Source organism: Bubalus kerabau, chromosome 3 (assembly GCF_029407905.1).
Source record: "Bubalus kerabau isolate K-KA32 ecotype Philippines breed swamp buffalo chromosome 3, PCC_UOA_SB_1v2, whole genome shotgun sequence".
Taxonomy (NCBI): Eukaryota; Metazoa; Chordata; class Mammalia; order Artiodactyla; family Bovidae; genus Bubalus; species Bubalus kerabau.
In genome coordinates, this window is record NC_073626.1 from 125,638,362 (window position 1) to 125,926,719 (window position 288,358).

The following is a 288,358-nucleotide window of genomic DNA, read 5'->3' on the forward strand; positions in this document are numbered from 1 at the left end:
TGACCCCATGGACTGTAGCCCACCAGGCTCCTCTGTCCATGGTATTCTCCATGCAAGAATACTGGAGTGGGGCTAGTCATTCCTTTCACCAGGGAACCTTCCTGATCCAGGGTTTTCCACATTGCAGGCAGATTCTTTACTATCTGAGCCACCGGGGCAAAAGTAAATGCCATGCCTCTGTTCTTACGTGCATGATACTAAAGCTTCAAATAGTATAATGAGGACCCATGAGGAGTTATGAAAGCCTCTGTCCCATACCTTTGCCAGGGGATCTTCCCAATGAAGGAATCTAACCCGAGTCTCCTGCATTGCAGGTGGATTCTTTACCACTGAGCCACTGGGGAAGCCTGCCCCTAAGAATAGTCCCCCTCAAATCAATGGCAACCTCTGTTAATTTCTTGTCTTCTAGCGGAAAATATTGCACAAGTATTTGTGTGTACATACATTTTGTTAAGGCTGAAGGAATTCTACAATATATTCTGCAGCTTGCTTTTTCATCTTTAAAACATTTCCATATCAACACACTCAGGTCTACTTCATTCTTTTTAATCACTGCCTTGACCTCCATCATACAGATGGATATGCTATAGTTTAATTTCTTGATTTGTTTCCAGTTTATACTGTATGAACAATGCTGCAGTGAACATCTTCAGGCAAGTATTTTCATTAAAGATTTGCAAGTCTATGCATAAGGGAAGTTTCTAGCAGTAGGATTGTTAAGCCATTGGGCACCTGCATTTTTAAATGTTAATAATTGCTCTCAGAGAAGATTTTTTTAGCTTATGCTTCCACCAAACTTAGGAAAATGTCCGTTTCCCCACATTCTAGTTAAGACTGATATCAAGCAATTTATTTGCTCATCTCATACATGAATTATTATCTTATTTTGACCTACAGTTCACTCATAAAGAGGTTGAATAGATTTTTGTATCTTTATTGATCTCTTTATTTCTTGTTCTCCAAATTCTATATTGATATCCTTTGCTCACTTTTATATCAGGTTGTTTAATGTTCATTTATATGAGATGTTGGAAATTAGTCATTTGACAGTCATATATGTTGCAAAATGTTTTTTCTTATGGTGTTCTTTGACTTTATTTGGGTCTGGGGAGGACATGATATTTTTAATACTTTTATAAACAAATGTATTAATCTGTTCCTTTATGACTTCTGAATTGCATATACTTGCACAAAGCTTGCTCTAATTCCTACTAATATTCTGTCTGTGATGGAAGCTTTCTTAACTAGCATTCAAATACCCTACTCAGTGTACTAGCACTCTGCTTTCTGCTCATGTTCTCCCCTTGCCACCACTAACTGCTCTCAACTATGCCAGAGCTCTGCTAATTCTACCAATTCTGTTGGAAGCTTACTAAAATCAGTTCTGTCTATTTGCTAACCTACATATGAAAATATATTTATCTATATTATATCATTTAGAATTACCTGTTACCTAAGCCAATGAAATGTGCGTGTGAAAAGGGGTAGCGTTTTTCCAAAAGCTTCTTAAAGATGTCACTGAAACTTTGTGAAAGCCTGAAAATTACTAAAAATTGGTATGAGCAAGACAGTTAGACTCAGGAAGCAACAGTTAGAACTAGACATGGAACAACAGACTGGTTCGAAATAGGAAAAGGAGTATGTCAAGGCTGTATGTTGTCACCCTGCTTATTTAACTTATATGCAGAGTATATCATGAGAAACACTGGACTGGAAGAAGCACAAGCTGGAATCAAAATTGCCGGGAGAAATACCAATAACCTCAGATATGCAGATGACACCACCCTTATGGCAGAAAGTGAAGAAGAACTAAAGAGCCTCTTGATGAAAGTAAAAGAAGAGAGTGAAGAAGTTGGCTTAAAGCTCAACATTCAGAAAACGAAGATCATGGCATCTGGTCCTATCACTTCATGGCAAATAGATGGGGAAACGGTGGAAACTGTCAGACTTTATTTTTTTGGGCTCCAAAATCACTGTAGATGGTGATTGCAGCCATGAAATTAAAAGATGCTTACTCCTTGGAAGGAAAGTTATGACCAACCTAGATAGCATATTCAAAAGCAGAGACATTACTTTGTCAACAAAGGTCCATCTAGTCAAAGCTATGGTTTTTCCAGTAGTCATGTATGGATGTAAGAGTTGGACTGTGAAGAAAGCTGAGCGCCGAAGAATTGATGCTTTTGAACTGTGGTGTTGGAGAAGACTCGAGAGTCCCTTGGACTGCAAGGAGATCCAACCAGTCCATCCTAAAGGAGATCAGTCCTGGGTGTTCATTGGAAGGACTGATGTTGAAGCTGAAACTCCAGTACTTTGGCCACCTGATGCGAAGAGCTGACTCATTGGAAAAGACCCTGATGCTGGAAAAGATTGAGGGCAGGAGGAGAAGGGGATGACAGAGGATGAGATGGTTCGATGACATCACCGACTGAATGGACATGGGTTTGGGTAGACTCCGGCAGTTGGTGATGCACAGGGAGGCCTGGCGTGCTGCAGTCCATGGGGTTGCAAAGAGTCAGACACAACTGAGCAACTGAACTGGAATTGGAACAGAAAAAAGATGATATACTTGGGGTCTGTTTTTTGCAACCAAAACTAAGGGATTATAATTAGGTTCAAACATTAACATGTTCTCAGAGCTGGGCCTGCACATAAGTAGACTTCAAGATTCACAGAAATGTATCAGAACTTTTCAAAGCCCCCTTTGGACACCTTATGTAAATGGCAGCCGACTCCAGTATTCTTGCCTGGGAAGTCCCATGGATAGAGGAGCCTGGCAGGCTAGAGTCCATGTGGTCGCAAAGAGTCAGACAAAATTGAGCAACTAACATTTATTTAACTGGACATCTTATTCCCAGCTTTTCATTTTGAGCCATGAGTTAGGTCAGATAAAGTAAGAGTTCTCTGAGGACAGGGTTTGAAGGAACTCTGACTCTGTTCTGCTCCCTCCAGTGGCCTTTTTGCTGCTGGTTTTAAGGCTGCAAAGGAACTGGGGAGAGAAGATGAGACTCGGGCCAGTCAAAATGCCATAAAACTCACTGTTCTTACCAAAATTCAGCTCTTTTTCTTGAATAAACACCTCTGGATTGTTGCAAAGCTTTGGTTAACATCCAGAATTTTAAAAAAGTTAATTCTGACCATGTTTTATTGTTTGGTGTTTGCTGTTCTGAAGGAGAGGATTTTCCAAGGTTATTACACTGCCAGTTTCATGGACTCTGCTACTAAGTAGCTTCAGTCGTGTCCGACCCTGTGTGACCCCATAGACGCCAGCCCACCAGGCTCCCCCGTCCCTTGGATTCTCCAGGCAAGAACACTGGAGTGGGTTGCCATTTCCTTCTCCAATGCATGAAAGTGAAAAGTGAAAGTGAAGTTGCTCAGTCGTGTCTGACTTTTAGCGACTCCATGGACTGCGGCCTACCAGGCTCCTCCATCCATGGGATTTTCCAGGCAAGAGTACTGGAGTGGGGTGCCATTGCCTTCTCCTTCATGGACTCTATTTAGCCCATTACTTTCAGACTCCTTGTTTTTCAACACATTCACCGACCATGTTCTTGTTGACTCGTCTGTTGCCAGGAATGAAATCCATCCTTTGAGAATAAAGATTTGCTATCACTGAGAAAACCTAGAAGCCTATGAAGTGGTTACTGCCTAAACAGTCAGCTTCACTTCCCAATACCCTCCCACTGCTTTCTCTGGGATTAACTGTGCTAAGAATGAGGTTAAGTGCCCCTAAAAGGCACATCTCCCACCTTTGTATTTGATCCTCAGAGCTATATTTGAGGATCTCCATTTTACAGGTGAGGAAATTAAAACACAGTTTATTCTTTGGAAGTTAAGTAGCTAGTGAATGGAGGTGTCTGATTCTACAGCCAAAGTTAATATTCTCTGAGAAATTATTTTTTAAAAAATAGTACCAATTTATATGTTTGAAGTTGTTTGAACAATCACTGTCATAACTTTAACCTGACCTCACATTCTAAATCAGTGTTTGGAAAATAAGCATTTAAAATGGATGATTCTCTTTTTTTCCCTCCAAAATTAAACTTTTTTTTTTTTTTTTTACAAATTGGCGTTTAGTTGCTTTACAATGTTTTGTTAGTTTCTGTGCGTGCATGCTCAGTCACTTCAGTTGTGTCTGATGCTCTGAGACCTTATGGACTGTAGCCTTCCAGGCTCCTCTTGTCCATGGGATTCTCCAGGCAAGAATACTGGAGTGGGTTGCCCTACCTTCCTCCAGGGGATCTTTCTGACCCAGGGATTGAACCCGTGTCTCCTGTATAGCAAGCAGTTTACTGCTGAGCTACCAGGGAAGTCCCTCTACTAGTTTCTGCTGAACTGCAAACTAAATCAGCCATATGTGTATATATAGCCCCCTCTTTGTCACCACAGCATTGCATGGAGTTCCCTGTGGTCTATAGTAGGTTCTCATTAGTTATCCATTTTAAACACAGTATCAACAGTGTAAATATGTCAGTCCCAGTCCTAATCTCCCAATTCATCCCACCCCTTCTTTCCTTCCTTCTTCTCTACATCTGTGTCTCTATTTCTGCTTTGCATATAGGTTCATCTGTACTACTTTCTAGATTCTAAATTTATGTGTTAATGTACAATAATTTGTGTTTCTCAATTCTCCTTTCAAAGGAATTTTGAGGTTTGGTTTACGTAAAATTAAATGAAATCCTCTTATATATTGAAATAGGTATAGCATCACTGATTTTAAGATCTGAAAGAGACCTCAGGAAGTATGTGTCTTACTCACCTCATCTTATAGATAACCGACACCAGGAAAGACAGGTGCTTGTCCTTGTGAATTAAGGGCAGCATGGTCCATGCTGCTCTTCCTACTGTGTGGTCTCCTAATACCTTCGTGGGTCCTGTCACACAGCAGTCACAGGTATGGGGTGGTTATCTGAGGGCTTCTTTATTCAATGTGTAGCCTGTGAATGGCCAGTGTCACCAACTGCCAGCTTGTGGGTAATGCAGACTCTCAGGTCCCACCCCAGACATAAACCTTGTGACAAAATCTCCAGGTGACTCAGGTGCACAGTAACTTCTAGAAGCTCTGCGCCTTGGCTCCACCCCTCTTCTCTCAGTCTCATCCTGGTTTCACCACTAGGCAAATCTGATGGGAAAATGCTTTCACTTCTGCCTCTCTGTTACTCAATATTATGAACTTGCCTGGAGCCATCCAGGGTTTTCTGAATTTTTTTCCCTAGCAGAATAAACAAGGCGTGTCTACCACCAGATCAGCAGTGTTCTGTTCCAGATAATTCTGAACAAAATGATGCATGAAATACGGATTCATGGAATATGAATGCTCAGGTTTATTCCCCTGAATCTCCAAAAGTATGGAAAAGCCTGACTTTGTGCTTTGGAGGAAGAAGTGATTTGACTTCAGTTTATTTTGCATGTCCCATCTCTGCACAGCTCTACCCCAACTCTCCCCATTCTTTTAAGGTGTCCTTCTTTTAGCCTGTGTGGCTAATACTTTAGTATGAATTAGTTTAAGATCTTACTCCTGCCAGGAATACTTGGCAAGAGAGGAAGGGTGAACTTGCAGACATGAGATTCTGGCTCAGGAAAAACTTAGCTGAGTAAAGGAAGCCACGCAAGTGCATGAACCCAGGTCCAGGCTACAGACCCTGCTACACTTCTGACCCCGCCTCTGCCACTGGCAGTGCATAAGTACCTTTGTTCCTTGGACAGTAACATTTACATTATATGTAGCATTGTGTGCTTCTGAAAACATTTTCGGATAAGTTGTTTTATGCCAGTCTCATAACTGCCCTGTTAGGAAGGTGGTATCATCCTCATTTTACAGACTTAAAAGTTATTTTGGATCTTTTAGCTTCTGAATTGAGGTCTAGACTCTGCTGTATGCTAATGAAACTCTTAGTGGTATTTCCTGATGAGTTTTTGTGTTCTTTTTTTTTTTACTTATGTGCATATTTGACTAGTTAGTGTTCCTCTGATCCAGTGTCTGGAAAACAAACTCTTCCTGATTTCCACTGTCCAGTCAATCCTAAAGAAATCAACCCTGAATATTCACTGGAAGGACTGATGTTGAAGCTGAAGTTCAATAATTTGGCCACCTGATGTGAAGAGTTGACTCACTGGAAAAGACCTTGATGCTCGGAAAAATTGAAGGCAGGAGGAGAAGGGGACAACAGAGGATGAGATGGTTGTATGGTATCAACAACTCAATGGACATGAATTTGAGCAAGCTCTGGGAGATAGTGAAGGACAGGGAAGCCTGGCGTGCTGCAGTCCATGGGGTCCCAAAGAGTTGGACACGACTGAGTGACTGAACAATGAACAACAGAAGGGTCTTTTCTTTCTTTCTTCCTTTCTTTCTCTTTCCTTCCTTTTTTTCATGGCTTAAAATAGCAACAGATATTTATTACTGCTCATAGTTTCTGTGGGACAGGAGGTAGGTTGTTCTGACTCAGTCACAGATAAATATTGGTGGGGCCTTGTCACAGGAATGCTTGAGGGGCTGGAGCATGGCCCCCCTACATGACTGGCAAGTGGGTGCTGGCTGTTGGAGGGGGGTCCTCAGTTTCTCTCCATCCAGGTGGCTACCTATGGCTTCTTGAGTATCTTCACATGGTGGCTGCTGGCCTCCAGAGTGAACAATTCAAGAGTCAAAGCAGACAGGACAGTGCCATTTATTGGAAGTCACACTGACTTCTGAATTGTTCTACTAATCACCAAGGGTCTTTTCACAATGGAGGCTTTTGGAAGGCAGGGCCCCTTTAGCCTCCAGTAAGACTGACTCTCATTCTGGAATTCTCTCTGCTCAGGATGCCTCAGCATGAATGGCCCCACACTGGCCCCACCAGTGTGAACCAGTTCAGCCAAATTGAGAAAGTAAGGAGCTTGGAAATCAGGACAAAAGGAGAGGATTTTGTAGACTTGGGACATTTACTCATTATTTAAAGGGCTGTGATGTGAAAGAGCAACTATCTTCTTGTGGGCGGATTTACCATGAAGATCATCAGGTTTAAGCTTTAGGGCTCCTGACTTGTATGGGCCCCTTCCAAGACCCTAATTCTCATTTTAAATCTTTAAATTTGTCTTATTTCACTTAAGCCACCCCCCCCCACCCCACCCCAACTGTATGGTTCTCAGAACTAACAAAACCTGGATCCACTCCTTTCTGTGGCTCCAGAGAGAAAACCAGGACCTAAAATACTGGTGGAAATCTAGAGTAAGGATGTTCATTAACTAGAGGAAAAATCTTTCCGTGGCCAGGACCATTCCACCAAGAGTGGGTTATTCTAGTTGGCACTTTCAACACCTTGCCCACAGTCATTCTTCCTAATAACACCCTGTCTTTCTTGCTAATAGATCTTTGACTTTTTAAAGAAGCTGATAATGAGCCCTTAATCTCAGAGACAGCAGGTTCTCACCTAAACCCCAAGTGTGAATTTTAATTGGTGTAAACCAGTGATGGTATCCCTTTCTCCTGCTATTTCAGGCAGTTAATCCCATTCAATGAGACAGGGTGTGTTGGGACGTCCTTCCCTGAATTAAAGACACAGCTTTACTAGGAATTCCCTGGTGGTCCAATTTAGGACAATGAAGCAGGTTTATAAATATAAGACTCAACACTTTTACTCCTGTGGACCTGAGAGTTCAGGAAACTAAGATTCTGCAAACCATATGGTGCAACACCACTCTGCCCCCACAACCCCTGCCAAAAAAAAAAAGACAAGGCTACAGGAAGAGGAGATATTTTCCCCATTCCCTTTCATTTCTGAAACTCAGAAAGAAGAGCTGGAAACACTGCAGCCCTCCTGTGGTCAGTAGGCTAGAAGCATAAAAACCAGAATCAACATACTAAGGATGGCAGAACAGAAAAAGTAAGAGTTTAGGATTCTATAGGACTGTTGACCTGAACCACTATAGGCAGCCAACTACCTTTAGATTACTTGGGTTGAAAAAAAAAAAAAAACCTCATTTTTTTAAGCTACAGTTAATTGTGTTCTCTATTACTTGCAGCCAAGTGTATTTTTACTTAATTCAGTTGTGTTTAAGGAGACCACATTCTCTGTCTCAGGTAGGAGGCAGTTAGCGGGCTGCTGCTGTTGCTGATGCTATGTCGCTTCAGTCGTGTCCGACTGTGCGACCCCATAGATGGCAGCCCACCAGGCTCCCCCGTCCCTGGGATTCTCCAGGCAAGAACACTGGAGTGGGTTGCCATTTCCTTCTCCAATGCATGAAAGTGAAAAGTGAAAAGTGAAAGTGAAGTTGCTCAATAGGGTCCGACTCTTAGCGACCCCATGGACTGCAGCCTACCAGGCTCCTCTGCCCATGGGATTTTCCAGGCAAGAGTAGTGGGTGGGTTGGCATTACCTTCGAGTTAGCGGGCTAATTCACCACAAAACAGGAATGTCGCAGAGGGTATCTATGATTGAAGAGAGGATTTGGTGAGGGGATGAATTGTTACAGGGAATAATCTTTCATGATCAGAGCACACCCTCCTATGACTTAGGTCCTTAGTTTTCATCCACCAAGATTTCATATTTCTTTCAACCTATAACAATCTTTCTCAGCCTATTTCTCTCACCCCAACGCCACCCTTGATGTGCATGCTGTATGCTAAATTGCTTCAGTCATGTCTGATTCTTTGCAGCCCCATGGACTGTAGCCCACCAGGCTCCTCTGTCCATGGGATTCTCCAGGCAAGAATACTGGAGTGTGTTGCCATGCCCTCCTCCAGGGGATCTTCCCGACCCAGCGATCGAACCTGAGTCTCTTATGTCTCCTGCATTGGCAGGCAGGTTCTTTACCACTAGCGCCACCTGGGAAGCCCACCACCTTTGACAGGGGACAGCAAAAATGATAAAGCGGAATGGGAGAAGAGGACCCTTTCTCTAAACTAGTGTGCTAGGCAACAATTTAGGACAATGAAGCAGGTTTATAAATATTGACAGAAATGTTTCCATTGTTTATCAGTAACAGAAAAAGTACAATACAGCTTTCACATATATAAACACTGATAATGCTTGGGTAGAGACAGCCCTGATAGACTGAGTGGATGGCACTCAAGACCAACAGTTTTCAAACAGTGTAATCTAATTCCTGGGTCTCAGGAAAGCTTTCCATGGGGTACATGGCCCAGATAGTTTTTTATAAAAACTTTTTACTATGGAAAAAAATGTAAACCTGTACATAAAAGGACAGAATATTTTAATAATTATATCACCCAGCTTCATGCCCTGGCCCTTTTTGGTTTCATCTATACATGAACCACTTCCCTCCCCCCATTGATTTCTGATGTACAGGGTACTGACTCAGTTATACATATATATATTAACTTCTTTCATTTTCTTTTCCATTATGGTTTATCACAGGATGTTGAATATAGTTCCCTGTACTAGTAGTAGGACCTTGCTGTTTATCCATTCTGTATATTACAGTTGGCCCCTGCTAATACCAAACTTCCAATCCATCCCTCTCCTACCCTCTCCTCCTAGGCACTCACAAGTTTGTTCTCTGTGTCTGTGAGTTTCTGTTTTGTAGATAAGTTCATTTGTATCATATTTTAGATTTCAAATATAAGTGACATCATATGGTATTTGTCTTTTTGACTTGCTTCACTTAATAATCTCTAGGTCCATCCATGGCATTATTTCATTCTTTTTAATGGCTACATCATTGCTTTTTTATTGAGCTAAAATTCAAAGATGACTTATTGATGAAGCTATTTTTAAAAAGTAGAGAAAGAAAGCTTCTCTACTTTAATACTGTAAATGGAAACAGTGACAGACTTTATTTTCTTGGGCTCCAAAAATCTCTGTGGACAGTGACTGCAGCCATGAAATTCAAAGATGCTTGCTCCTTGAAGAAAAGATATGACAAACCTAGACAGCATACTAAAAAGCAGAGACATCACATTGCCAACAAAGGTTCATATAGTCAAAGCTATGGTTTTTCCAGTAGTCACGTACAGATGTGAGAGTTGGACCATCAAGAAGGCTGAGCACCAAAGAATTGATGCTTTCAAATTGTGGTGTTGGAGAAGACTCTTGAGAGTCCCTTGGACAGCAAGGAGATCAAACCAGTTAATCCTAAAGGAAATCAACCTTGAATATTCATTGGAAGGACTGATGCTGAAGCTGAAGCTCCAATACTTTGGCTATCTGATGTGAAGAGCCGACTCATTGGAAAAGACCCTGGTGCTGGGAAAGACCGAGGGCAAGAGGAGAAGGGGTTAAGAGAGGATGAGATGGTTGGATGGCATCTCCAACTGGATGGACATGAGTTCCAGCAAACCCTGGGAGATAGTGAAGGAAAGGGAAGCCTGGTGTGCTGCAGTTCATGAGGTTGCAAAGAGTTGGACATGACAGAGCAACTGAACAACAGCAATAACAACTTTAATACTATTAGGAAAAAAAAAATAGAGGTGAAATCTTGTTCCTATCCCTGAAACTGACCTTGCCTTCTGACATGCTTTACCCAATAACAGAGAACAGAAGTGACTTTGTGTGATTCTGGGCGTTGCCCTTAGTAGGTCTTGGAGCTTCGGTTTTCACTCTGAGGGGCTTGAGTCATTTCAAATACCCTGCTGGAGATCCCAAGACAACCCAGTTGCTCCTAAGAGGCACCCCAGCTGAGATGCCACGCAGATGAGTGAAGCCCTTTGGGCAACTCCAGTTCCTGTTGAATTGCTCCAGCCCACAGCGCAGAGGGCAGAAGCCAGCTGTGCTTACCAAGCCCAGCTGTTCAGACTTGGGGTGGTGCAGGGTCAAACTAGCAGTGCCAGATCCTAGGAAAAGCCCTTCTTCCAGCCAGCAGGTCCTCCCCTGAACTCCTCGGAGCTCTGCCCAAGGTCTGGGGGCCCCTTCAGCTCAGTTCTGTCCTGTCTGACTTGCCTCTGTCCCAGGGCTCTTCCCTCTGCCCCTAACCCCTAGCCACCCTGCTTACCGAGCAAGCCATGCAGGGGCGCGCCTTCACCTCCTTCAGGCCCTCTCTCCAAGACTTTCCTCTTTCCCTACCAGTCTGTGTAAGATCACCAGCTCTGCCTCTGTCCCGGCTTCTAGTTTTCTCTGTGTCATTTAGCAATGCCTAACTCTAGTACCTGGGGCTTCCGCGGTGGCGCAGTGCTAAAGAATTCGCCGGCCCATGCAGGAGACACAGGAGACGCAGATTCAATCCCTGGGTCTGGAAGACCACAGGGAATTGGAAACGGCAATCTCTGGTGGCTCAGAGGTTAAAGCGTCTGCCTGCAATACTGGAGACCGGGGTTCGATCCTAGGGTCGGGAAGATCCCTTGGGGAAGGAAATGGTAACCCACTCCAGTATTCTTGCCTGGAGAATCCCATGGAGGGAGGAACCTGGTGGACTGTATTCTTGCCTGGACAATCCCATGCATGGAGGAGCCTGGTGGGCTACAGTTACAGTCCACGGAGTCGCAAAGAGTCGGACACGACTGAGCGACTTCACTTTTCACTTCCAACTATTCTTGCCTGGAAAATTCCATGGACTGAGGAGCCTGGCGGGATACAGTCCATGGGGTCGCAAAGAGTCCGACGCGACCGAAGCGACTTAGCACGCACGCACGCATCCCTAGTGCCTAAGGAGAACCACGAATAGTGCTGAATTTTACTATCCGGTGACATTCACTTTCTCTTTTTCCTGCCAGCTCTGAAGGCCTACGAGGGCTCTTTATGCCCCGTTTATCCGTGGTATCGCCACTGTCCAGAATATACCCTGGCCCATCTCAGGCACTTCCCTGAATTCTCCGTACACAGAAAGGATGCAACATTCCCTGTTAAGCAGAAATATCCTATTTCCTGCCGCTCCCTTACTGTTCTTCTCGTCTCCAGAATACAGCCCGGCAAGTAAATATTTGCTGACTGAATTAATTTGTTGAAGGGCTGACAGCATGTCCTAGCGGTACCTGACGCCGGACTCCGTCTGCAGGGTTAGCCGCCTCTGTGACAGGACTAACGTGGGGGTGCCGCGGGCCGCACCCTCAGGGGACCCGGCTTTGGCAGCGCCCCTTTAAACCTGCGGTCAGCTCTCGAACCAGGTCGGCATCGCCGCTTTAACCCGAGCATCGCCCCGCCCCGCCATTTCCGGGGCGGTGTCATTGCCCATTTAAGAATGGCGTGCCCCGCCTCTAGGGCGGAGCTTAGGGGCTTTAAGGGAGGGGTGGTTGCGGCTGGGGTCCACCGGGATTAGTGCGGTGGGCTCGCCTCTGGCCGCCATTTCTCAGCGTTTCCCCGGAGCAGCCCCCTCGCCGCCTCGCGCGGCCCTCTCCCCTAGAGTGGCTTCGAGTGGTCGCTGCCAGGTAAGCGCGCCACCCGCCTGGCTCCTCACGCCCTCCTCGCCTGTACCGGGGCTCCGGCCTCGCCGGGGACCCTCAGGCCGCCCGGCGCTTCGAGGTCGGCAGCCGAACGTGTCCCGCGAGGGGCGGGCGGGCGGCGGCCGAGCGGCGGCCGAGGGGCCGGCGCGGAGGAAGGGAGGGAGGCCGGACGGGCGTCCACCTGCGGGCGGACGTGGCCGCTCCGGGACGTACCGAGGACTGGTAGCGAGCGCGCTGGGCTGACGCGCCCTGGAGGCAGACCGGCAGGTGTCCGGGGTGGGGGGTAGGGGTGTGGGGGCTCCGGGACCCGCTTTCCCCTGCGCCCCGCGGCCGGGCCCAATGCATGGCTCCTGGGGTCGGCTTCAGTAGTACCAGCCTTTATGGTTCTGCTGTCTGACCAGTAATAGCCGAGTCTTTTACGCCTTTTGGCTACGTTTTAATATCGTGTGTTTTTCAGAGTTAGGGAAAAGTTTCCTTTCATTCCATTTCTGTCCTGTAACAGGTTGCTGAATCTGACACAGTGGATTGTTTGTACATAAGCTAGTTCGCAGGTTTTCTTCTTTAGGTAAAGTTCACTAGGAAACCATATGTGTGATTAATTGTTGAATTAGTCCCTTGCAGATACTTTCTGTTTGGGGATGACTAGGATGAAGGGTGTTAATATCCTGATGGTGTTCGCTGTAGGTTGGCTTATAGCTTTGTCAGAAAGCAAGTACTGGAGACAGGGTTTTAGAACGACCCAGGGTGTTCTTATGGAGAAGGAAATGGCAACCCACTCCAGTATTCTTGCCTGGAGAATCCCAGGGACAGAGGAGCCTGGTGGGCTGCCGTCTCTGGGGTTGCACAGAGTCGGACACGACTGAAGCGACTTAGCAGCAGCAGGGTGTTCTTAACTTGCTGCAAGTAATATTTCCTTGGGGTGGGGGTAGCAATTGTTTATCAAAGGTTGCGTCCACCAGTCACAAGAGAGTGTATACGTGTCACGACAAACTTTTGAATTTTAGGTATGTATGAAAAAGTTAATTTAGGTGGTAAATGGATGACTTCGGTTTGCAGTTTCCCACTTAAACTCTTCCTAGTTCATAGCTGAAAAGTCAGGCGTAAGAGATTCAATACTATTTTAAAAAATGTGTGTGTGTGTGTGTGTATGTATACACCTACCATCCAAAAATTCCAGTGTGTCATTTCAGGCAAGTTCCTTATTGAGCGCCTGATACGCATATTGCAGTGCCTGCTGGGTCACCGTGGGGAACGAGTCAGACTAGGTCTCTCCTTGCGTCTTGGTGCGGCAAATACCCAGTAAAATACAAGTTGGTATGTTAAAGGTTACAAAGAGCACGCTAGGGGTACTAAAAGGAGACCCTGATTTAGAAAGCAGGGAATGATTTTCTGAGGAAAAGACATTTCAGCCAGAAATCTGAAGATGGCCATGTGAAGTGGGAGGCGGGGGTTAGGGTGCGGTGGGGGGGGGGGGCGGTGTAGCGGGCGGAGTTGAAGGGGAAGGGGCATTCCAGAAAGCTGGAGCAGCTAAGGCGGAAAAAAGGGCCCCAGTCGAAAGACGCCTGGGCTGAGTGGAAGAGTTACTAGAGCGGAGCGAGCTGAGGGGAGTGGGCGCCGGAAGGGTCGGGGCGGAGGAGGAGCTGGAGCCGGGAGCAAGGCAGTTAAAGATTGTTAAGAGGAATCTGATTGGTGGTTGCTTAAATCCACTGCTGTGGCTTGGTGAAGGGTGCTGGGAGTGGGGGCGGGGTGGGGAAAAGTGAATGTGGCAAAGCTTTTAAAAACAATAAATTAAAAAAATAAACTTCCTAACATATTAATATATTCTTATTATAGAAAAGTTAAATACCTCTACACGACGCTTTCTAGAGATAGCCTCTTTTGTGTGTGTGTATATATAAAGTGTCTGTGTCAGCTGTATTTTATAAAAACAGCTGTGTTGTATGCCTTTGGATGAACCATTATTTAACTACTTGCGTGTTGGTAGAGGCATTTAACATTTCCTTAATTATGCCCTGAAAATTCTTGTTTCTGTGGCTTGAAGCGCATATGGGACATTTCTTTTTAGGATATCCTACCAGAAATATAATTGCTGTGTGAAAGGGTGTGTGTGAACGTCATTGTTTTTCACATATCCTTTTCAATACTGGATATCTAGAGTCTTTTAAATGACAAGACAGTGTCTTACATTTTTAATTTGGATTTCCTTGGTTACTGCTGAGGTTGCACATCTTTCAAAGAGTATTTCTTTATTGCATGTCTTCTTTTAGAGCTTGTTTCTTCATATCGTGTCCATTTTCTCTCTTCTGGGTTGTTTGTCTTAACTATGTGCGATAGTTCTTTATTAACTGCATGTTAATCCTTCAAAATTTTTTTTTGCAGAAAACAATTTAACAGCCCATCACCCTAATATAATGTTTGTTTTTTCCTAGTACTTCTTTTACTTCTCTAGCACATCTGAAATTTGTTTTCATATAAGTGTTTTCATATTTTTTTAATTAAAAAACTTGTTTGTGGCATTGAGTTTCAAAATACATAGATATTAAATAAGAAAGAAGTTGTATTTTTCCTTAGCAAGTTAACTCTACTTGTATAATCAATCTTATTTTTATTTTATTTTATTTTTTTTTTTGAATCTTATTTTTAAGATGTAGGATGAGGTGAAAGAAAACTTGTCTTATAATTCACTTCCTAGGAACCACAAAGTTGTGCATTTTGAGCATTTGTTCCCTTAAAAAAGCTTTTTTATTATGGAAGAATTCAACATATACAGAAGTAGTCAGAAGAATATTAGTTTCTGTGTACCCATCAGCTTCAACAGTTGATGGCGTAACCTGGTCAGTTTGTCTCATCTCTTCCCACTTAACTCCCTTGTATTATTTTGATGTGAGTCCTAGAAATCATATGATTTCTTCTATAAATGTTTCAGTATGTATTTTTAAAAAATTAAGATTATTCTTAAAAAACGTATTTTTAATGCCACTATTTTATCCAAAAGAAAATTGGCAGTACTTTCTTGAGTATCATAAACAATCCACTTGGTGTTCAGATGTGTATGTATATAATTTGTGTCCTTAGAAAGTTCAGATGACAACTGTCATGGTTTTGCAAGATTATCTAATTACATAGGAGTATTCATACTTGTAAACTGAGGTTGTAATTCTCAATTTATAGCTACTGAATTGTTTTTAAAATGTTTTTAATTTAATATTTCAGCTTTTATTTTTATCATGTTTACAAATGCATTTGGTTTAAAACATCAGCTGGTTACGCAAGACTTCTTATAAGTTTTATATATATAATAGTAAATGTATGATTGAAAAAATATTTTAGTTTGAGATAATTTTAGACTTATGTCAAAGTTAGAGTAGTACAGAGTTCCCATGTATCTTTCACCTAGCTTCTCTCATTGACAACATCTTATAACTTAAGAAGAATCTAAAATAAGTCCACACTTTGTGATTATCTCTGAATCTGTAGTTTCCTTTGTATCTCTCTTTTTTTTAATTCGCTTGCTGTTTATTTCTTGAATATGCTGAATTAAGTTATAAAAAACAAATTCATCATGTATGTTTTATGATTGTATTTTTACTCAGCATCTTTTTAGCTGTGGTCTTTGATAATTTCTTTCTTATTTCTACAATGTGAGTTTTGCATAAAAGACCAAAATTTGGAGTCAGAAAATCAGAGTTTGAGCCCCTGTCTTCACTACTAAATAATGGACCTGGTCAATGGTTTAATTTCTGTGACTTTTAGTGTGCTTATCAAAATAAGACAATATTTTTAGGGAGTTTTTCTGAGTACCAATGGAGGTTGTTTACTCCAATCTCCAAAGTAAACATTTGATGCATTTGATGATGAAATGTACTAAGTGGCTAACTATTCAAAGTAGGAATTGTATCCTTCAGGAGCTTATGGTAAAGGAGACAGGCATGTAAATGAATAATTAAAATGGGATTAGTTAGACAAAAATATTTTCGTGGTTCAGTGAAGGTGTTATGGGAATGACTAACTCTTTAGATGTCAGAGAATATTGCTCAGGGGAGATACAGGTAGAGTTAAGTTAAAAGGAGCAAGTAGGGATCCTCTGACATAAGGGGGTTAGAAGCCTTAGGGTGACAAGTCTAGCCTTTTGTAGGCAGCTGAAATGAGACTGGCTAGCAAGGTCCAAAGGGAGCATTGTCCACGGGAAAAGAAGCCTGTGGAGGAGACTGGGCCCAGATGTTATGTATGAGTGCTTTGTAAACTGAAACACTATCCGAAATTTTAGCTATTTCTTTAAGGTATAAACAGATGAATGTACAAATGACAAGTATGGTGGCTTTGCCAGTTCACCTAATTATGCTGGAAGGTGGTTCAGCTGGTAAAGAATCCACCAGCAATGCAGGAGACCTGGGTTCGATCCCTGGGTTGGAAAGATCCTCTGAAGAAGGGGACGGCTACCCACTCCAGCATTCTGGCCTGTAGAATGTCATGGGGTCCATGGGGAGGCAGAGTCGGACATGACTGAATGCCTTTCACTTACATCCTTACTTGTAATGTGTGTACAGTAATCTTTATAGATACTTATGTTTTCATGTAATAGCATTTGTTTATTTTTAAATTAGCTTTTATTTTTATCAAGTTTATCTAGTGGTAAGAGTCATCTGATATGAAGTCTTCTTCCAAAAAAGAGCATTCTCCTGAATTTTTCTTCCTCCTTAAGGCAACCACTTTCATATTTTAAATAATAAGCTCATTGCTGCTTCTTGATTTTTAGTTTCACGTAGTTTCATGAACTACCTATTGAATTCCTACCAGGCAAGATGAGGATTAACTCTGTTTACCCTTACCTGTATTAGCCACCTCCTCTGAGTTATTGTTACTTTATACTTACGGTTACATCAGTATTAATGTTAATATATTATGACTTAATTATTAGCTGAGTCATAAAGTGCACTGTGATTATTTCCCTTTCTGCACAACTTGTTTTCTCTGTTATTTATTTCTTGGCTTAGTTACATGTACTTATTTTTCTCAAACTCTTCTTAGTTTTGGAAGCTAAACTTTAGATTAGCAAGGTAGTTTTTATGATGTTTTCATTTTATATGTGCTGTATTTAACCTCTTAATTATTTTGATTAACTTTAATGTTCTTAATGGAGATAAAGAAAGCATTAATTTGACATTGTAAAGAATTGTTTATATTATGTAGCAGCTTAAAGTCTGTAAATAATAGAATATGTGATAAAAACTTTCATTTGAATTATATTTGTATTTTAGCTAAAATAGGTTATCATTTTTGTGTTAGTACTATAAATGGTGAGAGAAGGAATGAAACTTCTTAGGATTGTTGTTACTATCAAAGGGCACCTTAGTGTATGGCATCGTATCCTAGTGTTTGTAAAGGTATATGACTGTTGTACACATAATTTATTGACCCGAAAGACCTGATGAACTTAATAAATGTTTACCCCTCTCTTGGCAGATTAGCTCCTTAAAACATAGTCCAGAAAGCTTAAAATTGCTGTGAGCTCAGTGCCGTGAGCTCTATTTTATGTTAAGGTCTTTAAAGTCGCCAGTTTTAATTTTTTTCAAATTTACTTGACCAGGTGTTTTTTTAATAACATATCTCTAATGTCCACAGAACGTTACTAAACTACGCCATTTGTCTGAGAGCAGACTGCGGGAGAATACTGACCCCTTTTTTCTCTTGATTTCGCAGTGACAAGATGTTGAGCTTCTTCCGCAGGACGCTCGGGCGCCGTTCGATGCGCAAACAGGCCGAGAAGGACCGGCTCCGTGAGGCCCAGCGCGCGGCCACGCACATCCCTGCGGCCGGGGACGCGCGGGCCGTGATCACCTGCCGGGTGTCCCTTCTGGATGGGACCGACGTCAGTGTGGACTTGCCGGTACGGAGGGCGGGCTGCCTTGTGTGTTCGTCCTGAGGTCACTTGCTTCTTCTGAGCTGGTACCTTCCCGGGGGCCGAGTTCATACCAGCTGGTGCGGTCAGGCGCCGAGGTGCACAGGTGCCTGGATCAGGTGGCCTGAGATACCTGGAGGGATAGTAAATGCTTCGCTGGAATTAGTGGCAGCTAACCTGAACTTTCAGATGTCAGGGCAGTGGCTGACTGAGTCCTCTGTGTGTGTTTGTGTGTTCTTTGGGATGGCGTTGCGCAGTGTGCTTTCTGGGGAGTTCTCACAGTCCTGGTTGAGCAGTTTTATTAAAGCAGTGAGACTGGGAAGAATAATGATACTTACAGGGGTCCCGTAAGACTCATAGTTCTCTGAACTTTTTTGTAATTTTCAAAACACTTTCCATTCCTTTCCTTTCCCAAGTACTTTCTCCACCCTTGGGTGTGCTTGTAGAAATTTTAATGGAATGAAGTGAGGAAAAGGACTTTGTTGATATCCCTCAGCTCTGACGGCCCATCTCTTTCTTCCTAAAGTAGTTTGCAGGATGGTTTTTCCATACACAGTAATCTTTATTTCAAGATTGGATGTTGTAATTATATTCAGATTTGGGTGGTTTTTTTTTTTTTGCAGTTATGAGTAATCATAACTCAATGTGAAACAATCCAGTGTATTTGAAAGGACTTCACTTATTCCTAGCAGGTCTTTTTCTGAGGGAGGAGAGGTAGCTGTATGCTTTGGGGAGAAGTAGAGTTTCTTTCTGAACTGTTTGCTAATACCAAATCTTTTTCTCATGCCTTTGTCCTGTATAAAAAGATTTACATAACTAAGCTGTAAAATGTGTGATTTGAGGTGTCATTGAATGTTCTAGTATCTTCCCTCCCCATAGATTCTTTTTAGTACACACTCCTTCACCCAGAATGCAATTTTTAAAAAACCCTTTGTGCGAGGTGATGGCTTAAGTGCTGCTATAATATATAGTCCAATAAGTTCTGGAAGATCTTCAGCTCACAGAGTGAGAGGTTAAGGAATTGGATGACTTGTTTTAATGAATATTCTGATTAATTGAATAATTTAGAATGTACTAGTATATATCTTTTACGTTTTAAAAATAATGGCATATGATAAAATTACTCTTAAGACACAGGATATCTTGAAATGTTTTGAAGTCATGTTTATGAGTATTTATTATATTTATACATGGCTCAGTCACTCAGTCATCTCCTGACTTTTCAGCCCTGTGAACTGTAGCCCACCAGGCTTCTCTTGTCTGGAGTTTTCCAGGCAAGAATACTGGAGTGGGTTGCCATTTCCTACTCCAGGGGATTTTCCCGACCCAGAGATTGAACCCACATCTTTTATGTCCCCTGCATTGGCAATATTGTCCAGTATTTCAATATGTGATACTTTGTGAGGATAGTTTGCATATTCATTTATTTGACAAGTATCCTAAGAATTTTATATCCTAGTCTGTTAAAATATTCTTAGGTATGTGGCATAAAACTTGAGATTACTATATAAGAGAGTGGAAAGAAGACTATTACCCAGTGTTTGAAGTATGAAGTCTCAAGTTTGCTGATGGAGGAAAAGATACTAGGAAAGTAGAATTTGGAAAGGAGTTTTTTAAAAAGGCAGTGTATTGTGGAGGAGAAAACAGCACTAAGTTTTAAGGTGGTGGAATAAGTGGCTAGTGACTGGTATGGAATGGTTTCCTTTGCTTGGCGTGCTCAGTAAGGGCCTGTGATGCTTGATTAAGGCCCAAAATGTTAGCCAGCCTCTCTCATGCAGACAATTGTAGTGAAAGAGCCAAGAGTTTTAGATTTGACTCTCTGTGGAAGTAGAATAGTTGCCTTTTCAGCTCTGCAGTGCAGGTGAAACCCTAGGGTTAGTAAATTCTGGATGCTTGTGTGGATATAAAGTGGGCATATTCTCCCTCCCCCTTGCCACAGCTAAACCGCTTTGCTGAAGAAAAAGGCTAGAGGAATAGTGATTTCTGGGAAGAAGAGTCTTTATCTTTTTCTAATTTAGCTTTTCAACCATTAATTTTGGAAATTGAATGAAGCACATGCTTATTTCCCATTGGGGTTAGCATCAGTATTGATTGTGATCTATCAACACGGAACTCAGATGATTGCCCAGGCAATCTATAAGGGATTACCTGTAATTAAGTACAGAAATCTAGGTCTGTTCAATTTTCAATTCAATTCAGTCGCTTAGTCATGTCCGACTCTTTGCGACCCCATGAACCGCAGCACGCCAGGCCTCCCTGTCCATCACCAACTCCCAGAGTCCACCCAAACCCATGTCCATTGAGTCAGTGATCTGTACACTTCAAATTAATATATACTGGTAGTAACGGTCATTTTCTTTCTTAGTTCTCCTTTCCTCTCAGAATTTGAGGAGGGATTTAAATAGCTTCTACTTTTCTTTTTGAAGGAACTAATGCCTTTTAGTAAATGATGAAGGCATCAGGTAGAAATTCCTAATTATCCCTGACTTTTAAACTTTCTCTTTGAAAATGCCACAGTATGTCCTTTGATTTATGAGGTTAGAATTGGTTAGTAAACAGCTTGTCTTGTAAAACTCTGCTTTTCCTGAGTTTTAAATTAATAGGAAATAGTTGATTAACCATTACATAATAATTTTTATATATCTACTGGTACAGATGCTGAAGTCTTTAAATTACATAGACCATTATATCTTAAAATAAATGAAAAATACCCCGTGTTCACTAATTGTTCACTAATGTTAACTAAGACTTAACATTATTATTATTTTTTTTAATTGTTAATTCTAACTTTTAAAGACTTAACATTATTAAGATGGCAGTACCCCCAAAACTTTACAGATTCAATATAATCTCCAACAGAATATCAGCTGATTTATTTGTGGAGATAGACAAGCTGATTTTAAAATTCATGTGCAATTGCACAGGACCGGAATAGCCTAAACAATATTGAAGAAGAACAAAGTAGTAAGACTTATATGTCCCAATTTCAAGATGTACTATAAAGCAGTAGTAATCTAGATGGTATGCTTTGCTGGTGCAAGGACCAATGGATCACAATAGACAATCCAGATATAAACCCACACATCTATGGTCAGTTGAATTTTGATAGGCTACCAGAGCCATTCAGTGCAGGGAAAAAGGAAAGTCTTTTCAACAGCCTTTTGTATGTGAGTAACACACACAAAAGAATGAAGATGGACCCTTAACTCCTATATATACAAAAATTAACTCAGAATGGGTCAAAGTCCTAAACACAAGACTATAAAAGTCTTAGGGGGAAATATAGGAATAAATCTTCATGACCTTGGATTTCATACTAGTTTCTTGGATAATTACACCAAAAACATGAACAATAAGAGTAAATAAATTGAACTTTATCAGAATTATAACCTTTGTGCCTTAAAGGACACCATCAAGAGAGTGAAAAGACTGTTACATAATGAGAGGAAGTATTTGAAAATTATATATCTAATAAGTAGCTGGAATATGTGGAGAGTTGTTAGAACCCAATAATAAAAAGACAACCCAATTTAAAAATGGCCAAAGGATCTGAGTAAACCTTCCTCCAAATAGGATATATGCAAATGAACAAGCACATGAAATGCCCGACAACATTAGTTGTCAGAGAAATGCAAATAAAAACCATACTATTTCATACCAACTAGGAACGCTAGAATAAAAATGTCAGATAACATCAAGTGTTGGTGAGGAAGTAGAGAAATCTGAACCCTCTTATATGTTAACATTCAACAGGAATGTTAACGTGGTCCAGCTGCTCTGAAAAATAATCTGGCAGTTTCTCAAATGACTAAACGTAGTTACCATGTGATTCAGCAATTTCATTTCTAGGCATATGCCCAAGAGACTTGAAAACATGTTTACACAAAAACTTGTACACAGATATCCATAGCAGCAGCATTCTGGATAACCAAAAGGTAGAAACAACCAGCTACCTGTCAGCAGACCAGTGTATTAACAAAATATGTTACATCTGTAAGTAGAATACTGCTGGACCACAAAGGAAATAGGACTGATAGCTTCTACATGGTACGTGCTACATAGGTGAACTTTGAAAACACTATGCTGGGTGAAAGAAGCCAGTGACAAAAGATCACACACTATGTGATTCCATTCATGTAAAAGTCCAGAATAGAGAAATCTAAAAGGGGGAAAAATTACATTAGAGGTTTCCTGGGGTAGAAGGGTGAGAGAATGGTGAAAAGGGTAGTTAGGCCCATAGCTGAAGGTTATGAGGTTTCTTTTTGAGGTGATGAAGATTTTCTAAAATTAGTTTGACTGTGTCTTTGAATTGTATACTTAAAAAAATATTTGTTAGGCTATGCCAGGTCTTAATACAGCATATGGGATCTAGTTCCCTGACCAGGTATTGAACCTAGGCCTCCTGCATTGGGAGCACAGCGTCTTAGCCACTGGACCACCAGGGAAGTCCTGAATTGTATAGTTTTAATGGGTAAATGATGTTGTTGTTCAGTTGCTAAGTCGTGTCTGACTTTTTGTGACCCCATGGATTGCAGCATTCCAGGCTTTCCTGTCCTTCACTATCTCCCAGAGTTTGCTCAAACTCATTCCATTGAGTCAGTGATGCCATCCACACATCTCAGCTTCTGTTGCCCCCTTCTCCGCCTTCCCTCAGTCTTTACTAGCATCAGGATCTTTTCTAGTGAGTCAGCTCTTCACATTAGGTGGCCAAAGTATTGGAACTTCAGTTTCAGCATCAGTCCTTCCAATGAATATATTCAGGGTTGATTTCCTTTAGGATTGACTGGTTTGATCACCTTGCTGTCCAAGGGACTCTGAAGAATCTTCTCCAGCACCATAGTTTGAAAGCATCAATTCTGCAGCACGCAGCCTTTTTCATGGTCCAGCTCTTACATCCGTACATGCCTACTTAGAAAAATCCATAGCTTTGACTATACGAACCTTTGTCAGCAAAGTAATGTCTCTGCTTTTTAATACACTGTCTAGGTTTATCATAGCTTGTCTTCTAAGGAGCAAGAGTTTTTGAATTTCATGGCTGTGGTCACCATCCTCAGTGATTTTGGAGCCCAAGAAAATAAGTCTCACTGCTTCCACTTTTTCCTCTCCTGTTTGCCATGAAGTGATGGAACCAGATGCCATGATCTTAGTTTTTTGGATGTTGAGTTTTAAGCCAGCTTTTTCACTCTTCCTCTTTCACATTCATCAAGAGGCTCTTTAGTTAGTATTCACTTTATGCCATTAGAATGGTATCATCTGCATATCTGAGGTTGTTGATATTTCTCCTGGCAATCTTGCTTCCAGCTTGTGATTCATCCACCACAGCATTTTGCATGATGCACTCTGCATGTAAGTTAAATAAGCGAGTTGACAATATAAAGCTTTGTCATAAATGATCTGGTATGTGATTTATATCTCAAAGCTGTTTAAGAAAAAAAACACATAGATTTTTTTTTTTGTATACTTATGTTTTATTCCACTTAAGGTTTTTCAGTAGTTAAAGAACATGATAAAGATGATACATAGCTTTGATTTAGAAGTGATATGGTTGATTTATTACAGGGAAGAGAAGCAAGAGACTAAAGTGTTAGTCACTCAGTCGTGTCTGACTCTTTGCAACCCCATAGCCTATAGCCTGCCTGACTCCTCTGTCCATGGAATTCTCCAGGCAAGAATACTGGAGTGGATAGCCATTCCCTTCTCCAGGGGATCTTCCAGACCCAGGGATTGAATCCGGGTCTCCTGCATTGCAGGCAGATTCTTTACTGTCTGAGCCACCAGGGAAGCCCCTGTACAGTAATAGAGACATAAGATAATGGGGCTGCAGACTAATTGTGGCTGTGAGTTTGCAGTGGAAGAAATGTGTTGTATGTGTATATGGGAGGAGGAGAATGAAGATTAGAAACGAGCAAAATATAATTCGAACTCTGGTGTAGAGGGTAATGTTGATGGTGTAGAAGATCGTAAAAGGGTAGTCGGGCTGTCCTGGAAATAAGGGGTGAAGTGGGGAAAAGAGCTTCAGTGGGATGTGTTTAGAAGCCATATTTTAGAAGGCTTAAAGGAATTATTGGGGACTGTCTTTTATTTTTTGGATGTTTTATAGTCCTTTGTACCTCTTGGGTGCTTAATAAATAAACATTATTTGTGTGTGAGGAAATGCATGAAGGGAAAATGAGGGGTTGGAGAATGGGGAAAAACCAGATTTGGCAGTAAAAGGAAGACAGGAAAACAACACGGTAAAAGGAAGACAGAACACAGCAGGTAGAGAATGGCTGCATGGGGAGATCTGGGTTTGTTTATGTGGATTTATATACACAGGTGGAAATGATAGGAGGAGTGTTCTAGGAGACTGATGGGTAGATGCTATCTTGATGCTCTTAGTCTTCATCAAAAAGAGGATGTGAAGTGAGCACTGGGTCTGAGTGAGGTGATGACCTAGATTAATTTGTTAGGGGAGAAAAGGATATAAGCAATGAGTACTGGTCTAGATTTAACTGAAAAATTGTAGTTTGCCAGAGCTGTGTGGATCTTTGTTTTCACTCTTTGTTTTCTGCTTGGTTCATATTCGGTAGCTGCAAGGTGAGAGAGTATATAAAAATGAACAGGATGTTGACCCTGGGATCAAGTATTTCACATCCATATTCTACACTCTACGGACACTACTGGACCTTCTTACTATTTGCCCAGGCATAGTAGACCACTTTGCAACCATGTGCCTTTGCACAAGTTTATACTAACTAGCACAGGAAGGAGGATTTAGTGTCTGGCTTTTTGAACAGTAACACAGATGTACTGATTCTTTTTTTTTTTTTAATTTAATTTAATTTTATTTTTAAACCTGAAACACTGTATTAGTTTTGCCAAACATCAAAAGGAATCCGCCACAGGTATACATACGCTCCCCATCCTGAACCCTCCTCCCTTCTCCCTCCCCACACCATCCCTCTGGGTCGTCCCAGTGCACCAGCCCCAAGCATCGATGTACTGATTCTTGAAATCAGAGTTCATTGGAGACCTAAAGTACATTCTAAGCAGAACTGCATTTTGCTAAGGCTCAGGTAAGACTTACTGGGGAAATTATAAACCGGTAAAATGCTCAAGTGATAGGAGCGAAGGCTGTAAGACTAAGCAAGAAACAGTTGTTGTTGTTGTCTAGTTGCTAAATCTTGTCCAACTCTTTTGGACCCCATGGACTGTAGCCTGCTAGGCTCCTCTGTCCATGGGATTTCCGTCTCCAGAGGGATCTTCATGATCCAGGGATCAAACGTGTGTCTCTTGCATTAACAGGCAGATTGTTTACCACTGAGCCACCTGGGTAGCTCAGGGAACAGTTAGGAAAAACTATTTTATGCCCTAGAATTTGCACCTTAATCTGTAGAGAAAGAGGAATAATTAAAGGGTTTTAAAGATGAGAGTGATGTTCTATTTTGCAGTTTTAGGAAGAATTACGTTGGCAGTTTCTGCCTCTTGATCTTCTGACTCTTGCCTGTCTTTGAGTGTCTCTGTTCTCAGCCTCACCATAGACTGTCAAGATTCCATATCTTTCTTCATTTTGTTTCTGCCTAAGGTGACAGAGTTGTGTTAACCCTTTACTACTTTTAGGCAGATTTAACTCACCTGCATTTCCTTGGCATTTTGTTTATACTGCAAGGATAACACTCATATTTATTGTGTTTAAACTAGTTGTGAATGATTTTATTCTTACTAAGAACCTTGTGATTGCTTGAGGATGAGAAATACAAGCATATTCAGCTATATATCTCTAGCGGCCAGTACGTAATAGATGTCTGTTCAGTAATTGTTAAATAGAATTGAATGATATACTATGTCAAAAATGTTATTTTCTGTAAACTAGTAAGTGCATAATGAAGTGAAAAATCTTTAAGAAAGTAAGGAATGAGAAAGAAACAAAAACACTAATTCAAAAAGATACATGCACCGCAGTGTTCATAGCAGCAATACTTACAGTAATAGGCAGGACATGCATGCAACCTAAATGTCCATTGACAGAGGACTGTATAAAGAAGATGTGGTACATATATACAATGGAGTATTACTCAGCCATAAGAAGGATGAAATTTTGCCATTTGCAACGACGCAAGTAGACTTGGAGTATATTATGCTAAGTAAGTCAGACAGAGAAAATCAAATACTGTATGATATCACTTATATGTGGAATCTAAAAAATAAAACAAACTGGTGAATACAACAAAAAAGAAGCAGACTCACAGATGTATAGAACAAACTGGTGGTTACCAGTGGGGAGAGGAAAGATGGGTAGGGCAGGCTTGGGGAGGGAACTATGAGGTACACATTACTCTGTATAAAATGAATCAGGATGTATTGTATAGCACAGGGCATACAGTCAATAGTTTACGATAAGTGTTAAATATAACCTTTAAAGATTGTGAATCACTATTTTGTACTTCTGTAACTTATATAATATTGTACATCAACTATACTGCAATAAAAAAATTTTTTTAAAGACAGTATGTTAAAAAGAGACACAATGGGATAGATCCAATTGTTTTAGGAACTGTTTCCATGGTTGATAGTAACAGATTGATAGTTTTAAAAATTATGATTGAGTCAGGTGTTCACCTACCCAGGATATTATCAAGATCACATTTTCTGTCCAACTGCTGCTAAGCCTGGGCAGGAGAAGGTGCAGGGCTGCCCCTGCCTAGAAAAATCCTGTTGGAGGCTATGCTTCTGTGAACCAAAGGAGAAGGGACAGCGGTGAGCTTGTTGGCCCTGAACTGGAAGCCCTTTGTGTACAGAGGCCTGACCACTCTAGCTGAGTTCAGTAAGTTTCCAGTTGATTTAACCAAGACACGGCTCCAGATTCAAGACCAGAAGAATGATGCAAACCTCAAAGAAATCAAGTATTGAGCAGTGTTGAATGTGTTAGTGAGGATAGGCAGAGAGGAAGGCCTGAAAGCACTGTATTTGAGGAGTACCCTTCAGTGGTACACCAGGCTTCCTGTGGCGCCACCAAGATAGGCACCTACCAGAGCTTGAAGCGGCTATTTGTCAAGTGCCCAGAAGATGAAACCCGTCTTATAAATGTGGCCTGTGGAATTCTCTCTGGAGTCATATCCTCAACCGTTTCCATTCCAGCTAAAGTATTGAAAATTCAGATGGCAGCACAAAACAACACCCTTCAAGGAGGAAAAATAGGCAACTTCATTAACATTTACCAGCAAGAGGGAACAAGAGGACTGTGGAAGGGCATGTCCCTTATTGCTCAGAGGGCCACTGATGTTGGCTGCATGGAGCTGTGGGTTTACAACCTCACTGAGAAGCATCTGATTTTCTTGCGCCTGATGGGAGACATTGTGTAACCCATTTCCTCTCAAGCTTCAGCTCTGGATTGGCAGGGGCCCTGGCCTCAAACCCTATGTGGTGAGAACATGTACGATGAATTGGAGTCCTTCATGATGGCAGACGCCCTGGTTTCACAGGTACCCTGCATTGCTTATTATAGACATGGAAGAATGAAGGGGTTTTTTGCTCTGTGTAAAGGGTTTTGGTCAAGTTGGTTGAGACTTGGCCCTTGGAATATTATTTTCTTTGTGACGTACAAGCAGTTGAAGGTATTGAATTTGTGACAAGACTGCATGAGACATCCTTCTGAAAATGCTCACTTCTGAAATAGCAAAGCTTCCAGTCTTTCCTACTGCTTTACCCGCCACAGATGCTTAGGTGTGAGCAACAAGTGAGGACTGTGTTTGTGTGAATTGCTGTGTCTTGCTTGGCCTTGGGTGCTCTGCACCAGACATTTAATGGTATAAACTGTAACATCCAGACACTAGTTCTTACCATCCAAGTACCCTTCCACATCAAATATAACATGAAATGCACGTTTCTTGCTAAAGAAAACTTGCATGAAGGTCAAGAACTGTAGATCATTTCCTTTGGAGGGAGTAACTCCTGATGCATCTCAGATTGTAGCCGAGACTCCCAGATGTTCTAAAAAAGCTCATCCGAACCATGGAGTAGAGCCTCTGAGAAAGTGTCATTGTTCTGAACTTCTGGGGGGCTTTGGCTTTGTGTCTGCTGAAGAAGTTCACACATAGAGACCTGGTATACCTCAGGCATAAACAATGCAGGATATAGATCCCTGAAACATTGCAGTGCTTTGCAGTTTCTTATTTTGGCAGGGTCTTTCACTTATGGTAAGTGATTTTTAAACCTTTACCCCTTGAGGTTTGTGAGGAATTGTTGCAAAGTATTGATTTCTAAACTCAGGATGGTATAATATGTTAGCTTGGAAGGTGGCAAAGTCTGTTGGTGGGAGATGTTTTTAAGCAAGTTGGGTCCTTAGGTAATGTTCCTAATTTTATTTTTTTTCCTTATTTTAGATTTTAGCAAGTTTCTGTTTCCCAGTCTGTAAGATGAGGATGATAACCTCTACTGATATTGAGAATCAAGTGAAGAAAATAGTAGTTGCTACTACTTGACTTGTAGGATAAGTGTGTTTACATCATGCTTTCATAAAGCCATAATCCAAAAATAAATGGTCTGGTGTATTGAAGAGAATTATTTTATTATGAGTTTCTTCTGAATGAGTTCTTTGATAAAAGCCATGTGAAAGAAAGTGGTTAAGGTTTTATTATGTTTTCCTTAGCAAAAGGTTGCAAGTGAATCAAAGAGTTGGTTTTTCCAGATTTCCCAGGTTTCACTTTAGTTCTCGTCCTGTTTATTAAAGTATTCCTTGTCTTGGACTTCCTAATCAGTTTGGATGGAAAATGATTGCTTGAAATTTGAAAAGCGATTTTTCGTGTACCTAGAGTTTGAGAAGAGGTATGTAGTATCTTCCTTCTTTTTCTGAAAATAGGATATCATTCTTTGCCGTGTTCATCTTACTCTTTTCAAAATAGTGACTTTGAGCGCCCCACGACCTTTACACTTCAAGAATACATCCCCAGGAAAGGAAATATTTAATATTTGCTTGGGTACCTTCGGTTCTACTCTTTGAGAGTAACTTAAATACATACTCACTGGGGCTCTAGGACAGACACTTCTGCAGTAAAGGCAGGTTCCCAGTCGGTCCAGTCCCTGGGCTGCTTCCTCCCTTGAAGTGACATGGAAGCCACACAGGTTTTTCTTGGAGATTGGACAATTTTCCTCACAATCACCTTGACCTTGTCTTCTTTGTTAATGCTGACTCTGAAAACAAGATTTTTGTGAAGAAGAATTTTAGTTCCAGTGGTAAGATTTAAGGCACGAAAGGAGGTCGGAGGAGAAAGTAGGTGTTGATTGCTTCAAGACTCAGGTGGAAGAACAGTTCTCCCTGCTGCTGCTGCTGCTAAGTTGCTTCAGTCGTGTCCGACTCTGTGTGACCCCATAGACGGCAGCCCACCAGGCTCACCCGTCCCTGGGATTCTCTAGGCAAGAACACTGGAGTGGGTTGCCATTTCCTTCTCCAGTACATGAAAGTAAAAAGTGAAAGTGAAGCCGCTCAGTCATGTCCGACTCTTCGTGACCCCATGGACTGCAGCCTACCAGGCTCCTCCTGCAGCCTACCAGGCTCCTCCGTCTATGGGATTTTCCACGCAAGAGTACTGGAGTGGGGTGCCATTGCCTTCTCAGCCAGTTCTCCCTGACCAGCGCCAAATGTGATGAGGCCCTTTCAGGCCTCATCATCCCTTGTAATGAATCATATCTTTACAGAGGAATTTTTTTTTTCTTCTTACCAGAACAGTTCCACTGAGGTGAAAGGGTTTCTATAGAAAGGCTTTCACTTTTGCATTCCTTGAGTTTAAAGGATGACTATTTTATGAGATTTTTTAATGAGCCACTTATTTTTCTTTTAATGTAGAAGACATTTTAAGTGTACGTATAATCCCTAGGACAGTAGAAGCAAGTCAATTTTGAAGACCATGTAAAGATTGGATACCATGCAATATTCAGTTTGTTCAAATATGTACATGTTCGTGTATGTGTGTGTGTGTATGGTCAGTTGGTTCTGACTCTTTGCGACCCCAGGGGTTGTAGCCCGCCAGGTTCCTCTGTCCATGTTTACACCAGAATGAAAAGAAAGCTAAGCCTCACTGTAAAAGCAGATTTTTAAGATAAAAATATAGTATTTCTTTAGCGCAGATTTATTAAATACCTTATGGAACAGTCTTGTTTTGATTTTTTTTCTTTTGCTGCTTCCTGAAAAAGTAATGCAGTTGTTGAAGTTTCTAAGCCAAGAAAGAACATGAAGAACTGGGAAGCTCAGTCCCCTTGTTTCCAGGGCTGTGACTACAGGTCCCCACCTCCCCCCATTCCCTTGGGTAAATGTGGCCAAGGGATTTTTACCTTTTATAATCAAAATGAAGAAAGTGGATTTTTTTGTTTGCTTGTGGATTTGTTTAATCATTGATGCTAAGTATTGCCTGATTGAGATATAAGAAAGTTTCTGTTCTCTGTATTTGTTCATGTGTTGGAAATAGTGTATGTTATATAAAGACTATAAAACTTTTCATAAACTTTTATATTTCGAGATATTCATTTAAACATAATTGGAATATGTGGGATAAACCTTGTATCATTATTTAATAAACTGGAATAATATTTAAAAGAAGACCACATTTCTAACTCATCAGTGATACATTTTTTTCCTGGGTTAGAATCAGAACTAGAACTTCTAGAACTGTCACCCAAAAAAGATGTCCTTTTCATTATAGGGGACTGGAATGCAAAAGTAGAAAGTCAAGAGATACCTAGAGTAACAGGCAAATTTGACCTTGGAATACAAAATGATGCAGAGCAAAGGCTAACAGAGTTTTGCCAAGAGAACACTTCTTGATGAAAAAGTTGTCTTAAAACTCAGCATTCAGAAAACTAAGATCATAGCATCCGGTCCCATCACTTCATGGCAAATAGTTGCTCAAACAGTGGAAACAGTGACAGACTTTATTTTTTTGGGCTCCAAAATCACTACAGATGGTGACTGCAGCCATGAAATTAAAAGACACATGCTCCTTGGAAGAAAAACTATGACCAACCTAGACAGCATATTAAAAAGCAGAGCCTTTACTTTTCCAGCAAAGGTCCATTTAGTCAAAGCTATGGTTTTTCCAGTAGTTGTGTATGGATGTGAGAGTTGGACTGTAAAGAAAGCTGAGCACCGAAGAATTGATGTTTTTGAACTATGGTGTTGGAGAAGACTCTTGAGAGTCCCTTGGACTGCAAGGAGATCCAACCAGTCAATCCTAAAGGAAATCAGTCCTAAATTTTCATTGGAAGGGCTGATGCTGAAGCTGTAACTCCAATCCATTGGCCACCTGAAACAAAGAGCTGACTCATTTGAAAAGACCCTGATCCTGGGAAAGATTGAAAGCGGGAGGAGAAGGGGATGACATAGGATGAGATGATTGGATGGCATCACTGACTCGATGGACATGAGTTTGAGTATGCTTCGGGCATTGGTGAGGGACAGGGAAGTCTGGTGTGCTGCAGTCATGGGGTCGCAAAGAGTTGGGACACGACTGAGTGACTGAACTGAACTGAGAATCAGAAATCTGAGATCAGCATACTGCAGTTAGCTTATTTACTTCTTGTCTGAGACTTAACTTTCATGAAACATTATGGTTCTTTTTTTAAAAAGTTACTTATTTGGCTGCCTTGGGTCTTAGTTGTGGCGTGTGGAATCTTTCGTTGTGGTGCACAGACTGTCTCGTTGTGGCCAGCGGGCTCGGTAGTTGTGGCGCATGGACTTATGATCTGCGGCATGTGGTATCTTAGTTCCAGAAGCAGCAATTGAGTCCTTGTCCCCTGATTTGCACAGTGTATTCTTAACCAGTGGACCACCAGGGAAGTCGCAACAGTATAGTTCTTTTTCATGCTGACTAGACTGCAGATGAAAGTTTTAAAAATATTCATGCTATCCCTGAATTTCAGATTAAGATGTTTGGGAGGTTTTCATTTTGAGATGATGGATTTCTGTTAGATTAAGTGTTTTTAATGTCAGAAAGCTACAGATGCTTTGTGTTGACTATTGGTTGGCCCATAATTAGCCTTTGTTAAGGAGTTAATACATACCCTTCAAAAGATTTTTATTCTGAGAAGGCAGCCACCCAGCTGGCAGAAGCTCATTCTCTCTTTTCTCAAAACACAACCCCTGTTTCATGAGGCTGGCAGGTGATGCTTTGGCAGAATAAAAAGAGAGCCAAATAAGGGAGCCTGGCTCCCCTTTGGTCTTTGAAGCAAATAAAGAACGTCGATGGAATATGAAATTGGTTCTAGAAATGCACCTTAAAATGAAGATAATGAAAGTATGTAAGTTTGGTACCAGATAAGTAAATGCAGTGGGATGTTTCTGTGACTTCCTGATTTAACTTAGAAATACTTTGTATTCCTTTTAGGATCATTGCCATTTGCAAATTTTTTTTGCATAATTGGTATTTTCTATTTAAGTTTGTTAGCACTGCTCCGGGACTTAGTGATTGTAAGTATGATTTAAAATCAAAAGCTTTCTTTGTCATTTCCAGTAACAGTTATCGCTTCCCTTCCTTTGTCCATATTTCTCCTTTCCACCATGTTAGTACAACAAATATGTTCAAATATTTGAATTCATGTCTTAATCTTCACTTCCATTGTTATTCTTAATATTACATCTGCCTGCTGACTGTGTCCTCAAGAATAAATCATGATCAGATCAGATCAGATCAGATCATTTGCTCAGTCGTGTCTGACTCTTTGCGACCCCATGAATCACAGCACACCAGGCCTCCCTGTTCATCACCAACTCCCAGAGTTCACTGAGACTCACATCCATCGAGTCAGTGATGCCATCCAGCCACCTTATCCTCTGTCGTCCCCTTCTCCTCCTGCCCCCAATCCCTCCCAGCAGCAGAGTCTTTTCCAATGAGTCAACTCTGCACATGAGGTGGCCAAAGTACTGGAGTTTCAGCTTTAGCATCATTCCTTCCAAAGAAATCCCAGGGCTGATCTCCTTCAGAATGGACTGGTTGGATCTCCTTGCAGTCCAAGGGACTCTCAAGAGTCTTCTCCAACACCACAGTTCAGAAGCATCAATTCTTCGGCGCTCAGCCTTCTTCACAGTCCAACTCTCACATCCATACATGACCACAGGAAAAACCATAGCCTTGACTAGACGAACCTTTGTTGGCAAAGTAATGTCTCTGCTTTTGAATATGCTATCTAGGTTGGTCATAACTTTCCTTCCAAGATAGCACTCCCCAAAGTTCTCTAACTCTGTTAAGTCTTCACCTCTAAAATTTCTTAACCTAAATTCCCTATCCCTCTTCCATCAAACTCTTAGGGAGTGATATATTGTAATGAAAAGATATCCTTTTCAGTGTTATATTACCTTTTCCTTTGGAATGGGTGTGAATCACTGATGTGAAAAGTTGTTTGTTGAATGGGAAGTGATTGACTCTGGTTTTCTGATTCTTGGAACTTTCCTCTAGAACTCATCTACACCTCTACTAATTTCTCATAGCTAAATGGAGCTGACAGACTAGGGTTGAGCCCATTCTCTTGTTATACATAATCCAGAGAAGTTTATTAATCCTGATGACTATGGCCAAAATAAGGAGACAAATCTAAGATAAAGGACAAATTAGTGAGTTGGAAGATCATATTTAGAAACTCTTCTCATAAGAGGAAGGAATATAAGCAAAATAAGAAGCTTAAGAGAGAAGTTAAGAAATGGAAGATAAAAGAAGTTTCTTTTTCCCTAAGACTAGAACAAGGTTACCTGCTTTTAGCACTTTAATTCAGCATAATATTGGAAGTTCTAGCCAAAGCAGCTAGGCTAGGCAGAAAAAAGAAATGATAGGCATCTGAATTCTAAGGGAAGAAGTAGAATTACCTCTGTTCAAGATGACATGATCTTACAAGTGGAAAACCTTAAAGATTCCACAGTAAAACCATTAGAGTAATAAAAGAATTCAACAATGTTGCAGGATACAAAATCAAGCAACAAAAGTCAAGTGCCCTTCTATACACTAGTAATGAGCAATCCAAAAATAAAATTAAGACAATAATACCTTTACTGTAGCACCAAGGAGAAGAAAATACTTAGGAATAAATTTGACCAAGGAGGCAAAAAACATGTACACTGACAAGTTCAAAACATTACTAAGAGAAATGAAAAGAATATCTAAATACATGGAAAGATAGCCCATGTCTGTGGATTGAAAGATTTAATGTTATTAAGAGGACAGTGCTGTCCAAAATGATCTGTAGATTCAGTGCAATCCCTATTAAAATTCCAAGAATATTTTTTTAAGACATAGGACAGACTATTCTAAATTTATATGGAATCTCATGGGATTCCAAATATCCAGAAGAGTCTTGAAAAAGAAGGGAAAGATTGCCCTCGCATATCTTGATTTGAAAACTTAATATCAAGCTATAGTAATCAAAACAGTGTGGTTCTGGGATATGAACAGACATACAGATCAGTGGAGCAAATTGCAGGGTCTAGAAATAAACCTTCAAATATATGGCCAAATGATTTTCCACAAAGATGCTAACACCATTCAGTGGGCAAGAGTCTTTTTAGCAAGTGATGCTGGGAAAATTGAATAACCACATGCAAAAGAGTTAAATTGGATGCTTCTGTTATTGTTGTTGTTTAGTCCCTAAGTTGTGTCCAACTCTTTTGCAACCCTGTGGACTGTTGCCCGCCAGGCTCCTCTGTCCGTGGGATTTCCCAGGCAAGTATACTAGAGTGGGTTGCCATTTCCTTCTCTGGGGGCTCTTCCTGTCCCAGGGACCGAACCTACGTCCCCTGCATTGGCAGTTGGGTTCTTTACCACTGAGCCACTAGGGAAGCCCAAAATATTAACTCAGAATGGATCAAAGACAACTGTAGTATTGTGATTTACAATAAACATATATTTAATCTTCGTCCTGTTTCTGGCACAGAACTCCTAAAACTCTTGGAATTTTCTAAGTGATACGAGTCCGCAAAGTGTTTTTGATACGTTAATGCTGTGACTTGGAAAGCCCTTCAGTAACCAGCTGATGGTGGCTGGTTGCTAGGGGAACTAACCAGGTGATTAGAAGGTTGGAACTTTGGCACCCACTGCTACCCTAAGACCAGTTGGAAGGGAATAGGGGCCAGAAATTGTATTCAGTCACCAGTGACCAGTCATTTAATCCATCATGCCTAATTAATGAGGCCTTCATAAAAACCCCAAAGGACAAGTTTGGAGAACTTCTGGGTTGGTGAACCAGAACACTTCCACGTGCTTGGTCTCAAACTCCACTGGGACAGGAGCTCTTGTATTTGGTACCTTGACCTGTGTATCCTCTCATCTGGCTGTTAATTTGTCTCTGCTGATATCCTTTGTTAAATCTAGTGAGCAAACTGATTCCTAAACTCTGTGAACTATTCTAGCAAATTAATTGAAGCCAAGGAGGGGGTCTTGAGAACCCATTTAATAGCCAGTTGATCAGAAGCACCAGTAATAGACTGGACTGTGACTGGCATCTGAAGTAGGGGCAGTCTTGTGGGACTGAGCTTAACCCATGGAGTCTGATGCTGTCTCCAGTAAGTGTCAGAGTTGAGTGTGTCTGACATCCATTCTTCTTAATCTGCTTCTGTTAGGTCCATACCACTTCTGTCCTTTATCGAGCCCATCTTTGCATGAAATGTTCCCTTGGTATCTCTAATTTTCTTGAAGAGATTTCTAGTCTTTCCCATTCTGTTGTTTCCCTCTATTTCTTTGCATTGATCGCTGAGGAAGGCTTTATCTCGTCTTGCTGTTCTTTGGAACTCTGCATTCAGATGCTTGTGTCTTTCCTTTTCTCCTTTGCTTTTCACTTCTCTTCTTTTCACAGCTATTTGTAAGGCCTCCCCAGACAGCCATTTTGCTTTTTTGCATTTCTTTTCCATGGGGATGGTCTTGATCCCTGTCTCCTGTACAGTGTCATGAACCTCATTCCATAGTTCATCAGGCACTCTGTCTATCAGATCTAGGCCCTTAAATCTATTTCTCACTTCCACTGTATAATCATAAGGGATTTGATTTAGGTCATACCTGAATGGTCTAGTGGTCTTCCCTACTTTGTTCAATTTAAGTCTGAATATGGCAATAAGGAGCTCATGATCTGAGCCACAGTCAGCTCCCAGTCTTGTTTTTGCTGACTCTATAGAGCTTCTCCATCTTTGGCTGCAAAGAATATAATCAATCTGATTTCATTGTTGACCATCTGGTGATGTCCATGTGTAGAGTCTTCTCTTGTGTTGTTGGAAGAGGGTGTTTGCTATGACCAGTGCGTTCTGTTGGCAAAATTCTATTAGCCTTTGCCCTGCTTCATTCTGTACTCCAAGGCCAAAGTTGCCTGTTACTACAGGTGTTTCTTGACTTCCTACTTTTACATTCCAGTCCCCTATAATGAAAAGGACATCTTTTGGGGGTGTTAGTTCTAAAAGATCTTGTAGGTTTTCATAGAACGGTTCAACTTCAGCTTCTTCAGCGTTACTGGTTGGGGCATAGACTTGGATTACTGTTGTATTGAATGATTTGCCTTGGAAATGAACAGAGATCATCTGTCGTTTTTGAGATTGCATCCAAGTACTGCATTTCGGACTCTTTTGTTGACCATGATGGCTACTCCATTTCTTCTAAGGGATTCCTGCCCACAGTAGTAGATATAATGGTCATCTGATTTAAATTCACCCATTCCAGTCCATTTTAGTTCGCTGATTCCTAGAATGTCGATGTTCACTCTTGCCATCTCCTGATTGACCACTTCCAATTTGCCTTGATTCATGGACCTAACATTCCAGGTTCCTATACAATATTGCTCTTTACAGCATTGAACCTTGCTTCTATCACCAGTCATATCCACAACTGGGTATTGTTTTTGCTTGGCTCCATCCCTTCATTCTTTCTGGAGTGATTTCTCCACTGATCTCCAGTAGCATATTGGGCACCTACTGACCTGGGGAGTTCCTCTTTCAGTATCCTATCATTTTGCCTTTTCATACTGTTCATGGGGTTCTCAAGGCAAGAATACTGAAGTGGTTTGCCACTCCGTTCTCCAGTGGACCACATTCTGTCAGACCTCTCCACCATGACCCACCCATCTTGGGTGGCCCCACAGGGCATGGCTTAGTTTCATTGAGTTGGACAAGGCTGTGGTCCTAGTGTGACTAGATTGACTAGTTTTCTGTGATTATGGTTTCAGTGTGTCTGCCCTCTGGTGCCCTCTTGCAACACCTACAGTCTTAACTTACTGGCGTTTCTCTTACCTTGGACATGGGATGTCTCTTCACGGCTGCTCCAGCAAAGGGCAGCCACTTTTCCTTACCTTGGACGAGGGGTATCTTCTCACCGCCACCCCTCCTGACCTTGAACATGGAGTAGCTCCTCTACTCATACTACTCTGAGGTGGGTCCCTCAACGCTGCTGCCACCATTGAACTCCTGGGTGCAGGGGGGTTGGACTGCTGGAGAGGCGGTTGAGGGGGGGGATGCCCAAGTCGCGGTCTGCTCCCGGGCCTGATGCTGGGCACCCCGGGAGGCGCCGAACCCCAGGCCCGCCTCTGTGCAGTGGAGACAACACCTCCTCTCGGACCTCCTCAATCGCGTCACCTCCGTCCCAACCTAGCGTTCTGGACCTGGCACAAGCTTGGGGAAGAATACACAGAAGAACTGTACAAAAAAAGATCTTCACGACCCAGATAATCACGATGGTGTGATCACTCACCTAGCGCCAGACATCCTGGAATGTAAAGTCAAGTGGGCCTTAGAAAGCATCACTATGAACAAAGCTAGTGGAGGTGATGGAATTCCAGTTGAGCTATTCCAAATCCTGAAAGATGATGCTGTGAAAGTGCTGCACTCAATATGTCAGCAAATTTGGAAAACTCAGCAGTGGCCACAGGACTGGAAAAGGTCAGTTTTCATTCCAATCCCAAAGAAAGATGATGCCAAAGAATGTTCTAACTACTGCACAGTTGCACTCATCTCCCACACTAGTAAAGTAATGCTCAAAATTCTCCAAGCCAGGCTTCAGCAGTATGTGAACCGTGAACTTCCAGATGTTCAAGCTGGTTTTAGAAAAGGCAGAGGAACCAGAGATCAAATTGCCAACATCCGCTGGATCATGGAAAAGCAAGAGAGTTCCAGAAAAACATGTATTTCTGCTTTATTGACTATGCCAAAGCCTTTGACTGTGTGGACCACAATAAACTGTGGAAAATTCTGAAAGAGATGGGAATACCAGACCACCTGACCTGCCTCTTGAGAAACGTATATGCAGGTCAGGAAGCAACAGTTAGAACTGGACATGGAACAATAGACTGGTTCCACATAGGAAAAGGAGTACGTGAAGGCTGTATATTGTCACCCTGCTTATTTAACTTACATGCAGAGTCCATCATGAGAAACGCTGGACTGGAAGAAGCACAAGCTGGAATCAAGATTGCCGGGAGAAATATCAATAACCTCAGATATGCAGATGACACCACCTTTATGGCAGAAAGTGAAGAGGAACTCAAAAGCCTCTTGATGAAAGTGAAAGTGGAGAGTGAAAAAGTTGGCTTAAAGCTGAACATTCAGAAAACGAAGATCATGGCGTCTGGTCCCATTACTTCATGGGAAATAGATGGGAAAACAGTGGAAACAGTGTCAGACTTTATCTTTTTGGGTTCCAGAATCACTGCAGATGGTGACTGCAGCCATGAAATTAAAAGATGCTTACTCCTTGGAAGAAAAGTTATGACCAACCTAGACAGCATATTGAAAAGCAGAGACATTACTCTGACAACAAAGGTCCATTTAGTCAAGGCTATGGTTTTTCCAGTGGTCATGTATGGATGTGAGAGTTGGACTGTGAAGAAGGCTGAGCGCCGAAGAATTGATGCTTTTGCACTGTGGTGTTGGAGAAGACTCTTGAGAGTCCCTTGGACTGCAAGGAGATCCAACCAGTCCATTCTGAAGGAGATCAGCCCTGGGATTTCTTTGGAAGGAATGATGCTAAAGCTGAAACTCCAGTACTTTGGCCACCTCACGCCAAGAGTTGACTCATTGGAAAAGACTCTGATGCTGGGAGGGATTGGAGGCAGGAGGAAAAGGGGACGACAGAGGATGAGATGGCTGGATGGCATCACCGACTGGATGGACGTGAATTTGAGTGAACTCCGGGAGATTGTGATGGAAAGGGAGGCCTGGAGTGCTGCAATTCATGGGGTCGCAAAGAGTTGGACATGACTGAGCGACTGAACTGAACTGAATTGAACTGACATCCATTCAGTCTTCTTAGAGAACGGAGTTAATTGCTTGGTTGTCATGAAGAAATCCACAGTAATCAGAATAGGTGTAGACCCAGAATGACTTTCAGGTGTGAGGGTTAAAACTGTAAAACTCTCAGAAGGAAACGTAGGGGAAAATCTCCATGACATTAGATCTGACAATGATTTTTTGAAATGACGATAAAATACAGGCAGCAGAAGAGAATATAAATAAGTTAGATTTCATCCTGAGAAACCTGTATCCAGGACAAGAAGCAGCAGTTAGAATTGGGTATAGAATATCAGACTGGTTCAGAAGTGGGAAAGGAGTACGTCAAGGCTGTATATTTTGACCTTGCTTATTTAACATATATACAAAGTACATCATGAGAAATGCCAGGCTGGTTGACTCACTAGCTGGAATCAAGATTGCTGGGAGAAATATCAACAACCTAAGATATGCAGATGACACCACACTTACGGAAGAAAGCAAAGAGGAACTAAAGAGCTCCTTGATGAAAGTGAAAGAACAGATTGAAGAAGTTGGCTTAAAATTCAACATTCAGAAAACTAAGATCATGGCATCCAGTCCCATCACTTCATGGCAAATAGATGGGGAAACAATGGAAACAGTGACCGACTTTATTTTGGGGGGCTCGAAGATCACTGCAGATGGTGACTGCAGCCGTGAAATTAAAAGACACATGCTCCTTGGAAGAAAAGCTCTGACCAACCTAGACAACATATTAAAAAGCAGAGCCTTTACTTTGCCAGCAAAGGTCCGTCTAGTCAAAGCTATGGTTTTTCCAATAGTCATGTATGGATGTGAGAGTTGGACTATAAAGAAAGCTGAGCACTGAAGACTTGATGCTTTTGAACTGTGGTGTTGGAGAAGACTCTTGAGAGTCCCTTGGACTGCAAGGAGATCCAGTAAGTCCATCCTAAAGGAAATCAATCCTGAATATTTATTGGAAGGACTGATGCTGAAGCTGAAACTCCAATACTTGGGCCACCTGATGCAAAGAGCTGACTCAGTAGAAAAAACACCCTGATGCTGGGAAAGATTGAAGGTGGGAGAAGGGGATGACAGAGGATGAAATGGTTGGATGGCATCACCAACTCAGTGGACATGAGTTTGAGTAAACTCTGGGAGTTGGTGATGGACAGGGCGGCCTGGCGTGCTGCAGTCCATGGGGTCACAAAGTGTTGGACACGACTGAGCAACTGAACTGAAGATACGCAGAAAATACCACTTTAATGGCAGAAAGTGAAGAGGAACTAAAGAGCCTCTTGATGAAGGTGAAAGAAGAGAGTGAAAAGGTAGGCTTAAAACTCAGCATTTAAAAAATGAAGGTCATGGCATCTGGTCTTATCACTTCATGGCAAATAGAAGGGGAAAAAGTGAAAACAGTGCGAGACTTTATTTTATTGGGCTCAAGAATTACTACCTTCAGTGACTGCAGCCACAAAATTTAAAGATGGTTGCTTCTTGGAAGGAAAGCTGTCACAAACCTAGACAGTTTATTAAAAAGCAGAAACATCATTTTGCCCGTGAAGTTATAGTCAGAGCTGTAGTTTTTCAAGTAGTTATGCACAGATGTGACAGTTGGACCATTAAGAAGGTGGAGTACTGAAAAATTGATGGTTTTGAACTGTGCTGCTGGATAAGACTGTTGAGAGTCCCTTGGTCAGCAAGGAGATCAAACCAGTCAATCCTAAAGGAAATCAGTCCTGAATATTCATTGGAAGGACTGATGCTGAAACTCCAGTAGTTTGGCCACCTGATTCAAAGAGCTGACTCATTGGAAAAGACTCTGGTGCTGGGAAAGATTGATTGCAGAAGGAGAAGGTGGCAACAGAGGATGTGATGGTTAGATGGTCTCACTGATTCAGTGGACATGATTTTGAGCAAACTCTGGAAGATGGTGAAGGACAGGGAAGCCTTGTGTGCTGCAGTCAATGAGGTTGCAAAGAGTGGGACATGACTTAGCTAAAGAACAGCAACATAAAAAATAAAAGTAGCTTACTTTAAAGGACATTCACTATCAAGTGAGTAAGAAGACAACTCAGAATGGTAGAAAAGATTTGCAAATTGTGTATCTCATACACAAAGATTAATATATAGAATAGATAAATACAACTCAGCAACAAAAAGCAAGTCACATCAAAAATGGGAAAAAGACTGGAATAGATATTTCTCCAAAGAAGATATGCAGATGTCCAGTAAGCACATGAAGCATGCTTAACATGACTAGGCATTTGGGAAATGTAAATCAAAATCACAACAGAGAGACTTTCCTGGTGGTCTAATGGTTAAGAATCCGGCTGGCAATGCAGGGGACACAGGTTCAATCCCTGATCCAGAAAGATCCCACATGCCATGGGACAGCTAAGCCTCTGCATCACAAATACTGAGCCAATGCCCTGAGCCCATGTTTGCACCCTAGAGCTTGTGCTCCACAACAAGAGAAGCCACTGCAGTGACAAGCCCACATAGTGCAACTAGAGAAAGTCTGAGCACAGGAACAAGACCCAGCACAGTCCCCTTCCCCCCCCCCCCAAAAAATTAATCATGTGAGATACCCTTTTACATTCATTGTGTTGGGTATTACCCAACAGAAAAAGAAAGTACATAAAATAACAAGTATTATTTAACAAATTGAAAGATAAAAACTATATGATTATCTGAATAGATGCAGAGAAAGCCTTTGACAAAATTCAACATCCATTTATGATTAAAAACTACAGAAAGCAGGCATAGAAGGAACATACCTCAACATAATAAAAGCCATATATGATAAACCCACAGCAAACATTATCCTCAATGGTGAAAAATTGAAAGCATTTCCCCTAAAGTCAGGAACAAGACAAGGGTGCCCACTCTCACCACCACTCTTCAACATAGTTTTGGAAGTTTTAGCCACAGCAGTCAGAGAAGAAAAAGAAAGAAAAGGAATCCAGATTGGAAAAGAAGTAGTAAAACTCTTACTGTTTGCATATGACATGATCCTCTACATAGAAAACCCTAAAGACTCCACCAGAAAATTACTAGAGCTAGTCAATGAATATAGCAAAGTTGCAGGATATAAAATTAACACACAGAAATCCCTTGCATTCCTATACACTAACAGTGAGAAAACAGAGAAATTAAGGAAGCAATTCCATTCACCATTGCAATGAAAAGAATAAAATACTTAGGAATATATCTACCTAAAGAAACAAAAAACCTATATATAGAAAACTATAAAACACTGATGAAAGAAATCAAAGAGGACACAAATAGATGGAGAAATACACCATGTCCATGGATTGGAAGAATCAATATAGTGAAAATGAGTATACTACCCAAAGTAATTTGTAGATTCAATCCAATCCCTATCAAGCTACCAATAGTGTTTTTCAGAGAACTAGAACAAATTTCACAATTTGTATGGAAATACAAAAAACCTCGAATAGCCAAAGCAAATCTTGAGAAAGAAGAATGGAACTGGAGGAATCAACCAGCCTGACTTCAACCTCTACTACAAAGCTACAGTCATCAAGACAGTATGGTACTGGCACAAAGACAGAAACATAGATCAATGGATCAAAATAGAAAGCCCAGAGATGAATCCACGCACTTATGGACACCTTATCTTTGACAAAGGAGGCAAGAATATACAGTGGAGAAAAGATAATCTCTTTAACAAGTGGTGCTGGGAAAACTGGTCAACCACTTGTAGAAGAATGATACTAGAGCACTTTCTAACACCCTGCACAAAAATAAACTCAAAATGGATTAAAGATCTAAATGTAAGACCAGAAACTATAAAACTCCTGGAGGAAAACACAGGCAAAACACTCTCTGACATAAATCATAGCAGGATCCTCTATGACCCACCTCCCAGAGTAATGGAAATAAAAGCAAAAATAAACAAATGGGACCCAACTAAAAAGCTTTAAATAAAGGGAACTATAAGCAAGGTGAAAAGGCAGCCTTCAGAATGGGAGAAAATAATAGAAAATGAAGCAACTGGCAAAGAATCTCAAAAAAATACAAGCAAGTCCTACAGCTCAATTCCAGAAAATTGAGCATGGTGTTCTGTCTTGGTGAAGGGATGGCACTTTATCAAATAGAAAGGAGATGTTGCAATAGAAAGTGTGGGAAAAGCAGTGGACAAATTGTTTAAGTCATCAAGTCATCAATTAAAAAGCAGAAACTGATGATTCAATAAAAAAGCCAGCTACATTTTTTTTAATAGGAAATAGTCTTAAATAATTTAAAGCTATATAAGAGAGGGACATGGATAGGACATATATAAAGATTGAGGATATGTAGGTTATATTTGTGGATAGTTAGAAGTTATTAAGAAGAGATGGCAAGAATACACAGAAGAACTGTACAAAAAAGATCTTCACGACCCAGATAATCACAATGGTGTGATCACTGACCTAGAGCCAGACATCCTGGAATGTGAAGTCAAGTGGGCCTTAGAAAGCATCACTACAAACAAAGCTAGTGGAGGTGATGGAATTCCAGTTGAGCTATTTCAAATCCTGAAAGATGATGCTGTGAAAGTGCTGCACTCAATATGTCAGCAAATTTGGAAAACTCAGCAGTGGCCACAGGACTGGAAAAGGTCAGTTTTCATTCCAATCCCAAAGAAAGACGATGCCAAAGAATGCTCCAACTGCCGCACAGTTGCACTCATCTCACACGCTAGTAAAGTAATGCTCAAAATTCTCCAAGCCAGGCTTCAGCAATATGTGAACCGTGAACTTCCTGATGTTCAAGCTGGTTTTAGAAAAGGCAGAGGAGCCAGAGATCAAATTGCCAACATCCGCTGGATCATAGAAAAAGCAAGAGAGTTCCAGAAAAACATGTATTTCTGCTTTATTGACTATGCCAAAGCCTTTGACTGTGTGGATCACAATAAACTGTGGAAAATTCTGAAAGAGATGGGAATACCAGACCACCTGACCTGCCTCTTGAGAAATCTGTATGCAGGTCAGGAAGCAACAGTTAGAACTGGACATGGAACAACAGACTGGTTCCAAATAGGAAAAGGAGTTCGTCGAGGCTGTATATTGTCACCCTGTTTATTTAACTTATATGCAGAGCACGTCATGAGAAACGCTGGACTGGAAGAAACACAAGCTGGAATCAAGATTGCCGGGAGAAATATCAATAACCTCAGATATGCAGATGACACCAACCTTATGGCAGAAAGTGAAGAGGAACTCAAAAGCCTCTTGATAAAAGTGAAAGTGGAGAGTGAAAAAGTTGGCTTAAAGCTCAACATTCAGAAAACGAAGATCATGGCATCTGGTCCCACCACTTCATGGGAAATAGATGGTGAAACAGTGGAAACAGTGTCAGACTTTATTTTTCTGGGCTCCAAAATCACCACAGATGGTGACTGCAGCCATGAAATTAAAAGACGCTTACTCCTTGGAAGGAAAGTTATGACCTACCTAGATAGCATATTGAAAAGCAGAGACATTACTTTGGCAACAAAGGTCCATTTAGTCAAGGCTATGGTTTTTCCAGTGGTCATGTATGGATGTGAGAGTTGGACTGTGACGAAGGCTGAGTGCTGAAGAATTGAGGCTTTTGCACTGTGGTGTTGGAGAAGACTCTTGAGAGTCCTTTGGACTGCAAGGAGATCCAACCAGTCCATTCTGAAGGAGATCAGCCCTGGGATTTCTTTGGAAGGAATGATGCTAAAGCTGAAACTCCAGTACTTTGGCCACCTCATGCGAAGAGTTGACTCATTGGAAAAGACTCTGATGCTGGGAGGGATTGGGCTCAGTAGGAGAAGGGGACGAAAGAGGATGAGATGACTGGATGGCATCACTGACTCTATGGACGTGAGTCTCAGTGAACTTCTGGAGTTGGTAATGGACAGGGAGGCCTGGCGTGCTGTGATTCATGGGGTCGCAAAGAGTCTGACACAAATGAGCGACTGATCTGATCTGATCTGATCTGACCGATTAGAAATTACAGCTGAAAAACTGTGGACTGATCTGGTGGTCCAGTGGTTAAGTCTCCATGCTTCCAATGTAGGGGGCACAGGTTCCATCCCTGGTTGGGGAACTATGATCCCGCATGCCACATGGTACAGCCGAAAATAAAAACTTTAGTGATTAATTTAAAAATAGCAATATATACCTTTTGTAGGTTAACAAGTAACATTTTTATGAAGAGTCTTACTGAACAACATAGAAATTTAGTGAGAAGAGTGTTTGCAAATTTCTTTAATGCCTGATTTAATAGACTGTACTTAGAGTCTCTTACCTGCTGTTATAATACACTCTTTTGCAATATGTTCTGATTGAGGGTACATGAGGAGAATCCTGGGACCATGTGGATCTTTTGTGTGGGGATCCCTCAGAGTTCCTGAGATCATACTTTACAACCTGCTTTTTCCATGCAAGTTTCTTTATCACCTTGACTCCCTCCAGTTTGGTGACGTCTTGTTGATCTCAGTAGTTTACTGCTGTCTGCGTTCCCTCCCATCTTCCATTTCTGCTTTTGTTATTTCTCACTACATTCAAGTCCAGTTTAAGGCTGATCTTCATGTCTTCACTGACGATTCTAGTTTCAGTGACTCTTCTCTTTGGCAAATACAGTTAGTTTCACATGATTGGTGCTTAAGTGTTCTAAGTTTTTTTGTTTTCTCTTTCCAGCTACATTATAAAGCTCCTTTAAAATAGGGACCCTAAAAATTGAAAAGATAAAACAAGAGTTTCTCCTTACGTTAAGTGATCGGTGTAGAAAGTAATACTTGTTCGTTGATAGGCAGTAGCACTGTCCAGGAAAGCAAATAATAGATCACAAACTCTTTTCTGGTCTTAAACGGCTTATTGGAAAACCATAGTGTCTTCCCCATTACCTGCTACATGGTTATGCTTTTGGTGTTGCAGTTAATATTTCTTTTAAGAGCTCTTTTGTAATGAAAACTATTTTGAATGCAGGCTTGTTGATCTTATAAGCCACTCACTGATTTATTTTCTTGCCATTTCAGAAAAAAGCCAAAGGACAAGAGCTGTTTGATCAGATTATGTACCACTTGGACCTTATTGAAAGTGACTATTTTGGACTGAGATTTATGGATTCGGCACAAGTAGCGGTGAGTATCTGGTTTTTGGAGGTTCTAAAATGGGGACAGAAATGGAAAATGTCAGATGATGTTCTCAGTGCTAGAAGGTTACATATACTGAAATGTCGTCTTTTTTTCCTGTAATTTTCTCGGAATAACCCGAAGTGCTTATTTATTTATTTTTTTAAAAAAAGGTCTAACCCTAAGCCATATTCCCAGAGCATGATCTCTGCAAATGAGGCTTGGAAATCTCAACCACTGGATTGGTCTTGAGCAGACTAGAGTGAACGCTGTGTGAGGGGAGGGGGGTTTTTTGGGCTCTTGGGTGAATGATAGAAGTTCCTAGTTTGCAATTAAGGTGAATATTGAACTAAAATATTCCTAATATCCCTTCCAGCTCTGTGATTCTCTGTCTGTAAATAGATGCTCTTTGACCTGCATTTCAGGTGAGAGAACAGTGTATATAATAGGATAGGAAGTTGGGGGCTTTTCAAAGAATTTGTCCAGTATTTGAAAAAAAGTAGTGATTAAGATTGGAAGATGAATCAGTGGCCGCATCATCCACACTGAGCTGCAGAAGTGTTAATAATAAATTGGCAGTATTCTCTAATAACTGGGATTAGGCTTTTTCAGTCAGGGAGGTTATATTTTGCTTTACGAAGTTTTAATAGGAATATTATGTAGGATTGTTTGGAGTGGACAGAGATGAAAGTCAGAGTCAGTGCAAACATTTTGGGGATAAAAGTGATACTAGGGTCTAGAGTAGGGCATTTGCAGGGGTGGGGGGCAGAAGAGGGATATCAGGACATTGAGCCTTGTTTTCTGGACATCTGTGATGGTGTTTCTGTGTTTAGTGACACAATAACTGCAGAGTTTAGAACCACAGGAGCAAGATATATTCTATAAGAATCTCAAGTTCCTTGCGAGTGGGTCTGTGTGTGTGTGTGTGCGTGTGCGTGTGTGTGTGAGGGGGTGATATGGTGTGATTGATAAATTAACTGGAATACTTCTATTAGATACTTCACAAAACCCAAATTTCTTGGAGATGAACTCCTAGACTGGCTTTATAGAGCATCTTCAGTAAATGTACAGCTGTTAATAATGTCAGCTTCACTTGTTTTCTCTGATTTCCCCTGCAATTTAAAAAAAGCATGAGCATTTATTTACAGGGAATTGGTTAGGTAAATTTTGATACATCTTTACAATGGAATATCTGCAGCTCATTAAAAATGGTGATTTTTAAGTGTGCTAATTGACATGAATGATGTAAAAATTGAAAGGATTTATAAAATAACTTATAATAAAGCCCACTAGGCTTCTCTCTCTATAGAATTCTCCAGGTAAGAATACCAGAGTGGGCAGCCATTCCCTTCTCCAAGAGATCTTCCCAACCTAAGGATTGAACCTGGGTCTCCTAAATTGCAGGTGGATTCTACCACTTGAGCCACCAGGGAAGCATATAAAATAACTGAATTTTTCTATTTTTAAGGAATCCTGGGTTTATGTTCACACATAAACATGAAAAAATTTGAAAAACTATTTTCTCCAGTTTGAGTTCTGATCTCTGGATGGATGTTGTATAAGAGGCATTTCTCTTATTTCTTGTTAATCTTATTTCTTTTCTATTAGACGAAATCCACTAAGGGTAGGAAATGAATCTTAGTTACCTCTGCTATCCAGTATGTATTAAGTAATAAACTAGACTGTTTATTGAATTTAATTCTAATCTGCTACTTAGTTTGATACAGGCTTGGTTGACTATTGAGTTTAATATCATTAAACTCTCATCTCCAGAGAGTTTAAGTCTTACATTCAGATGAAACAACAAATGATTTTGGAGATAGATAGTTTGTACAGCTTCCTGTTTTTTTGAGGAGTCAATATTAGGTTTTAGGTACTTTCTTCCCGTTTCTTAACATATTTAAGTAATTATGAGAAGAAACAGATATGCAGCTGTTCCTGAATTGCATTATTTGTTCTTTGCTAATATCAGTCCTTACTGAATTACTAGATCCTGTAGTTTTTGCTCTCATTAGATTCACATGGTTATAACAAATGTCTGGTAAAGCCAGCATTAGAACTTGTAATCCCTACTCTTTTTAGTTTTTGTTTATGCCTCCCAGTGCACAGAAATCTAGGCATTAAGATTAAATTTAAATAGCATTACATTTTCCAGTCTCTACTCTGGCCAAATACTCGGTAAATTAAACTGTAAGAACAATAATTGGGAAATGAAAGCTATTAAAACTCAACTCTAGACAACACTTTAAATATTCTCAAAGTGTTGACTTACTTGATTCCGTAATGGTCTTAGGACATAAGTAAACATAGAGATAGATGATTGTCAGTTGTTTATAGTGTGGCCAGATTTAACCCCAAAAGTAAACAAAATTGATACTTGACAAACAATTCAGTTCATCAGTGAAGATAGTGAACTTGGTAGATCATGTGGCTTTTTTGGTGAGGATCATCTGTGTAAACTAAGTTAACCCGTGGTTTCCATAACTATTTATCATACTTACTTTGTTGACATAACTATGAAATCTAAAGGGAGTGAGAGTGAAAAAGAGCCAAGGAATTACATGCTACATTTTAACCTTGGATATGTGGCATGTCCATATTTGTAAAATTAATGTGTTAAAATTTAGTTTATTGATCATTTTAGATCAGCCCAAGATAGGTATGATTAAAATTATGCATTCATTAAGGAGATAGTCAAAGTGAATTGATGAGGTCATAGTTCACTTTTCTTCCTATGTAATCAGATGAGTTTGCTGTTTTTTAAGTTACTTACTTTTGGTTGCACTAACTCGTTTTAGTTGAAACAGTAGTGCATTTACAGAAAAGTTGCAAGAACAATATGAGTAATTATTTTTCTGCAATCATTTGAGAGTTGCAAGTATGATGTCCCATTTCCTTTGAATTTCCTACAGACAAGCATGTTCTCCTGCACAACTCAATATAGTCATCAAAATCAGGAAGTTATTGTGACATTACCACTATCTAATCTTCAGACCCCATTCAAATTATGCCTGAGAGTGTCATTTATAGGCATAGGTTCACTGTTACCAGTTGCTCCCCATTCCTCCTCCCCACAGCTCCTGGCAAATGCTAATCTTTCTGTTTGTGTGAATTTGCCAATGTTGAGACTTTCATAGAAATGGAATCATGTAATTTGTGGCCTTTTGAGTCTGAAAATGCACTTGGCATAATGTTTTCAAGGTTTATTCATATTGTAGCATATATCAGTACTTGATTCTTAACAGCTGAATAATATTCCACTGTATGGATATACCACATTTTTATTTGTTCACTGATACACATTTAGGTTTATTCATTTTGGGCTGTTATAAATAACACTGCTGTGAACATTTGCACACAAGTTTTTGCACTCAACATAACTCTTAAATTCTTTTGGATATGCATCTAGGAGTGGAACTACTGGATTATAAGGTAACTTTATGTAGAAGTTTTTGAAGAACTGCGAAATTGTTTTCAATAGTGACTGTACCATTCTGCCTTCCTATCAGCAGTGTATAAGGGTTCCAGTTTCTACATGTCCTCACCAACATGACATTCTCCCTTCTTTTTTTTAAAGATCCCCCCCCTTCCCCCCCCCCCCAAAATGTATTTATTTGGCTGTTTTGGGTCTTATTTGCATCCTGTGATATTTGGACTCTTTACTTATGGCATGTGGGCTCCAGAGCTGCTCCATAACTTGTGAGATCCTAGTTCCTTCACCAGAGACTGGACCTGCATCCCCTGCATTGCAAGGCAGACTCTTAACCAGTGAAACACCAGTCAAGTCCCTCCCCTTCTTTTTGATTCTGATCATACCAGTTGGTATAGAGTAGTCTCACTGTAGTACTGATTTGCACTTCTCTGATAGAAAAGTTCTTCTCTGATAGCATCTGGTCATGTGCTTGTTGATCATGTGTATATCTTCTTTGGATAAATGTCTGTTCAGATTTTTTATCCACTTGAAATTTAGTTATTTCCTTCTTATTGAGTTGTAAGAGTTAAACTATTACCTAGTCCATAGTCACCAACACTTATACATATTTTCTTCTTTATCCATTTGGAGTTAATTTTGGTATAAGCTCTAAAGTAGGGGGGGGTCAAACTTCATTCTTTTACATGTGAATGCATGTGTATATCCAGTGATCCTAGAACCACTTGTTGAAAAGATGGTTTTTTCCCCATTGAATGGTCTTGGCACACTTATTGAAAGTCAGTTGAGCATAGATATTTGGGTTTTTTTCCTGGGTTCTGAGTTCTGTTACATTCATCTATATGTTGCTTCTTATACCAGCACCACATTGCCTTCATGTGGTGAAGTAAGTTTCAAACTTACTTACTTTGTAGTAAGTTTGAAAATTGGGAAATGTGAGTCCTTCAATTTCATTCGTCTGTTTTGAGATTGTTTTGGCTGTTCTGGGTCACTCATACTTCCCATATATATTTTGGATCAGCTTGTCTATTTCTGCAAAGAGGGCAGTTGGGAGTTTTGATGAGAATTGCACTGAATCTGTATATCTGTTTGGGAAGTATTGTCATCTTAACAACGTTAAGTCTTACACATGAATTATGTTTTTATATTTCTTAAACAATGCTTTATAGTTTGTTTACACATCTTTCATCTCCTTGGCTAAACTAACTCATAAACATTTTATTCCTTTGATGTTATTGTAATATGTAATTTTTTTAGTATCATTTTGGATTTAGTTTGGATTCTAGTATATAGAATTCATTTTTGTATATGTTTCTTATATCTTACAACCTTACTGAACTTGTTTATTAGTTTTTTTGTGTTTTATGTATAAGATCATGTTATCTACCAAAAAAGGATAGTTTTAACTTCTTCCTTTTTAGTCTGAATGCCTTTTATTCCTTTTTCTTTTCACTTAATCTCTTTTTCTTACCTAAGTGCCCTGGCTTGAACATTGAGTAAAACGTTGAATAGAAGTGTTAAGGGTGGTCATTGTTGTCTTATTCTTGATCTTATGGGAAGTGTTCAGTATTTCACCATCAAGTATGATGTTACCTGTGGGATTTTTCTAGATGCCCTTTATCATTTTATCATGAAATGGTGTTGGGTTTTGTTAAATGCTTTTTCTGCTGAGAGGATCATATGGTATATTTCCTGTATTCTGTTAATATGATATATTACATTGACTGTGTTTGATGGTATGTTGAATCATTGTTGCATTTCTGGGATAAATCGCACTCGTGGTGTAAAATTCTTTATATATGTTGCTTGCTTTGATTTTGTGGAGGACTTTGATGTCCATATTCATAAGGGATATTGGTCTATAGTTTTTTTGTGTTTTTTTCCCCTTGTGATAACTTTGGTTTCAATAAGAGAAGTACTGGCATCAGAATGAGTTGGAAAGTCTTCTTTCTTCTATTTTTTTGAGGCTCTCCTGAAGGATTGGTATTAATTCTTCCTTCAACACTCGGTAGAATTCACCAGTGAAGCCCTGGGCTTTTCTAGAGCTTTTTGACTCTAGAAAACTCTAGCGACTCAGTCTCTTTACTTTTTACAGGTATATTCAGATTTTCTGTTTCTTCAGTTTTTAAACCAGGCAACTTTAGAGAGCCAAAGGTGGACTTAATGGATGAGAGGTTGGGATACTAGGAGTAAACCAGGATTATTCTGGCATACTAGGATTTCTTGTTAAATCACTAAGTCTTGTCCCACTCTTTGTGATCCCATGGACTGTAGCATGCTGGGTTTCCCTGTCCTTCACTATCTCCCAGAGTTTGCTCAAACTCATGTCCATTGAGTCAGTGATGCCATTCAACCATCTCATCTACTGTTGTCCCCTTCTCCTCCTGCCCTCAGTCTTTCCCAGCATCAGGGTCTTTCCCAATGAGTCGGCTCTTCACATCAGGTGACCAAGGTATTGGAGCTTCAACTTCAGCATTAATCCTTGCAGTGATTATTCTGGGTTGATTTCCTTTACGATTGGCTGGTTTGATCTCCTTGCTGTCCAAGGGACGCTCAAGAATCTTCTCCAGCACCACAATTTGAAAGCATCAATTCTTCAGCACTAAGCCTTCTTTAGGGTCCAACCTTAACATCCATACATGACTACTGGAAAAACCATAGCTTTGACTATATGGACCCTTGTCAGCAAAGTAATGTCTCTGCTTTTTAATACACTGTCTAGGTTTGTCATAGCTTTCCTTTCAGGGAGCAAGCATCTTTGAATTTTGTGGCTGCAGTCACTATCCGCAGTGATTTTTGAGCCCAAGAAAAAATCTGTCACTGTTTACACTTTTCCCCCATCTATTTGCCATGAAGTGATGGGACCAGATGTCATGATCTTTGTTTTTTGAATGTTGAGTTTTAAGCCAGCCTTTTCACTGTCCTCTTTACCTTCAAGAGGCTCGTTAGTTCCTCTTCACTTTTTGCCATTAGGGTGGTGTCATCTGTGTGTCTGAAATTGTTGATATTTCTTCTGGCAATCTTGATTCCAGCTTGTGATTCATCCAGCCCAGCATTTCATGTGATGTATTCTGCATATAAACAAGGGAACGATATATATAGCCTTGACCTACTCCTTTCCCAATTTTGAGCCAGTCAGTTGTTCCATATAAGGTTCTGTTGCGTCTTGACCCCATACCAGTTTCTTGGGAGACAGGTAAGGCAGTCTGGTTGGTATTCCCATCTTTAAGAACTTTCCACAGTTTGTTGTGATGGAAGCACAAGCCAGAATCAAGATTGCCAGGAGAAATATCAATAACCTCAGATATGCAGATGACACCACCCTTATGGCAGAAAGTGAGGAGGAACTAAAGAGCCTCTTGATGAAAGTGAAAGAGAGTGAAAAAGTTGGCTTAAAGCTCAACATTCAGAAAACTAAGATCATGGCATCCGGTCCCATCACTTCATGGCAAATAGATGGGGAAAGAGTGGAAACAGTGTCAGACTTTATCTTTTTGGGCTCCAAAATCACTGCAGATAGTGATTGCAGCCATGAAATTAAAAGATGCTTACTCCTTGGAAGGAAAGTTATGACCAACCTAGATAGCATATTGAAAAGCAGAGACATTATTTTGCCAACAAAGGTCTGTCTAGTCAAGGCTATGGTTTTTCCAGTAGTCATGTATGGATGTAAGAATTGGAGTATAAAGAAAGCTGAGCGCTGAAGAATTGATGCTTTTGAACTGTGGTGTTGGAGAAGACTCTTGAGAGTCCCTTGGACTGCAAGGAGATCCAACCAGTCCATCCTAAAGATCAGTCCTGGGTGTTCATTGGAAGGACTGATGTTGAAGCTGAAACTCCAATACTTTGGCCACCTGATGTGAAGAGCTGACTCATTTGAAAAGACCCTGTGCTGGGAAAGATTGAGGGCAGGAGGAGAAGGAGACGACAGAGGATGAGATGGTTTTAAAAAATGATAATTTGGTAATTTTATTGTACAATAGAACTTTCCAATGTGTAAGTAATATATCTTAAGCCAGGCAAGAAAGTATTATTCTTTTGATACTAAGTGGTTTTAGGTCAGTACAGTCAGAATTTGCCAAATTTGAGAAAAATAACTGTAACAATTAATTGTTAATTAATTCAATTAGTGGTAACAATTTGCCAGAGAACATGTATGATTTATTTTGAAGGAATGATATTCAGTCTTGAAATGTCTACAGGAATCAGAAGAACAAAAGAGAAAGATGTCATGCATGTTAAAGAATGGGAGTTTTATTTACTTCTAAGAAGTATAGGTTTTCTTTTTTAGAATTGTGCTATATGCTTGATATGTTTTCTTTTTTTTTCATTTAAAAAATTTTTAAAAACTTAACATTTTTAAATTGAGGGATAATTGCTTTACAGAATTTTTGTTGTTTTCTGTCAAACATCAACATAAATCAGCCACAGGTGTACGTATGTCCCCTCTCTCTTGAACCTCCCTCCCATCTCCCTCTGCATCCCACTCCTCTAGTTCGGGAGCGAGCTCCGCCCGTGGCAAAGGTCATGAGGAAGGAGGCTCGGCATACGCAAAGGCGGGATCGAGCCGCAGGAGTCCCCCTGGAAATTCTCGAGCATCTACCCCCAAAACCAGAGTCTGCCTACTTTCTGCTTTGTGCTCTCACCTACACCTCTGACTTTACGGGGGGGGCTGCTCCCCCACTACCTCTCTCTGAAAAAAGAGTTAGCTTACAGCTCCAGTTAATAATTCCTGGGTGTGACAGTGTTTTAACCTACAAACTCCTTTGGAAATCCTCTAGCCTGCCTGAATAGGTTTTTCCGGCCACATGTGATTGTTCAGAGCCTCCCAACTGTGAGAGGCAGGAGATGTTCTAAACTGTCTAAACACAGAGTCCTTTGAGTAGTTAAAAGATTGATTAGAAATTGTATTGGTGAAGGGTTTTTCACTTGTTGGGCCAGTGTTTGCTGCTAAGTCTCCATACTCCTTACCTGCTGTGTCCTTGGCAGTGTATTGATTGATATAATGGGTATATAGAAATGTAAGTAGTAGCCTCAGTGTTTGTAACATTGGACCCTTGAGTTAATTCTTTTCTTGATTGAGCCCACCTCACCTTTGCCCTATAGGAATGCAGCTTTGTCTAATGCTTTTTTGGAGGCTGGTGCCTGACTTTGGAATAATCACCTTTAGAGAAAAATAAGTTTCTTAAAATGTTAACAGGCCTCCTGGCCAGAAGATGATGTAAATCACCTGAACTTTTGCATATGATAAGTTTGAAAGCCTGGCTTCGATTAGGACCAGGAACTGCTGTCCTTGCATGACTCCATCCCTTCCCCCATTATCCTCTATGCATAACTTTTAAGGTATAAAAACTACTTTGGAAAATAAAGTGCCGGCCTTGTTCACCGAAACTTGGTCTCCCCATGTCATTCTTTCTCTCACCTTCTGGCTGAATTATTCAGCCTCTTTTCTCCACTGAATTTCCTCACTGAGCTATCCTTATTTCAGCCTCTTTTCTCCACTGAATTTTCCTACTGAGGTATCCTCATTCTATTACTCTTTATATCCTTAATTAACGTTTAATTAAGCAATTGTTTTCTGATCCTCGCCGACGCCGTCCCCGCTTTGAATTCCCTTGATCCTCCAGGGCTGGACCCCGGCACTCTAGGTTGATACAGAGACCCTGTTTGAGTTTCCCAAGACATGTAGCAAATTCCCATTGGCTATTTTACATATGATAATGGAAGTTTCCATGATATTCTCTCCATATATCTTACCCTCTCCTCCCTTCTCCGCGTGTCCATAAGTCAGTTCTCTATGTCTGTTTCTCCTTTGCTGCCTTGGAAATTAATTGATCAGTATTATCTTTCTAGATCCCATATATATGCATTAGTATATGATATTTATCTTTCTCTTCTGATTTACTTCACTCTGTATAATAGGCTCTAGGTTCATTCACCTCATTCAGTTCAGTTTAGTTCAGTTGCTCAAGTCGTGTCTGACTCTTTGTGACCCAGTGGACTGCAGCATGCCAGGCCTCCCTGTCCATCACTAACTCCCGGAGCTTGCTCAAACTCATGTCCATCGAGTCAGTGATCCCATCCAACCATCTCATCTTCTGTTGTTCCCTTCTCATCCCACCTTCAATCTTTCCCAGCACCAGGGTTTTTTCCAATGAGTCACTTCTTCCCATCAGGTGGCCAGAGGATTGGAGTTTCAGCTTCAGCGTCAGTCCTTCCAGTGAATATTCAGGACTGATTTCCTTTTGAATGGACTGGTTGGATCTCCCTGCAGTCCAAGGGACTCTCAAGAGTCTTCTCCAACACCACAATTCAAAAGCATCGATACTTCGGTGCTCAACTGTCTTTATGGTCCAACCTTCAGATCCATATACAACTACTGGAAAAACCATAGCTTTGACTAGACAGACCTTTGCTGGCAAAGTAATGTCTCTGCTTTTTAATATGCTGTCTAGGTTGGTCATAGCTTTTCTTCCAAGTGTCTTTTAATTTCATGGCTGCAGTTACCATCTGCAGTGATTTTGGAGCCCTCCAAAATAAAGTCTGTCACTGTTTCCATTGTTTACCCATCTATTTGCCATGAAGTGATGGGACTGGGTGCCATGATCTTAGTTTTTTGAATGTTGAGTTTTAAGCCAACTTTTTCACTCTCCTTTCTCTTTCATTGAGAGGCTCTTTGGTTCTTCTTTGCTTTCTTCCATAAGGGCAGTGTCATCTGTATATCTGCGGTTATTGATATATTTCTCCCAGCAATCTTGATTCCAGCTTGTGCTTCATCCAGCCCAACATTTCGCATGATATACTCTACATATAAGTTAAATAAGCAGGGTGACACTGTATAGCCTTGACATACTCCTTTTCCTATTTGGAACCAGTTTGCTGTTCCATGTCCAGTTCTAACTGATCATGATGGTCTCATCAGCAACGCAGAGCCAGACATCCTGGAATGTGAAGTCAAGTGGGCCTTAGGAAGCCTCACTATGAACAAAGCTAGTGGAGGTGATGGCATTCCAGTTGAGCTATTTCCGATGCTAAAATATAATGCTGTGAAAGTGCTGCACTCAGTATGCCAGCAATTTGGAAAACTCAGCAGTGGCCACAGGACTGGAAAAGGTCCGTTTTCACTCCAATCCCAAAGAAAGGCAATGCCAAAGAATGCTCAAACTACCGCGCAGTTGCACTCATCTCACATGCTAGTAAAGTAATGCTCAAAATTCTCCAAGCCAGGGTTCGGTAGTACGTGAATTGTGAACTTCCAGATGCTCAAGCTGGATTAAGAAAAGGCAGAGGAACCAGAGATCAAATTGCCAACATCTGCTGGATCATCGAAAAAGCAAGAGAGTTCTAGAAAAACGTCTACTTCTGCTTTACTGACTATGCTAAAGCCTTTGACTGTGTAGACCACAACAGACTCTGAAAAATTCTTAAAAGAGCTGAGAATACCAGACCACCTGACCTGCATTGTGAGAAATCTGTATGGAGGTCAAGAAGCAATAGTTAGAACTCGACATGGAACAACCAACTGATTCCATATAGGAAAAGGAATACATCAAGGTTGTATATTGTCCCCCTGCTTATTTAACTTATATGCAGAGTACATCATGTGAAATGCTGGGCTGGATGAAGCACAAGCTGGGATCAAGATTGTAGGGAGAAATATCAATAGCCTCAGATATGCAGGTGACACCACCTTTATGGCAGAGAGCGAAGAAGAATTAAAGCGCCTCTTGATGAAAATGAAGAGGGGAGTAAAAAAGTTGGCTTAAAACTCAACATTCAGAAAACGAAGATCATGGCGTCTGGTCCCATCACTTCATGGCAAATAGACGTGGAAACAATGATAGACTTAATTTTTGGGGGCTCCAGAATCACTGCAGATGGTGACTGAAGCCAGGAAATTAAAAGATGCTTGCTCCTTGGATGAAAAGTTATGGCCAACCTAGACAGCATATTAAAAAGCAGAGACATTAACTTTGCCAGCAAAGGTCTGCCTAGTCAAAGCTGTGATTTTTCTAGTAGTCATGTATAGATGTGATAGTTGGACTATAAAGAAAGCTGAGAACCGAAAAATTGATGGTTTTGAATTGTGTTGAAGACTCTTGAGAGTCCTTTGGAGTGCAGGGAGATCAAAGCAGTCTATCCTAAAGAAAATCAGTCTTGAATATTCATTGGAAAACTCGTGCAGAAGCTGAAACTCCAATCCTTTGGCCACCTGATGGTTAGAACTGACTCCTTAGAAAAGACCCTGATGCTGGGAAAGATTGAAGGCGGGAAGAGAAGGGGATGACAGAGGATGGGATGGTTGGATGGCATCACCAACTCAATGGACATGAGTTTGAGTAAATTCTGGGAGCTGGTGATAGACAGGGAGGCCTGGCATGCTGCAGTCCACTGGGTCACAAAGAGTCGGACATGACTGAGGGACTGAACTGAACTGTTGTTCCATGTCCAGTTGTTTCTTGACTTACATACAGATTTCTCAGGAGGCAGTTAAGGTGGGTCTGGTATTCCCATCTCTTGAAGAATTTTCCACAGTTTGTTGTGATCCACATAGTCAAAGGCTTTGGCGTCGTCAGTAAAGCAGACGTAGATGTTTTTCTATAGATGTTTTTCTGAAACTCGCTTGCTTTTTCGATGATCCAATGGATGTTGCAATTCTAATTCACCTCATAAGAACTGACTCAAATATGTTTTCCTTTTTATTGATATGTTTTCTTTTCCCATTTTTTGATAGATTCAGAGACAGAAAAACACCAACATGTTGATAAATTGTAGCTGACAAGTAGCCATCTGTTGATTTGTAGAGCAGTTGTGGTGAAGTAGGGAACATATCACTTTTCCCTCAAAAAAGGAATTGAAGGGGCAGTTACCACCTATCTCTAGCCATTTGTTGCCAAATAACTTTGCTGGATCTTCAAGTATTAATATTTTAAGAGAAGTTAGAGATTCATATTTTTAGAGTAAATCTTTCATTTTTAAAAAGCACTGGTTAAATTTTAAAAAACAATGTGACTGATGAAAGAAATCAAAAGAGGGCTAAATGAATGGAGAGGTATACTATGTGCATGGTTTAGAAGACTCGGCAAAGTAATCACTTCTCCCCTAGTTGATATTCAAGTTTAATGCCATTTGTGTCAAAATTTCAGAAAATCCTTTGTAGATACTGACAAAATTATTTGAAAACTTACATGAAAAGGCACAGAATCTATAATACCTAAAAAACAATTTTGAAAAAGAAAAACAGTGGGAAGAATTCCTCTATTTAGCTTCAAGACGAATAACTGCTGTAAATAGGATTGTGTGGTATTGGTAGAACCATAGGCACATAGATCAATGAAACAAAATAGGGAGCTCTGCATGAGTATGGCCAGGCAACTGATTTTTAAGATACCCAGTGTAATTCAGTCAAAGGAGGGTAGTCTTAATAATTGTGCTGGAGCAATTGGATATCAAGCAAAAATATGAACCCTGACCTAAACCATATACCTGTATAGAAATTAACTCAAAAATAGTGTACATTAGTATAAGAAGTAAAACTATAAGCTTAGAAATATAAGAGAAGATCTTTGAGACCTGGGGCTTGGAGAAGAGTTACTAGGCATGATACCAAAAACATGATCATTTTTAATCAATAAAATGGATTTTATCAAAAGATTTTGCTTTTCCCCAAAGAGGATATATACAGATAGCAAATAAACACACGAAAGGATGTTCCTCATCCCTTGACATCAGGGAAATGTAAAGAAGACTTTGGTGAGATGTCATTACTATACATATGTGAGTACAGCTAAAATAAAAAATTATGATAACTCTAAATGCTTATGAAGATATGGAGAAACTGGATCTCTCAAACATTGGTTTTGGGAGTGGTACAGCCAGTATGAAAAATAGTCTGGCAACTTCTTAAAAAGATAAACTTACATATGACTCAGCAATTGTATGTGTGGTCACTTATTTCAGAGAAATGAAGACTTATTTCTTCACAAAAACCTGTGCATGATTGTTCATGACAGCTTTATTAGTAATAGCAAAAAACTTGAAAAAGCCAGTGTCCTACAGTAAATTAATGATTAAAGAAACTGTGACACATTCATATCTTGGAATACTACTTAGCAATAGAAAACAAGAAATCTGTTGACACACACAATTTGGATGTATTTCAAGGGCATTATGTGGAGTAAAAACAGTCAATCTCCAGAGGTCACATATCGTATACTTCGTGTATGTAACAGTCTCAACAAAATTAGAGATCAGGTTAATGCTCGCTGAGGTTTAGGGATGTTGGAGGTAGGAGGGATGTGTCTATAGAGTAGAAGTATGAGGGAGCTATTGGTGATAATGGAATATGTCTTTATCTTGATTGTGGTATCAGGTCAGGAATGGAGATGTGTGATAAAGTGATGTAGAACTGTATAGGCACATTGTGCAGTGCCTGATTTTAGTAACTGATTTACTGTGGTTGTGTAAGGTGGAAGCATTGGGGGAGAAAGGGGAGATAGGAGGACCTCTCGTTATTACAATTGCAGCTTTCTGTGAACATTTCAGTAAAAGAATGTAAAAAATATAGTGTGAACCAAACAAAACATGTCTCAGCAAAGATTTAAGCCTCTGATCTGTATATATGTTTGTGACCTCTGGTTGATGAAGTTTTTCAAACTTCATATTTGGAGCTTAGAATTTTAACTGGCCCAATCAAGTTTTTAAAGAAGAATGAATTAGGTAGATTTTAGACATTTATGTTCAGGAAAGGGAAACATAGGTAGTATTTCTCCTAATACTTGGAAAAAAAGGAAGAACACCACATCAGTAGTTATTTTTTGCCTTTTTCTTAAATCAGTTTGAGTATTGGTTTATTTATATATATATAACTTCACTTGGTCTCTGTGTAAAAATCCTAAGTAAAATAGCAGCGTACTATGTTTATTATTATATTTAACATTTTCCAATGTATTTATATTTAATATACATTATATATATTACTAATATGTATCATGTATTATTTATATTATTAAAAGTTTATACTATTGAATAAAATAAAATATACTATTAAAAGTATGAACAATACATAATGATCAGGTGGAGTGTATTTTCAGAAATGCAAAGATGATTCAGTATTAGTTGATATAATTCATCATGTATATCATGTATCATGTACATCATGTACATCATGTATATCATTGTATATCGTGGGATTGGTTCCTGTGTTTGCTATAAGACGTTGCTACTTTGTTGCTCAGTTGATGCTAGGTTCTGGCCATTGTACTTGCTCTCGGTGATAGACTGTAGTTTGTGTGATGTGTACCACTTCTGAACAGGAACCTGACACTTCATGTATGCTCATCTGCCTCTACCATATAGTTAAGTGAAACTGCATTTAACAAAGATGGACACTCAAATATCAACCACAAAAGAAAGATAAGTAACTCAGTGAGTTGAAGTTTAAGGCATTTTAGTTTACACAACACTCAGTGCAAATGGAAATGGAGGTGTTTGATCCAAAGTTGAGAGCTGGAGAACACTTGACTGGGGAGACATCAGGGAGGGGAGGTGTTCCACAAGTGCACCCTTGTTGGAGGCTGTGGCAGTGGATCCCTCCATGGTGGATCTCAGATCACTGAGCTAAGGGAAGACACAGTTCTTGTTCAGGGTTAGAATGCAACTCTTTCGAGCACTGCAGATGTCATGTGGTAAGCTCTGTCTGGCCTGCAGACGCTTGCTCATCTGAGATCAGGCAGATAATACTCTTCTCTCAAATTCTTATCAGATGGTTTTGGTGGCCTGTGAAGCCCCTTCTTCTTGGCATGTCATGGACTTTGACCTATGTGGAATTGACCTTCCTTCTCTTTGTGTTGTGGGGCTAGCCTAGCTTTGGAAGGTGTGCCCATCTCTAGGGATGGTGGTAGATGTTGGGCAGATAGGTGTCCCACCTGTGAGAACAGACCCGGTGGTTGCTCGAGGGCTCTACTATCTTTACAGTTTTGATGATTTAAATACAACAACTTTAGATTAATAGAGAAACAATAGACGCATTCCTACTCAAGACAATGTACCTACATGCTTAGTCCTGTCCAGCTCTGGCAACTCCATGGACTGTAGCCCAGCAGGCTCCTCTGTCCATGAGATTTCCAGGCAAGAATACTGGAGCAAATTGCCATTTCCTTCTCCAGGGGATCTTCCCAACCCAGGAATCAAACCTGTGTCTCCTGTGTTGCAAGTGGATTCTTTCCCCACTGAGCCATCAGGAAAGCCCCTATTAAAGACAGACAGGTGACAAAATGAAAGTGAAAGTGAAGTTGCTCAGTCGTGTCCGACTCTGCGACCTCATGGTCTGTAGCCTACCAGGCTCCTCTGTCCATGGGGTTTTCCAGGCAAGAGTTCTGGAGTGGTTTGCCATTTCCTTCTGCAGGGGATCTTCCCATCCCAGGGATTGAACCCAGGTCTCCCGCATTGTAGGCAGACGCTTTACTGTGTTAGTCACCAAGGAAGATCTTATTACCACTGCTATTAAATTATTTTAATAGAAGTAACAGCAAATGCAGTTGTAAACATTATAAACTTTGGAAAGGAGGTGGTGAAATGATCACTGTTGGCAGCGATTATTTGGATTGTTAGAACTTAAACAATAAAATTTAAAATAAATTTAAAAAATAAAAACTTAAAATCCAGCGATTGGATTGGATTGTTAGAACTTAATAAAATTCAATAAAGTAGTGGGGAGTAAAAAATACATAGAAATAACCTATATGTTATAAGTATACATATATATTCTATATTGTAAGAAACACACACACAGGCACATATATTTGCTAAACAAGGAGGAACTGTTTTTGTTAAAATAAGTGTATTTCCAAAATAGATTATGTGCTCTTCTTTCCATAGAGTGAATGTATAATCTGCTTAAGTCATCTACATTTCCATTATAAATTTGACTTTTAAGAATCCTAAGAAGGCATACTAATAATACACAGAGAGGTATTGTGGAAAATATATTTTAATGGCTCCTCTGAGCCTTCATTTGGAATTTCTTATAATACAGAATTTTTAAAAATAATTTTATTTTTGGCTGTGCTGGGTCTCCCTTGCTGTGTTGGCTTTTCTTAGTTGCTGTGAGCCAGACTACTCTATTTTGCAGGCTTCTCATTGCAGTGGTGCCTCTTGTTGAGCACAGGTTGTAGGGCATGCGGGCTTTGGTGGTTGCAGCACGAGGCCTCAACAGTTGCGGTAACCAGGCTCTAGACTACATGTTCAACAGTTGTGGCATACAGGCTTAGTTGCTGTGTGGCATGTGGGATCTTCCCAGATCAGGGATTTTATGACTGAGCTACCAGGAAGCCCAGCACAGACTTTTAAGACCGAAAGAGTAATCACCCAGGTAGAATTTATGATGGAATCTAAAGCAAATTGAAGTGTTTTCAGTTAGTTGATCTTCTGTTTTCGTGGCATTGATTTTTAACATTTGTTGATTGGTTAAAGTGTTAAAATTTGCTTTAAAACAATAATTTAATGTAGAGCGTGAGCCAGGAGAAATATTTTTTGCAGAGGCAGTTGTTTGGAAAGACGGTTTACATTTCTCTGCCGCCAGCTCTTTGCCCTTGAGCAGCAGCAGTGGTGCATCTACCGCCAGCTATGTAGGCGTCAGAAGCCAAGAGTCATTCATTTGAAGAGCTGTAGGGCCTGGGGTGAGGGTGTATGTATGGTAGTGTTTTGGAAGCTTCCTAGGTGACTCTGTTTGATTTAGCTATGGCTGTTATGTTTGTAATTACATATTATTTATTTTTTAAGATACACAAGTAAATAATTGTTCTTTTGTTCCTAGCTCAATAGGATGGAAATAAATGTAGCTTCCCATATTCTTTGAATTCTAAGTTTACCTACCACACTTTAGGAAATTAGGAGATTTATTTTGTTTTTAATGTACATGAGGAAGAAGAGCCATATTAGCTTCACTCTGTGCATCCAAAAGTCTATATCTGCATGTTCTCACCTTTATCTTCTGCTGTAGTTTAAACTCAACCCCTAAAGACCCTAATTCAAGGAAAATATTATCAGTGCCTGTCTCTGAGCTCTCAATTTTCCAGTCTCAGGGCTTGGAATGTGGAGGAGATGAAAGAAAACAGACTTGAAAATATGCAAACATGAACTCAGACCTTCCCCAGAGCATCACCAGGAACTCCCCCAGTTCCTGAATTTCACTTTAGAATGTGCTTGATGCTTTATCTGAGTTTTGGGTTGTGTTAAGGGAGTGCAGAGTGTAGAAGCTGTTAGATGCACATAGAAAGACTAAAATGCTTCCTTGGAAGAAAACTCTGATCCTTCGTCTCACCAGGAGAATTGTGTGTTTAATGTGCTTCTTAGACTTAGGGCACAAAGTAGAGACTACAGGTTTGCTTTTGAAACTAGCCATAAATGTTCTTAAACTGAAAAAATTTTGTTACAACCATTCAAGAAAGACTAGGTTGTTCTTGAAATAGTATTGGTCTAGCTTATGTTAATGTTTCCTTCTCAGTATCCCTTAAAATTTATTCTGTCAAAATTTGTGTTTAGCCTGTTGATTTTCAATCCATTGTTAATGTCTTTACTCTTTACTAACACACAGGTTTTTTTTTTTCCCTTTGAAGAAACTCTAGGAAATCAGAAACCAGTAATCTTGGGAGGTGGGGAGTGCATATGGTGATAGAAATTGGTATTGCAGGGGTTGGAGGGACTGTTGACTGTACACCTTTCAATATTACCAAAAAATTAACCTTATAAATATATTATTTATATACAATATTAAAATAAGGGGGGCCTAATTGTTGAGTAAAAATATGCTTGTTGTAGAATAAGTTGAAAATGTAAGAAAATACAAAGAAAAATTATAATCAACAATCTCAATGATCTAGATGTAACATCTCATAGATTACTTCGGTCTGAAAGAAAAGTTGTGTTTATATATACAGTGTTGGCTCTGGTGCTCAGTCACTCAATCATGTCCAACTCTTTGTGACCCCATGGACTGTAGCCCGCCAGGCTCCTCTGTCCATGAGATTTTACAGGCAAGAATACTGATGTGGGTTGCCATTTCCCCCTCCAGGGGATCTTCCCAAGCCAAGGGATCAAACGGGTTCTTTGCCACTAAGCCACCTGGGAAGCCCATATACAGTGGACCCATGACCAATGTTAGGGTTTGGGAAACAGTTGAAAATCAGCGTATAACTTTGATAGTCTTCTCTGTGTCCAGGGTTCTAGATCTGTGAGTTCAACCCACCAAGGATTGTATGTATTGTGATTGATTGTACTGTGGTGCGTATCTAATGAAAAAAGTCCACATATGAGTGGACCCATGAAAGTCAGCTCCTTGTTTAAGGATCACCTGTACAAATTTGTGCATTTTGACAAAACAGTTTATAATGTGTTGTTATTTGAATGAAAACAAAGTAATTAATAAAAACTAAAATTATTCAATTTTCCAGATTATTAACTATTTTGCTTTCATTCTTTTTCATTGCTGCATAGTTCTACATGTTGAAGTACTTGATTTCACCAGTTCACTATTGTTGGATATACAGATTGTCCTACTTTTCTTTGATTATAATTCCTTGTGAGTTAAACCATCAATAATGATTATTAGATGCATAATTGCTGAGTCAAAGTCACAGTTATTTTTTTTTAACCTTTTAATTTGCACTGGGGTATAGTCAATAACAATGTTGTAATGTTTTCAGGTGAACCATTCATATACATGTATCCATTCTCACCCTAACTCCTCTCCCATCCAGGCTGCCACATAACATTGAGCAGAGTTCCATGTGCTATACAGTAGGTCCCTGTTGGTTATCCATTTTGAATATAGCTGTATTTACATGTCTATCCCAGACTCCCTAACTATCCCTTCTCCCCATCCTTGCCCTCTTCTTCACATCACCAGTTAGGTCTCTAAGTCTGTGTTTTGTAAGTTCATTTGTATCTTTTCTGTTTAGGTTCCACATATGAGGGATGTCATATGACATTTCTCTTTCTCTGTCTCTGACTTAACGTCACTCCGTATAACAGTCTCTAGGTCCATCCAGCCACATAGTTATTTTTAAGGCGTAATCAGATTGCCTCCCAGAAGGTGTGTGCTCGTTTGTGCTCATTATGTGTATGAGCATCTCCGTCACTGTGGCTGCATGACATGCCCAGTTGACCAGCCACTCACTTACAAATTCATTGCAGTATAATAGACGGAACCTGAAGATAGACAACTCCCAGATTCCTGGTTGTGGGGAGAAAACAATATAGGGCATGTAAGTAAAATTGATCTCATACCCAGTATGTGATTGCCCTTAGGCTGTAGTAGGTATTTTGCACAATTTAAGTCTAGAGTATTTGAATATTAGGTTCTTGCACTTAGGCATGACGGGTGAGCTTTTCACTGTCCTAGTTGAACTCTTCTCAGCTGATAGATCGAATTGTATTCTGCCTACTGCTGGCCAAGCATTATAATGGAAGGATGTATAAAATTGAACATTTGCTAGATTAAAATATTCCTAAAAGTGGATGTCCACCTGAATTTATCAAAAGATGAGAGATGGTTGACTAAGTAGCTTGCACACTTGAATCCAGAGAAGATATTGCACCATATTTAACTGTCTCTCGAAATGTTTACTGACCATCTTGTGTTGACGTGTAGAGGTACTTTGCTGTCACACTAGCGGTTCTGTGAATTTCACTTTTGGATCTTGGCAGAGAAGGGGGAGAAGAGGCCAGGCAAATAATTGGCAAGAGAAGCAAATAGTTACAAGTCTGTTAACAATGAAGTCTTGTTTGCCCATGCTTGGCCTGTCTGGAGTTCTGAGACTGGATTCCTTAGCTCTGTGAACTGTAGCACAAGAGCACTCCTTTGGTTTAGGGTACTTGCGACTGTAAGCATGCTGAAGAGAACACAGTCATGTGTATCTTAGTGGGATGAGTATATCCTGTCCCTGTTGCTGCTGCTAAGTCACTTCAGTCGTGTCCGACTCTGTGTGACCCCATAGACGGCAGCCCACCAGGCTCTCCTGCCCCTGGGATTCTCCAGGCAAGAACACTGGAGTGGGTTGTCATTTCCTTCTCCAATGCATGAAAGTGAAATAGTGAAAGTGAAGTCTCTCAGTCGTGTCCGACTCTTAGCGACCCCATGAACTGCAGCCCACCAGGCTCCTCTATCCATGGGATTTTCCAGGCAAGAGTACTGGAGTGGGGTGCCATTGTCTTCTCCCCTGTCCTTGTTAGGACTTAGTATAAAGGCATTAATTGTAGGAAGTGGGCTAGGAATGGTTTATCAATGCAAGTCTCTGGAATTGCTTCTTAGATCTGTGGACTTAGTATAAAGGCATTAATTGTAGGAAGTGGGCTAGGAATGGTTTATCAGTGCAAGTCTCTGGAATTGCTTCTTAGATCTGTTTGTGTTTGTGAAAAGGTTACAGAAATCAAGACTGTTACTTTTTTTTTTGGTAAAGCAAAGGAGCAAGGACTGCTTATTTAATAGAGTCTTGGTTGTGAGAAAGATCTAATTTTATAGTGTAAGCTCTTTCAAAGGCTACTACTTAGTGAAATTGTTATTTCACCTAACTTGGGGTTATGATCTGTTAATAAATCTCATAGTTTTATTACAGAATTGAACTAAGAATTAGAATATGATGATACATACTTCTAATTTTACCAGTTTTGAAAGGGTCCTCTTTTTTGGCAACAGTGAGAAAAACTAAGGGCAAAATTTAAAATAGCATGTTTATTACTAAGAGCAGATGAAATGTTTTTAAGAAGTCATGCATCTGGTTGTAGGTCTTTCTTTTGTTCATATGTGTCCTATGTTTCCGTGTTCTGGGTAGATTAGCATTCACCCGCACTCCAGTTTTTAGTCTCACTTGTGTTTTTCTCTTGTGAAATATTTCCTTCAGCAAAAGCATGATGAAAATTAACTTTTAGTAATTAAAATGTTAAATTTTCTCTCTGCTTAACAGCTAACTTTTTGTTTTTGTTTTCAGCATTGGTTGGATGGTACAAAAAGCATCAAAAAGCAAGTAAAAAGTAAGTGTTGAAAAAATTTTGAAAAAAGATGGAAACTGAATTATATATAATTGCATATTAGAAACTGGTTTCTCATAGTCGGGACATAAATCATGTTTCTGATGAGTTTCTTAGCATCTCCATTTTTCTAAAAATAATTTCAATCCGATATATCAACCCGCCCCTTAAATTATATAGGGTTGATGGTAATTAGATGCATGTAGTTTGTAGTTTGTTTCTAGAACAAAGGCTTGTAGTTTGGAAATGAGATTGAGTTCCCATGAGATGCTTAACTTCTGTTTAGTAGTTACTTACACTGGAATTTTTCTGTTTGCTATCTGCCCTGCTTTAGAAAGTATTTTGAGACTTTAAGGCTGTAACTTTATTTTTTTTGTTAAGACTAATGAAAAGAAGTTATTCCCATAAAATGTCAGTATTATTCCTAGTGATAGGGGAGAATACCAGTGTCCAGTCCATAGTCCCATCATGTTTTTTGTAGTACCAGATTTTAGGGCACCTCAACTTTTTTACAAAATATTGGGATCTCTGATAATATAGAGGTTAGTGAAGTGGTGAAGTGAATTGGAAAGGATGTGAGTGAATTTGCCAGGTGCAGTAAACAACAGGTGTTCTTTTTGCTCTCAAGAAATACAGCTCAGCAGCTTTGTAGGGCTGTTAGCATACACAGTCAAGACTTTTTTATTTGACATATTTGGCCAACTTTTGGAATTCTTCTGGAGCTGTCTGTTCTTGGGAGGACAGATGATGTGATAGTGCTACATGGTGGTTGGGACATTTAAAAAGTCTACTGATTGTGTTAGGCTTAAGCCTACAGTGTAACCTGAATTATTGCTGCAATAATCTGTTCTCTTTTGTCCACTTCAGTAGATGTTTGACAAGTTTACTGACTGAAAATCCTTACTATTTAAATACCTGTATTGAAAAAATTAACGCCCTCCCTTTTCTTTTAATGGCAGTTGGTTCACCCTATTGTCTGCATCTTCGAGTTAAGTTTTATTCCTCAGAACCAAATAACCTTCGTGAAGAGCTGACCCGGTAAGACCACTATCTAGAGTTACATACAAGAGTCAAGTTTCAGTTAGACTAGCCAAAGATGTTGGAAGATTACCTCAATAATTCCTTCAGTTTTACAGTTTATGAAATGGATACTTTGTCCTGGTAACAGGATACCTGACAAGGGAATTTCATTTTGAGACAGTGTTTTTTTAAGTGTAGGATGTTTTCCTTTATTTACCAATTTTGAAAATAAACAGTTGGTTCTCTAACATCCTGCAAAACTAACTAGCGAGTTCTGAAGTATCACTATCAACTCATGAATTTTAAACAGGGCAGTTGTGTTTTAATATATTATGTTTTTATGTTTATTGATATTCAAAATTATCTATTTTTGGCCACCACTGAGAGTTATTTCAGGTTGGCTCCTGACTTTCTTTTTTGACATACCATTGAGTAATGAAAATATTTAATCTTGATTTCTCTTGAATGGTCTTAAATAACTTTAAATAAGTTACAGAAACTGATTTTTGTCTTGCCTCCTTAGTATTTATCCATTGAGTCTGTATTGCATTTCTATAACTCATGTACATGTACTACTTTTATTAAGTAAAAACTTGAATTGCTGAATCCCTTTAGAAGGGTTTCCTCTTGAACATTCTCCTGATGGATAAGAGTGTAGCTGTCATTTGTGTGTATGTAGCTGTATCCCTTTACATATGAGGTGGCTGTGTTGTCAGATCACAGAGCTCATTCTCAGAATTTGCTTTAAACCTTGGTCTTTTGAGAGTGTCCTGAACTCCACTGCATCCTTCTGACGCTGAATGCCCCTTGTTTCATATTCTTTTTCCTTTATAGACTTTATTGTGGGTAAAGTTTTGTAATTAAGAATGTTTCTTCTCAAATTAGAAGGGCAGGATTATTTTTGACGGTAGATTATTCTGTTTAGTTAAATTTGTGCCTTTTATTTTTCTTAGGTATTTATTTGTTCTTCAGTTAAAACAAGATATTCTCAGTGGAAAGTGAGTATTAGTTTAAGGTAAACCATGTTTTCTTGAGTAGTTGAAAAAATAAGTTTATAGTTAAATATGAAAAAGAAGCAGTTAACATAAAGTATGTCTTATTTCCATTTATCATAAAACAGAGGTTGTGACATTGGCTTATTTAACACATTGATGTTTTGCTCTCAGATTAGAGTGTCCCTTTGATACAGCGGTTCAATTGGCAGCTTATAACCTGCAAGGTAAGCAGTTTTTATGTTCGCTGTTAAGAGTGAAGGGTAATTCCTCTTTGTGTGTGTTTGAAGCCTCTCAGAAGATTCATACTGACATGCCAGAAGAGAAACACCTGTGTTTGTGTAATCTTGCATCAGTATCCAGCTCTGATTCCCTTGTTTCAGAGCATTGCCTTCTTTTCCTTCCCTTTAACTTTATTTGCTACCTTTCTGTCTAATAGTATTTTCAAGCAGAATTTGCAGTCTACTTGATAATTCAATACATGTTATGGTTGGACCCTCAGCACATTTTTTCTTTTTATAAAGAATGCAGAGATGTATGAGTAAATTGTTGCTGTAGCCACCTGGCTTGCTTTCTTTTGTCTTATTCTTAAGAATAAGTTCATGAAAAGAAATATTTAGCATGTATTTAAAAGTTCCTGATGGTTATTTTAAGAATTTTTTAAAAAGTGTTTTCCAGTCAATGAGATTAATGAAAAACTTACCCTTTTGTACCTTGTTACACTGATCAAATATTTGTTAAACTTAGGCATTTTCTTCTGAAAAAATGGACATTTTAGGAAAATAATAATTTGTCTTTGTTCATAAAATGGAAAGAAACATTTTGGCTGGACTATCTATATATATTAAAATAAAAATAATATTTAATAATTAAGACAATAATTTTATGCTTTTTTGGGGTGATTCTGTATTATCCCCAATCTCTCTAAACCAGTAGTACTTATTTTCCATTGTATGGGTAATAGACTATACTTTCATGTTTTATGATAAACCTAATCTGCTGATACTGTACTTCCATTTTGGAAATCATATTTTTCTGTTGATAGAGTAATTGGTGACTGAAGGAAATTTCTGGACTTCAGAAATTTGCTGCTAATGTAAAATGTAGTCTGTCTACAGACTAAAACTTGTTTTTTCATCTTCTGGAATGTTGAATGGATACTAGTTTGGAAGTGCTATACCTTTAGAACTGTAATGATCACAGTGCATAATTGCACGCATCTTTTCTTGAAAGCACATTTTTAATGTTCTACTAATTGCTGTGTGAGAATTCTGAAACTCTCAGATCTATAGAAAAGCTGTCATTTTCAAATCTGTGTTCCACCACTTATTGCTCTTTCATTCTGTGTCTCATTTTGTAAGTTTCATGACAGCCAAAATTTATACTTCTTGAAAATGGTCTTTGTGCATTTCTGTATGTTTAACAAAGCACTTATTTAAAGTAATGCTTACTAAATATTTACTGTCTGATTCATGCATATAGCTCTGTTATATTATCTCTTAACCCTACTTATATTTTTTCCTTAAATAAAATCTTTCTTACTTTCTCTTTTATCCATGGTTACCATTTTTTTTTTTGGTGGGGGGACAGGAAAGTAGGATTTACTGGTGGGCACAGGTAAGGAGGGGACAGCGCCAGGGCTCTCATGAGTTCAGGGCCCACCATTCGTCCAGGGAGCCACAATTAGGGATGTATTTGACCCACAGCCATCTGGGATGAGCTGTGTTTTCGAATTCGTCCATATTAAACTTAGTAAATCCCCCCTTCTTGGAGATGTGGATCTTTTAGAAGCCAGGAAACTTGAGCTTGCCTCTCAATAGGGCCTCAATCACAAGCCCCTTGTTCTGCAGCTTGACATTATGACTTGGCCAATGTGGACCCTAGCCTCTGTGCCCTGGGCTTTCCAAAGGTGCCCTGCATCCCTGTCTGGAGCTTATCAGCTCCAGTGTAGGACAGCATGGTGCAAGGGATGGAGCCCCACTCAGATGTGAAAACCATCTTTGCCACAGCTTTTCATCATGTACTTACTGGCACAAATACGGGCAGCCCTCAGGGCCTCAGAGTAGAGCTGCTCATACTCATCTGACACTATGGCTGCAGAGTGGGCGTGGTGCAGTTGTTTTTGTGATTCCTCGAAACTTCATCCTGTGTCTTATGCGTCTCATTGTCCTGTGTCTAAAAGTTTACCAAATCCTACTGATTATTAAGGTCCTTAAGAGTAAATTAACTGAAGTATTACTCCCTCTTCATAAAATGAGCTCCTTGCTTCTTGTTTATGACTTTTTTTTTTGCCCACACCTTGTGGCATGTGGAACTTTCCCAACCAAGGATCGAACCTGTGCCCCCTGCAGTGCAAGCGTGGAGTCTTTAAGGCCCACCATAGAAGCCCTCATTTATGATTTTCTGTTTTATCAGAATAATCTTTATCAGTTTTATCACACACTCAAGTTCAGTTTTTCATCACGATTTTAGTATATATCCTGAACAACATTATGTAGCAGATTTAGTTTGGGGCTTTTAAAGAACTTGTGTTCTACTTATGGTTGTTAGTGGGGAAAGAACGGGAGGAAGGGATAGTTAGGGAGTTTGGGATCCATATGTACACACTGCTATATTTAAAATGAAAAACCAACAAGGGTCTACTGAACAGCACAGGGACCTCTGCTCAGTGTCATGTGACAGCCTGGAGAGGAGGGGAGTTTAGGGGAGAATGGATACATGTATATGTATGGCTGAGTCACTCTGCTGTCTACCAGAAACTAGCACAACATTGTTAATTGGCTATACTCCAATATAAAACAAAAAGTTAAAAAAAGAAAAAACAAACTTATGTTCCAGACAGAAGAGCAATTTCTTCAAGTGAAGTGCAAGTGAGAATATTTTCCAAGGTTGTTGTGAAGTTACATGACCGTATGTCTGCAATATGACTATTGTGTAAAGTAGATGCTTAGTAAAACGTAAGTTATTACCATTTTTAGGATTATCTCAAAGTAGGACTCGTACTTTTTCTCTCCATGGCCGAATTCTTTATCAAAATGGAAGTGTTTTAAGTAAAATATTTTTAAAGGAAAACGTTCTAAAGAACAGAAAATGAGAATCATCATTTTCCCTCCATTCCCAAACCCAGTTCAGAGGTAACCGCAGATGGACACATAAATGTGTGTGCACTATCCAGTAACTTTTCTTTTTTATTTCTTTGGGATTAATAATTTAAAATTCCAGGGGGACAGCAATTATATCTTACAGTGATGTTTAATGTCATGTTCTGTGCATAATAGCTTCTTAGTAGATGCTAGCTAATTGTTTTTTTAAAAGGATTGCTGAATATTTTTGTTTATACAAAATATACAGTCAAAATACAGTCAATATACAGTCAAAAGCTATTTCTCTGTGTAAGGCTAAAAGATTGTCAGAAGCTAAACATTGTACAGTATGACTCAATTAGGAGTAAGACATTTAATTGAAAATATACTACTAACCACAATTATATGATTTGTGCATACAGACAGATAAGTCACAAGTCTAAGCTGGATTTATTTTTGGTAATGGTCTGGGTGTTATGAATGCCTTGTAGTTTAAGAAAGTCTAATCTTCTATTAATAAGTGGGTATTGAAGAAGGATTCATCAGGAAGTAAACTTATTAACAAAACATGACCTTGTGAAACTTAACATTTGTAGCTGAACTTGGTGACTACGACCTTGCTGAGCACAGCCCTGAACTTGTGTCTGAGTTCCGGTTTGTGCCTATTCAGACAGAAGAGATGGAGCTCGCTATATTTGAAAAATGGAAAGAATACAGGTACTTTAACATCACCACAACAGTGATTTCACATTTGTTTTCTTCTAGTTCTCTTACTTAGCATAGAATTCATTGTATATTTATAATCATCTTAAAATTTATTATTTTTTAAATTTCAGAGGTCAGACCCCAGCACAAGCTGAAACCAATTATCTGAATAAAGCCAAGTGGTTAGAAATGTATGGGGTTGATATGCATGTGGTTAAGGTAAGCACTGTGTTGTGATGCTTTTTAAGAAAGTTATTCCTTCAAGACTCAAGGTAACTATGGAATCTCTTAGTATGAAGGAGAGTGTGTAATTTGCAGGGGCTCTACTGGGTACTTTGGATGTGTGGTTATGAAGATTGAGAGTAAATACTGAATGATGAGTCTCACACAAAAACTTGTTATAAGAAAGAAGACAGCCAAAATTTCCAAAAAGGTGTGTTTGTGGTTTTAAGTTGTCACTGTTGTTTTCTTTTAAAGTTTTTGAATCACTTTTTATTCTTTCACTTCATATTCATATCATCTTTTATCATGTAAGCTTGAGTAGGCTCTGTAAAAATGAAAATAATTTAGAATGTAAAGTTGAAGATTTGTAGCTTGAGGGGACTTTGATGCAAGCTGATGATTTTGATGAGGCAAGCTGTGCCTGCATACATACTAAGTCGATTCAGTCATGTCTGACTCTTTGTGACCCTATTGACTTTTAGCTTGAGGGATCCTCTGTCCATAGGATTCTCCAAGCAAGAATACTGGAGTGGGTTGCCATGCTCTTCTGCATTGCTAAGCTCTAGTCTAGTATAACTTACAGAGTGATTAGTTATTTTTAGTTTTAAAAGCTCAATTTTCCCAGAAATGCAGTTTTTTTCAAAATTTGTGACTAGATTTGGGAAGACTCTGGAAAGCTTTCTTCTGTGTGGCAGTATCACTACCTGTATGTCTTCCAGTGAACACATACATTAAAACTGTAGTGTCTCAGTGAACTAAATTTGCATGAGTTTTCCTAAGAATGTTATTTTGGATGTTTTAATTGTTGAAAGCACCTTCCACATTAATATTAGCCTGTATGTAATTAATATAATTCAGTTTGAAAAGAAAAACAGTCCTTTGAAAATGTGAACCCTGCTTTATACAGATAAAGCTAACACATATTGCTCCCCTGAAATTAGGCCAGAGATGGGAATGACTACAGCTTGGGACTGACCCCAACAGGAGTCCTTGTTTTTGAAGGAGAGACCAAAATTGGCTTATTTTTTTGGTAAGCAGAGTTAATGTCAAAGATAATTACTGTTGTTTTGTTTTTTTAAATGAATAAAAACACTTATATGAAGTTAGAACATAAAATAGAATTTGAACATAGTTCTGACAAGCTTGTAAGTGAATTGCAACTCTCTCCTGTTATCCTCCTATTTATCTGTAATCCTGCTTCTCCAAGCCAGTGTTTAAAACTCTTAATTGCATTTTCCGTTAGTTTCAACATATGCCAAAATACGTACTTAACATAAATATTGTCTAGTTCTGTGTGTTAACTGTTCACATGGACACTCCCCCTGTCATGTGGTTATGAGGCTGTTTGTGTTTCTCGTTCCACGGTCCTTTTACTCCCTGCTCCTCACTGTATGCTGTGCTGTGCTTAGTCACTTAGTCATGTCTGACTCTTTGCGACCCCATGGACTGTAGCTTGCCACGCTTCTCTGTCCATGGGGATGTAGCCCCATGGACTGTAGCCCACTGGGCTCCTCTGTCCAGGCAAGAATACTGGAGTGGGTTGCCATGCCCTCCTCCAGGGGATCTTCCCAATCCAGGGATTGAACCCGGCTCTGCCACCGATTCTTCACCGCCTGAGCCACCAGGGAAGCCCAAGAATACTGGAGTGGGTAGCCTATCCTTTCTCCAGGAGAGCTTCCTGACCCAGGAATCGAACCTGGGTCTCCTGCATTGCAGGCAGATTCTTCACCAGCTGAACTACCAGGAAATCCCACCCCTCACTGTATAGGAAGGAGATGCTAGTGCTTTTATCCTTCTTTGGAGCTATGCTTCTCTTTCTGAGTCCCAACTTCTGTCATCCGTATGTTGCAGTTATATTTGCATGTTACTTTTACATCAAGGGTAGATATTACTTGGATTTCATACCATGATTAAGTTCTTCAGGTTTTGTTTGGTTGTTTCTAAAAGCTGAAAATCAGGAAATAGTGTTTATATTATAATGTCTTTGTGGAACTGGTGTGAAGCTTAGTAGTACACTGGGGTTATATGTAGGGGCTGAAGAGGGCTCTTGTATATTATAATGTACTGGTTCGTCTGTTCCTCGGTTGTTTCCTCCTTCATAGCACGTCAGGACCCTTCACTTGAAGTCTGCCAGTGCCAAACTCAAATTCTTAAATACCCAGTTGCTTTAAATATAGGCCAGCAAGTAATAGTTTTAGCCTTTCAGAGCCTGCATGGTTTGCATGTCTCATTGCAAACTGCACTTCACATCTGTTAGCTGGCTATAGATAAGCAAATCCTGTATCTATAAGAGCCCCCACACCTCTACTACCCTTTGGAGCTCTGTGGCTCAGAGGCCTCTCCTGGTAGACACAGAAGCCCCCTCCATGGCCTGCCTCCTTCCTCAAGGTTTCCTTACCCTCTTCTATCCTGCATGGGGGCCTGGGCTGCCTTCTTGGGAAGGTCTGCGGTGTGAAAGGATACTTCTCAGTAGAGCTCATCATGTGATACTGTTGTCTTTGCTCCTGTCTTTTTCTTGATCAGCTCTGAAATCCTTGAACTCAACTGGGAGTATGTTTCCTTTGTTATCCTAGAGCCTTAGCCTTTAGTCATCCCACACATCCCTTTAAGTGACCTGCCTTTGTCTTCTCCAGTTCAGTCCAGTCGCTCAGTCGTGTCCGACTATTTGCAACCCCATGGACTGCAGCACTCCAGGCCTCCCAGACCATCACCAGCTCCCAGAGTTCACTCAGACTCATGTCCATTGAGTCGGTGATGCCATCCAACCATCTTATCTTCTGTTATCCCCTTCTCCTCCCGTCTTCAATCTTTCCTAGCATCTTAAATTATTTCAAATTCTCCAGGGTTTCCTGAGATGGCTCTTTTCCAGTTGTAACTGTTGACTCTTCCAGGCTGCTCTATGTCTTGGGACTTGTTTTTCCTGTTTTCTCAGTTATGAATCTATGTTGTCTTTTTTTAAACTTTGAGGACATTTATTTGAAATCTGGCTGTTATTCTCATATTGTTATAGGCCCAAGATAACCAGATTGGATTTTAAGAAGAATAAACTAACGTTGGTGGTTGTAGAAGATGATGATCAGGTAGGAATTATATTGTATTACATATTTAACAGTGACTGTGTTATATGGTAACTTAATTCTCTAAAAGGGGAAACACACTGTTCTATAGTCATAGAACAGAAACTTAGTAAAATTAATAATGTAATTCCTCGCTTTATGTCACACCATCTTCAAACTGTAGTTTTCTGTCTTTAAGATTAAAGATTAAATAAAAGACTATTCTTGTTCCTTTGTTGATGAGTGTGTATCTCAAGTGTATAAAAAATTATATCTAAATGGCCTTGTGCCTTTAGTTCCTGATCAAAAAAGATTAATCAAAAAGATGTACCTAATATTTTTTAATAAAGCCTTCTATACTAAGGATTATCTGTTTTTCAGTTAAATCTAGTTCCTAATTGATAAACTCATAACAACATGAATGAATCTCAAATGAATTATGCTAAGGGTAAGTAGCCTGATTAAAAGATTATGACTATGATTCCATTCTGTGACAGTCTAGGAAAGGCAGCCCTTACAGGAATAGGGAATCACTCACTGATCCTTTGGGACTGGGTGTGTGAGGAGGCTTGACTGCAAAGAAACAGCACAAGGAATTTGGGGGTTCAGAGAACTATTCTGTGTCCTGATTTTGGTGGTGGTTGCATGACTCTGTACATTTTTAGAAACCACAGAATTGTGAGTAATTTTATTGCATGCCAAGTAATACATTGGAAATACATAGACAGATATAAATAAAAGCAAACAGGTCAAATGTTAAAAAGATGTGTATGCACAGTGAAGTGTGAGTAGGGCTACTTAGCAGAACCTGAAAAAAGGAGATCCTGAAAATTAGATAAAACAATTTCAAGTTTTTGGAAAGTTTTCAGTTGTATTACTGAGATACATGCAAAGGATTACCCTGTCACACAGCTTGGAGGAATATCAGAGACAGTAATCGAACATTTAAAAAAGAAATGTCTTGATGGCACAGATGATCATTATATTATTGACAAATGAGTTGAAAATGCTTCAGAAGAGTCAGGTTTCACATCTAAAGACAATCTAATTTACAAAATATTTTCCTTTTTATTTAAGCACAAATGTGATTAAATGATATTTGTATCTAAATCTAAAGGAATCACTCAGGAAGAATAAGATACAGTTCTGTATGATAAAAAATATGGTCATAGTTTAATTGGTGATACTTATTGGGCCATAAAATAATTGTACATCTTAGAATTGATGGAATTTCAGATTTAATCTAACACAGTATTAACTTCTTAGATATCTTTTTGAAGGTGTTTTATACATACAGACAAGCAAATGTGTATATCATTTCTGTGCAGAGGTTGCCATGCTTACGCACTGTTCTTCTGCTTATCCTTTTTAAACTTTATGTTCTAACTTGGAATGTTTTCTATATCAGTATGTAAAGTTGTTCTCCATTCTTATAAAAGCAAACTAAACTGCATAGTGTTCTAGTGTAGGCTGTACTCTAGTCAGTTACCATTAATTGACATTTATTCACTATTAACTACATATAATTTATACATCGGCAAGTATCTATAGAATAATGTCCTTGAGGGGGATTTGTGGGATTGAATGGTTATGTGCATTTGTCCTGGATGTAGAGTGATCCTACCAACTTGCATAGTTTTCAGTGTTCAGGCTTACCTCTAGGAGGGAATTAATCGCATTTGTATCTGAAAGGTTAAAAAAAAAATGGAATTTCATTGTAGGTTTAAATTTTATTTCTGGTTTTGTGAGTGATACTGAACATCTTGTCATACATTTGAATTACTTGATTTCCTTTTCTTCAAACTGTCTATTCCTTTGCCCATTTTTCTTTGGGTTATTGGCCTTTTTCTTACAGGTTTTGCCCTTTGTCACTGACATAAATAGTTTATCTAATAGTTGTTTGTCCTTTAACGGTTCTTATTGTGGGGTTTGTCATGTACTTTAAGACTTTTTAAATAGGCAAATATATTCATCTTTTATGGATCCTGGGTTTTATGTCACAGAAGTCTTTTCCCTGTCTTGAGAAAGACATTTTCTCATGTTTTGTTTTTTGTTTTATTTTTTCTTTGTGTAGTTTTTGTTGATACATTTCATTGAAATATAACATACATTCAGAAAAGTGTAAGAATAAATGTACAGCTTATTGAGTTTTTATGTACACTTTTATGACCAGTACCAGGGTGAGAAAATAGAATTCCAGCAGAATAAGGGAATTTCCCTTGTGTGCCCCTCCAGGTCCAGTTGACCAAGGATAACTACTCACCTGACTTTTGACCTTGGTATAAATGTCCCTGACTGAGACTGTTCTCCTTGAGTCTTCCTTCTGTATTTCAGGGCTGTGATTGTGAGCTTTCAGCCCTGCTGTAGGAGGTGGCTGTAGTTGGCTCATTCCTACTGTTGTATAGTGTACAGTTATATGAATAGACCAGTATTTATCTATCCTGCTGCTAATGGACATTTGAGTTTTTTTTTAATTTTTGGCTGGTGTTAAGAGTGCTACCCTGAGCCCTGGGTGTGCGTGTGTTTGGCTTTTATGGAAACAGCTGGACTGTTGGCCAGTGTCTACACAAGTGAACTGCTCTCCCACCTGGAGTGTGTGAGAGTTTAATCTGCTCTTGTTTTGCTCGTGTTCAGTGTTCTCTTTCTCATTTCATCCATTCTGGTTGAGGAATCATTTTAGGGTTTTACTTGATGACAGTTTCAGTATAGCACTTACTTACATTTGTTGGATGTTTGGATATTCTTTTTTATGAAATGCCTGTTATCTGGGTGTCACTTCTTTGTGAGATACATATGTTGTAACTAGCTTCACCTTGGTTTGCCTTTTGACTCCTTTATTAGTATCTTTTAGATAAAAAAGATTGTAATGGAATGGAATGTAGTTTATACATTTTTTCCTTTGTGACTAGTGTATGTTTTGTGTCTTAAAGTATAAGGATCTCTGCCTGTATCAAGGTTATTAAGAAACTATGGATGAAGTTGATGAAGTATTTTAAATGACAAAATATTATTAAAAAATATACTGAGAAGTATAATTGAAACTGTTAACCATTTTACTCACTTTGATTTAACATTTTTGGCATTGCTGCTTCAGATCCCTTTTAGAACTAGATAAATTAATAAAAGTATATTTTATACAGCTAACGTCTAAGCCAAAGCTTGTCCCTTTCTTCTTCATTCTTTCAGGGTATCAATCTCATATTTTCTAACCTTTTGTAAATATAACCACATCATGACACATGGTAGAATGTTTTAGAAATCTGCATATATATGTATGTTACATATATTATATACATTAAGGTGGGTTTTTTTTGTTTGGTAACTTGCTCATTTTACCTAAGCATCTGTAGCCATGTAGTTCTAGTTCATTCACTTTAACCTATTTATCACATTCTGCAACTTGAATCACCAGTAGTGCAGTAGTTCATTTATCTTTTATTCATTTATCTATCTGTGTACTGTTTAAATAATGTTATTGTTTACTTGATTACATTTCTCATGTTTTGAACATTTAGGGTTTTATGCCAGTTTTTACTTTTATAAATGAGATTGAAGAAAATCTTGGGGTGTAAATTTTGGTTGTGAAAGTCTTCCCCTTGAGACACATTATAGCTTAGTTGTTACAAATGTAGGTGCTGGTGTCTCAATGGTTAGGTTCAAACTCTAGTTTCTTTTCTTACTAACTTTGTGATGTTGGGCTTAATTTCTTGATCCTCAGTTTTCTTATCTGTAAAATGGAGCTACTGATAGTATCTACTCATTGAGACAATTCATGTGAAATTCTTAGAAAAGTGGCTATGGATATTAACTAGTATAATTTGATTCCTGTGAGTATGGTTACTAGGACTAGGAATGTGGCCATTTTTAAGGCTGTTATGTATATTGCCATATCTTCTGTGAACCTTTTAATTATAATTATACATTCATTTATCCTGAAGTATGGCAGAGAAAGGTTCATTTAATATCTCTGAGAAATGAGATCGTGTAACTAGAGGAAACTCTTAGGAATAATTTTATATTGGCTGAGAAAATGGACAGCTTGATTTTAACTCTGCCTTTCTTTGTAGGTAGCTCTAGAGAGTGTCAGAGTTTCTGGGAGAAAACCAGATGCTTTATTAGTATTTGTTCCTTGATATTGCTGTGGTTGTATTTGTAGCTGAATAACAGGTGACAGGAGTATCTGAGTTAATAATTACCTCTGTTAACATCCGTTTCTTTTTCAGGGCAAGGAGCAGGAGCATACGTTTGTCTTTAGACTGGATCATCCCAAAGCATGCAAACATTTATGGAAATGTGCTGTGGAGCATCATGCCTTCTTCCGCCTGCGAGGCCCTGTACAAAAGAATTCTCATCGATCAGGATTTATTCGATTAGGATCACGGTTTAGATACAGGTGAATGTTTGTGGCTGTTTGCTGTATCTTTCATAGTTTCATAGAGGCCAGAAAATGTAGCCCGGTTCCTCATTTGCAGATGTGAAAACTAGAGCATAGAAAGATGAATCAGTTTGCCAGAGTTTTTCTTTGGCCAAAGTAGAAGAAAAAATGGTATATGTTGTTATTGGTTGTAATGTCCTGAAAAGATAAGAGAATATTGTAATAGTGTAATGGATTCCATATCCCTCTTGATGTTTTCTTTTTTTTTTTTTAAAGGAGTAATTTAACAGAATTTTTCCTATTAAAAACAGTTTAGTTATATAAAATACTGACCACAGTCCCTGTGTTGTATGCTATATCCTTGTAGCTTGTTTATTTTATGCAAAGTAGTTTGTACCTCTTAATCTTCTTCCTGTCTTTTGCCCACCTCCCTTCCCTCTCCCCACTAGTAACCACTAGTTTGTTCTCTGTGTCTGTGAGTCTGTTCTGTTCACTCGTTTACTTTTTAGATTCCATGTATAAGTGCTGTCATAGAGTATCGTTCTGACTTATTTCACGTAGCATAATACCCTTCAGGTCCACCCATGTTGCTACAAATGGCATTATTTCATTCTTCTTTACGGCTGAGTAATAGTCTATTGTGTACATCTACCACATCTTCCTTATCCTTTTATCTGTTGATGAACATTAATGTTTGCTTTGTGTATTAATTAACCCCTAGTTTAAATCCACTTAGTAGGAGTTTTAAGTAGTCTTTATCCAGCAGCTGGATACCATGTAGAAAATGGGTATGGTGTACTAGTGGGATATTAATCTGGATAATATTTCTGGTCCCTATAAACCTGACATTCCGTTGTTCTTGCATACTCCATGATTGTTAGTCATAAGCTAGAAATGTTTTGGTTTACTCAGAGTAGCTTATTGTTGCTGAGTTTTCAGCATGTTTCAGTATGATTTAAAGAAGGAATGGATAACATCAGTAATGTGGCAAGTTGACTGTGTGTGGAATTCATGTAAGAGAGCTTCTATTTTACTTACATTAAAACGGGGGCATTTTGGAAAAATTTAAATGGCAATGAAGATAAGTATTAAATATTAAAATAGTTTTAATATTTCTGAAAAAGTCTTCTGAAAAGCATATCACAGTTAGAGAAAGTAATGGAAAATCTTGAGTTAATTGTACATCTTGCATTGAGAAGTGTGGGTGGGAAAGAGAGGCGTTCTATAAAAGCACAGATATTTCAAACTTACTTAATATATTATTAGGTGATGTGCATAATTAGGAAAAAACAACATAACTTGTGTTGCATCTTTCATACAAGCATGAAGAGTGAAAAGAATGGTGTGATAAAGAGAGTCATCAAGACTATTTTGATAAAGTTCAGGAGGGTTCTTTTAAGGAAAACCTCATTTTGTGTATCTGGTTACTGTAAGCCTGAAATTCTCTTGTTCCTGTTAAATGTCTCTTTTATTTTAGTGGGAAGACTGAGTATCAGACCACTAAGACCAATAAAGCAAGAAGATCAACATCCTTTGAAAGAAGGCCAAGCAAGCGGTATTCTCGACGAACTCTGCAAGTGAAAGGTGAAATGCAGCCCTGTTTCCAAGGACTGTTTCTTCCTGACAGTTTATCTTGTGCTGTATTATTGACTGGAGGGAAAGATGTCTCAGTCTTCTTACCTCTGTTACATCAGGAGTACTAAAGTACTCTTATTTAAATAATTGCATTTGCTTCTGGCATAATCAGTTTTTAAAAATACAAGGGGAAAAACTGCCCATACTGTTGCTGAGGTTAAGCTTGAAGCTAGTCACAGTTCCGGAGAAGGCAGTGGCACCCCACTCCAGTACTCCTGCCTGGAAAATCCCATGGATGGAGGAGCCAGGAAGGCCGGAGTCCATGGGGTCGCTGAGGGTCGGACACGACTGAGCGACTTCCCTTTCACTTTTCACTTTCCTGCATTGGAGAAGGAAATGGCACCCCACTCCAGTGTTCTTGCCTGGAGAATCCCAGGGACGGGGGAGCCTGGTGGGCTGCCGTCTATGGGGTCGCACAGAGTCAGACACGACTGAAGTGACTTAGCAACAGCAGTCACAGTTCAGACACTGTGCTAAGTTTGTGTTCAGTTTTTGTTCTTACTCTTTTAGTTCTTCTGTAGAACAACATCTTCCCTCCCTTTTTGACTTTCAGATCTCCCTTAAGTATTTTTTAAAACATTGGTATATAATGAATAAATTTTAAGTAAAGATTATTTTGTATTGTGTTATAATACTAAAGATTCTGTTAAGTGTAATTTTTATATTTAATCATCAGTGTACATTGTACATAGTCATTTCCAAATTCATAAATGTTCCTTATTGTTTGTTACTTTAATTATATAATACAAAGAGTGGTTTACTTTGACCAGTAAGCTACAACTTGTGATGGTTTCAAATCAGAGTTGAATTTTTAAAAATTATTTATTTGGCAGTGCTGGGTCTTAGTTGTGGCACTTGGGTCCTCGGTCCCTGTTGTGGCATGTGTGATTTTCAGTTGTGGCATGTGAGTTCTTAGTTGCAGCATGTGGGATCTAGTTCCCTAACTAGGGCTCAAACCCAGGCCCCTACATTGGGAACAGAGTCCCAGCCACTGGACCACCAGGGAAGTCCCCAGATTGCATTTTAAGTATGTCCAGTGTCAGAGTTATAAATAATTGCCATGATCTGATATTGGCAGTATCAGTTTTTTCAGAAAACTGACTTACAGTCATATGTTTTGATGTACCTATAAATTAAGTAATATGTAGCTATAAATGAAACCATTTCAGTTTGTTTAATATCCTTAATTACCTCATAGACTCCACTGATGATTTTTCGCTATCAGCTTATTCTGGAGGCTTGCAGATGATTCTTTTCTTTTTTTAATGTATACTTATTTTATTGCCTTATTTAAAAATTGGAAATAATTGTCATTACTCACTTTAATGGCATGAACCCTAGAACACTTTTGTGAAATGAAGATTTTTAAATATAGTGGAAAGTAGCTTACAAAGCAGTTAGTCAGGGTTTACTTTTGTAGTCACTTCCCTTGGTGGTCCAGCAGTTAAGACTCCGTGCTTCCAGTGCAGGGGGCATGGGTTCAGTCACTGGTTGAAGAACTAAGATCCTGCATGCTGTGCTGTGGGACAAAAAGTTTAAAAAAAAAAAAAAAATGGTAAAGCAGTTTATCATGTTGGAGGGAAACTAATGGGATGTTTTCTTTTTTCTGTCAGCAAGTACAGGAAAACCTGAAGAACTCAGGTGGGTAATGTCTTGCTCTTTAGGGGTTGATACTAGAACGTTTTAACATTTCTGTAGTTGCTGTCATTAATCCAACAAATATTTGTTGAAGGCCTGTCAGAGTGTTTCCTTGTCCCTGAGCATGGTAGACATGGCAGGGAACAAATGAATACATAGTGCCAGATAAAGTTGGCGCAACAAAAATAAAGCTATTTAAAGAAAAAGAGTGGGTTGGTTAGCTGTGCTATTCATATTGAGAATGACATACATTTGTTATTGGTGTGTGACTGAGGATATGCAGATGAATAAACTGTCACCCTTGCTCTCAGGGAGCTCAAAGAATGAAGGTTGATTTGTAGATAAGCAGTTCATTTTACTCCTGGGGTAAATCCCACTTGGTCATGGTGTATAATCTTTCTTTATGTTATATGTTGCTGGATTTGGTTCACTAGTTTTGTTGTGGATTTGTGTGTCTGTATCATCAAAGACACTGGTCTGTAGTTTTCTTGTACTGTCTTTATCTGGGTGGTTCTGGCTTCATAGAATGAGTTGGGGAATATTTCCTTCTAATTTTAGGGCAGAATTTGTAAAGAATTCTTTAAATATATGGTAGAATTCACCATTAAAACCATCTGGCCTGGGCTTTATTTATGTCACATTTTAAAATTTCCAGTTCAGTTTCTTGTTGTAGATGTATTCATATTTAATTTTTATCTTGAATCAGTTTAGGAGTTTGTGTTTTTCTGGAATTTTTCCATTTTACCTAAATAATCTAATTTATGGCATACAATTGTTCATATTTTTCTCTTTTCCATTTTATTTTTGTAAGCTTTGTGGTGATGTCCCCTCATTCAGGACTTCCCAGGTGGCACAGTGGTAAAGAACCTACCTGCTAATGCAGGAGACGCAAGAGACACGGGTTTAATTCCTGGGTGGGGAAGATCTCCTGGAGGAGGAAATGGCAACCTACTCCAGGATTCTTGCCTGAAAAATCCCATGGACAGAAGAGCCTGGCGAGCTACAGTCCTTGGGGTCAAAAAGAGCTGGACACGACTGAATGACTGAGCACACACACCCCTCATTAATTTCTGATTTCAGTTCTTTGAGTTTCGTTTTCCCTTGGTCACTCTAGATAAAGGTTTCTCAGTTTTGTTGGCCTGTTTGAAGAACCAGCTTTTGGTTTCATTTAGTTTCAGCCAGCTTTTGGTTTTGCTCTACATCCTATTTCGTTAACTTTCTCTCTGGTATATTATTTCATTCCTTCTGCTTGCTTTTTATTTAGTTTTCTTTTTCTGGTGTTTTTAGGTGGAATATCAGTTTATTGGGATTTGAGATCTTTATTGTTTTAATATAACATTTATAGCTGTGAATTTCTCTCCAAGCACTGCTTTAATCATATTTCATAAGTTTTGTTTTGTTGTATTTTCATTTTTATTCCTTCAAATTATTTTCTGATTTCTCTTGTGATAGCTTCTTTGGCCTATTGACTGCTCGGGAGGTATCTTGCTTAACATACACATTTGTATGTTAAATTTTCCTCTCTCTCTCTTTATTTTGTTCCGTTGTGGTTATAGAATGTACTTCACATGATTTTGATCCCTTTACAGTTGCCAAAGCCTATTTTATGGCCCAGCATGTAGTTTATCTTGGAAAATGGTTCATGTATGTGTACTTAAGAATACTGTTTATTCTGCTGTTGAGTGTCATGTCCTATAGATATGTTAGGTCTGCTTGATTGTTACTGTTGTTCACTTCCATTTCATCATTGATCTTGGGCTAGTCCTGTCCTTTATTAAATGTGGACTATTAAAGTCTCCAGTTAGTTGTCTGGTTCTTTCTTTGTGCTTCATGTATTTGGAACTTCCTAGGAGGTGCATATGTTGTTTATGATTATTTTATTCTTCCTCTCTTTTTCTAGTAACTGTTTTGCATTAAAGTCTACTTAGTCAGATATAAGTGTGGTCAGTCCAGTTCCCTTGTGGTTGCTTTTCCATGGCTTAGCTGTTTTTATCAAATTTGGAAAATTTTTACTTATTATTTCTCACATTTTTTCCCCTGCTCTTTCTCCTCTCCTTCCAGGACTCCCATTTCATGCACGTTGCTCTCCTGATGGGACCTGCAGACCTCCAAGTGTGTTTATGTTCCCTCATTCTTTTTCTTTCTGTCCCTCAGACTAGATCATCTCATTTGACCTACCTTCAAGCTACTGGTTCTCTTGTCTGCTAAAATCTGCTGTGTGTTCCTCTAGTGAACTTTTTGTTCCAGTTACGGTACATTTCAACTCCAGAATTTCTTTTTTTTTAAGATAATTTCTCTGTTTAAAATACTCTTTATTTGTGAACGCAGTGTTGTCATACTTTTATTTTTTCACATGTGGTTTCTTTACTTCTCAGGTATATTTAAAATAGCTGATTTACATTCTGGATGCAGGGAGCAAATTGTCTTCTTGGCCTCACCCACCTGGAGTAAGGCTCCCACAACACTGAACACAGGAGAACCAGGAGGAGAGAAAACTGAGTTTCAGATTCCAGTCTCAGCTTTCAGACTGAGTAGATTGTCTTGAATAAATGTCTCCATTTGATGTATTCTTTTAATGATTTTTTTTTAAAACAATTTTCACCAGCCAAATATTTGTTTTGCTGGGAAGAGGATTTGCCCCATCTTCAGACCATGATTCTTGAAGTCTTGCTTCTGATGACTCAGTTAGTAGTAGTAGTGTAGTTTCATGTAATGCTTCTCAACCATTGGTGTGAAGCAGAGCCTCCTGGAATGCCTGGTAAACTATCAGATTCAAGACATACAAATCTGGTATCGTTCTCATTAAAAAAAAAAAAAACAAACAACAAATTTGTATAATCTCCTATGCGGCAGATGTATAACTAGAGCTCCTTCAGAAGGAGTTGTTTTGGGTGCTGAGTAGGATTGGTCTCACCTTGCCATGTCGTATTCAGTTTTGTTTTCATTTAGAAAACCAGTAAAGCCAGGCTATGATTAGTGACTCATCACAGAAGCACTCTGCTTTTTGAGTAAGGATTCCTCTAAAGTTCCTTTAGCTGTCAGTAAGCTGTTAACAATAAATAAATCAGTAGAGTAAGGAGAAAGGTGAGAAATTTTGTCTACTGTAAGTTTTTGAGAGTGAAAGTGTTAAGTTGCTTAGTCATGTCTGGCTCTTTGCAGTCCCATGGACTGTATCTCACCAGGCTTCTCTGTCCATGGGATTTTCCAGTCAAGAGTACTGGAGTGGGTTGCCATTTCCTTCTCCAGGGATCTTCCCAACCCAAGGATTGAACTCAAGTCTCCTTCATTGCAGGCAGATGCTTTACCATCTGAGCCACCAGAGAAGCCCTGTGAATTTTTAGTTAGGTAAAAACATTTTCTATGTTTTCTGAGCATGCACTTTAGTTTTTCTTGGGTTTATTTTTAAGCTATGCTTTTAAGAATGGTGGAGAAATGTTAAGAGGTGTTCTGTGTAAAGTATTTTATTTGTCTTTTGTTTGTTTAATTAATCATGTTTTGCTTCCCTGAAAAACAGGCTAGGACAGAATATTAGAACTTAAAGTGAAGAGGCTCTTGCATAAATGTAAAAGAAAGCATTCAAGCAGTGATATGTAGTTGAAAAATTAACTTATTTTATTTGCAGGAGTTTGTCCTCCTGTTAATTTTTCTGAAATACATATTTCTGACCAAAAAGTTAATATGACTATATAGTCTCTTTTCTAGAATTGAGATTGGTTTAACCTTAGTTAAATTTTACTGTGTCTTCCTGAGCAATGCTTTTGGCTCTGTAAAACAGAGCAAAAATGGGGTATTTAAACAGATACTTTATTACTTTTTAATTAGAATAAATTTTTAGGAATGAAATGTAGAGGAGGGCCACTCTCCTGAAAGTTACTGAGCCCTGCTCCTGACAGTGCTTGAGAGAGCCTGAGCTGGGACTGGCAGGAATGCCCTTTCATTCCTGCCCTTGGGTTTCTGTTTGCATGAGCAGCTTCTCCAGTGAACCATGGAAAACAGTACTGTTTGAAAAAGCACAACTATTTGACCTGAAAAACTGTGCTTGTTTGAATAACAGGTTTTTAAATTGGCTGAGGTTAGTTTCTAACTACTCCCTCATGGGTCTTGACAATGTAAACTATCTTAGGAACAGGTGACATTTTAAAGGACAGTTCACATTTCATTTATTAGTACTTCTTGCACAGACTTAGTGAACAGACTTGAAGACAGAAAAGAGGAAAAGAAGAAATGGTGGAAGAAATGATGCATAGAGAAGGCATTAGAGCAAAACATTTCTTTAAAAAGGAAGCTGCATTGGGTCAGTAACGAAAAGTAATCTGTTACTTTCATACTAGCGGAGGTGAAAGAATAGGTGCAGTGATGAGAAAACAGTGCTTCCTGTCTTCCATGTTGTTCTAAAACAGGGAGCGAGAGTCCTGTATCACTTACTATAAGTGCTTTTTTTCCTCTCATGATATTTCTTCATCTTTTACCTATCACCTCCTGGAGTTATTCCCAGTTCAAAGAAAAGCTTCAGAGTGTAACCAAAGGGCCACAGAGTAATGTGTCATTTCTGAACCATACAGATTGAGTGGGTTTTCATTAACGTGGAGATTAAGAGTTCTTAATATAATACAGTGTGTTTTGGGAATTACAGCAAGATTAGTAAAAGAAATTCTGCCTGACAGGTGTTTTGTTTCCCAGTGGCTCTGGCAACAGATTCTACACTAAACATATATATTTTTAAAGATTTTGTTTGTTTGTTTGTTTAGTTGTATTTGTCACTGTTCTTTGTGCTTTGCTAAGAGCTCCATGCAAATAAGGAAACTGCAGTTCAGAGAGCGAAGCTAGTGGTGCTGTTTGGATTTGAACCCAGGCAGTAGAGGTGCTTGTTCTGCTGACTTGACTTGTAATAGAGCTGTGGTTAGTAAAATATGAGATATAAAATGGTTACTCCTCCTCCCCCAGCCTTTTAGCAAGGCCTTTTCATCTTGAGTTCTTTCTTAATTGGTTTTCTTTCATCATCATTTACTTCTGTTTTGTTCTCCCTCTCTGAGAAGGCTCCTGGATCCTGTATTCAGAGTTTATTTTGTGTTTGTGAAGCTTTGCCCATTTCCTGTTGCTGGCATGACATCCTGGCTGGGTATGGTATTCTTTGAGGATTGCCATGGAGAACTCTGTGCTAGCCTGATACTGGCAGTGATGTGCTTTTACATCTCCTTAAATTCTTTGCTGAAGTGTTTCCTTGTCCTTGAAGGTCAGCAGTATAACAATAAGGAACTGAATGTATTTAATTCTGCATTTCATCTCCTTGGAATACAATGTTCTCGTTAAATCTATAGATTATTTTTCTCACTTTCAGAGAAGATTTTTTTTTTTTTTTAAATGACACTGAATATATTTTCAGTTACCTTAGCTGAATTCCTTTTCTCGGGATACTAGTTATGCTCATTTTAGAAGGTCTGAAGTCAGTAAACTCTTTTATTTACTTTACTCTGTTGTGTCAGTATCTCATCTTTGGGTTCTTGTTGAATATTTGTTCTTTTTTTTGCCAGCTTTGAGGTTTGTTTCTGTTTATTATGTTGTATTATATGCTGAGTTTTTTTAAGTGCTTTTTTGGGGGTAGTGGGAAGGGAATGAGCACAGCCTAAACTAAAGATTTAAATGCATACTTACAAATCATTTGGAGGAGAAGGGTGTATAGAGAAACTTCTAAGTTTATAGTAAGGCCTATTGAGTTATAAAATGCTGAATGACCTTGGAAAATCTTTAGAGGGTAGGAATATACAGAAGAAGTGACAGGTAAGTTTGTGTGGGTGTTTGTACTTAATGCCTTAAGGAATCATTTGTGCAGCTGTCTTTATTTTGTTGTCTTTGACAGATGTTGTCCAGTGAATAAACAAGATTAATAGTGACTAATTAGATTAATAGTATATATCTAAAGCACAAGTAGAATACAGGTATATGGGAATATCATATGAGCAGAAAAGTGTTTGCCAGTAAAAGCAGATGTATTCTGGACATCATCCATTCTTAGTTTTGGGTGCTCATGGTAATTTTTTTCTTTTTTTTTTCCCCATTACAGTGTTCACAACAATGTTTCAGCTCAGAGTAATGGTTCCCAACAGGTAAGAGAGTATTAAGCTTCTAAAACACTAGAACACTATCAATATGATAAACAGTAGTATTATTAACTCAGTTTTCATACTGGTGTAAACTCAGAAAAGTTTTGTGCATTTTCTTTTTATCTGTAAAATGGCTCAACAATATGAGACCTGTTACTTTATTCTCTTAAGATGTTAGAAAAGGTTTTAATGTTATAATAAAACATTTTCTGACCTTGTAAATCCTGTAAAATGAAAAAATACCAATATTCAGTTAGATTATTATCTGTCCCAAAGGTGGTATATAACTTTCAAGCATTTGTTTATTGCTATGTTTATTACTGTCGTATCTGTTCACTGTGTAGTTAGTATTCCATGTTAATATTCTACTTACTGGTGAAAAGATCTTTTCTAATTTTTGTCCAAAGGCTTGGGGTGTGAGGTCCACTGTGCCTGTGATTCCTTCTGGTCCTGTGGTAGTGGAGGTCGAGAATCTCCCAAGGAGTCCTGGAGCAGACCATCATGACAAGAAATGGTTCGTTTATTCATTAAACCAAAATAAAGTGTTGCTTGCCTAAGGGTGTTCTGAATCCCCAGCCATAATCTTAGACTACTTGAAATATGATTGAAAGCAAATTATTCATATTTGTAAGGTGACAAAAAAAGCATGTTGTTTTTGGGATGAGTAAGGGATGCAGATGAAGCAGGGTGACAGTGTCAGTGAAGCCTGTGAGATGGCTCTCCTGACTGGTTAGTGTGAGCTGGGAGTGGTGGTGCTTTTCTGTTGAAAAAGACTTTAGTGCTACTTGATAGGACCTTTTCCCAGATCCGTAAGGATCATGTCTTCATTCCATCTTATTCTACACAACATGATGCTATTGCTTTGGATGTGGTTTCTTTATTAAAGACTTGAGGAGATAAAGCCAAAACAGAAACATAATTATAGTCCAATAGAACAAAGCATGAAATATTCCATGGGGAAGGGGTGGAGAAATAATCTAATGATGGGAAGATACTTCCTTTATTTAGAGTCCCAGGGTCTTTTTTTTTTTTTTTTTTTTAGACTAATAGTGCACAAATACGGATACTTTGTGGCTTATGGGATTAATCCATGGGTTTCATCCCTTCCCAAATAAATGTATGTGGCCTGGGAGGCTCCTTGGGGATTATTTGATTGAGTGGTCATGTTGGGCATCATCTGTTCGAGTTTTGTCTGTTTATGATATGAACTTTGATAATTGATAGGATTTTTCTCTTTTTCTCTTGCTCTCAGTTTGTTTACCTGAAATCTAATGAGTTTCTGTTGGTGATCTCAAGGTTTGGGTCAGCTTTCTGTGCAACCAGCTCTTCCTTCATGGTGGTGGGTCAACAGTGGTTGGTGATTATTTTCAGTCTTTGCTATGTAATTGTTTTTCACTGTTATTTTGGCTTAACTAACAGCAAGGTGCTTTGCTTTTGATGATTGGGCATATTTTTGCTTCAGTTCCAAATAACTTGATAAGTTTCTAAGATCAAGGGGTTTTTGCCCTCGTGTTTTCCCATGACCCTCCCCCTCCCTTTCTACTTGAGAATATGCTAGGGGTACTTTGTGTGTGTGTGTGTGCATGTGGGCACACACTTAAAGGATAAACAGCGAGGCTTCTACATGTCAAATTTTAGTCTTTATTTTTTTAAGCCGTTAAAAACAGTTTCTTTAGTTTCTTACTGAAAACACAGCTCCAGTAAGAGGCTACGTTTTGTCTCCTTGTTACTGCCAAGTCTTTGGCAAAGAAACATAGTACTGAGATTTCAACTAAAAAAGAGCTCATTTAATACATGCTTACATTTTATGTTAATATGGAATGAGAGTCTGGTTTGTTTGTATCTGTATAGTGTTTAAATCTTTAGCTTCTCAATTTTAATTGGTACATATTTAAATCTATTTAATTTGATTTGTTAGGCATTACTCAGTTCCTTTGATGCAGCATTAAAAAAGAGAATGCTGAGTCTCTGAGTACTGAATTTCAAGAAAAATAAATTTGGAGCTGTATGTCCTTCTTTATATAACTGTATTGTGACCGCTTTTGTGGAAATGGAGCACAGTGGTGGCCCTCAGGCCCAGCATGCCTCAGTGTGTGTCAGCAAGACCTGGGACTAAGCATAGAGCTGGCCTGTCTTGGAGCTGATGGGTTCCCCAGCCTTAAGATGAATCTACATTTTAATTTCTATTTCTGCATGCTCTGATTCTAATACTTTCACATGAATCTAAAACAGTCCTCCTTTAGAAAGTGATGTTAATAAAATTTGGAAATGCTCCCTGGGTTTGGACGGTTGGATGGAATAATGGACTATTCTATTTCTGGTAGATAACTTTTAACCGGTTTAAATGTACTCCTTGTTCACTTCTGTAGCTTTTTATGGCTGATATCTTCTAAATGACACCATTATTTGAGTGAATGATTTGGTATGTCAGTATAGAAGTACCCAATGTTTAAACTATCTTTTGAGAATTTATGTATTTAAAACCCATTATCTACTTATAAACAAAACTGAATACTATGTGGAAAATCTTACATATGTAGGGGAGAATATAAACCAAATTTTCTAAATTTTTAGAGACCCTAGATTGAGGGCTGTGAGTTTTCTGGGTTAGATCTGATGAACAGCTTGTATTGCAGTTGAAAGAAAGATGATAATTTTATTGTTTAAAAAAAAACAAAAAAGGCTTCCAAATTTGTTCTGAAAATCCTTTTAGCTAATTTATTTTCAGTTTCCTTAAGGAAGAAAGGTGAAGATGCATGCCTTAGTTGAATAGAATGTCTGTCCTTAGACATTTTTATAATTGGGGTGATTTTTTTCCCTTTGTAGTTACCTTAAATGTGTGCTGCCCTTTTGGTCATGCACAAAACTCTGGAAAATGTGTTCTTTCTACTGGAGGACTCTGATCATTTCTAATCAGAAACTGCTTCTTTGCATGTTTCACTCTCTTACTTTCATATATTGTTTATAGCAATTGTGATAAAAGGCATTAACACTTTCTTGGAGGGGCTTTTTCTCATCACATTATCTGTACCTGTTGAATTTCATTCACTGTAGAAGGAACAGTGTTTCTCCATTGTTAATTGGAAACATTGATGTCCAATTACACAGCCTCTGTGAGGGCAGATTTTTTTTTAATGTTCTTTCTGAATTTTGTTTCCTAGACTTCAGTTTTATGCCACTTGATTTGTGAAATAAGTTTTCACAATTGCCCTTTGCTGTATGTGGCTTTGTCCTTATGTAAAATTGTCCTTTCTGATACTTGAATGAAGTAGATTATAAGCATTTTTTCTTCTCATTAGGACCTCAGGCAACTTTTCTGCCTTTGATTTTGATAACAGTATCGGGGACAGATACAAAGTGTCTTGGTCTCTGTGAAATTCCTTCTTTATTTAATTCACCTGATTCTGATTACTTGTGCATATTTCCATATTGCCATTTTCCACTACGTGTAACTTTGTGGATTTCCCCATTTGTTGTTCTTGGATGTTCTCATTGCATGGAGTAGATGCTGGTAACTGCTCGTAGCAGTGGTGCATGCTGGTCACATGGCCTTCTTTATTACCTCTGACACCTTCATCTTCTCCTGTTGACTAACTGTGCTCCCCTCCCACCCCAACCATCCAGGCTCTCGGCTGCCGGTGATCGCTCTCAACGTGGTGGAAACCAGTGGGACACAAGGGCCTTGTCCCCACCCCATCCTGCACCTAGAAACTATCCTGCCTTTGTCCATGAGCACAATGTGAAGAATGCAGGAGCCCAGCAGAACGCTCATTTTCCTGGCCCTGCAGCCATGACTGACATATGAGTGTTGAGCCTCTTGGGCACTAGGACTTTGTTGTGCAAGTTGACGGCATATATTTCTAGAGTTTATAGAGGATCAATCACATTAAGAAAATATAGGAGAAGATATTTTACACTGAATCACTCGTTGGGTAGTGTTGTTTGTAATTGAAATCTTCTGTGAAAGGGAAAAGGATCTGAAGAAGCTATATGCCATCAGTGATAGTGACAAATATTTTTGTGTTGCAAAGGATATTTTGGAAAGATTTTTTGTGATTTTAACATGTTAACACATCACTTAGAAGATTTTTCAGGAGAAGATTTGTGTTTATGAATAAGCTGCCCATTACGACCCCAGCCTCCATGCAGTACCAGTAGATGGAAGTGAGAAGAATCAGTCCCACTGAAAATACACACAGAAGGGAGCATGTCCAGGACAGGTGGATCAGCCTGTGGTGATACTTTTATAGGCCACTCTTACACACTATTTTTAATACTTCTGAAGTGACCTAAGTCTTAATTTCAGTTGAGTGCCTGAGGTTCTATAATTTAATTACTGTAATATTAAATTTAAAACTTACTTTTTAATAAACACAAGTATTTTAAATTAACAGAAGGTCTAGAAATCACTATAATGTGCCTCATGTAAAGAGAGGAGTCTGAATGGTTACTTTTGCATGATTAATTGATTAATCAATGGTGAGCTGAATGGTTATATTACTACTGAATGGTTGTACAAATGGAACATGTATTTACTTTTGCCTTTTCACTTTTCTCTTTTATCTCATGCATCTGATAGATTTCTCAGGTTTGCAAACAGGTTCATAATCTGGCCTTGCACAACCTCTAAAATAAAATTCTGAAGCCAAAACTATATCACCTTTAATACTTAATGCATATCACTTTTAATCACTTTTTGTATATGTTATTATTTTTGGTCCTTTATGAACTTCAGAATGTAATTGTTTGTGCTCTTTGATTTAACTCATAGAGGCAAATTAACTGGAAGAAATATATTTCTGATGTAATGGGAAATGATATAAAGGGAAGAATTTCTTTTGTCTTTTTAGAGTTTAAAAAATTTTAACAAAATTTTTAAACGTTTAACCTGTGTATATATAGAGAGAGAGTCATTTTATAGTCTGAGAATTCATAATACATCAAGATAATGAAGATTTAATTAAAAATAGCATAACTTGTGTACTATTCTGCTCACCTCAGTGGTCAGTCTTACTGTCTCTACTAGATGAAGGTAAAGTTGCAGAGGGCCTTATATTAGTGGGTTCTTGGTTGCAAATATAATACAGCTTGTCAGTATAAGACATAAATAATCAGAAGTAAGTAATATTTCGGGAATTTAATTTATAGGCAGGTTTCAATCTGTATTTATTAAGTCATATATAAGTATTCTTTAATGTATCTACATATGAGCAGATACATTTCTTAAATAGGCCAGCTGAAAACTCTGGAAGGCTGTCATCATAGCATGCTTAAACATGGCCACTAATGTGTACCCCTCATGGTTCTGCTAGATTTTACATAGCTCAGATTCTTATTGTCAGTGGTGATTCTTTTTTTTTTAAGGGAATTTGAATCATAACATTTTAAACACAGAAACTCTGATTTGTTCCATTTAAGAAAAGATTTCATGGGTATGAATATGATTAAAACCTTACTATTTTTATAATAGAAACCAGAAAGAGGCATAATATCAACACAGCTTTCTGGTCTCTTAGGAAGTCCTGAGGTTTGACTTCTCTCACTTTAAAATTAATCTTAAAGTCTGAACTCCTTATATAATGCCTCATATTCATCTTACCCAGAATCCTAACTTTGGGAAGTACAGAAGGATTGTGATTGAAGAATAAGCTCTTCTGTTTATAGTAAAAGTGGTCACTTCTGTACTTAGAATTTAAGTTAACACTGTTACATTTAAAAAATGGAAGAATCACATGGTTTTCCTTTGTTTGAAAACATTGTTATAAAATAGCTCTTTGCAGCAGTGGGAGGATCATAATTGTAAATTCCTGCTGATAGAGACTGGGTTGGAGGGGTGACAGGGCAAGAAGGTAGCAAAGGGTAGGAGAGTGAAGGGCTAAGGCTGAACGGTCATAGAGTCAAACCTTTCTACTTCATACAAGTTCCTGTGCTCCAGGATCTCAGAGTGCAAATGTTGGGAATATTTCTTGCTGGTATTTTCAAGATGGATATATAAATTGTTTCCAAGGTATGAACAGTTCATTAGCAGCTTAACCTAAATTAAATAAATTGTCACCAACCTTTTTATACTCTGCATTTTATTCTGTCTAAAAGGTCAGTGATCCTACGTCGTTGATTGGGGACCTAATGCACTCCAGACGCACCTTACTTGGCTGTTTACTCTCATTTTGATCAGAGGGATCCATCAGCCCAGAACACCAAGATCATGTGATTCAACTTCAGGGCTTTGGCTAATTTTGTTTAACTGATTTTAACATCTTGAATTAAGTTGGTTTTGTGTCAGCTGCATTTTTATAGAAACAGCAAAGATAGCAAAGTGACCTTTACACTTTGATGCATGAAAATACATGTGCTTCTTAAGATCATTATTTCTTTCGATGGTAAAAGCACTTCTGAGGCATTGACCTATCTCTGAGTATAATCTGACATTTCTGATCTTGATAGGGTAATCACACATACACTTTTAGATGAATTTACAGAGAAAAACAAACTTTATCCTATTATATATGTCTGTATATTACAGAGAAAAACAAACTTTATCATATTATATATGTGTCTGTAATTTTACAGAGAAAAACTTTATCCTATTATATATATGTCTCTATTTTAAAAAGCCGCCTGTGTACAAATATTGTAATATCAGTATAATTTAGATCATTTTTAAGTGGGGGCTCTTTTATTTAAAGTGTTGACTTGGAAGCTATTGGTATTCATGACATTTGTATCATTCTTTATTGTTAAAATTGCTCAGGATGTAGAAGGTGCCTTGTAAACATGTCAGGGTTATACAGCTTATGTTTCTCCTGAATGGAGGACAGGGGGGCAGCTTATTTTTCATGGGATAAAACCATTAGCTGAGCCTTAATTATGGGAGTTTCTCTTACGTACTAGATTTTTGCATATTTGTTGATTTGCTAAAAAATAATTTTGTTTAGTAACCTGGGTTTATACTTTTCATGTGTCTTGATATCCCGTGTTTCATCTTTCTGTCTTGCCAAACAGGAAAATAGACGAAAGGGTAAGGAGCAGAAGGCTCTAGTATTTGGGGTTTGAGGAGGAAGAAGAGTATTATGAAATGACTGGCTTTATAGGCATAAGAAGACACTTTGATCCCCTCTGCTTTGATCCCCTTTCTGTACATATTCACAGACGTAAACTGAGAAGTGGGAAGACGGTTGTCCTGTGTTAAGGCCATGTGCTCTGATGGTGGAGTGGTCAGCACTTGAACCACAGTGCTCTGTCTTGGTTGGAGCAGACTCTTCACTAGTAAATCATCATTAACTGCTTTGAAAGACCATTATGTCTTGTGTGCTGAGCTTTGAATATTGAGTTTGCAAATATCACATTGCATTAATTTATTTTATATCCATAGTGTATAGGACTTATATGAATTTGGAGAAATAAAATCATCTTGTGCCAATGACATTTAATCTCTTTACCCCCACATACTTCTTAATTTTGATATACATCATACCACATTATCAGTTATACCTTGCTTCCAGAATTGCTGTGAATGCTTGCATGTGAGATGGTCTTATGTAAGGGACCGAATGTGAAGATACGTCTGTGGTGGGGAAGTCCCTCTCTCCATGCGCCTCTGTCTCATGCATAAAATGTGATTTGTCAGGTCTTTTCTAGATGTTATGAATCATGTGAATTTAGGTATGGCGTTCTTCCTCAGCTTCTCCTTTTCAAGAACATAAATCTTTCTCCTGCTCTCTTCATATAATTTAACTTTTACTTTAGTCACATGAAATCATTGTGAGAATTCTGTCTTGCTCAGCTGACATTTACCTCGATGGTAAAGATACTAGGGCACAGGCATGTGGAAAATGTGTTATATGACTTCAATTCTTTCTTCAATTCTTGACCCCTGCTAATTTGTAACACACTAGCTCCTTTGAGCTCTTTGCGCTGGTGGGAGGATCATATGAGCCTCAGATAATGAGTGAAATTAGAGAAGAGAAAATTTCAAAAGAGATTGCAGAAAGGAAAAAAAGTTTAATGATATATTTTATTACTTATGCCCAAGTGGAAAAATAAGTGTTCCTTTTTTTCGTGAAGAAATTGTTGTCACAGACTTTTTGTTTTTAGAAGATTACATAAGCCTCTGTTCTCCTAACAGCAAGCCATGGCCTTAATTCTGGGTGATGGTGCTTGAGTGAACTTTTTCTGTTTTGTTCCTGACAGCTGGCCGGCATTTTGTTTACATTGGCATGGGAAGAGATACTTGACTCAGTGAACAACATTCTCTAAGGAGTGTGACTGGAGCCTCCCTTGGTGGTGTAACAAACCTATACCTCCTCCTCTTGAAAACAGGTTCAGCAGCTACAGACCTCATTTCTTGTTGTCAAAGGAATTCCTGTTTGTTTGTCTTTAACTAGTTTTAATATGTTAAAAACAAATAAGGTATATACCAGAGTATGATTAGGATTTGTAAGAAGTTGCAGATTTCTTAATAAAGGCTTGATCTACAGACACAACTGATTATTATTAATATATAATGGAAACTATTTAAATTATTAGGGATGGAACAAAAGAAAAGAACGAAAGGTGAGATGATTTAGGAAGACAGCTGCTACCTTGGTTTTTCTTGTGGAGCTAGTTAGAGGGGCATCCAGAGAACTGTGGACATACCCAGCATGTAAATACCATCAGAATCTATATTATTACACAGAAGAATTTCCTACAGCAAAGTTACAGTTGAAGCCCAGCCACTAGCTTCAGTGATTATTTAATTGCAGGCTTGCTAGTTTGGACTTCCCTTGTGGCTCAGCTAGTAAAGAATCTGCCTGCAATATGGGAAACCTGGGTTTGATCCCTGGGTTGGGAAGATTCCCCTGGAGAAGGGAAAGGCTACCCACTACAGTATTCTGGCCTGGAGAATTCCATGGACTATACAGTTAGAACTGGACATGGAACAACAGACTGGTTCCAAATAGAAAAAGGAGTACGTCAAGGCTGTATATTGTCACCCTGCTTATTTAACTTATATGCACAGTACATCATGAGAAACGCTGGGCTGGAGGAAGCACAAGCTGGAATCAAGATTGTCGGGAGAAATATCAAGAACCTCAGATATGCAGGTGACACCACCCTTATTATGGCAGAAGGTGAAGAGGAACTAAAGAGCCTCTTGATGAAAGTGAAAGAAGAGAGTGATAAACTTGGCTTAAAGCTCAACACTCAGAAAACGAAGATCATGGCATCCGGTCCCATCACTTCATGGGAAATAGATGGGGAAAGAGTGGAAACAGTGGCTGACTTAATTTTTTTGGGCTCCAAAATCACTGCAGATGGTGACTGCAGCCATGAAATTAAAAGACGCTTACTCCTTGGAAGGAAAGTTATGACCAACCTAGACAGAATATTCAAAAGCAGAGACATTACTTTGCCAACAAAGGTCCGTCTACTCAAGGCTATGGTTTTTCCTGTGGTCATGTATGGGTGTGAGAGTTGGACTATAAAGAAAGCTGAGCACCAAAGAATTAATGCTTTTGAACTGTGGTGTTGGAGAAGACTCTTGAGAGTCCCTTGGACTGCAGGGAGATCCAACCAGTCCATCCTAGAGATCAGCCCTGGGTGTACATTGGTAGGACTGATGTTGAAGCTGAAACTCCAATACTTTGGGCACCTGATGCGAAGAGCTGACTCATTTGAAAAGACCCTGATGCTGGGAAAGATTGAGAGCAGGAGGAGAAGGGGACGACAGAGGATGAGATGGTTGGATGGCATCACAGACTCAATGGACATGGCTTTGGATGGACTCTGGGAGTTGGTGATGGACAGGGAGGCCTGGCATGCTGTGGTTCATGGGGTCACAAAGAGTCGGACATGACTGAGTGACTGAACTGATACAGTTCATGTATACAGTTCCATGGGGTCGCAAAGTCGGACACCACTGAGCGACTCACTTCACTTCCGCTAGTTTAGAGATAAGACCCATTTTTAACAACTTTGTTAATTCTTTCTGGTTGGGGACCAACTTCTTCTAGCAGAGTCCTGGGAAGCCTTGGTACCAGAGGGTTTGCAGATTGATTCTGTGGCTGAAACGCCCGTTAGGTTGGAGCAGTAGCACCAACCAGTGCTTGAATGGGTTGGAAAGACATGGACTGGCAGTTGAAGGAGTTTGGATTTGGTGAAGAAACCTGGGGCTAGGACTGCAAGGTTTTAAGTGAAAGATTTTGGGAATCTCGTATCATTGTCTTTTCTGATTCACCTCAGCATTTGCTGAATATCTACCAGAACACCACCTCCTTTCTCTTCCTCACACACACAGTCACTTTCCATGATCCTTCCCCTAATGTACTTGTGCTGTTTAGTTGCTTAGTTGTGCCCAACTCTTGTTTGACCCCATGGACTGTGTAGCCTGCCAGACTCCTTTGTCTGGGATTTCCCAGGCAAGAATACTGGAGTGGGTTGCCATGCCCTTCTCCAGGGTATCTTCCCAACGCAGGGATCAAACCCACGACTCCTGCATTGGCAGGTGGATTCTTTACCACTGAGCCACCAGGGAAGCCTCTTCCTCCCCCCCACCAATTGTACATGTCTAGCTAAATTCTGGGGCTGCTGCTGCTGCTGCTGCATCACTTGAGTCGTGTCCGACTCTGTGCGACCCCATAGACGGCAGCCCACCAGGCTCCCCTGTCCCTGGGATTCTCCAGGCAAGAACACTGGAGTGGGTTGCCATTTCCTTCTCCAAATAATCCTGGGTAAATCCATTTCTGTCCTCCGTGCATTTGGATGGGAAATGTGAAATGCCATATCATTAAATGGTCTCACTTTAAATGTTGGCTATTGAGCTCAAGTTTCAGACCTTGAATGCTGCTGAAATCCTGAATCTGTCGATTTTCCCACTTGGCGGCAGTAATGTCTCCTCTTGCAAACCTCCACCGTCTCCTTGTTTCTCACTCAGTCTCAGATCATGACCTTGCTTCCTGTTCACTGAGAAGACGAGCCATCAGAAGTGATCTCCTGTACATCTTGCAATCTGATGGTGGATTAATGTCTCTCTGTCAGAGCATCTGTTCTCGGTCTGCCCTCCTGTGTCCAGATGGACTGGCCCCAGTGAGGCCCAGTGCTGTTTCACATGCTCTCCTGGAGATGCTCCTCACACTGAGGCACAAGAAGCGCTGGCTTAGATCTCAGCACCTTGTCATCATCTTGGCTCCTCCTGTTTCTCATCAGTCAATAAATTCTGCCAGTTCTGACTTTATATCCGGAGTTTGCTTGTCACTGTTTACTGCTCCTGCCCTGTTTCCATATAATTTGTCTTAACCTCGTCTCCCGTTGCCCTTGGCGCCTGTGTCATGCTCCCCATTAATTATAGTTTAGACTATATCACGTTCTGCTTCTGCTCAGACCTTCCACGGTCCTCATCTCAAACTAAAACCCAAAATCTACACGTTGACAAAAAAGTAATTTTTCCCGCTCCTTGACTTTGCTCACCTTCCTCAAAAGACTTGGTCAGAGACGTACTCTGCGTGTTCCATCTCTGGATTTCTGCACTTTATCTCTGCCTGGATATTCCTTCCTTGAATCTCCTGTGGTTCATTCTGACACCTTCAGGCTTCTTACCAGAGAACATTGCTGAACTCTAAAATAATAATGGGCCCCCAACCTTCTTGGCATTTTGTGTCCCTGTTATCTTGCTCATTTTTTTCTCTTTGTTTCATCTTACATATATGTTTTCTTTCTTTCTTTTTTGGGTATGTTTTCTTTTTTGTCATCTTTACATCCTTTAATAGAATGTCAGCTTTGTCAAGGGAATGTGTTTTGTGTACTCCCCCATGCCTGGAGCAGTCCTGGGCTCAGCACTCCGTAAACGGTAGTTGATGGTTTGTCACACTTGATGATGAAGGGATAGTCAAAATGATGTCCCTGGCTTCAAGATGTTTACACTCTAGTTATGGAGAAGAGCAGATTTACAAATAACATACAAGTACAAAGTCATTAAGTAAGTGAGGTCATAGAAGGTAGATAAGTTGGAAGCTAAAGAAGGCTTCCTAACATTTACATCAGATTTTGAGGGACACACAGAAGCAGGAACACTTGGGGACCAGAGGACTGTAGCAAAAGAAAATTTCAAGGTAGCATAGGCAAGTTATGGGCTTCCCTGGTGGCTGAGATAGTAAAGAATCGGCCTGCAATGTGGGAGACCTGGTTTCTATCCCTGAGTTGGAGAAGATCCCCTGGAGAGGAGAATGGCTACCCACTCCAGTATTCTTGCCTGGAGAAGTCCATGGACAGAGAAGCCTGGCAGGCTACAATCCATGGGTTGCAAAGTGTTGGACATGACTAAGCAACTTTCACTTTCTTTCAGGGCAAGTTACAGTCGAGGAGTGATGAATGGGATTTGAGTAGTTAGTACAGATTTCATGAGGATGTTTAGCAATAATGACAAACTGACATTTGAGTGCTTCTGTGCCTGGCCTCGTTCTGGAGTTAACGGCAGTTATCATTTAACCCAGCCAGTCACTGAATTCTAATACAAATCTGTAAGACGTTTAGGCTAGTGAAGAAATCAGGCACAACGAGGGTGTGTAACTTCTCCAAAGCCATGTTGCTAGTAGAGGGTATGGCTGAGCTTCAGACTCAGCTTAGTCTCAGGGCCCAGACTGCTGTTTGCTATGCTGACTTGCTCCATCGCAGTGAAAAACTGTGAGGCCTGTATTTCTTTAGAAAGTGCGCTCTGGAGGCATTGTGAAGAGTGAATGTCAGTTGGTGGGAGATTGGGATAATTAAGTCATGCTGTATCCATACTGTAATTGTTAAGAAATGAGGAAAATCGACAGGAGCTGCTTATTGGAGTGTGTCAGTGCTACATTGTTGAGTTAACAAACTCGAGTGAAGTGACTCCTTGAGGTATGTCCCCACTTCTGTAAAAGCCACCAACCCATGTGTCTATTTGTAAGGTGCACAGAAAATGCACCTGGATAAAGAGTGAATTTTCAGAGAGTGGTGTGAAGGAGACATTGGTTTTCTTAGCTAGCGTGTACTACTTTGAATAAGTAAGTACGGATTAAAATGACATGGGGAACAAGACAGATTGCTTCAGTGTATTCAGGTAAGTGTCCATGAAAAGGAAGGAGGTGGACAGATGTGATAATGCCCTTGTATATTCCTTTGTGTATGTTGAAGAATGGATGTGTGCAGCAATGTTGCCAGAAGCCGCAGAGTGAAAGTGTAACATCTCACTTGTCTTTACAGACTTAAGTGTATTCACAGAAGTGTTACAGCCATCACCACTTCTCAGATTCCAGAACGTTTTCATCATCTTCCAAGGAAACCCTCACCTGTTAGCAGTTACTGCCCACTCTCCTCTCCCCGAGGCCTGCAAGCACTAATCTACTCCTGTTTCTGGATTTGCTCATTCCGGGCATTTCCTATAAATAGACTCATACAATATGTGACCTCTTGTGTCTGGCTTCTTTCACTTAGCACGGTGTTTCTAAGACTCATCCATGTGGTAGCCTGTATCGGTATTTGATTCCTTTCAATGGCTCAGTAAATTCCCTTGTATAATATACAGCATTTTGTCCATCAGTTGGTGGACATTGGGTTTCTACTTTTTGGCAGCCGGGAACTTTAATGTACAGGTTTTTATTCTTTTTTTTAATAAACATGTATGTGCATTCCTTTCAGGCATGCACATACATAGGAGTGAAATTGCCCAGTCATATGGTAACTGTGTTTAATGTTTTGAACTGCCAAATTGTTTTCCAAAGCAAGTGTACCAGTTTACATGACATTTTCATTACAGCCATCCCAGTTGTTGTGAGGGTGTTGTATCTCCTTGTGACTTTGATTTGCATTTTCAGGAGGCTAATGATGTTGGAATTTTTATAAACATACTGGCCATTTGCATATTTCTTTGAAGATGTGTCTATTCACATCCTTGCCCATTTAAAAAATTGGCTATAATAATCTTACTTACCTATAGCTTCTGAAATTTTGTCTCCTTTTTTGTTTGTGGGTTTTTTTTTTTAATTTCCCTGGAGGCAAATCTGAGTATTAAGTTTTTTCAAAGAACTAACATTTGCTTGAATGTTCTGGTGCATTGTCTATGTTTGTCCCTATCTACGTGAGACAGAATGTATAGAGTGAAGATAATGCACAGTGACATTTACATTAAATAAGTCTTCAATGTATGAACAACTCTTTACCAGGACAATTAGTTGTTTCTCTGTTTTAGAATAAAAAGTAAGTTTTGTACTTGACATCTACAGAGGATGGGATGCTCAGGGATGAATTACTCACTTTTATATAATTGCATTTAAAAAAAAAATCTCTGTTGAAACTTGCCTATTTGTAGATGGTAATCCTATTTGTAAGTTGCAGTGGGACAGTTAAATTCATCTTTCTGGGTGAAGGGCAGTAAGAATATTCTGTTTGAATGACATGTGTATTTCCCTTGAGAAGAGAGACTGCAGTGAGCCTGTTTGGGTGGTTAGGGCTAAGCCCTGTAACAAGTTTTCCAAAAATGAGATAAATCCTCACATGGTTTTTGCAGACAGGCTTCAGTCAGGAGAGGTGTTTTATCTGAAGTTACCCATTAAAATCTCAGTAACCCACACAAGCAGCCTTGAGATAAATCACAGCCTGTACTCAAAGGCAGGGGTGTGGTGGTGAGTGAGGAAAGATTGTTTGCTCAGAATCTCTGTGACTCAGGTGTATCAACCACAGTTTTAGTGGAAGATAGGGGGCGGGGAATGAATTCTATTACCTTTTTGGCTTTGTTTTGAGACAAAGTTTGGAAAAGATTGAAAACGTTGCTGATGTCACTCACAATGGGTGTGCTGCTTTTAATCCATCTCCCCTTCTTTACACATTCTGTCCCCCTTAACCCCTCTTTTACCTTGAAATGAAATAGATTGGAAGTCAGAGGGGATGTGTGGAGTGTTGTTTTTGTATGTCTCCTGACCTGGTGATGGTGTGTTTATAGAACGTTGACAGACCTTGTTTTTTCTTTCCTTTTTCCTCCTTAGTGCTAACCATTTAAAGTTACACTATTTTATTTTGGACTGTTCTGTTCTGAATGGCTCCTAAATGAACATTTGAGATTTCATGAGGATTTTCATTATCATTAAACTATAGTTTGTGTCTTGGTACACATAGAAGTTAATAACTCAGTTATTCAGTGACTGGTTGTTGAGTACCTGCTGTATACAGTCACTGGCCTGTATTTTAGAAAACAGTAGTGAGCAAGAAAGACATCAATTCCTACTCACGACACTTAGATTCTAGTGAAGGAGACTGATAGTAGTTATACAAACAGATGAAGGTGCTGGGGTTTCAGTAGTAGTAAATGTTGTGAGGAAAATAAGATAATGTCAGTGTGAATGACTGTAGGGGGAGGGGCAGGCAGGCGTTCGAGGAGATCCTTCAGTTGACATGTGTAAGGGTCAGCCATCCAGAAGAGGAGGAATAACTTGGGCAGGATTATTCCTGGCACAGGGGCCTTTGAGTTGCCTTTTGAGGGTAGAAAGGAAAGTGGATGGAGCATAAGTGAGGAAGACGCTGGTGTGATAAAGGTTCTGAGGGTGCTAGGCAGGGGACCAGGCAGGTGGGGCCTTATTTATCAGGGATAATAATCGATCAATGGACATGAGTTTGAGTAAACTCAGGGAGTTGGTGATGGAGTCTTTTCCAGTGAGTCAACTCTTTGCATGAGGTGGCCAAAGTACTGGAGTTTCAGCTTTAGCATCATTCCTTCCAAAGAAATCCCAGGGCTGATCTCCCTCAGAATGGACTGGTTGGATCTCCTTGCAGTCCAAGGGACTCTCAAGTGTCTTTTCCAACACCACAGTTCAAAAGCATCAGTTCTTCAGCGCTCAGCTTTCTTCACAGTCTAACTCTCGCATCCATACTTTGGCCACCTCATGGGAAGAGTTGACTCATTGGAAAAGACTCTGGGGGCAGGAGGAGAAGGGGACGACAGAGAATGAGATGACTGGATGGCATCACTGACTTAATGGATGTGAGTCTGAGTGAACTCCAGGAGTTGGTGATGGACAGGGAGGCCTGGCGTGCTGCGATTCATGGGGTCGCAGAGAGTCGGACATGACTGAGTGACTGAACTGAACTGAGGGAAGCCTGGCGTGCTGCAGTCCAACAAAGAGTTGAACACGACTGAGCAACTGGACTGAATTTGGATTTTATTCCATGTGCACTGGGGAGCCTGTGGTGGATTTTGAGTACGGGAGGGATGTGTTCTTATATGCTCTTTTTATTTTTCTTTTTTCTTATTTTTATGATACACTCTTAGAAGATGACTTTGTTGTAGGGAAATCTAAGGCAAGGCTAGATTTTTTTCCTGACCAGCCAAGAGTTAATTTCTGTAGATTTTTAGCCTTCCCACCCAAATTCTTCAGCAGGTATATTTTTTTTAGAGAGATAACATTATTTTCTGTGGTCTGTGTACAAAGCGCTTACCACGTGCATCCAGGGAATCGAGTGTAACACCCTGTTGTTAGCTAATACACACGGTCCCCATTCAGGGTTCCTCGGTGTCCTCACACTGTCTTTCAGAGCAACTTCTGTGGTCCAACTCAGGATTCTACATCAGTGTTGTTTTGATTCTTGCGCATTTTAATCTGCAGCAGTTCCTTGGCCTCTGTTTATCTTTTGTAACATTAGCATTCCTAAGTAGTACAAAGTTATTGTCTCATATAATGTCCCTAATTTGGACTTAACTGATTGTTTACTCACTATTCAAGTTAGGCATTTTTGGCAAGAAAATTTTGATGTGTCTGTATATGTCTTTCTCTCAGACACCATGCCTGTAGTGCATCATGTCACAGGGTACTTGACATCACTCTGTCCGTTACTAATAGCGTTACTTTACTTAGTTAAAGTATGTCTTTGCACTAAGGAAGGTCTTTTTTTTTTTTGATAATTTAAAAGTTATTAAATACCTTGTGTAAGGTTATTTTCCTTTGTAATTGAAAAAATGTCAGATACTTTGTGTAAATATTCTCTTTCCCAACAAACTTGCACCTAATGGTGAAAATGAGTTATTACAGTTGTTAGAAATGGCGACCTGCTAACCATCATTCTAAACCAGTTAGTTGGTACTCTACAGGAAGAACTTTTATCTCTCTACTTACACATGGATTCAAGGATACTATTATTTGGTTTTAATTCAGTTATCCACGAACATTGTTATTTCTTTTTTAAATTAATTTTTATTGGAGTAGAAGGCAATGGCACCCCACTCCAGTACTCTTGCCTGGAAAATCCCACGGACGGAGGAGCCTGGTAGGCTGCAGTCCATGGGGTCACTAAGAGTTGGACACGACTCTGCGACTTCACTTTCACTTTTCACTTTCATGCATTGGAGAAGGAAATGGCAGCCCACTTGAGTGTTCTTGCCTGGAGAATCCCAGAGATGGGGGAGCCTGGTGGGCTGCCGCCTATGGGGTCGCACAGAGTCGGACACAACTGAAGTGACTAAGCAGAGTTGCTTTACAATGTTGTGTTTCTGCTGTACAGCAGAGTAAATCGGCTATGTGTATATGTATATTCCCTCTTTTTTGGATTTCCATATAGGTCACCAGAGACCATTCAGTAGAGTTCCTTGAGCTATATAGTAGGTTCTCATTAGTTATCCATTTTATAAATGCATGCTAAGTGGCTTCAGTCATGTCTGACTCTTTGTGACCCTGTGACCGTAGCCCGCCAGGCTCCTCTGTGCATGGATTTTCCAGGCAAAAATACTGGAGTGGCTTGCCATGCCCTCTTCCAGGGGCTCTTCCCCACCCAGGGACTGACATGTCTCTTATGTCTCCTGCCTTGGCAGGTGAGTTGTTTACCACTAGCGCCACCTAGTGTCTATATTCCACTTACTGTTACTCCTTTTGAGAGTCAGAACTGTCCCAGGGATCTTCCCAACCCAGGGATTGAACCCAGGTCTCCAGCATTGCAGGCAGATTCTTTACCAGCCGAGTCACCAGGGAAGCCTGTGAATACTGGGGTGAGTAGCTTATCATTTCTTTAGGGGATCTTCCCGACTCAGAAATTGAACCAGGGTCTCCTGCATTGCAGGCAGATTCTTTACCAACTGAGCTACCAGGGAAGTCCAAAGAACCGTCCCACATTTGGCCATTGAGACCCTATACACTGCATCCTGTACCTCTTAACATGTCCTCTCACTTTTTAACCACTTTCTTATTTTTCAGCATAAGAATTTCCATATTCATCTTACACTCTCCTTGCCTTAGCCCTGAAATCAGCCATTTATTTAGGAGCCCCGATTGCTTTAAGTTAAAATGGTGTTTAGGAGCCAAGATCTGGGTACTGCTTATGTTTGTTGCTGCTATAAATGTCACTAACCAGTGGACAGTTAAAAAACTAATATGTAGGGCTTCCTAGGTGGCTCAGTGGTAAAGAATCTGCTTGCCAATGCAAGAGATGTGGGTTCAACACCTGGGTCGGGAAGATCCTCTGGAGAAGGAAAGGGCAACCAACTCCAGTATTTTTGCCTGGGAAGCTACAGTCTGTGGAGTTGCAAAGAGTCAGATACAACTTAGCAACTAAACAACAAACAACAAAATGTTGAAATCACAAATACATTCAGATACTCTTAACCCCAGTCTAGTACCTTGGGTTCTTCTCTGCCACCCAAGTTTCTCATTTCCATCTCCCTTCTCTTCTGGTGAAAAACCTGACTTACCATGGATACCTCTGTGTTCCCCCAGTCATGTTGTAGATGCTACATAGTTTCAGAGTTGCTATATTCATATCACCATTAACAGCAAGCCTACTAAGTACAGTTCAGTATTTCTTCACAGTTCTTCCTCCCCAGGCTAAGAGTAAATAGTTCCAAGTATGATGCTTAAAATTCACTTGCATTAATTCCTTTTTTTCCTTTCTCCAATTATGGCATTCTTTCTTGGTAAACACATTTTCATTTTTCTAGATGATGCCATATTCCCCTTCATTGCAGATGAAGTATATATATTTTTTCTTACAGCTTTACTGATGTACTCTGACATATAGTAAAATACATTTATGTAAAGGATGAGATCACTGACTCAATGGACATGAGTTTGGGTAAACTCCAGGAGTTGGTGATGGACAGGGAGGCCTGGCATGCTGCAGTCTATGGGGTCGCAAAGAGTCAGACACGACTGGGCAACTGAACTGAACTGAAAGTGTTTGATAAGTTTTGTTACTTAAACACCTGTGACACCAACACTATAATCAGGATTAATGATGGATATGGTCAGTGTAGTTTTAATTTAGATTTCTCTTTTTATGAGCATATTTTTATATGTTTACTAGTCTTGCATATTTTTTTGTGAATTGACTTTTTACCTGTAGTGTCCCTTTTTCTTTTCTATTTTTAACAAGTTTTTGATGAATATTAAGGATATTAACTTTATGTGGACAATGGTAACCTGGAAAATTTCGTGGCCAGAGGAGCATGGCAGGCTGCAGTCCATGGGGTTGCAAAGAGTTGGATATGCGCGCTCGCACACACACATACATGATATCTGTAACTAACTCATGTAATACTAATTGCAAGTACATTTTCAATTTGTCATTTGTCTTTTTATTTTGTTTTAATAAGTTTTAAATTTTTATGTAAGCAAATCTGTCTCTCTTTCTTCAGTAGTTTCTGGATTTTAATAGGAAAGTTTTTCCCCCTGCCACATTTTGGAAGAATTCAGCCATTTTTGTTTCTAGCACCTCTATGCTTTCATTTTCTTAAAATATATATTTGAATCTCAGATCCACTTAGAACTGCCTTGTTACTAGGTGTGAATAATGAGTTTGTTTTATCCATTTCCAGATGACTTTGCAGTTATATCAGCACTAGTTTTTTAAAAATTCATTATGGTGCTAGGATAACTGGATATCCACATACAAAGGAATGAAATTGGACCCCTACCTTACATCATATAGACAGTGAACTCCAAATGGATCATAAGCCTAAAGTTAATAGCTAGAACTATGAAAATCCTAGAGGAAAACATAGGACCAAATCTTTGTGACCATGGACTCAGCAATGGTGTTTTAGGTGTGATACCAAAAGCACATGTGACAAAACAAAAAATAGATAAATTGAAATTCATCAAACATGAAAACTTTTGTGTCTCAAAGGATGTCATCAGGAAAGTGAAAAACATCCTGAGGTATGATAGAAAATATTTGTAACTTTTATTGAGTTCTGTGGAGTGATTTGGCTTTTTTCTAGGCTTTCCCTACTCTTAGAGAGGGTTTGCCTTTCTTCAGTCTTTCTAATCAATGAACACTTGTCCATCTGCTCCACTACCTTCAAACTGTTTTCTCTCCCCTCCTGCGCCTTTTTTTGTTTGTTTGTTATGAGTGAATGTGATTTTATGACCTTATACTGTCATTTTCGAGTGGTTTTATGAGAAAGCAGGAGTAAATTTTGCATGTTCAGCGTGCAGCGCGTAATCTCCATGAATGTCTTTTGCAAAGTTCACAGTCATATCTCCTCTACTACTGCCCCTCTTTTGTTATCTCTTTTCCCTTCTGAAATGTGCATTAAATGTATATTTCAACTTTCAGTCTATGTTCGTTTATTTCCTGCCTCGTGTTTACCATGTCTTTTTATCTAGTGCCTTCTTGGTGGTTTTCTTAATTTTTATCTTTTAATTCAATAAGTTAACTCTGTTTAGTCTACTGTGTCCTGTCTATTGAATGTCGAATGACTCATTTAATTTCTCATTTCTCAGAATCTACTGTTAAAGTTTTATAAGCTCCTTCCTTGTTTTATTGATTCTTTCCTTGCTTTCTGGCTTTCAGCACATTTAATATGCTTACTTTAAATGCTCTTTTAGATCGTGTTATCCTTTCAGCTTCCTCAGCTCTAACTGCTCTTACTTCTCCGTTCCCTCTGTCTGTCTCAGTATCGTATTTCTTAACTTGCTTTGGAGGCGTTTGTCTGTGAGCTCATAGACTTGCCTTGTATTCTTTCAGTGTTGTGTTTTTTTCCCCCTTCTTTCCCTTCTTCCCATGCTTATCCTCTCCTCTAAGGCACTTCTGAAATTGTCCAGCCTGACATTTTATATCCTCAGCTCCGAAGAAGTCTTACAGTAGGATCTTTCCGGGAAATTGCCTTCAGTCCCGAGTGAGCATACAGAGGTTTGATTGTCATTTGCACAGATACTTCTAATTCTTCCCTTTGTCGCAGGTAGGTACTTTCTGTTCATTTGAAACTGAACTAGAGCTTGTTCACCTCTCTTCCTGTCCAGAAGATCCAGTCCGCTGACTCTTCGGGTGAGTCTGATTCTTGTTCTCTGCCTCACAGGAGCTGTCGCAGGTTTTGTTTCCTCCAAGGAGTTGGGGTTTGACCCCAGTGCTTGTTTCCCCTCTCAGCTCCCTGAGTTCCTCCTGGCTCCAGCACCAGTTCATTACTAGGAGTTTATCACTGTTGTGTCTGGAAAGGACTGAATCCTCTGCTTTATTTGTGTGATTTTAATTACTGTGTTTACCTATTTTTCCAAAGTCAACTCCTCTCTTCCCTTTCTAGCCCATCATTTGTACATACAAAGACTATCTTATTTTCAATAACTGATGTATACTTTAAGCTATAGAAAGTTCAGTTCTAATCTTAAACCTAATTTAAAGATTTCTCCTTTGCCCATACATAGGGTAGTGGTGGTTTGTTCTTTTAGTCTTCACATTCTCCCACTTATTCTTAGTGGCACGTGCTTTCAGAGTTGAGGAAGAAGAAAGAGAAAAGGAGCAGGGTCTAATGTGGGTGATGCTGTTGTAATCCAGCCAGGTGTTGTGGCATGAACATAACCATGCTTTTGTGTGCTGCACTTCAGTGTTCTCTCAGAGGCCCTTATAGAACCCACCATCACTTCCCCAAAGAGGCAGTTTTCTTCATACTTCACTTTTTGCCACACTCTCTCTCCCATGTTGCTGGCTTTGGCTCTTAACTGTGAATATACTTCTTCTGCTTGGATCATCTTACTCTGAGACACCTGTCCCATAGGTAGAGTTCCAGTGAATGTGCTTCAAACTGGACTCACACGTGGCACAAGGGAAGCATACATTTTTTCTTTTCTCCTAAGTTTTTATTTTGGAAGACTTCAAGCCCACAGAAAAGTTGAAAGACTAGTGAATGGAATAGTTATATGCCCTTCCCCCTAAATTTTCTACTTGTTAATATTTTGCCTATTTGCTGACGCTGAGTTTTTCTAAACTGAAATAATTGAGGAGCACAACACAGACATTACAGTACTGTATCCATTAATATTTTTTTTTGCATGGTGGTGGTTTAGTCACTCTTGCGACCCCGTGGACTATAGCCTGCAGACTCCTCCATCCATGGGATTTTCCAGGCAAGAATCCTGGAGTGGGTTGCGATTTCCTTCTTCAAGGGATCTTCCCTGACCCAGGGATCAAACCCACATCTTCTGCATTGGCAGGCAGATCCTTTACCTCTGAGCCACAAGGGAAGCCCTTTATTTCCAACAATCAAGGATAATCTTATATGTAATGTATTTATCACACAGAATTATTTTTTCCCCGCTGTGCTGGGTCTTCGTTGCAGCACATGGCCTTTTTCTGGTTACAGTGTGCAGGCTCAAAAGTTGTGGCGATTTTAAGTTCCCTGACGAGAAATCAAACCCATGTTCCCTACACTGGAAGGTGAATTCTTAACCATTGGACCACCAAGGAAGTACCTACACCCACAGATTTTAACATTATTGTGACTATTAAAGTCCATACTAAGGTTTTTCCAGAAATTTTGATGAATGCCCTTCATAGTTGTTTTTCTGCCTGACTCAGGATCCAGTGAGAATTTCAGTTAGTTTCTCATGTTTCATTGCTCATGAAAACTTCCTCAGCCTGCTTTGCATTTCATGACATTGACATTTTTTCAAACTTTTTGTTTTGTATTGGATTATTGCCAACAAAGGTCCATCTAGTCAAGGCTATGGTTTTTCCAGTGGTCATATATGGATGTGAGAGTTAGACTGTGAAGAAAGCTGAGTGCTGAAGAATTGATGCTTTTGAACTGTGGTGTTGGAGAAGACTCTTGAGAGTCCCTTGGACTGCAAGGAGATCCAACCAGTCCATTCTAAAGGAGATCAGTCCTGTGTGTTCATTGGAAGGACTGATGCTAAAGCTGAAACTCCAATGCTTTGGCCACCTCATGCGAAGAGTTGACTCGTTGGAAAAGACCCTAATGCTGGGAGGGATTGGGGGCAGGAGGAGAAGGGGACGACAGAGGATGAGATGGCTAGATGGCATCACCGACTCAATGGACATGAGTTTGAATGAACTCCAGGAGTTGGTGATGGACAGGGAGGCCTGGCGAGCTGTGATTCATGGGGTCGCAAAGAGTCGGACAGGACTGAGCGACTGAACTGATAACCAATTAACAAATAACATTGATAACTTTTTTAAAGAGCCTATGCAGGTTTCTTTGTGGAATACCTTGCAACTTAGATTTGTGAGATTATCTTAGATTCAGGTTAAACATTTTTACTGATATTTCGATTAAGGCGATGTCCACCAGATTTCTCTATAAAAGTACCTTTTCCCCCTTTAATCGTGGAGTGTCATTTTAAAACTTAGAGTAGATATCCTATTCCCTGAAGTCTTTTATCTGGTGGTTTTGCATCCATTGATAATTTTTACCTGAATCAATTATTGTTTTGGTATTTATAATATGTTGATTTTCAAGTTCTGTCCTTCTTTCTACAAGTACAAGGTGGCATTCCTCTGTAAAAGAGGGCTTCCTCTTTCCTCTCACCTTTAAAGGAAATAATTTGTTACTCATAGATTCTTGGATTTTTAAGAATGTATTATCATCTACTCCTGTTACTCATTTTGATGTGTGACTTACTGTAAATTTGGCCTCTGGGAATCTATACATTCTTGCCCTGTCCAGCACTGTAAATGTAGCTTGTCCAGCCACTGGCCTTTCCCCCAGGTTATTAAGGTAAACTTCAGTCAGCTCATGGAGCTAGATTTCTCCATGCTAAGAGATGCACTTCCCTACATAGGAGATACGTTTTTGTATACTCCCAAACTTAGAGATTCATGCATCATGTTTCCTAAGAGCTCTTTCAGCATCACACGTGATGTGGGGCTGCTGCTGCTAAGTCGCTTCAGTCGTGTCCAACTTTGTGCGACCCCATAGATGGCAGCCGGAGAAGGCAATGGCACCCCACTCCAGTACTCTTGCTTGGAAAGTCCCATGGACGGAGGAGCCTGGTAGGCTGCAGTCCATGGGGTCGCTAAGAGTCGGACACAACTGAGCAACTTCACTTTCACCTTTCACTTTCATGCATTGGAGAAGGAAATGGCAACCCACTCCAGTGTTCTTGCCTGGAGAATCCCAGGGACGGGGGAGCCTGGTGGGCTGCCGTCTGTGGGGTCGCACAGAGTCAGACACGACTGAAGCGACTTAGCAGCAGCATAGATGGCAGCTCACCAGGCTCCCCCGTCCCTGGGATTCTCCGGGCAAGAACACTGGAGTGGGTTGCCATTTCCTTCTCCAATGCATGAAAGTGAAAAGTGAAAGTGAAGTCGCTCAGTCGTGTCCGACTCTTAGCGACCCCGTGGACTGCAGCCTACCAGGCTCCTCCGCCCATGGGATTTTCCAGGCAAGAGGGAGTGGGTTGCCATTGCCTTCTCTGTGATGTGGGGTTAGTAGTTGCTAATGCTTAGCTATTCCCTTTCCCCCTTGAAGTAAAATGGAATCGTCTGCTTTCACAGGTTCTTTCAGAGCCTCCATTTACTTCATGTGACTTTTCTCTGCTCTGATGTCCTGCCCTTGCAGAATGTCCCTTTGGATGTCTTGTCTTGTCTTTTATGGTGTGGATAGTACAATGTGCTCAGACTCTTTTTATAAGGTCTGCTCAAATCTTTGGAATGTGACATGTATTAAGTTTCCTAGGACTGCTGTTATAGCTGGATGACCACAGAATTTTGTCTCGTGATTCTAGAGGCCAGAAGTTCAAGAGATGAAGATGCAGGCCAGATGCTTCCTTCTGAGAATGGTGAGAAGATCTGCTCCAGCCTCTTTCCTGGCTGTTGGTGGTTTGCTGGCAGGGTGGATTGCAGAAGTACCACCTAGTCTCTGCCTTCATCATCACATGGCCTTCTTGGGTGTATATCTGTGTCCATACTTGCCCCTTCATAAGGACGTCTTTTCAAATGGGCTGAACTGAAGGATATTAGTCATGGTGCATGAAGTGCCTTCCCTCCCCTCCAGTATGATCTCAGTTCAGTTCAGTCACTCAGTCATGTTCAACTCTTTGCGACCCCATGGACTGCAGCACGCCAGGCTTCCCTGTCCATCACCAACTCCTGGAGCTTGCTCAAACTCATGTCCATTGAGTCAGTGATGCCATTCAACCATCTCGTCCTTTATTGTCCCCTTCTCCTCCTGCCTTCAATCTTTCCCAGCATCAGGGTCTTTTCAGATGAGTGTTCTTCGTAACAGTCAGCCAGAGGATTGGAATTTCAGCTTCAGCATCAGTCCTTCCAATGAATATTCAGGACTGATTTCCTTTAGGATTGACTGGTTGGATCTCCTTGCAGTCCATGGGATTCTGAAGAGTCTTCTCCAACACCACAGTACAAAAGCATCAATTCTTCGGCACTCAGCTTTCTTTATAGTCCAACTCTCACATCCATACATGAATACTGGCTTTGACTAGACGGACAAAATAATGTTGGCAAAATAATGTCTCTGCTTTTTAATATGCTGTCTAGGTTGATCATAGCTTTTCTTCCAAGGAGCAAGCATCTTTTAATTTCATGGCTGAAGACACCATCTGCAGTGATTTTGGAGTCCCCCAAAAGAGTCTGGCACTGTTTCCATTGTTTTTCCATCTTTTTGCCATGAAGTGACATGACGATGCCATGATCTTAGTTTTGTGAATGTTGAGTTTTAAGCCAACTTTTTCACTCTCTTCTTTGACTTTCATCAAGAGATTCTTTAGTTCTTCTTCGCTTTTTGCCATAAGGATGGTGTCATCTGTGTATCTGAGGTGATTGATTTTTTTCCCAGAAGTCTTGATTCCAGCTTGTGCTTCATCCAGCCTGGCATTTCACATGATGTACTCTGTATATATGAAGCTGAAACTCCAATATTTTGTCCACCTGATGCAAAGAGCTGACTCATTTGAAAAGACCCTGATGCTGAGAAAGATTGAAGGCAGGAGGAGAAGGGGACGACAGGATGAGATGGTTAGATGGCTTCACCGACTCAATGGACATGAGTTTGAGTAAACTCTGGAAGTTGGTGATGGACAGGGAGGCCTGGTGTGCTGCAGTCTGTGGGGTCGCAAAGAGTTGGACACAGCTGAACGATTGAACTGAACTGAACTGTATATAAGTTAAATAAGCAGGATTACAACACAGAGCCTTGAGGTACTGCTTTCCCGATTTGGAACCAGTCTGTTGTTCCATGTCTATTTCTAACTGTTGCTTCTTGACCTATATATGGATTTCTCAGGAGGCAGATAAGGTGGTCTGGTATTCCCATCTCTCAAAGATTTTTCCACAGTTTGTTGTGATCCACACAGTCAGAGGCTTTGGCATAGTCAATAAAGCAGAAGTAGATGTTTTTCTGAAAGTCCCTTGCTTTTTCAATGATTCAGCAGATGTTGGCAATTTGATCTCTGCTTCCTTTGCCTTTTCTAAATCCACCTTGAATATCTGGAAGTTCACGGTTCACGTACTGTTGAAGCCTGTCTTGGAGAATTTTGAGCATTACTTTGCTAGCATGTGAAATGAGTGCAATTGTGTGGTAGTTTGAACATTCTTTGTCATTGCTTTTCTTTGGAATTAGATTGAAACCTGACCTTTTCCAGTCCTGTGACCACTGCTGAGTTTTCCAAATTTGCTGACATATTGAGTGCAGCACTTTTACAGCATCACCTTTTAGGATTTGAAATAGCTCAGCTGGAATTCTATCACTTCCACTAGCTTTGTTCATAATGATGCTTCCTAAGGCCCACTTGACTTGAGTATGATCTCATCTTGACCTAAGCAGTGTATACCTGGAAATGTATTTCCAAGTAAAATCCCAATCCAAGGTCATGAGCATGAGGACTTGTGCATATGAATTTGGGGTGGGGCACAGTTTAACCCATAACATGCGTACTTTTAAACCACTGTTCTTCAGAAATTCCAAAATAATTCAACATTCTTTTAGATATGAACTTCTATTTCATTTCTGATTGATGAAGCTTTTAATCTTATTTTTGAGTACTGTGGACTATTTGTGTCCCTCCAAAATTCATATGTTGAGATCTAGTCCCCAGTCTGATGGTATTTGGAAGTAAGACCTTTGGGAAGTGATTTCATGAAGGTGGACTTAAGCCCTGGTGAATGGGATTAGTGCCCTTGTAAAAGAGACCCCAGAGTGCTCCCTCATTTCTTTCTGCCACATGAGGATGCAGCAAACAGATAGTCTCTGAACTAAAAAGAGGGCCCTCACCAAATACTGTATCTGCTGGTAAGACTTGGCAACAAGTCTAGAACTAGACTAGAACTGGGAGAAATAAAATTCTGTTGTTAATAAGCTACCCTGTCTATGGTATTTCTGTTAAAGTAGCCTGAACAGGCTAAGACATACAGGTGTAGTTAAAATAAAAAATTTCTATCATATGTCCATCTTAGAACCACAGGAAATGAACTACCAATTCTTACATTCTTTTGTCCAAAAATATTTGTATCCATATTTTCTAAAATTTATGGTAAAAATTTCAAAATTATATATAGGTCCAACATATGGTGAACCATGGCATTCTTATCAGTCATTCTCATCAGTCAGCTTCAACAAACTCCTGTATTCTGTCATTTTTGTTTCATCTCTTCCTCGTCACCACCATCATCTCTTCTCTTGATGTTGTTAACCTTATTTAAAAAGAAAAAAGCCTCTCAAGTTGCACTGATTCACATTTAGAAAGGATAACCATTGGAGCAGTACAAAAAAACTTGAAAATGAGCTGAATAGATGGTTTTACACTAATAGATTTTTACACCTGTTGAAAAGTGCCTGAAGTACCTTTACTCCCATGGTTTCCAAGTGAGTTCTAAGTGAGAAACCCTTCTAATTAAATTTATCTGGGAATTCCAAATAAAATCTCATAAAAAAGTTACCAGGGGGAAAGCAAAACTCTACCATCTGCTCCACTTTCTGTGTAGCTCATTTGAGTCTGAAATCCTTTGGGCTCTGTAGAACACACGTTGATGACCACAGTGAAGGAAGCTGTTTGAAACTGTACAGCCACGTGGTTGCAGAGATAGGACTGGGACACAGCGGTCTTGACTTGCAAAGAAGCTCTCTTTGTTCTTACTATCTCTCTCATCAATTTTTGAAAGTTTTTTTTTTTCTTATTTGTGTCCCAGGCCCAGGGTGATTAAAGCACAGCCTTCATTCCTCTAGGAAAGCAGGCAGCAGTGGCAGTTTGTTTCCTTCCGCCTCACTCAGTATTAGGTCAACAAAATAAAAATGTCTGTATCGACCTTTGAACTTTGCCACAGCAGAAAAATTGAGAATCTTGTTCTTTAAAAAACTGTTAGAGGGCTTCCCTGATGGCTCAGTGGTAAAGAATCCACCTTCCAATGCAGGAGACATGGATTTGATCCCTGGTCTGAGGATCCCCACATTCCATGGAGCAACTAAGCCCGTGTTCCCCATCTGTGGAGGCTGTGCTCTAGAGCCTAGGAACCACAGCTACTGAAGCCCACTCGCCCTAGAGCCCACGCTCCACAATAAGAGAAGCCACCACAAGGAGAAGCCTCTGCACTGCAACTACAGGGTAGCCCCCACTCGCCATTAATAAATAAAATTATAAAAAACATAACTGTTAGAATACTTGCTTTTCTAGATTTTTTTTTTTTACTGTTTGGCTGTACTTCACAGCATGCAGGATCTTAGTTCCCTGACCAGGGATCGAACCTACACCCCTTGAAGTGGAGTCTTAACTGCTGGACTGCCAGGGAAGTCCATGAATTATTTTCGTATTTCATTTTCCTGTTGTTCATTTCATGGATAAAGATACATAGTTGATTTTTGTATATTGATCTTGTATCCTGCAACTTTGTTATTTCAAGTTGAACTAGATTATTTTTAGTTTTGAAATCCTAAATTTGACTAAGGTTTTTACATATTTAAAAATGTTTGTACACATTATAAAATTCATTTATTGGGACTTCCCTGGTGGTCCAGTGATTAAGGATCTGCCTGCCAAGGCAGGGAACACAAGTTTTGATTTCTGGTCCTCGAAGGTTCCACATGCCATGAGGCTACTAAGCCCATGCACCACAACTATTGAATCTGTGCCCTAGGGCTTGTGAACCGCAGCTATTCAAGCCTGAGCGCAGCAGAGCCTGTACTCCACAATGTAAGCTGCCTCAATGAGGAGCCCAGGTACCTTAGCTGGAGAGTGACCCTCACTTTCTGTGATTAGAGAAAGGTCGAGAGCAACCACAAAGACCCAGCATGGCCAAAAAGTAAATAAAATTTAAAAGTTCATTTATGGTAAATGTACAAGCCCATGATTTTTAGAAATGTATAAAATTGTACAATCACTACAGTCTAGTTTTCGAACAAGTTCAGTCTTTATAAATTTTACTTTCCAAGACATTTTGTATGAATGAAATTATACAGTATACAAGGTTTTATGTCTGGTTTTCTCCTAGAATAATTTTCAGATTTATCCATGTATTCTAGTGTGCTCCTTTCAGTTGCTGATTAATAATGCATTTTATGGATATATGGTGTTTTGTTTATACATTCACCAGTTATTGGAAATTTGCATTTTTTCCATGTTCTGGCTGTCAATAATGTTATAAGCATTCCTGTACATATCTTAGTGTGGACATAAAATGTCATTTCTCTTGAATAGACTCTGAGGAGGAAAATTGGTGATGGACAGGGAGGCCTGGCGTGCTATGATTCATGGGGTCGCAAAGAGTCGGACACGACTGAGCGACTGATCTGATCTGATCTGATCTGATGGTGAATTTATATTTTAACTTTTAAAGAAATTGACAAACGTTTTTCCGGAGAGGAAATGCTTGAATGTTCCAGGTCTTCACATCCTAGCCAACATTTGTTATTTTCTGTCTTTTTGATTACAGCTGTTTAAGAGAGTGAATAGTGGTGTTTCCTTGTTTTGATTTGCGTTTTCCGGAGGGCTACTGATGTTGAGCATCTTTTCATGTGCTTGTCAGCCATTAATCGATTGATTGTCTTTGCAGGAATGTCTATTTGAAACGTTTGCTCATTTTTATATGAGTTATTTATCTTTTTGATACTAAGAGTTCTTTGTATATGTTGGATACCAGTTCCTTATGAGAGACATGATTTGCAAAATTTTTCATTTCATCTGTGACTTCTCTCTTCATTTCAATCAAGAGTGTTTTTTTGAAGCTCAAGCATTACATTGTGATGAAGTCCAACTTCCCTTTTTTTTTTTTTTTATGGGTGGTACCTTTGGTATCATATCTGAGAACATTTTGCCAAACCCAAATCACAAAGATCTTTTCCTCCTGTGTTTTTTCCAGATATTTATTGTTTCAGCTCTTAACATTTCAGTATGTTATCCATGTTGATTTAACTTTTGTGTCGTGTGAGGTAAGGGTCTAAATTCACATTTTTGCATGTATTTTTAGTTGTCTTGACGCCAGTTGTTGAATGCCTATTCTTTTATGTGTTGATTTGTCTTGGCAAAAATCAACCATAAGCATTATGAATTCCGAACTCTCAATTTCATTCTGTTGATTTACATATCTATTAAAAATTTTTTTTATTTATTTATTTTTGGCTGTGCTGGGTCTTCATTGCTGCACAGGCTTTCACTAGTTGTGGCGAGCTAGTTGTCTTCTTTATTATGGTGCTTGGATTTCTCATTATGGTGGCTTCTCTTGTTGTGGAGCATGGGTTCTAGGGCACGTGGGCTTCAGTAGTTGAGTACATGGGCCCAGTAGTTTTGGTTCCCGGGCTCTAGAACACAGGCTCAATAGTTGTGGTGCAGGGGCTGAGTTGCTCTGTGGCGTGTGGGATCTTCTCAGACCAAGGATCAAACCCATGTCTCCTGTGTTGGCAGGTGGATTCTTCACCACTGAGCCACTAGGGAACCCCCTACATACCTATTTTTATGCCAATACCACACTGTCTTAATAACTGTGGTTTTATAGCAAGTTGCAGTATATATCCTCCAACTTTCTTCTTTTCCAGAATGCACTTGACTGTTCTAGCTTCTGAATTTTCATTTTTTTCATCTAATTCATGAACATAAAGTGTCTTTCTGTTTATTTAGATATCCTTTATTTATTATAGTTTTAAGTGTATAAGCTCTGCATGTGTGCTCAATCACTTCAGTCATGTCCAGCTTTTTTGACCTTATGGACTATAACCTGCCAGGTTCCTCTGTCTATGGAGTTCTCTAGGCAAGAATACTGGAGTGGGTTGCCATGCTTTTCTCCAGGGGATCTTTCCTACCCAGGGATTGAACCCAAGTCTCTTGTGTTTCCTGCATTGGCACAAGGGTTCTTTACCACAAGCCCCATGTGGGAAGCCCAACAAGCTCTGCATATCCTTTATTAAATTTATTCCTGTTTTTAATCTTTTGATGATAATTATTTTAATAACAGTAACAGAATTATTTTAATCTCAGTTTTCTATTGTTCATTGCTAGTGTATAGGCATAATTGAATTTTGCGTGTTGATCTTGTGTCCTGCCTCCTTGCTGAACTTGTTTATTACTTTCCAGGAGCATTTTTGTGGATTCCATTGACTTTTCTACATATAGGATTCTGTCATCTGCACATAAAAACCTCTTCCTTTGTATCTCTTTCTTTCTAGTTTGGGCCCTTAATTTACTCTGCCTTTTTTTCTTACTGCACCTTTTAAAACCTTCTGTGTATTGTTGAATAGAAGTGATAAGAGTGGAATCTTTGTCTTGTCTGACTTATAGGAGAAATAATTTGGTCATTCATCATTCAGTGTAATGTTGTGCTGTGCTGTGCTTAGTTGTGACCCCATAAACTGTAGCCCACCAGGCTTCTCTGTCCATGGAACTCTCCAGGCAAGAACACTGGGGTGGGTTGTCATGCCCTCATCCAGGGGATCTTCCCAACCCAGGAATCGAACCCAGGCCTCCCACATTGTAGGTGGATTCTTTACCGTCTGAGCCACCAGGGAAGCCCCAGTGTAATGTTAGCTGTTGATTTTTGTGTGTGTGTATTTCCTTTATCAGTTTGAAGACATTCTTATCTATTCTTAGTTTGTTGAGAGTTTTACCATTAGTGTTGTTGGATTTTGTCACATGCTTTTTCTGTATCTATTGAGATGATCATGTGGTTTGTTTCTATTAATATGTAATATTACATTAATTGATTTTGGAATGTTAAACTAACTTTGCATTCCTGTGAAAAGTCCCAGTTGATCATGGTGGACAGTCCTTTTTCTTCCTTGCTTGATTTCTTGTTGTATGTTTGGTATTGCTCCACTGTCAGGATAATAATGGGCTCATAGAATGACTTGGAGAATGTTGCCTTTCCTCTGTTTGTAAAATAGTTTGTTGATGGTTGGAATTATTTCTTCTTTTAAATATTTGATAGAATTTTTCAGGAGGTTTTCTGGGTCTGAGCTTCTCTTTGTGAGAAGGTTTTTAATTACCAGTTAATGTCTATACTTTTCTGCACCTATTCAGACTTTCCGTTTCCTGGAGTGAGCTGTGGTGGTATGTGACTTTTGAGGAATTTTTGCATATCATCGAAGTTGTTGAGTTTATTGGCGTACAATTCATAATATTCCCTTGTATCTTGTTAATGTTTGTAGGATCTGTAGTGATGTCACTCTTCCCATTCCTGATATTGTATATACATATTCTTATTTTTCTTTTTATCAGTCTAGCTACAAATTATTAATACATAAATAAATCAATTATTACATTGAGCTCAAAGAACTAGTTCTCAGTTTAATTCATTTTCTCTATTATTTTTCCTTTTATCTTTATTATTTCCTGCCTTCCTCTTCCTTTGCATTTAATATGCTCTTTTTCTAATTTATCAAGGTGTAAACTGAGGTCATTGATTTGAAAATTTTGTTCTAATGTAGATGTTTAATATTATAAGTATTCCTCTAATTATTATTTTAGTGGAATCCTACAAATATAGATGTGTTATGCTTTTGCTTTCATTAATTTAAAATTCTTTTCTAATTTTCCTTTTCATATCTTTTTTGATCCAGTGGTTATTTAGAAGTACATTATATAGTTTCCAAATATTTGGCGATTTTCCAAGAACTTTTTGTTTTGATTTATAATTTATGTTCCAGTCAAAGAGCATACATACTTTGTATGATTTGAGTCCTTTTGAATTTAACTCTTGTTTTATGGCCCAGAGTATGACCTGTCTTAGTGATTATTCTGTATGCCCTTGAGAAGATCATGTGTTTTGATGTTTTGGGTAGAGTATTTTCTAAATGTCAGTCAAGTAAAGTTGGTGGTAAGTGATGTTCACGTCCACTGTATCCTTGCTGATTTTCTGTTCTATCACTTACTGAAAGAAGGGTGTTGAAATCTCCAACCATAATTGATTTGTTTGTTACTCTTTGCAGTTCTTTCAGTTTTGGCTCCATGCATTTTAAAATGCCACCATTAAGTTAATAAATATTTAGGATTTTTATGTTCTCTTGATTAAATGACCCCTTTATCCTTATGAAGTGATCATATTCATTTTAAGTACTATTCTTTGCTCTTAACTCTACTTTGATATCAATATGTTCACTGTAGCTTTCTTTTGACTAGTGTTAGCATAGTATATCTTTTTCTTTCCTTTTATTTTTTATCTTTGTTAATTTGCTTCTTCATAGTTAAATTGTTTCATGTAGGCACCACATAACTGGGTTTTACTTTTTAAATTTTAACTGATAGTCTCTGCATTTGAAAATTGGTATGTTTCATCTTTGCACAGTGGCAGTATAGTCAGTGAGGTTTATCCATGGCACAGTTATTGTTAATTGAAAACTTTTCCCAATCCTCTGCTGTGATGACTTGAAATAGAGTTGACATTGGCAATTTTTTTAAAGTATTGAATTATTGACTATACTGGGTCTTAGCTGAGGCATGTTGGCTCTTTAATGGGCATGTGGGATCTTAGTTGTGGCATGTGGCATCTTAGGTCCCTGATCAGGGGTTGAGCCCAGCTACCCTGCCTTGGAAACTCAGAGTCTTAGCCACTGGACCACTTAGGGAAGTCCTGACATTGGCAATTTTTGACAGTCTCTGCAGAGATTGATTTTTTTTTAATGGTATGTTTATACTCTTTCCTTTTAATATGATTATTGGTATGATTGAGTCTGTCATCCTGCTGTTTGTTTTCTGTTTGTCCCATATGTTTCTTGTTTCCATCTTCTTCTTTTTTCATTAATTTTTTAAAAATTTCATTTATGTCCTTTTCTTATTCTTTAGCTATAACTCTTTGGTAGTTTTTTTTTTAACTTTAATGGTTACTTTAGCATTTATCAGTCAACGTTCCAGGAATATTATACTGTTTCATGTGTAGTATAACAACTTTACAGTAGCGTGCTTCTATTTCTCCTCTCCCAGCCTTTTTACTGTCATTTGTCAAACATTTTTCTTCTATGTGTGTTTTAGACCCTATAATACATTGTTCATTTTACTTCTGCCTGTATGTCTCCCTTCAATATTTTTTTAGTGCTGGTCTTTTGGTCATGAATTCCTGTTGTCTTTCTTCTTTTTTAAGATATAATTCACATTGTTTACCCATTCACAGCCAACAATTCAGTGCTTTTAGCACTGTCATAGAATTGCGCAACCTTTATTACAATTTTACTTTAGAATATTTTGCCCCTCACTAAAAAAACCCAAAAAAAACCCCACTTAGTATTCTTGCCTGGGAAATCCTATGGATAGAGGAACCTGGCAGCCTATAGTCCACAGGGTTGCAAAAGAGTCGAACACAACTTGTTGACTAAAAAACAAAAAAGAAACCCCATATCCACTATCAGTTGTTCTTCTCCACACTCACTCACCCTTTTGGTAAGGGAGGGATCCTCTACCCTAAATACTGTTAAATGGCCCAACATACAATGCCCAGCCCTGACAGCAGTTTACTAAACACATATACTCATGGCTCTAAGGAGGACTAAACCTCACAACGATGGGGATGTATCATGTCTCTCTTGGGAGCAAAGTGAACAAATGTGGGCTTTTTTGGGAGGCAGGCTTTATAGGAATGTGAGAATGAGTTGACCCTTGTTTACCACCAGGGGATATGATTGGCTTATCTGAATAATTTCACAGGCTGGCAAAGAAATGAAACTTACTTGATTAAGAATCTGGTAGGATGCAGCTGTTACAGTTTTTTGGAACCTTTTTCACTGGGAGGGCATATCGGATGAGAGTTGGGAAGCTCATGGTTAGGCCTTGGGGGCCATGAGGCTCAGGGACATCAAGACAGCCTTCTTATGGAATCCTAATTTCAGACCTTAAACCACAGCAGTTAATCTCCATTCCTCTCTAGCTTCTGACAACCACTGATTTACTTTCTATGTTTGTGAACTTGTTTTTTCTAGACATTTCATATAAATGGCCTCATCTGATACGTGGTATTTTGTGTCTGACTTTTTTCCCTTAACATTGTATTTTCAAGGATCATAGCATGTTTCAGTACTTCACTCCTTTTCTTGCTGATTATTATGCCATTCCATGTTCTTGCCTGGAGAATCCCAGGGACGGGAAAGCCTGGTGGGCTGCTGTCTATGGGGTCACACAGAGTCGGACACGACTGAAGTGACTTAGCAGCAGCAGCAGCAGAGGAGGCTAGGAGAAGGCAATGGCAACCCACTCCAGTGCTCTTGCCTGGAGAATCCCATGGAAGGAGGAGCCTGGTGGGCTGCAGTCCATGGGGTCGCTAGGAGTCGAATACGACCGAGCGTCTTCACTTTCACTTTTCACTTTCGTGCATTGGAGAAGGAAATGGCAACCCAGTCCAGTGTTCTTTCCTGGAGAATCCCAGGGATGGCAGAGCCTGATGGACTGCCATCTATGGGGTCGCACAGAGTTGGACACGACTGAAGTGACTTAGCAGCAGCAACAGCATGGACAGATCACGTTTTATTTATCCGTTCCTTAGTTAATGGGCATTTCCACTTTTGCCTATTATGAATAGTGACTCCATGAACATTTGGGTACACATCTCTGAGTGTATGTTTGTTTTCACTTTTCTTTGGTGTATATATAGGTTTTCCTTTGTTTTTGAAAGCTTTTTGGCTGGATATAAAATTTGGATTGGTAGGCTTTTATTCTTTACATGTCTTTGAGATACTCCTCCACTGTCCTAGTTTTCATTATTTCTGATAAGAAATCTGCTGTCCTCCTTATCTTATTCTTTTTGAATGTACAATGTTTTGGCTGCTTTTAAATTTTTCTTTTCATCATTGGTTTTAAGCAGTGTGGTTACAATGTGCTTTGGTGTAGTTTTCTTCATGTTTTTTGTGTTTAGAGTTTCCTGAAATTCTTGAATCTGTGGGTTTATAGTTTTCATCAGATTTATAAACATCAGTCATTTTTTTCTTCAAATACTTTTTCTCCCTTCCCCTTTTTGCCCCTCTCCCCACCACTCCAGGACTGTATCTAGTCGGTTATTCATGTAGTTGGTTGCTTGAAGTTGGCCCACAAAGAAGAACTGACATTTTCATTTGGGAGGGAATCCTTTTTCCCTGTGTGTTTTATTTTGGATAGTTTTTGTTGCTGTGCCTTTAAATTCAGTATCCTTTAAAAAATCTAATCTGCTGTCCACCTCACCCAATATATTTTCCATCTTAGATATTGTGGTTTTCATCTCTAGAAGCTTGGTTTGAGTCTTTTTTGTATGTTCTAATTTCTGCTTAGCTTTTTGAGCACATGCAATACAGCTATAATAACTGTTTTTAGTGTCTTTCTCTGCTAATCCTAACATGCTGATTTCTGTTGATTGATTTTTCTCTTTAGTATGGATGTCTTTTTCTGCCTCTTAGCATTTCTAATAATCTCTGACTAGATACCTGACATTTTGAAATTTACATTGTTGGATGCCAGATCATTTTGTATTCCTCTCAGTCTTGAGATTTGTTTTAGAATGCAGTCAAATTACTTGGAAACACTTTGATTCTTTCAGCTCTTTCTTTTATGATGTGTTAAGTGGATTTGTCACAAGGCTGTCTGGATAAATTATTCTCTACTCCTGAGGCAGGATCTTTTTCATACTCAGTACCCTTGTTATGTGTTTTTATAGTCTGTAAAGAAGGACACTGTGGCCCAGCATGAGTGCCACTAATTCTTTCCAAAGCCACACAGAAGGAGGAAATCCTTTTGGATGGCTCTTTTCCCAGTCTCAGGAGTTTCCTTCCACATGTTCCCTGATCAGTACCCTACTGCATCTCGAGGGGAGCCTTCTGCAGACCTCCAGGATTCTCTCCTGCCTGGTACCCTGTCCAGTGAACTCCAGCTGTCCTGGTCTCCCTGGACTGTCAGCCACAGGACATCTCTGTGCCCCACCTCACTGCAATCTCTGTATTATGACATGGAGATTCTCTTAAAACAAGGACTCCTCGTTGTTTTCTGAATCTCAGAATTTCTGCCTTTTTGTTGTCTGATGTCTAATATCTTGAGAATTGTTTATTTTCCCCTTAGGTTATTTCAGTTGGGAAGCTAAATTCAGCCCCTTCTTCTCCAATTTGGATGGAAGAGAATCTGCCCAAAGGTTTTGACAGATGAATAAACCACTTGGCATATGAACTCTTACATGATTTTTTTTTTCTTAAATGACTTTTTTTCCAACAGATTTTTATTAGTGTTTTAAATTCTTTTCATGATAAATGTCTTGATCTAAGTATGTTTTCTGTTACCTTTACAGCTTGCCTCTGAAGATTGATTTGCTAGATAGTCCAGACTTACTGGAAACAACCATTAATGAGGTAGCTGGGGCACCTGACACCATGGACACCTCCCAAGCCCCAGGTGAAGTGAGCACAGCCACCAGGCAGGCTGAGTTAGAGGGACCTGAAGGTGAGCACAGGAGTAAGTAAATGTTCTGTGTGATATCAGTGACATTAGTTTATGTCTTTTGAAATGAGCTGTTTGTCAGTCACTTCAAGAGTATTTTATGCAGCAGCAGTTGAATTTGAAATTTTAATGTAGAATAGACATTAAACATAATTTAAACATAAAACATAATTTTAATTTAAACATTAAACATAATTTAGTGTTATGCCTTCTTGCCTTTTTGGCTTAAGGGTCCATTGAAATGTTTAAGATCACATAATTGATACCATTAAACATTTGTGTCATTTATAAGTCATTAAACATTTTTGAATTTTCAAATTTGCTTTTTGTTTCTTGAGTGAAAATCAAGAGAAAAATGTTTCCTTAGAGATTATCTAGGGCACAGGATTGAACAAATGTTTGGACATTCCATTAGTGCATAGGAAATATTTTGTTATTAATGAGAGCTGTTGTTGCCCAGACCCACAAAAATAAATAATCAAGAAAGAATGCTGATCTCCTTAACTTTTTAAAAGGTTAAAAGGAAATAAGAAATTGCACATATTTCTGTCTATTTGTGAGTTTGGTTTGATATTAAAACATAACTGTCTTTAAACAAAAGCTTTCTGTTGAATTTCAGTGTAAGTGTGATCATTTAAAAGCAGCTTATGTTTACATGGCTCTTGGCAATTTTGATTTCTTTTTCTAAAATTAAGCACCATCTTTTAAACAACTTATAGGAAATTGCCAGTGAGTATGCTATTCTCTCTGAAGAGTGTAAAATACAGCAATAGGATTTAGTAATTTAGAAAGATGTGATAAAAAATTTCACAGTGCTTCTGGTTCATAGAACATGCTGAATTACTGCTGGTAGTGGGCTTCCCTGGTGGCTCAGAGGTTAAAGCATCTGCCTGCAATGCAGGAGACCTGGGTTCTATCCCTGGGTCAGGAAGATCCCCTGGAGAAGGAAATGGCAACCCACTCCAGTATTCTTGCCTGGAGAATCCCATGGATGGAGGAGCCTGGTGGGCTACAGTCCACGGGGTCATGAAGAGTTGGACACGATTGAGCAACTTGACTTTCACTTTCAGTTGGTTTAAAAAATCTGTTCTTTTGTTCCTGAAGTAACCACTACAAATGCAGTGTTAAACAAATGTTCTGGCATGTTATATATTATGTTTTTATTGACAGCTACCATATTTAAATTGTTTTTCTGAGTCTGAGGTCTGGGAAACATAAATTCAGTTCAGTTCAGTTCAGTTGCTCAGTCATGTCCAGCTCTTTGCGACCCCATGAATCGTAGCACGCCAGGCCTCCCTGTCCATCACCAACTCCCAGAGTTCACTCAAACTCACGTCCATCGAGTTGGTGATGCCATCCAGCCATCTCATCCTCTGTCGTCCCCTTCTCCTCCTGCCCCCAATCCCTCCCAGCATCAGAGTCTTTTCCAATGAGTCAACTCTTCGCATGAGGTGGCCAAAGTACTGGAGTTTCCAGCTTTAGTATCAGTCCTTCCAAAGAATACCCAGGACTGATCTCCTTTAGAATGGACTGGTTGGATCTCCTTGCAGTCCAAGGGACTCTGAAGAGTCTTCTCCAATACCACAGTTCAAAAACATCAGTTCTTTGGCGCTCAGCTTTCTTTACAGTCCGACTCTCACATCCATACATGACCACTGGAAAAAAACCACAGCCTTGACTAGACGGACTTTTGTTGGCAAAGTAATGTCTCTGCTTTTGAATATGCTATCTAGGTTGGTCATAATTTTCCTTCCAAGGAGTAAGCGTCTTTTAATTTCATGGCTGCAGTCACCATCTGCAGTGATTTTGGAGCCCAAAAAAATAAAGTCTGACACTGTTTCCACTGTCTCCCCATCTATTTCCCATGAAGTGATGGGACCAGATGCCACGATCTTCGTTTTCTGAATGTTGAGCTTTAAGCCAACTTTTTCACTCTCCTCTTTTACTTTAATCAAGAGGCTTTTGAGTTCCTCTTCACTTTCTGCCATAAGGGTGGTGTCAAACATAAATTAGCTTTGATTTATTCATAATTTCAGAATGATGTTCTAATTTGATTTTTTAAAAGTAAGAGTTATCAGGTTAAGAAAACATTTCTGTTACTCAGAGCACCTTGTTTTATTATACTTTGCAAATATTGTGCTTTTTTGCAAAATGACAGTTTGTGGCAACCTTACATTGTCAGATAATGGGTAGCATTTTTTAGCAATAAAGTATTTTTTAAATAAAGTATGCACATTATTTTTTTAAACATAATGCTATTGCATGTTTAATAAGTAGACTACAATATAGTACAAACATAACTTACATGCACTGGGAAACCAGGCAATTCACATGACTCACTTCCCTGTGGTGATCCAGAGCTGAACCCACAGTATCTCCAACGAATGCCAATATTTCTCATGTACTTTTTTTGCAGCAATTGTTTTTGGTTATTTTCCAGTTTTCACAGCCTTGCTCTGGACTCTGTCTCTTGTTAGAAATAGTCACTCTTTGTCACTAGAAAGATGTGATATGTAACAGATAGAGGCCATCAGTGTTTAGATTCAGCCAGAAGCAAGATTAGCTTAATATGAAATATTTTCAGGATTAACATAAAAAGTCTCTTTTATAGAATGGCAACATTGATTCTGTTTTCATTTTATGTCTGTCCATTGTATATATTAAAAGATGCTTAAATTAAAATTTTAATTTAATTAATTTGGAAGAAAAGCTGTGACAAACTGAGATAGCATATTAAAAAACTGAGACATTACTTTGCCGACAAAGGTCTGTCTGGTCAAAGCTATGAATTTTCCAGTAGTCATGTATAGATGCAAGAGTTGGACTGTAAAGAAGACTGAACACCAGAAAATTATGCTTTTGAGCTGTGGTGCTGGAGAAGACTCTTGAGAGTCCCTAGGACTGCAGGTAGATCAAATTAGTCAATCCTAAAGGAAATCAATCCTGACTATTCATTCATTGGAAGGACTGATGCTGAAGTTGAAGCTCCAACACTTTGGCCACCTGATGCAGAGTCAACTCATTAGAAAAGACTCTGATGCTGGGAAGGATTGAAGGCAGGAGGAGAAGGGGACAATAGAGGATGAGATGGTTCGATGGCAACACTGAGTCAATGAACATGAGTTTGAACAAGCTCCGGAAGATGGTAAAGGACAGGGAAGCCTAGTGTGCTGCAGTTCATGGGGTTGCAAAGAGTTGGACACCACAAAGCAACTGAACAACAACAACAGTTGTCTGGATTTGAAAAGTGTTTAAAATTCTTTCAGCACTGCAGTAGTGTCCTATGAACAATCAACGTTTATTTAATACACACTTTCTAGGAGATTATATTGATTTTGAGGAATTTGGTAGAACAAACTAAGGATGCTTAGAAAAGACAAGACCAAATTAGACTTAATAGCTTCAAATATTCAGAAGCCTTTTATATCAGGGAATTTATGTCACTTTCTTAGTGAATCTTGAATCAGCAGTTTGAAAATATAGCAAAGCCAAATTGAAATGAGTTTAAGAAAGAATCTTTTAAACTGTTCTTGCCATATATCAGAAATAGATATCTTACAGTGAGTGGGCCCCATTACAGAAACTATTCAAGCAGTGCTTAAATACTGTTGGAAGTTATGACAGAAGAAATTCTTGAATCATGTAGGGATTTCATTAGTAAGACTTATCCAGTTGAGACTCAGAACATTTGCTCAGTGTCAATCAATGAAGCTAGAGCATTTTGATATTAAGAATTAAGGTCTTATACCAAGATACGAATCTTGGTGTCCAATTTATTGTATATTTTCTTTTGGTGATGATGTCAAAACCCTGATTGACTTAGGTAAATAGATAATAAATAGTAACATAAGAAAGAAAAGCATTTAGCCTACAGTCTCAGGATATTTCTCAGCCAAACAGAAATAGCAGAATAAGCTTTATTTTAACCAGTTCTCCCTCACCAGCACAAGCCAGCAGTATTAATTTAACAGCATAAGCTAAAGTGTTGTGGTCCCAGCATCATCATGTTAAAATTTAGTGTCAAATCATTTGAAGCATAAGAAAAACAAGAGGTGGCAATTAAGTAAGAAAATGAATATGGAAGACTTTGTGATTAATGTTGAATTCGTGATTCTCAGTTTTGATTGTACATTAAAATCACCTAGAGGGTTTTAAAAACTACAAGTGCCACTCAAAGCTGGTGCACTGGGACAACCCTGAGGGATGGGATGGGGAGGGAAATGGAAGGGGAGGTTCAGGGTGGGGGACACATGTACACACCCATGGCTGATTCATGTCAATGTATGGCAAAAAACACTACAGTATTGTGAAATAATTAGCCTTCAATTAAAATAAATTAATTAAAAAAAATAAAAACTACTAGTGCCATAAAACTGCCTTCAGAAATCTGATATTGTTATTCTATGGTCTGCTCTGGGAATCAGTATATCTTAAAAGTTCCCAATCTGATTCTAATGTGTAGCCAAGGGACAGATTTACAGAGTTAATTGATGAACACTTTAGAAGATCTCTCTGACTGAGCGGAAATGACTTCATAGTTTTCCCTCCTTTCTTTTCCTTGATTGCTTAGAAATTATTAAGCATTCAGTAGCTTTTTCGGTTATGTGGACAATGTATAAATTCAAATTCCTACCAAATTGATTCCTGCACAATAAGAACACCTAACAGTTGTTAGTTGAAATAGAATTCATTGTATTTAATGTATCATCTTTTCAGTGGTTGGAGGATTTTACTTGTATTGTACAGTCTGGTTGCAGGTAGTGAAGATAAGATGCTTATCCTGCATCACACCTGACTGGTGTCACCAGTATTGATAGGTTGAGTAAGTGAGTTAATAAAAGTGTGTTCTTCATCAGTTTAGTTTTAGGCCCCATACAGTCAGGAAACAAGGAGAAGAAACGGCTAGGTGCTAAGGTTTTGCAGGAGGAGCTTGGGTTGTGCTTAGGAAGGAAGGGTGGTGTCACAGGTGCTCTGTGCCTTTTCGCTGAATCTCTTAGCTGGTGAGCTTTCTTAACCCTTCGTGCCATGGAGAGTCTACATCGAGTGGCATTTTAGGAGCAGAGCAGATACAGGAAATGTTCCTGTTTAGGTTAACTCTTACTCAAATCAATGGTGAGTTTCCTGGTTATAGAAGGAATGTCTGGTCCAAGGTGATATGGATTATTACCTTTTATTGATGGTAACTGGTATTGAGGGGAGGCAGTGAAGAAAGCCTGAGTCTGTACACTTAGAAGCTGTGACAGCATGGCAGACTAAGTGGCTATTTACCTTTTTTGTTTTCCTCCAGCATTCATAGATGCCTCAGAGAAGCTCAAACACCTTGAAATGGAAAACAGTCCTGTGCCAGCTCCTCACCCCAACGTGGATGTTAATATTAACAACCAGGTATTCAGAGATCTCCTTTGCATGCCTGTCATACAGCCCCAGACTTCCCAGAAATGTTTTCCATCCAAAGCTAATACTTTTTCATTTCTTTCACTGGGAAATCTATCTGTGCTGAAGTCTTAAAACTTGTTATATAATTTTAAAAGGTGAAATTTGTGGATATTTAGGAGGAAACTTGGACAGCAAAGTTAAGAATTATAAGGTCATCTCATGTTTTTTCTTTAGATTCAGCCCATCTCTTCTCTAATTATGTTCAGTGAGTCTTGATTTAGTTGAAAAAATTAATTGAAAGCCTTTTAAATTGTAAACAGATTTGTTTGGAAGGGAACTGCTCTGTAATAACCGAGGATGAGACGCTAAAGCATCATCCCTCATACCCTTCACCATCCTGTACTCTTGGAGTCTTTAGGCATGTGGTGGGGTGACATACCAGTTAAACCAAATAAACCTCAGTTAACTATTTGACTGTAATTAAATTTTTTTTATTATTTCTACATTAAATAACTTATAGCAGTAACTATAGTGGGAGTAGGATAAAAATAATTGTCCCCAATAATGGAAGAGTCAATTTTAGGTAATAATCTGGAGACAGCATTTTATTTTTTTCCTATATCTAGGCAATAGATAACAAAGACCTGCTGAATGAATTTTGTTTTGGCTTAATTTTAAAGAGGAAAAAGGAACATCTGACTTGCAGTTCTCTTTCATCCTTGGATAACTAGCTGGACTTCTTCAGAGACCAGTATGGAGCACAGAGTGACTTTCTTCTTTCCTTCATAGTCATTGTTATAACTGTCCTTTAGAATATGTCTTTTTTTTTTCCATCCTATTACATTTTTCATTGAAATGTCTTTTAGAAGCTGATTCAATTTCAGAAAGCCTTTCCGTTTTTGACCCCTCAGTAATTCTCAATTATATGGTCTCTTTCCTTCACATTGTCAGTTTTTCTACTGTCTTTGCAAGGTAGGGGAATGCAGGGTCAAAGTCAGAGGGTTAACTGAAAGCTTTCAATGAAAGCTTAGGTGGTTAACAGTTTGATAAAAATTTAGTGGAGGCCTGGAGTGATTCTGAAGAAGATTGAGGCCCAGTAAATCCTGACAGGGTGTTGAAGGGTAATTGTTGCACAGGAAATTCATTGAGCGGCTGCTTGTTTTTTGGCAACATTCACTGCATATTTACCAGAGGATCTATTAGATTAGTTATGAAACCTTGGAAGAGTAAGAATAAGTGTGGGTTCAAGACAGGAAAGGGAATATGAGAGAGGGTTAGGTGAAGGATGGTGTGCCATGAAGAAGTTTTGGGGGCTCACATAGCTAGGAAGATAATAGCTAATATTTGGTGAGGGCTTACTCTATGCCAGGCAGAAATAATAAGAAAGAATTCAGTGCTGTACTGACAAATAAGAGATGTCAGACTACCCTACCTCAGCTCTTCAACTAGTGCTGTGTACAAGTTTGTCAACTGAAAAAAAAAAAAGCACAACCTAAAAGTTGAGAGTTATATGTTATTTGACAGACTTTCTTAGGACTTCAAGCTTGGGAGACAATATCTCAAATAACCCTGAGAGACTGCTTCAAAGAGGGGAGGAGGAGCCCGGATTCATAGGAGTTTTTGCAACAAAGACCTGGTCATAATCATCAAAAGATTAGTATTAATAAAAGAAAACCAGCTATCTCAGATTAAGGAATTTAGTACTTTTCTATGTATTGATGTTCAGTGTCTTAAGTCATGTCTAACTCTTTGCCACCCCATGAATTGCAGCACACCAGTCTTCCTTGTTCTTCATTGCCTCCTGGAGTTTACTCAAACTAATGTCCATTGAGTTGGTGATGCCATCCAACCATCTCATCCTCTGTCGCCCCCTTCTCCTCTTGCCCTCAGGATCTTCTTTAGTGACTCAGCTCTTCACATCACGTGGCCAAAGTATTGGAGCTTCATCTTCATCAGTCCTTCTAATAGTATTCAGGGTTGATTTCCTTTAGGATTAACTGGTTTAATCTCCTTGCAGTCCAAGGGACTGTCAAGAGTCTTCTTCATCACTCAATTTGAAAGCATCAGTTCTTCAGCACTCAGCCTTCTTTAGGGTCCAACTCTTAGATCCATACATGACTAATGTAAAAACCACAGCTTTGTCTGTACACACCTTTGTTGGCAAAGTGATGTCTCTGCTTTTTAAAATGCTGTCTAGGCTTGTCATAGCTTTTCTTCTAGGGAGCAAGTGTCGTTTAATTTTGTGGCTGCAGTTAACATCCATAGTGATTTTGGAGCCCAAGAAAATAAAATCTGTCACTGTTTACTCTTTTCCCCATCTATTGGCATGAAGTGATAGGACTGGATGCCATGATCTTCGTTTTTTCAATGTTGAGTTTTAAGCCAGGTTTTTCACTCTCCTCTTTCACTTTCATCAAGAGGCTCTTTAGTTTCTCTTTGCTTTCTGCCATTAGAGTGGTATCATCTGCATATCTGAGGTTGTTGATATGATCCAGGCAATCTTGATTCCAGCTTGTGAGTCATACAGCCCAGCATTTCGCATGATGTACTCTGCATATAAGTTAAATAAACAGGGTGACTATACACAGCCTTGACGTACTCCTTTCCCAATTTTGAACCAATTTGTTGACCCTATAGACTGTAGCCTGCCAGGCTCCTCTGTCTATGGAATTCTCAAGGCAAGAATATTGGAGTGGGTTACATTCCCTTCTCCAGGGGAATCTTCCCAACCCAAGGATCAAACCTGGATCTCCTGCATTGCAGGCCAGGGAAGCCCTTGGTTTACTGTGTATAGGAAGATGTGAGAGTCTGGGCTCACTGCAGTCATTCCTGTGATACACACTTCAGCTCTCTGGGGCTAGCATTGTGAGTTTCCTCAGAAGCACCATCAGGGTGGCTGCAGAGGCTGACTACTATGTGGGCTTCACAGTGGGCTGGTTGGTTGTCTCCATCCTGAGTTCCTTCAGGGCTCACTGTCCAGTGGCTGAAATGTCCTGGCTTGATGGCTGCAGCATCCTTTGTTTACCGATACAGCAGCAGTTTCAAGTTGATTCATGTGTTTTCTTATATCTGATGGTGCTGGATCTTAGTTGCAGCACATGGAATCTTTTAGTTACAGCTTGTGGGATCTTTTTCCCTGACCAGGGATTGAACCAGGGCCCTCTGTATTGGGAGTAAGGAGTCTTAGCCCCTGGACCAGCATGGAAGTTCCTTGATTCATGTTTTATTTATATGACACACTTTTAATCCACTCTGATTTCTCTACCTCTGCCACTAACTGTTAATGTTTGCTTAAGGAATGCAAATTAATCTTAATATCAGCTTTACTAAGTATAGTAATTTTAGGATGAAAAGCCTATTGTAAATAAAATATACTCTAAAGCAAAGTGTCAGATGTTGGATGTTTAGCTCTAAAAATTGGGTAACTGAGAAGCTCTTTAGGCTAATGGAATTTTCAGATGGCAATGAGTGGAAAGTACAGTGTGAAAGGCAAAATCAGGATCTATGAATACTTTGAAAGGCTGGAATCATGGATTGGATTTAAGACTGTATATCATGACAAGTCTGACACAAATGTAGGGGTTAGGATCAAGAGGTAGAATGTAATAAGTATGTGTAAAAAAAGTTTGTAAACAGTATGAAGTGTAACTGCTGAAACATATCCGTTGTATTAACTGAAAGGGCTTAAAAGGGGAGCTCCAACCATAGTATTAAAAAGGAAGAGAGATAAACATGATTTTGGAAAACTAAAGTGGTTTGAGAAGAGAAGGAGTACAGTGAAGAATCTTGAAGCACAGTTGTAATGAGGCTCAGCAGTCTCAGGAAAGAATACTTCAGTTATCTGAGGAGCTATGATATAACAGGAAGTAAAGTATTGATAACTGGTTTTTTAACAGTCTTGGAGAAGAGCTAAGGTCAGTGAGTGATGAAATTAGGCAGATTTCACCTCAGTGTAAGAAAACACATCCTAACACACCTGGGAATTGAACAGATAGCTAAGAAAGCAGCAGATTCCCTAATGTGGGAAGTTCCTCAGGCTAAGACTAAAGTCAGCCTTTGGATATTTTGGAGGTTGGATGTACTTGGAGGTTGGAGCATTCTTGCCACCTTGGGACACCCTGAATCTCGGGTTCATTGTTGGGATTCTTCCGCTTTCTGGGTGCCTCCTGGTATGGGGAATGTGTTCACAGTGTCTGCCTGATCTGTGTCTTTGGAGTCCTTTAGGGCTTATGCTGTGTCAAGACTTGAAGACTTTTCAGTTACCTTCCTCCTCTTAATTACTTGAGACAATTCCAGAATTCTCTTTATCTTCAGATTTGAAGAATAATTTTTTTTCTTGGTCCTTGATCAGAAAATTTTTAAAATGCTTAAAGTAACAAAATATAAGCTGCATTTGTTAGTGAGGATGGGGACGTGGTTAAGGCATGACCTTTAGCAGATAGTCTTTTTGGTGTAAAGGTTTAAAAGAAAGGCGTGATGACTATGTTCTCTTGACCACAAGTTGGCAGCCTCTTTCATTAAAGGTCAGTAAATATTTCAGTCATAGTAGCCATACAGTCTCTGTCATTGTACTCAACTGTGCCACCATGCCATGACCATGGCCATAGCCATGTGGGCCTGGGCATGGCCATGTTCCAGTAGAGTTTACTTACTAAAACAGATCGTGGGCCAGGTGTGACCTGTAGGTTGTCTTTCTCTTTTTGTTGGGAATGTAATACTACAGCAGATTGCTGCCACATGTGACTTGGAATAATCTTTGTCACTTTTAATCTTTTTTTTTTGTACCCAAACCTTAAGAAGGTATAACCAAAAAGTATATCAAAAATAAAAATCTGCACTCTGAAGAAAACAAAGGAGAAAGATGCATTTATTACCTGGATTTTGACCCACGAACCTTAGAACTCAAGACTGTGAACGTAGTAAGTTCTGAGTTGCTGACAAATTTAAGTGGTTTTTATGGGATAAATACAGAAGTTATTTGTTGTTGTCGGCTGATTAGTTGCCTGGTGGTCTTCTTTCTTATTTAGATCAGAGCAGCTGAATCAGGGGAACAAGGAAGCATAGAGCTGCCATGAACAGACTTGCATGGGGGCTTGGCTGGTGTCCTGTGCCAACCTTTGGGAAGAGTTGTACGTCCCCATGAGGTTAGGTTAAGTGTCCTCTGTGTGCCTACATTGGCTGTCTTCATTCTGTCCCTGAAATAAGTGACTCCAAATGTTTCAGTTTGGTTCTATAAGTAGTTAACTTTCTTTTCCTCTACCCTCAATTTGGACACAAAAGTGTGGCAGTTGGTCTGATCTCCCTTTGGGAAATTGAGTCAGTCTTCAGATGTTAGCCATACAAAGGCCACACTTCTCCAGGGATCAGTGAGCTATTGCATATTATGTAAGGTAAGTAGAAATGATACTTCTACAAACACAAAGGCTAATACTCTCTAACAGTAATTGCTGTAGGGGGAAAAAATAATTTTTCCCTCTTCTCCTCTGAGTTGTTGGCTGAGACTTCTGTAACAAAAGACAGATTAACAAGAGAAAAACAGAAGTTTACTGTTATGTGTACTTCATGTACAGATGGGAGATACCAGGGGAGAATGAGTAACTCTCAGGCTTAGAATTCCAGCTAAATACCATCTTCAGCTAAAGTCAAACGAAAGAAAAGTGTAGGGGAGGGTTCAAGGAAAAGCAGGGTAAACAGAAGTAAGGCTTCTTATGCAGCTTTGAGTCCTTGCTATTCAATGATAAGAGTTTGAGTTGTTTGCAGGGATGAATGTTGGTCTTTCCTAGTATAAAGGAAGGAGGGACTCCTTTGTAAATTTCTGTGCTGCTTTTAGATAGATAGGAGAAGGACAAAGCTTTTCTTATATCTTCTGCTTCTCAGTTGCCTTCAGCTCAAAATAACATGCCACAAGGTGACATATTTGGGGATGACACATTCTGATACCCTCACTGCCATGACTTTTTCAGCTGGAACAATAGTTGCTTGCTAAGTGGAACCAGAGATCAAATTGCCAACATCTGCTGGATCATGGAAAAAGCAAGAGAGTTCCAGAAAGACATCTATTTCTGCTTTATTGACTATGCCAAAGCCTTTGACTGTGTGGATCACAATAAACTGTGGGAAATTCTGAAAGAGATGGGAATACCAGACCACCTGACATGCCTCTTGAGAAATCTGTATGCAGGTCAGGAAGCAACAGTTAGAACTGGACACGGAACAACAGACTGGTTCCAAATAGGAAAAGGAGTACGTCAAGGCTGTATATTGTCACCCTGCTTATTTAACTTATATGCAGAGTACATCATGAGAAACACTGGGCTGGAAGAAACACAAGCTGGAATCAAGATTGCCAGGAGAAATATCAATAAGCTCAGATATGCAGATGACACCACCCTTATGGCAGAAAGTAAAGAGGAACTCAAAAGCCTCTTGATGAAAGTGAAAGTGGAGAGTGAAAAAGTTGGCTTAAAGCTGAACATTCAGAAAACTAAGATTATGGCATTCGGTCCCATCACTTCATGGGAAATAGATGAGGAAACAGTGGAAACAGTGTCAGACTTTATTTTTGGGGGGCTCCAAAATCACTGCAGATGGTGACTGCAGCCATGAAATTAAAAGATGCTTACTCCTTGGAAGGAAAGTTATGTCCAACCTAGATAGCATATTGAAAAGCAGAGACATTACTTTGCCAACAAAGGTCTGTCTTGTCAAGGCTATGGTTTTTCCAGTGGTCATGTATGGATGTGAGAGTTGGACTGTGAAGAAGGCTGAGCACTGAAGAATTGATGCTTTTGAAGTGTGGTGTTGGAGAAGACTGTTGAGAGTCCCTTGGACTGCAAGGAGATCCAACCAGTCCATTCTGAAGGAGATCAGCCCTGGGATTTCTTTGGAAGGAATGATGCTAAAGCTGAAACTCCAGTACTTTGGCTACCTCATGGGAAGAGTTGACTCATTGGAAAAGACCCTGATGCTGGGAGGGATTGGAGGCAGGAGGAGAAGGGGACGACAGAGGATGAGATGGCTGGATGGCATCACTGACTCTATGGACATGAGTCTGAGTGAACTCCGGGGGTTGATGATGGACAGGGAGGCCTGGCGTGCTGTGATTCATGGGGTTGCAAAGAGTCGGACACGACTGAGCAACTGAACTGAACTGAACTGAAGTCTCTTTGGTTGTGTCCGACTCTTTGCGACCCTAAGGACTGTAGCCCGCCAGGCTTCTCTGTCCATGGCATTCTCCAGATGAGAATACTGGAGTGGGTTGCCATGCTCTCCTCAAGGGATCTTATTGACCCAGGGATTGAACCCACGTCTCTTGTGTCCCCTGCATTGGCAGGCAGGTTCTTTACCACTAGTGCCAACTGGAAAGCCTGAAACAATAGTTTCTAATATTATACTAATATTGGTGCAGGTGTTTTAAAAAATAATTTTTAAGTCTGGAAATCAGGCTATTTAACTGCTGGTATCTTAGAGTTTATTAGTTTATATAGTAGGCCAGCCCTAAAAATTCACATCCCCTTTGTCATGATGTCAGGGACTCTTCTGGATTCATGTAAATACATTCAGCAGTTTAAGGGGAAGAAACAGCTTATAAAGTTGTTAAAACCTTTGTGTATATTTAGTAAAAATTCAAGGTAAATTGTATTTATTCTTCTAAAGCAGGATTCTTGCAGATCTCAGATCTACCCAAGAATAATTATAAGAGGTGTCTTAAACCCTATGCCATTGAACACATATTCTTTTTTCTTTTATTTATTTTGGCTGCACTGGGTCTTAGTTGCAGAGAGTGAGGGGCTTCTTTCTGATTTCAGAGCACAAGCTCTAAAGTGCTCGTGTTCAGTAGTTGTGGTGCATGGGCTTAGCTGCTCTGTGGCATGAGGAATCTAGTTCCCTGATCAGGGATCGAACCCACATCTTCTGTATTGGACAAGGTGGATTCTTAATCCCTGGACCACCAAGGAAGCTCCTATTCTTGCTTTAATTCAGTTACATATTTTTTAGGAAAGTGGGTCCAAATTTTATTAAATTGTCAAAAAGAGTAAACCATACCAACGTTAAAATAACTGTTTGCATCTTCCCAAAGTTAGAACTAAAAAGAACTTCACTTTACTTAAAAGGCTTATATAATTTTTTAAAATTTAATAATTTCAATTTTTCTGAGGCATTTAAAGAAGGAGCTCTCAGAAATAAGATCTCTCTGTGTTTAAAAAAAAGTACCGTTGTTCTTTTGAATTTTACTGTTTACACCAATTCTTTGCCTTATGTGTTTGACTGTATAAATGGCCTACCTATGTTTTCTAGCCAAGATTGTTTCAAGAGTGGTTTTGAGTCTGGATCTAATGGCATTCTGGTTCAGAACTTGAAACCAAGTCCCCCTAAAACTGACTTCCCCTGCTGAGTTTGTGATTAATCTATCTAAAAAATGATTCCCTTCCTAATATTACCCCTTTTCCCCTCAGAATTGGGAAGCATCAAATAAAAGGGAGAATTGGACCCCAAACAGGACCTGTGGAGCCATCCCATGTACAAAAAGCCTCTCCACATCCCTGTTTCCTGTTTGTAGGAAAAAGGCGGTAGTCTCCTGGGCCTTCTCCATGTTCCAAAGAGCAGAGTCTAGCAGTTAATGTTTAGGACAAGAGTATCACAGGACTCCTGGTTTGTTCTGAAGGGATGTGGCTAACTGTCTGTGCCTGTCTTTGAGTTGTTCTGCAAAAACTAAGACCGCCCCACCCAGGTGGGGGATGATGACTACATGATGACCACAGGCAGGTAGTCCCCAGACTGGTTGGAGCCAGGAGGTTAAGGTTCTCAAGACATCACCCTATTAGCTCATCACCAACCAATCAGAGGGCTTCCCCAGTGGCTCAGACGGTAAAGAATCCGCCTGCAATGTGGGACACCTGGGTTCGATCCCTGGGTTGGGAAAATCCCCTGGAGGAGAGCATGGCAACCCACGCCAGTATTCTTGCCTGGAGAATCCCACAGACAGAGGAGACTGGTGGGCTACCATCCGTAGGGTTGCAAACAGTTGGACATGACTAAGCAACTAAGCACAACCAATCAGAAGAACGCCCACAGGCTGATCACACTTCCTGGACCCTGTCCCCTCACACCATCTTTAAAGACCTTTGCCAGAAAGCCATCAGGGAGTTCTGGTCTCTTGGTGCCCTGCAAACAAACCCCTAGTTTTCTGCAAACTCCTGCTGTCAGTTTGGCTTTCTGCACTGCAAGCACATGAGTCTTGGCTCGTTAACAAACTGAAGTAGACTTTGGATCCACTTTAACCTGACATTAGCTCCTAATTAAGCTGATTCTGACAGTGAGGACTGCTCTGCAGGAGAGTTTGAGCATCTGGTCTTGTTAGAACAGGTCTAACTTGGGATGTTTAGGAATCAGGGTGTCTTTTAAATTATTTTGGTCTTCTGTTTGCACATTTTGGCCATCCAAGGCAGATATATTAACAGCATAGTAACTGGATATTGTTGGATTTGCATCCTATAATAAAACTATATGAAAATATTTTATAGCTATTACACTGAACTTGTATTTCAGTAATCTTTCTTTTATATACATGGAAGGTAATTGTACAAAATACAGATTTTATTTATGTTTATTTCTGGGATTTTTTTGGTCATGCCATGCAACTTGCAGGATCTTAGTTCCCCAGTCAAAGATTGAATCTGAGCCCTGGCTGAGAGTGCTGAGTGCTAACCACTGGACTGCCAGGGAATTCCCCACAAAATGTAGATTTTAAAAAGCAAGAAATTATAAAACTTCCATTATCCCAATCCTAAGAGATAAATACAGTTAACATTTTAAAGATACGTACTTCCAGCCATTGATATGTGATAAATATTTTTAAATTAAAAATGCAATAATATTGTTTTGTAGCTAATCAATTGTAATCTCTTTATTTCAATAACACATTATTGTTAATAGTTAAATGGCATGCATAGGTCAATGTTGTGTTTGCTCAGTCTCCTATTAGACATTTCACTAATTTTCACTGTCATAATCAGTGTTGTGATAAACAGTCTTATAAATAAATATCCTGCATTATCTTTGATTATTTTCCTAGAAAGTAGAAGTGTTAGTTAGGTTCAGGAATTCCCTGGTGGTCCAGTGGTTAGTATTCAGTTCTTTCATGCTGAGGGCCCACGTTCAATCCCTGATCCAGGAGCTAAGATCCTTCAAAAACCACTCAGCATGACAGAAGTGTTAAGTTTCAGAAATAATTTTAAAGCCTTTGGTACTTTTGCAAAATTGCCTTCAGAAAGATGGTAACAGTCACAGGTACTTTTGTGATGTGTGCATTGAATCCTTGATTTTTAATATAGGCAAGAAGAGAAATATCTGCCTAGGTCTGTGGCAGGTTGCTTTGAGATGCTGTGACATGCAAATATAGATGTTGAGCAAATAATACAAAATCTGCAATGTAATGCTCTCTGAAAAGAAAATGTCAGTGCATTTGAACTAGCCATTCTTGTTGTTCAGTCGCTCAGTCATATCCAACTCTGCAACTCCATGGACTACAGCATGCCAGGCTTTCCTGTCCTTCACCATCTCCCGGAGCTTGCTCAGACTCATGTCCATTGAGTTGGTGATGCCATCCAACCATCTCGTCTTTTGTCCTCTGTGGGCTTCCCTGGTGGCTCAGACAGTAAAGAATCTGCCTAGAATGTAGGAGACCTGGGTTTGATATCTGGGATGGGAAGATCCCTTGGAGGAGGAAGGGAGGAATCCTCTTGGACAGAGGATCCTGGCAGTATACAGTCCATAGGGTCACAAAGAGTCAGACACAACTGAGTGATTGAACTAGCTATGCTATGCTATTTTTCCTGCCTTCATCAGTCAGTTCAGTTGCTCAGTCATGTCCAATTGTTTGCGACCCCATGGACTGCAGCACACCGGTCTTCCCTGTCCACCACCAACTCCCAGAGCTTGCTCAAACTCCTGTCCATTGCGTAGGTGATGCCATCCAACCGTCTCATCCTGTCATCCCCTTCTCCTCCTGCCATCAGTCTTTCTCAGCATCAGGGTCTTTTCTAATGAGTCAGTTCTTCTCATCAGGTGACCAACGTATTGGAGCTTCAGCTTCAGCATCAGTCCTTCCAATGAATATTCAGGACTGATTTCCTTTAGGATTGACTGGTTGTATCTCCTTGCAATCCAAGGGACTCTCAAGAGTCTTCTCCAATACCAAAGTTCAAAGCATCAATTCTTCGGCGCTCAGCTTTCTTTATGGTCCAACTCTCACATCCATACATGACTACTAGAAAAACCATAGTTTGAGTATACGGAACTTTGTTGGTAAAGTAATGTCTCTGTTTTTAATATGCTATCTATGTTGGTCATAGCTTTTCTTCCAAGGAACATGCGTCTTTTAGTTTCATGACTGCAGTCACCGTCTGCAAGGATTTTGGAGCGTAAGAAAATAAAGTCTTTCACTGTTTCCATTGTTTCACCATCTATTTGCCAAGAAGTGATGGGATCTGATGCCATGATCTTAGTTTTCTATATGTTGAGTTTTAAGCCAGCTTTTTCACTCTCCTCTTTGACTTGCATCAAGAGGCCCTTTAGTTCCTCTTCGCTGTCTGCCATAAAGGTGGTGTCATCTGCATATCTAAGGTTATTAATATTTCTCCCAGCAGTCTTGATTCCAGCTTGTGAGTCATACAGCCCAGCATTTCACAGGATATACTCTGCGTGTTAAGTTAAATAAGCAGGGTGACAATATACAGCCTTCTTGTACTTGTTGCCCAATTTGGAAACAGTCTGTTGTTTCATGTCTGGTTCTAACTGTTGCTTCTTGACCTGCATACAAATTTCTCAGGAGGCAGGTTAAGTGGTCTTGTATTCCCATCTCTTTAACAGTTTTCCACTGTTTGTTGTGATCTACACAGTCAAAGGCTTTAGCATAGTCAGTGAAGCAGAATGTTTCATGTTCCAGATTTTTTTCTGGAATTCTCTTGCTGTTTCTGTGATCCAGCAGATGTTGGCAATTTAATCTCTGGTTCCTCTTCCTTTCCTAAATCCAGCTTGAAATCTGAAAGTTCTTGGTTCACATACTATTGAAACTTAACTTGGAAAATTTTCAGCATTACTTTGCTAACATGTGAAATGAGTGCAGTTGTGCAATAGGGTGAACATTCTTTGGCATTGCCTTTCTTTGGGATTGGAATGAAACCTGACCTTTTCCAGTCCTGTGACCACTGCTGAGTTTTTCAAATTGGCTGGCATGTTGAGTGCAACACTTTCATAACATCATCTTTTAGGATTTGAAATGGATCAGCTGGAATTCCATCACCTCCACTAGCTTTGTTTTTAGTGATGCTTCCTAAGGTCCACTTGACTTTGCACTCCAGGATGTCTGACTCTAGGTGAGTGATCACACCATCATGGTTATCTGGATCATTAAGATCTTTTTTGTATAGTTCTGTGTATTCTTGTCACCTCTTCTTAATATCTTCTGCTTCTGTTATGTCCATGGTGTTTCTGTCTTTCTGTGCCCATCTTTGCATGAAGTGTTCCCTTGCGATCTCTAATTTTCTTGAAGATATCTCTAGTCTTTCCCATTGTATTGTTTTCCTGTATTTCTTTCCATTGATCATTGAGGAAGGCTTTCTTAGCTCTCCTTGCTATTCTTTGGAATTCTATATTCAGATAGATATATATTTCCTTTTCTCCTTTGCCTTTTGCTTCTCTTCTTTTCTCAGCTATTTTTAGGTCTCCTCAGACAATTATTTTGTCTTTTGCATTTCTTTTTCTTGGGGATGGTTTTGATCACCACCTCCTGTACCATGTTACAAACCTCCATCCATAGTTCTTCAAGCACTCTGTCAGATACAGTCCCTTGCATCTATTTGTCACTTCCACTGTATCATCATAAGAGATTTGATTTAGGTTTAGTGGTTTTCCCTACTTTCTTCAATAAGTCTGAATTTTGCAATAAGGAGTTCATGATCTGAGCCACAGTTGGCTCCTGGTCTTATTTTTTGCTGACTGTATAGAGCTTCTCCATCTATGGCTGCAAAGAATATAATCAATCTGATTTTGGTATTGACTATCTGGTGATATCCATTTGTAGAATCGTCTTTTGTGTTGTTGGAAGAGGGCATTTGCTATGACCAGTGCATCCTCTTGGCAAAACTCTGTTAGCCTTTGCCCTGCTTCATTTTGTACTCCACGGCCAAACTTGCCTGTTAGTCCAGGAATCTCTTGACTTCCTACTTTTGCATTTCATTCCCCTGTGATAAAAAGGACATCTTTTTTTGGTGTTAGTTCTAGAAGGTCTTCTAGGTCTACATAGAACCTATCAACTTCAGCTTTTTTGGCATTAGTGGTTGGGGCATAGACTTGGATTACTGTGATACTGAATGGTTTGCCTTGGAAATGAATACAGATCATTCTGTCATTTTTGAAATTGCACCCAAGTACTGCATTCCGGACTCTTGTTGACTATAAAGGCTACTCCATTTCTTCTAAGGGATTCTTGCCCACAGTAGTAGATATAATGGTCATCTGAATTAAATTTACCCATTCAGGTCCATTTTAGTTCACTGATTCCTAAAATGTCAATGTTCACTCTTGCCATCTCCTATTTGACCACTTCTAATAAACTTTAATGTGTGGACCTAACATTCCTGGCTCCTTATTGAGGTATAATTGACAAAATTTAAATACATTTAAAATGTACCATTTGATAAATTGATAGAAGTATACATTGTGAAATGATTCCTACAGTCAGATTGATAGTTAACACATCCTCACCTCACTTTCGGACACGACTGAGCGACTTCACTTTCACTTTTCACTTTCCTGCATTGGAGAAGGAAATGGCAACCCACTCCAGTGTTCTTGCCTGGAGAATCCCAGGGATGGGGGAGCCTGGTGGGCTGCCATCTGTGGGGTCGCACAGAGTCGGACATGACTGAAGCGACTTAGCAGCAGCAGCAGCACCTCACTTAAGTTAGTTTTCTTTTTTTTGTTTTTTTGTGAGAACGCTTGAGATCTACTCTCAGCACATTTCAAGTATAAAAAACAGTGTAATTAATTTTAGTCACCATCCTATACATTGGGTCCTCAGGATCGGATAACTTTTACCAACCTCCCCCTATTTCTCCACCCCTAGTCTCTGGCAACTATTCTACTCTCTGAGTTGGATTTTTTTTAAGAGTCCACATTTAAGTAATACCATGAAGTATTTGTTATTCTCTATCTGACTTAGTTCATTTAGCATAATTCCTTCTAGCTTTGTCTGTGTTGTTGAAAATGGCAGGATTTCCTTCTTTTTAAAGGTGGAGCAGTATTTCATTGTGTATGTATATTTATGTGTGTGTGTCTGTGCATTTTACATCTTCTGTATCCTTTCATCTGTTGATGGACATTTAGGTTATTTCCATGTCTTGGCTGCTGTGCATAATGCTGCAGTGAACATGGGGGTGCAGATACCTATTTGGGATCGTGAATTTATTTCCTTTGGATGTGTACCCAGAAGTGGCATTGCTGGGTCATATGGTGTGAACTAGTCATGACTGAAAAAGGATATAGGGTCTTCTTTCAATTACTGGGAACCATTCTGTAGACTTGGAAGATACAGTCTAGTACAAACTGGTGATTCTCAAACTTTTATATATATCAGAGTCACATGGGAAAGCTTGTTAAACATTCAGATTTGGGGATCCCACCCAGAGGCAGGTATGTGGAGACCACACTAAGAAAAACCAGATTAGAATAAGCACATAGTTAAATTTTTTCAAATCTGAACAAGTGATGCAATATATAATCCTGTATGTTGGCAGATGGCCAGTTTTACAGAACAAAAGCTATATCTGAGGCTAAGAAAATGTTTAGAATGAGTTTGTTATTTAGACCAGTGTTAAATGGTAACCATAGTAAGGACAGGGCTTCTCAGGTGTCACTAGTGGTAAAGAACCTGCCTGCCAGTGCAGGAGATGCAGGAGACACAGGTTCAGTCCCTGGGTTGGGAAGACCCACTCTGGTATTCCTACCTGGGAAATCCCACGGAGAGAGGAGCCTGGCAGGCTCTGGAGGATCCCCCTCACAGGATCGCAAGGAATTGGATGTGACTGAAGCGACTTAGCACAGCACATAGTAAGGATGATGGTGATGGTGATTGTTATTATTGATTGTCATTTATTTTAAATTAGGTAAAATATTGGCTGTAGTGTAGATAATTAAAATTATTATTTTCTCCCATTTCTTTTCATAATAATTTATGTTTTAATTATGATCTTCATTCAGTGGACTTGTGCTTTATTTTATCATTTTAGTAAGTTTTTACCTGAGAGTGGCCTCTTTGTGGCTAAATAACTTAAGTCTCAAGCACAGTCATCTACTCAGTAACAGCTCTAGGGATCAGCCTGTGTAGGGCCCGACCTAAAATCCAGTTGAAATTAATTACAGCAGATGGCACACATTCTTCATGTGTGGTTTAATTCAGGCATTTTTCCAGGGTGGTATTGTTAGTTATTCAGTTGGCTTAAAGACAACTTAAAGACAAAAGTTGGCTGGATGATTTTCAGGGGTCCCTACCTTATTTGTGATTACTGATCTTAGTTCGAAACCTCAAGTAAGAGCTGACTCCTGGAATAAGATGGCTGCCTGAAACACATGACTCCCTGGTTGTCTGACTAGGAACTTTCATCAGTCCTTTTCTGTTTCCATTTAGTTGAATCCTCTCAGAGTTGCTTACAGTGTGTTTTTAATATCCAGGAGGAAGTGGTGAAGTTAACCGAGAAATGTCTGAATAATGCCATCGACAGCCCAGTGCTGAATACCAGGAGAGTTCCTCCTGACTTGAAGAGTAATATTTTGAAGGCTCAAGTAGAAGCAGTGCAGAAGGTAAGCTGCCTTCACTAGGGTCCCACTGAGGTGGAAGGAGACCCTATGGAACAAAGAACACACACAGATGGTGGACATGAGTGAGCAGGCCAGAGAGGGTAAAACCAGGAAACATGCTCAAGGTGGCAAATGCCTTTCCATCTCTAAATTCTAGTCAGAGTAGATTAAGATGGGGCAGTCATGAAGTAAGAAGAATAAAGTTTTTTAAAAGTCAGATTCCTATTGAAGTGAGTCCCTAATCTTTTGTCACTTTTATAGCTGGAAACCCTAGAGTGATTTTAGGTCTTTATCAGTTCACTTTTCCTCCCACCCGTCTATCCCAATTCAGCAAAATTATTAGCTAAATAGCTCATTCAGCAAAGTTATTAGTCGTGTTATTAGCAACTGAGTGATGGTTGCAAGACGAAGAGTGGGTTGTGACATCTTGTGAAGGACGCAGTGTGTAGAGACCAGCCCCCAAGAAGTTAATGGCATCCATGCTCTCAAAATCGGCTTTTCCTTGGCCCTCCCACCTGTCAGATTTACCCTCTGTGCTGAAATAGCGCAGAAGCCTGTCTTACTGCATCCTGTTGTCAACGAGGATTTCCCAGTACCTTGTTGAGAAGAGGCTCTTCACCCATCCTGTCCCAGGCACACAGGCCTTGAAGAGAACTGGAAGAACTTGAGGAATGTTGCTTGTGTGCTTTCTGTACCTTTCACCCAAATACAAACATAAAACATAATGTTTACATATAAAAATAATTATGAAATAGGTCAGTACAGGCTCTGGAATTAGACAGCTGGAGTTTGAATCCTGTTTCTTATCTACCACCTACTAGCTTTGTGACTTGGCAAATTAGTTTATTTCTCTGAGCCTCAGTTAAATTATGTTTAAAAGGGGGTAATGGTAATACATACCCTAAGATGGGTTGTAAGGATGAAATAAAATAAGAAACACAAAGGCCATGGAGTGACTCCTGGCAGGCACATAGTGAGTGTTTAGCAGCTGTTGATCCCGATGCTGACACTGCCTCTTGTGGCAGCAGAGGTGGTGGCAGCTGTCGTCCCCTGATGTTTCAGTTGTATTTCTGAGTCTAGACTCAAACGAGAGAGAAATAACTTCAATAGCTCTAAATGAAAGCGATTTTGTTTTATAGTTTAAAATCATCCTACCAGGGCCTTCACTGTCAAGATTACTGAACATTTAAGGAAGAAATAATAACAATTCTTCATAAGCTCTTGCAGGAAATAGAAGAGCAGGGAGCATGTCCCAGCTCACTTACAAGGCTGCTTTTACCCCGATACCAAAGCCAGAGAGAGATTGTACAGAAAAAAGCTGCTACAGACCTAAAGTCTTAAACAAAATAGAAGCAGATCTTACTCAACAATTAATAAGCAGGGTAGTAACCATGGCCAAGAGTTTATCTTGGGGGAAAAGGTGGTTTATCATTCAAAAACCACTATAGTTCAACATATTAAAAATTAAGGAAAATTGTCTCCATTTATATGGAAAAGACATTCCACAGAATTTAAGACCTGATCATGATAAATGTTCACAACAAAATAGGAATAGAATGGAACTTCAGCTTGATAAAGGGTGTCTATGCAAATAATGTACAGCTAGCCTCATACTTCATAGCTAAAGTTAACAACTGACCATCCCTGTGTGGGCAATAATGGACTGCCTGCAATGCACATGGCTGCTAAGAACATAAAATATTACAGGTACTTTAGAAAAGAATTTGGTAATATATTAAACATACACTTTTCATATGACCCAGCAGTCCCACTCCTAGGTATTTATCCAAGAGAACTGAAAACATAGGTTCATACAGATATTGGTACATGAATGCTTCTGGCATCTTTGTTTGTAATAGGTAAAAACTAGAAGCGATCCAAATGTCCATCAGCAAGGAAACAGATAAACGGGCTATATCTGTAAAGTGGAAAGCTACTCAGTACATAAAAAGGAATGTGTTGATGCATGCAACACCATGGGTGAACCTCAGAAACATCATGCCTCTCTAAAGAGGGCAGCACAGAAGACAGGTGTTACAAACTCATCTATATGAAGCTATACTGCTGCAGCTATTGAAGCCCACATACCTAGAGCCTGTGCTCCACAAGAGAAGCCACCACAATGAGAAGTCCATGCAGTGCAGCGAAGAGTAGCCCATGGTCAGCAGCTAGAGAAAACCTACATGCAGCAACAAAAGCCTGCAGGCCAAAAGAAACCAGTACAGATCACGGCTGGCTACGTGTATGCGTTTTTGATGGGATTGCATTGGAAACCTCAAGGGAACATTTAGGGGCAGGGGACATGTTATGTATGTTGATTGCAGTGTTGATTAGGTACTCCTGTATATTTTTCAGAATTCATCATCATACATTTAAAATGTGTGGCATTTTGCTATATGTAAATGATACCTCAATAAAATTAAGGGAAAAACTGACTTCTTCAGGAAGATTTTTTTAGAATTCTCTTCTGAAATATTCAGGGAAAAATAAAAGGCCAAATACATAGCTTAACATCTATTTCTTCTTTTGATAAATTTGAAAAACTCTGGCATTGAATCTTTTTGGATTCTGTGTATATTGACCAACATACAGGTGGTGTCTTAAATCACGGAGAGCTGTCTAGTAAAGTGTATGGATTTGCATAGCTATGTATTGAAATGGGCACTTGGTGTATGAGTTCAGGTGTGAATAGGACTGCACTGGGTGCAGTTAACTGATATTTCCATGGATGAGGTGTGATTACCCCTTTCTAGAACAGAAGCAAACTGGTATTTCTATTTTTACTACAAAGGAATATAAATTTCTTCTTACTTTAGTATCATCGATAGAGATTTAATTTTTGTGATTTCCTTTTCTTAGGTTACAAGAGAAGATCGCTTATTAAGTCATAAAAATGCCAGTGTTCAGGATGCTTCCACAGACAGGTAGAGTGTTGGGGAGATGGATACTGAATACTCTTCCTCTTAACCTATCTTTGGGGGGTACTTTTTTTTCCCCTCTTTTCAAGTCTGTGACTACATGGTTTCAGAATATCTATTTGAAAGATAGTTTGACTCACTCTTCTATCCATTAATACATAGCTTCTTAAGCCCTACTTGTAGATCATTTGAAGATACTCCTAATTAGTCTTTTTTCATTCTCATTCTTCTTCATCTGATTGAAACCTTTGAAGATATTTTTAATGTTGTAAGGTACCTGGTGAGGAGTATTTGCAATATCTCTCAGGTGTGGCGGCTGTCTTGGTACCATCCTGTCAACACAGTGGGTTGTTTCTATAAACTTTGTTTCTGCAGGCTCTCACGTGACGCACGCAGGTGTCTTTACAGCCCCCTCTGAGTTCTTTCTGCCTGTCTTTTCTTGTTGACTGTTACACCATTTATTTATCTTACTAGATTTCTGCCCCCTGCTCTATGCCAGTTTGTTTCGTTCATCTCTGTGTATCCAGTGTTCTGTGCTTAGTTGGTGTTAAACATTGTTAAGTGAATATTCTGATTAATGCTGTTCAGTTCCAGGTGCTGTCATCAACATAACACTTAAGTGCATGTTTTGTATAGAGGACTTTACAGTTAGTACTCAGCAAACTTACTCACTGGTGATCAGGGTACAACTGGGATTCCAGCTTAACCTTTTAATTAATCCTAATGAATCAGTTTTCCCACATCATTTAAAAGTTATTTATTTATTTAGTTTGCTGCATAGGGTCTTAGTTGCAGCATGAGGGGTCTTTGGTTAGGCGGGGTCTTTCAGTGCAGCACATGGACTCACTAGTTGCGGTCTGTGGGCTTCAGTAGTTGCAGCACATGGGTTCAGTTGCCCTGTGGCATGTGGGGTCTTAGTTCCCTAACCAGTGATCAAACCTGAGTCCCCTTCCTTGCAAGGTGGACTCTTTACCACTGGACCACCAGGGAAGTCCCTTGCCCACAACATTTTTAATACTACTGTTATTACTGAAGCCTTTAAGAGGAACCTCATCATAAACTCATCATGAACTTTTTGCAAAGAGGGGAATAATGAAGATGTAACTACCCAGTTGTTTATCAGAAATTTCACCGAAGCTAGAAAGATGTTAGAATATCCAACTTCCAGATTTATTTTTCTTCATGGCTGTTGGTGTTTTGATCATCTATTTTCCTTCCAGCATTTGAGATGGATCCTTTAAAGCAGAAATCCCTAATCTTTTTGGTTCCAGGGACTGGTTCCATGGAAGACAATTTTTCCATGAACCAGGGGTAGGGGGGATGGTTTCGGGATGATTCAAGCACATTACATTTATTGTTCACTTTATTTCTATTATTATTACATCAGTTCTGCCTCAGATCATCAGGCATTAGATCCCAGAGGTTGGGGACCCCTGCTTTAAAGAATACTCACGTTCTTATATACTTTTATATATACTTGGGTCTGTTTCTGGGTCTTTTCCTTTTCAGTTACTCTGATTTTTCTTCTCCTTGCCATACTAGACTTTTTAAAAATTGCTGTACCCCTTTTCTAAAAGGTAATATTTCAGGCATACAGAAAGCTTTAGAGATTGCATAATACATATCTGTGCACCAGCTGTCAAGCTTTGTCACATTTTCCTATTTTGCTATAGTAGATTTAGATCATTTTTCTTTTATCTTTTTTATAAAGTTATTGTTCCTGTGCATTTATACTTTATAGGTGTGCAATTTAGTGCTTTTTAGTACTTTGACAGAGTTGTGCAACCCTTACCACTATTAATTCCATAATACTGTCATCATACCTAAAAGAAGCATTCTCCCTGTATGAGTCACTCTACTTCCTCGTCCAGCACCTGGCTACCACCCATCTGCTTTCTGCCTGTACTGGATTTTCCTGCTTTGGATGGTTCATGTAACGGGAATTGTACAAATATATACAAATATGTCTGACTTTTTTCATTTAGCATAATGTTTTCAAGGTGTACCCATGTAGCATGTTTTGGTACTTCATAGCTGAATAATAGTCGATTGTGTAGATATGCCATATTTTGTTTATCCATGTGTCGATGGATATTTCCGTTGTTTGTTGTTTAATCACTAAGTCATGTCCAAGTCTTTTTGCAACCCCATGGACTGTACCTTGCTGGGCTCCTCTGTGCATGGGATTTCCCAGGGTAGAATACTGGAGTGGGTTGCCGTTTCCTTCTCCAGGGGATCTTCCCAACCCAGGGATGGAAGCTGCCTCTCCTGCACTGGCAGGTGAATTCTTTACCACTGAGCCACCTGGGAAGCCCTTGTTATTTCTACTTTGTGGCTATTTTGAATAAGGTGGTTCTTGAACATTTACATACAAAAAATTTGTAGACTTGCTTTCAGTTTTCTTTAATATGTGCCCAGGAGGGTTGTTGCTCAGTCATGTGGTAACTATTTTTAGCTTACTGAAGACCTGCCAAACTATCTTCCAAGGCAGCTGTGGCATTTTCCAGTCCCATCCGCAATGTATGATCATTTCTGTTTCTCAGTATCTGAGATACTGTTTCTCAGTATCCTCGCCAGTGTTTATTATTCTCCATTTTAAAAATTATACCCATCCCAGTGAGTATGAACCACAAAACCCTTTGTGGTTTTAATTTTCATTTACCTAAAGAGTAATGATGTTATTGTATGGCAGAAACCAATACAACATCGTAAAGCAATTATCCTCCAATTTAAAAAAAATAATGATATTGAACATTTTTTCTGCTTTGGAGAAATTTCTGTTCAGATCATTTGTTTTTGTAGTAACAGCTTTATTAAGATACAATTCAAATACTATGCAATGCAGTTCACCCATTTACAGTGTACAATTCAGTGGTTTTTGTTTTGATATATCTGAATTTTAAAAAATTATCCATGGTTTCTTCATATTCTTTTTTAAAAATTGTATTTATTTTTTATTGAAGGATAATTGCTTTATAATATTGCTTTGGTTTCTGCCATACATCAACATAAATTAGCCATAGATGTACATATGTATCCTCCCTCTTGACCCTCCCTCCCACCTCCCCTACCCCTGTAGGTTGTTACAGTGCCCTGGTTTGAGTTCCCTGAGTCATACAGCAAATTTCCATTGGCTGTCTATTTTATATGATAGTGTATATGGTTCCATGCTATTGTCTCCATTTGTCTCACACTCTTCTTCCTCCCTGCCACTCATGTCCATAAGTCTGTTATCCATGTCTACATCTCTATTGCTGCCCTGCCAATAGGTTCATTGGTACCATCTTTCTAGATTCCATATATATGCATTAATATACAATATTTGTTTTTCTCTTTCTGACTTACTTCACTCTGTGTAATAGGCTCTAGGTTCATCCACCTGATTAGAATGGACTCAGATGTGTTCCTTTTACGGCTGAGTACTATTCCATTGTATTTATGTACCACAACTTCTTTATCCATTCATCTATTGCTGGACATCTGGGTTGCTTCCGTGTCCTGCTATTGTAAATAGTGCTGCAGTGAACATTGGGGGTACACATGTCTTTTTGAATTTTGGTTTCCTCAGGTATATGCCTAGAAGTGGTATTGCTGGGTCATATGGTAGTTTTATTCCTAGTTTTTTAAACAATCTCCATCACTTCATGGGAAATAGATGGGAAACAGTGGAAACAGTGTCAGACTTTATTTTTTGGGGCTCCAAAATCACTGCAGATGGTGACTGCAGCCATGAAATTAAAAGACGCTTACTCCTTGGAAGGAAAGTTATGACCAACCTTGATAGCATATTCAAAAGCAGAGACATTACTTTGCCAACAAAGGTCTGTCTAGTCAAGGCTCTGGTTTTTCCAGTGGTCACGTATGGATGTGAGAGTTGGACTGTGAAGAAAGCTGAGTGCTGAAGAATTGATGCTTTTTGAAGTGTGGTGTTGGAGAAGACTCTCGAGAGTCCCTTGGACTGCAAGGAGATCCAACCAGTCCATTCTGAAGGAGATCAGCCCTGGGATTTCTTTGGAAGGAATGATGCTAAAGCTGAAACTCCAGTACTTTGGCCACCTCATGGGAAGAGTTGACTCATTGGAAAAGACCCTGATGCTGGGAGGGATTGGGGGCAGGAGGAGAAGGGGATGACAGAGGATGAGATGGCTGGATGGCATCATTGACTCAATGGACGTGAGTCTGGGTGAACTCCAGGAGTTGGTGATGGACAGGGAGGCCTGGCGTGCTGCGATTCATGGGGTTGCAAAGAGTCGGACACAACTGAGCTACTGAACTGAACTGAACTGATACTGTCTTCTGTAGTGGCTGTATCAGTTTACGTTCCCACTGACATTGGAAGATTTATTTATTTATTTTTGGTCTTGTTGGGGGTCTTCATTGCTGCACCTGGGCTCTCTCTAATTGCAGTGAGTGGGGGCTGCTCTCTAGTTGTGGTGCACAGACTTCTCACTACAGTGGCTTTTTTTGTTGTAGAGCATGGGCTCAGTAGTTGTGACTCTCAGACTCTAGAACATAGGCTCAATGGTTGTGGCACATGGGCTTTGTTGCTCTGTGGCATGTGGGATCTTCCTGGATCAGGTATCAAACTGGTGTTCCCTACATTTCAAGGCAGATTCCTAACCACTGGACCACCAGAGAAGCCCACGGTTTCTTCATTTTAACTGCCACAGTATATTCATTCTTTTACTAAAGGACAAATGCTTGTTACAAATTAACATTGTACATGTTCTTCCGTATACACATATGTCATAAGAATTTTTTCATCTGCTTTCTGTGTTTTGTAGCAGTGTAAACTACATAGGACTAATCTCTCTCTTTTTTTATTTTTTCGGTTTGGCCTCCGGATTCTTATTCATTGATTTACAATATTATATTTGTTTTAGGTGTACAATGTAATGATTAAATATTTTTATGGATTATATTCTATTTTTACATTTATTATAAATTATTGGTTATATTTATATTCTTGTAACTTATGTATTTTATACATAGTTCAGTTGCTCAGTCATGTCCAACTCTGCAACCCCATGGACCACAGCACACCAGGCCTCCTGTCCATCACCAACTCCCAGAGTTTACCCAAACCATGTCCATTGAGTCGGTGGTGCCATCCAACGATCTCATCCTCTGTTGTCCCTTTCTCCTCCTGCCTTCAACCTTTCCCAGCATCAGGGTCTTTTCAAATGAGTCAGCTCTTCCCATCAGGTGGCCAAAGTATTGGAGTTTCAGCTTCAACATCAGTCCTTCCAGTGAACACCCGGGACTGATCTCCTTTAGGATGGACTGGTTGGATCTCCTTGCAGTCCAAGGGACTCTCAAGAGTCTTCTCCAACACCGCAGTTCAAAAGCATCAATTCTTTGGCACTCAGCTTTCTTTATAGCCCAACTCTCACATCCATACATGACTACTGGAAAAACCATAGCCTTGACTAGACGGACCTTTGTTGGCAAAGTAATGTCTCTGCTTTTTAATATGCTGTCTAGGTTGGTCATAACTTTCCTTCCAAAGAGTAAGCGTCTTTTATACATAGTAGTTTCTGTTTATTGATTTCCTAGCACTATCTACCCCCTCCTCACTTAGCTCATTTCACTGGTAACCTCTAGTTCTCTATATCTGCAAATTTGTTTCTGACTTACTTCACTTATATATTCATTTGTTTGTTTATTTTTTTAGATTTCGCATGTAAGTGATAAAATACAGTATTAGTCTTTCTCTGTCTGACCTATTTCACTAAACATAATACCCTCTAGGTGCATCCATGTTGTTGCAAATTTTCATTCTTTTTATAGCTGAGTAATATTCCATTACATATATACACACTACATTTTCTTTATCCATTCATCTTGATGAACACTTAGGTCACTTCTATATCTTAGTTATTGTAAATAACCCTGCTATAAACACTGGGGGAGGGCACATATCTTGTTAAATTAGTGGTTTTTTTTCTTCAGATATACACTCAGAATTGCTGGATCATGTAGTAGTTCAATTTTGGTTTTTTTGAGGAGCTGCTATACTGTTTTCCATAGTGGCTGCAACAGCTTCCATTCCCACCAACAGGGAATTTCCACCAACAGGGAATTCCCACATTCTTGTCAGTGTTTGTTCTTTATGTTCTTTTTGGTGATAGCCATGCTAACAGGTGTGCGGTGATGTCTCATTGTGGTTTTGGTTTGCATTTCCCTAATGAGCAGTGATGTTGAGCATCTTTTCATGTACCTGTTGTCTATTTGTATATATCTTCTTTGGAAAAATGTCTGTCACATCCTTTGCCCACTCCCCCCCACTGCTCACTTTTAATTGGTTTATTTATTTTTATTAAATATTGAGATGTTTGAACCATTTATGTGTTTTGAGTATTAACCCCATATTGGTCATATCATTTGTAGATATTTTTTTCATTCTGTTATCTTCATTTTGTCAGTGGTTTCCTTTGCACTACAAAAGCTTTTAAGTTTTATTATATCTCATTGTTTATATTGTTGCTTTTGTTTCCTTTGCTTTGAGACAGATCCAAAAAAAATATTGGTACATTTTATGTCAAAGAGCGTTCTGCCTGTATTTTCTACTAGTTTTATAGTTTCTGGTCTTACCTTTATTTTTTTAATCTGTTTTGGGTTTATTTTTGTATATGGTATGAGATGTTCTAATTTCATTTTTACATACAGCTGTCCAGGTTTCCAGCTGCTGTTATTGAAAAGACTGTCTCTTCCCTACTGTATGTTCTTACTTCCTTTATTTTGGTTTAATTGACCAAAAGTGCATGGCTTTATTTCTGGGCTCTCTATTCTGTTCCATTGATCTATGTGTCTGTTTTTATGCCAATACTATACTATTTTGATTACTGTAGCTTTATGGTATAGCTTGAAGTCAGGGAGTGTGATTCCTCTAGCTGTATTCTTTTTTTCTTGATTACTTTGGCGATTTGGAGTCCTTCATCTAAATTTCCATATAAATTTTATGCCCCAACCACTAATGCCAAAGAAGCTGAAGTTGAACAGTTCTGTGAAGACGTACAAGAGCTTCTAGAACTAAAACCAAAAAAAGATGTCCTTTTGATCACAGGGGAATGGAATGCAAAAGTAGGAAGTCAAGAGATTCCTGGAATAACAGGCAAATTTGGCCATGGAGTACAAAATGAAGCAGGGCAAAGACAAACAGTTTTGCAAAGTGAACACACTGGTCATAGCAAACACCCTCTTCCAACATCAGAAGAGATGCCTGTACACATGGACATCACCAGATGGTCAATACTGAAATCAGATTGATCATATTCTTTGCAGCTGAAGATGGAGAAGCACTATACAGTCAGCAAAAACAAGACTGGGAGCTGACTGTGGCTCAGATTATGAACTCCTTATTGCAAAATTCAGACTTAATTGAAGAAAGTAGGGAAAACCACTAGACCATGCAGGTATGACCTAAATCAAATCCCTTATGATTATACCATGGAAGAGACAGATAGATTAAAGGGATTAGATCTGACAGAGTGCCTGATGAACTATGGACGGAGGTTCGTAACATTGTACAGGAGGCAGTGATCAAAACTATCCCCAAGAAGAAGAAATGCAAAAAGGCAAAATGGTTGTCTGAGGAGGCCTTACAAATAGCTAAGAAAAGAAGAGAAGCAAAAGGCAAAGGAGAAAATGAAAGATAAACCCATCTGAATGCAGAGTTCCAAAGAACAGCAAGGAGAGATAAGAAAGCCTTCATCAGTGATCAATGCAAAAAAATAGAGGAAAACAATAGAATGGAAAAGAGTAGAGATCTCTTCAAGAAAATTATAGATACCAAGGGAACATTTTATGCAAAGATGGGCACAATAAAGGACAGAAACAGTATGGGCATAACAGAAGCAGAAGATATTAAGAAGAGGTGATGAGAATATACAGAAGAACTATACAAAAAAGATCTTAATGACCCAGATAAACCCAATGGTATGATCACTCACCTAGAGCCAGACATCCTGGAGTGCAAAGTCAAGTGGACGTTAGGAAACATGACTGTGAACAAAGCTGGTGGAGGTGATGGAATTCCAGCTGATCTATTTCAGATCCTAGAAGATAATGCTGTAAAAGTGCTGCACTCAATATGCCAGCAGATTTGGAAAACTCAGCAGTGGCCACAGGACTGGAAAAGGTCAGGTTTCATTCCAATCCCAAAGGCAATGCCAAAGAATGTTCAAACTACCACGCAATTGCACTAATTTCACATTCTTGCAAAGTAATGCTGAAAATTCTCCAAGCTAGGCTTCAACAGTCCTGAACCAAGAATTTCCAGATATTCAAGCTGAATTTAGAAAAGGCAGAGGAACCAGATCCAATGCCAGTACCCATTGGATCATATAAAAAGCAAAAGAATTCCAGAAAAACATCTACTTCTGCTTCATTGACTATGCTAAAGCCTTTGACTGTGTGGATCACAACAAACTGTGGAAAATTCTTAAAGAGATGGGAATACCAGACCACCTTACCTACCTCCTAAGAAACCTGTATACAGATCAAGAAGCAGCAGAACCAGACATGAAACAATGGACTGATTTCAAATTGGGAAAGGAGTACGTCAAGGCTGTTTATTGTCACCCTGCTTATTTAACTTATATGCAGAGTGCATCATGCCTAATGCCAGACTGAATGAAGCAGAAACTGGAATCAAGATTCCTGGGAGAAATACCAATAACCTCAGATATGCAGATGATACCACCTTTTTTAATGGCAGAAAATGAAAAGGAACTAAAAAAGCGTCTTGATGAAAGTGAAAGAGGAGAGTGAAAAAGCTGGCTTTAAACTCAACATTCAAAAAGCTAAGATCACATGAAATTCCATCACTTCATGGCAAGTATATGGGGAAACAGTGGAAACAGTGAGAGGCTTTATTTTCTTGGGCTCCAAAATCACTGCAGATGGTGACTGCAGCCATGAAATTAAAAGACGCTTGCTCCTTGGAAGAAAAGCTATGACCAACATAGACAGCATATTAAAAAGCAGAGACATTACTTTACTGACAAGTTCCGTATACTCAAAGCTATGGTTTTTCCAGTAGTCATGTGTGGATGTGAGAGTTGGACCATAAAGAAAGCTGAGTGCCGAAGAATTGATGCTTTTGAACTGTGGTGTTGGAGAAGACTCTTGAGAGTCCCTAGGACTGCAAGGAGATCTAACCAGTCCATCCTAAAGGAGATCAGTCCTGAATATTCATTGGAAAGACTGATGCTGAAGCTGAAGCTCCAATACTTTGGTCACCTGATGAGAAGAACTGACTCATTAGAAAAGACCCTGATGCTGAGAAAGATTGAAGGCAGGAGGAGAAGGGGATGAAAGAGGACGAGATGGTTGGATGGCATCATGACTTGATGGACCTTAGTTTGAGCAAACTCAGGGAGATGGTGAAGGACAGGGAAGACTGGCGTAGTGCTACAGTCCATGGGGTCGCAAAGAGTCAGACTGAGCAACTGAACAACAACGACAGTGTTTCCATCTATTTTTTAGGATTACTTGTCCTAGTTCTGCGAAAAGGCCTGATAGGCATTTTGATAGGAATTGCATTAAATCTGTAGATAGCTTTGGATAGTGTGGACATTTGCTAATATTAATTCTTCTAAGACATGAACATGGGATATCTTTCCATTTCTTTGCATCATCTTCAGATTCTTTCATCAGTTTTCAGAATATAGTTTTCAAAATAAAGGTCTTTTACCTCCTTGATTAGGTTTATTCCTAGATATTTTATTATTATTAGTGCAATTTTAAATGGGATTATTTTCTTGATATCACTTTTTGATAGTTTGTGTGTTGAAAAGCAGGACTAATTTCTAATTGAAGAGTTCGTTTTTCTTCTTCCTGAGGAGGCTGCTTGTGACCCCAGTGTCACGTCTGTCAGTCCTCCATGATGTGAACATACCTTTCTCTTCCTAGTGCTGAATTAAATGAGAACACTGTGCCCGTCCGTGGAGACTCTCTGGCTCTGATGCGAACCACACCTGCAGAAAGTGGGTCTGCTCTAAAGGTAACAATCACTGCCACTTTTTAAGGTTTCTCCTCACATTCTGCTGAGTTGAATCTTGGTTATACAGGACATCTGGTGAGTTCTGATGGACACCAGAACGTAAGCTGTGAAAAAAGCACTGAACCTCACTTCTCTAGGGAGAATCCTATTATCAAATCCAAGAGTAGCTCAGGGTTTCTTCTCCATTTTTGAGTTATTTGTTGTTGTTTTGTTTTTTTAGATGATCTCTTATTTTTGGTTTTTGTATGCTGACTCTACTTCTCTAATGTCTGAAACAGAACACTGCACATAGTAGGCAGCAAATAAGTATTGATTGATCAGAAGTAACACTCTGAGATTGTGTTGTGTTATAACCAGCTTATCTCAAATCCTACCTTTCTTGTATCCACTTGTCACACACAAACAAATGTTGTTTAGTTGCTAACTTGTGTCTGAGTCTTTTTGCAACCCCATGAACTCTCGCCCACCAGGCTCCTCTGTCGGTGGGATTTTTTAGGCAAGAAAACTGGAGTGCTTTCCCATTTCCTTCTCCAGGGGATCTTTCTGACCCAAGGATCAAAGCTGCGTCTCCTGCGTTGCAGGCGGATTCTTTACCACTGAGTTACCTGGGAAGCCCCACACACCCTTACGAGTTCAGAAATCATAGAAACCCAGTTCATTGCTCTGGGAATGTTTTAATTTGCAATTTAAACAACAAGTTATTTTTTTAAATGAACAGTTACCATTTGTTCTTGTATTGCATAAGCACATTTATCATAGAAATCTACCTAATATTTTATAAAAAGAAAAAAATTAGCAATTACCTGTATTCCCACTAGTCAAAAAAACTTTGATGTTTTAAAAAAGGAACCTAAAATATTTTCAATCTGGAGATTCCTTTCTGCTAATTAAAATCCTAAAATGATATATTAACATATTTGATCATTGAAAATCATTAGGTGGAACCTCAGATGTGTTTTGGAACAGAGAAGGACATTTGTCCCCCAGATTTATTGCATATTGTGTACCAGGATAGCATGCTAGGCTTTGAAAATTAAAAAACGACTGAAACATGACCTCTTCTTTCAAACTGCTTTATAGTACACTTGGAGAGAGGATTTTAATATGTTGTGGTGGAGATATGCACAGGCTCTTTCAGGGCTCACCAGGTCACACAGGGTAAGAAGCAGTGGGATAGGAGGAGGGAGCTATGAGAAGGGAGAGGACAGTTACTTCATATGTGGGATTAAAATTCAGTTAACACTGAACTGGCGATGTACCATGGCCTGAGGACAGACAGACAGAAATGTATAAATAAAGGGTACACCCTGGGTACTTAATGCTCTTATTTCCAGACTGGAGTTTCATCTTTTATCCTTTTAACATTCTTCCTATGCATCCCCCCAACACATACACACACACTGCTGTACAGAACTCTGTTTGTATAAGGTGCTTCAAATATTGATTAGACAAAAGTATCAAATAATGTTTATGGGGGAAATTTGCATTATACTCCTTTGTGAACATTAGAGCACCCACACGTGTGAATAAAGAAGCACTGGGACTTCAGGCCTCTCTTAACTTGCTGGCTCCTTGCTGGCTGAACCTTTTACCTCTATTCTCTAGTTCAAGAGCTGAGAGCCAGGACAGTCCTAAACCCTACCCAAGTCTTGCCTTACCAGAAGGAATAAATGTATGAAAATTCACAAAACTCTTTAGTGTTTTAAAGTTCTGACTGTAGGCTAGGTTCCCTCCAACACAAGTGAAATCACTGATAACTATGGCTCCTGAATGTCCCCATTTGTTTCAAGATTAACACCAACCAGGCATGGGTCCAAATTATACACTGCAAGGATATGGAAAAAGCCGTTTGGTGATTAATGGGTCATTTGACATCTGTGTATCTTGTCTTCCACAGGATGCTACAGATGAACTGGATGCCTTGCTGTTGTCTCTAACTGAGAATCTCCTTGACTACACAACCACACCTCAGGTAAAGATGCTTTAAAACAGGAAGATGGAAACATATTTCTGTTTGAAATTGTCCCTGCTAGATTCCAATTTTTACCTTGTCTATAATTTAGTAAGACTTTTCATTTCATAAATTTATATTTCAGTAACCACGTAGCATTGCTTTTCTATACTAAGTTCTGCCAACTTGAATCTGTGTGTCATTACATAACCACATGTTAACTGTGAACCTATTTGTAACTAAACTGAAAGTCCCTCAGTTGTGTCTGACTCTTTGCAACCGCATGGACTGTAACCTGCCAGGCTCCTCTATCCATGGAATTCTCCAGGCAAGAATACTGGAATGGGTAGCCATTCCCTTCTCCAGGGGATCTTCCCAACCCAGGGATTGAACCCAGGTCTCCCACATTGCAGGTGGATTCTTTACCATCTGAGCCACTACTGAAGCCCAAGAATACTGAAGTGGGTAGCCTATCCCTCCTCCAGGGGATCCTGCCAACCCAGGAGTTAAACTGGGGTTTCCTACATTACTGGAGGGTTCTTTACCAGCCGAGCTACCAGGGAAGCTCTTTTTGTAACATCATCCTATTAAACAGCATGAGAGGAACATGTGGGGGTAAACCAGCTTCTAAAGAGTTCAGACAATAAAGAATTTTAATTTAAAAATAAAACATTTACAGAAAGATGGAATCATAAGAATGGTTGACATTAAACACATTGATCTTTTTTTTTTTTTTTTTTTTTTTTTTTTTAATTTTATTTTATTTTTAAACTTTACATAACTGTATTAGATTTGCCAAATATCAAAATGAATCCGCCACAGGTATACATGTGTTCCCCATCCTGAACCCTCCTCCCGATCTTTATTTGAGTTTGGGAGGTACTGTGTTAAGTACTGTGTGTGCATGCTAAGTCATGTCCAACTGTGAGCATGATACAAATAAAAAACAGTCCCTTCCCTCCAGAGACATGGAGACTAGTTGGGATGGAAGGTACACAGAAGCCTCATTTAGTGCTTAATGACTCATGTACTAGGACTGCTGTGACATCACCTGAAGGCTTAGGAGTTCAGGTGGTACTCAGGTGTGTGTGTGCATCACTGGAGAGCGTAAGAAAGCACAGACCACTGGTCTCCACCCTCGGAGTTTCTGACATGGTATGTGTGGGGTGGAGCCTGAGAAGCTGCATTTCTGACCATTCCCGGGGGTTCAGATGTGGGCCAGTAACCACCAGCTGATATCAGTAAACACAGAGACTTTACCAGATGCACAAACAGAAAATACAAGCGATGTTGGCGGTATTGGGCCACAATAATCCTTTAACCAGATAAAAGAGGTAACTTCTAAGACTAATGAAAAAATAGCCTGAAGCTGAAGAAGGAATCCTTGGGGCCCAGCTCAGAACACTTATTGTGTGTCTATGCTTTCTCACAGGTGGGTGGGTGATACAGTGATGAAAATGAATTTCATTAAAAGCATTTTCTATCACTAGTATATTTTTACTTACCTGCAAATTTAAGTGTTCTCTTTGTTTTAAATAAAAATGTTGAATATGATGCATTTTAGATTGTGCATATAAGCTTTCCTACTATACTTACTAATTTATAGTTATTAGAACTGTAATACTCTTCTAATAAATTGAGCTTTTTAAGTGATTTTGATATGTGATGAGGCCAGTCCAGCACCATTATGCTGATATTTTGCTGTTTTTGATTGTTAGTTCTTTCAGATGGTTTTTAGAATAACTTTGTCAAGTTTTGCTCCCTTGAAAGCCTTTGAAGTTTTAATTATGATTGTATTGAATCCATAAATTAACTTGAGGAAAGAACTGATAATATTTGTGATTATCTTCTTGGCCAAGAGTATAATGTTTTTCTCATCCAAGATTTCCTGTTTCTCCTAAAAGTTATGTAGTTGTAGTCTCCCCAATATAAATTTTTTGTTTTCCTATTTTTGTTATTTCCAGACCCTTTATGGTTCTTTTGCTAGTAACATTTTTTACCCATTAAAGAATTTAGGACTTAACAGAGAATAGTCTGAAATGTCCTCTGCAAGTCTTCTCTGTTCTATGTTAGGTTAAATCCTAAATGCTTAATAGTTTTGTTGATGTTGTGAATGGTATTTAATTTTTTACTATTGAATTCGTAAGTTGATTTTGTGTTTAGGAAACTTGCTGAGTTATTTGCAGTAGTCATTCTGCTGATTCTCTCAAATATTCTGTCAGTTTCTGGGGTGTGTTTAGTATCTCTGTCTGCAATTATTGGTTAATCCATTTCTTAACCTATTGTTGGATCTTTCAATTTTGTGTATATTTTGAAGATAGATGCATGTTTGTTGATTGTAATTATACTTTCTTGAGCTCCTTTTGACACTTTAAAGTGTCCTTCTTTGCCCCTTTTTTACTCTCTTTATTTCTCTTTTGATTGATAAAAATTTGATAATGTAGCTTTAAGTTTGAATTGCCTTAAATAGATTTTTCTATTAATTTATTTTCAGTTATTTTGGATCTGTTTGTTTTAAGTGGACCTGTTGTGAACAGCATTTTGTTGGATCTTGTTTTTTATTTCGATCTTATTTGAAAATCTCGATGTTTTGATTGAGTTTAAATCCACTTATATTTACTGTAATTATTGTTATTATAGGACGTCTTTGTGCCAAACCATTTTTTGTTTACTTTTACTGTACTTCTTTTCTCTCTGTTTGATTTTCTGTGGTTAAAAGTTCATTTCTTAATATTGGTGGGGAAGTCATATTTTATATATTTTTAAAGTATTTATTTTTTATTAATTTGGCTGTGCCTTGTCTTAGTTGTGGCATATGGGATCTAGTTTCCTGACCAGGGATAGAACCTGGGCCCCTTGCATTGGAAGCATGGAGTCTTAGCCACTGGACCACCAAGGGAAGTCCCTTTATTTTGTATTTTTATTCTTTTGGTAGTTACCTAGGTTACTAAGACCTGGACTTATATTAATTTTTTCTTATCAGAATGTCACCAGTGCAAGGGCTAGTCTGAGTTTCCATAAACAGGGAGAGTTGGGAGTTCATTAGATGACTGTTATACACATAAAAGTGAGATCTAAAAAATCGAACATTAAAAAGACTAACAAAGGCCCTATGAGTCAGTAGTAGTGTGGGTGTTTTTATTCTGTTTGCTGCATGCATAATTAGAAAATGGACTGTATAGAGACAGATTTTTTTTCTGTGTACTTTCTTTTTTCCTGTTCCATTTGAATTAGTCACAGTCCCCTGTTCAAGAAGGCTGTGATTATTTGTAATGAACTGAAATGAAATTTCAGAAAATAAATGTTAAATTGAACGCTGGGGATTGGGGAAATCCCTAGTGAATGACCTGAAAGTAGTAGTAGCATTCAGATTCCACCCCCCCACCCATGCATTTGATCGCAGAAGAAAGCAGTATAATTATAAAAATTCAATCTTCCCTAAAAATAAATACATGTCTATATACATTTTTTTCAGGTATCTTCAACATCAGTGATCACGCCCCGTTGGATTGTGCCAGTAAGTTAATGATATTTAGAATTTTTCTTTCTGTTCCCCTTACAGAATGAGGCCTGAAGGAGTACCAGGTTCTTTCTTTTCCTTGAAAACCTGGGGTCATCATCAAAGTTCTTTTAATTAAAGTTACCGGCTTCAAACTAGTGATTTAACTTTTCTGTTTGTAAATGTGTAAGGGTGCTAACAAAAATAAAAATAAAAATCTGATGTGAAGGATGGTAAAAGGAAACCAAAAAAAGAAAAACAAAAAACAAAGCAGCTGTGATCATAAACATCCTCCCCATTGCCATAATTATTGGAGAAGATGGCTTGGAGCTGAAGTGCTGGTTGTCAGGGAGGTGTGATCACCTCCTCTCAGACGTGTTGTGTGTCTTTCTCAGCAGAGCACTGTCCTTCCTAATGGGCTTGCAGGAAATGGGTTTTCCCTGACTGGAAAGGAAGGGCTGGGCAGCAGAGAGCTCATCTCTCCCCCAGCGCCATTCTTGGTGGACGCCGTGACCAGGTGAGGAATTCTTTCTCAGTTGCACTTCTTAGGCATCTGTTAGGAGGAAAGAAATAATAAAATTAATTGTATTTAAAGCAATAATGTCCATTTTTTACCTGAACTTAATTGAAACTGAATAAATCTCTTCCTCTGTTAATTGGAGTAGTGTTTTTTCTTTTTTCTTGTCAGTAGCAATTTTATACAAAATTATGAAGTAGATCTTATTTTTTTTTAATTGGAAGTCTTTGTTAGATAAAGAAGTTAAAAGGGCTATCTTTAAAATTTTATATTTCTTTGAAAATTGATTTGTCTTTTCCTATCATGCTTTACTGTTATGTTGTCCATCAATACAGAGGAAGAGGTGCAGATAAGGGTAGGGCAGGGGATTCCCAAGGTGAGGGCTCTGGTGTAGCTTTCACTGAAGCCTGCTTGTTGCAAGCTTATTCTAGCATATTGCTTGCCACAAACAGAAACTGAACTCAGAGAGCTTTTATTCAGCATGTAATTCTTCAGCTTTTGTTAGGACCAAGAGTGTGCCTGTTTTGCAAAAGATTTTGCCTTCATTTCTTACCTCTGACTTTTTCATGGGTGTGTTTGCTGTTTCTCACATCTTCCTGGTGTTGAGAATGCAGATCAGTTGTAGTAGATGCTTTAGAAAAAAAAAATTTTCTCAGTATAAAGGAAAAGTTACTAGAGTTGGTTAACTTGAGAGAAATTCATAGTTCATTTTAAAATTGTTGTCTTACCTCTGTAGTCTTTAATATAATTGTTTACTCAACAAATACTGATTGAATATTAGGCACCAGGCATTACTTCTAACTGGCATTGAAGAGAGCTGTGAACAGGATGGATGTGGGACCTGTTTCCCTAAACATTTGTATGACTAGTAGTACCCACTGTTAAAGTTAGAGATTACCTGCAGAGAGCCAGGTAATAATTCTCTGTAATTGAGTTTACACAGTAAAATGTGAGTGCTTATAGAATTCCAAATGTTAAGTCACAGATGACATCAGGGCCTTGTCTCCATTCCTTCCCAAAGCAAATAATCATAAAGGAATTAGATTAAAAGTAACAGATAGTACACCTGAAGCTAGTATAATATGTTAGGATCTTAATGAGGAAAACATGACAGTAAGTCAGTGAAACACTCGAGTCCAGAAGCAAACCCACACAAATACAGTTCCCTGATTTATGAAAAATGATGGTGCAGTGCTGAAGGGAAAGAGTGGTCTCTCAGTCAGTCAGCCTGACAAGTTAAATATCCTTGTGGGAAAAAAATTAATCTTGACCCAGCCTCATACTGCTCACCAAAATCTATTGTAAGTGCACTGAAAATCTGAAATGTCCATAAATAAAGGTTTTAGCAAAAAATATAAGTACACATCCTTGTGGCCTTGAAATAAGCAAAGATTTTTTAAACAAGTCATAAAATGCTATACTCATTCAGGAAAAAATTGACAACTTGGATTGTATCAAAAAAGCTTCTATTTATCAACAGATACAATTTCAAGCACTCAAAAAAGAAGCCACACAGTAGAGAAGACAGCTGCCCCTTCCCCCTCTCTCTGACTCTGTCTCTCTCACAAAGGACTGATCCAGAATATATAAAGAACTCTTGTGAATCAAGAAAAATGCAGCTCAATAGAAAAATTGGCAAAAGAGTTGAAAAGCAGTTCACAAGAAGGATATCCAGATGGCCGATAAACCATTAGATGATGTACCTCTTGACAAGTCATTGAGAAATACAAATTCAAGCCACTGTGATACCACTCCATACACGTAAAATGGCTCAAGTGAAAGAGACACGTAATACCAAGTAGAGATGAAGTCATAGGGCAACAGAAACTCTAAATTTAAATAACTGTGTTGCACATAGATTTGGCAGTATCTACGAAAGCTGAAAATACTCTTAGGTGCATACTCAATAGAAATACAGATATACACCCATTAAAGGTATGTACAAAAATGTTTATAGCAACTGTATTCATCATAGTCAAAATTGAAAACTTAAAAAACCCATTAGCAGTCAACTATATAAATACTAGACTAGAGCAATGAAAACTAACGAACCAACTGTGGCAGAGAATCACTGGTGAGTTGCTTATACTGAGTTATATTAAGTGTTTATTGCTGTGTAACATATTACCACACATTTAGCAGCTTAAAACAGCACAGGTTTCTGTAACCTCATCCCTGTGGGTCAGGAGTCTGGATACAACTTAGCTGTGTCCTCTGCTGTAGACTCTCCCAGGTGCCAGTCGGGGAGTTGACCAGAACTGGGCTCTCAGCTGAAGGATCAGGTGGAGGAGGCTCTGCTGACAGGATTCAGTTCCTGAGGGACTGCAGGCCAAGGGCCTCCATTTTTAGCTGACTTGAAGCCACAGGCTGCCCTCAGGACTTGCCGTGGAGCCTTTATTTCTGCAGACCCAGCAAACCAGGAAGGCACTGGGACACTTGCCCGCCACCCACAAGTCCCCGTCTGTACTGTAATCCCAGGGGTGAGAACCGGTTACTTTTGTTCCAGTCTGTTGGTTAAAGCAAATCACAGGGCCTGCAACGCTCAGGGGAGGAAGTCACGTACGAGTGCTGGGAAGTTTGGTCTTATAGTGTCTGTACCACAATAATGGTGAGCAAAGTAAAGTTCAGAAAGAGGCCCAGCTCTCGAGGAACCAAGCAATGATTCCTCTCGAGGTAGCTAGTTTCAGAGCCCTAGTGATGTTCTGTTTCCTGATCTGTGTGCTGATGATACAGGTGTGGCTAGTGTGTGACGGTTCTTCATTCTACAAACTCCTGCTGCTTTGTGCACTTCAGCATGTGAATGTAATAATCAGTAACGTGTTTAAAAGAATGATGCTGGTGTTGCATCTTGCACTATGTAAATCTTACTTTAAAGGCTTAAAACAGGAGAGGAGACAACAGCAGTGGAGAGAACGAAAAAGTTTGGGGAGCAGTGAAAAGACAGAGGAGTGGTAAATAGATGGACAGGAGAAAACTGAGGTCTAAGCCTGAAATGGGGAGGGAGCGGAAATTGGAAAAGTAAGAAGCATGTTCTCACTGTAGCTCTGAGGAAAGTCTCAGGAGGTAAAGGGACCAAATATCATGAAGATGGTCCAGGCGGAGCTGAGAACCTGAGACTTGGTTGAAAGCATCTAGACCCATTTAGAATTTCCCCTCCCCACGCTGTTGACACTGCCCTGATTCTGGAGGCTCACCTCTGGAGGAGCTGAGCAGGCGAGGCCCTGGATTTGGGGACCCTGTTGGGAAGAAGGCCCCGAAGAGCTGAAGACAGAGGTTAACTCAGTGCCTGCATGCCAAGGTGTGAAACCCCAGCTGTCGTTCAGTTTCCAGCTTCCAGAATGCTGTGGGTCACATGTAAAAGTCTCAGATGAGAACTTACTTCAGAGGCTTATTACTCTAGAAAACCTGACTGACTCAGAGAGACTGATACTTTTAGATCCCAGGAAATCTGCCTAAAAACTCATCTTGGAAGCCTGTAGTTAATGGATTTTGCCCACACATACAGTTTCCAGACAGCATTCCAGTGCTTCATGCTCAAGTGTGAACAGACTGCTTCCCTCTTAAATATGAAGAGAGCCAAAGATTATCAGGTATGTGAGGAAAGACCAAAGCAGTTCAGCTTGAAAAGGCAACAAGGAGGAAATAAAGGAATATGAGTAACAAAAATTTTGTAAAATGATAGTGTGAGAAAGAAGATACTGTATTCACTCAACAATAGCAGGAGATTAAAAAAGAAGAGGAACAGAAAAGAAGAAAGTATTCCCAGAAATTACTAACCAAGTTAAAAATAAGATCCAAAGAATGCATGGTAGATAAGATTCAGGAAATCTCCAAAAAGGTAGAATAAAAAGCTGGAAATTGGGACAGAAGAGAAAATTCGAGGACTGGTCTAGGAAGTCCAATATGTGAATCACTGGAGAGCCAGAAGAAAGAACAGAGTAAATAAAAGTGACAAAAATATTTTAAAAAGGAATCAAGGTTTTTCCAGAACATAAGTACTTGAGTTTTAGATTAAAGGAGCTCAGTGGGTATCCAGTAACACAATGAAAATAGATGACACCATGGAACATTATGAGATTTCAGAATATCAAATTTAAGAGAGGATGTAGGTCTTCAGAGAGGGCAGGAGAAGAGTACTTAAAAAAGACTGATAATCAGATGATAGCAGACTTTACTGAAGCTAGGAGATAATAAATAGAGCAGTGCTTGCAGAATCTGGAGAAGAATCGTTTGCACCTCGTATTTTATACCCAAACTATCCATGCAGCGTGAGATTGAAATGACATTTTCAGGAGTTCCCTGGTGGTTCAGTGGTTAGGCCTCGGTGGTTTCACTGCCGGGGCCTGAGTTCAGTCCCTAGTCAGGGAACTAAGCTCTCCCACATGCCACATGACATAGCCAAAAAAAAAAAAAAAAGAAATTTTAAAACATAGAATTCTTCTAAAATATATGCTTCTAAGGTGGTTTTTGTCAGGAAGCTAATTAACTGGAGGATGTGTTCCATCAAAGTAGAGTGATTATAATTCCTATACCCCAATATAAAATAAAAAGTTTAAAATTTGAAAATAAATAGAAGGTTTAAAAAAAACCAGGATGACTATCCCAGAAAGAAACCATGGGACCTTCAAGAAACAGTTGCAGGAATTTACCAGGAGGAAAGTGAAGCAAGCCTAGAAGGGATCCTGTGCGAATTTGAAGAGGACGTAGCATTCCAGGAAGGATATTGCCAAGAGAAAATGACAAAACACAGAATTACCCACCCCTAAATTGCCCACCCCTAAATTAAAGAAAACTTACATGAGAGCAGAACCATGGTGTGTTTGCAAGGTTAAGGATAAATTGTTAGAAACTAAGTATTGGACACTGAGCAAGCAGTTACGGTGAAAAACACGGCAGTTACTCAGTCCAGGGAAAACAGATTACGTAAGGGAGGAAATACAATACACTTAGACTGAGTTGTGAAAATATCTATGTAATTACAGCAAGCGTTGAATGTCAACATGATCATAATTGTTCTAAAACTGTGTTGAAAAGATAGGAAGGGAGGACCGTGGGGCAGGGTGTCATTGTGGAACCGCATGCCTTAGGTGCGGCAGGTAGCAGCACCAGAGGGCAGCTTAGAGCACAGGCCCTGGGCTGCCCCGAGTCTCTGGTTCAGGGAGCCTGAAGCAGGGCCTGAGAACTTGCATTTCTGACAAGTTCCAGGGACCACACTTTATGAAGCCGAGATCCAAAACATGAAGGGAAACACCAGGAGAAACCAGTTGGCAGTGTTGTCTCTGTCAGGTAGAAATGGAGAAGGGGAATCCGCACAGGATCCCTTCTAGGCCTGCTTCACTCTGCTGATTGCTTTTTCATGTATATGTCTTGCTAGTGCTTCTGACATTAATCTCTGCCCTTGGTACTTTGATACTGTTTTCAGTTTTTATGAAACCGAAGTAGGTGCTGTTACGTCTCTGCACCTCCATCCATGATCTTCACCTCAGGCAGAGCCCACGCACTTTTAAGAAAATATTTACTGGCTGTACCGCATAGCAGGAGGGATCTTAGTTCCCCAGCCAGGAGTCAAACCTTCACCCCTTGCACTGGAAATGCAGAGTTTTAATTACTAGACCCCCAGGGAAGTCCCAAAGACCAAGTATTTTTACTCTTCCTTTAGCTCCAACAAGCAGAGGAGGTGGTCCCTGAGCTCAGACTGGGCTGCGGGCACCAGGCCATGAGCACAGGACCCCCTAACCCTGCTGCTTCTTGAGCGTGTGGCCATCCTGCTCACCACATTGTCCGTGTCGTCCATGTTCTAGTAACAGCCGTGACTCAGCAAGAAACTAGGTGTCTGTTCAGTGTATTTTATTCAAGGAAGTAGAGGAAATCAGTGTCTTTTAGAGTCCATTTCAAGATGAAAAAAGCATTGGTTATCTAGAAAATGACCTTGTGTGAAATTGCTGAATTAGGTTTACAAGGCAGTCCCCCTTGCTCTATGGGGCACTGGTGGGGAGATGCATGTTGCTCTCTTGTGGGAGGGTTGTCTTTTCATTTTTCAGAAACTGAATAACACATTCTTTCTTCCTGTCAGCTCTGCTCCAGCTTCAGCTGGAGAAGCCACCTTGAAGCAGAAGTGTTTGCTGACGACTGAGCTCTGAGGGATGGTCGCTCTGTGCCTGTGACCCAAGGCCGGGCCGCCAGCCGTCCATCCCAGAGTCCACTTCTGCTGGAGCCAGTTCTGCACTAGTGGGTAAAAAGCTCACCTGGTTTAGAGTTCAGTTCCGTGAAAAAGCAGCTACATTTCCGTCCACCTGGAAGGGCTAATTACACTACACTTTTGCCCAAGTGACGCAATACAGTCTTTTACTTTCCCTGATTCTGTTGAAGTTGTGAATTCCTAACAGTGGGACTGCCTTTCCCTGTGGATTCCTCCAAGCTTGTGGCTCCACCTAGTGGTTGTGACTATTCACAACGCCCCCTTGGGTGGGCTGTCCCTGGTGGTCATCATCAGCCTGGCAAAGGTTACTTCTCTCACTGGTATCAGGGTGAATGTCCTTGAATGCCTGCTTGAGAAATTGTACCTTTCTGTGCATTGCCTGGAAATCGGGGATTTAGATAGATTAATGACTATTAAAGAGAAGTTTTTAGAATACAGAGGATTTTCAGATGCTTCCCATACTTTTGACTTTTTGCTGGACTGGCTGTCTTAACACTTCAAGTTTACATAGACCTTGAGAAAAACTACAGAAAAGTCAGTTGCCTGGCATGTGTTTTCAGCCCAGCCTCCCTTCAGGAAGCATGTCTACATGGCCCTCACACACCTGTCACTTTCGGGTCTGGAAGGGGTGGGGAGGGTTGCAGAGACCCTGAGGCATTTCCTCCAGGCACCCAGACTTCTTCCTGGGCCGTGTGGGGCTGAAGACCATGTTGACTCGGGGACTGAAGGAGAGCACAGTAGTTTCTGGGCACCTCTTTGGATGAAGGCTCCATTTCTTTTTAATGTAAGCTGAATAAACTTAGATTTTGTAAACTGAAGGAAAAAATACCAGGATAGATAGGGAATCGGGTTAGGGGGATTCACATCTGAACCTAAATGCAGGTATTGAGAGAATGTTAGGGTTTTGTGTTAGTTTAAAGGGGTTCTTTCTAATTTCCTCATTACTTTGCATCTGTACAGAAAGTTCTGGATGTTAAGGTGGTATATGCTCATTATAGAAAATAGAGAAAAGAATTTCAACACCCAGAAAAATACTCTTTTAGCTTTTAAACTTTGGAATGTGTAAAGTAAACCTCAGTTGCTGTGGGGAATGAGGGTGATCTGGAAACCGTGTTGGGAAGTTGTCGTTAATCCCTGTTATCAAGGGCTGATGTTAAAGTATACCTCTTGGAATCTGGTTTTGGTTTCCTGCCCCGCAGAAACCAGAACTTAATTGAGTGTTAATGTCTGTTCTCCATAAAAAAAAAAAAATGAAGTTTTAAGATCTTTAAAACTCCTTGGTCTAGACTGTCGTGGGTTCCCTGTAACATAGTCAGCTCAGGCAGTCACACACTTGTGTCTGCCTGGAGAGGGTTTTCTTCCTGTGCTGTTCCTGGGACCTGTAGAGGCTGGAAACTACTTCGCACCAAACAGTTTTGCTGAAGGAAAGGGAGTTGCCCTTCTGGTTGGCTACCTCCTGTAGCCCTTAGGCTGAGATTGTGGACTTGACTCAGGATGTGCCAGACTGGATATTATGTTTTCAGCACACTGACGACCCTGCAGGTAGAACGTTAAGATTGTGTTTCTGGTCACTGAGATGTTTTCTAGATTTTGGAACTAGTTTGTTGAAAATATTCCATTACCTTTGTGTCTTCTGGTACTGAGGAGACTTTCTTAAAATGCATTTGAATCTCAAGCTAAAAGGAAATTTTGTTTCAGGTCCTGACAAAGAGTGGTAAATATGGAAATTGATATGAATTAGCCCTGACAGAAAAGATGCCTGTCGAGTATACATCTCCTTTCCTGTCTGCCATCCCCAGGCAACTGTAAGGCTCACCCTGCTCTGCTCACCTGAGCCTGGGGTGTGGGGCAGGGGGGTAAGGGGAGGAGCAGCAGGTGTGAGTCAGTGAGGATGCTGGCAGAGAGCCGAGTGTGTGGAGAGTCTGGATGGACCAGTGGGCAGGTGGTTGCTTTGAAGTGGGCAGGGGGCAGTGGGGGTCCTGCTGAGGTGGCCCTGCTGACTGCTGGCCCTCAGGAACAGTTCCTGATGATGGAAGATCTTAGCATCCTTCTGTGCATTGGAACCAGCCCATCAACCGAGTGCAGCTCTGAAGTGATGGGCTACTGACTGGTCAAGTGGGAAGCTTTGCTATATCTAGAGTCTCCTCTGCATTAGTACTGTGTAGCTGCAAAGAGTACTGGCTGTGTCTACTCCCGTCAGGAGTTAAGGAGCACATGTCTGGAAAGAGCAGGAATGACAGTGTGTGGGAGCACTGTTGGCACCCCTGCGTTGGAGGGTGCTTGGAGAGGGTTCATAGTTGAGCTGATAGACCTGTTTGGTGGAAGTAACAGAAGCCTGCTTGAACCAGAGGCTCAGTTCTATGTCACTTTTTTCCCGTTTTCACTCTGGTGACTCCCTAGGAGCTAGGATGATGGTGCTTGTGGCTGTGAGCAGGTTTAGGGGGCTCAGGGTGGGTGGGTGGGAGCTACTTTTGTCCTCTTGCCATTGCCTGGTTGGTCTGTGAGGATCTTCAGTTTCTGGTGATTTGCAGAGTTCAGTTGGTGCTGAGCCTCTCGTCTCCTACCACCCGAGGATGGCAGTTGTCAGTGTTAAGAGCTAAGATGCAGATCGGCTCACACCCTGGCCCTCAGAGAAGGTAGGGGAATGGAGAGCTAGCCTGGGCGTGCGGGTGGGAATTAAAGTCAGGTAGGTAGGTTTCAGTTTTCTCCCGTAGACTCTTCTTGAGAACTTATGAAGTAGCACATGAAATCCTGTTTCTCAGGACCTTAAAAGGTCATAGCATCTGTGTGCACAGGAAGGGCTCATTGTTCTTGCATTCCTGCCTTTGTGGAAACCCTGCTGAACAAAGGAATGATTAGATTCCTTTGATCTTGATAAATTTAGAAATACCCTTAGGTGCTTTCCTAAAATGTTGATGTTGTTTTGAGAAATTTTTTATTAAACATATCTTATAGTCTCCTAAGGACTTCCTTGGTGGCTCAGATGGTAAAGCGTCTGTCTACAATGTGGGAGACCTGTGTTCAATCCCTGGGTTGGGAAGATCCCCTGGAGAAGGTCTTTACCTGTATCTACTTGTGCAGTCACAGATGTTCTGTGGACACTGGAGGGTGAAGCCCCAGGGTGCCCCCTGCTCCCTGACTGCTTGTTCCTCGTGCGTCTCATTTCTGGCCAACCCTGCCTCTGTCTCCTCTTGGACAAGCCCCTGCAGACTTAGACAAGTCACAGCAGAAACCCCCTCAGAGCAGATTATTTGGCAGTCATTTGCACAGAGGGAAGTTCTCTTATTTTTCTGTAAGTCGGGCTCTTGAGAAGCCAAATTCTCAGCTTCTCATTGAGGGAAGGGACAGCAGGCAGAAGTGAGGCATGGACGTGGTGAAGACTCGGCTGCCTCCTGCCGCCCGAGTGGGTGCGGTGTAGATGGAGGTGAGTGCCCCAGCTTGGCTGCAGGCAGGGACCTCTTCCTGGCAGTTTCCGACAGATGGCTCCCAGGAGCCAGCGGGTGTTCAGGCGGGCTCCTCAGGTGCTCTGTCCCTGGAGGCCCTGGCGTTTCTCCATTGGCATCCTCACTCCCACGTGGACAAGACAGTCCTGGGCTCCCATCCCTGAGAGGCTGGGATAGCTCCCAGTTCTGATCCATCGTGCCCTCAGCATTTTGGTTGCTTAGAAACCTGTAATCTTCTAATGCATAATACACATTCCATATTATTTGTTCTTATTCCTCTCACAAATGTAAACCTGTGGTTCCTGAATGTTCAGAAAAACATTGGGAGCTTTTCCTGTCTGTTAGCCTGCAGGATAAGGAGGTTTGTTTGGTTCACTGAAATTTGCCCTGAACTCTGCTGAATTCACATGCTGGCAGAGCTGTGATTGTCTCCAGCTCTGAGAGGTGGGATCTGCGAGTCACTTTATCACATTGATGGAGACAGTGACTCAGTCCCTTTCCAGGGTTTTTATTCATCAGAGAAGCGTTTGGGCACAGACCTCTGCTCTTTAATCTTCCCGTGTGGATATGATAGACGGTTACGAGGACCTCACTAACTATTTTGTGTTTACTTTTTATATGTATAAAGCTTTGAAGTAGCTTTGAAAGTGTAATTTATTTTTTTATCAAGTGCACTATTCCTGCAGTGTGTCCCACAGTTTTATATGACTTGTACTAGAAGCACTGCACTCACCTGTGAGTTGTTTGTACAGTGAGATGACTGCTGTAGACCTGACCAATAAAGCTTTCGTGAAACACTTAGTTTTGTGAGCTATTCCGGTTTCTTGGACATGTGATGCACGCCTACTGAGCTCTGCTCTTGTCAGCAGAGCTGTTGGCAAGAGTCGAGCAGGAGCAGCACCACAGTGTGCGGTGTTCATGGTGTCAGTGGTGTAAATCTGGATGTTGAGGCATTTTGAAAGTTAAGAAACCCCATTGTCTATCCCCAGCACATCCTGGGAAGAGCAGCATGGTGCAGGAAGAACCCGCTCACTACCCGTCGGACCCGGTGGCAGCCATCCCGGTGCCACTGCCCCTGCACCCCCTCCCCTGCCCTGCAGGCCACACCAGGCCCAGGGAGGACACCTTTGAACTAAGAACTGGCTCAAACCCAGCCAGCTGGGTTGTCCCACGTGCCCCAAGCTGCAGGCCTTCCCACAAACCAAAGGCAGAAAGAAGTGGGCAGCTGGGGGAGACTGGACCTCCCAGGACTCTATCCAGGAGGGCACATCCACCCCCAGGTTCCAAGGTTGGGGGAGGGGGAACAGGTGAAGCCACGTCCCCAGAGACCTGGATGGTCTGCTGTCTCAGCAGCCCTGGTTTACCTGCCAGAGTCTCAGATTCCCCTCTCCCCCTAGCCCAAGAGTGAAGCCCATTCTGCCTAACCCAAGAGGCAGACAGGCAGGGCTTTGCTTTTTCAAGCCCAACATGCTTGGGTGGACGGACAGCACCCAGTGACTGACCATCTCTGAGGTGTTAGGCTATGTGTGCAAGGGTGTCACGTCCCCACCAGTAACAGTAAATCTCCTGCCACCCACTGACACAGGGAAGCCCTTTCAAATCTGCCAGTGGTGACCAGCACACACCATTGCTGCAGAACACACAGCAAGTAGCGGGGTCCAGGCATCAGACCCCGAGCCCTAAGTCTGGGACATCCGGTGTCCTGGGAGCAGGAAGCCTTTAAGAGCTGAGTGGGAAAGCTGGGTTTGGGGACCACTGTGCAGAAACCACAGGGCTGCTGGGTTGTTCTGGCATGTGTCCTGCTCATCACAAAGTTACGACAGCAGGGGTCTCGGAGGGCTTTTGCCCTGTCCACCTTGGACCCAGGGGTGCCAAGTGGCATGCCAAGCTGTCCCTCTATCCTGCCCCGCTGAGGGTGGGGACCAGGGAAGGTTCATGAGATACATTTTCTCTCCTCCCATTTGGCCACAGACCCAGAGGAGACTTGCAGGCCGGCTGCTGCCCCAGGCTTGGGCTGCAGTTGAGGGCGCAGAGCAGGGCCTAGGAGGCCCTGGAGGCAGGCAGCATCTAAGCCGAGATGGCCAAGGGCCCCGGGCAGGGAGAGGCCTGTCTGTGGTGACGCAGAGAGAAACTGCTCTGTGGTCACCCTTCTGAGAGGCAACCCAGCCTGTGGGTCAGCAGCATCCACAGGCAGCCAGGCCAGAGGCCCAGGTGGACCAGCATTGGAAAGAAGCTACAGGAGGCCCCCAGCCCATCTCCCACCATGGATGATGGAGCCATTGACGCCATATGCCCCAGGAGACACAGATGGGGTGTGGGTTTGGACAGATTGAGCTCTCTGCAAGGACTGGACGTGCCCACAGATGTTCTTGCAACAGGAAGAGTTTCACAACAGCTCAGGCTCAGTGTGGCCAGCAAAGGCTCACTGGCTGTGAACAGGAGGGCTGTATGGACTTTCAGAACCGCAGGGGACCCAGAACTCATCCCATCCATCCTGAAGGAGCCATCGTTACACCACTTCCAAAGGTACACCAGAGCATTCGTGCCCTCACCTGCCACTGAGGATGCCTGGCCTGTGCAGCATCCCCACCAGCCACCCTCCTGCATCTGTTTTTAGTTGAAGTCCTGCCTCCCTGATGGTAGAAGTTTCTAGAGATTTGGTCATCCCCCTGTTCCTGGTACAGGGAGAAAGATGCCTTACAAGTGGAGATTTCCCTTAGAAATGTCCATATTCCTTACCAGAAGGTGACTCCTACTTGGTTTTCAGAGTTTCCCAAGTGTCTGCTGTGTCTTATAAAATAACCAAATAATTAATATGCCCAAAAGATGTATGTTGGGGTGGAAAATCCTGCTCTCCTACACCTTTTGCTATTGTGAATAACACTGCTGTGAACACTCATGTATGAGTGTCTGTTCAAGTCCATGCTTTCAAATCTCTGGACAATAAACCCAGAAGCAGAATTGCAGAACCATAATGTCATTCTTTTTGAGGAACCACTAAACTCATTTCCACGCTGCGTCATTTTACGTTCCATCAGCAATGCACAAGTGTTCTAGTTTCTCCACATCCTTACTGATACTGTTCTCTGTTTTAGTTTGTTAGTTTTTTATAATAGCTGTCCTAATGGGTATAATGGAGAAGGAGATGGCAACCACTCCAGTGTTCTTATCTGGAGAATCCCGTGGACACAGGAGCCTGGTGGGCTACAGTCCATGGGGTTGCAAAGAGTCAGACACAAAAGTGATATCTGATTGTAATTCTAATTTTTATTTCCCTGTTTATTAGTGAGGCTGAGTATCTTTTCATATATTTGTTGAGCATTTGTGTGTATTCTTTGGAGAAATCTCTATTCAGATTCTTTGTTCATTATTGAATTGTTTTTGTTGAATTTTAGGAGTTCCTTATATATCCTGGATTTTAATCTCTTACCAGATACATGACTACAAATATTTTCTGTCATTCTGTGAAATGCATTTTTGCTATGTTGAGAATGTCCTACTATGTACAGATTTTTTAATTTTGGTGGTCTGATTTATCTTATTTTTTTCTTGTGTTGCCTGTGCTTTTTGAGTGTCATATCCAAGAAATCATTGTCAAATCCAGTGTCATGAAGATTTGCCCCTGTATTTTCTCCTAAGAGTTTCATAGTTTTTAGCTCTTTTATGTCTTGATTCATTTATGTTACACATTGTGTACAGTAACGATCCAACTTCATTCTTTTGCTGCGAATATCCAGAGATAATTTTACTTCTTCCCTTTGATTTTGGATGCCATTTTTTTTTTCTTGGCTAATTTCTTTGGCTAGAACTTCCAGTATTCAGTGGAAGTGGCCCCCAAAAAAGGGCATCTTTGTTTTTTCATGATCTGATTAGGTTTAGATGAAGTCATGAGAGTGGAGTCCCCGTGATGCGACAGATGCGGTTATAGAGAGAGGTAGAAACACAGACACCTATCTCTGCACATGTGCGCTGAGGAAGGAGGCCCTGGAGGCCCTTGCCTAGCATTCCGCTAGGCTGGAACACTGCTCCCAGCCTCCAGAACTGCAGGAAAGAAATGCTTGCTGTTTAAGCTGCCCAGGTTATGATCGTTTGTTACAGCAGCCTTAGGTGACAAGACAAAAAGCCTTCAGTTTTTCATTGAGCATCATGTCAGCTGTGGGCTTTATGAATATGGCCTTTATCACGTTGAAGCAGTTTCTTTCCATTCCTATTTTGCTGAATGTTTTTATCATGAAAAGGTATATTTTTTGTCAGATGCTTTTTCTGCATCGATTGAGATGAACACGTTTTTATTTTCTTTCATTTTGTTAATGTGGTGTCTTACATTCACTGATTTTCATATGTTGAATGTACACCTAAATCCCACTTGGTCATGATGTGTAATCCTTTCAGCATGCTGCTGAATTCAGTTTGCTGGTATTTTTAGTGGGATTTTTATATCAATATCCATAAAAGATATTTGTCTGTAATTTTCTTTACTTGTAGTGTCTTTGTCTGGCCTTAGGGTCCTGAGTTCTTAACTTCAACTTCCAAATCCCAGCTCCTTCATTCATGTGCTAATCCCTGAAACTCACATCATGGAGATGACAGCCTCTGAGCCAGCCCTCACTCACTGCAATTTGGGGCCCCCAGCCTATGGGGGCTCACGAAATAGGAAGATACTGAGAAAATAATTCAGTCTAGAGGTTTTCAAAGTTGAGTTCAGGAAACCTGGGGTTTGGGAAGTCAAAGCTACTTGTGTAATAATGTTGAAATACATTTTCCCTTTACCGTGTTGATATTTGCACTGATGGGGTAAAACCAGGCACTTTGGGAAGATCAAGGTTAATGACACCAAAGAGTATGAGAATTCCACTGCTGCTTGGTGGGGATTTGGGGGAGCCTGAAGTGAGGATGTGGGAACTGACATGGCTCTGAAAGACCATGGAATTTAAGTCCAAAGGAGTCAAGATAGCTGCTAGAAGAAATGTGTATAGTTTTCATCCTGTTCTCATGTTGCTTAAATGGCAAACAAAAGAGATTCCCTTGGCTTAACAAGCATCCTCATTCATCAGTTATTTCTTAGGGGATGTGGGCTTGGTGTGACAAGCACCATCCACTCCCCTGGGGGGAATGAGTCTTTCCTTGGCTTGTGCAGGTGTGTGCATGCCTGCCTGTGCGTGAGTACGGGTGTGGGGAGGGTAGGTGGGGTCTGACCCCTTGGAAGCCTGGTGCCTTGTGAAGAGAGCAGATGTGATCATGGTGGCGGAGGACAGTCTGTAAAGCAGCTGAGGATCCTGGGGGGCCAGAGGAAAAAACAATCTGGGCTGGGGAGGCACCACTTGGCTTTATTATAGCGGCAAGGTTACTGCCAAATGGTGGAAGCCACTCAGTTGTCCATCGGTGGATGAATGGATATACAAAATGTCTGTCTCTACAGCAGAAGAGCATTTACCCATAGAAAGAAATTAATTGTGTGCTGCAACATGGATAAACCTTGAAAACATCATGCTGTGTGAAAGAAACCAGGCACAACAAGTCACATGCTATACGATTCCACCAATATGAAAGGTACAGTTCAGGCAAATCCATACAGATAGAAAGCAGATCAGTGGTTGCCAGGAGTGGGATGTTGAGGGGAACGTGCTTAATAGGTGTAGTGTCTCCTTTTGATACCAAAAGCTTGGCCTCTGCCAAACTGAGTCTCGAAGACAGAGTTTGGAGTGAAGTACAAAAAAATATACCTTTATTGTTTTGCTAGGCAAAGGGAGTCACGGCAGATTCATGCCCTCAAAACTGTGTGTCCCAACCTGAGGGGATTTGGTGAGGAGTTTTATAGCAGTAGTTCAAGGGCAGGGTTGCTGATAAGGATCAGGGTGTGCCAGGGCCTGCACTCCTTTAATCTGGCCTCATGTGGTCTCCTGATGAGCTTCTGTGATTCTTGAGGTTATTGAACTGTGACTTCTCTCTGGAATGAAGAATGCTTCATTAGGTAGTTAGCATCTTCCATCTGTTGGGGTTTTAGTTCTGCAGAAGAGCTGAGATATTACATGTATCTCTTGAGATGAAAGCAGGATCCTGTCCCAGGTCTGCCCTGTTGTCTCTTGGCCACTCCTCCCTTATCTCGGTATTTCCTCCCTTCCCTGATTGGCAACTGTTTGGACCTGCCCTTTGGAACTCAGGGAGTTCTTCAATTGAGGCTGGAACCTGTTCCCTAAAAGCAACAAACAGGGACACAGAAAGGCTTCCATCCCCGGGAGCCCCACAGGGTCCTACTCGGTTTCACTTTGGACTCTGAAAATGCTGGCACTAGACAGAGGTGACAACCGCACTGCATCGTGCATGTACTAAATTCTGATGAATTGTGCACTTTAAAATGCTTTATTCTATACTATGTGAGTTTCGTAAAACAAGGAACACCACCAGGAATAAAGACAGATAATACATAACGATAAAAGAGTAAAACTTCACCAAGGAAACTTAAGAATCTTAAATGACTATGCACTAAACAACAGAGCCTCAGAATACGTGAAGCAAAACTAATAGACGTGCAAAAACAAATATATAAATCCTCAATTATATCCAGAGATTTTAATACTTCTCTAATGTAAGTGCCTTACAATTCACTTTTTAAAATTTTAAGTGTCTGACATGAAGTTTTTCACTGCCATGGCATCCATTTCAAAGACACATTGCCAGCGACACAGATAAAGAACCAGGCCACCCCACCCATGGAGCTACCCTTCAGAAAGCCCTGGGTGATTCAGATAACTGGCCTTTGGGTGACACTCCTTTTCCCTTTTCATACTTTTATTCTTGCTCTTATGTTTTAAGTTCATCAGTAGGAATAAACGCATAAAACCCTAGCCCCTGCGCCCAACCTCAAATCTAAATGAATTTTAAAAGATTCAAGTCATACAAAGTATATTGTCTGACTATAATGGGATTAAGAGGGTTCCAGGGTGGCTCAATGGTAAAGAGTCCACCTGCCAGTGTAGGAGATGTTGGTTTGATCCCTGGGTCAGGAAGATCCCCTGGAGAAGGAATGGCAACCCACTTCAGTATCCTTGCCTGGAAAAACCATGGACAGAGGAGCCTGGCGGGCTACAGTCCATAGGGTTGCAAAGCACACACACACAATGTAAGCAGCTGAGCACACGCACATAATGGGATCAAACTAGAAACCAATGGCAGAAAGGTATCTAGAACATCCTCAGATATTTAGGAACTAAACAGCCCACTTCTAAGTGACTTAGTGGTGAAAAGAAATCAAAAGGGAAATTAAGTGTTTTTAACTGAATGAAAATAAAAACCTCAAAGCCTACTGGCTACAGCTAAATTAGTAAAAGAAAATTTATACCACTTAATGCTTACACCAGAAAAGTTCTCAAATCAATGACCGCAGATTACACCTTAAAAAGAGTAAGAGAAAGTAATTGAGTCCAAACTAAGCAGAAGAATGAGCATAATAAAAAGCAGTAATCAATGAAAATGAGAACCAAAAAATATAACAAGAGGAAATAAAAGTAACCAAAAAGTGGTTCCTTGAGAAGACCAATAAAATTAACAAATCTCTAATGAGTAAAACTAAGGGGAAAAGGGAGAAATAAAAAATTACAAGTAGAGAGGTTGAAACAGAGCAGGACCCTGTGGGGCTCCCAGTACAAACCCTTTCTGTGTCCCCTGTTTCTTATTTATGCTTAGTCGTTCATTTGTGTCTGACTCTTTGCAACCCTGTGGACTATAGCCCCCCAGGCTTCTCTGTCCATGGGGATTCTCCAGGCAAAAATACTGGAGTGGGTTGCCATGCCATCCTCCAGGGGAATCTTCCCAACCCAGGGATCGAACCCAGGTCTCCCGTACTGCAGGCAGATTCTTTTTTTTTTTTTTTTTTTTTTTTTTTGCGTTTTAGCTTTTATTTATTTATTTATTTTTACCAACAACTTTCGGAGAAGGCAATGGCACCCCACTCCAGTACTCTTGCCTGGAAAATCCCATGGATGAAAGAGCCTGGTAGGCTGCAGTCCATGGGGTCGCTAGGAGTCAGACACGACTGAGCGACTTCTCTTTCACTTTTCACTTTCATGCATTGGAGAAGGAAATGGCAACCCACTCCAGTATTCTTGCCTGGAGAATCCCAGGGACGGGGGAGCCTGGTGGGCTGCCGTCTCTGGGGTCGCACAGAGTCGGACACGACTGAAGTGACTTAGCAGCATGAACAACTTTATCCCAGTCAAGTTGACAATTTAGAAGAAATGGACAAATTCTCTCAAAGACAAACTACCAAACTCATTCAAGATGTGAGTAGTCACATAGTTATAAAAGAAATTTCAGGGAAAAAAAAAAAAACCTGAGAAAATAAATCTACAGTAATGTAATAATCTTAGGCTTGAGGTGAAATAAGCCTTACAGAAGTTGACTGCTGGTATTTCTCATTAACAGATAAGAAAACTAAGACCCATTAGTGCTGTGTCACATTCTCTGAGATTTCAGTTAGTAAAATATCTAAAATTCACATGTAGCTTTGTCAGTCAGCTCTTAAGCTCAGGCTTCATTGTCTTAAGCACAGGAATCAGCAGCCTTTTTTCTGAAAAGCGCCAGATATATATATTTTAAGCTTTGCCACCCATATTGCCTCTTGCAACTACGGTCAGTATAGGACAAAAGAGCTGTAGACAACATGTAAATGAACAAACAAAAGAAATTGCAGCTGTAGTTAAATATCTTCCCACAAAGAAAATCAGACCCAGATGGTCTCACTGGACAATGTTAACTAACATTTAAGGAAGACGTAACTCTCATTCTATACAGCTTTGCAACAAATGGGAAAGGGAATACCCCCAAATTATTCTTTAAGACCAGCATTTCCCTGTTATTAAAACTAGATAAAGACTTAACAAAAAGGAAACTACAAATCAACATCTTTTATAAGCATTGGTACAAAAATTCCTAACAAAACTTGCACAAATTGAATCCAATAATACATTTAAAAGAAGATGACATAATGACTAAGTAGGATTTATCCAGGAATGAAAATCCATCAGTGTAGTTCACCATTCACCCAGTTCAGGCCAGTGAGATGGGCGAAGTCTGCTGGAGGGCTCCTCAGAAGGGTTCCCTTGTTCCCAGCTGAGAGCTGGCGAGGAGATGCTGTTTCTCCGACCCAGTGTCTGAAACAGTGGCGGCCTCTGGGGATGAGGCTGAGGATGAAGCTACCACAGAGGCAGCAGCAGACACACAGCCTCGATGAAGTCATCAAGCTGCTGAATCAATGGGCCGAGAAGTCAGTCCTACCCCAGGACTTAGTCACTTTAGATAAGACACTTCGTATTGTTCTTGTTTGAAGGCAACACAAACACTGGAGACATATAACAAAAAGCTTGAAAATCCCAGTCTTTACTTGAGCTCAACAGAGACTTCACAAAAAGACCTGGAAGATGAGAAATCTATGTACTCAGATACGTCAGGCTGAGGCTCGCCAGAAAGATTGAGAAAATGGATGGAATCACATCCTATTTCAAGTAACTGTGACCAAAGCATCCTTCAGAAATCCATCAAAGAAAGAACAATTGTAGACAACACTGGAAGATGCTTTGAAGGACAGTCCCATCTTGAGGGAAGAATGGAGAGGAGGGGGCAGCTTGGGGTGGGATGTTAGGACAGAGACCTCCTAGAAGAGGAGCCCTTGTTCAAGTTCAACCTTTGTTTGAAAACTGTTGTGAAAAAGAAACAGGAAGACTTCCCTGGTGGTCCTGGTGGTCCACTGGTAAAGAATCTGCCTGCCAGTGCACGGTACACTGGTTTGATCCCTGGTCTGGGAAGATTCCACACAGCATGGGACAACTGAGCCCATGCGCCACAACTAGAGAGTAGCCCCCACTCGCCACAACTAGAGAAAGCCCACACATAGCGATGAAGACCCCATGTGGCCAAAAATAATTTAAAAAAAACCCGAATAACTCATTTTTTTAAAATGAGAAAAGAAACAGGAAGTGGAAGGCACACTAAATTACCTGAAAAAGATAGAATAACTTATCATATCAAGATCATAGTAGAGATGTCCAAACTGAGAAACCCCTGCTGCAGTCAGAAAAGTCACAGTTAGAAAGAGGAGGCAGAAACCACGCCAGCAGAAACTTCAAGTCCTTCCTAGGCAAAGAGAAAAAGAGAGGCATTTTCACCAAGTAGCCAATCTTTCAAAAGCAGCTCTGTTTCTGCCCTCCCAGGGCACCTTCAGGGGAGCCAGGAATTGCACAAGTCATGATGGTAAATGTGGGGGGGTCTTTCAGAAGGGAGCTGTCCCAAGGAGGCTGGGGGAGCCCTGCAGGCTCAGAACTGAGGGGTGAGTTGGGGCTTTGTGCCGTCTTGCACTTCCCGCCAGCTCATCAGTTCATTACGGAGACCCAGACACAGTTCGAGAGGCCCTGCGGATGGTCTTGTTTCTCAGGTCTGTAGGAAAACCTCCCAGAAGGGGCTAACCTGTTCCCCAGCTGGAGAGGAGGGCAGGGCAGCCGGTGCCTGAGTGATAGGAGACCCATCCAGCCCTGAGTCCCAGCAGCAGCCAGAGTGGCTCGCTGCTTCTTCAGGGCTTCCTGCCTGGGCTTGTCTGCCCAGTGGTGTGGTCCCTTCATCCGCCTTGAGGTCCCCAACTTTCCCACACTGTGCTGGCCTTTGACCTGAGGCTGTCTGGCACATCAAAACAGCAGGATGGTGCCTGAGCCAGAGAGGTGCAGTGGGTCCCCATGAGGGTCGGGAGGACGCCAGGGTTGGTCTGGATCCATGCCCCACCCCTGCACTGAGGCTCTGTGGTCCTGGCCTCGCTGCTGGTGCTCTCTCAACCTGTGAGAGTGCCGCTGGGGTTGCTCCTAGGGGGTGGGGGGCACCAGGGCTTGGCCATGGCCAACAAGTGAATGGGCCCCCTGGGGGAGTGGCTGCTGTGTCTGGTCCAGTTCACTGGCCTCCAGCAGGCTGACACTACGGTCAGACCACAGCCCCCCACACACTCCCCCTACCCTGCCCCTCCAACATCTCCCTTTGGCTGAGGGGCCCTGTGTCCCTCCAGCAGAGGCTGCTCTGTCTAGGGAGATGGAAGGTCCAGGTCATGCCAAGAGGGCCCTGGGCTTAGCTCCACCACTGGAGCCTCGAAAAGACTTTCAGACTCTGATTGGTCTCTTGGGAGTTGAGATGATGAGGCCCAAAGATCTAGAAGCACATCTGCATGAGGTCAGTGCTGCCCTGTGACTCCATGGTTAAACACATGGTGAGGCTCCCAGGCTAGGCCTCGCGTGGATGTGTCATGGCTCCAGCTGGCCTTGATCCATCTCTTCCTAAGGTTTTGGGACCTTTGCTCTGCCCGCTCCAGCTGCCGAGCAACTTCTTTGCAAAGGGCGTTGGTGCTTCTCACTACCCTTGATCATCTCCTCCCCACCTCTCTTATCTGATTCTGCTTCTCACTTCTCATCCCCTCTGGACAGTCCAGGAGGTGACGGCTCAGGAGCTGGCGCCAGTGCCCTGGTTCACTCATCTGCTTATCCTTCAACTGGCAGTGTGCCAGGCCCATCAGCGATCTGGGACAACTGGCCAGCCCTCAAGGAGGCCCCGCCCCCACCCTTGAAGGGATCAGGTGTAGAAACAGATCCTGTTAATACAGCAAGATGAGCACTATGAAACGGGGAAGCCAGAGATACTCATCCATCCCAAGTGGGCAGGGGGCATCAAGGAGAGCTTCCTGGAGGAGGTGGTGCTGACTGGTACTGACTTTTACCATTAGCTGCAAACCAGTTTGTTGTTCAGTTGCTAAGTTGTGTATGACTCTTTGCGACCCTGTGGACTGTGGCACACCAGGCTCCTCTGTCCTCCACTATCTCCCGGAGTTTGCTCAAATTCAAGTCCATTGAGTCAGTGATGTTATCTAACCATAGTATCCTCTGCCGCCCCCTTCTCCTTTTGCCCTCAATCTTTCCCAGCATCAGGATCTTCCAAGCAAGTATACTGGAGTGGGCTGCCACTTCTCCAGGGGATCTTACTACCCCAGGGATTGAACCTATGTCTCCTGCTTGGCAGGCAGATTCTTTACCAGGGGAATTCTTGCGGACCAACAGCAAGACCCAAAACAAGAGAGTGTCCTGCTGTGAGGCCTCTGGTTTCAGGGCCTCAGGGCATGGCCAGATTCTAGAAGCTTCCAGCTTTAGCAAAAGATGAGGTGCTTTGGTCTACCCTCCTGGCCCTCTGAGAGGAGCAGTGGTGTGGGGGCTGCACTGCTCCCTCTGGGACCTCCCCGAGCTTCTGCAGACAAGCCAACCTGTCACCTGCCCACCTTCCCTGGTCCCACCATGAGCCCTGCCTTTCCACTGCTCCAGCCTGGTAACCAGGCTGAACTTACCTGGGTGGGATTTGAAGCAGGATCTGCTGACCCAAAATAGATCCTCTGGAGGGCAGGGCTGGGGCCTGAAGTTCCCATCATGGCCATGTTCCGCAAGTCTCACCTGCAGGGTCCTCAGGTAAAGCATGGCCTCTCTGTGAAGGGGACCCTTGTTGTTTGGAGCCACCTGGGAATTCCTCCCCCTCCTCCAGGGATATGAGCAGATACTGCTTGGATTTACAGGGAGAGCAGCTCTGCCCCTAACCTGGCTCCCACCCCCAGGCCAGAGAGAGAGGGAGGCTCCCCGACAGGTGAGGGAGAAGGTGAATCTTGTAGTTGAGGAAAGTCTCCCCAAACTGACAGAAATCTTGCCTCTTACAACTTAGACTCATGAGTTCCTGGAGGCGGGACTGCTCACTGTGACCTTCCTGTTGGTGGAGTCGTGCCCTCCTGAAAGATCTGGTCAAGTCCTAACCCCTGGTACCTGCATTGTGACTTTACTTGGGAGCAGGGTCCAGGTCTGTGAGGGTCCCTGGTGAAGGCACTTCTGTTCCTGAGGAATTTGGGAGCATCACCCACCTGGTTCCTCTATCTGGGAGCTCTCCAACCACATACCATTGGGGTTTGATGGAGGCTCCCTCATGTGGGTATGATCCTCATTGACTCCATCCCTAGCCCCTCTTCTCTCTCCAGTGGACGGGGATGGGCCTGAAAATTCCAAGCATGTAATCGTTTTGTCTTTCTGGTGACCAGCTCCACCCAGGAGCTAACCAGAGTAGCAAAAGATGCTACAGCAAACAACAATGCTCTTAGTATTGCTTTACTTAGTAATGCTCTTTACTGCTTAGGAATGTACAAGAGTCAGGAGCCCTGTATCAGGGACTTGGGACAGAGACCAGAGTGTATGTTTTCTGTGATCTCATATCACTGCACTTGGTAGACAGAAGGTACTCAGTAAGGTGCTCAGATCACTGCCTTTGGGCCTGTCGTGTTTAGTGGGTGCCTGGGACTGAACTGTCCCCCAAGCCTCACGCCCTGCTGGCCCAAATTCATAAATTGAAGCCCTACTTTCCAGTGTGATTACATTCAGAAATGGGGCCTCTGGGAGATGATTCAGTTTAGATGAGGTCATGAGGGTGGGGCCACATGATGGTATTAGTGCCTTTGTAAGAAGAAACACCAGAGATCTTGTTTCCTCTGCCTTGTCCACATGAAGTCACAGTGAGGTCACTGTGGGAAGAGGGCCATCTGCCAGCCAAGAGGAGCCTTCATCAGAATCTGACAGAGCAGGACCTGATCTTAGATGTCCAGCCTCCAGAATTGTGAGAAAATAGATTCAGTTCAGTCACTCAGTCGTGTCTGACTCTTTGCGACCCCATGAATTGCAGCATGCCAGGCCTCCCTGTCCATCACCAACTCCCAGAGTTCACCCAAACTCATGTCCATCAAGTTGGTGATGCCATCCAGCCATCTCATCCTCTGTCGTCCCCTTCTCCTCCTGCCCCCAATCCCTCCCAGCATCAGAGTCTTTTCCAATGACTCAACTCTTCGCATGAGGTGGCCAAAGTACTGGAGTTCCAGCTTTATCATCATTCCTTCCAAAGAAATCCCAGGGCTGATCTCCTTCAGAATGGACTGGTTGGATCTCCTTGCAGTCCAAGGGACTCTCAAGAGTCTTCCTCCAACACCACAGTTCAAAATCGTCAATTCTTCGGCACTCAGCTTTCTTCACAGTCCAACTCTCGCATCCATACATGACTACTGGAAAAACCATAGCCTTGACTAGATGGACCTTTGTTGGCCAAGTAATGTCTCTGCTTTTGAATGTGCTGCCTAGGTTGGTCATAAATTTCCTTCCAAGGAGTAAGCATCTTTTAATTTCATGGCTGCAGTCACCATCTGCAATGATTTTGGAGCCCCCAAAAAATAAAGTCTGACACTGTTTTAGTGTTGTGTAAGTCACCCAGTTTATAGTCTTCTTTCATGGTAGCCTGAGCTTAGACTGTATATTAGGCACATGGCTGTTGCTTGACCTTGTGTGCAGGGGCTGCTGTCCTTGTGATGGAGGGGCCTGTGCCTTTTTCCCTTCTGGGTCTTCCCCTCCCACAGACCCCCAGGGCTGGTCCAGGTACTAGTGGAGTGCTGGGAGGCCTCCTGGGCCTGTTCTTATCTGCCAGGGGTCCTTAAGCAGGTCTATGGGTGGCAGGGTCTTGAGGATGTCCCAGGTAGGGCCCCCTGCAACCTGTGACTTCTGCCCAAAGCCTCTGGGAAGGAAGGTGGCCATTTAGAGACTGCCCTGCCTGGGTGTTCTGGCCCTCTTAACCTCCCTCGGCTAGGACTTGGGTCAAGGTGGCTGTGGCCCTGGTCTCCCAGCTTTTAGGGGTGTTTTTGATGCTTCACAGTCCTGTGATTATAGCATGCAACCCTGGCCTGGGGCTGAGACTGGCCTGGTCCTCAGGGTCAGCGGGAAGACCAGGCCCAGGTTTTCTGTCCAAGGGGACAAGAGCCAGGCAGGGACCAAGGAGAGGGGCAAGTCAGACCTTGAGTAGACAAGGGGCCGTAAGTGATGCTCAGAATATTTAACCACCAGGACAGCAGCTCCCCATGCCCCCCAACATAAACCCAGACAGAGTCCTGTCATTAAACAAGCTGGGTAGTGGGAAGTGGGGTGGGTGGGCCACATCGGGTCACAAGTCAGCCACATCTGACTGGTCATATTTCCACTCGAGAGTTGCTCAGGTCAAGAAGATGTGAGAGGATTGTGCTGTGGAGCAGAGGAAGGAGGGCAGGAGGCACTTGTGGGGGTGGGAGGCCCTTGCCCGGGAGGGACAGCCCCTGTGGCCAGGCTACTGGGAGCAGCAGGGGTTGGCAGGGGACGAGATGGGATGGACCAAGTGGACCCACACTCTGCATACAGGGTGGTGGCAGGTGACGCACACAGGGGAAGGGCACCAGTGGGTGGAGTAGGGGACCTGGGGAGCCCGCAGCCCCCGCGGTAGAGGGAGGTGTTGAAACTCACTTCCCTTCTCAGGCCCTTCAGTGAACGATTTAGCCAACAGGACATCCTGAGAACACAGAGGTGGCCCATGAGCTCCAGGTGGATAATTGTCCATCACTGCTTCCTCCTGGTGGTCAAGGTCACCCTCCTCCAGCCAACACAGCCACCCTTGCAGTGGGGTGGAGGTGGGGAACTCTGGGCATAAGTGTGGCTGCCACAAAAAGGGAAGAGGATTATGGCCCGTTTCCAGGTATTCCCTCAGGACTCTCATAGTTTTAGGTGAAATTATTAATAAAGGAAAACCCAGCAAGACCAGCAAAGGGCTCAGGCCCCCTAGAACCAAGGTATGTGTCACCCCGCTGGGTTACATAACCCAGCCACCTGAGGTGCTGGCGGAGGCCAATGGGGCCGTGGAGGGTAGCAGAGGAGGGAGCATCCTGTAAGCTGGGGGGCAGACCAGTGCCTTTTACTGTCCCTTCCCCGCCATGGAATGGATTTTAATGTATCTCACCCAGTTTTCATTTTCCTTCCTCTCTCTTCTGCCCATAGGAATACAGGGCAGCAGTTCTCAAAAGTTTTTGGTCATGGGACCCCTTTAACACCCTTACACATTGTTAAGGACCCCAAGGTGCTTTTATGTGAGTAGTAGTAACGTTTACCATGATAGACAGGAAAAACGATGACTTTAGAAAATATTATTTTTTAAAAAGAAAAAGCCCGTTACATGTTAACTGTTTTTTAAAATGAAAAACAACAAGAAATCTGGTGAGTAGAGAAGTGGCATTGTTTTTGCAGTTTTGCGAACCTTTAGCATCTGGCTTAGTGGAAGGCGCTGCTGCGTCTCAGGTCTGTGTCCGCCTCTCACCTGCTGTGGTGTGTCGTCTCAGCTGAAGCATGAAGAGAATCTGCATCCTCCAGAAGTGTTGTGAGGAGGGGAGATGCTTGCAGGCCCCTGGGATCCTCGGACTGCATTTGGAGGCCTGCTCTGGTAGGCACTTTAATCCACACATTCTAAAATATACAGAGAACATGACAGGAAAGGAAGAGACGTCTCTAAACACCGTGGATTAAGAGGTGGATGAAGGAATTAACGCAGCATCTCTTTGTCGTCTCCCTTCTCCTTCGGGGAGGGGTGATCCCTGCTTGGTCTTGAGGCCACTTGTGTCCTGCTAGACGGGAGCCATATTTTGAAGCATAAGCTCATAAGAAGGACAAATGACTGATTTGGTTATTAGCTTTGGTCACCCAGTGTCTGAACACCCTTCTCTTCTGGCCAGATCCTCTACTGAGCATGTTTTGGCTGAGTATGGCCAGCCTCCTCCTCCCAGCTCCACAGGAACCAGGTCACCTCCCCTCTCAGTTCTACAGCCTGAAGGGCAAATGCACACCTGAGGATTGCCCATCACACCCACCCTCCGGTACTGGAGTCTTGAGTCTTGAGCTTTTGGCAGACGGTTGAGGAGGTACTCATAGCAGCAGGGGCCACACAGGTGGCATTTGTCATTCTGGTGGCAGCGTCTTGTGACAGATGGTGGGGTCACCAGCTGCAGCATCCTCACCAGATGGTCCCTGAGGTACAGACTTGCTGGGTTTCTGGCAGCACAACTTCCCTTGATCCACACATGCCTGCTGAGTTTGGTCCCAGACTTCCTGCCAGCATGTGAGCTTCCTGGATACTCCTATGGCTTCCTCCACCAGTCAGAGGCCTGGACAGGAGGGTCCACTCTGACCCTCACCTGCTGCCGAGGCCCACCTAGACTCCACTTCTTCCTTGTTTCCCAGCACCTCCTACCTGGCTGGTCCCCTGTGCTCAGGCTGGACCTTTCCAGAACACCCTGCAGGGTCCCCAGGGAAACCCTCTTGAGTCCAGCACTGTTATAAACCCATTGTGTGTGGAGCCCCTAGAACCCTCCACACTAGAGGAGTCTTCATGCAGGGTCTTTCTCATCTCACCTCAAATCCCCTCCTCCCTCCCAAGATTCCCTTCTATTATTACAATAGTAAACAGTGAACTTTAAAACATGACCAAATGTTTGTAAAACATTAGGGGGGAAATAACTCTACCACAAATTATGTGATTACAGCCTTCAAAACTATCTCACAACATTGGTGCAGACTGTGTCATCGTTCCTTCGGCTTGAACTGGCCACCCTGAGGTTGGGCTTTGGCCTTGTGTTTGGACCAACAGAACAGCATGTCATACACCATGTGTGAGTAGGGATTAGGGGTCTGCTTGTGGGATTGGCTTGGCCTTTTGTGCTTCTGCCATGAGAAAGGACATCTCCCAGGGACTGCTAATCCTGCTGCAGGACCTGGAATAGAATCAGGGATGCAGGATGCTTCATGGGACAGACCTGGACCATGCTCGCAGCCTGGAGTGTAAGGCCCCAGGGTGAAAACACGTAATTGGTAGGGTGCTGAGATTTTTGAGGATGTTTCACAGTAAAAACTGACTAAGCATCTTACAGAACAAACTAGTTACAGAATTTAACACATGCTACATACTGCAGATAGTCAGAGTCGCACTGGCAATTAGGTAAATCCCCAGGCAGAGCTGAGACTGTATTCACTTTTACAGATGAAACAACTTTTCTACAACTGTCATTACCACTGTTTTTACTTAATATGGTCTTGAGGCAGGAAAGTGGCTTGACAGGGGAAGACCCAATGGGTGCGCAAGCGTGTCATCACATCTAGGCACTGGCTTTCCAACTCCAGGCCACCCTGGGATAGTGAGGAGATGGGTAGGGTGTGGGGGGTGACCCCCAGGTTAGGAGGGATTGTTTCAGGTGTCAACACATCCCTGGCCTCAAACTGTAACCAGGAGGGACGGGTTATCCCAATGCTGCCACTGAACCTGCCCTTTGATTCCTCAGGTAACCTTCTCCTTTCCTCCCAGGTCTTCCCAAAGTGTAAGCTAAGCCGTTTGAGGTATTATTTGGGAGTGGAAGGGGCTTCAGGGCAGGGCTCCAGAAAGAAATATGGGCTTGAGGTTCCAAGTGAAGTTCACCCTGAGCCAGCGGCATCCTCCCATGTGTGCTGGCCTAGCTTTTCCCGTAGGCAAGCTACAGTGGTGAGTAGGCTGGGGCCACCTTTGAACTGCTCTCCAATGGATCTGCACATACATGTCTGGCTCAGAGTAGGTCCTCAATACATATTTGTTGAGAAAGCGAATGAATCCTTGCTTAGGAAACATTACACCCACTGTTGCTCAGGCCACCTCCCACATCCTGATAACTGGCAGGAGCCAACTGTGTATGGCTCTGACCTCAGTTCAGCCCTAGGTGACTAAACTGAGCTATGGCGCCCTTAGGCTACCAGGGACCCAAGTTCCAAAGGGCTGGCTTTTGCTGCAAGCTTGTCCTCTCACCAGGTAGACTGTTTACTTAAGTTCATATGGAGCCTGGTAATAATATCAGTACTCCTTTTACTTTTAACCTCTTTTTTTTTTAAAGGGTAACCTCCTTTTGAAAGTATTTATTTGTTCTTAGTCAGACGAACATTACTCTCCTAGGATATGCTTTTTGCCGTTCTGATTCCCTGGTACCACCAGTACCTAGAAAAACTACTTATTTAAAAAATAACCTGAGCTATTATTTCCCTGTCACTGCCCGATCAAGAAGGTTGGGCCTTAAAATAATATTTGAATCTGTTGGCCATTTCAGGTTACGGTTAACTTCTCTGGCTTTCCAATGACAAGTGCAAACACCATTGTATCACGGCCAACTAAGATTCTATGATTCTTAGAAATAGACAAACCATCTACTTCTTTTGATTGTTCCTGAAGAGATGTTCTTGCCTGTGTGGAAGAATTCAAGGTGCTAAATAACGGTGTCACTTTAGGGTCTGATACCACACTGGGGCATGTCACCTGTTCCCAAAGGACAGTGGTCCCTTCCAAGAGAAACCTCCCAACTGTTAGAATCATCTAACACCTGACTAGTAAGATCCTCAGGATCTTCAATCCCTGTATTCATGCCTAGAACTGATAAGACCCCACACCATGTACATATTCATGTTTTAAGCAATTTTTAACAACATCTGCAGTAGATATATATATCTTCACAAACTTAAAAAAAAATACTTTAACATAATACACTGCACAGAACTAGAATTCAACATAATATATATTACATTGCTAAAATAGTCATATAAATATGGGTGGACTCACTGCATTAGAAAAATTCACCTATTAGGCTATTAAAGACCAGTATCAGTAAAGCCGAAAGAAAAACCATTTTAACAGCGGAAACACTGAAAATAACAACTATGAGGTTTATATGCAAGTGGTGGGAAAGAGAATTCTTTACATTTGCTATTATGTCACAGCAGGCACAATCTGAAATACAATTTTATGTTAGCAGTGTATAAAAATATTTTTCTAAATACTTTCGATAGGTATAGTACCACTTTAAAAAACCCCAGGTAGTTATTCCATTTGAGGACCTACCAGAACAACTCAATCTACTGCTCTCAGCTAGCTCTGCAAGCAGGAGCCTAGAAAACAAGTTCCTCACACATGGAGGCACACTGCACGTGTGCACACACACACACCTACACAGTAAAAGAACCTCCTGCATCTCTGGTGAATACTGATGAGTCACTGATAGGCAGCAATTTCAAAGCATGAAATGATGTTTTGAAGCCTGTTTTCAGTTCCAGATTTGGCATGGATGGGCAAAGAGGCCAAAGTAATGTGGATTTTGTGTATATATGACTTCTCTTCCACTTGTGAGCACTCCCCAGAAGAGAGGTTTAATCAGGCATGTCAATATTTAACTTGGGGGGTGGGGGGACATATTTCCCAGGGCTCTGTGTTATCACCACCCTGGCCTTCTTTCCAAACATTGGAGCGATTTTAGGAGCTTCTGGAGCCGATGTTTCTTCAGCATCTTCACTATCTTCATGGTGTAGATCATAGGAAATGTTCCCATATTCTCTTAAAAATGGGAAAATTTCAAGCAGAAACTGACAGAAATCTCTGCGAATACCAAACCACCAATGGTTGCCCCCTTTTCGCCTAAACGTTGTGGCCATTAATGTGATTAATGAGAGCCAAAGGGGGACGAATATGGAGATGTAAGAGAACATGTTGTGTCCATCCAGCCTGTGCACCAGCAGAACCTCGAAAATGAGCAGCGGCACCACGATCGTTATCCAGCAGATGGCCATGGTCACGTGGGTTCTTCGCTGCTCAGCAACCACATCCAGCGAGCGCAGGAACAGGAGGGACCAGACGATGTAATAGAGGACAACCAGGCAAAGGAATGACATGAGGATCCACAGTGGCACGAACACCACCAGCCACGGCCAGTGGATGATCCGGTCCAGCCTCAGGGCGATGAAGATGAACTGCAGGATGTTGACGGAGCACAGGATCTCCAGCTCCAGGGACCGGTCGTGTCGGAAGCCCCAAACGCAGGCGGCCACGGACACGGGGGACACAAAGAAGAGCGGCATGAAGACCAGCAGCCAGAAGTGGGTCCCCCGCTCCACCCGATCGCAGACCAGGACCTCGAACATGAGCAGCAGCAGGTGGATGCCCACGGCGATCAGCATGGCCTTGAACTCCACACAGGCCTCTCCCTCCGTGCGGTAGCGCGGGTTTCGCGCCCAAACGCCCGCGCCAACAGAGGCGCCCGCGAGGACCAGAAGCTTCCACAACCAGATGGGGGCGAACACGGCCCAGTAGCTCCATTGGATGACGCCGTCCAGTCGGAGGGGCAGCAGCACTGAGAAGAGCAGCAGGCAAGCGTAGATGAGGAACTTACTCGGGTTGAAGTCCTGGAATAGGCCCCTGGGGTTCATGGCCAGACCGCTACCTGCCTTCCGGCGGGTGCCGCCTCTGCGCCGTTCCCGGACCCGCCGCCTCGCCGGCTAGCCCCGGCCGGCTCTTGGTGGGCAGCAGCCGGGCGCCGGCCGGGAGCGGCTTCCGGCCCGCGGCACCTAGAGGTCGAAACACGTGCGCGCGCGGTCACGTGGCCTGGCCGGAAGGGCGGTGGGCGGGGCGTCCGCGCTGGCGCTCTCCCCGCGACCCGAGAGGCCCGGCGGCGCGGGGCGTCTGCGAGCGGAAGCAGCGCCAGCCCTGCCGCCCGCCTTCACTCTGTACCCATTTGGAAAGCAGCTACTGTGTGTGGCGCGGGAAGGGTAGGGGCAGAGGATTCTGGCCGGGTTCCTGGCGCGCTGGTGGCTCCCTGGCCGGTCCGTTGCTAGCGAGCTGGCGGCGACCTCAGGCGGCCGCTTCCTGGCGGCGTCGGGAGTAGGGAGGCGGGTGTGAGCTCACATCCTCCGGCCGGGCCGGGGGCGGGGCCGAGGAGCGGTAGGGGGTGGGGCTCAGCCTTGGGGGCGGGACCGGAGAGTGGTAGGCGCGGCCTGCCGCGGGTGCCCCACCTTCGCCTGCAGACTACCAGGGGGCTCAGACGACCAGGGGGATCAGACGACCACGGGGCTCAGGCGCCGGCGGTGAGGCTTGGGCGCCCCCTGCGCTGATGGCGGACGGCGTGGGAGCGAGCTGGGCGGGGTCCGGGGGAGTGTGGGAGTTTGTGAGCGAGGGCTTGGGTGCTGCTGACTGAATGCATAGGGCGGGTGTGTGCGCGCGCGGGAGGCGGTGGGCTTGTGCCTGTGCGGAGAGACGCTCGTGTGTGCGGTCAGCGCCCGGGTTGTGCCTGGAACGGGCGGCTTCCGGGGCTGGACCCCACCAGGCCGGCCGCCGGCCGTTCTCCGGCCGTCTGTGAAGTGGCCGAGGCAGAGTGCCGGGGTGTCTCAACCCCGAGGTGGAGGGTGGGCACTGGAAGGGCATTAGATCCCGCAGGATCCGTTGGCGAAGTTGCGACAACCAGGTGCTTCCTGCCGCTGGTCATCCGGCAACTTAGAGCAAAATGGAGATTCCGATTGAGTCCCTAGTTCTCGTTTGACTTGTCTGGTCCTGCCTTAGTCTGATTCTCACAGATACTGTTGGGGCCAGGGGCTGGAGCCAGAGGTCAAGAAATCTGGCTTCCAGTTCAAGTCCTGCCGCCCAGCCGCTCAGAAACCTGGGCAGGACGTGTGCTCTCTTGGCCTCAGGGTTCCTGGGCTGTAAGTTGGGGGCCGGCCGTGGTGGTATCCAGGAGCCCCTCTTGCCAGCTGCGCTGACGCTGGAGGCCCCTCCCTGCCTTCTCCAGGCTTTCTCTTAAGAGCCCGGGCCGCTCTCCCTTCCTGCCCTCCATCTCCCATAGAATCTGCCACACTCAAGTGCTGGGCTCTGAGCTCGTCAACGAGGCTCTGCTGGTGTGGGGTCTCCCAAGGAAGGGGTTCTGGAAATAAAAGTGGGGGCCATGGTCCAGACTCAGGAGCCAGCCTTCCCCAGTCCACCTCGAAGTTGGTGAAGTCTGGTGAAGGGTGGACAGTCCCATGTCTCAAAGCTCTCCCACAGTTTCACTGCCCTCCCCTCAGCCAGGCCAGTTGGGTGGTCCTCAGGAAAGGGACTCCAGCTGAGTGAGCCTTGATCTCAGACTCCAGTCTTCAGGGCCGCTTGTTTGTTAGGACCCCTTGGGAGTCACTGTGGGGAGACTGTTGACTATATGGGACACCACGTTCACCCTCCACCCCTTCCTCCCAGACTCCAATCCATCTGTTTTGCATCCTGGTTTTTCTTTTACTGTTTCCTTTCAAGGAGGAAAACAAATTTGTCAGCTAAAACGAAATTTAAAATTCAAAACCCCTCTACCAGTCCAACTACAAAGTGGGCTAATAATAGCACTTAGGACCATTTTGAGGTTGAGATGAATCCATACATGGAAAAAACTTTGCGTTTAGAGAAATGCGAGCCACTAATATTTACCACACTGGGGCAAGTAAACCCTTTAGGGGTGGGACTGACTGGCAGCCCCCCAGGGAGGCGGTGGCCAGGCCAGGTCTTCTGGGCCCTGTTGGAATGGGCAGAAATCCTGTAGCCAGATGACCTCAGGGTCATCTGTCTTTACGATCTTTGTGGCAGAGGTTAGAGTTTGGAATATGTTGTCCCATACTTTACTGTCTTTGTGGCAGAGGTTGAAGTTTGGCGTATGTTGTCCCATCTCTGCAGCTTCTCAGGACAGGGACCTGGTTCTCTCCCTCTAGGAAAGGGGAATCATACGATGGCCGGTCACCATCCAATAAGTCCATGCTGCATCCTCCTGAGGGACTCAGAGCCTGCTTATGGGTTTGAGGTGGAGCCACAGGGAGAGGCTACTGTCTGCTGCCCCCGCAGCTGGCTTTCCTGTGCCCCTGGGCCTGGACCCTCAGTTCTGTACAAGACTCCTCTCCTTTGCTACTTTCCCTGATGTGGCTATGGTCTCAAGGACCTACCCCTGTCTTTACATTGACCTTTCAAGCTAACAGAGGTTGTTTGTTCTGTGCCAGGTGCTGACCACCTAGCCACCTTGAGGCCGGCATACACCCCAGAGCATAAGTGCTCTGGTCCCCCAGTGCAGGCCTGTCATGCTGATTCTGGGCAGCAGCCTGCAGCGTGTCTATGTCACATGATCTCACCCCTGCTCAGCATCCTCAGCTGGCCTGGGAGGCCCCCCAAGCTTGCCCTGGCCCACCTGTGGTCCCCTGCCAGTCTCCCGCCCTCCCTCAGAACTTACCATGCTGATCTCTGCATTTTCTGTTCAGGGCCGGCCCACCACCCCAGCCTCCCTCCCTCCTGAACTACCAAGACCCAAGACAAGGCTTCAGTCCCAGGAAAACATTCTCGACTCCTGGTGGATTGATGACCCTTCTCTGACCTCCCTTCACTTCAGGGGCTTTGTTCCTGGGGGACTTCTTTCACTGGGTTGAGTCTGTTTGGCCATCTTTTTCTCCATGAGATTGGAGCTTGGACCCCCAGGCAGCATTTATGTTGCAGCTAGTGCTTGAGGGAAGTCGGTTGAGTGAATGAGTCCATTAGCACCTGCTCAGGATGGTGCTTCCCTGCCCCCTCGCTCTGAGCATGTGGGGTCAGCAGCCAGGCCCAGTCCCCAGGTCAGCATCATGGGCCCTGTACTGTCGTCCCTTCCCCCTTCTCCTGTCCCTTCTTTCCAACTTGGCATAACCGTAGCAGCTCACAACAGTGGTCAGGAGCCTGGGCACGGGGTGCTCAGCGGGTTCTTTGTTCAAGTCTCACAGGCCAGAATTGAGGGCCTCATTCCCTTCTGAAAGGCCCTGATGAGAATCAGCTTCGGGTTCATTTAGCTTCTCTGCATTCAGTTCCCTGGAGCTGTGGGACTGAGGCTCCCCTTTCTGTGCCAGCTGTCAGCCAGGGATGGCTCTTGGCCACCTGTTCCTGGTCAGTTGCCCCCTTCACGGCCACCAGCATTGGGTTGTGTCATTCTTCCACTTTGAATTGCTGTGGCTCATTCTCCTACTGCATCTATGCTGCCTTTTCTGTTTTTAAGGACTCATGATCGCATTGGACCCTGCTGGACGGTCAGTTCCCCTGAGCAGCTGGACCAGGGCAGGAGTCTGGCCCCAGGAGACAGGGTCCCCCTCTGAATGTCCTCCTGGTAGTGACTTGGGCCAGAGAATGATCTGTACAGAAGGCCCAGGGACATTTTCCCTTTCAGACCCATTTGGGTTTGCTCACCTCAGCTTCTTCACGAGGAAGCCACAGCCCACATGGCCCTTTGTGTCACCCTTGGCGCCCCGGTGCTCTGTGGTCCCCTCCATCTCCCAGGCGACTTGTGAACCCTGGTGCTGTTGTCCCCAAGCTCCGTGACCTTGGCAAGTATTCCCACCTCCAGTCCCGGCAGTGAGATGGAGATGAACTCATAGAATTGTAAGTGTAAAGTGAAACAGTGTATAAAAACTCAGAACACACTCACTTATCCTGTCCTGTTGGTGACCTTGGTCTCTGTTTTGGCCGTAGAGGAGGCATTCTTCCTTCGAGAAGCCTGTCCTCCCTGCCGGGCGGTCAGTCTTGGAGCTCACACCACCAGGCATTGGGGCCCTATCCTTGCTTGCCTGGCTGTTCCTGGCGCCCTGAGGGCAGGGCCCCACTTTCATCTTTGTGTCCGCAGTTGCTAGCTCAGGCCTATATGCAGTAGACATGTCCAGGAAAGCACAGGCAGGCAAGCAGGATGCAGCTGATGTGGCAGCTTTCCCATGTGCTGAGCGATGGAGCAGAGCAGCTTGTCTAAAGCTCAGAGATGCTGCATTTACAGGGAGGAGTCTGGGCTCCCAGGAGTACACCCTGGAGCACCCCAGCCCTTCAGGTGCACTGGGCTCAATATTTCAAAGCTCTGTATCATCTGACGTTCATGGGGTGGCAGAGGCAGGACCCTCATTTCACAGATGGGGAAACTAGACACAACTATAGTTTTCAGCTGCAGACTTTCCTGAGTCGTGCTGTTGGCCCAGCTGGTAGCCTGGCCGTGTGCAGCGGTTCAGTCCAGTGAGAATGGGCCCACTGAAGAGCCAGACTCTGATTGAGGCCCCTGGAGACTTAGGCTCATGTTTTAGCAGATTTTCCTCAACTTGTGTATCATTTAACAAATACATATCCAGCATCTGCCCCATAACCTGGGCCCCAACCTGATGTGGGATGAAGCTGTGCACAGCTCTGACCACTCCTTTGCTGCCCCCCTTCCCCGTTCAGGAATCACCTCCAAGAAGCCCTCCCTGATCACTCCCTCCCTATGTACATCACCCTGTTTTATTTCTCCTGTTTCCTCTATGGTCACTAAATACATGCTTGCTTTAGGAAAATTTGGAAAATGAGTTGTTTAGAGAGAGAGGGGAAAAGCTCTCATCTTACTACCTACACGGTCACCTCTGCAAAAGACATTTCATTATCCAAGTACCATTTTAGTCTGCATTTTTGCTTAACGTTAATCCTGCAACTCACTTATTTTCACATCTCTGAGTCGTGAACTGACTGCCCAATTGATGGTGTCTTACAAGCACTGTCAGCCTGTTTTGGAATCCAGCTCTTCCAAAAGGGGGTTCTGTTGGCTTCTGATGGTCGCCTGTGGGGCACTGTCAACTTGAAAGCACTTTGCATTAAATTTCACGTACATTCAGTTGCAACCCGTGGTGTTTTTAGGCCATGGCGTTAGTGCAAACTCAGACTCCAGCCTGCCTGAGTCCTGGCTTGTTCATGTTCTCAGGGCTAATTTTGTTCCCTCCCTACATCTGGCAGGGAATAGCCCTTTGGGGGGGGGGCCCAATTTTACTTAGATGCCTCTTACTAGCTGCCCCAGCCTGAGTTTCTTTTTCTTTCGTGATACATGAAACAGTTGTATGTCTTACAATCAATGATGTCTCCAAAGTGATGAAATAACATAAAGAGAACCATCTCGGGTCCCCATAAATTCATCGTGAGCGTCTTTTTAGTGGCCCCACGGGGTTGTCCCTAGCTTTCCTCACCTGTTCCCTTGCTGCATCTTGGGGTTCTTCCTGTTCTTTTCTAAGATAAAAGGCTCTGTTGTCTTTCTTACTCCACGTAGCTTCTTCTGCACTCAGTTTCTTACAGGTAATTCCCCAAAATCGAATTGCTGGATTGAAGGAATGAATATTCCTAAGGCTCTTGACATATAAAGTCTAGTGTTTTTAGAGGTTGAGTCTTCTTTCTTCTGGTTGTCTTTGCAGAAACAGAATCAGTACGAACCTGCCACTACTGAGAGCAGCTGGTCGAGTGCTTTCCGTCTGTAAAACTCCACAAAGGTGAAGGATAACGTTAATAAGGTAAAAAGGCCCCAGTCAAATGTAGACTCAGGTGTCTGGCTGCTTAAGATTGAAAGTCAGCTAAAAACCAGGACTGGTTTTGACGTGTGTGTGGAATCATTGGTTTAATTTGGGGTCAATCACAGTAACCTCCAAATATTAGGAACCCCTAAACCGAGCCCTGGGATTATTTAATTTGTTGTTGTTATTGTTGAGTTGCTAAGTCGTGTCTGACTCTTTGTTACCCCATGGACTGCAGCATGCCAGGCTTCCCTGTCTTTCACCATTTCCCAGAGTTTGCTCAAACTCATGTTTATTGAATTGGTGATGCCATCCAACCATCTCCTCCTCTGTCACTGCCTTCTCCTCCTGCCCTAAATCTTTCCAGCATCAGGGTCTTTTCCAAATTCCAGTTTATTTTGAGGCATCCAAATATAGTTAAACTTCATTAATTCAAACCTTTTTTTGTAGTTGTGGGCAAGAAGCTTCCTGAACGATGAGATATTGTTCAAAAAATGGTAGGCCACTCAAAATCCATTGTTTGTACTTAAATCGGCACTACCAGAATATTTTCAACAGTTCACATGTGAAATCTAAGTCTTCTTCCCATCTCATGTACAGTTAATTTACTCCCCCAAAAGTCTTCTATGGCATAGGGTTAATCCTCACTCCTCTTCTCTCCTGGCTTTGTCATAAATTGTGGGAGCATGTGTCATGGATGATGTGTTTACTGGGGCAGAAGCAAGACATTTGCTTTAACTCATGATTTCACTCTGGAGTACCTCTCATTCTTCTACTAACTGGTGCAAAGTAGCAAATGATAATAAACAAACCAACAAGTACAAGAAATGCCTCTGCCTATCACTCAGTGACCCCAGGAACTGTATGAGGTTCTTGCCTTTAGGGGACCATCAGTCTGGCCTGCCCGGTACATGGAGACAGTGGGTCACAGGGTGGAATCTCCCTGCCACAAAGCTTTGGCAGCTTCTCATTTCTCAGGACTGAAGCCAAGCGCCTTCCCATGCCCTTTGAGGCCTGGTTGACCAGCCTCCCTCCTCCCATCTCTCTGGCCTCATTTGACTGCTGGCCCCGTGGCTGCCTCAGGGACATCATGGGTTTGCGTGTCTGCGCGTACCCCTCTGGGGGCAGCTGGGACCGAGCCTGGCTCTGCACTTGGGCTTCAGGCCATCCACTGTCACTCTGCCATGGGCACCTCCCAGGACGGTTGTGTGCTGGGCCCTATGGCCTTGACCCCAAGGACTGCTCACTTAGCCATGCAGTCACACGGCACAGACATGATACACGGAGCAACCCTGGAAGAGCCAGAGAGTGGACCAGAGGTCCCTGGGCTGAAGCTAATTAAATGGCAGCTGAAAATGAGAGAAAGAGAAGCGTTGGGAATAAGCTGTTGGGTGAAGATTGGGCTGGCTGAGAGATGGGGGAGGAGGAGGCTGGAACAGAGCCCTGAACTAGATGGATGCTGGAGGCCCCCAGTGGATTTAAGCATGAACCGCAGAAGCGACCATCTGGATTCAAAGCTCAGTTCTGTCATGTATGCAGATATGTGTCCTTGACCAGATGACCCAGCGTCTGTGAAACGGGGATGATGACTTTGCCCCTCATAGGATAAAGGTGGGCTGATAGAGATGCAGGGCTGGCACATTCGGGCAACAACCACCACGTGTGCGTGCCCGCTGCTCACCCCTCTCACCTGTGCTGAGGCTCAGAGAAGGGTGTCTTCGCAGGAAGCCAAGACAGAGTCACGCTTGGGGAGGCACAGGTGACAACTAAAGGGGAATTTCTGTCGTGTAAATAAGCCCAGGTGACTGTACCTGATTCATTTCTCCACCTGGACCCAGGTCTGTTTTATCAGTTAAAGGGACCAGGACAGGGCGGGGGTCTCCCAATGCAGCGCTGCTGGCTAAACAAGCAGATCCCTCAACTCAACCCCACCACCCCAGATCAGAGTCCTTGCAGGTTGGGTTCAGAATCCAGAGTTTTTTAAAGCTCCCTGGATGATTCCAGTGTGCGGCAAGCTTTCAGAACCCCCAGCCAGCTGACCTCTGACAGGTTATCTTAGTCCTTGGTGGTAGGTTTAGTGCTGAGTCGTGTCTGACTCTTTGCGACCCCGTGGACTGTAGCCCACCAGGCTCCTCCGTCCATGGGAGTTTCCAGGTAAGGATACTCGAGTGGGTTACCATTTCCTTCTCCAGGGGATCTTCCCCTCCCAAGGGTTGAACCTGGGTCTCCTGCATTGCAGGCAGATTCTTTACCAACTGAGCCACCAGGGGTTGCTCCTTCGAGTCTGTGTTTCTGTCCCCATCAAATGCCCTGTGCTGCCATGGGAGCACCTGGTCCAGAACTCACCTGCTGTCATCAGAGATGGGGCGGGTCCCCTGGTCTGACTCAGGTAATGGCACAACAAGGCGGGTGCGGGGGGGGGCCACTCAGTCTAGAACTAAGTCTGTAGCCGCCGCCCAGTGCCCTGCCCTGGCGGTCGTCTTCGAGGAGAGGAGAACAGCAAACGTCAGACCTGGGCTGCTTTCTCACCATGAATCAGCTGAATGTAAATGGAAAATGTGTTTTTGAGGCTGGGGATACATTACAGTAGCAGTCCCCCAAACTTTTTGGTGCAAGGGACTGGTTTCGCAGAAGACAACTTTTCCACGGATGGCTGGGGATAGGGCGAGATGGTTATAGAAGAATTCTCACACAGGTGTGGGGAGCAGCTGAAAATACAGGAGAAGCTTGGCTCGCTCGCCCACCATTCACCTGCTGTGAGGCTCAGGTCCTAACAGGCCATGGACTGGTACTGGGGTTGGGGATCCCTGCATTACAGGATGAAAACCAAGACCAAGCAATCCCTCCTTCTTTTATAGCAAAGAAGATGAAATTCTGCAGAGTTCCTGTTGGTTTTGGCTTTTTGTCTTGTAAGAACATAAAAATTATTTACCATCATTGAGGTTTTTTCTGAATTGCCGGAAATATCTATAAACTTTCCGGTGTTATCCAGGGAGCCCTCAAGGCGGTGAGTTACTGCTCACGTGATGAATTCCTATTGCAAATCAGCACTTGTAGATTTCCCCCATGAAGATAGATAATTTCTTGAACCCCAAGTGCTTTTACAGAGCAGAGGTTGGAGAAAAGAGGTTTTACTTTACAGTTTCTAAGTGGGTGATTTTTAAAACTCAGTGAAATGGTTTTACTGACTGTCAGGCCTGTCACAACAATGTATCAGCAAAAGGGAACATCACCAAGTACATGGTTGGGAGCTGGGGTGTGTGTGGGGCAGAGGTATGAAGAAGACCTAGGATTTTTTTTTTTAATGAAAAACAGATACACATTTAGAAGTAAATAGCAGGCGTTTTGGGCTGAGAGGGTCTCTGGAAGCAAGAGGCCAGAAAACAGTTTTCACTTTCACATACAATGACAGTGACCATGGCAGTGATAACAGTAAGAAGAACTTGCTTTATTCGCGTGGGGGAGGGGGAGGTTTGCCCACATTCCAAGGAGGACACTGACGCTCAGAGAGACCAAGTGCCTGACCAAGGTCACGGCCGGCTTGTGCACCCTGGGGTCACTGCACAGCGCTGCCTTATCTGCACGAAGTTCGGGGAGGAGACAGAACATCATTCTGGCTTGCGCTAAGTCGGATGTTGCTGTTGCTAAGTCACTTCAGTCGTGTCCGACTCTGTGTGACCCCATAGACGGCAGCCCACCAGGCTCCCCCGTCCCTGGGTGTTGGGGGCCAGAGTGAGGCACTCCGCCCATGGCAAAGGTCATGAGGAAGGAGGCTCGACATACGCAAAGGCGGGATCGAGCCTCAGGAGTCCCCCTGGAAATCCTCAAGCATCTACCCCCATGACCAGAGCCTGCCTACCTTACTACTTTGTGCTCTCACCTACACCTCTGACTTTACGGGGGGCTGTCCCCCACCACCTCTTTCGGAGAAGGAGTTAACCTAGAGCTCCAGGTAATAAAAACTCCTGGGCGTGACAAGAGTGTTTTAACCTACAAACTCCTCTGAAGGTTCTCTAGCCTGCCTGACAGGCTTGTCCGGCCACATGTGATTGCTCACAGCCTCCCAACTGTGAGAGGCACGAGATGCTTTAAACCTTCTAAAAACAGGTTCTTTAGAAAAGTTAGAAAATTATTAGTATAAGTATAATGGGCTGATTAGAAATCGTATTGGTGAAGGGTTTTTCATTTGTTGAGCTGATGTTTACTGCTAAGTCTCCACATCCCCTGCCCTTATACACATTAATGAATATATAGAAGAAATAAGTATTAACCTTTGATATTAATCACGTTAGACCTTAGGCTAAGTAAATTCTTTCCTTAACTAAAACCCACTATACCCTCTCCCTATAGGAGTGTAACTTTATTTGGGTGGCGTCTGTTTTAAGAATAATCACCCCTGGAGAAATAAGTGTCCTGGTTGACTGACCGCTGTCACAAGGAGAGGGTCATAAATTGTCAGCAGGCCCCCCGGCCAGAAGATGATGTAACACCCCTAAGACCTCTGTATACATTTTGTATGAAGCACCCGACTTTGATAAAAGTCAGGACTGCTGACCCCACGTGACTTTTGCATAACATCTCAGTGTATAAAAGTAGACCATGGAAAATAAAGAATTGGGATCAGTTCCTCGAAAGACTGGTCTCCCCATGTCTCTCTCTCTCTCACTCTGGTTGAGTCTCCATCTGGAGCGCGGAACCCACCAAGCTTACTAATTTTGCCTGGGCTTCTAAGATCCGACCGGGGAGGCCTCAGTGTCTCCTCTCCTTCGGGAGAACGGAAGGACGCCTGCGGCCTACGTAAGTGGTGCAAGCTTCTTGTCGTGAAGTTTTATTGGTCCCCCGCGTAAACCAAGCTACTCAGCCTCTTTTCTCCACTGAATTTTCCTACTGAGCTATCCTCATTCTATTACTCTTTATATCCTTAATTAACGTTTAATTAAGCAGTTGTTCCCTGACCCTCGCCTACGCCGTCTCTCCTTCGAATACCCTGGATCAGCTGGGGCTAGACCCCGGCACCTGGGATCCTCCAGGCAAGAACACTGGAGTGGGTTGCCGTTTCCTTCAATGCATGAAAATGAAAAGTGAAAGGGAAGTCGCTCAGTCGTGTCTGACTCCTAGCGACCCCATGGACTGCAGTCTACCAGGCTCCTCTGTCCATGGGATTTTCCAGGCAAGAGTACTGAAGTGGGGTGCCATCGCCTTCTCCAAAGTCGATGAACTCCTAGGAAAAATCCTGGAGGGATTCTGCCAAACAGCTGGTGAGAAGTTGTTTTTAAAGAATCATTTCCTGAATGACCATGTCTCACCATTAAGAAAAAAAAGTGTGTATTGACCTTGGGAGAACAGAGAGGAATGGATAGGAACCCCTTTTGTGACATAATAACACAGACGGTGCTTCTGGGTGGGATTTTGAGAAGATGCTGGGAAGGGTGTTTGTCCCTCCCGCAAGGCCCGGGTTGCTGGGAGTCCTGCTCACCCATCTGGGTCACAGCTGCCAGGGAGGGGGGAAGGTGACACTCCTCCTTTTCTTGTGAGTTGACATTCCTGTTTCTATCCCAGGGAGCGCAGGTCCAGCCAGCAGACTGCCTGCTTCCCATGAGCAAAGCTTTGACCTCGGTGACGTCCTCACCTTTCAGTGGAGAGGTCTGCATGGATCACTCCTGCATTTCCACCTGAACACAGGGACGAGGGGAGATGCGGTGGGGGCAGCAGGGCTCAGACCCAGGCTGGGTTTGGCTTCTCAGCACACACAGCAGGCACTGACGTCAGGCTGTTCCCTCAGCAGAGCCGGTGAGGGGCATGGTCTGGGGCCCTGCTGCTTCCAGCTCCTTGGTCCACTGTCTTGTAGCCCATCAGCTTATCCTACCCCCGTCTCCTGGCCAAGCTGCTTCCTGGCCTTGTGCCCCTGGGGCAGCTTCTCTGTCTGGTTGGTGGTAGCGCTGTGAGCTCAAGGCTGAGTTTTCTCTGGGGCAGCCCTGGTCCAGATCCCACCTTTGCTGCTTACTGGGCACACAGCTCAGTCATGGTACCTCTTTTCTCTTTACTGTAAGATGAGGTGATGCAGGGACTCAGGAGGGCAGCTGCGGGACTGGCTGAAGGCAGGCTTGGGAAGCCCTGGGACAGTCCTGACGTGTGGGGAAGCCGTCCCAAGCTGTTAGCCACCCTCCTGTGTGGAAAGCAGTCTTGCTTCCTGTTATCTTCACGCAGTGAGTCCTTGCAACAGAGCCCAGGCAGGCCGCTGCCGGCTGCAGTGTTTCCTCACCAACCCGGTCCTTGTCTCTCTTGTTTGCAGCTTTGGAGAAGGGAGTAGGGTTTCACTGCCGCTTTGGTGGGACAGTTACTATTTGTGTGTGTGTACTTAGCTGTGTTCAACTCATTGCTGCCCCAAGGGCTGTAGCCCGCCAGGCTCCTCTGTCCGTGGAATTTTCCAGGCAGGAATACTGGAGTGGGTTGCCATTTCCCCGTCCAGGGAATCTTAGTTTTTGGGTCTGTGATAAGAACCTGATGACCATGGACGACAGGGGGGCTTGCTGTAGCAGTCGGTCCACGAGGGAGGTGGCAGGGCTCACACAGGAAACTGCTGCTCCTCAGAGCCAGGGCCTGTCTCTAGGTGGCAAAGGAGAGGGTGGAGACCTGTGGTACCAATGTTTGCACGCCTTGGGCTGGATTCAAGCTTTTTTTTTTTAATTTTATTGAAGTATAGTTGATTTACAATGTCACGTTAATTTCTACAGTACGGCAAAGTGACTCAGGTATGCACGTATGTACTTTCTTTTCCATATTCTTTTCCATTATGGCTCATCAGAGGATACTGAATATAGTTCCCTGTAGGAGCTATGCAGCACACGGCTCTATGGTAGATCCTTGTTGTTTGTCCATCCTGTAGATAATAGTTTGCATCTGCTCACCCCGAAGTCCCAGTCCATCCCTCCCCGCCCCTCTCCCTGGGCACCCAGAAATCTGTTCTCTACGTCTGTGATTCTGTGTATGTCTTATAGATAAGTTCATTTGTGTTATATTTTACATTTCACATACAAGCGATATCATGATATCTGTCTTTCTCTGACTTACTTTACTCGATAGGACAATCTCTGTGTCCATACCTGCTGCTGCAGGTGGCATTATTTTATCCTTTTCTATGGCTGAGTAGGATTCTCAAGCTTTTAGTTTGCACTAATCCCTCATTTGGACACAGCTGGACTCCTCTCTTAAGATAAATCATAGCAGACACTTATATGGCCTGTGCCAGTCCAGGCACATCGCACAGGTGGGCACAGGTATCTGACAGTTTCAGCTTTGGGGTCACGGCCTCCCCATCTAAGCCCTTATAGGACACTCAGGAGTGCTGACTCAGCATTTGGGTTGTGGAATCCAAAGCCCAATTGATGTGGGGCTTGAGGGGAAGTTGTCTTCCAGCGGTATGGCCAGACCTTTGTCTCTTGTGAGATGGAAGGTGCAGGGTGTATGCTGTAGCTATTGCTTGGGATCGGCTGCTGCCAAGCAGGCCGGGCCCCCCACCCCCGAGATGCCTTACCCCCACCCAGAGCAGCAGGGCTGAATCCGGGCGAGGAGCTCTCCAGGCAGCTGTGCCTCCTCTGTACGTTCCCCCAGACCCACATTTCCTGTGCCCCAAGCAACAGGCGCATCAGCCCAGGCAGTTCCAGGGCTGCTGTATCACGTGGTCAAGGTGAGGGCTGAGGTGTCAGCTAAGGTTAGAGCCAGGTGCCCGGGGAGCCTTGCCGGCAGAGGCAGCGGTGCTGGCTGCCCGGCCTCCGTGCAGACTCAGTGTCTGGGGCTGCCCTCTGATGGCCCTGGGACAAGTGCAGGGAGCATGACTTGGGATGCCCCCAAATTGTCTATGGGGGGCCTAGACAGGCCTCCTCTGTCTATGGTCATTTCCTTTGGCTGGGTTTGGCAACCATTTCAAGACAGGTGTCCTTCCTTGGTCACTGGGCTGACGGTCACTCTCCACGTGCAGTGGGGGCATGTACTCCCTGGCAGAGAGGTGGGGGTGCAGGGACTTCTGCTGCAACCAGTCAGGGGGCTGAGCTTGTTGAAGCCAGAGCTGGGTACAGATGGTGGGTGGGCCTCAGAGAAAGAGTCCACCAGGCCCATCCTGGCTCATGCCTGTGTACAGATAGGTACACCCCCCCACCCCCCCACATACACCCCTCATAGGAGCTCTGACTGCAGTCACAGAGACCAGAGCCGAAGATGAGAGAAGCTGAGTCAGAGGTTACTGAGCGTGGGAGGACTCCTGGGGGAGGCAGAGATGGGCTGTGGAAGGGTGGTGATAGTGGCTTTGCCTTCCAGAGCCATCTCTGGAGGCTGCGATGTTCGGGTTTCTCCTGCTGGCCCCGCAGCCCCCTGGGCAGGGCTTGCCATGTGGGGTTGTCAGCAAGAGCTCCCCAACTCTGAAACCACCTCCCACCGCCCCAACATTGCCCCATGTCCACAGCACGCCGTCCTTGCCCTGCTGGACTTGCTAAAGCCATTCCAGTTCCTCTGAGACAGCCCTGTTCAGCCTTGCCCGCCCCTTCCTGGGCTTCCCCACCCCCAGCCTTTGTTTCTCTTAGCACCCCGGCCTCCAGTGCCCTCCTCCTCCTCTCCCACTCTTGTGTTTGGCAGGATCCTCTTTGCTTTTTCTAGCCTGGTTCTGCAAAGCTCCACCTGCCATGGGACACACCTGGCCGCCTGCTTCATTCTGCTGCATTTTCACTTCGCTCTGAAGTTCTCTGAAACCCGCTCCTCATTCAAGGCCTTGGTTTCCTGCTCTGTAAGATGGGACAGTACCATGTCGGGGATCGAGTATGAAGATTGTTTGCCATGACCTTCGTGGAAGCGCCAGCACACAATAGGTGCTAAATAAAGCCATCAGTCTTTCCTGCTCTACACCAGGCGTGAGGCCACTCAGGTGGAAGACACTGGAGGAGGGGGCACCTCACCTCTCCCAGGACTGAGGAGTAGATAGTGGGGAGCTCCAGGGGAGGGAAGGGAGGCGGAGGGGGGTGAATGACAGGGGTGCCCCTCTGGGTGCTGGGTGCCATCAGGGAGCAGGAGGAGGCTGGGATCTGGGACTTGCCTGGGAGACAAGGAGATCATGGAAGTTGTTGAGGGGACAAGGCCAGGCCTTGATTGTGGAGGGGCAGGAGGGAGTGGAAGGAGGGCAAAGGAGAAGAGACCGGAGGCTTTGGGAGAGACTCTGGTCCAGGCTTTCCTGCCCCTGTCACCCATCCTGGGATGAAAAGGGGAGCATTTGGAGCCCTCTCCGGAGATGTTTTGTACTCAAACTGGGGAAGGAAAATGGAAGGACCCCAGCTTCCCTTCCCCTGTGCCTGCCCACTTGCTTGGGTTGAACTCCAGTCCTACCCCAACACCCTCTGTGTCTGTCTACTGGGCGCCGGCTGCTTTCTGGACTTCGCTTTTCTGCCTGCTTTCCCTGCTCTCTCAGCTTCCAGTGGGCAGAGCTTTGAGCACCAGTCACGTGGGGAAAGGGGAGGGGGCAGAGCAGGTGGTGCCTTCCCTGGGTCCCTATCCCTAGGCTCCCCCCGGCCCCAGGGGCCTGAATTCCCGGCACAATGCCCAGCCACTGGCATGTGGTCGGCATAGCATCATGAAATGACTACTTATTGGATGCTGGAGTCTCCGGGTGTTCAGTGAGTGTCCGATCATGTCTGCCCCTGCCCCTCATATGTTTGGGGTCCAGGATTTGGTGGGGGCAGGAGCGACAAGCCTGGTGGAGGTGACTGTCTCCACTCCCATCACGTTATCTTTGGGCATCTCAGCACATTCTGGGAGGCCACGTGCTAATGGGTGTGTGGCCCAGGTGACGTATGTCTAAAGGTGGAGGGGCTGAGGGGGTGACCACAGAGGCAGCCGTGTCTGGTCCATGTCTGAAATGTGCTGGCCTCCTCCAGGAAATGGTTCACTTTTCTTCTCACCGAGTTTGGCAGCCTTTGGGGAATTTTGGGAGGGAGGGGGGACCCTGGAAGGAAACCACCGTGGGACCCTTTGTTTCCTTAGAAGCCCGAACACAAAGAAAGGATGAAGTGGAGGTGGGGCTGCAGAGGGCTTGTTTTTTCCCTTTGGAACCGGCCAGCCCGAGTCAGAGGAGGAGGGTGTTATCCTTTCAAACTAGCGCTTTGCTCCTTCTGATGGTCTGAACGTGGAGGAGGATTTCGGCAGCTGGGGGTAAGAGTGGGCAGAGGGCAGTTTCTGTGTGAAACAGAGGCAGGCGGGTGGGTGCAGCGAGTGCCAGGCTGCATGGTGCCCCTGGGATTTAGGTGTTGGTCTTCTCATAGGGAGAAGCCCAGAGAGATGAAGGGGCTTTCGTGGTGTCACACAGCAGGTATTGGTAGGGCTGGGATTTGAACCCAGGTCTCCATGGCTCCAAAGTCCTGCTGAAGCATCCCCCTTAATGTAAAGAACAGCAGGATATACACAGCCCCCCTTCCCAGTCTTCTGGATCATTCCAGGCCCTTCCCTCCAATAGTGTTTACCTTGACCGCATGCCAGCCATGGTCGTGCCTTCTGCCCTGTGTGCTGCTGGGTTAGTGAGGGGGTGGCTTCCAGGCATCGAGTGTGAGTGCTGGGGACTTGGGGAAATGGTGTCCTTATGGTGGAACTTCCATCTGCTACTCTGACTGCTTTTGGGTGGGACAATGAGGGCTTAGCTCCAAGGGGAGTGAGAAGACCCCTCTGGGGAACTAGGAGTAAAGTCAGTGGTCCTCGCAGGGAGAGAAAAAGTCTGTTTGCCTCCCAGGGACCCAGAGTACCAGGGGAGGAAGCTCAGGACAGATTGACAGGACTAACAGCCACAACTTCCTGCTGGGAGCAGGTCCAGAAATAGGGGGAACTGGCTCCCCTCAAGCCCCTAGGACAACGACTATGAAAAAGCAGAAAGTAAGGGTGGGCAAGGCTGTGGAGAGAGTGGAACCTTCCCACACTGTTTGCAGGAATGTGAAATGGTGCACTCACTGTGGAAAAGAGCATGGGGTCCCTCAAGAAGTTAAAAAGTACCGTATGATTGCAATTTCACTTCTGGATGTGAAACCTAAAGATTTGGAAGCAGGGTCTCAAAGAGATATTTGAAAGCTGTGTCCACAGCAGCAGCATCCATAATAAGCAAAAGGTGGAAGCACCCCCAAGTGTCCACTGTTGGATGAATGAAATAACTATATACATATATATGTATATGGTTATTATATGTATGTAATAGAATACTACTCAGTCTTAGAAAGGAAATTCTGACACATGCTACTACATGGATGAACCTTGAGGATGTTAAAGGAAGTGAAAGAAGCCAGTTACAAAAGACTGACACTGTGTGATTCCATTTACACAAGACCCCTTATAGGAGTCAGATCCATAGAGGCATAGCTCCCCCTGGAGCTAAGCCCTAAGAGGGGTGGGAGCCAGGGGCTGGTGGGGAGGAGGGTCCTGGGAGTTCCTGTTAATGGGAAGAGTTTTGGTCGTGCAGGATGGAAAGAGTTCTGGAGATGGATGGCGGTGACGGCTGTACAAGAATGTAAATGTGCTTAGTGCCACTGAACTGTGCATTTAAAAATGGTTGAGATGGTGAATTTTATAGCGTGTATTTTGTTTTTCTTAATGTTTTGTCTTTTTTTTGTATGTTTTGTCTTTTTTTTTTTTTTGGCTGTGTGGCGTCTGAGATCTTAGTTCACCAACCAGAGAGCAAACCCATACCTGCTGCATGGGAAGGCAGAGACTTAACCACTGGGCCACTAGGAAAGTCCCCTATAGTGTGTATTTTACCACAGTTAAAAAATAATAAACTAATTCAAAACAAAATATAGGAAATGGATGTGAACCAAGGCCTCCTACAGGCCAGATTGGCAGCGAGCTCTCTGCATTGTGTTATTTAACTCTCCCCTCTACCCCATATCTTGTGTTACTTGTGTTAGCTGACTCTCCTGCAGACAGGAAAACTGAGGCTCAGAGCCCTGACACGTCTTGCTTGAGGTCCCTTTGCGGCAGGCCAGGATTTAAGTCAGCCTTACGTTCTGACTGAGAGCTGGCTTCAGCGCATCACGCTGGGCTGTAGCACCAGGCACTCAGTCTTCTGGGGTCTAATGATTTCAGTTGGGGCTTCTCCAACCTAAAGGACAGCAGAAGAGTACAAGGAGCCATGCAGTTGGTGGTGAAAATGTGTGCACAGATCAGAGAGGCCTGAATCCAGGAGAGTTAGTCTTAGAGGAGGGGCTGGGATCGGATAAGACCTGGAGGGTGCCTCCCTGCACCCACCTTCCCGAGGGGTAGGGCTGCCACACACCATCTCACTGAACCCCGCTATCCTTGCTGGGGGGGATTCTTGCATGCCCTGGGAGGGAGTCACTCTGTCCAGGCCTGCCACTCTGGCCTCCCTTCTCAGCAAACCTTGCAGCCGGGGCTTTGACAACATTGGTGGGTGTGGACCATTGAGATCTGCCCACCCAGAGACCCCTGGGCTTGGGTAGCATTGTCACATTTTGCAAGTAAAAATACAAGATGTGTAGCTGATTTTGAATTTCACCAATGAATAATTTGTAGTATAGATATGCTCCCAATATTGCATCTCTAGTTGATGTTGCAGCCTCAGTAGTCTTGGGACTTTGTCCACTGAGGGAGGGGCAAGTGAACGGATGCTCTGGGTGTTCCAGATCAGGGGCCTGCTGCCAGGTCATCAAAGCCTGGGCCCAGCCTGTCACAGCTCTGCTGAGACGTATGTGGTGGCCTTGGGTCAAGCCACCACCCCATGTGAGTTGACAAGGCCGACAGCAGGGGCCCTAATCACCAGGTATGAGTAAGATGGGCCATAGGCCGTGCTGCTGTGTGTGCCATGCAGGGCCTGCAGTGGAGGACTGCCACTGTTGAAATGTTGGGGGTCTGTGTTCCCGATCTGGCATGCTGGTCGCTGCATGTGCCTTCTCTGTCATGTGTCTTCTCTGTCTCCTGCCTGTAATCTCAACACCTCCAGACAACCCTCTGGCTGCCCTTCTCTTGTGTCCACCACCTCACACCTGCCTCATCAGGGTGTCTCCAGTTCAGTGAATGGCACTCTCTCATTGTGTAGCCTCCTAATAGTATTCCTCCAATTCCTCCATCCCCTCATCCACACACTCAGCCATCTGCCCACCTGTCCATCCACCCAATCAACTGTTTGTTCATCCATCCATCTACCCATCCACCCATCCATCCATCCTCCCACCCATCTATCCACCTATCCATCCACCCAGCCACCCATTCATTCATCCATCCTCCCATCCATCCACTCACCCATCCATCTGTCCACCCACTCATCTACCCATCCCTCCATTCACCCAACCATCCTCCCATCCATCCATCCATCCATCTGCTCATCTACCCACACATCTATCCATCCATCCATCTACCCATCCACCCGTTCATCCACCCATCCTGCCATCCATCCACCCATCCTCCCATCCATCCACCCACCCACACACCCAGCCATCTGCCCATCTGTCCATCCACCCAATCAATTATTTGTTCATCCATCTGTCTACCCATCCATCCACTCATCCATCCATCCTCCCACCCATCTACGCACCTATCCATCCACTCAGCCACCCATTCATTCATCCATCCTCCCATCCGTCCACTCACCCATCCATCTGTCCACCCACTCATCTATCCATCCTTCCATCCACCCATCCATCCTCGCATCCATCCATCCATCCATCCATCCATCTACTCATCTACCCATCCATCTACTCATCTGCCCATCCACCTATCTTCCCATCCATCCCTCCATCCACCCATCCATCCTCCCATCCATCCATTCATCCATCTACTCATCTACCCATCCATCTACTCATCTACCTGCCCATCTATCCCCACCCATCTACCCATCCACCCGTTCATCCACCCATCCATCCACCCACCCACACACCCAGCCATCTGCCCACCTGTCTATCCACTCAATCAACTGTCTGTTCATCCATCCATCTACCCATCCACCCATTCATCCACTCATCCATCCATCTACTTATCCATTCATCTACCCATCCATCTATTCACCATCCAGCCATCTACTCATATACCCATCCATCTATCCATCCACGCATCCTCCCATCCATCTACCCACCCACACATCCATCCATCTTCCTATCCATCCATTCATTAGTTAACTAGCATTTCATTGTAGCAGGCACTTTTATGTTTAACATCTCAGCTGTAGGAGGGACTAAAGGAATTAATATTTAAATGTGAGGGGCTGATAACAGCCATCAGACCTCCAGTGAACCAAAGGACCTGATCTCCCACATTTCAGCACCAGGTCATCTGGGGAGAGATTGTCTAGCCTTGCGTTTAGATGGCAGCCACTCCTATAACAAAGCTCCTAGAGAAGACTTCAGGCTGTGATGAAATGGGAGCAGAACATTGTGGGGCCAGGAGTCTTGGGAGGCCTCAGCAGCAGGGAGCTGAGCTGGCTCTGCCAAAGGAGTGGTGTCCACCTTGTGTGGACACCCCCGTGGGAGGGGTGAGAGCAGAGGACGTGAGAGACACTGTTCCCTGATAGCTGGTGTCTGGCAGAGCTCTGGCCCATAGCCAGATGCTCGGCAGACTTGAGACTGTCACCAGACAGAGGAAACCGAGATCCAGAGAGGGGAGGTGACTTGGCCAAGGTCACACAGCCTTGCTGCCATGTGTGTGGACTTGTCAGGCACAGCTGGTTTGAACTCTGAACCTCACTGACCTACCTGTGAATAGGAAATCTCACCTCCCTCTTGGAGTGTGCTCCATGAAAGATGCCAAAGGGCGTTGTGAACCACTCAGCCCCGGACCTGGTGATGTGCTCGCCTGAAGGGCTGAAGGGCAGGGCAGGCCCCAGTCTCAGTTGAGAGGCTCCCCATGGCCTCAAATCCACCCCTGTGGCTTCCTGAGCTCTGGGCCTCATCTCCTGCCTGTCTAAGGTGAAGGCAGTGGCCCAAGGGGCAGAGGGCAGGAATCTGGCCCCAGGCTGCTTGGCCCTTCTTGTGTGCAGGGAGTCTGCACAGCCCCCTAGGTTGCTTCCTACAGATTCTGGCCCGAGTGTCACCCATTGTGGCTGGATTTGCCTCCTGCGTGGGTTTTGGAAGGAGGTCCCAGGAGTGTGACTCTCGCCATCTTCTTCTCGCCATCCCACTGGGGGCCCAGCCTCCCTGGGAGCCTGGAGCTTTACAGCCCTGGGGCCATACTCACCTCATTGCCGCTTTCATTGTGTTCCTGTCTACCCAGTTTCTTCTTGGCCATTGTAAAGAATTAAAACTCCCCAGAAAAATGGATGCTAGAAAAGGGACTTGTTCCCCAAGCCCCAGCCCAGAGATGTTGTTTTTTTGGCCATGCTGAGACCAGGGCCCAAACCCAGGTTCCCTGCAGCAGACATTGTCATATTTTGATGGTCTTGCTTCTGGAGGAGAGACTCGGGGCTGGGGGTGATTCTGCTGATAATAGTTAGCTTTCTTTCAAAAGCAAGAGTCTCCCGGCTCAGGGGTCCCTTATCCCCTGCTAGTCACCCCACATCCTTCAGACCTCTGACCTGGTAGCCTTGTCCTGCTTTCTGGAACAGCTGCAGGGAAGAGATGGGGCTATCCATAAAAAAGAAAAGCACGTTAAAAAAGCCTTGTTCCATGAAAAAGTCATGGCGAGGGGGTGGGGGATTGGCATTTATGGGTGGGAGGGGCAGGGTGACAGTGGCTGCAAGAGCAGGTGGACTGTGGGCCCTCCCCAGCTGCTGGGGCAGGGGCTGAAATGCAGTTCCGCCCCTCTCCCGGGAGCAGGCAGGTGGTGACGAAAAGGCCTGGGCTTCCCTGGACCACACTGCTGGGGCAGCGGTTGCGGGGTAGGAGTAGAGAGGAGGGGGGCCCCTCACCAGGATTGCTGTGATTGCACTAGGGCAAGAACAGAGCCAGTCAAGGCCAAACACCAAGCCTGGCTCTTCCCTTTGGTCCTGTGGGCCCCTGAGGCCCAAGGTCCTCATCTATAAAGTGAGGAATAGCAGCCCCATAGGCCACAGCAAAGGGCATGAGAGAGCAAAGGACAGGCTCCGCAGCGCAGGCCCCTGGAAGGCATTGAGCTGCTAGGGAGGAAGGCCTTTCCTTGCCCCTTCTAGGTTCTGGTTGGTCTAAGAGTTGACTAGACATGGAGAGATGAGCAAGAGAAATGAAATTTAATTACGTACATACAGGGCCTCTCTAAGCACATGGAGCCCCAGAACAAGTTAGGTAGTTGAGGGTTAGCCTTTCTAGAGGAGAAGGGGTAGGGTGGGGACTTCAGAGAGGAGGAAGGTTTCTAGGAAGTTGAAACGAGCAAATGTTTGGTAAACAAATGTCTGCTGGGCTGTGCAGTAACAGAGAGATGCAGAAGTCCTCTGTTCTATTATGTTTTTCTATAGCGGTGGGTCATCCTGCAACAGGTCCTCCTCCATCTGAGTTTTTTTTGGCCATGCTGAGTCTTCATTGCTGCAGGTGGGCTTTCTTTAGTTGTGGTGCCTGGAGGCTATTCTCGAGTTGCGGTGCACAGGCTTCTCACTGTGGTGGTTCACAGGCTCTAGGACACGTGGGGTTCAGTAGTTGCACCACATAGTAGGCGCTCAGTAGTTGCGGCTCAGTAGTTGCGGTTCACGGGCTCTAGAGCACAGGCTTGGTAATTGTGGTGCACGGGTTTAGTTGCCCAGTAGCATGTGGGATCTTCCTGGGCCAGGGATCGAACCACTGTCCCCTGCATTGCAAGGCAGATTCTTAACCACTGAACCACCAGGGAAGCCCTATCTAAGTTCTTTTAAGCAATTGGGGGAGGGTCAGAGTCTTTGGGCCTTGATTGTTTTTAGCTCAAAATAATCTTCAAGCCAAAGAGACATATTTGGGGTTGGCAAAGTTTGCTCCCCTACACAGCTGACATCACTTATTTCCTCATCCCTCTTCCTAACTCAGGTTTTGGTGTCCTCATGTCCTTGTCTGCATGCCTAGCTGCCCAGAGCTGGCTAGCTCCATGGGTCTCATGCAGATCAGGAGAATGTCTGGGCTGGGAGAGAGGCAGGGCATGTTCATCCTGTGAGAGGGGGCTGGCTTCCTGGGAGACCATGGCGGATCGAGCTCAGCACAGGATGCAGGCACTTGGGTCTCATTTTCTCTCACCCTTGTGGGCCTAGCAGCACTCACTCTCCAGGGGTTTTTCTCTGGTTACCTGGAGGTCAGTACTGGATCTTGGCAGTGGTTTTCTGTGCAGTTTCAGAAGCACAGAGCACGTGTCCACAAAGTTGGAAGCAGAGAGCGTGAGCTGGCATGTGGTGGGGTTTAGTCATAATGATGAAGACATTACTTAATGACAAGACAAACTTGTCTTCATTTCTAGGGAACTAGCTCGTGGTAAGCTGTGATGGCAGAAAGATAAGTGCAACTGATTCAACTATTCAAAATAGCAAGGAATCAGTTCTTTCTAACATGTTTCCCATGTGGATTAATTTCTCCTGGAAAATGAAAACATCTCCCCTAGCTAATTCCCTGCAGAGCAATTCCTGGGACACCTGGTTAGTTCCTGCAACTGGGCTGGAGCTGTAGAGACCACATAGGAAAGTGGTAATGGGGAAAGAGAGGTTCTAGATAAAATACTTGGCAAAAGTGGTAGAGATTACACCTGAGAAGTCTTTTTCAATGACAGGAACTAAATTGAACGCGAAAGTCAAGATTTTGAATATATTTGGGAACAAGCAAGCGCCAGGGACTTTTGTTGGTAGCTGCCAGCAGAAGGCTACAAGGGCAAGAAGGCTTGGGACTACTCCCCAGGCTTTGGAAAAGGATCCCAAAAATGCATTACTGGCACCTTGAATGAGAACCCAGAAGCTTAAGTCTTTTCCCAGGGAGGGGTAAGTCATTCCATCCTCATTGTGTAAACTAAAGATCTCTGGTCCTCCCCTAAGACTAAGACTTCAGCTTTTGGTTTTAGACCAAGCAAACCCCCAGGAAGGAGTGGGTACCTGCAGAGCAGTCTTTGGTCATTTATTCCTGCATGCAAATGAGCCCCTGAGACCTGTTCCTGAGAAGAGGATGAGGTAGCAGCAAGCGCAGGGCATTGAGAGCTGAGGAAACAGAGAGAGGAAAGATGATGTGAATGCTGGAGATGAACCCTTGTTTGATTTTGCTTTTACAGTAGATTCTTCCTGTAACCTTCAATAGGTGAGAATGGCTCTTCACCGTCTACAGCTCAGTGGTTCCCCTCTTTTTCTAGTGGAAGTGGTCACCAAGTATCAAGGGCCCACCGGGATGCTGTCAAACTCTTTCTAATACCATCTATTTATGTAACACGGCAGCTTATGGAAGTAAGTTTTCTTCTGGCTTATATTCTAGGAAATAGGCCGGCTGCTCGATCCACAGCCTCCCACCTTCTGCCTGGCTTTTGAGCACCCGTCTCCCTGGGGTCAAGACGTCTCTGGGGGTCCCAACTTCCAGCCTTGCCTCTGCTTTTTCTGGGAGTTGGCAGGAGGATCTTCTTTTTAGTCTTCACTGCTTTTGCCCCCTTCCTCCTTCGGTCTCCCCAAGTCTCCTGAGGGCAGATTTCTCTTCCCACCTCTGGCCCTGTGGACCTCACTTTGTTTGGACCCCTGTAACAGCCTTCTAACCCCCATGCCCACATCTGCTCCTTATAGCCCATCCTCTACACAGTAGTGAGAGTGGTCTCTCCAGAATCTAAATCAAAGCATGTCACCCTCTGGGCTTGAAACTCCTCAGTGGCTTCATGTCACAGTTGGAATAAATTCAGTCTCCGTGTAACCTGGCGCCCCTGCCTCCCTCTGCCCTCTCACGTGGTCTCACTTCCCTCCTGGCCCACGGCTTTCTCTCCACCCTCCCGTCTGTTGTCAAAAGGACCACACTTTTTTCTGCCTTAGGAGTTTGTGTAGCTTATTACTCTCAAAACAGTTTCTCCTTCCCCTCACTCCCAACCTTTCCTGGGATTGATTCCTTTGCATCCTTCAGGTCCTAGCTAAAATGTCACCTCCTGAGAGGAACTTTTCTTGATCACTCACTCTAAATTAGCGTTATTTAATTATCTAACTTGGCTTAGTATTTGGTTATCTAATTTAAATCAGAACTCTCTGGGATTCTCCAGTCGCTTGTCTGTTTACCGGTTCTCTCATCTGAGTCGTTCGCCAGTACACCCCAGCTTGGCACACATCAAGGCCTGGCATCAGTCAGAGGAGGCTAAGCTTTGCAGCCAACAAACACCCAGCAGCTCTCAGTGCCTTCAAGCCACAAAGGTTTATTTCTCAGCCACGCTAAATGTTCATTGCAGGTTGGGGTTGGGGGTCAGGGGGTGGGGCAGGGGCTGCTCTCATTGCAGGGGCCTGGGCTGATGGAGCAGCCACACTCCCAGACATTCCCAATGGCCATAGAGATGGGTCTCTCACTGAGAAATTCTCCAACCCAAATGATCTGTGTGCCACTTTCACTTCCAAATCACTGCGGAGAACTCGGGACATAGTGTCACTCAAGCACAGGGAGTTGGAAGGTCAAGCCTCCCCAGCACCTGGGAAGGAGAAGTGCAAATATACGTCAGACGGTGCTCAAGACTCACAACACTCAACTGATGCTTTTGGGCGGGGGGTGTGGGGGGTGGGAGAGCATCTAGAATGTTCTTTCTGTAGCTGAGAGTGACCTTTAGGGTCCTACTGGGGATCTTGTATCCCTGCTGTTCAGGCCCCTGGCGTGTGGGGAAGCAGGGTTCCCTCAGGAGAAGCTCAGCAGACAAGGGAATCCCCTGAGACCTGACAGGAATAGTCTCAGAGCTTCCAAGGCAGGTTACCTCTCAGAGCTCATCCCCGGTGGGACGTGTTCCCCGGCTGTGTCCTCTGTGAGACAGCTCTTCCTAAAGGGTCCTATAATAGCCTTGAGTGTACATCTTGGGGGAGAAGGCAATGGCAACCCACTCCAGTACTCTTGCCTGGAAAATCCCATGGACGGAGGAGCCTGGTAGGCTGCAGTCCATGGGGTCGCTATGAGTTGGACACTACTGAGCGACTTCCCTTTCACTTTTCACTTTCATGCATTGGAGAAGGAAATGGCAACCCACTCCAGTGTTCTTGCCTGGAGAATCCCAGGGACGGGGGAGCCTGGTGGGCTGCCATCTATGGGGTCACACAGAGTCAGACACGACTGAAATGACTTAGTAGTAGTACATCTTGGCCTTTGGTGGCCATCACGGTTGAAGCTAATGTTTGTTAAGCACTCATCAAGTACCTGGCACTGCACTGAGAGCTGTACAAGTAATCACATTTATATCCTCACATCTGCAGGGTGCAGAGGCTAACTTCCTAATTACGTCACTGCTAGTTCTGTGATAGAGCTTTCCTCTGAATCTATGCTTCCTGATTCTAAACCTGTGCACTTAGTCATTACTTTATAGGAAAAGTTTGCGTCTCATTCCCCTTCTAGGTTATAAATACTAGACAGCTTCTGTTTTTAAAAATTTTTTATTTTAAAATTTATTTTATTGAAGGATAGTTGATTTACAACGTTGTTTTAATTTCTACGTACAGCAAACTGACTCAGTTATGCAGGTATATACATTTTCTTTCGTATTCTTTTCCATTATGGTTTATCACACGATATTGACTATAGTTCCCTTGCTATACAGCAGGACCTTTGCTGTTTATCCATTCTGTATATAATTCTTTGCATCTGCTAACCCCAAACTCCCACTCTATCCCCTTGGCAACCACAAGTCTGTTCTCTATGTCTGTTTCTGTTCAATTGTGTCACAAATTTAGATTCCACATATAAAAGTGATATCATATGGCATTTGTCTTTGACTTACTTCACTTAGTATTATCATCTTTATCCTTTTTGAGAAGTCTCCTACCTTATCCCTCATAGCATCCAGCAGAATTTCTGTCATATAATGAGCAGGCAATATAAGACTTTATGGAGAAGGAAATGGCAACCCACTCCAGTATTCTTGCCTGGAGAATTCCATGGACAGAAGAGCCTGGTGGGCTACAGTCCATGGGGGTCACAAAGAGTTGGACACGACTGAGCAACACACACACACACATATAAGACTAATGTGTATGAGAAGGACAAAACAGACTACTTAAGATAGTAGGGTAACACTAGGATATTCTCGTGACGTTTTGTTGTTGTTGTTAAGCCCCTTAAAGACTAAGTAAAAGCTTCTGTGCTTTTTGCTTCAGCTCTTGGTAGACTGCCTGAATCTTTTTGTTGCTTATACATAGCAATTTAATCACAGCACAAAGCCTCTCATAATACACACAGCACCCTGATGTATAATTATCAGTAAGGAAAGAATTAATTATACCGATGCTAGCTACTGTGTATATCAAATTGAACAAGAGATAGTTTCCATCCCTAGAGATTATGGATCAGATAGTCGCTCAGTCCTATCCGACTCTTTGCGACCCCATGAATCGCAGCACGCCAGGCCTCCCTATCCATCACCAACTCCCGGAGTTCACTGAGACTCACGTCCATCGAGTCAGTGATGCCATCCAGCCATCTCATCCTCTGTCGTCCCCTTCTCCTCTTGCCCCCAATCCCTCCCAGCATCAGAGTCTTTTCCAATGAGTCAACTCTTCGCATGAGGTGGCCAAAGTACTGGAGTTTCAGCTTTAGCATCAGTCCTTCCAAAGAAATCCCAGGGCTGATCTCCTTCAGAATGGACTGGTTGGATCTCCTTGCAGTCCAAGGGACTCTCAAGAGTCTTCTCCTACACCACAGTTCAAAAGCATCAATTCTTCGGCGCTCAGCCTTCTTCACAGTCCAACTCTCACATCCATACATGACCACAGGAAAAACCATAGCTTTGACTAGACGAACCTTTAAGCGGTCATTTAAACAATTAATTGCCATAGGGTGTGTGATGGACATTCCGTGAGGTTTTTGTGGGACCAGTGGGGCCAAAAATCCTACGGAGGCAAGTGGAGTGAGGGTAGGACTCAGCTCTAGGAATGGGCGGTTAGGAAAATCAACCCAAACCCTATTTGGATCGAAAGAACAAGTTCCCCGGCTTTGGAGGACCTTAACGGGACATACTGTGGGTGGAAAACCTATCGGCCCACTGAACTTGCTGCATCAAGGCTACGGCTGGGGTGAGGATTCCAGCCTCTGTACGTCACCTGGGCCAAGTTATTGCTGGCACCGACAGCCGCATTACTGCTAATGGGGTGTTATCAGACTGGCGAGTCCCGGCGGCAGGCGGAGGTCCCGGCTAGGGATGCCCTGGTCCGCGCGTCCCGTGCCGCTGCATCGTGATTTACTTTGGTTTCTCTATATCAGGCCTGACCTTCCCTTATGCTTTCCAGGGCTCTGGCCTCGCCCTGACCTAAACCCACGGCGGGAACACCCTGGCCACCACACCCAGCGTCCCCAGACCTGCTGGGATTCCTTCACCTCAGCAGCGGTCACGTGCAGCGCGTCCGCCCCGGACAGGAAGAAGCGGAGGTGGGCGTGGCCAGGGTGTCGAGCCCGCCCTTCCCGCCCTAGGCTTGCAAGTTCCGCTTCAGATTGGCTACGACGTTCGCGAGGGGCGCGGCCTCCGGGGGGGCGGGCAGGAGCGGAAGGCAGGGCGCGCTCTGGAGGGGCGGGGTTGCCTAGGCGACGCCGGGCTCGCGCGGCTCAGGGGTGGGGAAGCCGGCAGGCTGCTCAATGACAAATCGGCGGGGCACGGCTGGGGTCCGGCCCCCAGAGGAGGCGAAGAAGCGGGCGGAGCCGGTTTAAGGGCAGGGGCGGGTGCGGACGGCCAGGCGGCGCGGGACGGGTCCCAGGTAAGGGTGTCCGCGCTCCAGGGGGCCCCCCCTCAGGCGAAGTGGGGCGCGCGCGGGGAGCGGGTGCGCGTCCCGGGCCAGTGGCCTCTACTCCCAGTTCCGCGCAGGTCTGTGGCCCAAGGGCGACCTGGCGGTGGCGGCCCTACTCGGACGAGGATTGGGGTGGGTATCCTCCCAGACCCGCTTGGGGCCGAGGAAAAAGGGGCGGCGCCCCGCCTTTCCCCCCCTCCCCCCAACCCCCGAGCCTGCCGCTTCTTCCCTTTTCCTGCAAGTGGCCTCTGCCTCCATTTCCTGCCCTTCGGGCCTCCTGCCAAGGATGGTCCACTTCCTCAGGCCCTTAGTCGCTGCTGTCGTCTGGGCGAGTCTGTGAATGTTGCAAAAACTTGTTAGTGCTTTAGGAACTTGGCCGTGGACTGACCCGGGGCCGCTCTTCGGAAGTCGTGTGGTCTCTTTGCGGACTTGGTTTGGTCCTGTGTTGCAGACGAGCTTGAGTTTGCCCCGACCCGTGGCTCCTTCCCGAGAGGGGCCGGCGTTGGGCGGCTTCTCCTCGGGCGCACCTGAACCTGCCCGCGCTTCTCTTCTCGCCCCAGGTAGGTCTAGGAGGTCATCCGTGGTAGATTCAGACGGCTAGGGGCAGCAACAGCTGCGCCCAGGCTCGTATCCGTGTTCGTTTTCAGGTAAATCTAGAAACGATGAACTTCGTTGCTTTCAGGTGATTCTTGTGGAGAGAAGCTCTCCTGTCTGGCGGACTCATTTAGAATTGCCAGTGAGGGAGACTTGGCTGATTGCTCTTATTGGAGTTATCTGTGACTTGGTTTCAACTTTCGTAGAACAGGGAACTTTCTACTTTGTCCTGGTCTCCTAACCTCATTTGGGGCGGAGCGGGGGGGAGGATTAGGTTTTGAGGATGGGTAGTGGGTACTAATGATCGGAGGGGATAGGGTATCTTTTCAGTGGGTTAATGACCCATGTTATAAGCACGACAGTAAGATTCTTGGATGTAAGAATTCAAACAATTTAAGGCAATGGTCCTTCAACCTGGAGCAGTATCATTGGAATATCAGATATGGGCTGAGCATGAAAGGTAGCATTGAAAATTGGGAAGAACAGGAGGGTCCAGATTCTGAAACTTGATTCGCTGTGTGATCTTGAGCAGGGCTTTGCCCTTCTCTGTGCTGCAGAGTCCACAGCTGTGAAAAGGTGATAATAGCTGACCTACTTGTTAGTATTAAACAAAGTAAGGAATGTTTGAGGTGCTGTTTGAGGTGCTATTTGTGGTAGTGGGGGTAGATGGTTGTTGGGGTGGGAAAAAGGCCACGGACACACATCTCTTCTGTGTGGTTTCAGTTGGGACAGGTAGTCTGTCTTCTGACCCCATCTGGGTCTTTCCTTCCTTTCTATTCATGTTATTTTCCCCTGGAAACAGTGGGTATTCTGATCTGAGATATGAGCAAGATTTCCCAACTATGCCAAAGGAGTAGAACCTTTCCCAAGATTTAGTGTGAAAAAGAGTGGAGGGGTAAGTTAATTAGACACTGTGTGTGTGTGTGTGTGTGTGTGGTGGGAGATATAGGACTGGACATCTAAAGATAGGAAAAGAGAATTAGAGCTGTAAATTTGGTTTCAGTGAGTCTTGGTAGAAGGTGGAAGAAATGTAAAAGTTCTGATTTCTTGCCTTAATTCAAGGTTCTTGCCTTGGCCCAAGATTAGCTTGAGATGCTGGAAATTTTTAAATCACCCAGTTGAGACAATTCTTTGTGCTACATCACCCCATCCCACAATACTTCTTTGCATTCAGTTACTAAATTCTTATCCACTTAGTGGATTTGTGGATGTTAAAAACGTAATTGGAGCTCTTTTCTGAAAGCTAAATGTGGAGACAGTGTAACAACCTAGAAGGACAGTACTGAGTAGCCCAGGCAGCTGTAACTTGTCTCAGGGTGATAGCAAGAGGCCCACTTTTCACTGGCTCCAATTACAGATCGCCCTTGATTTAGGGTGAGGTATGTCCTGGTAAACGCATCATAGGTTACAAATATCGTAAGTCAAAGATATATTTATACACTTCTGAACCTCATCGCTTATTCTGGTCCACCTTAGACCTGCTCAGAGCACTCCTCAGCCTCCATTTGGAAAAAAATAACCTAACACAAAGCCTGTCTTGTAGTGTTGAATATCTCGTGTAACCTATTGAATTCTGTATTCAGAGTGGAAGGCAGACTGGCTTTGTGGGTTTGGAGGGTATGGACTGTTCTGTATCAGTTGTTCACCCTCATGATCCTATGTTGAATGGGGCTGTGGCCCATCATCACAGGAGAGGGTCTTTTTTTTTTTTATTGCAGTATAGTTGGTTTACAATGTTGTGTTGGTTTCAGGTATACAGCACAGTGATACATATGTATATACACACATAAAAAATATATACACATATATACATGCATATATGGAGAAGGGAATGGCTACCCACTCCAGTATTCTTGCCTAAGAATTCTACGGACAGAGGAGCCTGGTAGGCTACAGACTATGGGATTGCAAGAGTTGGACACAACTGAGCGGCTAACACACACATATACTTACATATATATATATATATATATATATATATATATACTCATCTTCAGATTTTTCCCATTAAAAGTTATTGCAAGATATTGGATATGTAAGTACCCTATGGTATACAGTAGGAGCTTGTTGTTTATCTGCTTTATATATAGTCGCGTATATATGTTAATCCCAACCTCCTAATTTGTCTCCCTTCCCCTCCCTCCCCTACCTCACCCTCCCTTTTGGTAACCATAAGTTTGTTTTCTATGTCTGTGGGTCTGTTTTGAATATAAGTTCATTTGTATTATTCTTTAAGATCCCCCCATAACTGATATCATGTGGTATTTGTCTTTTTCTGTCTGTCTTACTTCACTTAGTATGATAATCTCTAGGTTTGTCCATGTTGCTGCAAATGATGTTATTTCATTCTTTTTATGGCAGAGTAGTATTCCCCTGTATATATGTGCCACATCTGCTTTATCCATTCATTTTCCCATGGACATATAGCTTGTTTCCGTGCCTTGGCTATTGTTAATAGTGCTGCTGTGAACATAGGAGTGCCTGTATCTTTTTGAATTAGTTTTCTCTGGATATATGCCCAGGAGTGGGATTGCTGGATCATATGGTAGTTCTATTTTTAGCTTTTTAAGGAACCTCCATACAGTTTTCCATAGTGACTGCACCAATGTATGTGTATTCCCACCAACAGTGTAAGAGGGTTCCCTTTTCTCCACACCCTCTCCGGCATTTTATTATTTGTAGACTTTTAAATGATGGCCATTCTGACTGGTGTGAGATGATTGTAGCTTTGATTTGCATTTCTCTAATAATTAGCAATGTTGAGCATCTTTTCATGTGCTGGTTGGCCATCTGTATATCTTTTGGGGAGATATGTCTATATAGGTTGTCTGCACACAAGAGAGTATCTTACTGTATATTGCTAGCCCAGAAAAAGATCAAAATTCAAAATTTGAAGTATGGTTTCTACTGAACATATATTGCTTTTATACTGTCATAAAGTTGAGAAATCGTAGGTTACCTCCTAAGTTGGGGGCTGCCTGTACCTCTCAACAAACAGCCCATTGGATGTTTTTCTAAAGTGAATGCAAGTTGCTGAAGAGTCTGAGTGAAGGAGAACTGAGAAAGTACCAGAGAAAATGAAGCTGTTCTCACCATACCGGGAAGCCTGGGGGGAGGTGAGGAGGAGGAAGGAAACTGGTATTCATTAAGCATTAGCTGTCTGCTCACACAGACCCCCTGATCTGACTAATGGCAGCTGAGTATCTGGTCTTGGACACTTGACCATGAGCTGTCTCCTTTTGCTCCTCATTTTTTGGTTCCTGTGAATACAAATATGGGTGCGTATGTACATATTCTTGGATGGTCCAAAAAGTAGAGGGGCAAAGAAGGCAAGAGGACGTGGGAGCTTTTGGGTGGGTGAGAGTAGGAAGAATGGAAGAGAATGTGAATGCTGCTTGTCAAAGAGGGTGGGTGCTTGTGGTTACCATAGCAACTACAGAATGCAAGCCAGGTCTCAATTTCATGTTTATGTTACCCTTAAAAAAAAAAAAGCAAGTGCTTGTCGTTTTCCTGGGTGTTCTCTGTTACTGCTATAGACAAATCTTTGAGTTTTTGCCATTAGAAAAATTGAAACCTAAATGCAGAAACAGGTGTTATTAATTGATAATTGTTAGGGACTTCCTTGGTGGTCCAGTGGTTAAGACTTATCCTTCCAATGCAGCTCCCCTGGTTGGGGAGCTAAGATCTCACATGCTGCGTGGTCAAAAAGCCAAAACATAAAGTAGAAGCAATCTTGTAATAAATTCAATAAAGACTTTAAAATGGTCCACATTAAAAAAAAAACTTAAAAAAATAGGTAATTGCTAGTACGTTGTTGTTCTTTGTTGCTTTTGTCAGTGCCTTGTGGGCAATTTTAATATAGTATGTTTTAGGCCCACTGATTGGGAATTGACATACAGAATATTAAGTTTGATCTGATCCAAATTAAAATATTGATACTCCAAGCTATGTAATTTTGCTTGGTATATGAGTTGAAGGAAATAGAGTAGTTTGGCCTTGTGTAACTGCCTACCTCTAAAGTTTATCTTTTGAATGAATTTTCTAGTGCTGTGTAATAAATTGCCCCAAATTTAGCAGCTTGAAACAACAGACATTCATAATTATACAGTTTCTGGAATCTGGGAACAGCCTGGCTGGGTGCTTTTGTTCCGAGTCTCTGCCGAGGTTGTGGTCACTGCCCCAGGGTGGGGCACTCACATGGCTGTTGGGTGGAGGCCTCACTCCTTACCACGTGGCCGCCCTACAGGACTCTTCACAACTTGGGAGCTTGCTCACTTTCTCCTGAGAGCAGGTGATCTGAGAGGGAAAGGGAGGATGATCAGGCTGGAAAGTGTGGTAACCTGGTACCTAATCTGGAAGTATACCATCGCTTCTGCCAGCCACAGACCAGCCCGGTGCATTGTGGGAGTGGACTGCCCTTTGGAAGCTTAAGGACCATTAGCATTCTTGGACACCAGCTACAATGGTTTCTTTTTGAAGGTTTTGTTTCATGTGCTTCCTGAAGTCTGTACCACAGGAGATTAAAATGCAGCTGGATTACTATTCTAGAACTTTTAATGTTATACTTGAAACTTTATGTTCTTTCTTCTTGTCCTTCATAGTCAGATGCTAGGATTGATTAGCCAAATATTCAGTAGCTTTGGAAATTAGAAATTAAAATCTTGCTAGTTCCTAAACCAAATGGAACAGCTGAGGTTCTTTTTTTTTTTAACCCTAAAACAAATTGGTTAAAAATGATTGCCAAAATGATCTCCTTGATGAACAGCATAAAATTAGTCATTAATCATCTGTGTATTTTTTAAACATAAAACTCACTGGCAAAGTAGCTGAAAAAGTCTCAGAGAACTTGGGTGATTGTGTACAAGGCTGTTTATTAAACACTTCTTCCTACCCTTACATATGTGTGAAACTTTCCACAATAAAAAGTTGTTTTTTTTTTTAAAGGGGGGAGGGAAGAGGCAAAATCACAAGAAAAAGTGCTTATAGAGCCCTGACACTAAGACTGATAAATAAACTATGGCATTCCAGGGTAAAAAAAAAAAAAAAGCCACTCTTCCAATTACCTTAAATCTTTGGACAGTATTTGCCTAGCAATTCTTCATTTCTCTCTGAAACCCTGTGGTTGCTCTGCTGAATTGTGTTCAGCTCATTGTGACCCCAGGGACTGTAGCCAGCTGGGTTCTTCTGTCTATGGAATTTTCCAGGCAAGAATACTGGAGCAGGTTGCCATTTCCTCCTCTGGGGAATTTTTCCCTACCCAGGGATTGAACTCGTGTCTCCTTCGATTCCTGCATTCACAGGTGGATTCTTTACCTACTGAGCCATTTGGGAAGCCTAACACATTTTAATTATCCACCTGGAAAGAAGGGCCTCATTCTTTTAGTTTCTCAGTGAAATCTTTCTGGAGTGTCTGTATGTGGAGACAAGGATTTAGGGACCCCGATCCAGAAGCCTGAGTCAATGATCTGCAGATTTTTCCTGTCTTTAAAAATTCTATGATTCTAATGCTTTCATGTGACAAATATCCTTTGACTCAAGCATATTTATAACAAGAAGCTTCATAAATCATGTTAAACTGTAATTTCAGAAAATGAAGTCCTCTGAGAATTGCTTTTGTTCATTCCAACCTAGTTCAAGGCTGTTAAGAGTCACCAGGAGGCAGACTGGAGAAGTCAGCACAATTTGCCTTTCCTTTATTCCTGTTTTTGGCCCCTTTCCCATCCGCTGCCCTAATTTATGAGCTAGTATCTTCATCTCCTCTTATCCTGCCTCTCCCATCATCCCCCTCCTTCCTCCCACCCCCTTCCGCTAGTAAAAACAGGAAAAGATCTGTGGCCAGTCATTTACTGTGCATGAGTTGATCCCATCATAGGGATGGATGGATTTCAGCCAGAGGGGTACCTCTGCTCACCCTCGCATATTAAACCTTTTAAAAATCTCAAGTTGTATATATTCATTCATTAACTGTGCCATTTTTTAACTCCTAAAAGGGTTCTACACCCAATTCCAATGTGGGTTGTGTGTGGGGTCACATCACTGAGGAATTCTCTGACCCCAGCAGGGTGTCCTGCAGATCAACTCACCCGTGACACTCGCTACCCAGAGGCAGCATCAGACACCACAAGTCAAGGACTCAGTCCCACAGGACGGGCCCCATTTCATAGTCACAGGTCCAGGCTGTGTATCTGCCCAACCGCCTACAACTTGGAGGTACCCACAACACCCTGACTGGATTTCACATGCCAGTCACAAGCCCAGTCATCATCTGTACGCCTGACCCACTGGCTTTTGACTACAGGGTCTCAAAACCCTCTGCTTGGGTTTGGTTAATTTGCTGAAGTGGCCCACAGAACTCAGCAGACCCGTTTAATCACTAAATTACCACTTTATCACAGAGGATATTAGCAAGTATGAATCAGCAGCCAAGTGAAGAGGTTCACAGGACAGGGTCCTCGTGGAGTTTGGAGGCTCCCATGGTCACTTGCTCCGCTACCTGGAAATTCCCCTGACCTCACCTTTTGGGTTTTTATCAAGGTCCTGTTCCATAAGCATGGCTCATCACATCATCAACTGCTGGTGGTAGATTCAGCCTCCAACCCCCGCCTCCCCAGAAATCAGCGGGTGGGGCTGAAGGTTCCAACCATCTTTGCAAGGTCAGTTCCCCTGGTGTCCTGAGGTGGAGCACCAAAATCAGCTTGTAGGTGTGCCCCAGTTGTGGTCCTAAGGGACTTGTTGGTGAACAATGAGGTGATCATTTCACCTTTATACCTCTGAGTTGGTTTCAGGAACTGAGGACAGGACCAGACATAACAACAGATGCTCCCCCTGCTCTCATCACTCAGGAAATTCCAAGAGTCAGAGCGGTGAGCCAGAAACTGTGGACAAAGACCAGCTGCACATGAGCATGGGTTTCCCTGGTGGCTCGTTGGCAAAGAATCTGCCTGCAGTGCAGGAGACCCAGCTTTGATCCTGGGTCAGGGAGATCCCCTGGAGGAGGGAATGGCAACCCACTCCAGTATTCGTCCCTAGAAAAACTCGGCGCCTATCGAGCTACAATCCATGGGGTCGCAAAGAGTTGGATACCACTGAGTGACTAACACTTTCACACATGAGCACTTTAATTAGGTTATCTGAAGGACCAAATATATATCCTTTATGCTATGCTATGCTATACTATGTCACTTCAGTTGTGTCCGACTCTGTATGACCCCATAGACGGTAGCCTACCAGGCTCCCCCGTCCCTGGGATTCTCCAGGCAAGAACTCTGGAGTGGGTTGCCATTTCCTTCTCCAATGCATGAAAGTGAAAAGTGAAAGTGAAGTCGCTCAGTCGTGTCCGACTCTTAACGACCCCATGGACTGCAGCCCACCAGGCTCCTCTGTCCATGGAATTTTCCAGGCAAGAGTACTGGAGTGGGGTGCCATTGCCTTCTCCGATATCCTTTATAACTCACATATCATAACCTCCTAAGTAGTTCTAAAGTCTGGTCACCTTTCCTGTGTCTACTGTCGTTCCCTCAGGTCAGGCCTTCTGGCCCCACCCTGCCCCTCCTCATCAACTCTGGGCCCCTCTGCTTTTCTACACTATAGCTACAAGGACCTCAACAGGCAAGTCTAATCGTGTCACCCATTTGCTTGTAACACTTGGAAGGCTTTTCTGTGCTCTCCGCAGAAGGTCTAACATCTCTAAACTGCTGAGCCCCTGGTCCCGCTTTCCTGTGCAGCTTCATCTCATGCCGGGCTCCGCCTTTCCCTTTCTGCTCCAGGTAGCCCTGAGGGCCTTTCTTCAGTTTCCTGACAGTACTGTGTGTCTTCTTGCTTCTGGTCCCCCTAAAAGCAGGATGAGAAGTGTAGAGTATGTGAGAGGGATCCTGCAGGGCAGCACTTGGCAGACCCTGCAAACTGGAAGAAGGCACACCGGCCGGAAGGTGCCTCCCGGTCTTGGGGGCCTGGTGGGTGGAGAGTTTGGATTTCATTCACACTGAGCCATTAAAGGGCTGTGGACACACAGCAGGGACTGCATGAAGATGTTGCAGAGGGCTGAAGTGGCGATGAGAGGTCAACTGGGAGGTTGTGACTGGTCAGTAGTTGGTGGGCGGGCCGGGCTGTGGCAGAGGAGGTAGAGGAAGCAGGTGGCTTTGGAGGTGGAGTCAGTAGAACTGGTCATGAATTCAATTGGGGAAGGAGCAAGGGGACTCAAAGGTGACTCTCATATATTTGGCTTTAATGATGAGACCTGGATATGATTGGATATGGGGAATGGAGGAGGAGTAGGTTTTAACATGGCAGGGAAGCAAGAGTTGTACTTTGAGAAAGTTTGAGATTCTTGTGAGACACCCTCCCTGGGAGAGGCAGCACAAGGCAGAGGGGAGTGAGTGAGTCTGGAGGTCAGGAGCGCACTCCGGCCCGTGTTCTGAGAGTGTGGGGCTGCCAATGAAGCTGCTGAGACAAATGGGATCCCTGAGGGGAGAGTCTAAGAGAGGTGAGGGGGAGCCTGAGCTCTGGGGGCAACTAACACTAGGAAGCCAGGTAGGGAAGGAACGCCTGGTAGGAGCCTCTGCCGGTGCCACTGCTGCCAGAGGAACAGCAGGTGCCATGAGAGGTGCAGGGTGCAGAGGCCTGAGGGAGACGGAGAGGGACCTATGGGTGGTCCACTAGGGGCCTTCCCCTTCTGGGCACAGTTTTGTTCCAGTTGCTACAGCTCATTTTAAAAGAACTGGAGAGGATTGGTGAGGAGGAAGGAATGCTTTGATTGGAGTTTGCAATGTGGAGTTTATTGGTGACCTTGATGGGACGGGTCTCCTTGAAGCTCTGCTGGGGTGGATTAGAAGGGATTTCATACATGAAGGTGTGAGGGAAGAAACACTGGACTCTGCTATTCAGAGTGGGGTCTGGGGCTGGAGCAGTGTCTCGGGGGGCGAGCAGTACAGAAGCCTGGGCTCCACCCCAGACCTGCTGCATCCGATGTGCCTTTGAACAAGATTTCCTGGTAATTTGCCTGGGAGGCACCGGTCCAGATAACCAGGCCTACAGAGAACTTGTGTCACTGCCTAGAGGGACAGATGGGGACCAAGGGGTGTGTTTAGGATGCAGGTTAAACAGAATGTGTGTGTGTGCTGTTGGAGAGGACCCCATAGGGAGTAAAGGCTGATTAATGATGCAGAAGAAAGAGGATGACCGCAGAATGACGTTCTTGGGCATGGGGGTGGGGCAGCACAGTGTCCAAAATCTGTGCAAGGCTGGCCTCTGCTGAGAGCAGGAGATGAGGAGGGGGCAGGCACAGGTACTGGTAGATTTGGAGGTGAGCAGTGGCCTCTGTCTGAGGAGATACAGTAAGGTCACTGGTGGAAAGCTAGCATGGGAGGGCCTGGGGAGCCTCGCAGGGAGATTTCTGGGAGTGTAGAGTGAATGCTGGCTCCTGGTGTGTGATCATAAACACACTGAAGGTGACGCTTCCTAAGGCTGGCTGAGTGACTTTCTTTCCCGCTCCAGCAACATTTGCACACCAGGCGCAGGTGCTGGGAAGGGTCGGGAGCTGGGGGAGGGAGGAGACCATATTTGCAGGAGGGACTTGGCACCTCAAGCCGGGGAAAGAGGAGAATGGGCCCATGGTGGAGTGGGGCACCTGGGGAAGCTGCAGGAGTCCAGCGCGCCCGAGTTCAGAGATGGAGGTGGCTGCCGGCAGGCACATGAGCCGGTGAGCTAGTAGGTAGAGGCTGGGGCGGGACGGTTAGAGGAGAGGACACTGACGATGGCGATGCCCGGCCATGGGGTAGCTTTGGCTCCTTGGCTAATTTCTCTCTCAAGATTTTTCTAGGATATCAGAGGGATATTCAGAAAGCAAAGTGCTTACTGAGAGCCAGGTATCATGATAGGTGTTTTCTCGTTTTTTGTTTTTTTTTTTAATTTTTTTTTTTTCTCGTTTTTTTCATAATGACCCTGAGGATACAGATCTCCTGTGTATTTTATGCATCAGACTGAGGCTGAAAAAGGCAACTTAACCAAGGTCATTAACTCCCTTGGGGCAGGCTTCAGACTTCAAGCTGAGCAGTTTTTTCTCCTGATCCACACTGCAGTTGGTATACAGCTACAACAACAACAAACAACAAAAAGACAATTTTGGTAAAATATACATAAAATTTACCATTTTAATAATTTTTACGTGTATAGTTCAGTGGCATTAAGTACATCATATTGTTGTACAGTCATCAACAGTATTCTGTCTCCTAAAATTTCTGTCATCCCTTTCTGAAACTTCAGTCACTCAGTCGTGTCCGACTCCTTGCAACCCCATGGACCGCAGCACGCCAGGCCTCCCTGTCCATCACCAACTCCCGGAGTCCACCCAAACTCATGTCCATTGAATCAGTGATGCCATCCAACCATCTCATCCTCTGTCGTCCCCTTCTCCTCCCGCCTTCAGTCTTTCCCAGCATCAGGGTCTTTTCTAATGAGTCGGTTCTTCGCATCAGGTAGCCAAAGTATTGGATTTTCAGCTTCAACATCAGTCCTTCTAAGAACACTCAGGACTTATCTCCTTTAGGATGGACTGGTTGGATCTCCTTGCAGTCCAAGGGACTCTCAAGGGTCTTCTCCAACACCACAGTTCCAAAGCATCAATTCTTCAGCGCTCAGCTTTCTTTATAGTCCAACTCTCACATCCATACATGACTACTGGAAAAACCATAGCCTTGACTTGGTGCCCATTAAACACTCGCCCCATCCTCCCTGGCCCCCAGTCTGGCCCCCACTAGTTTACTTTTCATTACTATGAACCTGACTATCCCAGGGACTGTACATTTCCTCCCAGGTGTTTGTTTCAGAGCTTGTACTCTCGTTGCCTGTGCATTTCTGCCGCTCATTGAGCTTTCTGATTCATCGATTCCAGGATTTCACACCATGTTTGCAGGTCTCTTTTGCCCCACCCCAGTCCACTAAAGAAGCCACACAGTGTCGGGCTCAGAGTGGGGACCCTGAGGCAGGACAGTGGGCAGCTATTCCCAGCCCTGCACTGACCAGTTAAGAGACCTTCCAGGTCACACAGCTCTGCTTGTGTGCATGTGATGTGCCAGTAGATGATGCAGAAGTGGAAACTGTGGTAGCACACCTCTCAACAGGGTCTTACTGGGATACATCATTCAGGACAGGGCCATGTATGCTAGTTCCGGACTTGACATTCAGCCATCAGGAAGTGAAGTAGCTTTCCTGACTCCCTTGCAGTTAGAAGGAATTTAAGTCTGTCTAAATAGGTGGCCTTCATCAAGGCCTGTGAGATCCCCAGATTCTACTGGGAGTGAGGGTCTTGTAGGAGAGGTCTTTACTTCAGAAGTGATTACACATTCTTTAAAAAAAATCAGAGCTTGAAAATTACCTCCTCTTGTTCCTTGCTTTGCTTGTAGTTCACGAATGTCACCCTTTAAGCGAGTTAACTTTTCAGATCTTACTAGTTACCACTTGTCCTTTTGAGGACTCTCAACCTAGAGGGAGAACTTGCTCTTTTTTAATCAAGGACTGAGCATCTGAGCATCTCCTAAGTGTCAGGCACACGGCAGCTCTCAGTGTAGTGGGAGGGACAGACCTCATTCAGGAGGAAAACACTGTTCATCTCAGTGCAGCTGTGGGTAGTGGTGGTGGGTATGGGAGCCCACATGGACTGGACGGGTCAGCTACACTGGGGTGTGGGGCCCAGGGAGGTGGTGGAGGAGATATTCAGGTGGACCTTTCATCAAGAGGAAGGAATAACCTGTGCCTAGAGGTATAGACCAGAGGCTTCCAAGGAGCAACTCAGAGCTTTCGGTGGTTTTGTTTTAGTCAATTGAGTTTGTTTTTATTTAGTTTTGTTTGTTTGCCACTCCCCCTCCCCCCACCTTAGGCAGGAAAACAGATTAGAGATATGCTTTAGGCAACAGAAACACCTAAAAGAAATTTCCTTAGGCACAGGGGAGCACTAATTTGTTTTGCAGACCTAATTTCAGGAAAAAAAAAAAAAAATGCAAAAAATTGGAAAGGAACTTTGATCATTTAATTCAGCTTCCGTATTTTCATAGGAATGGAAACTGAGTCTATCTGTATGAGAAGATAAAAATATTCTGCTCCCTGGTTGACGGCTGTAGCAGCCACACACAGGGAGGGGCACTCGCGTTTCCTTCTCTGAGTCAGTCCATGTGGGAAAGGCTGACACTACAGAAAGACTCCGACTTCAGTTGTTTCCGGCCAGGATGATCACTCCTGGAATCCCTGTATCATGAAAAGCAATAAGACAGTACACACTTACCAAATGGAGAGGTCCAGTCTGAGCACCTTCATTTGCTAGAAAGATTTACTGGAGGCTGAGCAGTGGCCCTCATGAATCTGTGGTTGTAGAGACCCTTGGCTGGGTGACCAGCAGCCCCTGGAGCTCAGAGCAACTGTTCTGCTGTTCCTGTCACCTGACCATCCAGGTTCAGTTGTCCCCTGCAGGGGCCCTGGCTCCCTTTTAAGAGGCAAAGTCACACAAGAGATGGCTAGTCAGAAAGGCCACTGCCAATCAGAGAGCAATCAAGTGACCATAAATCCTCATTTAAAGCAGTGGGTGAAATGATGAGATTCCTATAAAAACTAGGTGCTCTAATTTTTAGAGTATCTCTGGTGTAATTGTAGGGAGTTTGCATATTGGATTGAAACACCCAACCACCGAGGCTACAGTTTTTTTGTTTATGTGTAGACTTGTCAAATAAATACTTACTTTACCTGGTGATGATAATCTGTTTTGTGGGTATCTCATCACTAATAACAACAGCCTCAGAATAAGTTCAAAGAAGACTGAAATAACAACCTTAAGAGATTAAAAATTTTTAGTGGCAACTTCTCAAACCCGAGACAATATATTAATATTATTCATTTGTCAACCTTTGTTTTTAAAATAAGGAAGTAGTGGCTTACAGTTTTTAGGCTTTTGACTATAAGTACTAGAAATAATGGTACTTATAGTCATAATAAATCTATGAGTTTGAGTGAATTCCGGGAGTTGGTGATGGACAGGGAGGCCTGGCGTGCTGTGATTCATGGGGTCGCAAAGAGTCGGACACGACTGAGCAACTGAACTGAACTAACTGACCAGAAGTAAGATGTGGATGAATCCCCAAATGTCATATATATGTCATGTGCTAGATTTCATGAGGAGAAGGCAATGGCACCCCACTCCAGTTCTCTTACCTGGGAAGTCCCATGGATGGAGGAGCCTGGTAGGCTGCAGTCCATAGATCGAAGAGTCAGACACAGCTGAGCAACTTCACTTTCACTTTTCACTTTTATGCACTGGAGAAGGAAATGGCAACCCACTCCAGTATTCTTGCCTGGAGAATCCCAGGGACGGAGGAGCCTGGTGGGCTGCCATCTATGGGGTTGCACAGAGTCGGACACGACTGACGTGAATTAGCAGCAGCAGATTTCATGATGACCATAATTATGTAGTGTGAGTTGCTCAGTCATGTTCGACTCTTTGCAGTGCCATGGACTATAACCCACCAGGCTCCTCTGTCCATGGAGATTTTCCAGGCAAGAATACTGGAGTGGGTTGCCATTTCCTTCTCCCATGATGACCGTAGTTTGGGTAAAATTCGTGTTACTTAGGTTGCAGCATGCTTTATTTGATGATAAAGGGAAATATCCCTACAGTGGCAGGATATGAGAGGGAAAAGGCAGCCCTGGGGCTGGCCTCATGGAGTTTCACCTGTAGTGGGATAAACAGCAAAAAACAAGGAAGTAGGAAAAAAAAAAAAAGGAACTGCAGGCTGCAGTCAGGGCAGGGGGTGGGGGATGTGAGGTCCGGGAGGCCTCTCTGAGCACATGAGGTGTCTGTGGAAAACCACAGGAGGAGGCATCGGGTCTGAGCATTGATGGCGAGGGATCTGGGGGTGGGGGCGGGTGCGATGGTTGGGGGGACCAGCAACAGAGAAAGTTTGGATCCCAGAGTTCCTGTCTGGGTCCCTGGAGTGAGCTCTGTTCCTGAACATCAGCTGTGTGAGCCAATCCAGGACTTTTTTGCTTAAGTTGCTTTCATCTGGGGGCATCTTTCATCGTGGACAAGAGTCCTGATATACACGGGCAGAGTGCTGGGATTCCCTGGAAGCTCCTTCAGCAGAACTGATGTTGGAGTTCGTGCTTTATTCCTTCAGGAGGAAGTGTTCTTACGCATTTTCCCCTGGCCCTGCCCGGATCTCAGTTTCTGGGCTTGAGTTGTTTGTACACTTGCAAGCTCTGTGTGCTGTCACCTGGAGCCTTGGGCAAGAAGGGACAGAAATGTCAGGTAAGCAGCATCTGCCACAGGGGGTTTTTTTCCTTCTAATTGAGGTATAATTGATTTACATTGTCATGTTAGTTTCAGGTATACAACAAAGTGATTCAGGTGTGTGTGTGTGTGTGTGTGTTCTTTTGAAGATTCTTTTCCATTATAGATTATTGCAGGATATTGAGTAGAGTTCCCTGTGCTGGAGCTTGTTCAGTAGAGTTCCCTTGTGCTGGAACAGTAGGTCCTTGTTCGTTATCCGTTTTATATATAGTAGAGTATATATGTTAACCCCAAACTCCTAACTTACGCCTCCCCCGCTTTCCCAAAGGAGGATATACTGGGAGTGTATGCCATCGACTCAGAGAGAAAATGAAGCCACAGGAAGGCGCAGAGGATGTGCAGGGCTCAGGCATGGCTGGAACCACCACCCCAGATGTTGCTGGGCCTGGCCAGTGTTTCTCGCTATGTGCGGCTCTGTCCCTCTTTCTTGCTGTAGATCAGCTTCTCCTACTTGGCAAAAAGGACAGCTGTCAGTTTGTGAAACTGAGTGGCCTGCAGACATGCTTTGTTTGCTCACAGTGCTTTTAAAAACAGATTCGAGTTACTAACGTTGAGAAAAGGGAGATTGCATATAAAAACCCAGATTTCTGGTGCCTCATAAAAAATCAGATGACTGACATTCCCAAATCCCAGCTGGGAGACTGCCCTCCTTTTGGAAGGAGCAGTGCACGGTTTGAAGGGCCTCAGTGGTTCCTGCTTCTCTCTCAGCTCTGCCCCAGGGCTTCTCTCCCAGGTGCAGCCACCATGGACCCAGCCCTCTCAGCCTCCCACCCAAGCTTGGGTCAGGTGCCCTCCTTAGAATCTGCATCTCTCCCGGGATGGGGCCAGACACTAACATGAATCTCTCATCTGCCTCAGCCCTGTCGTCCTCCTGTAACAGCCTTGAGGCTGGCGGAGGGGAGCCATCTCTGGAAAAGGATGCTAGGCAGACAGTGCTTTAATTGTGTATGTTGTATGTTATGTAGTGAAATCTTTTAAAAATTCACTTTACCACATGTACTTTGAAGTACACACATACATATGTACACATCTGTGTACATAATAGATACACACATATTCCTTTTATTCTTTTCCATTATTATTTATCTCAGGAGATGGGATATAGTTCCCTGTGCTATATAGTAGGACTTTATTGTTTTTCCATTTCCTATGTAATAGTCTGCATCTACTAACCCCAAACTTCTAGTCCCTCTCCCCACCATGTGGCCACAGTCTGTTCTCTATGCTTGGGAGTCTGTTTCTGCTTTGTAGTTACGTTCATTTATGCCATATTTTAGATTCCATGTATAAGTGATATTATATGGTATTTGTCTTTTTCATTTAGTATGATAATCTCTACTTGCATCCATGTTGCTACAAATGGTGTTATTTTGTCTTTTTATGGCTGAGTAGTATTCCATTGTATATATGTACCATCTTCTTTGTCCATTCATCTGCTAATGGACATTTAGGTTGCTTCTATGTCTTGGCTATCATGAACAGTTGCTGCTATGAAGATAGGGGGGTGCATGTATTATTTCAAATTAAAGTTTTGTTGGGATATATGTCCAGAACTGGAATTGCTAGATCATATGGTAGTTCTGTTTGTAGATTTTTAAGGAACCTCCATACTAGCTGCATCTATTTGCATCCCCACCAACAGTACCGGAGACCTGGGTTCGATCCCTGGGTTGGGATGATCCCCTGGAGAAGGAAATGGCTAACTGACTCCAGTATCCTTGCCTGGAAAATCTCATGGACACAGGAGCCCGGTGGGCTGCAGTCCATGGGGTTGCAAAGAGTCGGGCATGACTGAGCAACTAACAGTACAGGAGGCTTCCCTTTTCTGTACACCCTCTCTAGCATTTATTGTTCATAGGGTTTTTGATGATGGTTGTTTTGACCTGTGTAAGGTGGTATCTCGGGAGAAGGCAATGGCACCCCACTCCAGTACTCTTGCCTAGAAAATCCCATGGATGGAGGAGCCTGGTGGGCTGCAGTCCATGGGGTCTCGAAGAGTCGGACATGACCGAGCGACTTCACTTTTACTTTTCACTTTCCTGCATTGGAGAAGGAAATGGCAACCCACTCCAGTGTTCTTGCCTAGAGAATCCCAGGGACGGGGGAGCCTGGTGGGCTGCCGTCTATGGGGTTGCACAGAGTCGGACACGACTGAAGTGACTTAGCAGTAGCAGCTGCAAGGTGGTATCACTGTAGTTTTGATTAGCATTTTTCTAATAATTAGTGACACTGAGCATCTTTTCATGTGCCTTCTGTATGTCTTCTTTGCAGAAATGTCTATTAAGATATTTTGCGCATTTTTTGATCGTGTTGGTTGTTGTTGAGTTGTATGAGCTGTTTGAATATTTTGGAGATTACGCAAAGGGCCTGTTATTCTTAATGTGTTATTATTGTAAGCAGTCCTCTGCTTTTTTATTTTGGAGGAGAGTTGGGAGAGCTTTGGAGAAGTTTAGTGATTTATGGCAAGAAATAAAATAGCATGTGAAAGTACACACCCACTGTTTTACTGGGTGATTAAACGTGTGGTTTGACAACATTGCATCTGGAGACATGCAGTCTTGCCGTAGACATGTTCTCCCACCACACACGTCATATGGAAGATTTGAGTGTGTAAGCAAATCTGTGAAATACTGCCCTAAATTGAATGTCTAGGTTTCACTGAGAGAAGATGAAGCAACTTGTACTTTTTTCCCCCTGAGTATAAAGATTGATAAGCAGACCATCATTAAGAAACTAAAGTAATAATTTAGTCCTGGGAGTGTATCCATCAAAAATTGAAACATAAATTGGAATTTATGATGTAACATGGCATTTCCATTTGTTTTTATGGATGATTTAAGGTAGGATTCCAAAATATTGCTATAAATACACTAATAATGTTCCAAACCTGATTTAGTAAAAATTAAAATTTAGGTATTGATAGAATCTGATAAAGTATTAGCAGACATGTTTCCTGTTTGTAGAGTTTCCGTCTGCTCCTCCTCCTCTTGGCTCTGCTGGGTCTTCAGGGGCTTCTCTTCTATGGCTTGTGGCTGCCTAGTTGTGGTGCGTGGGCTTAGTTGTCCCACAGCATGTGAGATCTTACGTTCCCCAACCAGGGATTGAACCCATGTACCCTGCATTAGAAGGCGGATTCTCAACCACTGGACCACCAGGGAAGTCTCTTCTACTCTATTCTAATTGTGAAAATTCAAGAATGAATTTTCAAACCAGAATCACTTTGTTTCTTTAAATTTATTTCATTATTTGGAAGTGAGCATTTGTTCTAAACCTTCATGATTTTGCCCTATCCTTGGTAAAATTCTACACTTTCCCAAGACAGTCTTTTAAAAACTTTCTTTCTTGTTTACTCAGGGATCCTCTATTTCTACAGGCTTTACAACTGCAGAGTGAATATATGGAGATGATTATAGTACTTGAATTTGAAGAACAGAAGTTCAATAGAAAAGTCTATGGTGAATAAGATTCTCTGGTTAGGTGGTGAATATGAAGAGGAAAAGAATTCATTTGATGGGATGAATGAAAAATAAAGAGATCACCTCTAGGGATGACATCAAAGAACTGAGTGATGGTATTTCTCATCTCCACCAGGATACTAGAAAAATCAGGAAAATAATTTTGAATCAGTTTGTGAAAAGTGAATCAATTTTCTTAAGATAGCAATGAACTATGGCCCTTGAAAAAACAAAGGTGGTAGCATACTGTTAACTGAGATTGTCGGCTAACAGTTACTAGGAAGCAGGAATTCCAGATTGGTTCCACCCAGGTGAGTATTCTAGTTGTTTAAAAATTTAAGGTGACAAATTGGCTCCAATCTTAGTTCATTCAGTTAATATTTAAATATGCTTTCTGTGATAGGTAATGGGTGACATTGCAGTAAACAAAATACAGACTCTATTCTCAAAGAACTCAGTCTAATGAGATGGTTTTCAATCTATGCGTGAATTGGAATCACCTGGACACAACCTAGGTTTCCGTGTGCCTAATTTGGAATCTCTAGGGGAGTGGGACCCAGGCACCTATATTTTTGTCCTCATTATTTTAAAAAGTTGTTTAGTGTGGAAATTTTCAAATTTAAACAAAAGGGCAAAGACTAATAAAACGAACTGCCTTGTGTTTATCAATCAGCTTCAACAGTTTCTGACCAATTTATGGCTAATCTTATTTCCTCTACGTCCCTACTCACTCTCTTCCCCTTGATAACTTTGAAACAAATTCCATATTCATTTAGCTTCATTTGTAATGAAGTTAAATGTAGTCACTTGAAAAAAAATTTTTTTAATAATAATTCCTTAGTATTATCCAATCCAGCCAAATGTTCAGAATTCTCTGGTCTTCTTATGTATGTGTTTGTGTGTTCAACTTGGGATCCAAATAAGGTCCATATATTTTAATCAGTTGATATGACTCTTAGGTCTCATAATTTACAGGTTCCCTCTTCATCTTTTTTTCTTGAACTTTGTTGACAGAACTGGGTGGCTTATTGTGCAGAGCTTCTGCAGCTTCCGTGTTGCTGACGGTCTGTCTGGTACATTCAGCATATTCCTCTGTGTCCTGCACTTCAGTAATTCAGTAGTTAGATTTAGAAGTTTTTGTTGTGTTTTTTTTTTTTTGAAAGACTACATCTTTCATGGTTTTGTGTCTTTCTCAAGATGTCAACTTGTATCTTTTTTGTAATGTTAGCAGCCAATGATGCTCAATTTCTTTTCCTCTTTTTGGCTGCATCACACAGCCTGTGAGATTTTAATTCCCTTTTCAGGGATCAAACCTGCACTCTTGTCAGTGAAAGCGCAGAGTCCTAACCACTGGACCGTCAGGGAATTCCCCCGATACCTTGATTTCTTAACTCACGAGGAGTTGCAAAGTGGTGATATCCCAAATTTTATTGTTCTTGATTAGTTAGAATATTTTGTTAAGGGAATCTTTGCTTCACAGTTGGCATGAGAGAAGCAAGATACATTTTAAATTCTTTACCAGTTTTTAAAATAATGATTTGTTTATTAGTCCTCCAAAGGTGATGAATAAGGTGCTTTTTGGTATAATATCATTGTGAACAAGCTAGATATGTTTCAATCTATTGGAGTTATTATCTTTCTGATCTATAATTATTCATCTTTGACTCGTCTCTTCAGGTTGGCTGCTGAGCATGTTTGTGTACATGTGCACATGTGTGCATTTAAAAATTATGATTTTTGTAGCTAACAGCATTTATTGCTAAACTATAATAAAAACCTCTGGGGAGGGCTGCTGCTTTAATTGCTCACCTTCTAAAATCACTGTTCACAATGTAACATTCAAGCCAATGCTTCCTTGAAGGTAGATGAGAAATGTACTTTTACTACAGAAAATTGTTTAAAATGTGTCCTCATTTTTATTTTTTAGAGCTCTTCTCTCATCGTTCATTCATTCTTTATTCATTCTCTGGGCATCTCTAGGTCTCTGATTCTCTGTAGGCCCTGGAGACACGCACATGAAGAAGACACTACCTACCTCTCTGTCCAGGGAATGTGTGTGAGACTGTTTACAAATCAGAAGTCTGTGTCGTATCATTAAAAAGACAGTGATGTAGGGACTCAGTGCTGTCAATTTCTATTCTCACAAATACCCACATACACAGTCATTTTGTCACAATGATGTAGTATTTTGTGTTAGATGTAATAATAGGTGTTAGATGCTGAGAAATAGGATTTTCAGTGCTGATGGAAATGATATTGCCTGCATAGATGGTGGGAGAAGGCAATGGCACCCCACTCCAGTACTCTTGCCTGGAAAATCCCATGGATGGAGGAGCCTGGTAGGCTGCAGTCCATGGGGTCGCTAAGAGTCGGACACGACTGAGCGACTTCACTTTCACTTTTCACTTCATGCATTGGAGAAGGAAATGGCAACCCACTCCAGTGTTCTTGCCTGGAGAATCCCAGGGACAGTGGAGCCTGATGGGCTGCCGTCTATGGGGTCGCACAGAGTCGGACACGACTGAAGCGACTTAGCAGCAGCAGCATAGATGGCATCACTGCACTCTTCTTTTTTCGTATTCAGTGTTTACTGTCCCTGCAATCCATCTGTCTCCTGGGGTCTTTCATATCTGAGAATGCTGTTTTGGGGGGAGGGTCCTTCGTGACCTAATTTAGATCGGGTTGTTCCTAGTTTGGATTGTAACAGGAAGTGGAATGAACAGTTGGGAGTTGTCTTGACACTTAGAATAGTGCTGCTTACTAAAGTGCAGAGTCTGATTCATAAGTAATCTGTGGAGACACTTGAAGACCGTGCAAATATCCTGTTCCTCATCTCAATCTCCCCTTTAGATTTAGCATCTACTAACCATTCTTGCCTGAATCAGTCTTTACTCTGATAGCTGCAAAATGTTGATTTTTTGTTTTTTTTTTCACTTTCCCACCCCTGTGTTTATTTGCCTGCTGTTGGCATTCTTCCCTAAGGGGAAGCCCACCTGTCTCCCTTGTTTAATATTTTTTATAGGTATGGATTCATGATTCCTAATTTTTTAGTGTCTGCTTTCCTTACTGCCCGTAATTATTTTGGTGCTTAAAGTGTCCCAGGTTTAGGATTCTCTCCCATTTTGATTATTTCAAGGATTAAAAACATGAATAATATTCTGAGAGACTGAAATATTATGATGATGGCCTGTTAGTAATATCCAGGTTACTATCTGAAGGAAAAGTGCTAAATGCAGTTCTTGGCATGTGTAAAGTGTTGGATCACTCCCTGTGTGTGTTTGTGCACCGTCTTACCCAGGACACTTGAATTTTATGACTGAGGAGTAAATTTGTTCCTGCATTTTTAAATTCTCATTTGATTTTTATGACAACCCTATGATACAGACAAGGTACTATATTTTTCATTTTGACTCCACCTACCAGTTTGTTTTCTTCCAGCCTAGGAAAGACTCATGACCATGTTAGCCCAGGGGACTGGGGCGCAGTAGAAACCACCCCCTCCTCATAACACACATTTGCATGGTTTATGTTTGCATATCATGATTTACTTTCAGAATTTTACTTCTCAGATAAATATGTGTTCTTGTATTTGAATCAACACTAAGTGGTAGGGAGCCCAATCTAATACTAGTGAACCCTATAGAACATTACACAGGACAAACATCGCCCAGCTCTCTGCTTCCCTGCCAAGCCATCTAAATGATGCTGTCTTGATTTTCTGTGTGGGAGGGTACATGTTCATTCTTACTGACCCGAAGCCTTCCAGCGAGTTGGGTTGGGGGACCCACCCTGCAGTGGCTCGCTGTTTCTGTGGGATATGTTTCTAAAGACAGTGTTTTAGGTTCATTTGTAGATGAACAGGGCTTCGCAGGTGGCACTAGTGATAAAGAATCTGCCTGCCAATGTAGGAGGCGAAAGAGTTGCAGGTTCGGTCCCTGGGCTGGGAAGATGCCCTGGAGGGGAGCATGGCAACTCCACTCTAGCATTCTTGCCTGGAGAATCCCAAGGACAGAGGAGCCTGACGGGCTACAGTCCATAGGGTCACAAAGAGTCAGACACGACTGAAGCGACAGCAGACACGCATGTAAATGAAGAGTCTGGCTTTTGAGACCCAACACCTGGCACTTTCCTGCCTCACACCTGTGCTTCACTGTCACGTGGCATCAGGACCCGCCAAGACGCTTCCCGCCGCCATTGCTCGGCATGTGCCCTCTGTTCCAAGTGGAAAGCATCCTTCTCTCACGCCCACTGCTGAATGAACTCAGACTCAATGTTGAACATTTCCCTACTTCTTTTCCCAGAGTTCATTACACTTTCCATCAGACCTTGGCCCATCGTTATCACTGCATGTGGGCAGTTCTGCTTCCATGCTCTGTTTATATGTCTTTCCTTAGATTGAGTTTTCTAAGGGCAGAGATGCACAACTTAGCACAGAGTCGTGTTTACAAGTTTTTCAGACAAAAAATGAAGCCTACTTTAGAGCTTTCCTGTTGGTGGATAGAGACATAGTAAAGGGTGTCTGCTGGTGTGTTTCTCAAGTCCCCAGTAAAAGACCTCCTACTCTAAGGTGTGAACTTGCTAGGACTTGGTGTTATGGGCCCTGAAGGAAAGTCTGTGTTGTGGCTTTTGGGTATTGGTGACAAACTCAAACAGTTCATGAAAAGAGATTAAGAGTTCTGGGAGAGGTATAATTGCTTTGTAAAAAATAGATGTCTGCTGGTTAGGGATGGCAGGTACTGATGTCTGCAGCTTCCATGGAAACACGTGAGAAAGTCCAGTGGATTGATGGATGGGGAGAGGGATGCCCGGTGACTGGGTCTGCGATAAAGCAAAAGTAGCAACATGTTGACTGTAGAATCCAGGTGATAAGAATATGGGTTCCCCATGCAACTCTTTCTACTTTTCTGAAAATTTGGAACTTTTCATAATAAAATGCTGGGGGAAAGGACTGCTGTGTTATTTTTTAAGAACACATTTATTGGTGAAGCTTATCTGTTATAAAACATGAAATCATCAATGGGATCTTCCTGAGCCTCACTGCCGTGTTTTCTTCGTGGTATTTCTCCTCCTTTGTAGCCACTTTCTTCAGGGCTCAGTTCTCCTGCAGGACTGAGGAGACGTCCCCTGACCTTCTGCTCTGGTTTGGAAGTCCCTGCTCTATACTTCTGTAGCCTCTGTGGCCACTTCCTTCAGGGCTCAGTTCTCCTGCAGGACTGAGGAGACGTCCCCTGACCTTCTGCTCTGGTTTGGAAGTCCCTGCTCTATACTTCTGAAGCCTCTGTGGCCACTTCCTTCAGGGCTCAGTTCTCCTGCAGGACTGAGGGTCATGTCCCCTGACCTTCTTCTCTGGTTTGGAAGTCCCTCCTCTGTACTTCTGCCATAGAATCTGTCAGCCCACACTAGAATCATTCACTCAGCTTCCGTAACTAATCACTAGACTTTGAGTTTCTTGAGTGCAAAGAGTCCTTCTGAAATGCTTTCGGTACAAGTAACAATAAAGAGACTCAGAATGACTTACGCAAATAGGGGTTTATCATCTCCAGGGACAGGAGTCTGGAGGGTTGGCATCTGCCATTTCCAGGTCAGGTCCAGGGCCAGGACACGGCTGATCCTCCTGCCCTCTCCCTCTTCATGTCAGCTGCTCACGGGTCATACAGATTGTATAGCCACCATGATTATTTCAGTTCTTGAGCTCTGAGCACAGACACTTTGGCAATATCTGTGGATTTCTCAAACCAGTCCTCAGTCCATTTATTATGGTTTCTTCTAGAGAAACTGACTTTGCATTTTGAAAATAACAGCTCAGAATTAGATGTCTACATGTGTTTGAAAGCACCTTTGCCTCTAATCTGGAAAAGGATTTCTCTATTTTCATACAACTATAATAATTCATGGAAGCAAGGTTCCTTCAGAGAAATAATGTGGCAGGCTGGTGTTCTGGAGTTTCCAGCCTCAGGCACTGGCCTCAGCTCTGTAGTGAGCAATGGTCGTGGCCCAGAAATTCGGTCAAAAGCAGTTTCACCACCTGAGCCTTTGGGGAGGCCTGCTCCTCAACCCACTTACCCTATTTTAGTCACAGTTCAAATGTGCTTAATTATCTAGTTAATTGCTTAGAACACTTATTAAAAAGCACATAATTGGAAAGTGAAGAGGAACTTTTTAAAAAGCCTCTTGAAGAAAGTGAAAGAGGAGAGTGAAAAAATTGGCTTAAAGTTCAACATTCAGAAAACTAAGATCATGGCATCTGGTCCCATCACTTCATGGGAAATAGTTGGGGAAACAGTGGAAACAGTGTCAGACTTTATTTTTGGGGGCTCCAAAATCACTGCAGATGGTGATTGCAGCCATGAAATTAAAAGATACTTACTCCTTGGAAGGAAAGTTATGACCAACCTAGATAGCATATTCAAAAGCAGAGACATTACTTTGCCAACAAAGGTCTGTCTAGTCAAGGCTATGGTTTTTCCAGTGGTCATGTATGGATGTGAGAGTTGGACTGTGAAGAAAGCAGAGCACCAAAGAATTGATGCTTTTGAAGTGTGGTGTTAGAGAAGACTCTTGAGAGTCCCTTGACTTCAAGGAGATCCAACCAGTCCATTCTAAAGGAGATCAGTCCTGGGTGTTCTTTGGAAGGACTGATGCTAAAGCTGAAACTCCAATACTTTGGCCACCTCATGCAAAGAGTTGACTCATTGGAAAAGACTCTGACGCTAGGAGGGATTGGGGGCAGGAGGAGAAGGGGACGACAGAGGATGAGATGGTTGGATGGCATCACCGACTCGATGGACATGAGTTTGAGTGAACTCCGGGAGTTGGTGATGGACAGGGAGGCTTGGCGTGCTGCGATTCATGGGGTCACAAAGAGTCGGACATGACTGAGTAACTGAACTGAACTGAACTTAGCTGGCAGTCCAGTGACTAAGACTCCATGCTCCCAACATTGGGGGCCCAGGTTCGATTCCTGGTCCAGGGAACTAGATTTCCCATATGCCACAAGAAGACCTGGAGCAGCCAAATAAATAATATTTTTTAAAAAAAGAAAAGGAGGAGTGGACTGAGGATCCAGCCTGAGGGGAGCAAGTAGACATGTGATCGCACCTGGAGCAGCCCAAGGTTGGTCACACAGCTGGTTTCCATAGAGATGGTGATCTTTAAATCATCCAGAAAAGGTATGATTATGTTCATTCTTCTCTGTTTAAGAAGACAGGTAGATATGATACATGAAAAATAAAATGAAAACCTACATATATATGTTCTTAGAAAGATTTTAAATATAGGAATTAAAGTATAAGATTATATACAGGTATATGGATTAAAGTATAAGTATATATTGATTAAAATACAAGCAGGAAATAATAATAATAGCGAATATCTCTGGATGACAGGATGTTTTTCTTTTTTAAAGATAGTTTTGCGTATTTTCTAGACTTTCTACTGAGCATTGAAGGGGGTGAGGGTATGCCTCCCCCAGAGATGCCACTTTGACATACTTATTTGAGCTGAAGGCAATTGAAAAGTGACAGACACAAAGAAAAATTCTCTGCCTTCCCCTCTGTACCAGGAAGGGCGGGGTGGTTCCTGATCAGCCAGAGGTGGCACCACTTAGAGCTGGCACCATGCGTTCGGCCCCCATGTATTTACCTTCCCCCGGTTTCCCGCTCCTAGAAGCGCAAGGCCCCTGACGCTTGTCTGTCACTTCCCTGCAATACTCACTGTTTTTAGGTTCGGATGCTCTGCAAGCCCAAGTTCTAAGTGTCCCTTGGAGTCACCACCACTGAGCTCTGCTGTGTGTGTGCAAGATGCACCTGTCTGGTTTTTCCTCCTGAATCTGTCTTTCGTCATTCTGATTTTCAGGCCCTAGCCAGTGAACTAAGATGGGTTTGCTTTCCCCCCACTACATTTTTATTACTTTCTGTGGTAAATACTTTTAAAAAATACCATAGACATTCAGAATGATTCTTTTCAACTCTTGGCCTTTTGATAATGCAGTCCTCCTTACATTTTGGTTTTGTCTTTGTGAAAAATCATCAAATACCACTCTTTATAATGGCTGTCTGCAAAGTCCTGCCTGTCACAGATGCCAGCTCTCCTGGGTGGTTAACTGTCTCATAGGATGGAGCTGTGGGCTGTGGAGATCTGGCCTTTGGTTGTAGGGATCCTGAGCTGTCTTCACTGCATGCTGTCCCTGCTCCTCAGGGGTTGTGTTTAGCCCCCTGACCAGCCTGTGGTTACTTTTTCTTTTACTTTCTGGCATTGGAGGAGTGCTGTGGTTATTGAGTGTCAGGGCACCCTTTCCTCAGCCAGGGCTCAGGCAGACATACTTCTTGTCATCCTCCCCTCTTGGTGCTGTAGGGGAACAGAATTTACTGCCCCCAGATATGTCTCTGGCATACTAATGGTTGTTTTCCAGGAAACAACAGACATGGAAAAAATTCCAAAAACCATATAGGAGCTAAACTTCTGTAGGAAACATTGACGCTTATCAGGTACAGCTCCGTTTGTAAGGGCGTCTCTGTCGCTGTACCAGGAAGAGGATGATGATGGAATCTCTAGAATGTCTTATCAGTGAAGCAGGCAGGATTTCAGCCTGCATGACAACCTTACCTTGTTTACTGGGCTTCCCTGGTAACCGCCTGAGCTGACTCTCCCCACCCTCAACATCCTCCTTGGCCATTTGAACAAGTGATTCAGTCTGTGTGGGTCTCTCCTCGGTCTTTGTGCTACTAAACTTTGTTGGACTGTCTCTGTTAATCTGTCTCACATCAGGTTAATTCTCAGACCAGTCAAAAGAACCTAGAAGGGTAGAGGGAACTTCTTCCATTGCTTCAAGGGTCTTGGCGTCTCAATTCCCAACTGAGAAGAGTCTCAGTTCTAACTTCCCCCTGGCGTGGGCATCTGGTCTCCCAGCCCTGTGTGGTGGTAGTTGTTGTTCAGTCACTACGTTGTGTCTGACTCTGTGACCCCATGGACTGCAGCACGCCAGGCTCCCCCGTCCTTCACTGTCTCCCAGAGTTCGTGCAAACTCATGGTACATTGAGTTGGTGATGATATCCAACCATCTCGTCCTCTCTTGCCCCCTTCTCCTGCCTTCAATCTTTCCCAGCATCAGGGTCTTTTCCAGTGAATCAGCTCTTCCCATCAGATGGCCAAAGTATTAGAACTTCAGTATCAGTCCTTCCAATGAGTGTTCAGGGTTGATTTCCATTAGGGTTGACTAATTTGATCCCCTTGCTGTCCAGGCAGCTCTCAAGAATCTTCTCCAGCACCACAGTTCAAAAGCATCAATTCTTCAGGGCTCAGCTCCCTTTATGGTCCAAACTCTCACATCCATACATGACTACTGGAAAAACCATAGCTTTGACTATACAGAAAAGAGCAGCAGCCATCCAGAACTGTGGAAATATCAGCTCTTACTGCTCTAATTTTTTTCTCCCCAACTTGGGGGGATTTCTTACTTTGTACTGAGCTCACCTGTGCATTTAATAGAAGTTCTCAACCTTGGCATCTACTGTCATTGCCTGGGAAGTACTTAGATGTTCCCAGGTAGCCCAGACCAAAATCACAATCTCCCAGGATGTTTGTAAAGCTCCCCAGGGATTCCCTTTTGCCACCGAGGATAGGAACCACCGATTTAACATGATGTTTTATGTTACCCAATGATATGTGTGTTTAAACATATTTTATTATTTTTCTACTGGGAGTATTTTCAAACTACTTTGTCAGAAGTAGGTTTCCATCATGTCTAATTAGAAAAAAGAACTCTCTTACAATGAGATAGGAAGGAAGCCAGCTGTTAAGTTCCTCTTACATGCTAGGCTCAGTGCTTTGGTCTTTCACATGTGTTATTTCATTTAATTCTCAGAAAAATCCAGTAGGGTGGGTGATGGTTTACTTGTGTTTGCAGATAATAAAACTGGCTTGGAGAAAGTGAGTAACAAGCATCTGGGTCCACATCTCACAAATGACAGAACCAGACAGGGGCCCATGACCTGGCCCATGACCTGCCCAAGCCCACCCTTTTTCCTTATGCCTTGGCAGATGTGAAAGAGATTTTCCATACAGATCTTTCAAAATAAAAATCGGCACTTGGTTTATGTAGATTATATGGCAACCCTATTTTAGTTTTTAAAGGAGCCTTCATTCTGTTTTCCATAGTGGCTGCCCCTTTTCACCACAGCTTTTATTGTTTGTAGATTTTCTGATGATGGCCATTCTGACCAGTGTGAGATGGTATCTCATTGTAGTTTTGACTTGCAGTTCTTTAATAATTAGTGATATTGAGCATTTTTTCCTTTGCCTGTTGGCTGTCTGTATGTCTTCTTTGAAGAAATGTCTCTTTAGGTCTTCTGCCCATTTTTTGGTTGGGTTTTTTTTTTTTTAAGATGTATTTATTTTTGGCTGTGCTGGGTCTTTGTTGTTGGATGCAGGCTTCCTCTCGGGCTAGTTGTGGCGAGCAGGGTCTGTTCTCTAGTTGTGTGCAGGCTTCTCACTGCGGTGTTGTCTCTGGTTGTGCAGCACGGGCTCTAGGCTCTTGGGTTTCAGTAGTTGTGGCACATGGGCTCAGTTGTCCCACAACATGTGGGATCTTCCCAGACCAGGAATTGAACCTGTGTCCCCTGCCTTGGCAGGCAGATTCTGAACCACTGGACCACCAGGGAAGTCCAGTTGGGTTGTTTTTTGATTTGAGTTGTGTGAGCTGTTTCTATGTTTTGGAAATGAATTCCTTGTTGATTGCATCATTTGCAAATATTTTCTCCTATTTTCAATGTATTCTGTAGGTTGTTTTTGTTTATGATTTTCCTTTGCTGTGCAGAAGCTTTTAAGTTTAACTAGATCCCAAGTTTCAGGTATGTGTTAAATGTACTTATTCAGAATACTTTCTCTTTCCACACCACCAAGGTTGTTCTGTTCTACATACTTCATCTCACTTCTGATGAGGCTAAACTGATTTTGAGTAATAGACAGTTGTTTTAGAAAAGTTTAACTCACTTTAGTTCATCAGTGTAAATCAATGTGGAGTAAAAAATTGAGTTTTCCTCATTTTAACTGCCCTGTATCGTGAAGGGATGCTGATTGTTAAAAGCAGGTTTACTCGCCCTTTTCAGAGCCCCTCCTAGTCCCTGGGGCAGGCTGTGTGCATGTGTGTGTTGGAGGTGGGGGCAGGGGCGTGAGGATACAGAGAACAAGGCCGAGGCCCGTGAGCAGTTCCCAGGGCACAGATGTGCGGGGTCACTGTCTGGCCCCTCCACGGGTCTGATGGTGGCTCTCCTCCCTGCCTCTCTGGTGATGGGGCGTCAAATGGGCATGCTCGTTTCTCCTCTGTGTCTCGCCTTCGCTCTGCTTCTGGTCCATGACTCCGAAGTGGTTGGGGCTTTATCTCTGCCTGGAGCCTGGATAAGTGACTTCTCTGTTGGAACATCTGGGTTAGGCTTTTACGGAGCATAGCGTTTTCATTTGATTTCCTTCGGGTGGAAACCAAACTGCCTCTGAGTCTCTGTTTCTTTCCTTGCCAGCTCTTCCACTGGGTCCTCCAGCCACATCTCGCAGAAAACCAGCAGTATGGCTGCAAACAAGAGTAAGAGCCAGAGCTCCCTGGCCCTTCACAAGGTGATCATGGTTGGCAGCGGAGGGGTTGGCAAGTCGGCCCTGACTCTGCAGTTCATGTACGATGAGGTAAGACACGCCAGCACATGCTGCCTCCCCGTCGGGTCTGCTGTTGCCCCGTCCCTTGTGTGCCTGTTCCCCCGTGCGCTTTAGAGTCATGGGGTAAATTACGTTACAGTGGCTTCTGAACAGCTTTCCAGCAGGTTCTAACCAGGGTAAGCTCTGCACTGCTGATGTTAGGTGATCATTTCAGCTCTGGCACAGGGTGTTTGGGGTCCCTGCTCCCATTATTCCCATGATTGAATTACGGCAGGAGCATAGGGGGTGCCTTTGCACAGGTGTATCTGAAGAGGGAGCCAGGTGCTTACCTTGGTGACCGTTGATCTGGGGGCATACTGACAGCGAGAGAGGAGTTGCCGTAAGGACTCATCTTTTCTCAAGGACAGACATCACGTGTGCTCTAGTTGTCCCATCGGTCAGGGTAAAGTTCCAAGTTTCCATCGCTTTCTGAGTGTCACAGCGCTGGCGCAAGTCCAGTGTGATGACACAGGCTTGATTCCTGTGGCAAGTGTCCCTGCTTGACAGCCACTTGCTGGTCCTGCGGCAGAGCCCCCAGGCCAGAGTTTGAGCCTCGAGGCCTCTTGCCGGCAGTGTGTTCACATGACCCATGCTTTCCAGAGTTTGTAAGAGAAGATGCCGTCACCACAGTCAGTTAAGATCATCCTCTCTTTTCACTAGACTTTGACCCCCTGTCCAGCCACCTCCTAGCTAGTGTGGGGTTGGATGGCCATGACATTTTGGGATATGGCTGAGGGAAGTGAGATTAAGGATACACCTAGCAGGGGACCAATGATGCACATTTGTGTGGTTTGTAATCACTGGGCATGTGGTTGGGTTATCACCAGCTGTCCCAGTGTCTGCTGCCCACCAGGATTATTCCTACCGCCCACCTGACTCAACCTGGCATGGTGATGGGAGGTGCAGGGCCAGGGGTATGTCCTGGCACAAGTGTGTCCAAGGCAGCAGGCACGGAAAGTATGTGGGAAGCAGAGGAGGGGTGGGCTCGAAACATGGAGTCAGAAACTGGTCTGGAAGATTCTTCCAGATCTTACAGCCTCTTACAGGGAAGATGGATAGAGGTTGCTGAAATTTGCCAAGAGTCCTCAAACCTTCATTACTAGCAATGTCACGTAGTTGTGAAGTTGTAAACGATCATCAAAGAGAAACTTAGACCAACTATGCTAGAAGAAAGACTACATGAGTTTTTAATGCTCTATAGGAAATATTTCAGGATCACTGGCATATGACAAGATAGTTCAAGCATATACAGCAAGTGTATACAACATAGGACGGTATTCTAGAGGTGTGCCAGGCAGTTAATTAACAAGACTGTTATTGTGCTGGATTTGGGGAGTCAATGGTATTTGTAGTGTTGCTGTGTAATAAATTACCATACGTTCAGCAGCTGCAAACTACACACAGCCGTCACTTCCAGTTTCCAGGGGTCAGGGGTATAGCCTGGCTGAGCTGAGGGCACTGCCTAGGGTCTCAGGCTGCAGGGAGGGTATCCAGCTTCCTGCCAGCTTGCTGGCTGTTGGCAGATGCAGGATGGCACCCTTGGCTCCTGGAGGTTGCGCCTAGTTCTCTGTTGTGTGGTCCGTTCCGCAGACAACTCTTCCCCAGCCAGCAGGCAAATCTCTGGTGGTTTAGACAGATCCTCCTACATAGAAATGTAGTCATGAGGTCATTTCATCACAGCTGCCATATCCTATTGGTTTGAAGCCAGTCGGGGTCCCCTACAGTCAAGGGGAGGATGTCACACAAAGGACTCCCGAGGGTGGGTTCACCAGAGTATTTTTACATTTAATAAAATGTATAATGAATTGTGATTCCTTTTCTCCTTCGAGATAATCATTTTTGTATTTAATATTATATGTGTGATTTTGTATTTGTTTCTTTAAAGAGTGCCCTTCAGTGAATAAGCTTCAGACAAAAACCTCCATCACCTCCTGAATCATACTCCCCTGTACCTTATCATGAGAAACTTTTTGTTTGTATGTTTTTGCACAACCAATTTCTTTTTTTTAAATTGAAGTATAGTTTATTTATAATGTTGTGTTGGTTTCTGCTGTACAGCAGAGTGATTCAGTTATACATATATTCTTTTTCATATTATTTCCCATTATGGTTTATCACAGGATATTGAATATAGTTCCCTGTGCTGCTATACAGTAGGACCTTGTTTTTTATCCATCCTGTATATAATAGTTTGCATCTGCTAATCCCAAACTCCCAGCCTATCCCTCCCCAAGCCTGCCTCCCCCATGAAAATCACAGGTCTGTTCTATTTTTGTGAGTCTGTTTCTGTCTCACAGAAGAGTTCATTTGTGTCATATTTTAGATTCCATGTAAGAGTGATATCATATGGTCTTCATCTTTCTCCTTCTGACTTCACTTAGTGTGATAATTTCTAAGTCCCTCCATGTTGCTGCAAATGGCATTATTTCATCCTTTTCTATGGCTGAGTAATAGTCCACTCTATATGTGTATCACATCCTCTGTACCCATTCATCAGCTGATGGACATTTAGGTTGCTTCCACATCTTGGCTGTTGTGAATAGTGCTGCTGTGAACATAGGGGTGCATGTGTCTTTTTGAAGTATTGTCTTGTCTGGATACATGCCCAGAAGTGAGACTGCCTGATCATGTGGCAGTTCTATTTTTAGTTTCCAGAAAAACTTCCATAGTGTTCCCCATAGTGGTTGCACCAATTTACATTCCCCCCACCAACAGTGTAGGAGGGTTCTCTTTTCTCCACACCCTCTCTAGCATTTGTATACTTTTGTTTCTGACACTTGCTTTTATTTATTATATACTAGAGGCCAAAGTGGGGAAATCTAGCACAATCTCTTTAATTTACCCACAACATTTTTGCATGAGAGAGGCAAATCTCAGGATCTCCTATGGAAGTCTTTCTTTGTTTTTGCTTAAAAATGTACTTTGCTTCCTAAAGACTTATTTTTTCTCATGTAACAGAGGCTAGGGAAGAAGAGATGGTGAGGAGAGGAATTAAGATTCCTTAAGGACAAGGGGTTAGAGGAGCAGCTATTAATGGAGATGAAGGAGGGGATTCTGTGCCCCCTCCTACTCCGAATAATGGGCGGTGTCTGAAGTTGTTTGCACCCACTGGGTAGAGGGTGGGACTGCTGCCAAACACGCACAGGAGACCCCACTCGGGGAATCATCCAGCCTAAATGGTCAGTCAGGCTGCTGTCAGGTGGCCTGGCCAGAGACAGCTTAGTGCGGGGAGGTACTTTACCACATGGGTGACTGAGGGGCCCTGGATGCTGGGTTCTTTACAACTGAGCCACCTTTTAAATCTTCAGCCTAATGTACATGAAGACTTTCAGCTATTTGCTTTGTTGATAAGTGAGGTTGGCAATGGGGAGATTTTGGTGGCAACTGCTTTGAGACTTCTGACAGTGGCTGGTAGTCAGCTGAGTGGTGGCTCAGGACGAAGGGTCTGTGTGAGGCTGGCCTTAGGCTTGGTGTCTTGGCATCTGAGACGGAACCCCAGCAGCCTGGCAAAACCAGCAGGGTGACTCCTGTTAACAGAAATGTCAATGTCAAGGCTCTGAGCTCATGTTCTCATAATGAGCGCTGTTCCCTGGCACTGAGGCACCTCCATGCAGCCACATGGGGACATTTGGACTCCAGTGTCAGAGGACTCAGTGGAACTCCTGCTGCATTTATCCTTGAAAGTTCAGAAATAAGCAACTGAGGTGCTTTACAGTGGTGTTGAGTTCACACTGGGTGTTGGGGTGGTTTTTTTGAGGGAGTCATATATTTGTCTCTTTGGAAAGACGTTAACAGGAGGATACTGCTATGAAGCATGGGCAAATTTTCATATTTTCTCTATTTTAAGATTGTTATATGAGTGTAAGAGAAATTAATACTAAAACTTTTAGTATCTTTACTTTTAGAATTAAAATCATTTGAATTAATAGCTGTTGATTGATAACACAAGGCTCTTTTTCAGTGTTCTACAAAGGGGTCCGTAAGTTCATGTTGATATTTTCAATTTCATTTTTTAATTACTTCAGCTGCTTCAGGTCTGAGTTGTGGCATGTGGGCTCTAGAGCTTGGGCTCAGTAGTTGTGGCACACAAGCCTAGTTGCTCTGCGGCATGTAGGGTCTTCCTGGACCGGGGATCAAACCCGTGTCCTCTGCGTTGGCAGGAGGGTTCTTAACCACTGGACCACCAGGGAAGTCCCTCAGTTTGATTTTTAAATTTTTAAAAAATTATAGCTTGATGAAGAATTCGTGTACCATGAAACTCACCCTTTTAAACTGAACCATTGAGTGATTTTTAGGGTATTCACACGGTGTGCAGCCATCACCATGATGTAATTGTGGAACATATTTTTCACCTCAAAAAGCACCCCCTGCACAGTAGCAGCCATTCCTCCTTATGGCCCCCCACCCCGAGCCTGGCAGCGACTTTCTGTTCCTGTGGAGGTGCCCTTCAGGACGTTCTGAATACATGGAATTAGTATGTGACCTGTATGTCTGGTTTCTTTCACTGAGCATCACCTTTCGAAAGCTCATCCAGTGTTACAGTTGTATCAGTGTTGCATTTCTTTTTAAAAAAATTGCAGTATAATTCACATACCATAAAATTGACCCTTTTAAGTGTACAATTCAGTGGTTTTTTTAGTATATTTACAAAACTGCAACCATTACCACTTATGTAATTCCAGAAAGTTCCCATTCCCCTCAAAGAAACCTAATACCCACTGGCAGTCACCTCCACCCCTCCCACAGCCCTGGCCACCATGAATCTGCTTTCTGTTTCCACAGACTTGTCTGTTCTACTCTTTTCATGTAAATAGGCTCATATATGATCTTTTGTGTCTGGCTTCTTTTACCTACCAAAATTTGTCAGGGTTCATCCAGGCTTTAGCATGAATCTGTTTCCTTACTTTTTACAACTGAATAATATTCCATTGTCTGGATATGCCATATTTTGATATTCATTTGTCAGTTGATATTTGGTTATTTCTACCTTTGGCTATTATGGGTAATGCTGCTGTGAACAGGTTTTTGTGTGGACACCTCACATTCTCTTGGGTGTGTACCTTGGTGTGAAATTTGCTGGATTATATGGTAACTCTGTTTAACTTTTTGGGAACTGCAAAACTGTTCTATACACAGCCACACCATTTTACAATTTATGAGAGTTATAATTTCTCTATGTTCCCACCAATGCTTGTTATTGTCCATCTTTTTGATTACAGCATCTTCAGGTCAGTCGCTCAGTCATGTCTGACTCTTTGCGACCCCATGAATAGCAGCACGCCAGGCCTCCCTGTCCATCACCAACTCCCGGAGTTCACTCAGACTCATGTGCATCGAGTCAGTGATGCCATCCAGCCATCTCATTCTCTGTCATCCCCTTCTCCTCCTGCCCCCAATCCCTCCCAGCATCAGGGTCTTTTCCAGTGAGTCAACTCTTCGCATGAGGTGGCCAAAGTATTAGTGGGTATGAAGTAGTAGCTCATGGTTTTGATTTGCGTTTTCCTAATGACTGGTCAGGCTGAGCATCTTTTCATGTGCTTTTTGGCCATTTGTATATCTTCTTTGGATAACGTGTGTTCAGATCCTTTGTCTATTTTTTTTTTCATTTCATTTGGTGTTTTCTTCCTTTGCCCATTTAAAAATCGGTATTTAACTTTAAAAATTGTTTTCTTATTAAGAGTTATTTATATATTCTGAATACTAGCTCCTTATTAGATACAGCCTTTACAGATATTTTCTGCCGTTCTGTGGGTTGTATTTTGACTTTGGTGGTGTCTTTCAAAGCACAAAATTTAAAAATTTTGATAAAGTCCAATTTATCTATTTTCCCTTTTGCTGCTTGTGCTTTTGGTGTCGTATCTAAGAAGGCATTGCTAAATTCAAAGTTATGAAGATTTCTACTTTCTGTTTTCTTCTAAGAGTTTATAGTTTAAGCTCTTGTATTTAAGTCTTTGCTCCATTTTGAGTTAATTTTTGTATGTGATGTGAAATAAGGGTCCCAAGTTCATTTTTTCACATGTGGATATCCAGTTATACCAGCATTAAGTCAATTTTAATAGTACATTGCTGTCATTAAAATTATCCCCTGAATATCCTGACTTATAACATTAAAATACTTATTTTATGAATGATGCAATATAAAGAAAATAGCTCTGTATCATAATTACTAAATAATGTAACCACTGAGGGAAGTTTAACATTTCTTTGAAATTTTTTTGTCTTTAGTCTCTTTTAGCGGGTTGTATTCTATCCAGATATTCTGTTTTAAAGTCTCTTGAATTAATTTATTTCTCAGCTGGGCTACATTACCAATTTAATATTCATTTACATTCGTTTGTTTCAGTTTTTCCTGTTTAACAGCTTTTATTTTGCTTTGTCCTCCCAGGGTGTTTCTTCTCTGTTTTTAATAGCTGCATAGTATTCCATTATGTAGATCCCTGGCCTGGGCAGTGGGGTGGTTTTTAACCTTCTGTTGTTACGTGTGGTACCACAGTGAATAACCTTGTGTGTTTCTGTGCATGTGTGTCTGTAAATTAGATTCCTAGAAGGAGGACGAACCTTCTCCAGCTTGATTAGGTGTTGCCATATTTGTCTCCATACAGACTATATTGTTGTCTCCTCCCACTAGCAATGTGTAAGAGGGCCTTTTCCCCAGAGTGTTGTCAGACTTTGGGATTTTTTGCCAGTCTGGTAGGTGAAAAATGGTATCTCTATGTAGTTACCATTTTTATTTTATTAGTGGATATGAACATCTTTTCCTGTGTTTAGCATCACACATATTTATTTTTGTGTATTATTTGTCTGTTGCCACTTTTCCCCATCAGCTTGGTCTTTTGTCTCTCCCTGTTTCTAGTTAATATATAGCTCTTTGTGATATGGCTTTAAATACTTTTTCCCTGTTTGTCGTTTGTCTTTGTTTATAGTGTGTTGTGCCATACAGAAGTTTAAAAATTTTTTATGTAGTCTAATTTATCAATTTTTTCTTACATGGCTTCTGGATTTTGAGTCATAGTTAAAAAGGCCTTCCCCACTTCAAGGTAATAAAGGGATTTCACCCATGTTTTCTTCTAGTTCTTGAGTGTTTTGTTGTTAACATTTAATCTTGACCCATTTGGAGTTTATCTTGTTGTACAGTTATTTAAGCCTCTTGGTGCCTCTTGACCAATTACTTTTCAGATGAGTTTTATAGTTCTGTTGATTATGAATAAGAGCTTCCATTTCTTACCCTCACCAGTGTTTAATTATAATTGTATACTGACAAGAATATTGCCAAGCATTCTGCTCTCTGCTTGGTGTCCTCATCTGTAAAATGGGAATATCTGCTCTTACTGTTTTTAAACAAAAAATTTAAATGGTAGAATTGAAAGGAGCAAAGAACAGAAATACTACATAAGGGATTATCTTTATTTTATAGTGCCTTACACATGGTGTGATAATTATCCACACTCAGTACTCAGTTGATAATAAGCAAAGTGCCCATATATTGAAATTTATTTTTTTGGCAGCTTTTCTTCTCTCTTAGAACTTTGTTAATTACTGATCGTGTTGTCTGTTTGCTTAGTTCGTGGAGGACTACGAACCTACCAAGGCTGACAGTTACAGGAAGAAAGTGGTCCTCGATGGGGAAGAGGTGCAGATAGACATCCTGGACACGGCGGGACAGGAGGACTATGCGGCCATCCGTGACAACTACTTCCGGAGCGGGGAGGGCTTCCTGCTCGTGTTCTCCATCACCGAGCACGAGTCATTCACAGCAACTGCCGAATTCAGGTGCGTTTGAGGAGAAATAGCCTCCAGCAGGCCCTGTGCCCTCGGTCGTGTCTCAGCCTTGGAAGGAGTTTGGGGTTAAGCATACACCTCCAGGGTTGAGCCTTCTTATCAGGAAGAAATCTGTCTAAAGAACTTTCTGGGGCTTTATGGATCTTGGCACATTATAGCTCATCGTTTGTTATATTCTCTTTGGGCTTCCTCGGTTTATAATTTCCAAATATAAATGATCTTAATGAGGGATCTGTTGTCCCTAAAGAGGACAAAGCCATTCTATATAGTCAGGAACCTGTTATTTTTGTTTTCATGTAAATCCTGAGAGTCAGGGGTTGGTAAGCGTTAACGATCTTTACCTCTTTTCATAGTTTTGCTAAAAAGTGAATAGTTCTGCTCTACTTTGAGGTTTCTGAGACCTCCGATGTCAGGAGATGGACGCCAGGGTCAGAGTGACTGAGTGCTGCTCCCATGGGACACGGAACCCATGCAGTGGGAAGCGCCGGCTTTGGGTCACACAGAGCCAGGCCTGAGTGCTGCTCCCACGGGACATGGAACCCATGGAGTGGGAAGTGCCGGCTTTGGGTCACACAGAGCCAGGCCTGAGTGCTGCTCCCACGGGACACAGAACCCATGGAGTGGGAAGCGCCGGCTTTGGGTCACACAGAGCCAGGCCTGAGCCCCTGCCCTGTCACAGTCTTGTGACCCAGGGCAAGTGTACTTAGTGTTCTGTTTCTTGTCCTGAAAATCTCTTACTGATGAAATGAAATGCTGTGTTAGGCTAAATTTCCCAAGCAGAACCATCGTTGTGTGGTGGCCCGTATCTCCTCACCATATGGGCACGTGGGGAGTGCTCACTGCCATCACTTATTTGAAATCATGAAATTCATTGTTAGAAAGAAATGGTGAGTGTGCGGGCTCAGTGCTCCAGGGATTCTGGCAGGTAAGATCTCTCTCTGCCCCATCCCCTTGCCATCTTTTATACACCTGTGGTTTTTCATCCCCCATCCTTAGAAGCAGACCTGTCCAGATGACTGTTCATATTTTTGGTTGCCAGGCATGGTTTGCAGGATATCTTAGTTCCCTGGCCAGGGACTGAACCCACAGTCCCTTGGCAGTGAGAGTGCCAAGTCTTAACCACTGGATGGCCAGGGGATTCTCAGATGACTTTTTATTCTAAGAACCAAATCTAGAGGGGAAAAAGAAAATAGTGATTTGTTTTTTTCACTCTTTAGCAAGTTCTGGTCAGAAATGAAGGCCATCAGCCAAAGATGAAACTGAGGAAGCCAAAAATGCCCTCAAGGTGTGGAAGGAACATCAGTGAGCTGGGAGGGAGGCCTTGGGGACCCTTGCAGAGCAAGGGGAAAGGAGGCAGGTAGAGCCTCACTTTGTCATCCTCATGGTCTCTAGTCTCCCGAGGGTGAATATCAGCAGTTCTCGGCAACTAGGGTGTTTTGTGTTGTGAGCAGTTAAATGGCTAGGATTCCCTGGGAGAAATCCTGTGAATTTGGAGCTCTTTCTGACGTAGCCAGAGGTTTCCGAAAGTAGCCCCCATGTTCACAGCTAGGCCTGCCTCCGCACAGTCCTGCTGCGATGCCTCCTTGAGGCAGAGCGGGGCAGCGCACACACCAGCTTGTCTCTCGCCCTGTCCTGAGTCTTTGCTTTCCCGTCGACCCCAAGACTCCCCAGGAAGGGATGTGCTGACAGTAGAGGTCACCTCCGAGAGTAACAGGGCCACCATGTCCTGTCCCTGGGTCACCACGGGCACCTCCTCCTGGGAGAAAGGCTTTGTTTGGAAAGAAGGGAAAGGACAAGTTAGTGCTTGCGGCTTGAACTCTGGGCAGTTAAAAGAAAAGCCCTAAAGTTGCCCAGGTTCCCACGGTGCACAGGATGCGTGTGGGCTATCTGAGCCCTTATGGTTAAACGCAGGCACTTCGCGCCTGTTAGCAGTTTAAAAACAGCACTTCTGCATTTATCTTCCAAATGGAAAAGCCCCAACATAAATAAAACATGAATATACTATCTTTTCCTTGAAACTTTTCCTGGACATAATCCATAAACTAGAGAAGTAGTTTTGTTACATCAGAACTTGGTGCTCATTTATCAATGAGATAATTAGTCACGCCTTTGTAAACCTAATGAGCCAGAAAGCAGTCAGGTTTTATTGTTCATCATGTATACTGACCACATAACTTCTAAACACAGCATGCTCTTTGACGCCTGTGAAATGCAGGATGTGGCAAAACTACTTAGAGGCAATTTTCAAGCATCTACTTATTGTTTTTTCTTTTTCATTTTTCTTAAAGAGAAGGATATACATATCAGGAGTTTGGAATCCACACTACTGTATATAAATTAAACAACAAGGACCTACTGTATAGCACAGGAAACTATATTTAACATTTTGTAATAACCTATAAGGGAAAAGAATATGAAAAGGAATATATATACAGCTGAATCACTTGATCATACAACTAAAAGTAACACAACACTGTAAATCAACTGGTGCTTCAACAAAAAAATGTGATATCTGGTACTTAAATTGACTGTATGGAAAAAAATTTAAGTATTTTTATTATTATGAAATGTCACCCTATATTATATAAAAATCAATACAGATCTCCACAAAATGTTTTTGAAGGGGTCTTTTATAGAAGTAGACATGTTCCCCCTGGATCAAAATAATGGAAGTGGAATATTTACTTTTTTAAAATATGTGGTTTTTTTTTTAATTTAATTTTATTTTTTAACCTTACAATATTGTATTGGTTTTGCCATATATCAATATGAATCTGCCACAGGTATACACGTGTTCCCCATCCTGAACTCTCCTCCCTCCCCGTACCATCCCTCTGGGTCGTCCCAGTGCACCAGCCCCAAGCATCCAGTATCTTGCATCGAACCTGGACTGGTGACTCATTTTCATATATGATATTATACATGTTTCAATGTCATTCTCCCAAATCATCCCACCCTCTCCCTCTCCCACAGAGTCCAAAAGACTGTTCTATACATCAGTGTCTCTTGCTGTCTCGTATACAGGGTTATTGTTACCATCTTTCTAAATTCCATATATATGCATTAGTATACTGTATTGGTGTTTTTCTTTCTGGCTTACTTCACTCTGTATAATGGGCTCCAGTTTCATCCACCTCATTAGAACTGATTCAAATGTATTCTTTTTAATGGCGGAGTAATACTCCATTGTGTATATGTACCACAGCTTTCTTATCCATTCATCTGCTGATGGACATCTAGGTTGCTTCCATGTCCTGGCTATTATAAACAGTGCTGCGATGAACATTGGGGTACACGTGTCTCTTTCCCTTCTGGTTTCCTCAGTGTGTATGCCCAGCAGTGGGATTGCTGGGTCATAAGGCAATTCTATTTCCAGTTTTTTAAGGCATCTCCACACTGTTCTCCATAGTGGCTATACTAGTTTGCATTCCCACCAACAGTGTAAGAGGGTTCCCTTTTCTCCACACCCTCTCCAGCATTTATTGCTTGTAGACTTTTGGGTCGCAGCCATTCTGACTGGCGTGAAATGGTACCTCATAGTGGTTTTGATTTGCATTTCTCTGATAATGAGTGATGTTGAGCATCTTTTCATGTGTTTGTTAGCCATCTGTATGTCTTCTTTGGAGAAATGTCTATTTAGTTCTTTGGCCCATATTTTTATTGGGTCATTTATTTTTCTGGAATTGAGCTGTAGGAGTTGCTTGTATATTTTTGAGATTAGTTGTTTGTCTGTTGCTTCATTTGCTATTGTTTTCTCCCATTCTGAAAGCTGTCTTTTCACCTTGCTTATAGTTTCCTTTGTTGTGCAGAAGCTTTTAAGTTTAATTAGGTCCCATTTGTTTATTTTTGCTTTTATTTCCAATATTCTGGGAGGTGGGTCATAGAGGATCCTGCTGTGATGTATGTTGGAGAGTGTTTTGCCTATGTTCTCCTCTAGGAGTTTTATAATTCAAGGTTTTTTGTATTTCCATACAAACTATGAAATTATTTGTTCTATCTCTGTGAAGAATACCGTTGGTAGCTTGATAGGGATTGCATTGAATCTGTAAATTGCTTTGGGTAGTATACTCATTTTCACTATATTGATTCTTCCAATCCATGAACATGGTATATTTCTCCATCTATTAGTGTCCTCTTTGATTTCTTTCACCAGTGTTTTATAGTTTTCTATATATAGGTCTTTAGTTTCTTTAGGTAGATATATTCCTAAGTATTTTATTCTTTTCATTGCAATGGTGAGTGGAATTGTTTCCTTAATTTCTCTATTTTCTCTAGCAATCAGAATCCAACAACACATTAAAAAGATCATACACCATGACCAAGTGGGCTTTAGGATTCTTCAGTATCCGCAAATCAATCAATGTAATGCACCACATTAACAAATTGAAAAATAAAAACCATATGATTATCTCAATAGATGCAGAGAAAGCCTTTGACAAAATTCAACATCCATTTATGATAAAAACTCTCCAGAAAGCAGGAATAAAAGGAACATACCTCAACATAATAAAAACTATATATGACAAACCCACAGCAAACATTATACTCAATGGTGAAAAATTGAAAACATTTTCCCTAAAGTCAGGAACAAGACAAGGGTGCCCACTTTCACCATTACTATTCAACATAGTTTTGGAAGTTTTGGCCACAGCAATCAGAGCAGAAAAAGAAATAAAAGGAATCCAAATTGGAAAAGAAGAAGTAAAACTCTCACTGTTTGCAGATGACATGATCCTCTACACAGAAAACCCTAAAGACTCCACCAGAAAATTACTAGAACTAAGCAATGAATATAGTAAAGTTGCAGGATATAAAATCAACACATAGAAATATGTGATTTAAAAAAAATAATTTTAGAAAGCTGCTTATTTTTAGTAGAGGTCAAGTCTGATGTGCTACAGTACAGGTAACAGTTACTTTAGAGAAGATGTTTTTGAAGTACTTTTCCGTAGGCCTTGGAGTATTTAATTTTCTCCCACCACTTTGTAGTAGAAAAATTACGCACATTGAAGTAGGGTTCCTGCCTCACAGAACTAGGGGGAAAGGCAGGGGGGCCACAGATGCAGATTAGAGTTGAAGCACGAGTTTTACAAACCATACTTACTGTTACTACTTGAGCATCTCTCTGGTGTTTCTTTGCTTTTCTGTAATATTCTATTTCACTGAGGTAGAAAGAATTACCAGTTGTACTTGCTACACTGATTTCATGGTCTGCTAATAGACTGTTCCCTTCTGTATTCCTGTGGCTCAGACAGTAAAGAATCTGCCTGCAATGCAGGAGACCCGGGTTCGATCCCTGGGTTGGAATTAAGGGAATTTCAACTGGGTTGGGAAGATCCCCTGCAGAAGGAAATGGCTACCAACTCCAGTATTCTTGCTTGGAGAATCCCATGGACAGAGGAGCCTGGAGAGCAACAGTCCATGGGATCACAGCAAGTCGGACATGACTTTACAACTTACCACTTGAACTTTCTATATTCTTACAAAGAAATGACTTTTTTTCTCCCAACGTAATTATTAAGCATTTTGTATATGAAGATATTTCTTTTATCTGATTTCTATCGCAGAGGGTCCCAAGTTTTCCCTTTTTTGGTTTTGTTTTTGCAGAAGCATAAAGTGGGGATGCTGTTGAAGTGCAAAATCCTGAGCTCCTACCCAGACAATTTACTTATGGGCCCAGGAACCTGCATTTGTAATGCACACCCCGAGTAACTCTAGTGTTGCAAACTGAAACCAGACTTGAGGAACTCCAGTTAACCACAGGGTAGAGGGGGTGCTTCTTCAGGAGGGGCTGTAAGTGGCAGTTCCCTCAGCCATGCCCGCTGTCTTGCCTGGGTTGGCAGAACTGGGCTCTTCATCCAGCCTTCTTAGCTGCTTTCTTCTTGATCCACCACCACAGGGAACAGATCCTCCGCGTTAAAGCTGAAGAAGATAAAATCCCACTGCTCGTCGTGGGGAATAAGTCTGACCTGGAGGAGCGGAGGCAGGTGCTAGTGGAGGAGGCCAGGGCCAAGGCCGAGGAGTGGGGCGTGCAGTACGTGGAGACCTCGGCCAAGACACGGGCCAACGTGGACAAGGTGGGTCGGCCCCTGCCCGCCATCTGCTGCTCGTGGGGGAGCTGCTCTGGGGAGACCGGGGTGGCGGGGTGGAGAACGGATCCTAGCATCAGGACGAGAAGCACAGGGATGGTCCGACCCACACGCCAGCCTTTGTCAGGTGCGTGCCTTTGGCCAAATGGAAGCCCAGCGGGTGAGGCCGTGGCTGTGGAGGCCCTGTCCTTGCACGCTCTGGGGGCAGGGCTGGCTGTGTCAGGTGCCCTCTTGGTTTTGTTCTTATTGACGGATTGGGTGGGCTTCCCTGGTAGCTCAGTTGGTAAAGAATCCACCTGCAATACAGGAGACCCCGGTTCAATTTCTAGGCCGGGAATATCTGGAGAAGCGACAGGCTACCCATTCCAGTATTCTTGGGCTTCCCTTGTGGCTCAGCTGATAAAGAATCCACCTGCAATGTGGGATACCTGGGTTCGATCCCTGGGTTGGGAAGATCCGTTGGAGAAGGGAAAGGCTACCCACTCCAGTATTCCTGCCTGGAGAATTCCATGGACTTTACAAGTCCATGGGGTTGCAAAGAGTTGGACACCACTGAGTGACTTTCACTTTTCACTTTCACGAATTGGGTAGATTTGTCCTTTTCACCTTCCTATCCCCCTGTAGAGCCCAGGAGTCCTGTCTTTATAACTTAGTCCCTGCCTTGTAGTTTCTCCCAGGAATTGGCTCTCTAGGGAGCTCTCTCTTCCTCAGCCCCAGAGTACTTTCTCATTCAAACGCCTGTAGCTAAGGAAAGGATGACCTTGACAGTGATAAATACCAACAGTTGAAAACCCACCTTCCAGCGATGCAAGGCCTTTTAAATGTATTATTGTATTTTTTTTTGGCCATGCTGGGTCTTCACTGCTGTGTGGGCTTTTCTCTAGATGCAAGGAGTAGGGGCTACTCTTGATTGCAGTGCATGGGCTCTATGGTGTGTGGGCTCAATAGTTGCGGTTCCCAGGCTATAGGGCACAGGCTCAATAGTTGTGGTGCACACAGGCTCAGTTGCTCTTTGGCATATGGGATCTTCCCAGATCAGGGATCGAACCCATGTCTCCTGCATTGGGGGGTAGATTCTTTACCACTGAGCCACAAGGGAAGCCCTTTAATACGTTATTGACTAGAGACATATTACAGCAACAGGTGTTAGTTTCTACAAAGATCTGTTTGTCAATAATGTGTTTTTTGGGAAAAAAAAGTTCACAGTGGTTACCCTAGAGCATCTAAAGCTGAGACTTTCTGTCTGCCGTCACCCTGTTCCTCAGCTCTGACATCATGACCTGGCTCCCGTAAAACCTGCACATATGACTTTGCAGCCAAGTAGCGGACACATCTGCTCCATCTGCACAGCATCTGAATCCCCCCACTTCCTTCTCACTTCTCCTTTGCTTCTTTCCTAAAGAGCAAGACATCTGATACCAAGCGCTTATTGTAGCCAGCTGGAAGATTTAGGATGTTGGTGTCAGGAGGGCTTCACTCTGGAAGCCTCTCCAACGACATAAATCTGTTTAGTTGTGTCTGGAGTGTGAAGCAGGTTCCTTCGGCAGCTCCTTTTTCTCTGTTAGCTCTTACATTGATTCTTGTGTGTTTCCAAATCTTTCCATTTTTATCAAATAGTTTTCTAGCCATAGAATTACAACACACAGGAAATCCAGTCACATACTTCATTTTTTAAAAATCAAGATGACTTGCTGGGCATGGAACTGTGGACATGGGGAGCAGGGGCTGTCACAGAGCGGCTTGTCATCTCCCCTTCCTGCCCCGACCTGCTGGACCTGCCAAACAGGAACCGGCAGAACCTGATGGCCAACAGGCAGCATTGTACTCACTTGTCAACAGTTCACAGGAAAGGGGATTGTTGAGAAGACTGGCCAGTGAACAGCTTGGTCAACATTTGACGCTGGACATGCACCCTTCCCCCTTCTGCCTTTTGCTGTTAGAAAATCCAGCAATATTTGAAGCTGTTCTCAGTCACTGTTGGGCTTCCCTGGTAAAGAGTCCACCTGCAGTGCAGGAGACCTGGGTTTGACCCCTGGGTTGGGAAGATTGCCCTGGAGAAGGAGATGGCTACCCACTTTAGTATTCTTGCCTGGAGAATCCCATGGACAGAGGAGCCTGGCAGGCTACAGTCCATGGGGTTACAAAGAGTCAGACAAGACTGAGCAACTGACACTTCAGCCACTATTGGGCGGAGCAGGGGGTGTGCTTTCCTGAGAAACTGAAGGGAAGGAAGGGATACTTAGGTTAGCCTGATCCAGTTTGGGGGATCCTTCACTACACCCTGAGCTGGTGGTGAGTGCCTGTGGAGCCTTCACTCAGAAAGCTTGATCTCACTTGCCCTAGGAAAGTAACAGGAGCCTGTTCTGTGCAAGTGTCCAAAGGTGAAAGCCTACTCTGAGTCTCACATTTGGCATCTTCTCCATTAGAAATCATGAACCTTTCTTTGTAGGAGGTGTATAATCAGTACCCAGGCATGGCTGCTGGGAGCCGAGGGCAAAAACCTTGTGATGAGTGACAGTCCATATCTAAGTAACACACTAGCATTCACAATAGGTCTCATCCGCTCCTGAAGAAGCCCCTTTAGCTGACATCAGGGAGTGGAGGCGCAGGTGTGGGGAGGAGGGGACAGGTTGCTCTTTCTGCTTCTCCCCGACCCCTGCGAACGCAAGTCTGCTGCTTGGGGCTCGTGATGAGGTTCCTGCCTTTAGGGTTCATTGTTTCAGGAGTGGGTACTCATGCCTTCCTTCCGTCTCCTGGTGCTTGGGAGGTACTGGGAAGTTTGAGGACTGTTATCACTCTCAGTGTCTGTAAGTTTGACAAACTGCTGTGGCTCAGTCCGTTGATGTTTTATCCCTCATCATACTTATCCCGAGAACAGCTTTTATCATTCTCCAGTAAGCCACTGGATGCAAGAACAGCGTGATGCTTCTGTCCGTGTGATGTGAGCAGAGATATCTCCTTTGTAGAACCAGAAAATGCTTTTAATGTTAATTGTTCTCCTTTGCTTTAAACCTTTTGTTTTTGATGGCCCGTGGTTTCTAAGAATACATTTGGCTTGATGCTTTAAAATGTGACCACATATCCTGCTTGGTCAAACTGCTTCATTACATCATGAAATGGCTTTTTCCTCCCCACCCCAGGTGTTCTTTGACCTCATGAGAGAGATCAGGACAAAGAAGATGTCAGAAAACAAAGATAAGAATGGCAAGAAAAGCAGCAAGAACAAGAAAAGTTTTAAAGAAAGATGTTGCTTACTGTGAAGGCCCAGGTGCTGGACCAAGTGGGTCGCCACTGAGGACCGAGGGCGGGTTCCTTGAGACAAGACTTCCGTTGACCTCTCAGCCTGTTCCTGTGCTCCCCAACCTCCTTCACACACACTTCTGTAAATGGGGAAAAATATCTGTGACTCGTTGGCTGGCAGAAGAAATAAGTCCTTGACCCTGCCGTGGGATGGCTCCTTTGTCAGGAGGTTGCAGAGATTGATCTCTCTTTTCCTCCCTAAAGTTAACCATGAATGTAGTGCAGGGGTTAGCCAAGTGTAATTAAAAAGACTGTCCTTGTTTCTTCTTTTTTCCCCCAGTTTGATGACATTAGTATCTCCTTCTTTGAAATAAAAATGTCTTATTAGCTCTTGAGAGGCAAGGAGTGGGGTGAGACTCCCCCTGCTCTTGTCAGCTCCACAGTAGTTCTCAGAAACACCCATTAGGTTCTAATGATGCTGGAAAATTCAGAGACTTTTTGGATAAGTCTTCTGGCCATACCCTGTGGGCTGGAAGCAGAGCTAAAAAAAAAAAAAAAAAAGAAATTTTTGAGTTGGGCCAAGCAGGTCAATACCAAGCTCGGAAATCCTTCTCAATATGAAAGTTGCATTCTTCAGAGTTAAGTATCAGCCAGTCACAGTCTGTGCTGGTTCTTCTGCAGCATCCTGATTTTTGTGAAGGAGCTTCTTTTTAATAAAGGAAGATTCAAGATCAGTATACTTTATAATAAATGAAGATACAAGATCAATATACTTTATAAATGATACTTTTCTAATAAGAATTAAAAAAATCCTTTGGCCAAATCCTCTCCTCATTGCCAGTCGTGAGGTCCCGCCCCTGCTCCTCTACCCGTAACCAGCACACTCCATCCTGACCATCTCCTTGCTGCAGAGGCTGAGAGGACCTTTTCTCTTGTTTTCTTTCAGTGTATCCTCAGTTCTTCTAAAGTACGTGATGAGTTAAAACTGTGTTCTGAACTCCTGAAGCCAGAGCTGTGCCACACACCTGGCTACCTCTCGTACAATTGCTCAGTAAATGCTGAATTTAAAATCAGAAGAAGTGGAACAGGATGAGAAAAGCCAGTGCCCCTTCACATCTGAGAGCTGGTTGCTGTATCTAATATAAATTTGTTTCTGAGACAACCATCTAGTTAAAAAAAAAAAAGATTTTTATGGATGACATATCATTCATCTTTTTTGTGTCAATATTTTAAATTCAGCAATCAGAATGTTTTTCACCAGGAAAAGATGACTGATAAAAACCTAGTACTCAGCATATTTTCCCCCATTTTTCAGAAGTGACATTTCACATAGGTGCCAAAAGTGAATTGGGGCGGGGAGAATGGGAACCTTTGGAATTTATGGTTATTACAGAAATTGTAGAAATTATGATCTGACTGGAAAACAACCTTGTTATCACCTCCCAAAGAATCATGGGCTTTTTTCAATAAAAAAAAGCAGAAATTCAGAGTTTTTCAGAATTGAAGCCTTTTTATTTTATCCTTTTGTCATACATGTGAAATATAAGTATTAAACAAATTGACCACAAATTATTCATCATTGTTCTTATTAGATGTTCTACAAACTTTATTTCAATTATTTTTTTGAATTGTGCTGTGGGAAATAAATTTTTTTATATAAACAGTAATTTTAACAATCTTTCCTTTGGGAGAGATGACTCTTCCTAAAATTTAAAAAAGTTGAAGTTAATCACATTGTTGAATTTTTTTACACCATCTTTTTCTTTTCATCATAGTTTGTCACCTTTTGACATCAGTTCCAGTCGAGAGTAGGAAGATTTGGAACATGTACAAATTAATTGTGGTATGAATTGTTGCATCCTATGGAAATTATTCTTGGTGTATGCCAATAGTATATTTATGAAATTATGTTTAATGGGACAGCAATCAGAAATGGATCTTCCCAACACAATAATTTTTATAGATGAGATTCTCATAGAAAGTAATGTTATTTATAAATTTGAAACATAGTCCTTGCTAAATGACTAGATACTGTATCTGTAGCCTAACATCATTTTCCTGAAATCTTCCTTCTAGACATATCTGAACACCTACTTGGTGTCAGGCTCTGTCCCAGGTGCTGAGATACTGTGTTGAACAAGATAGGCCAGAGCTTGATTCTCCTGGAGCTTAAGCTTTAGTGAGGAAAGAGACAAATAAGTGAAACCATCATAGCTCTGATGACCATAAAACTGGGTAAAAGGAAATGTTCCTGGGCCATAGAGCTGATTTCAGTTGGGATTGTCAACAACTTTGTGCAATGTCACTACATTCATTCAGAGACCCGAATGAGCCACCTAAGCTCCGAGGCTCGGGTGCAGCTGGTCCAGAGGTCATAAGCTCAGGAAAAAGCTCCAAAGACCAGCAGATGGCCACAGTGTGATGAGTGGCAGAGTAGCAGAAAAAGGTGTAACAGGCTATAGTTCCATAAAGTAATGTAGAGGGAAAATACCCACACACATCAGTTTCCTACAAGTGTCCTAGTTCATCAAATATCATATACCACTGATTTTAAGACATCACCATAATCTATATACCACTAAGAAAAAGCCTGCCAATTGTGTGAATCCATCCTGATTTCAGTGATATGAATACATGGGGGGAAAAGGATGCTTTAGATTAGGTGAAAAGGATATGTAAATTTACACTGAGGTATAAAATTCACCTCTATTGGTCTAAACACGGTATTATAATACTATAGAAGCTTAACCATGGATAAGTATTAACAGCGGGGAAGCACCCAAAGTTGAGGTGGGACCCAGAACAGCACCAACAACAGTGCACCTTGTGAGCCTGCACAACTCGTGAAAGGGGACACGGGGCACGCTCACAGGTGAGCAGCTCCCGTGGAGGAACACTCAGTGGCTCCTCTCCCAGCGGGAGCTCTCCAGTCCCACTTACCTCCCATCACAGCGCAGAAACCAGTCTGGGGGCTTCTACTCCAACAACTAGAGAGTAGAAGCAGATCCTGCCACTGGCAGGGCTATGACAACCACAGAGCCAAGAGAAGGCCCTGCTAACCACAAGCGTCGTACCTTCCAAGAGGTGGCAGGCATTCACACTAAACCAGCCCTGGTGCCAAAAGTGCTAAACCCACACAAGCCACACAGGCACTTGTGTAGGGCAGATAAATACCCTTCCAAGACCATGGTAACTGCTTCTCCTAAAATTATGGAGTAAGAGAAATGTAAGTAAAATGGGGAAGTAGAGGAAACATTCCTAGTTAAAAGATCAAGAAAACTCGCCTGAAAAAACAATGAAACATCTCTTCAGTCTATTGGACACTGAGTTCAAAAAAGAGGTAATGAAAATACTGAAGGGATTAAGAAAGGTAATCAATAGAAATGCATATTATTGTAAAAAAAGAACTAGAAACTACAAGAGGGAGTCAAGAAAAACTAGAAATTTACTGAAATGAAAACTGAGCTAAAGGCTATGAATAGCAGATTGAATAATGCAGAAAAAGTAATAAGTGCTCTGAAAGATAGAGTAATGGAAATTACCCAATCATAACAGCAGGCAGAAAGCCAATCTTAAAAAATTAATATAAGAGACCTATGTGCCAATATATGTGTATTATGGATTCCAGAAGGAGAAAAAAAGGGATAGAAATGTTTTTAAAGAAATGGCTGAAAATGTCCCAAACCTAAAGAAGGAAACAGATATCCAGGTACAGAAAGCACTGTCTGTCTGTGCTCAGTCTCTCAGTTGTGTCCAACTCTTTCTGACCCCATTGACTGAAGTCTGCCAGGCTCCTCTGTCAATGGAACTCTCCAGATAAGAATACTGGAGTAAGTTGCCATTCTCTTCTCCAGGGCATCTTCCCAACCCAGGGATTGAATGTGCAAAGCACAGAGGGCCCCAAACAAGATGAACCCAAACATGCCTACACCAAGACAGATTATAATTAAAATGGATTCTAAAGGAAGCAAAAGAAAAACAAACGGTTAATTACCAGGAAGTGCCCATAAGGCTGTCAGCTGATTTCTCTACAGAAATGTTGCAGGCAAAGAGGGAATTGCAAAATATATTCAAAGACTTGAAACAGAAAAATGTGCAGCCTAGGATACTCTACCCAGCAAGATTATCATTTGGAAGAGGAGAGAAAGAACTTCTCAGAAGGCAAAAACTAAAAAGAATACAGTAATATTAAAATATTCCCCAAGGAAATATTGGAAGGTCTTTTTAAATAGAAAAGATGCAAGAAGCTATAGGAAAGAGGAACTCACAATTGAAAAATAAATTACTTAAATAAGCCAGTATACAGATTAAAAGGAAAAAAATCAGAATTCTAGTGAAAGCAATGATAAGCACAATGAATAGTAAAACGATAAATATGAAGATGTAAGGGAAGACATCAAATCATAAAATGTGGAGGAGGAGAGTAAAAATTTGTAGATTTTTTAAAAAAAATATGTTTTAGTCTATACGACTATCAATCTAAATCAAGTGGATATAGGAAGGAGTTAACATGCTTGAAAGACAGCATAACCACAAATGAAAAACATATAATCGATTCATAAACACCAAGAAGAACACAAACATAAAAAAAATCAACAAACATAACATCAAACCACAAAAGGAAAAAAGAAGAAACAAAAGATATATAGAATCCGTTGGAAAACAAGGTTGAAATGGCAATAAACAATGTATTTATCAATAATTACCTTAAATGTCAATGGATTAAATGTACCAATCAAGAGACACACAGTGGCAGAATGGATAATAAAACAAGAATCTACAATATGCTGCCTACAAGAGGTTCACTTTAGGGCAAAAGACACACAGACTGAAAGTGAGGGGATGGAAAAAGGATATCTCAGCAAAGGGAAATGATAAGAAAGCAGTGCCACACACTCATATCAGACTAACACAAATGCCGTAAAGAAGGAAACTATATAATGATAAAAAGATCGGTACAAGAAGAGGATGTTATATGTGTCAATGTATACGCATCCAATATAGGAGCACCCAAAGACATAAATGCTAACAGACTTATATAAAGGAAGAAACTGACAGGAATACAACAACAGGAGACTTGTACCTCCCACTCATACCAGTGGAGGGATCCTCTAGACAGAATATCAATAAGCAACAGAGATCCAAAATGATACACTAGAACAGTTAGATTTTTTACATTTTTCAGGACATTACATCCAAAAGAAAAATATATACTTTTCAAGTGCACATGGGAAATTCTCTAGAATTGACTACATACTAGGGCACCATGTAGAAATTAATTCAAGTATACTTTCTGACCCCAATGGGGAAACGATAAATCAACCTCAGAAAAAGAAATGAGAAGAAATGACTACAGGAGACTAAACGACATGCTACTAGGAAAACCAGTGCGTTGATGAGAAAATCAAAGAGGAAATTAAAAATACCTTGAGACAATGAAAACAACCATGCAAAATCTACGGGATGCAGCAAAAGCAGTTCTTAAAGGGAAGTTTATAGCCAAATAAGCCTTCTCTAAGAAACAAGAAAAACCTCAAACTTACCTCCCACCTAAAAGAATTAGAAAAAGGAGAACAAACAGAACTTAAAGTCAGCAGAAGGAAGGAAATAACCAAGATCAGAGAGGAAATGAATAGAGATTTTGAAAACAAAAGAAAAAACTCAATAAAACAACCAAGAGCTGGTTCTTTGATAGGGTAAACAAAATAGACAAACCTCTGGCCAGGTTCACCAAGAAGAAAAGAGACAGAACCCAAGTAAACAAAATAAGAAATGAAAAATGAGTAATACCAACTGATAGTGTAAATATACAAAAAAATAGAATAATATGAACAACTAAATACCAACAAATTTGACAACCTAGAAGAAATGGACAAGTTTATAGAAACTGCCCATGTAAACTGAATCAAGAAATAGATAATTTGAACAGACTGATCACTAGAAGTGAAGTAGAATCTGTAATTACAAAAAAAAAAAAAAAAAAAGGCAGCATAAAACCATCTCCTTACAAACAAAAGTCCAGGACAAGATGGCTTCATAGGTGAATTCTACTAAACATACAGAGACTAATTTATACTGATCCTTCTCAAACTCTTCCAAAAGACTGAAGAGGAAGGAATACTCCCAAAGACCTTCTATGAAGCCACCATCACCCTCAATAACCAAACCAAAGATACCAGCAAAAAAGAAAATTACAGGCCATATATTATCTTTAGTTTATACAGATGCAAAAATTCTTAAGAAAATGTTAGCAAATTCAACAATGCATTGAAAAGACCATATACCATGACCAAGTAGGATTCATTTCAGGATCATAAGGATGGTTCAACATACGCAAATCAATCAATGTGATACACCACATCAACAAAAGACAAAAACCACACAATCATCTCAATACATGCAGAAGCAGCACTGGACAAAATTCAACATCCATTCATGATAAAAACTCTAACCAAAGTGGGAATAGAGGGAATATATATCTCAACATAATAAAAGCCAGCTATGACAAACCCACAGTCAATATAATACTCAATGGTCAAAAGCCTTCCCAATAAAATCTGGAATATGACAAGGATGTCCACTCTCATCACATCTCTTCAATGTATCACTGGAAGTTCTAGCCACAAACAAGGAAAAGAGATAAAAGGTATCCAAATTGGAAAAGAAGATGTAAAACTGTCACTGTATGCAGATGACATGATACTATATTTAGAAAACACTAAAGAAACCAGAGATCAAACTGCCAACACCTGTTTGATCATTGAAAAAGCATGGGAGTTCCAGAAAAACATCTACTTTTGCTTTATTGACTATGCCAAAACCTCTGTGTGGATCACAACAAACTATGGAAAATTCTTATAGAGATGGGAATACCAGACCACCTGACCTGCCTCCTGAGAAATCTGTATGCAGGTCAAGAAGCAACAGTTAGAACCGGACAAGGAACAATGGACTGGTTCCAAACTGGGAAAGGAGTATGTCAAGGCTGTGTATTGTCACTCTGCTTATTTAACTTATATGCAGAGTACATCATGTGGAATGCCAGGCTGGATGAAGCACAAGCTGGAATCAAGATTGCCAGGAGAAATATTAATAACCTCAGATATGCAGATGATACCACCATTATGGCAGAAAGTGAAGAACTGAAGAGCCTCTTGATGAAAGTGAAAGAGGAGAGTGAAAAGTTGGCTTAAAGCTCAACATTCAGAAAACCAAGATCATGGCATCTGGTCCCATCACTTCATGGCAGATAGATGGGGAAACAATGAAAACAGTGCGAGACTTTATTTTTTGGGCCTCCAAAATCACTGCAGATGGTGACTGTAGCCATGAAATTAAAAGAGGCTTGCTCCTTGGAAGAAAAGCTATGACCAACCTAGACAGCATATTAAAAAGCATAGACATTACTTTGCCAACAAAGGTCCATCTAGTCAAAGCTATGGTTTTTCCAATAGTCATGTATGGATGTGAGAGTTGGACTATAAAGAAAGCTGAGCGCCGAAGAATTGATGCTTTTGAACTGTGGTGTTGGAGAAGACTCTTGAGAGTCCCTTGGACTGCAAGGAGATCCAACCAGTCCATCCTAAAGGAAATCAGTCCTGAATATTCATTGGAAGGACTGATGCTGAAACTGAAACTCCCAATACTTTGGCTACCTGATGCGAAGAACTGACTCATTTGAAAAGACCCTGATGCTAGGAAAGATTGAAGGAGGGAGGAGAAGCGGACGACAGAGGATGAGATGGTTGGATGGCATCACCAACTAGATGGATATGAGTTTGAGCAAGCTCTGGGAGTTGGTGATGGACAGGGAGGCCTGGCATGCTGCAGTCCATGGGGTCGCAAAGAGTCAGACACGACTGAGCAACTGAACTGAACTGAACTGAATGTGCCCAGTGTGTAGCAGCCATAAAAGGGGAAATCAACAGTAACACAATAATAGTGGGGGACTTTAGCATCCCACTTACACCAATGGACAGATCATCCAGACAGAGAATTAATAAGGAAATCTAAGCTTTACACGACACATTAGACCAGACAGATCTAATTGATATTTAGAAGATATTGCATCCAAAAGCAGCAGTATACACTTTCTTCTCAAGTACACATGGACAATTCTCCAAGATAGATCACATCTTGGGTTACAAATCAAGCCTTGGTAAGTTTAAGAAAACTGAAATTGTATCAAGCATCTTTTCCAACCACAACACTATGAGATTAGAAATCATTTACACGAAAAAGCCTGTGAAAGTCACAAACATATGGTGCCTAAACAATATGCTACTAATAACCAAGAGGGGAAGACTTCCCTCGTGGTCTAATGGTTAAAAATCCGTCTTCCAATGCAGGGGACACGGATTTGATCTGTGTTCAGGGAACCAAGATCCCACATACTGTGAAGCAACTAAGCCTGCACACTGCAATTAGAGCCCGCACACCGCAGCTGCTGCGCCCACATGCTCCAGAGCTCATGCTCCACAACCGCAGAAAGCCAGCACATCACAACAGTCTACACACTGCAGTGGAGACCCGCCACGGACAAAAAGAAGTGATGCTTTGGAACTGTGGTGCTGGAGAAGACTCTTGAGAGTCCCTTGGACTGCAAGGAGATCCAACCAGTCCATTCTGAAGGAGATCAGCCCTGGGATTTCTTAGGAAGGACTGATGCTAAAGCTGAAACTCCAGTACTTTGGCCACCTGATGCGAAGAGTTGACTCATTGGAAAAGACTCTGATGCTGGGAGGGATTGGGGGCAGGAGGAGAAGGGGACGACAGAGGATGAGATGGCTGGATGGCATCACTGACTCGATGGACGTGAGTCTGAGTGAACTCCAGGAGTTGGTGATGGACAGGGAGGCCTGGCGTGCTGCGATTCATGGGGTCGCAAAGAGTCGGACACGACTGAACTGAACTGAACCAAGAGATCACTGAAGAAATCAAAGAGCAAGTAAAAGAATACAAAGAAACAAATGACAACAAAAACACAACAGAAAACCTATGGGATACAGTAAAAGCAGTTCCAAGAGGGAAGTTTATAGGAATACAATCCTACCTCCAGAAACAAGAAAAATCTCAAATAAACAACCTAACCTTACACCTCAAGCAACTAGAGAAAGAAGAACAAACAAAACCTAAAATTAGTAAAAGGAAAGAAATCATAAATATCAGAATAGAAGTAAAGAAAATAGAAAAGATTGCAAAGATTAATGAAACTAAAAGCTGGTTCTTGAGAAGATAAAATTGATAAACCTTTAGCCAGATTCATCAAGAAAAATGGGAGAGGATTTAGGTCAATAAAATTAGAAAGGAGGAGAAATTATAACTGACACCACAGAAATACAATGGATCATAAGAGACTACCACAAGCAGCTATATGTCAATAAAATGGACAACCTGGAAGAAATGGACAAATTCTTAGAAAAGTACAAATTTCCAAGACTGAACCAGGAAGAAACAGAAAATATAAGCAGACCAATCACAAGTAATGAAATTCAAATTGTGATTAAAAACTTCAAAGAAACAAAAGTCCAGGGCCAGATGGCTTCAGGGGAAAATTCTATCAAACATTTAGGAAAGACTTAACACCTATCCTTCTTAAACTCTTCCAAAAATTACAGAGAAAGGAACATTCCAAACCTCATTCTATAAGGCCACCATTACCCTGATCCCAAAACTAGACAAAGATATCACACAAAAAAGAAAATTACAGACCAATAATCACTGATGAATACAGAAGCAAAAATCCTCAACAAAATACTGGCAAGAAGAATCCAACAATATGTTAAAAGGATCATATACCATGATCGAGTAGGATTTATCCCAGGGATGCAAGGCTTTTTCAGTATATGCAAATCGATCATATTAACAAATCGAAGAATAAAAACCATATGGTCATCTAAATAGATGCATAAAAAGCTTTTGACAGAATTCAACATCATTTATGATAAAACTCTATACAGAAAGTGGGCATGGAGGGAACTTATGGCAACATAATAAACGCCATATATGACAAACCCAGAGCAAACATCATTCTCAATGGTGAAAAACAGAAAGTATTTCTCTAAGATGAGGAACAAGGTAAGGATATGCCCGCTCTTGCCACTATTATTCAACATAGTTTTGGAAGTCCCAGCCATGGCAATCAGAGAAGAAAAAGAAAGAAAAGGAATCAAAATTGGAAAAGACGTAAAACTGTTTGCAGATGACATGATACTATACATAGAAAATCCTAAAGATGCTACCAGAACACTACTAGAGCTGATCAATGGATTTGGCAAAATTGCAGGATACAAAATTAATACACAGAAATCTCTTGCATTCCTATACAGTAACAATGAAAGATCAGAAAGAGAAACAACCCCACTTACCATCACATCAAAAAGAATAAAATACCTGAGAATAAACTTACCTGAAAACTATAAGACACTGATGAAAAAAATCAAAGATGACACAAATAGATGGAGAGAGATACTATGCTCTTGGATTAAAAAAATCAATATCGTCAAAATGACTGTACTACCCAAGACAATCTATAGATTCAGTGCTGCTGCTGCTGCTGCTGCTAAGTCACTTCAGTCGTGTCCGACTCTGTGCGACCCCATAGACGGCAGCCCACCAGGCTCCCCCGTCCCTGGGATTCTCCAGGCAAGAACACTGGAGTGGGTTGCCATTTCCTTCTCCAATGCATGAAGGTGAAAAGAGAAAGTGAAGTTGCTCAGTTGTGTCTGACTCTTAACGACTCCATGGACCGCAGCCTACCAGGCTCCTCTGCCCATGGGATTTTCCAGGCAAGAGTACTGGAGTAGGGTGCCATTGCCTTCTCCGAGATTCAGTACAATCCCTATGAAATTACTAATGGAATTTTTCACAGAAATAGAACAAAAGATTTTAAAATATGTATGGAGACATAAAAGACCCCAAATAGCCAAAGCAATCTTGAGAAAGAAAAACAGAGCTGGAGGAATCAGGCTCCCTGGCTTCAGACTATACTACACAGCTACAGTGCCAGTATGGTACTGGCACAAAAATAAGAAATATAGATCAATGTAACAAATGAAAGCCCAGAAATAAACCAATGCACCTATAATCAATTAATCTACAACAAAGGAGGCAGGAATATACAATGAAGAAAACACAGTCTTTTCAATAAGTGGGGCAAGGAAAACTGGGCAGCTATATGTCTGAAATGAGAACATTTTGTTACACCACACACAAAAATAAACTCAAAATGGACTAAAGTCCTAAATGTAAGACTGGATACTATAAAACGTCTAGAGAATAACAGAAGCAGGACACTTTGTGACATAAATCACACCAAAGTATTTTTGTATCTGTCTCCTAGAGTAATGTAAACAAAATAAACAAATGAGACCCAATTAAACTTAAAAGCTTTTGAACAGCAAAGGAAACCATAATCAAAAGAAAAGACAACCCACAAATGGGAGAAAATGTTTGCAAAGAATGTGACTGACAAGGGATTAATCACCAAAATACACAAACAGCATCAACAGCGCAATGTAAAAAAAAACCCAATCAAAAAATGGGCAGATCTAAACAGTTCTCCAAAAAAGACATTCAGATGGCCAACAGGCACATGAAAAGATGCTCACCATCACTAATTATTAGAGAAATGCAAATCAAAATTGCAATGAGCTATCACCTCATACCAGTCGGAGTACCCATCATCAAAAATGTATAAATAACAAATGCTGGGGAAGCTATGGAGAAAAGAGAACCCTTCTACACTGTTTGTGGGAATGTTGATACAGCCCCAATGAAGAACAATACAGAGGATCCTTATAAAACTAAGAACAGAGCTGTGATCCAGCAATCCCACTCCTGGACACATTATCTGCAGTAAATCATGATTCAAAAAGAGACATGCACGCCAAGGTTCACTGCAGCACCACTTACATCAGTCAAGACGTGGAAGCCACCTAAATGTCCATCAACAGAAAAATGGATAAATAAGATGCAGTAATATCTACACAATAGAACACACTCAGCCATGAAAAGAATGAAATAATGCCATTTGCAGCAACATGGATTGACCTAGACCTTACAATACCAAGTGAAGTAAGCCAGACTGAGAGAAACAAATACTATACGATATCACTTATATGTGAAACAAACAAAGATACAAATGAACTTATTTCCAAAACAGAAAGAGGCTCAAAGACACCAAAAATGAACCTATGGTTACCAAATGGGAAAGCAGGGGAAGGTTAAATTAGGAGGTTGGGAAGAACATATACACATTACAATTAATGCATAGAAAATAAACAAGAAACTACTGTATAGCGCAGGGAACTATACTCATTTGGTAACAACCTATTATGGGAAAATCTGAAAAAGAATATATATACATATTTTATATTTCAGTGTGCTGTACCCGAAACTAGCATGTTGTTGTAAATCAACTGTTCTTCAATTAAAATAAAAAGCAATTAGAGACAGTTTAGACAATTTAAAAAGTTGATTTTTCTTTTGCAGCCTAGCCCTAACATGCCTCCGGTGACCAGGAGAAGTGGACACAGAATGGATTCTGTTAATTTTCACACCATTTTACAACTGGACCTATTTTGTAAGCAGTGTCCAAAATGGAGAGAGGTCCCATATGTGCAGGCTTGTATGAGGCTTTATCAAGAATCTGGTCTGAGGGATTCTTGTCGTGTGTGTATGTAGCCTCTATTCCTGTGATGCCCCCAAAAGATTCGGAGCCACACCTTCCCATGGACCCCCTCTTTCAAGTGCTACTGAGCCTCCT

The 288,358-nt window shown here is 42.3% G+C and overlaps 3 protein-coding genes, 2 long non-coding RNA genes, 1 other non-coding gene and 1 pseudogene across 11 annotated transcripts; 6 read left to right on the forward strand and 1 right to left on the reverse strand.

Annotated features, from left to right (window-relative positions):
• The first annotated feature begins 12,130 nt into the window (after positions 1 to 12,130).
• Positions 12,131 to 175,597, forward strand: EPB41L5 (erythrocyte membrane protein band 4.1 like 5). 4 transcript variants are annotated; one of them, XM_055572910.1, is made up of 25 exons: positions 12,131 to 12,298; positions 18,014 to 18,200; positions 46,424 to 46,528; positions 67,937 to 67,979; positions 68,936 to 69,014; positions 69,950 to 69,994; positions 70,163 to 70,215; positions 73,668 to 73,788; positions 73,908 to 73,995; positions 74,940 to 75,028; positions 77,009 to 77,078; positions 81,278 to 81,447; positions 82,907 to 83,013; positions 84,678 to 84,705; positions 90,764 to 90,806; positions 91,211 to 91,317; positions 128,685 to 128,848; positions 134,121 to 134,218; positions 149,942 to 150,070; positions 152,927 to 152,991; positions 162,901 to 162,991; positions 164,889 to 164,963; positions 168,418 to 168,459; positions 168,837 to 168,958; positions 175,032 to 175,597. In XM_055572910.1, exons 2-25 carry the CDS (start codon positions 18,021 to 18,023, stop codon positions 175,096 to 175,098), a joined length of 2,181 nt encoding a protein of 726 aa, XP_055428885.1. In that variant the 5' UTR covers positions 12,131 to 12,298; positions 18,014 to 18,020; the 3' UTR covers positions 175,099 to 175,597. The 4 variants fall into 4 exon arrangements, with proteins under 4 accessions (XP_055428885.1, XP_055428886.1, XP_055428887.1 ...); XM_055572911.1 differs by having other exon boundaries at positions 168,840 to 168,958; XM_055572912.1 differs by having other exon boundaries at positions 128,685 to 128,836.
• Positions 18,456 to 28,536, forward strand: LOC129647993 (kidney mitochondrial carrier protein 1-like; annotated as a pseudogene).
• On the forward strand, positions 46,788 to 55,340 carry LOC129646552 (uncharacterized). The gene is made up of 2 exons (XR_008712021.1): positions 46,788 to 46,944; positions 55,056 to 55,340. It is a non-coding gene; the product is annotated as an uncharacterized LOC129646552 (long non-coding RNA).
• LOC129648147 (U4 spliceosomal RNA) lies at positions 124,728 to 124,865 on the forward strand. Its single transcript, XR_008712729.1, has one exon. It is a non-coding gene; the product is annotated as a U4 spliceosomal RNA (small nuclear RNA).
• A 19,022-nt stretch (positions 175,598 to 194,619) lies between the features above and the next one.
• On the reverse strand, positions 194,620 to 200,203 carry TMEM185B (transmembrane protein 185B). Its single transcript, XM_055572916.1, has one exon. The coding sequence runs from the start codon at positions 199,744 to 199,746 to the stop codon at positions 198,694 to 198,696; it is 1,053 nt and encodes a 350-aa protein (XP_055428891.1). The 5' UTR covers positions 199,747 to 200,203; the 3' UTR covers positions 194,620 to 198,693.
• Positions 200,204 to 200,288: 85 nt separating this feature from the next.
• Positions 200,289 to 210,233, forward strand: LOC129646555 (uncharacterized). Of its 2 annotated transcripts, XR_008712023.1 has the most exons (4): positions 200,289 to 200,400; positions 205,525 to 205,620; positions 207,860 to 208,009; positions 209,971 to 210,233. It is a non-coding gene; the product is annotated as an uncharacterized LOC129646555 (long non-coding RNA). The 2 variants fall into 2 exon arrangements; XR_008712022.1 differs by lacking the exons at positions 200,289 to 200,400; positions 205,525 to 205,620 and adding an exon at positions 205,628 to 207,774.
• A 13,096-nt stretch (positions 210,234 to 223,329) lies between these two features.
• On the forward strand, positions 223,330 to 277,161 carry RALB (RAS like proto-oncogene B). 2 transcript variants are annotated; one of them, XM_055572917.1, is made up of 5 exons: positions 223,330 to 223,483; positions 258,316 to 258,475; positions 266,046 to 266,254; positions 272,163 to 272,340; positions 275,493 to 277,161. In XM_055572917.1, exons 1-5 carry the CDS (start codon positions 223,446 to 223,448, stop codon positions 275,610 to 275,612), a joined length of 705 nt encoding a protein of 234 aa, XP_055428892.1. In that variant the 5' UTR covers positions 223,330 to 223,445; the 3' UTR covers positions 275,613 to 277,161. The 2 variants fall into 2 exon arrangements, with proteins under 2 accessions (XP_055428892.1, XP_055428893.1); XM_055572918.1 differs by lacking the exon at positions 223,330 to 223,483 and adding an exon at positions 228,239 to 228,394.
• The last annotated feature ends 11,197 nt before the right edge of the window (positions 277,162 to 288,358 follow it).

Bases quoted from the DNA above. Each gene is read 5' to 3' on its own strand.
- RALB (XM_055572917.1), top strand. From the start codon at position 223,446: ATGAGAACCCAGAAGCTTAAGTCTTTTCCCAGGGAGGG. The intron at 258,476-266,045 runs GTAAGACACGCC...CTGTTTGCTTAG, and splicing joins TGCAGTTCATGTACGATGAG to TTCGTGGAGGACTACGAACC. The intron at 266,255-272,162 runs GTGCGTTTGAGG...CCACCACCACAG, and splicing joins ACAGCAACTGCCGAATTCAG to GGAACAGATCCTCCGCGTTA.
- EPB41L5 (XM_055572910.1), top strand. From the start codon at position 18,021: ATGTTGAGCTTCTTCCGCAGGACGCTCGGGCGCCGTTCGATGCGCAAA. The intron at 69,995-70,162 runs GTGAGTATTAGT...TTTTGCTCTCAG, and splicing joins CAAGATATTCTCAGTGGAAA to ATTAGAGTGTCCCTTTGATA. The intron at 162,992-164,888 runs GTAACAATCACT...TGTCTTCCACAG, and splicing joins AAAGTGGGTCTGCTCTAAAG to GATGCTACAGATGAACTGGA.
- TMEM185B (XM_055572916.1), bottom strand. From the start codon at position 199,746: ATGAACCCCAGGGGCCTATTCCAGGACTTCAACCCGAGTAAGTTCCTC.